General features: G+C 38.7%; 6 protein-coding genes across 9 annotated transcripts in view; 2 read left to right on the top strand and 4 right to left on the bottom strand.

The window, feature by feature from the left end:
* Positions 1–25,625, bottom strand: part of il34 (interleukin 34) — a 26,707-nt gene extending 1,082 nt beyond the window's left edge. Inside the window, exons 1-6 of one of the 4 annotated variants that reach the window (XM_028809251.2) lie at positions 25,252–25,625; positions 4,563–4,634; positions 4,312–4,415; positions 1,736–1,816; positions 1,463–1,633; positions 1–1,377 (exon numbers count right to left, since the gene is read on the bottom strand). The exon at positions 1–1,377 is cut by the window's left edge and continues 1,082 nt beyond it. In XM_028809251.2, coding sequence (XP_028665084.1) covers positions 1,195–1,377; positions 1,463–1,633; positions 1,736–1,816; positions 4,312–4,415; positions 4,563–4,596 — 573 coding nt within the window. In that variant the 5' untranslated portion in view covers positions 4,597–4,634; positions 25,252–25,625 and the 3' untranslated portion in view covers positions 1–1,194. Of the gene's footprint in view, positions 1,378–1,462; positions 1,634–1,735; positions 1,817–4,311; positions 4,416–4,562; positions 4,635–24,574; positions 24,596–24,973; positions 25,116–25,251 lie in introns of those variants that run through there. The other 3 variants (XM_051931498.1, XM_028809250.2, XM_051931497.1) reach the window with 3 other exon arrangements.
* Positions 25,626–40,698: 15,073 nt separating this feature from the next.
* sf3b3 (splicing factor 3b, subunit 3) lies at positions 40,699–69,246 on the bottom strand. Its single transcript, XM_028809249.2, has 27 exons — positions 69,069–69,246; positions 65,929–66,047; positions 65,112–65,267; positions 64,494–64,664; positions 62,012–62,184; positions 61,595–61,736; positions 61,376–61,488; positions 61,001–61,138; positions 59,805–59,908; positions 59,302–59,467; positions 56,390–56,485; positions 54,785–54,857; positions 54,206–54,357; positions 53,814–53,969; positions 53,576–53,731; positions 53,330–53,473; positions 52,310–52,432; positions 52,053–52,207; positions 47,329–47,503; positions 46,996–47,201; positions 46,746–46,902; positions 45,553–45,678; positions 43,140–43,352; positions 42,953–43,051; positions 41,855–41,998; positions 41,671–41,775; positions 40,699–41,205 (listed from the first exon to the last, which is right to left on the bottom strand). Exons 2-27 carry the CDS (start codon positions 65,996–65,998, stop codon positions 41,065–41,067), a joined length of 3,654 nt encoding a protein of 1,217 aa, XP_028665082.1. The 5' UTR covers positions 65,999–66,047; positions 69,069–69,246; the 3' UTR covers positions 40,699–41,064.
* A 5,985-nt stretch (positions 69,247–75,231) lies between these two features.
* On the top strand, positions 75,232–98,779 carry cog4 (component of oligomeric golgi complex 4). The gene is made up of 19 exons (XM_028809248.2): positions 75,232–75,374; positions 76,583–76,665; positions 79,458–79,572; positions 79,697–79,871; positions 80,151–80,344; positions 80,572–80,677; positions 81,053–81,210; positions 81,286–81,341; positions 81,469–81,602; positions 82,739–82,857; positions 82,942–83,108; positions 83,194–83,359; positions 85,457–85,519; positions 85,697–85,816; positions 93,133–93,225; positions 96,191–96,274; positions 97,863–97,964; positions 98,058–98,186; positions 98,424–98,779. The coding sequence occupies exons 1-19, from the start codon at positions 75,279–75,281 to the stop codon at positions 98,556–98,558; spliced, it is 2,295 nt and encodes a 764-aa protein (XP_028665081.2). The 5' UTR covers positions 75,232–75,278; the 3' UTR covers positions 98,559–98,779.
* LOC114657433 (L-fucose kinase) lies at positions 97,401–150,924 on the bottom strand. Its single transcript, XM_028809247.2, is given in 25 exon segments — positions 97,401–98,859; positions 98,969–99,046; positions 99,048–99,193; positions 99,477–99,576; positions 99,647–99,834; positions 100,083–100,202; positions 100,885–101,028; positions 105,395–105,622; positions 105,831–105,997; positions 106,188–106,398; positions 110,107–110,474; positions 113,305–113,378; positions 117,018–117,188; positions 117,263–117,364; positions 117,703–117,830; positions 119,130–119,295; positions 121,101–121,220; positions 125,409–125,489; positions 125,727–125,824; positions 127,002–127,074; positions 127,208–127,345; positions 127,453–127,503; positions 131,474–131,625; positions 136,399–136,508; positions 150,838–150,924. Coding segments are annotated over 24 exon segments (3,282 nt in total). The 5' UTR covers positions 136,493–136,508; positions 150,838–150,924; the 3' UTR covers positions 97,401–98,775.
* Positions 150,925–164,594: 13,670 nt separating this feature from the next.
* On the top strand, positions 164,595–226,845 carry st3gal2 (ST3 beta-galactoside alpha-2,3-sialyltransferase 2). Its single transcript, XM_028809245.2, has 8 exons — positions 164,595–164,971; positions 186,682–186,757; positions 197,566–198,742; positions 213,229–213,422; positions 214,582–214,761; positions 217,118–217,163; positions 218,421–218,540; positions 222,855–226,845. Exons 3-8 carry the CDS (start codon positions 198,404–198,406, stop codon positions 223,026–223,028), a joined length of 1,053 nt encoding a protein of 350 aa, XP_028665078.1. The 5' UTR covers positions 164,595–164,971; positions 186,682–186,757; positions 197,566–198,403; the 3' UTR covers positions 223,029–226,845.
* Positions 226,846–247,707: 20,862 nt separating this feature from the next.
* aars1 (alanyl-tRNA synthetase 1) lies at positions 247,708–287,682 on the bottom strand. The gene is made up of 21 exons (XM_028809244.2): positions 287,534–287,682; positions 283,003–283,147; positions 278,733–278,921; positions 276,014–276,159; positions 275,343–275,534; positions 274,105–274,249; positions 272,186–272,331; positions 271,930–272,038; positions 271,624–271,774; positions 269,126–269,250; positions 268,719–268,863; positions 266,532–266,710; positions 260,848–260,961; positions 259,016–259,222; positions 253,989–254,173; positions 252,291–252,399; positions 251,608–251,721; positions 251,297–251,416; positions 251,128–251,214; positions 249,228–249,341; positions 247,708–248,020 (listed from the first exon to the last, which is right to left on the bottom strand). Exons 2-21 carry the CDS (start codon positions 283,144–283,146, stop codon positions 247,835–247,837), a joined length of 2,907 nt encoding a protein of 968 aa, XP_028665077.1. The 5' UTR covers position 283,147; positions 287,534–287,682; the 3' UTR covers positions 247,708–247,834.
* Between the last annotated feature and the right edge of the window lie 676 nt (positions 287,683–288,358).

The following is a 288,358-nucleotide window of genomic DNA, read 5'->3' as shown; positions in this document are numbered from 1 at the left end:
GGCAACACATAGTGGAGAGAGAGGGTAATGTGGAGCACATTTGGGTGAAGGTCACAGATAAGAGCACAGGTGACATGTAGCACACTAATAGCAGTGCACAGCAGAGTGATGAATGCTGCTTACTAATGGCAGAACAGGAATGGCAGTGCAGAGTGAAGTAAAAACGGCACACAGGAGTGCACAATAGTATGTAGTCAGCATATGATGAGAGGAAAGAGGTGTGCCACACAGAGATGCAGGTGGAGCTACTAAACTGGAGTGTAGGCAACATAGAGAACAGTGAAGTAAGTGCACAGTGTGGTGCAGGCACTGTGCTGTACAGCAATGCCAGACTATAATATGGCCAAAGTGGTGGTGGTGCAATGTGGAGTGAAAACAGAACTGTACAATAGTATGTAGTTAGCATACTGTGAGGCAAAGGTGGTGTGCCACATAGTGATGGCAAGTGGAGGCAGGACACAGTAGAATAAGCAACATGTAACACACAGTGCAGTGAAGGCAGTGACGTACAGCAATGACAGAACAGAATATGGTAGTGGCAGTTGAAAGTAAAAGGTGGACACTGGTGAAGGTGACTTGTAGCACAACAGAAGCCCTACATTGCAGCATGAAGTCAGGAAACTGTGTTGCACAATATTGGCACAGAACAAGCAGGTCTAGCAGAGAGGGTATAGTACAGTAGTGGCAGCTCACAACAACTAAGTGTAGGCAGCACACTGGGTGACACACAGCAGCTACCTTACTAGCACTAAGCAGTTAGTAGTTGCCATGTGCCGTCGATATTAGGTGGTAGTGACACCGAGAAATGGACTAAAACATGGCACACAGAAGACAGGTGTTGGGTGAATAACTGCATTACAGATAAGTAGGTCACGTGCAACATAAAACAAAGGGCAGTTGACATGTAGCACCAAAGAATAGTAAAGATTTGGCAGCATGCAGGAGTGTGGGTGATATGTAGCACGTGATAGGGGCACACAGGAGTGCATGGAGTGTGTAGTACTGTGATGGCAGCATATGTGAGTGCTGGTGATATGTAGCACAGTGATGGTGGCAAATGGAAATGGTGGCACAGTGGCTCTGATTGAAGATAACATGCAATAGATTGGATGAGGCACCCCAAAGTGGGTTACAAGTAATGTTTCCACCAGGTCAGCACTCAACAGGCACCACCACAGAACCTAAGGTACTTTATTAGGCACTTAAGTCTGTGCTTTGCTTTCGTTTTCTCTTTCGGTTGATACATGGGAAGAGCTTCTCCATGACCCTGAGGCAGTTATCCAGGAGTGCTTTAGGTGTCACCTTTTTCCAGGCTGCAGGATATGGGTCCATCACATTTGTATAAATCTGATAAATCTTTTCAGGCCATTCATCTTCCTGGAAGAGAGGAGGGGAATGACGGTGGTCAGCGAGTTCAGTACATGCCCTGCTCTCCACTAGCCAGGAGGCACAGCCGCCTCACCTTGGGCTGAGGGAAGAGCTGCTCAATGAGACCCAGGAGGTGTTCAAGCTGCTGGACGTATGACCGGGATGGATGCTTCTGAGGCAGCACCTGCAGGATCTTCTTGAGGACCTCTTTGTTGATGTAGAGCCAGAGCTCCTGGAGGGAAGCCTCTGTGACACCTTTGTGAATCTGCAGTGAAGAGAGTGAGACTGGCATGAGACGTGGATGGTGCCACATTGATGGAATTGTTAAGACTGCTGGGGAAGTGCAGTCATCTTCAAGAACACTTACCAGCAATCTTGTCACATTGGTCACCCGGAAGACTTCCTCATAATGCACAGGAACCGTGTATGAAATCGGGAAGTTATGCTTCTGTTTTAAGATATAATATACACATGTTATACTCAAAAGACAACTTCCTGGTGAAATGTAACTAGGGTAATCTCTGGGTATATAATGACAGAGACAAACAGAGCAAGAATAATAGAGGGAGAGCCTGCTGTTGAGTAAGAGGTTCCACCATGGATAGTAGCCACAAATTGGGCTGAGAGAGAACTCATTTGTTACAGAAGCACAGAAGTCAAGTCAAGTTGGGGAGCATGCACTGGTACAGTGCGTTGCCGCACCCACTACACGTCGAAACAGCTTGGAATCCCAGTTGGCAACCCCCCAGGCAGACATGCGGTCCAGTCCTACCCTCCGGAAATGACCCTCTATCTGCCACAGCCAGGTGTTACGTGGGCAACCCCTTGGCCTGGTCCAGCCACTTGGGTCCCCAACAATGAGGATCTTATCAGCCGGATCACCCTCGGGGAAACGCGCCACATGGCCGTAGTGCCGTAACTGACGCTCTCTCACAATGTAGGTAATGTGCCTCATTCGGGACTCCATGAGCAACCACTCATTTGACACAAAGTCAAACCAATGGTACCCAAGGATTTTCCAGAGAGACACAGTACCAAAGGAGTCCAGTCTTCATCTCCGGTCACTGGATAGCATCCATGTCTCACAACCATATAGTAAGACAGGAAGCACCAGGACTGTAAAGACTTGGACCTTCGTCCTTTTGCATAGATATCGGGAGCACCACACACCCCTTTCCAGCGACCTCATGACCCCCCCCCATGCTCTCCCAATCCGTCTACTGACTTCACAGGAAGAGTCACCAGAGACGTGAATGTCACTGCCAAGGTAAGTAAACCTCTCAACAAGGTCAACACTCTCTCCGCAAACAGACACACTGCTGATGGCTGTGCCCAAGAGGTCATTAAAGGCCTGGATCTTGGTTTTTATCCAGGACACTCGCAAGACCAGACACTCAGACTCCTCACTCAGTCTCTCGAGCGCCCCGATCAGAACCTCCATTGACTCCGCGAAGATCACAGCATCTTCAGCAAAGTTAAGATCCGTGAATCTTTCTTCACCAACAGATGCTCCACAGCCGCTGGACCCAATGACCCTACCCAACACCCAGTCCATACAAGCATTGAACAGAGTAGGAGCAAGAACACACCCCTGACGAACCCCAGAATCAACTGGGAAAAATGCAGATGTCCTGCCTCCACTCTGCACAGTGGACAGGCCAGCCATGATATCCAGCAACCTCGAGGGGATCCCATGAACACTCAGGATGTCCCACAGGACAGCTCGATCAACTGAGTCAAACACTTTGCGAAAATCGACAAAGGCTGCAAAGAAACTCTGCCGATATTCGCGTTTGTGCTCTATGAGAACCCTCAGTGCCAGGATGCGGTCGATGGTAGACCTCTTAGGCGTAAATCCAGACTGTTCCAGTCGCTGGTAGGTGAGCAAGTGATCACGGATCCTATTGAGAACGACCCTAGCAAGGACCTTACCCGGCACTGAGAGCAGTATTATCCCCCTGTAGTTGCTGCAATCCAGGTGATCCCCCTTCCCTTTTCAGATAGGGACAACAAGTCCCGTTTTCCAGTCAATTGGGATGATGTCTCCCAAATGGAAGCAAAGACTGCTAGCAATGCCTGGAGGACAGCCTTACCACCAGCCTGGAGAAGTTCACCCTGGATACCACAGATCCCTGCAGCCTTTCCCCCCCTCAGCTGGTTCACCACCTGTGCAATCTCAGTGAGATTGGTTGGTTCACAGCTGATTGGAGGATCAGCCTCAAGAACCGTGGACCCAGAGATATCCAACATCCTAGCCGGAGGATCAGCTTTGAACAACTGCTCAAAGTAGCCAGCCCAGGGGGTCACAACTGCAGTGTCATCCGTAAGGACTGTTCCATCAGCTGCCCTGACTGCGACTCTCCAAGCAACAGATTCAGGTGTGCGTAATGCTTCGATTCCTCTGTAAACAGGACGTGGGTCGCTAGACCAGACATGGTGTGTCACTTGCTCACAGATTCCTCTAACAAATGCCTCTTTATCTGCCCTCAGAGCCCTCGCAGCCATCCTTCTCAGTTCCCGGTACAGATCAGAGTTGCCATTGAGCCGTGCGCTGTGACTCCTCTCGATGATATCCAGGCTGCCCTGCGAGATGAAACACCTCCTTCTGGGAACACGGTAACACTGTAATGGTGTTCTGTGTGAAGCACAGAAGGCTATTATTCTATAATCAGAAGGCCTCAATGTATGTGACAATGACATCCCATACAATGTTAATTCAAGATGGTGCCCTCTACAAGATTTGACTGCAGTGACCTCAAGTTGATGTCCAGTGAGTGAATTATATGGTGAACCTTGATGTAGAAATACTGCCCTCCCTAAAACGAGTTCTAGCATGAAGAATCTTGTGCTCACCTGAGACATGGCCCAGCGTGCTGAATGGTTAAGGTGAATCAGGTCCGCCCATGGCCATTCTTGATATCTCAGAAGGTAGTGCACACTTACCAGATATTGCAGTCTGTGTGAGAAGTTCAGGTGTGCTTCCAGTGGATGGAGGGCACTGCAAAACTTGGGAGCAGTGGACAGTCCAAGTGAGATCTGAAGGACAGCTGAGGAGAAACAAGCCAAATGTTCCTGGCTTTCTAACTAGCAAGTAAAATGACATTAGAATTCCTCCCATGTCTCCTCCCCCTGACTTGGGGATGGAGGAATTGTGGCATGATGGCTTTGAAACACAGACATGAAGGGCCACTCACCGGTCACCAGAAGAAGAGACCAGGAGGCATCCATGACAGCAAAGTTGAGACAGAGGAAAGCTTGCTATCCAACTGCAAGAAAGTACAAGAAGCCTTTAGGGCTGACAATCAGTTCAAAGTGAACAATACCTCAAAGCAGATGTCATAAACAGTTTGACACAACCTCGGCTAAGGTCAGGAAGCCAAGTGGTTAAGTGACAGAGGACAGGAATTAATGAAGCACACTCAAGGACACACAGCAGGTTAAAAAATATAGACAAAGCATAACATTCAGGTGAATTAGTACACTTAGCACTTTAATAATTTTTTACTTTTTTAGTTTTGAAATACTTTTGTAACAATGAGTTATATTCAACAATAAGAGAGTAATTACATGTATTAGTATAGTTAAGGTGCAAAATTATGGGGGATCCCAGGAGTGTCTGCATCTTTACAAACAACATCTAACATAAATCTAAATACACAATTTGGTATAAATACCACCAAGAACAGAATGCATTTCAACACACCCTTGATACAATCACAGCGGCAGGCATACACAGAGTTCCCTGCACACACCCATGTACATGTATACCCACAAAAGACCCACTATACAAAACACAATGTTTAATGTGCAAAACTCTGCACCTCTACAAACCGCATTGTAATGAAGCACAGCTGCACACACACACACTGCAAACATACTGTAACTATACTAACACGTAATGTCTGAAAAGTCACAATTGTATGCTAACATATTGCCATACGCACAAGCCTGGGTGTTACTTTATCGGTTTGGGTCCAGTTTCTCATGGAGGGTAAAATAGTGAAACACCATCCGTAACATGGCTTCTGTTTTCCTTAGAATGGACATGAAACTCCCAGAAGATAAGTGATCTTACTTCCGGCGAAAGTGCTGTAAGCCCTGACCCTTCTGGTCTGCCCAAAACTGTACCACTGGAAGTCATCGTTCTTTACTGGAACTGCTTAAGAAGAGAATGGAGCTCTGACTCTAAGACATATTCTACAAACGCTCTATGGAATAAAGACTAATTGTTCATTATTTATCTTTTTTTTTCTCAATCCAGGACATTAAATGGGGTGTCTAGATGTAGTCCAGACTAAAGAAATTAAATATTTCCCAGCCAATCCTAGTTCAGTTTTACAAAACCTTAATTGAAGGTGAAATAAAATAATTGGTTGTGCTCTTCCATCTGTGGCAGACCTGTGTACATCTCGTGTCATTAACCATGTCAAGCGGATCACCACGGACTCATCTCACCCAACTTATTCCAGAAACTCCTCTCTGGTAAACACTTCAGGTCAATTAAAACTAAAACTAACAGACACCTCAGCCATGGCCCTCTCAAACCAGTAACTAAGCCTGTCTTCTCGGCTAGACAAACACAATGCAGAAATGATTACATACACACACATTACATACACTCGCTATACAAATACAGCATCCTTTGATTAATTTTTGTAGTGTTTTTCTAGTTACTCAAAGCTCTTTGCATAGACAGTGCAGAACCACTACAGCCACCACCAATGTGCAGAATCCACCTGGACGACGTGACAGCAGCCATTCTTGCGCCAGTACACTCACCACACATTAGCCATTAGATGGCGAAGGTGTGAGAGATAGTTAGCTCAATTAGAGACAGGGAATGGTTAAGGAGCCAGAATGGAAATTTAATCAGGAGATCAGGAAACATACTACTCTTTTGAAAAGATGCCCAGAGAGAGTCAGGACTTTGATTTTACGCCTAAACTGTAACATGGCGTTAATTTGTACAGCACAATGTCCTACTCACTGCACTTGGGCATTGGGATCCACATTCAGACCACAGGGTAAGCGCCCCCTGCTGGCCTCACCAACACTTCTTCCAGCAGCAACTCAAGTTTTTCTTAGATGGTCTCCCATCCTAGAAGCACATATAAAAAATCAAGCACAAACAAGCAGTGTCCAGTGAAAACACAATGGTATACAAGTACAAACTCCACATCTATTTACTGCATACGGGGCTCTACTGCAGTAAACCCTAACTGCCCAGAAGCCTCACAATACAGAAATAAACAACATGAACCCAGAAGCCACTCACTCAAGGCAACACCAGGATCACTAAGGTGACTAAAAGTCCAGCAACTTAACATACAGTAACTGCCTGACAATTCTAAAACTGATATATTAATACAAATACTTCCCATCTGCTATCACCATTGGATGAGTAGTAACTTTATCAAACTAATAAGGAAAAAACAGAAATCTAAGTGTATTAGAAATAAACTTGAACCCTTAGTATTAAAAGGCTGGGGAGCTGTCAAAAAAGGCCTGTTTAAGCCCATTGAGACATTCCTTGTGTGATTTTGGACTATACCAGAAATATCAATTATTGTTATATTAAAAGTCTGGACTCTGGCCTAAACTTTAAATTTCACAGTAACTAGATTACTAAAACTGCATTTTTTTCACTTAGGGAACATTGTAAATGTCACAGCACTTGTCAGTCAGTCAGTCAGTATCCAACCCGCTATATCCTAACACAGGGTCATGGGGGTCTGCTGGAGCCAATCCCAGCCAACACAGGGTGCAAGGCAGGAAACAAACCCCGTGCAGGGCGCCAGCCCACCACAGGGCACATGCACAGACACACCCCCACACCAAGTGCACACTAGGGACAATTTTGGACCACCAATGCACCTAACCTGCATGTCTTTGGACTGTGGGAGGAAACCGGAATAGCCGGAGGAAACCCACGCAGACACAGGGAGAACATGCAAACCCAACGGAGGGAGGACCCGGGAAGCGACCAATGCGCCACTGTGCCGTCCCAGAGCACTTGTAACATTGCAAAACACTGGGAAATTAATTCACACTTTTGTTTTCAGTCAACTAGATTACTGTAATGCACTCCTAACAGGACTACCTAAGAAAGACATCAATTGGTAGCAGTTAGTGCAGAATGCAGCAGCAAGAATCTTAACTAGGAAAAGAAAATTTGAACAAATCTCTTCAGTTTTAGTACCATTTACTCTAAACACCTGTGTCCCTTAAAAGAGACTTTAAAATACTACTAATGGTGTGTAAAGCTTAAAATAATCTTTGCTCCTTCGTATACTTTGGAGTGCCAGTCCCCCTACACTCCAGGTCCTAACCGTTCGATCTGCTAATAGCAGTCTGCTTATTATTCCAATAGCTAAGCATAAAAGAAATGGTGAGGCGGCCTTTTGCGGTTATGTACCTTAAATCTGGAATACTTTACCAATAGAGATTCACAGGCAAACACTGTGGAAGATTTAAAAAAAAAAAACTCATAAAAACACACTTTTTTAATTTGGATTTGTGTAGGTGCATTTTATCTGTACTCATAAAACACAACACATGCAGAGAATTATCATATTATTCATGGACTTGCAATCATTATATGACTCTCCATTTATCTGCTTTCTTTTCTGTTTTTTATTTTTTTCTGTGGAGTTGTTTTTTTCTGTGCAGTTTTGCCCCCCTACCACCTGATCAAAGCACAGTGCAGCCACCAATGATGCTTCAAATAAAGGTGGGTGCCCCAGCTGTCCATGCGATCTACTGTGTGGGATCCTCTGAGACAAAGCCTGGAAACAATGAGGAATGACTTAAGAACATTTATGTTATAGCAGAATGCCTAGTTGGAGCTGGGTAGTCTTTTGGGCTTGAAACCCCTGCAGATGTCTTGTAAAGCACTGAGCTACAGGTATATCGATGTATGAAAATATGCTATAGAAATAAACTAGGGGGCTCCGCCCCCTGCTCGCTTCGCTCGCCAACCCCTGGCGCTGGGGCATGACAAAGAGTGAGATGTATGAATGAGATATAGAATAGTGTGCAGGTGTGGATGATGCATATAGAAAGCAAACAATAAATTGTTTGGCACAGAGTAATGGTTTATTGGAATATTTCTTTGTACACAACATTAGTAGTAAAGATGGTGTCCTGTCCTTGAATGAGTCTTCCTTGGCATGGAGCATTTATAACTTTAACGTCAGATGAACGTCGAACACGTGAGAAGGCAACATAAAGTTGTCCATGTCTAAAAACGGGTTCAGAGAGGTAGATGCCAACCTTGTTGATGGTTTGTCCTTGTGATTTGTTGATGGTCATGGCAAATGCAGGTTTAATGGGGAACTGTCGGTGTTTCAATGTAAAAGGTAATTCTAGCTCAGAACTCGTAAGGTCAATTCTAGGAATGAGAACAGTATTGTTAGCATGTGATCCTGTAAGAACTGTTGCTTGAATAACATTGTGTGTCATGGTGTTGACGACTAAACGTATGCCATTGCATAAACCCTGTTTAGTGTTAAGGTTTCTTAATAGCATGAGTATTGTTCCGTTTTTAAGGCTAAGATTGTGTTGTGGTAATCCGGCTGGGTTAATAGTGTTCAAATATTCTAAGGGGAAATTCAGATGTTCATTGTCGTCATCAGAGTCAACTTTGTCAGAGCTTAGATCACATTAATATTTTTTGGACATAATATAGTGCGTTGTGTTAAAAGGGGTATGGAAGGTTCATTCGTTGATAGATTGCGTCATGTGGATCTAGGATGTAGATTTGTGCATATTTGTGTTGTTGATTTGTTTCAGGGTGCACTGTTCCAATGCAATGCAATATTTGTCCACATATGCAAAAGCAGTATGGGCCATTGCCTTTTGGTGGCCTGATATTTACTCCGGTAGATGCAAAAGCAAATGAACTATTGTAGGATCTAATGCAGTTCATAAAGTTTTTACTTTCAGGTACATCGTTAGTTAGAAGCTTCTGTAGATATTCAGGATATGAATGTAAAGGAGGCAGTCTAATCTGCCCCTTTTGACAACAACGTGTAAATTCATTACTTGTATTGCCAGTTGCTTCTTCAGGGAAGTTAAGTGAATGACAATGATTGCAGATGACATTCATTAATCCCAATGAATTTTCCTCAATAGTGGACTCATTATTGAAGGCGTTGTCAGCCAAGTGGCGCAAGCGTTTAGCAGGTGTCTGGCGTTGATGTCCGCCACGGGCAGGTTTTGCTTGTGGCGTTTGAGAGGCGCGTTGTTGCATGTCCAGTATTTGGGACGCGCTATTTTGGAGGTGTAATCGATTCGTCTGTGCTGTGCGAAAAGTCCGTTTCAGTCTACGTCGTGCATTGTTTGTATCGAGCCTTGTCCGTTTTTGTATGTCGGTCAGTTGAGCTTTATGTTTTTGGAGCCTTGCTTGCTTGTTTTCCGGCAGTTCACATGCGCGTTGTAGACGTCTGTGTTCATTTATGCTGTCTCTTCGCTCCCGTTTTTGTATGTCTGAGACGCGAGGTCTTTCGGTTTGAACTCGTGCCTGTTTCGATGCAGCACTTTGAGACGCGCGCTGTATGCGTCTACGTTCATTGTGTCTGTCCATTTGGGCACGTCTCTGTAACGGGGTTAGTTGAGCTTTGCGTTTTTGGAGCCGAGACATTTTTTCTCCCGGAGTTTCAGAAGCGCGTTGTATGCGCCGCCGTGTATTTTGTTTTTTCATGTGGGTTCGTGTGTTTGGTCCCGTTATCCGAGCCGTATCGTTTTGTACCCGTGAGCGTGTATTCATGACTTGTTTGTTCTTCAGCGTAAGAAATATGGATAAGTAATAAGGAGGATCGCACTCACTGTTAATATGGAGCCTTTTCTGCAGTTGAACAGTTAATAGTGCTTTATTGTAAGGAGATCCACCTATGCTGCATAGTGTGAAGGTGTTGAGATGACGTATGTTTAATACGGACGGTTCCTTTAGAAATGGGGCTTTGGGTGTCACTTCTTATTGATGTTAGTGTGTTTGTGGGTCTGATTCGTCGTTGTTGTGAACGTTTCGTGTGCCATGTCCGTAGTCTGTTCCGTTTCATCTCTAATGGGCTCGGTGTGGCAGTCACGGCTTCTTTTTTTTGGTGTGGTAGGAGCTTGTTGAATCCTACTCTTTGTGTGCGTCCCGTTTCGTGTGCAATGGGATTCGTGCGGCGCTGTGTGCTTTGCCGGCGTCTGAGGAGGTGGGGGGGGGGATGTTGCTTGGAGGGGGTGGTGGGATTGGTGGGGCGCGAGCGTCTTCTTTCTTTTTGTGTGCCAGGGGCTTGTTGAATCCTCCTCTTTGTGTGTGTCCCGTCCGTTGCTTGTGGGGGGGGGGGGGTTGGGGTGGGGTTGCGGGTTCGTTTTTTTTGTGTGCCAGGGGCTTGTTGAATCGTCCTCTTTGTGTGTGTCCCGTCTTGGAGGTGGGTGTGGGATTTGTGGGGCGCGAGCGGCTTCTTTTTTTTTGTGTGCTAGTTTCGTGTGCAATGGGTTTCGTGCGGCGCTGTGTGCATCGCCTGCGTTTGACTCCTTTTTTCTGTGCTGACTCCTTTTTTCTGTGGTCGCGGCGCCTCATTTCTTTGACTCCTTTTTTCTGTGCTCACTCCTTTTTTCTGTGGTCACGGCCGCCTCTCGCGGCGCCTGCGCAGTACATCTTTTTGCGGCTACGGCCCATGGCCGGATGTCCCTGCGTCCATCCGGTTTACCATTCTCGGTTAGTAATGTGGATAATAATGTGGATGTTGTTGATATTGTTGTTGTTGTTATGACATTATAAACTGAAAAAAAAGACATTCCAAGAAGGTAAAACTACTTACCGTTTTGATGCTTGCACCATAAAGTCCCTAAATGAACTATTTATAGGCTGGGTGCCAACTTCACCCCATCCCAAGGTGTTCACTTTGAGCCATCTGAAAGCTTGCTATGGAATAATCAAGTTCAGTTTGGAAGATATATGGCTCATGTGGTAAACACCGTCTGTCCAATATGATGATGTACTTTCCCTACAATAATGGGGTGTTTTAATGGGATTTGAACAAATTAAAGATGTGATGCTTACTCCAATTACTCCAACAGCACAGACCCCTAGCCTTAAACTTTGGATCAACTGGTTCATAGAAATATGTTGTCAGAAGTTAAGACACTCATCCAGGGAACACACACATCTACGCTTAACTCATACTGAGCCGGCTAAAAGTTACCAAGCAAAATAATAAAAAAGGAAAGTCAATTCAAAATGATCATCAGATAAACCATAGGATTACTCTCCAATACCACTGTGCTCCACCAGAGGGCAATGAATCCCTACATGCTGGCTACTCCTTCCTTAATTACCACAATCTCAAGAAAAAAACCCCAAAGACATGTAAACATGCAGTCATAATAAATAAACAATTGACCTACAAACAGCAGACTCTTTGTCCATCAAATCCACATTTTCCAATTTGTTATTCTTTTCTTTTCTTTGGTCCCTAGCTGGCATTTGGTCTGGACCTGGTCCTAAGCCCGTACACTGCTGTGGGTGCCAATGGTTGTCGGATTTCATTTTGCAGGCGTTTCCATGCAAGGCAATCCATGGCAGCTGTTCTAGCCTCGTCGAGGCTGAGTCGACGGTTTCTGATATCGTCTTCGACCTGCTTGAGCCATGTTTTCTTTGGTGCTGTTCTTTGGATTTTCCACTGGGTGGGTCGATCGCACCAGAGGAGTTTGTGTGGTAACCGGCTGCCTTCCATTCTGCAGACGTGACCAAACCACTGTAGTCGTCGTTGTTGAATTTGCTCCTCGATTGTTGGCTGCTGATCACCCCAGCGACGTATTTCCTCATTTCGTATTCGGTCTCAGAGTGAAATTCGTAGGATTTGTCGCAGGCATCGCATTTGGAAGACCTCGAGTTTGTTGAGGTCTTGCTTGAGCAGTGTCCACGTCTCGGATCCATAGAGAAGAATTGGCAAAATCAGAGTTTTGAAGAGTCGAATTTTGGTCTTGTTGGAGATGTTGGTTTGCTTCCACAGGCACCACTTTAGGGAAGCAAATGCCGTGGTTGCTTGACCAATTCGACTGTGGACCTCTACTGTGGACGCCACTTTCTTCTCCTGGACCAGCGACCCAAGGTATTTGAATTTTTGGACCTGCTCGATCTGCACACCATCGAGTTGCACATTTGTCTGCGATCCGTCTGTTGTCAGCACTTTCGTCTTGTCTATGTTTATTTTCAATCCATATGGCTGGGCGATGTTGGCGATGTTGCAGAGAACGTCCGTGGCCTCCGCGTCGTCGCTGGCCAGGATGCCACTATCGTCTGCGAACATGAGATCAGTCAGGAAGCCATCCTCACCATACTGGAGTCCTTGTCTGCCTTCGAAGACCTTTCTCATGATGGCATCGACTACGACGTTAAAAAGCAGTGGAGAAACAACATCTCCCTGGCGGACTCCAGTTCGGATGGTAAACTCATCGGATAATTCATTACGGATGCGTACTTGGCTGGAGGACCCAGCGTAGCTTTCCTGGAGGAGTTTGATGACTTTCTGAGGCACAAGTTCGGTCTCCAGTGCTTTCCACAGTGCTGGCCAGTGGACGCAGTCAAAGGCAGATCGAAAGTCAATGAAGACAATGACTGCTCTTTTCCCGCATCGGATTCTTTCCTCCATCAGTTGACGGAGGGTGAAGATCTGGTCACTGCAGCCGCGGTTTGGCCTGAATCCGGCTTGCTCCTCCCAACTGGTCTGTTCGCGGTGCTGCTGCAGCCTTAATTGTATGATCTTCATGAAGACATTTCCGACAATGGAGAGCAAGCTGATGCCTCAATAGTTCTTGCAATCTCGATTGTCGCCTTTTTTGTGAATTGGCACGATGGTGGCCTTCTTCCATGATTGTGGTATTAATTCAGTACGCCAGATGGTTCAGATGAGCAGGAGCAATCGGTGGAGTAATGGGTCCCCACCAGCCTTGATCGCTTCGGCCGTGACTTGGTTCTGTCCTGATGCCCTGCCATTTTTCAGTGTTTGAACGGCGGCCCGGACCTCTTCCATAGTTGGCTCAGCATCAGACATTTGGACCTCTGGCGGGTCGATACTTGGTGGTTCCAAAGGTGCGCCTTGTGGTGGGGTGTGATTGTGGAGCTCCTCAAAGAATTGTTTCCATCGTTGAAGGCGCTCTGTTGGTGATCGAACGAAGGTTCCATCGGCATTTTGGATGTTGTCATTTGTTGACTTGGCTTTTCCACTCAGTCGTCGAAGAGTTCGGTAGAGCGTGTGGTACTCGTATTTGGAGGCTGCCTGTTCCAGGTCGGCCGCCACTTGGTTCCAGTAGGCCTCTCGCTCTTTTTTCATCTGGCGACGGATTTCTCTGTTGAGCTGCCGATATCGTTCAAAATTGGACAGTTTGACTAGCTTTCGTTCGTTTACCATATCCAAGCATTCATAAGATATCCATGGCTGTGTTCGATGGCGAGTTTGTGGACACATTTCTTTGGCGCAGTCCATAATGGTGTTCGAAATTTGTCTTTCTTCGACGTTGACATCCTCTGATTGTGCCAATGCTCCAAAGCGATTGAATAACTGGAGTTGGAATTTGGCCTTTCGGACAGGGTCTAGGAGACTTTTCCACTCCAGCTTGATTGGAGGACGTGATTTGCATTTGGCCCGTTGCAGTCGAAGTTTGAGCTTGGCCCGTACAAGGTAATGGTCCAATCCACAGTCTGGACTGCGCATTGCCCAGACGTCCTTGAGCGACGATCGAAAGCGGGAGTTGACCAAAATGTAGTCCAAAACTGCAGAATCCTTGCCAGCTGGGTTTCGCCATGTGAGTTGATGTTTCAGATTTGTTATAATTTGAACAACTTGAAGATATGATGGTTACTCCAATAACACACCCACTTGGCTTTACATTTTTGATCTACAGGTCTGTATAAAGTGCATTTTTGATCTACAGGTCTGTATAAAGTATGTTGCCAGAAAACAAGGTTCCAGTCCAGGGCATATAGGGCATACCTAGGGCATACCTTTGGCCCAGACACCAAAACTGCACGCAGTACTCCAGGGGAAGCCCCACCAGTGCATTACAAGGCTTAAACAAGATCATTTATGTATATTAAAATAGCAGCAGCCCCAGCACTGACCCCTTTAGGACACCATTTTTAACAGCACCTACTTTTGATAGGGTTCTTCACACCATATCCTCTGCTTCCTGTGTTTTATCCAATTTTGTACCCAGCTGCACACAATGCTTGAACTACCACTTCTTTCATTTTGTTGGTGACCTCTTATGTGGGACCTCATCAAAAATCATGATAAATAATATCAAATGCATCACTCTGACCATATCCTCTTATTGCTTCCTCATAGGGGGCATGTAGCAAACTTTCTCGTGTTGCCCCCGTTAATCTGCCCTACCAGACATAGACCAATTGCTACACTACACAGTTCACTGCACTTATCCAGGGGTGGTAAAAGTATAAACCCTCTGCCCCGAAGATGTCCAAATTTATAGTTGTTACCTTCAATGCTGAAGTTATGCTTGCCAACAAAGCACAACTCCTTAAATCACTCAATGCTGACGTTATATGCCTGCAGGAGACCCATAAGACCTCTGCACCTCCCACAATACCAGGAATGGACCTTGTCATCTTTCATCCAAGCTCAGTTCACGGAAGTGCGATATATGTCCAGGTCAAATCCACCATCCTGGCAAGCACAGATTTTACAAATGAAGGGATTGAGAAAATGGCTGTGGAAATGGAACACATGAACATCATCTTGGTGTACAAGCCACCTCCAATCCCATTTAATTGGCCTCAAGCAGTCCAGCTTGAACCAAATGCTCACCTCATAATAGGTGACCTTAATTGTCACAGTACCATCTAGGGATACAGTCAAACCAATAAAAATGGTGAAGCTGTTGAAGAACGGGCAGTAGCTAATAACCTCATAATTCTCTACAACGCTGAAGACAAGCCATCCTTCAAAAGTGCTCACTGGAAACAACGGAAACTGGAAACCACACCTGGTTTTTGCCTCATCAAGACACTACACTAAACTTCAAAAAGTCCACCACAAATGCCATACCTAAATCCCAACACAGGCCCATCCTAATTGACATCAAGCCCATAATAAGATCTAGAGAGACACAATCAAAACCAAGGTTTAACTTTCAGAAAGACAACTGGGAGAAATTTACAGCAGACCTGGAAGCTAACATATTAAATATCAGAAGTGTCCCACAGTGTTATGCAGAGTTCCATCCTAAGGGGCTATAGGAAAGAGTATAGGCCTAGGCCTCAGCGAAGAAAGCAAGGCTCTTTACTGAGATTACATCCAAGCCTATAATGAGGACCCCTTTGCGGAAAATACAATAGAGCTCGGGGAAACCCTAATGACATTGTTAAGTGGGGAAAGGAAAGATCGGTGGAAGGAAGTCATAATGAGTATCGATATGACTAGTAGTAAGTAACAAAAAGGCCTAGGCTACAATTAGCAAACTAAACTCTGATAAGAAACCTCCCAAACATACGGTAGCTGTAACACCTAATGAGGTGGCACACCAGTTGTTACTTAAGTAAGGAAAAAGGTTATCTCAAGAAAATGAAAAGAGACATGGATCGAGTCATGAACACCAGTGACAGCCAATTTGATCCATTTGTCATAGAAGAACTGAATGACGCTTTAAAACAACTGAAGCCAGGTAAAGCTGCTGGATTAGACGAGATTACAACAGAGATCATACAGCACTTTGGTAATAAAACTAAGGAGTGGCTTCTCTTGTTGCTTAACATCTGTGCCGTATCATATCGCATCTCGAAGAGCTGGAGAAGAGCAAAAGTTGTGGCACTACTGAAACCTGAAACAAACCCACAAGACTGAAAAAGTTACTGCCCAATTTCACTATTATGCATCTTATATAAGGTATATGAAAGGATGATACTGGCACGCATATACCCAACCATCGAGGATCAAATGTCACCAGACCAAGCAGGCTATCGCCCTGGTCGATCTTGTTGCGGCTAAGTCTTGAACCTAAGTCAATACATTGAAGATGGGATTGAGCAGAAACTAATTACAGGGGCAGTGATTGTAGACCTCTCTGCTGTCCATGATACAGTGAACCACAGAGGACTTCTTCTGAAATTTGCTAGAACCATACAAAACATTCCATTGGTTCATGTAATCAAGTCACTACTTGTCAACAGAAGGTTCTATGTAGAAATCAATGGTAAAAAGAGTTGTCGGAGGAATCAGAAAAACTGACTTCCTCAAGGTTCAGTGCTGGCTCCCATTCTGCTCAGTATCTACACCAACGACCAGCTGGTTTTCACCAATATTAGAGATGATCTTTGCTTAGCCTCCCAGTCTGTTTCCTTCCAAGATATCCAAAAGAGACTTACCAATGCCCTCAGCATCCTCTCAGAGTATTACATTAAATGGTTCCTTAATGCAACCCAGAGAAGACACAGGTCTGTACCTTCCATATTAACAACAGACAAGCAAACACAACTCTAGAGATCAGATGGAACAACAAAGTATTGAAGAACACCAAACATCCTGTTTACTTGGGCATCACCCTGGACAGGACACTCTCTTTTAAAGAACATATTCTTAAACTCAGAAAGAAGATATCCAGCAGGTATAATCTCCTTAGCAAACTAGCAAACATATCCTGGGGAGCAGACCCTAAGACCCTGCGATCAACGGCCATGGCACTCTGTTATTTAACTGCAGAGTATTTCGCACCAGTGTGGGCTAGGTCAACCCATGCCAACAAGGTTGACCCTGAGCTAAATATACTGCATGTCGAATCATCACCGGCACATTGTGAACAACGTGCCTTACTGCTTTATACAGACTGCCCGGGATCACACTCCCCATATGCGAACAAGAAACCAGTTCAAGAGTACAAAGGTTCAAGCCACTAAGTAAAGTAAATCACTGACTACCTTCTCTTTGGAGCTTCGCCACAGTGGAACCTCTCAATCCAAAGCAGTCCACAACACTTTGGCTCAAGAGGTGGTAAAAGACTGACTATAGCCCTCCCAATGAAGCTCTACTTACACCTCAACAGCATCTACCCAGTGGAACATCCCTCTCCAGGAAAGACTGGGTCGCGCTTAACTGAGCTAGGTCAAAGGTAGGCAAAACATGGGACAACCTATTTAGATGGGGCCTCACAACAAGCGCTGTTGTCCCTGTGGTAAGCCCACACAAACAATGGACCACATTCTCTGTGAATGTTCCTGAGGCCCTACATGATCTGATGAAGATGCTAATGATGCCACTCTTACTTGGATACGGTAGTGGCGTGATAAGATACGATGATGATTGCTTTCTCATAGAAGTCTAGCAAAATGACACCTTTTATTGGCTAACTTAGAAGATTACAATAAGCAAGCTTTGAGGCAACTAAGGACCCTTCTTCAGGCAGTGTGTAATTTGTAATTGTAATTGATTACAAACTGCATGAAGATGGGGGTTGAGCTGCATCGAAAGCTGGCATATTGCAATCTTTTTAGTTGGCCAATAAAAGGTGCCATTTTAGATAGATAGATAGATAGATAAATACTTTATTAATCCCAATGGGAAATTCACATTTTGCTTGACTTCTCATTACATCCATAATGGCTAACACAGTACAACACCCTAGTATCACAGAAGTCTAAAAGTTTTTGTTCTTGTGCTCTGCCATTTGTAAAGTTAACCCAGTAAATGTTTGGGTAATCACTGTGCACTATGCAAGATCAAACCTCTGATGTGATGCCAGTCCTTTACCAGACACACTGGTGTACACGCATTCATGTGCTCACACCAGGCCAATTTTGAGTCACAAATTAACATAAATGAGAAATAAATACATCAGCTAAGGTCTGTTGGACTAACTCTGTACATACTACAGAACTAAATATTGTGAGCATTGGGCTGCACTTTCACGTTTCAGAACTGATCCAATTACAGAAAAAAAACACCTTCAGACAGAGAAATGTTTCACAAATGAGGAGCAGCTGCAGATTGCCACAAGGCTCATATATATATGTATATATATATGTGTGTGTGGGTGAGGATAGGTCTGTGATGGACTGGTTCCCTACCTTGGACCTGGGGCTACAGGGGTAGGCATCTGAACTAGATAAGCTGGTTAGAAAATGGGCAGTGGATAATAAGGTTAAAAAGCAGGGATAAGAGAAGCACACAATGCAGGAGGTGAACACTTGTAGGAGGTCGAAGTATTTCAAGTTCAAGGCTGTGGTTATACAAGAAGATAGGTGGCTGTTCTTCTGTTCATAACCAATGGGGAAATATTGCATCAACATTTAACAAGATTGGTAAAATATTTCTGGAGACTGTATCCTTACCTGATTGGTGGACTTTGAAACAAAATGATTCCTACCCTACCCAAATATTCCATTATAAAATCGGGCAGGTACTATGTAAACCAAAGCTCTCCAAAGGGATGAACAGGCCATTACTACTGGTTGTGCCTGCAAAGCAAGGCTTTCTTCTCAACTTGAGAAAAACAAGAATAAACATGGGAGATCCCACTATGACACTGAGCTGTACAATTCAAAATAAATGAAAATAAACAAATAAAATCCAAATATATAATTTTTCTAATGTTTTACTCTCTTCATTTTGTTTTTTTTTTTTTTCTCCCAAAGGCATTAGGGGTTGGATTTTTCTGCTTGAATAAGGCTGTGATTTTCAAACAACATAATTGACGATTGTGACACACAAGCCTTTTGGTACACATATTCACCAACATCCCTGAGGAAAACAGATTAAGCAAATAAAATCCATCAAAACAATTAGCCTTCAGATTCAGAGCTGCAGGAGTCAGAACTGAGGCATCAAAGAAACAAATGCAAGGTAGTCTGATGCATCTGGATGGAATGCCAGCTCATCACTGCCCCATCACACTTAGAATGAAACACATGCCACGATGTGACTGCAGACATTAGAAAAAAATTCTCAAATCTGCTTGACTTATTCAGGATCGCATACCAGCAGCATGATCTCCAAGGTAGGAACCAACCCTGGACAGGACAGCAGTGCATCACAGACAATTTTGTGCAGACAGCCATGCTTCTACACCCATTTGTCATTTCTTGGGAATTTAGGTGGAAAGTGCCCACAGTAAAGTCCCAGAGACATAATGAGAATGTGCAAACCCCATACATATGGCAACTGGGTAAGTGAGGCAGTAACACAAGCCACTAAAACCCCGAATAGCATGAGAGGATAGAGGTGCAATGAAAAACAGGTAATAATAGTTTAAGTGTATTATGAAAGACTGTAATCTGCAAAAACAAGCTGGACAGGAAAAAGCATGAAAAAAAAAACAAGTGTAATGAGGTGTGAAGTCCAAAATGCAAAGTAATGGTAAAAATGCAAAATGGAGCCAAAAATGTCTGAAAGAGAAGAATAACAAAGTAAAATCAATAACAAAGTAAAATCACCTAAGGGCTGGCAGTCACTTCAGCACCTAAGTACAACAGAATAGCCAAGAACTTTAGTCAGGCCCTCTTAATTATATGCCTTGCCGCTCCCCTCATGTGACTTCACCAGGGAGGGGCTAGGGGTGGGGTCAACAGCCAATCCTGCCAGTCACAATGCACACTTAAATGCAAACATGCATGACTGGTTACCTTGGGTCAGTTTGCAAAGCTCTAATCATCATGGCAGCTTGCTATTAGGTTGTGAGTGAAAGCAAGATAAGATAATTTAAGCTAGTCAAAATATTTACTTTTTAAACCTGATCTGTAAGGAGTCACAGCCTAAACTGAAATACATGTGTAAGGCATGATCCTGTACTGGATGGAATATTAGTTCATCACATAATGTGGTAACATCCATCCATCCATTTTCTGAGATAGACATTATTATTATATACTGTAATATCAGGCCTTCCTGTAAGAAATTCTCACACACACACATACTGAATAACATAAACAAGACCAGTGTAATCTGTACAAGTTTACTTTGAACACTTACTGCTCTTTGATGGGTACTTCACGTCACGATCTGTCTGAAGTTTAGCTAATTGTTAATTTTTTGTACATTTTCAATATAATTAACATTATTTTACCACCCTGGTTTTGTTATGGTTCAAGTGCATAATTATAGTGAAAAGATTGTGAGGCACCCTAAAGGTTCCACAAGCTAGGCCACCCCTTCCCAGCCTGTCTAGAATTGTCAGAAGTAGTCTGATGTACCAACTCTACAAGCAGGCGTTGGCCTAATAAGATCCAAAATGAGGATCTGCCCTTAAAACTTTCAAACAATCTCTTTAAACTGTATAGAATACACATAAACGTCATTTTAGGCAAATGAACCATTAAAATCATTGTCAGGGAAGCTACAAAGTAACTTTTATAAAGACAATTATCCATCCATCCATCCATTTTCCAACCCGCTGAATCCAAACACAGGGTCACGGGGGTCTGCCGGAGCCAATCCCAGCCAACACAGGGCACAAGGCAGGAACCAATCCTGGGCAGGGTGCCAACCCACCGCAGGACACACACAAACACACTCACACACCAAGCACACACTAGGGCCAATTTAGAATCGCCAATCCACCTAAAAAGACAATTATTTATAGAGATAACAAACAAACATAAAAATGGCTAAAAGACCAAAAAGGCAGAGATGAGTCATCTAAAAAGGCAGTCCTGGGTGAGCATGGCCCATTATGCATTGCAAATTAGCAAAATCATCCAAGAACCAGAAAATCCAATATTTACAATTATGCACTCAATAGAACTTCAACGAACTAGTAAAGGATCCGTGCTCAGCTTCAGGAGATTAAGCCTGGGGGTGGTAGCCCCACCTCTTGGGACTCCACAAAGTACAATGAACATAGCTGAACAATTTATTACACATAGTAGTAAATAATACAAAACTTTAAATGAACAAACCCTAGCTGTAATATAACAAGTTGTCATTACATGACTCATATTAACTTTGTGATTTTGATTCAAGTTTTTGTCTCATCCTTTTGATCTGGTTCAAGGCTTCTGTGTCATGTCTCCCTGCTCTATCTGACTGCATCTTTGGGTTTTTGAAGTAACCTCCTGGTTTAATTGCTCTCATAATCATCCTCAGACACCATGAGGTCTGTAACAGTCGCGTTACATGTGATGTCATATTTCCCAATGTATTTAATTGTTTTGTATCTTCCAAATAAAAGAAGGTGACCAGGAGAAGAAATATCCAAAAATGCCAGTTCAATACTGAGAATCAGTCCCATCTTTCAAATATAAACACTAATCTAAGAATCAAAGTGAAAGCTGTAAAAAGGATCTAAAACACTAGATGAGAACACAAAAAGCAACAAACAGATTTTTTTTAAACTATTCACAAACTCGGATGACCATTGCTGTGAAACATCAGCTCCATGCACCTCTAAGAGTTGTTTCATAGCATAACATTTGCTTATTAAAAAAAAAAGATGGCATCTCTAATAAAAAAACTGATGCCAAAATTAGATTCTATGACCACAAAAACCTGTATTTAGGTAAATAATGGCATAAACAGAGCTCCAACGGATAAGTAATACATTTAAAATGAACACAGGAAGGTGGCTCATGTTCCGCGGGTATCTTAACTTTTGAAACAACAAATTACCTTGCGATTCTTTTTCTCGTTAGGAAATTAAAACTTAGAATTTGTGCTTACAAGCTTCTGGCTTTGAAATTTTGAGATTGCTTACATCTTTGGTCACTAGCACTTCTGATTTTTAACCCAGGTCAGTTTATCCGACTCTCCTTTTGGTGTTGCACCAAGGAACCTCTTCTGTCCTTATCCTTAAATATTGTTGACCTATACACATTCCATTTTCTTCATCTGCCACTACACATTGCAGCCATCGGCTGCTGAAAGATCTGTGGTGATCACCTTCCCATGAGAGCCACACAGCTCAGTAATTTCACCGTACTGAGACTGGCTCATCTTCAGAATTCACATTAGAACAGTCTTTATTTGTTAGTGATGTCCAGAACAGGAATATGATTGGTGCCTTTCATGTCAAGAAGCCTGTTTGCCCTCATCAGTACTATCAGCTATGGGTGGTTGGGATTACATTCACAGTCATCAACTAACTCAGAACGCCAATTTTGAGTTACATTCTAAGATACATGACTGTGGTAAATGCTTTTAATTTTTACATGAAACCTAACACAAATGCTAGACATAAAAAAAAATGATGGTGAGGCAGGGAGAACAGCAACAATAGGCAATGAGTTGCAATTTTCTGTAGACGATGAAGAAGAAGAAGCCTTTATTCCATAAATATGAGTAGGTAAGTCAAGTTTTGAATGTGGCCAGACTGAAAGTTCAGCCATCTCAGAAGTGTTGCTGGCCACCACAAGGTCTGGTCATACCCCTTAAAATTTTTAACACATGTGGCAATAGAGAAGGCATCACTTTACAAAGTTACTGTATTTCTCTCCCTCTCTAAGCATCAAAGATCCTTCCCTACATTCATTCCTCCCCAAGTGATCCAGGATGAGCACCAAGGCTTAAGGAGAGAGTCTGCCCTATGTAATATGATGCCCTCTTCACTGCAGTTGCAATCAAGCATCCTGCTTGCTCAGTTGAGCAAGCGCCATTCGATTTATCGCAGGTGGAGAAGTGGCCAATGCTGATTCAGAAGCCTTGGGCTTGTTTCCAGCTCCTCTTGTGAGGATCCAAAACCAGTAGGAATGGAACACTGAGCGATTCATTGCTGATGTTGGTTAACTGTTACTTCCTACAGTCTGGCAGTCTCCCTTCAGAGGACTGGTGGCCATTCTCTAACAACTGGTCATTTTTGAATGAATGAACCCCTTACTAAATGGGGAAAGGCTGCACACCTCACCTTGCATTTACCCCACTTATGATACAATAAGTAGGATGCCCACACACTGTGAATGTCACTGCTTCATGTTGCAGTTGCTAGGCTGTCACTTTAGTGACTGCAATATGACTCACATGCAAAGAGAAGGTAGCCTGAATTATATGATGTTGGAAAGAACTTTTTTGACTATATTTATAAAAACAGAGAGGTCATACATTTACTTGTACTTTTGATAATTAAGTACATGTAATATTAGAAACTTTAAAACTTCTCATCGTGTAGCTTTCTGAAAAGTAGAGATATCTTTCTGTAAAGTGACTCGAGCATAGCCATTGGGTAATTTACACAACACTGGTTAGGACCAATCATCGCAAACTAACTGAGCCTTCAGAGTGTTCTACGTTTGTCATTAAAAATTGAATTTGCAGAGTAGCCCAGGCTTTTAATTTACAAATCGATGAGTTAGGATCTGGGCCAATGATTACAAACTGAACATTTATTCAAGTCTACACAACATCCAGCAAGAATCACCTGTAACCCAAAGACAAGCAAATGGCACCACACAATGCTATGGAAAAAGCAGAAAATATGTTAGTAAACATTACACTTGCTCAAGCCTGTGCAAAAATTAGAAACAAAGAAAAAAAAAAAGGAAGTTATTTAAAGGTTTCCTTTCAGCATCATGCAGGAATGCAGGCTGACCACCTGAAAAACCTGAAGCCACTTGCTTAGCCTTGTCTTGTGATATGATATGTTAAGGATGTTTATTGAAGGTCTGAAAGCTTATGGCACAGCAATGACAAACCAGAAAGGCTGGCGTGCTGAGGATTTATCATAACAATTGAGCAGTTCTGCCATGGGTTATTGCGCATTTGCAAATTGAAATTTCATCATGTTTACACAGGCATTCATAACACTATGCCACTTTTTCGCCTGGAATTTCTGACCAAAGGGCAGCATTTTAGATTAACCAAATATGCTGCCAAATAGCTGACAGCCTATAGTGTGTTAAAACTGCTCATTAGTGCAAAAAAGTAAGGTGCAATACAGGAGTCAACGTTTATGAAAAAATTGTGTATCTTCAGTTATAATTATTGCAATTAACTTGACAGCAAGGGAAACATATGCCTATTAGAATGTGCTACTTTAGTGTTTTTTAATGAATGAATCTTACACGATACAAAGGAATATCCAACTTTTATACGTTTTAATGCTGCAAAAGTACTTGGTGCAGCACAGATCAACTGACATGACTATTAATTTACATAATGGTAATTCGGAACTCATCATTGATGGTATGTCATGCTGTTAACGGGAATCAGCAGTCGGATGGAATAAAAACAAGCCGTTAGCGTGAATGGACAAAAATAATAGGTGATTTCAGACCTACGTATACTCTTGCCATACCGCTTTTTGAACAAAAACAGTAATGATCTGGCATAGACCCTGCAGGGCGGAGGCCCTACTAAATACCAGCAGCCCCACCGAAATTCAGATGTGAACACCCGAGAAGGCCCAGCTGGTCAGATGCGTTTCTACGAGGACTTTGCAGCACACTCACGTGGCTCGCCGCTATGCACTTTACTTGGCTGCGCGATTTTCTTCCACCTGTTTCAAGTTGCCACGCACTTCGGTCACTTTCTCAAAACGCCGATAGCTGAGCGATGCTTTCCCATTCGACCCCACTCCTCCCACAATTTCCGATTAAACAATCTCGAGCATAAACCCGGCAGCTAATTAGAAGCGCACGTCCATCAATTGACAGTACTCGTTTTCTTTTCCCCGACACCCCACTCACCGTGCGGCTACCCGAGCCTCTCGCTTTTTCTCGATCTCTGCTCAGGAGTTTCACTTTCGAGAGACGGCGAGTGCGCACACGAAAGCCTGGCTAGATTTGGGGGAGTAGATAGCTGCGCATAATGCCGAGTCTTAAGGTGCAGCTGCAGCGATCGGGCTAAATGCACAGTAGTCGTCGAGTTTGGTGTCTAGATGTCTTAGTGAACGGTATTCGCTCATATACTACGAACCACCCTGAAATAAAAGTGTGGTAAGCGTCAGTGTACTTACCGTCGGACATGCCGGGACGATGTTTTGCGCTTCTGTCTTGTTATTTAAATTCCATCATAAAAAATCATATTGAAACATGCCCAATCCAAGCAATCTTGACAGTAATCCTACAGGGCGAAAACATCGGGGTGTCGAGTAACAAGTAAGAAAGCCGACATCCCCTTGAGAGTTGTTTCAGCATCGTTACTGTGAATCTTTTAAAAGTTCCAGTCATCATCAATGACTCAGTGTTTCACACAGCCAAGAGTCATTGCTCATCTCTGTCCAAATTGTGGAAATATGAAAAAAATGCAACTGAATTTTCCCATTTACGCAGCTTTTATGAAAATCCTCATAATATTCCAGAGCGACTTCAAATAGGTGTGGCCTGAATGTCCTCCACATGCGGAATGCGTTGCCTTATTGTTTCAGAAACCATAACTTAAATTTCCACTCCAGTCACTGTCAGTGTGATGTTTAAAAGGTTTTCCTGTTCTCCAACATGTTACTGTGACAACCTGGAGCAATGACTTCTTAACAGGACTGAGGTCAACAGCGTATTTAGAAGGCTGCTTCCAGTGGTTGTTTCCAATCAGCTACACTATTGTTTCTGTAATGACACACTTTATTGTGTTGTGTGGATCCTTATAGAACCATTGCTTCAAAAACAACCATTTTTTCTGTAAATAGTTCTATGCATATGAAATCGGTTCTTTGATCTTTGAAAAAAGTTCGTAGTACTTGATTTGGTAAGAAGTTAAGCAAAATTACACTTTTTATTGGCTAACTAGAAAGATTACAATATGCAAGCTTTCGAGGCAATTCAGGCCCCTTCTTCAGGCTCAACTTCTTACCACATCCATAATGGCTAACACAGTACAACACACTAGTACTTAGTACTTGAGGAAAATGGACATCCTAAATGTATAGTAGACAACTGACAGGATATGCAGAAAGAGTTCTTTCAAAATCAAGAACCCAAAGGTATTTCACAAAATTGTTACTATCTATTCATGGTTATTTGTGGAACTTGTTACAGATTTAAACAAATAATGGGTCTTTCTAAAGTCTTCACATTTGGTACTTTAATTTTTTTGGTACAAAAATGGTTCCCTTATGTCATTAGCCTGAAGGACCACTTAGTGACCTTTATTTTCTAGAGTGTACTTATTCACACAACTTGTGCAAACTAGTTACATATTCAATGTTAACAGAAACACAAAATATTCTGCAGTGTATGTATTAAGTTGCATCGTTAAAACTGATCCAGTAGTTGGGAAAAAAAAAATCAATATTCCACATTTTCAATCATCACAGGTACAAGTAAGTTACATTATGTTGAGCCACATTCATCTTCACTGTTTTGTGACATGACAGCAAAGATATTTGTTTGCACTTAGTATGGTGGTATTATCTCACAGGCTTATGATATGGAGCAATATTTCAGACAAAATTAAATAGGCAAGAAAATTAAAGTACAGTGACATGTAACAATGAAAAAATAACATGAAATGTGAGTATAATTACCAGTAAATCTGTCACAAATATTTATTTTTGTTGCTTATTTCTTTATGCATTCATTTATTTCTTCCTTTATGTCAGTGACTCCTTTCAAAGCATGAAATAAGCTGGGAAATGAAAACTATCATTTTCACGTGTCTAAGTTGAAAGGGTGAGCTCTAGAACTTTGCTTGACTTGGGAAACCTGTGCCTCATGCGCATGCTCAAAGTTGTGACTGTATGCATCGGATACAAGTGCAAGAAAAAGCTGCCCAAAATTAGTGAGAAAAACGTCTACTTTAATTCAAGAAACACAAAATTCATCATTAATAGCCTGCATCTGAAATGTCTGCTATAAATGTGGCATTTGATAGCTAAATGTTCATGTCCAATCCAGCAACAATTCATCAATCAAAACACAGTACTTGCTAGAGGCCATCCTCTCAATTTTTTAATTTCAGGGCCGGTTTCAATTTGTGTGCAGTTATCACTTAAATAAATATAATTAAATAAACATTAAAGTAATAAGAAGCAAAAACATTTTCCGACACATTCAGTTATTTATAGTCACATTTCATGTTATTTTTTACTGTCACATTTCACAGTATTTTTATTTGTTTACATATTTACTTATTTAAATTTTTTTCAAAATATCCTTCCATTTCCAAAAGTCCAAAATGACCGACATTCATTTGAGCAGTCTGGAAAAACAATACTGTGCCCTTAGAGCAGCATGTAATGCATTGTTTGACAGAGAAAACAATGGAAGTTCAAGAGTAACAGTACATGCAGATTAATTGTTTTATGCATTTTCAGAGCAGAAGTGATTCTACTCCATTGGGGCCTTGAGCAAGCCCCTTAATCTGCAATTGCTGCATCCTGGGTATGATGTTAATCTGCATCCAGCCCTGTAAGCATGTCCTCCAGCTTACAGGGAAAACTTGGGGGTTGGTGGCAGGATTGGCACCCCAGCCACGGTAAAAATCCTCACACAGTTTCAGTGTGGTGCTGAGGTATCACCCACTGCACTTGGATCCCAATCCAGTTGGTTCGTTGTGTGGTGGGTGTTTCGACGTGCCATCAGTGCATGCTCACTTCCTATACATTCATCACTCACTGTGCATGGGGCCTGTGATTGAAAGACCAATGGGGAGGAGCGGGTCCGTTCAATGGTGTCATTGTGGTTTCATAAATCATCATATTGTCCTCATTGACTGTCACTTGTGATTACATTAAGAAGCAGAAAGATGTCTTTAAGTCAACACCAGTCAAGAGCACAGAAAAGAAAAAAATGAAAGCACAAAGAAGCAGCTTGCACTGTACTTGTAATGTTTTTATATTTACATTTATTTACTTGGCAGATACTTATAACCAAAGCAACTTACAATAGAGGTTAACAATCGAGTAACATTATGACAGGGCCTGGTTGTTCAGCAAGTGTAACAGCACAGGTAACAAATGTTGATTGGCACAAGTGAAAAGATGTAATAACCAATAATTTACAATCATAGGTTATAACTGATAAAGCAATTAAACTTAACTAACAGATTAACCAACAATATAAAAGATCACAGAGCATAGTTTTGTTTTTTTTTTCTTCATTCAATTAGACAGATGGGGTTTCAGTTGTTTCTTGAATACATTAAGGAAGTCATCAGTTCAGATAGAGGTGGGCAGCTTGTTCCACCAACTGGGAAAACACAGGAAAGAAGTCTGGATTGAGGCTTGATACTGCGCAGAGGGAGCATCACCAGACGCTATTCACTGGCAGACATTAGTGGCTGAGAAGGAATATGGCACCTCACCAGTGTCTACATATACACAGGTGCTGATCCACTGACTACTCTGTAGGCAAGTATCAGGGATTTGAACGTAATGCATACTGCTATAGGGAGTAAATGTAGTGACCTGAAGAGAGGAGTGACATGTGCCTATCTGAGCTGGTTAATTACAAGACAGGCCACTACATCGGACCATCTGCAGTGGCTTGAGAGCACATGCAGGAACCCCTGCCATAAGCGCGTTGCAGTAGTCCAGATGCGACAAGACCAGAGCCTGCACCAGAAGTTGTGCTGCATTCTCTGTTAGATAAGGTCTGATCTTGTGGGTGTTGTACAGCGTGAACCTGCATGAATGAAACAGTAGTTTAGATATCTAAATTTGTCAAACTTCCAGTAAACTACCTAATCTTACATCAATTGCTACTACACTAAAGCCACCGGTTTACTGGAGTAACAGTGGAGTAACAGTTGCAATATGTGTGAAAAGTTTTGATATTGCATGTTTAACAGAAATTTATGTGATGTTACAGTAACTAGCTGACACATGGTTGAGGATTATTTATTACTGCAATATAGACCTCAGGACCTACACTGGACCTAATGTTGTTAAAGGCTGATAACATTAATCTACAAATGAAGTGCCCAGAGTGTTGCTGCATTGAAGACAATATTATAAATTTCAGATAAATTTCAATTGTTGGTTAATTTTATTGGTAGCTAACAGATTGAGTCCATGCCTTACTGCCATCTGCTGTCATCGGAAAGACAAAATGAAGTGTGGGCGATATATTCACATATTTATTTTTTAAATACTGTATATAAATTATCAGCTTCATTTTGACAATGTTTTTACTGCATTAAATAATTTTATTAAATATATTCAGTAGTAGTATTGATAGTTATTATTATTAGTACTAGTAGTATTAGTAATAGTTCTTTTTATTGTCATTAGTAGCAGTATTTTTATTATTATTTATACTAGTAGTAGGTATTGGTATTTATTATTAGTAGTAGTAGTAGAGTTTGCGAACAAGTGTGAAGCAGTTGTGATGAGAATGTCCTCTCTGAGTGGGAGGTGAGTTAAAGCCTCAAGTAAAGGAGTTTAAGTACCTTAAGATCTTGTTTGTGAGTGAAGGGAAAAGTTATGATGAGATCAACAAACAGATAGGGGTGGTGAGCACAGTTATGCAGTCGATATACCGATCGGTAGTGGTGAAGAAGGACCCGAGTCAGAAGGAGAAAGTTCTCATTTTAGCAGTCAATATATGTTCCTATCCTCACCTATGGTAATTAGCTTTGGGTAACGACTAAAAGGAGAAGGCTCTACCTTAGAGACAGCCATCTGTGATAGGTGGAGTAGAGCACATCTAGAGGAACCAACTGAGGCGGTTCGACAATCTGATAGGGATGCCTTCTGGATGCCTCTCTGTGGAAGTTTTACTGGCATTACCCAGCCTGAAGAAACAGATAGCCTGGGAATGCTTTGGGATCCCACAGTATGAGTTGACAAGTGTGGCTGGGGAAAGGGATGTATGAAACTAAGACTGTTGCCCCCACGACCTGCTTTTGGATAAATGGTGGAAAATGGATGAGTTAATTAATTATTACTAGTAGTAGTAGTATTTATCATTATTATTATTAGAAGTAGTAGTAATAGTATTTATTATTAGTAATTTTAGTAGCATTTATTAGTAGTAGTAATAGAAGTATTTTTATTAGCAGGTGTAGTAATAGTGGTACAAGAATTAAAATTGTTGTTTTTGTTGTATCATATGTCACAAGGGGGGTATTTTCCGTACGTTGCTTAAATCATCCGAGATCAGATGTCTCATCTTGGATGAGTTAATACCGGTGAAACTCATCCAGATAAGTCGGTTTTTCAAACACAGCCGTGTAGGAGATTAGTCTAGCTGGATCTAATCATCTGAGATGAATGCGCGCGCCCACGCTGATTGAAAAGCCCATATATATATTGAGTCTAGAAAACATGATCAGCAAGTCTTTGATAGGCTGTAACAAAATGATGAAAGAATGGGCGCATTTTTTTTTCTCACGCAAGCGGAGCAAGACCTTTTATTCGAAGGACATGAAGAATTTCAAGATTTAATATGCACAAGGGGTAACACTGCAAAAGCACCCCAAACCAGAAAAGACGGCTGGCAAAAAGTGGCCGACAAATTAAATGCTAAGTAGTGTGCATTGTACTTACTGAAAGCAGCGTTTCATTTCCTATGTGTCAGATTAATTATTATTTAATATGTCATAATTCCAGATCAAACATGAGCACAAGGAGAACATGGGAACAGGTTAAAGTGAAGTACAAGAATATACTTCAAACTGGTAAATATTGGTATATAACTATTTAAAGAATTGTTGACATAAAGAATCATATATAATGTAAAGAACAAAATTTTAAAGCTAATAAGAAGGCAGACAAGCAAAAAACAGGTGGAGGTCCACGTGGTCCAGACCTAACCCCTGCAGAAGAGTTGGCTCTCCAGCAAAATGCCCATCGCCCTGTTTCTGAGAGCATTCCAGGGGGAAGCTCCTCCTCAGAACCAGTGGCAGGATGCAGTGGTCACTTCATTTCAGATAAAGGATGGTCATTGCATATATTTGTCCTCAATGTGTGCCATAGGTAGGTTCGATATAGCCCTCTTTTTTTTGGGTCAGTTGCAGGGAATGTCATATCCCTTGAACCTGTGTCTGACCGACGAGATATTGACAAAGGTCAAATATTTGATGAAGACACTATGTCTGATTATTCATCGGGAGGAGAAGTACATTTTCCAAATAATGTTTGATCAAACTCCACTGTGATCAGTCCCATGTGCTCCAATCACATTTGGAAATCCTGGGTAATGAGAATGTTAGGTTGATAGTGAGATTCTTTATGGAACTGTGGGTGTTTTTACTTGTGTATTCCCTATACCTGCAATGGCATGAAACGCCTCTTTTATTGTCTGCACACACAGGTGTCCAGGAAACACTATGAAAACCCGAAGGAAATATTTCAGAGCCAAACTGCACTTTTAGTTAGATTTTTCGCATCGCCTACAGTATATAAAAAAGTGCCGCTTGTAAAAAACCTCAAAGGAATGCCTACTGTCTGTGTGGTTGTGAGAGCCCGACTTCGCCGAGTTTGACTTCGAATATAAGGTGCTAATAAATCTTTGAGATACCGCTTTAGCCGAGGGGGAATATTGTATCTTTCGAAAAGAATTTCATCCGGCAGCAATAAATGATCTTGCCGAACCCGCAAACCCCGCTCTATATGAAATTCTCTTCGTATAATTTGCGTACCGATATCAATTGGTCGCTCATTGATGAACAGTGAAGCCATGACTGAATTAATTCCATGCACGGACACTGTTTAAGTGTGTGAGCTAATCCTAGTTTACATTGAGAGGATTAGGATGTGTTGCTATGACAACACTTCCAGCAAGAGTTTCGAAAAACCGACATTTCTAAGATCAGGCCAAATCGTCAACAATGACATACATTAACCCTAATCAAAGTGTTTAAGTTTGTGCTGTGTGCTTCTATGATTATTTATTAATATATTCAGTGTTCAAATTAAGGCTGTTATAAGAAACACTAAAGTAGTGGATTCAAGGTAGCTGGGGACCCAAGAAGAAGATTCTGCTTAAGAACCAGTTTAGCCAGGGGCAGCTCTGCACATGTTACCGATTAAAAAAAAAAGAGCTCATTATCTCAGTGAGGGTCGGGTGCGGAATTAACAGGGAAATCATTCTAAGGCTGTAATGGTCTTAGAGACAGATGTGATGTTTTCTTTTTATCCGTTCGAGAAAAATGACAACATTCGGGACTGATTAACTAGCGTTAAATGTAACCGGGATGATTGGCTCTGTTTCTCGCTTTCTGGCACAAGAAGAATCGCTCGCGCAGAGAAGGAGACACGTCGACATTTGATGTTTATTTGATTCTTTTCCCTTTTCAGCTCACGGTGCGTTTGTTTATGTGACCTTTATAACGAGTTTTTGACGAGTGTGTCGCGTTATTAAGGCAGGATGAAGCATTCATCTGTTTTGTCTTTCTTTAAAAAGCCGACCTTCTTAGTTTGCGTGAAGATGACATGCGGTCTCTCAGTGTTGTCGTTTTTCAACAGCCACAGTCTCGTGCACATAACTGATACAAATTAAAAAATTAACTGTAATTACTAAAGTTACAATTGCCACATTTTCACAATTATCAAGTTAAAGGTTATCTTGGACTTACCTCTAGCTCGCTAATGCTAATTACTACACAAAACAAACTTACAATTCCGTTCGTATGCTTCACACACCGAGTGAAGTTTGCTTTTGTTGTATATCCTTTCCTAACTTTTGACCCACACGTTTCAATTATTTTCCCGTTAACTCGTATAATCTGCGAGGGCGGGACTCCAGCACTTTCTTCATTTAAATACAGGCGCGCAAAGCTGTTTGGGCGGGATGGATCTGTTCTCGAATCTTCTTCATTAATAAGGCGGAAGTCGAGGTCAAAGTGAAAGTCACTGCAGTTCAAATCCAGTTGCAGGTTTTTTTTTTAATTTTATTGAGGCGAGTTGAATCCATCGCTGCAAGACAGATGCTTTTGTTAAGTTGCGTTCGCCCTACTCAGTGCAGGTACCAGGGTGAAACTGACTGGCAAAGCTGGCATACTCTGATGTCTAATGAATGCGATTTACTGGGATATTTAATGGGCACTGTTAACCTTTTACAGTGCCCTTTAAAAAACAGTTAATCCCATTCATTAGATATGGAGGTGTGCCGACTTTGCCAGTCAATTTCACCCAGGTACCTGCATTGGGCCTGGCAAAACACAACTGTGATTTTCAAAAAATGCATCTGTATTGTCTCAAAACTCTGAAAATTAGAGTGGTCCAACACCATTTAACTTTTTACAGTACCATTTAAACATCACAGTAAATCCCATTCCATAGATATGATTAGATATGGGAAAGTGGAAAATTTTCTAGTCAATTTAACTCAGGTACTCACATTGGGCTAGGCAAAACTCAACTGCAGTTTAACAAAGGCATTTGTATTTTTTCAAAACTGAAACTTGGGGTGGCCTTTAACCTGTTACAGTGCCCAATATACATCACAGAAAATCACATTCTTTAGACACTGGAATATACAAACTTTGCCTGTCAATTTGACCAAGGTACCCATGTTGCTCTGGGCAATACTCAACTGCATTTTAAAAAAAGTCATGTGTCTTGTCACAAAACTGGGAAATTGATGCCGTTTCAACATGATGTAACTCATGCAGGTTTAAAATGAGGAATATCAGTTTTTTCAATAAATTGATCAATTTTAATGATGCAAATTAATACATACTTTGAAGAATATTTTATCGTTTTGTTAATGTTGAGTATGGTTTCCATGTGGTTGAATAAGTAGCTGACTGGAAGCGAATAAGTACCTAACTTCACCCTCACATGGAATTAGCACTCTGCACAAAGCTGGTGGTCTGCTGGAGTCATCTGCAGCCAGACCTGCTACTTCCTTCATCAGCCTGTCCTGTAAGCCGATCAGGTCTTGTGCGGCTCCGCACGCGTCCAGTGGCTTCACCTCTGTAACCACTCCTACACGATTCCAGGCTAACCTCGCTCCACTCTCCTGTCAAAAGCAACCCTCCTGTCACACTTTACCCCAGCTGTCCACGAGACAACCAAATGTCAGCGTCCAAACTTGAGACTGGTCAGCACCCAGGTTGATGGACTTTAAAAGTGGGTAGTCGTATCTGAAATGCTTCTCTAAATGTTCCACCCGCACTTTCTTTTCCACGCTTTTATGGCCAGCTTCTCCAGGTAGCATTGGCTTTCTGACAATCCTCAGCCATCAGAGGAAGGTGTCCCTCTCAGGTCTGGTCCTAGGGCGCTTTATTATGGTGGTGAGATGCTACAGCATTGTAAGACTTGGCAAAAAGTGGAAAGTTGTCTAAAAACACTTATGCACACACTTAGTTATTAAACAATCTAATATGCAAGGCTTTTGGGTATGAGGAAAAATCTATATAGACACTGAGAAGATGTGGGCACTCTGTCATTAGCAAACCAAGGTGCACTTCTAGTCCACTTGAGAAATATTTCAGACAAAATAATAAATGTATTGGGGAATTATAACAGTAATGAATAACAAAATATGTGAGCATAAGCAATTAAATGTCATTAAATATGTTTTTGTTGGTTATTTCTTTATGCACTTACTGAAATATTTCTTCACTTTTTATTTTGATGACACTGCACATGACATGAAACACAGCTTGAAATGCATAGAGTGAAGGTCTTAGGACTAAATTTGATCCCTTAGGCATTAAAAGTCAAGTTGGAGGTAAAGAATTTAGGTGTAATCATGGACTCTGACATAAACTTAAATCACACAGTAACCAGATTACTAGACATTTTTCCATTTAAGTAACATTGCAACAGTTAAGATTTCTTATAACACAGCCAGATCTGGATAAGTTAATTCCGGCTTTTGTTTTTAGTCAACTGGATTCCAGTAATTCACTCCTAACTGAACTAAGAAAGAAATCAGTCGGTTCCAATTACTCCAGAATGCAGCAGCAAGAATCTTAACTGGAAAAAGAAAATCTGAACACATCTCCCCAGTTTTAGTGTCGTTAAATTGGTTATCCGTGTCATTTTTTAACTGACTTTAAAATACTACTAATAGTATATAAAGCATTAAATAATCTTTGCTCCTTCCTATATTTTGGAGTGCCTGTCCCCCTACATTCCAAGTCGTAACCTTAAATATTCTAATGATAATGATGGTGTGCTTATAATCCCAAGAGCCAAGCTTAAAAGCAGGGGCAGCACGGTGGCGCAGTGGGTAGCGCTGCTGCCTCGCAGTTAGGAGACCTGGGTTCGCTTCCCGGGTCCTCCCTGCGTGGAGTTTGCATGTTCTCCACGTGTCTGCGAGGGTTTCCTCTGGGTTCTCTGGTTTCCTCCCACAGTCCAAAGACATGCAGGTTAGGTGCATTGGCGATTCTAAATTGTCCCTAGTGTGTGCTTGGGGTGTGTGTGTGTGTGTGTGCCCTGCCCGGGTTTTGTTTCCTGCCTTGCGCCCTGTGTTGGCTGGGATTGGCTCCAGCAGATATAGCAGGTTGGACAATGGATGGATGGATTGACGTTTAAAAGACGTAGTGAAGCGGCCTTTTGCAGTTATGCACCAAAAATGTAGAATACTTCACCAATAGTGATACAGCAGGCAAACACCATGGGTCATTAAAAAAAAAAAAACTCCTAAAAATCTGCTTTTTAATTTGTTGTCTCTTTCATAGCTACATTTCAGTTTTACTTCTAATAGACAACACATGGATAGAATTATACTGTATTCTTCATGGATCTGCCGTCTTAATTAATCTCTACTTTTCTCTACTTTCGTTTGCAGGCTTTCTGTGGTGGTGTTTTGCACAAACCCCACCTGCTCAAAGTTCTGTGCTGCCGTCTGTGAGACTCGAAGGAAGGCGGGTGCCTTCTGTCCACACAACAATGGCATTTTAAACCCTGAAAACAGAGACTTTAAAAAAAAAATGCACAATATAATCGCGCTCTGATTGGTTCGTGCTTATTACGTAGCCCTTCCTTGATTGGATCCTGCTCGTTACAATTTCTCATTCCCTGATTGGACACCCTTCACAGAAAGAAACCGTATTCCAACCAGGGCTGTCAGATGTGGTTTTCACTCCAATTTAGGCTATTTCTGATATTGTTGTAAAGGGGGAAAAAATATTGATTTGGAAACGTGCAGGTTTATGAGCTATTTTCAGAGTAAACGTGTGGCTGCCCAAGCTCCCGTAATTAACCACCCCTCTGTTGTCGACAGGGACAGCAAGAAAATTCCAAGAAGGACCCCAAGTTGTCGACAGCATGAAAACACCAAGGGGGTGGGTCACTACGGCTTCCATTTATCATCAGCCTGAAAACTCCAACAGCAATAGCAGGTTGACCCCTGTATTCAAAGGTTTTAAGTGTGCCACTGTTATCTGTGACGTTTATTACAAACACATTATTTTATAAAAGATTATTCCTTTACTGAAACCACACACACACACCAGCTGACAGGGTGAAACTGGCTAGGAAGATGGACAAAAACATGTGGAAGACAATCCAGGCAGACTATTTTAAAATGTTGACGTTTGCTGAGTCAATATACTATATGGCCAGAGCGACCAACAGCTACAGTCTGTAGCAGCCAAAAGAACGGGGGAAGGTGTTATTTGGGCATAGTCCAAATATAACATGGACAGCTGTGTTGGAAGATGCTTATACCTGAGTAAATATGTGCGTGTTTACAATGAAGAGCATCCATCACAAAGTAAGAAGCTGACCAAATGTTGCTCCATGCCCTGCCGGAGGTTGGTGGATAGCGGTCAGTATCCCCACACTGAAGACTGCATGACACCCATACATTCCATTGGCTTCTCTCCAGCCTGGATATGAATGTATAAACAAATTATGTATGGTATACTTTGGAGCAGAAATGACATATTAAAGCAACTTCAATACATATATCTCTTTTTATACTATATTGCTCTCATCTGATTATTTCTGTTATGGTTCCAGTCAGTTCTGCATCAAAAAAGAACATAATTCCAGGGGGCGGATAAAACCTTCAGCATTCAACAATGACTGTGCCAAAAATTCAAGGTGAGTAGGACGTCATTAGACATCAGAAATATTTGCAGAACCTGGCAACCCCGATTCCATCTTACTAGAGACGGACTTGCTTTCTATGGATCTTGTTGTGCAGCTTACATGCATGAGTTTAAATTGCATTTTGTAAAGTTCAAATGCTGCATTCATGAGCAAAGGGAAAATAATTTACTGGTCGCTACAGGTTTGTGATAACTCCCATGGGAGGCGACTTTAAAATCCCTTCAATAATATTTCCGATGATGCGTGCATGCCCAGTGTAGGCGAATGGCTATGTCATTTATGTTTTTGGTCTTTTTAGTGTGGATGGTGACATTTTCGTGAAGGATGTGAAAACACTACTATGGAGAGAGGTCATTTTCATTTAAAAACATTATTTTTTTAAAAATGAAAATGTGGTAGTGTGTATATAGTCCCAGTCTGATGTGTTTTTCCATCTGTAGCAGTGTCTCCAGAACACACAGATCAGATGAGGACACCGGATCTCAGCATCTTCGTATTCTTAAGCACCTTGTAGGCAGTGCACGTCCAGTTCCTCTTTATATTCTACAGCTCTGCCTTTAATCTCCACACGTATCTCTCTCTGGTATCAATCATGCGTTGTGTTACTGACTACTGGATTTTCTTTTTGCCAGGAAGCAAGGGTTAAAGCTTAAGGACACCAGCTCTAAGCCAATCACCAGGTTCAGACTGATTCTCTAGAAAAGGTCATGTTTACTGATGACACCACTCTTGGGGATCTCATTCCAAATTCTTGTGATTTTGCATAGCAGAATAATGGATCCCTAATAATCTGGATCTTAACGCCAAGAAACCCTATAGAATCAGTGGCAGGTTTCAATGTAAATGATCATGCTCACCTTTACACATCAATGACTGGGTAGCAAAAGGAGGTGGATAGTCAAGTTCCTGTGCACCACCATTTCCAGCACTCTTCAAATCAGAAGTTAAAAAACATCCACAATATCAGGGAAACTCGTCAAAGGCTGCTATTTCTCAGGAAGTTAAGTTTGCAATGTTGCAGAAAGAAATGACAGGCTCCTAGAAGTCTGTCATTTAAAGCGTTTTCGCTGCCAAGGTCAGAAGGCAGCTAGTAAGAGTAATGAGAGCAGTGTTCCCCACATCTAAAATCACTGTCATCCCTTCTCCGCGGTGGAATGAAAAGTAAAGCATTATTTTTTTTTTGACCTGTTGTGCCCCACCCACCCTCTGTTCATTCTTCTGTGAGGTAAATGGCTTAAATTAACATGAACACAGAGATGGCCAGATTTCACACTACAGTATTACTTAATCCACAAGCTGTAAGACATCTGAATTCTTAAGGTCAAATACAATACAATAAATTAATGAATTTATCACTGAAAATCAACATTTAATTATATTCAATGACTTCTGTCCTCATTTACTGTTAGTTCTGCCTTTAGAACTCTTCCATGTTTCAATTAAAGCTTTTTGAACTGTGACCCAGTCCCAGCTGCTAACTTAGTTCAAGTATTGGTAACAGAACCAGTGTAATCTACTGTAGCAGAATCCTGACTCCAAGTGTCCTATTTATCAGTAACAAACAAGTAACAACAGTAACAAACAAGGCCATTAGAAATGATAGTAATCAGGTACTTCTATAATTGACAAATATATTTAAGAAGCATAACCAGCATCTACAAGTCAGTCATTGCCTTCCATGTACTGAGTGGCTCCACGTATGTGTCAATACAGGTATTCTACCAATCCTGAACTGGCTTTGTGAATTTGACTTTGGAAATCTGTGTGGGTTTTGATTAGTTGCTTCAGAGCTATTAGGAATGATGATTACTTGGATCATTTTGCAGTATGTTTGTATTGCTGTTTTACATTTATGGGTTATAATAAATTGATAGAATAAGCAGGTTCAGAAAATTAAGGAATTGATGGAAACACCACTATCTCCATGAATATCTTCACCTACTTCTGGAGCACCACCAAAGACAGACCTTAATTTTGGGTTGGCTCCCATTTTAACATTCTTCCACAGAGAAGTTTTGGAGATGTCTGTCCTTGGTTTCTCTGATAAATTAGGACAGTGCCCATAACAAGTACTCGCCACCTTGGATGTTTTCACATTTTATTGCTATACAACATTAAAGTTCTTTGCACCGGGCCCTGGAAGGCTTGAGAGCATAGAGGGGAAAATGAATGTGGCAAAATACTGGGAAATCTTGGAAGAAAAACCTGTTGCTGTCTGCGAAAACACCTGTGCCTTAGGAGATGTTTTCCTGCAAGATGAAAACCCCAAGCAGAAAGCCAGACCTAACACAGGAATGGCTTAAAAAAAGCACAGTTAATGTCCAAGAGTAGCCAAGAAGTCAATCCAACTGAGATGTTGCAGCTGGACTTAATAAAAGGCTGTTCACTCATGATCAGCATGTATTCACGACATGAACTTGACCAATTATGCAAAGAAGAATGGAGAAAAAAGGCAGCATCCAAACATGCAAAGCTGATAGGAGATACTTGTACATACAAACTCAAGGCTGTCATGGCTAACAAAGTTGCAACAATTAAATTCTGTCTTGAAGGGGGCAACTATTTATGCAAACAATTATTTTGTTTTATAGTTTAGTTAATTTACATTAGAGATCTGTTTTCACTTTGGGATTAAAAATTCTGTTGATCAATGTCAAAAGTCAAATCAAATTTACTTTGATTCAATATTGAACATTTAAAGTGAAAGCATCCAAGAGTATGAATGCTTTTAATAGGCACTTGCATAACTGTGTTAAATCATTGCTTGAAGTTCAACAGGTTTAAAAGTTCTTCAAAACTCTCATGCGTTATACATCAAAAAAAAAAAAAAAATCAAAATATTGTCTCCGTTACTCCATAGAATGCAATTCTGCTCTTTTAATCTTGAATAATTTACCAAAATATAGCAGCTCTGAGAAGTATTCTAACACTGTTCTGGTTTTGACTTTAAAGATGACAAGAGCGGTTTGTTAGCAAAGATCTTAAAGTTTTCCCTCATGAGCATTGACTGCAATAAAAATGGAGACTATGAGATCATATGCAACTCTTGTACTTGCACTTGTAAATAAACCTAAGGACGTCAGCACTGTAGTTAAGGCTTACTTTAGTTGCACAAGGACCCAAACAAGGGAAACAAACAAAGGAGCAGTGCTGATCTACACTCACAGCAGCCAACAGCTGCAAACATCCTGACACACCATAACTACATCTCCTTCACTGGCAGCCAAGAAGACATACAACAGTTTGGTTTTATAAAAACATATTTCCCATCTTTTATTTTCACGCATCAAAACATTGGATTATTCTGTTCCTCCATGAAGATAACTTAATGCACTTGAGAAACATGATTTACATCTATGCAAACAAACACTGAAATTTTACAAATAGCATTTTATTGCTCAATTTGAAAATGAAAAAAAAAAAATTTTGTGAAGGGGAAGTGGAATGGGTTTGCTGTAATGTTCATGGGGGAAACCGTACTTAAAAAAAAAAAAAAAAAAAAAAAAAAAACAGGTTTTGCACGATAGTCCATGAAATTCATGGGATGTTGGTCAGTCTTGGGCAGAGGAGACCAGGCTGGCAATGGAATTAACATTTATCTTTGTGTCACACAAAATAGCCCTCTGCAATTCCTGCCTGCCTCCCTCTACAAAAAGTATTTCCAAGATTAACCAATGAACTCTTCATTTGGAAATCGCAATCCTGGGCCGCTCTTGGAGCGTATGCATAACTACTGTCAAATTCAACTACTGCCATTCATTTTCAAATGTCCTGGGAGACGTTTTGAAAAAAAAGTCTAGCCGTAATTGTTAATTTGTACATAAAGAATAAAAAGCTGTGGAAGTCAATTCACATTAACAATCACGCAGGTGGGTGAGTTTAGAAGGCATAGCGCGTTCGAATGTCCTCTAGCTTCTTGGAGACTTCAGGAGGAGTCCGGTCCAGTTCCTCAGACACACTCTTCTGTTTGCTGGGATCCATGGAGTTGAACTGCTCACACAGGTCACCATCAATCACATTCTGCAGAAACCAATGATGAATGTTAGTTAATGAACAAAGTATTTTGAAGGGTAACAAAATTTTAGTGGCCTATGCCATATAGCAGGCCAGACCCTGCTGGACAAACACTAGTTGGGCCACAATCATAAAACTCGAGCTCAGATGTTTAACCCTACTATTTGTACCAACACAGGCATCATGTTCTTACTATATTTATTTCTTATTTATATTTATTTTTTGCTCTACCATGTCAGTTCAATTTTAAAAGGTGTGGAATTTACAACCTATCCCCACTAGTCTATGTGCTGGTTTACTGTGGAGAAGCCTGTTATACAGTATAGTCAATAAAGCAGATTAACTAGGTGCAAAATTAGTAGGGATAGTATAAACACTAATGGTAAACTTTGGTGGATTGAAACCCTTCTATGAATAGCATCAACTGCAGCACTTAACCAGAATCATATCTAAGACAGTAAAGACACCAACCTTCACAGGAAAGTAATATGAGCGGAAACTGAGGTGATCACGTCCACAGAGAGGAGGGAATTCAGACCGCATATGCATCTCCAAATGCTGAAAGAAGTCATGGTCCTACAAGAAACGAGAGGTGTGAAGAGAACAAGATAATAAAGAGACCAAAAATATAATGCAGGTCCCACGTGACTGTTACCTCATGAGAAGTGAAGGGGACAAGGATTCCTATGCCTCCAGAGAGAGTCGTGTAGACTAGAGATTCTGAACCACCTGGAATCAACGTAGTCTTCTGCAGTGACAGATCTGTCTCTCCAATGTGATAATTGACTATGACCTCTGCCTGCAAACATTTTAGTCAACTGTTTATTTTATAAACCTGATTTCTGATATAAAATATACTTTTACAGTAAACAAAGCAGTAATACAGTGCATATAAATAAATATAAAAAAAGATAAAATAGCACTACAAGCACGAAGACTATGAAGTGACATTTTAAGTAAAATCCAGAATGGGAATTTTAATCTTAAAGGTTCTCTTCAGCCCAATATCCAAGTACATAAATCAGAGTATTTAAGAGAATGGGTGTCATGAAGAACAGACGTCAATCAAGAAAGTTCACAAAGGGTTTTTTCTTTTCAGGAACTTGAGTCCTTTATAAAACGTAGTACAATCAAGCAGTTATTGGAAAAATACATTACAAATACTGTGACTCTTGATTACAGCTCTTCTGACCATTTTCCTTGTCAATTTATGGAGTTTCAGTGCTTCTTCTTAAGCTTTACCAACTCTGAAGTAATGTATTATTTTGTGTGTTTTATGAAGTACATGATTCTGTGCAAAAGTAACTAAAAGGTTTGACATTAATGTCAACCGAGAAGCATTGCATTATGGTATAGTTTTCATTTTAAGAACTCTCAAGACTTTCCAAATTTTGTGCACCTTCAAGGTCACTTTTTATTTGTTTACCAGACAAGACTTTTTCCACTTGTACTGAAGGTTAGAACAGATTATCATATATGCAAGTCTTGCCCCTTTCTTTTGCTCCTAATATTTAATACTAAAAACTACTTTCATTAGAATCCTTGTGTTTCCCCACATGCGTTTTGCTTTGCCTGAAAAATGTATAACTGGTATGACCCTCTTCTTCTGTTAATTCCATGACAAATTTAGCAGTAGTTTACTTGACAATAATTGACCTTACAAAAGTTTTTTTTTTTTTTTTTTAACAAACAGGACAGATCTTACCAATGACATCATTAAATGCACTAAAAAACTAAGTATAAGAAGACAAACCTTTTGAGAGGCTCCATTTAACAGACCACGGTCCCAAAGTGCCTTGTTTCCAGTTGGGTCTTCATCAACATCATCATTTGTGTTTGGAGGCAAGCGTACCTATGAAAAGAAGAACACATTCTATAGAAACAAGAACACACGTTCATTTGGTGCCTGGGGCAACAAAGGCTCTTCAAAACAAACTCACAATGCTTATATTTCCAAATTTGTCAGCTGCTGCCATTGTGTCATAATCCAGTAAGCAGGCAGTTGTAACCCATCGCGGGTGTGTGTCATCAGCAAAGATGATCAGCTGATTCTCATTGCGCTTATAACGAACCCAGAACAAGCTTTCCTGTACATCCGATAGGATTACGCGATGCCCAATGGTGTGGATTCCAGTGATGAAATTTGGAATATGCTGAAAAATAAAAGGAGTCAGAAAGATATGGAACTTGCTTAAACTGAAATGGATCAACTGGATACAATGCTAAACCTTACAGTTCAAGGCCACAACAACTGTATCACTGATCCGAAAAAAGGAAGAAAAAAAAAAAAAAAAAGTGTGTTAAGGTTACTCTGCTACTATATAAACAAGTAGTAGTAGTGCTAAGTGTAGAGTGGATTTAAAAATCCTACTTCTTACATATAAAACCTTAAATAGCCAAGGCTCTGCTTACTTATTAGAATGTAAGATTACTTACAAACCAGAGTGGAGTGTTCAAGATTCTGGCCAACTAAAATGATTCCAAGGATTAATAAAATAACATTGGGAGGTCCAGTTTTAGCTACAAAACACCAAAGCTGTGGATTGACATGCTATCTTAAATAAGAGAGTCCCCTTTGGTCTCAGCTTTTGAATCCATAATGAAGACTCACTACAGTGATCCCTCGCTATATCGCGCTTCGCCTTTCGCGGCTTCACTCTATCGTGGATTTTATATGTAAGCATATTTAAATATATATCGCGGATTTTTTTGCTGGTTCGCGGATTTCTGAGGACAATGGGTCTTTTAATTTCTGGTACATGCTTCCTTATTTGGTTTGCCCAGTTGATTTCATACAAGGGACGCTATTGGCAGATGGCTGAGAAGCTACCCAACTTGCTTTTCTCTCTCTCTCTTGCGCTGACTTTCTCTGATCCTGACGTAGGGGGTGTGAGCAGGGGGGGCTGTTCACACACCTAGACGATACGGACGCTCCTCTAAAAATGCTGAAAGATTATCTTCACGTTGCTACCTTCTGTGCAGCTGCTTCGTGAAGCGATATGCTGCACGGTGCTTCGCATATTTAAAAGCTCGAAGGGCACGTATTGATTTTTGACTGTTTGTTTTTCTCTGTCTCTCTCTCTCCCTGCTCCTGATGGAGGGGGTGTGAGCTGCCGCCTTCAACAGCTTTGTACCGGCGGTGCTTCGCATACTTAAAAGCCAAACAGCCCTATTGATTTGTTTCCTTTCCTCTCTTTCTGACAGTCTGTGCTCCTGACGCGCACTCCTATGAAGAGGAAGATATGTTTGCATTCTTTTAATTGTGAGACGGAACTGTCATCTCTGTCTTGTCATGGAGCACAGTTTAAACTTTCGAAAAAGAGACAAATGATTGTTTGCAGTGTTTGAATAACGTTCCTGTCTCTCTACAACCTCCTGTGTTTCTGCGCAAATCTGTGCATGACAATATAAAAATAACCATATAAAAACATATGGTTTCTACTTCGCGGATTTTCTTATTTCGCGGGTGGCTCTGGAACGCAACCCCCGCGATGGAGGAGGGATTACTGTACTTCTATTGAGGGGCATTCTAGACTGAACTGCTGATTAGCTCTGCACTTTTCACCTGTTAGTCACCTGTACAAAAATATAAATAATTTCAACTTGTATTAACCCTCCTTTACTTTATTTCTCTTCTTGGTAAAACGCCGTGCTGCTTTGTGCCAATGCTCTACTTCCAACCAGTTTTTACACTGGCAGAGATTCAATGGATGCAAAGATTCTGTTGTCAGAGAAGACAGCCCAGCTCAGGGGTGTGGCAGTCAGTTAGCCTAAGTCTTCAGGACTGTGACTTTGTTCAACGTTGTCTTTAATAACAGGCTATGGACTAACCAGAGATTTATTTTCTCCAGGGATGCTGTTAATATTGTTTCCTTTCCTCCATTGTCTACTAGTCACAGTTCAATAATTAATGGGCAGATAATTTATGTTAATCAGTTTCAAACTAAATTGCTTTCCTGACTCTACATAAATCTGTACCTTTAATTGTAATCCTTATGTAATTAGTAGCTTGTAAAACGTGTACTTGGATTTTCTTAAAACTTTTTAACAGTGTGCTGAGCCTGCACTTAGTGAAGAGTGCTATGCGAAAATTAACTGAATTAATTACTAAAACTGACCACTGGCTTGACAGAGATTTTCTTTAATTAGTGTTGTTGACACTAATGCTTTACTTTTGGGGCTGAATACTTTGCAACTGTCCAAATATCTGTCACACTTCATTTTGGTTTCATAAAAATGAATTAAAAGCTCTTCAACCTGAATTGGATTAGGCTGCTTTGAAAATTTTAATTCTTTTATAAAACTGTAGAGTTTGACTGGTAACTCTAACCCTGCCCAAATGTTTTTCCCTACCTTGTTTTCACATTTTCGGAGCAGTTTCTTCTTTCCAAGGTCATAGATACGCAGTAGCTTACCAACTCCAACAAGAGCCCTACCCTGGAAAGGAGCAATGGCTGAGGGTACATCTTCGACTGGTGTCTAATGCAGGGGAAAAAAATCTTTGATTACAGAAAACCACTATGAACAAAACAAATAATTATAACATACAAAAGAAGTTAATAGTGCAAGAAAAAAAAAAAAAAAAAATCGTTGATCATATTACCAAAGACAAGCACAAGTAAAATTTTCATTCAGGAAGTCGACTTCATAAATTGTGCCCTTTTTTTTTTTTTTTTTTTTTTTTTAAATTCAGCCTGCAATTCATTTTGAAAATTACCTTTTATTACAAGGTATACAGGAGCATTGCAAACAAAACATTTATTTTTTTGTTGAAACTGAAGACTATTGCAGGCCATCTTATGACTTATAATAAGTCTGCTACATATTGTATGTGACCTGCATGGCTGCAATGAGGTCTATGAATAACCCAGAAACATTTGTTAATAGTAAGTTCAATATGCACAAAATTTTCAGAAAAAGAATTTAATCTTAACAGCATACTTTAATATTTCATAAAGGGAAAAGTGATACACAAATTGTAGCATATAATCTAGCTACAAAAGAAGAAAAAAGACTGGACCTTGGCCCTGTATAACAAAAATGTATGTAGAAGGTGAGCTGTCCAGCTCAGCAACCTACAAATTAGTGAGTTAACAAGTAGCTAGCTGCTAAGAACAAACATATTATTACATCTCTAAGCCAATTACTCAAGGTTCACTGTTCACTTCAGCATATATCTTAGGCAGTCCAAAACTCTGGTCGTCTGTTGCCTCAAAAAAAAGTAACAAGGTTTCAGAAGAATGCAGTTTTCAAAAATATGCATATTTAAACCGTCCAATTTAGTAAATGTAACACACTGGCACTATGAAGAACACTGAAATAAGTGTTGGTGTTTATACATCATGGGTTTGCCTTCACAATCTTTTTGTAATGCAGCTAATTCATTGCTTTCATTTATTGTGCCCTAACTTTAAATATTAGCTTTAATCAAATTGTCTTGTGAATATGAGAAGTGATAACCTTTACATTTCTCTCAGTCAACATACCCAAAATTAAGTTCTTCTTCAGTTTTTATGCCTTTCAGTTCTAAGTTCTGTTTAAATTACCTTGTGCATGAAGTCCAGCTTCTCTCCTCCATTTATCATTTTATACGTATAGATAAAACCTCCACCAACAGAGCGAGGATTTAGAATCAGGTCTCTGGCCACTCCCACAAGCACATACCAATCATCACCACCATTGGTAAACTTGCAAACAGCCACACTGTATAAAACAAATTAGAAAATATATTTTATGTAAAATTCTATAAAATTAAACAAAGCTTCACTCTAATGATCATAATGTAGAGCTTTTCACCTGAAAGCAGCCTCATTTTGCTCCAACTGAACCAGATCTAAAGTAGCACCCTGGATAGGGTTGATTAAGCGAACCAGAGATGCCCATTGTCCACTGCCAGCTTTAGGTGCACCAAATATTGCTTCTGGAAGATTCTCATTAAGGAATGCAGCAGCCATTTCTGCTGCAAGCTCCCTTTCGTCTTCTCCTGCAGCTTCAACCATTTCCTAGAAAAGGAATTTCTGTTCAACAGTGCCACAGCTAACTCCTTCTTGGCATACTGTACATTCAACAATATCAGACAATAAGTGTTTGCCGGTACTCAAGTTTCTCAAACTGAAATTCCCTCCTTACCTCAGCCATTTGCTGCTTCCGTTGTGCCTTTGTTGCCTCTGTATAGGCATTATGGTCAGTTTCAATAAGAATCACGCTGTTGGTCTCAGGATGGATTACAAATTTCCTTGGGGTATACTGCAAAGGAAAAGCAACCTGGTTGAACACAGCTCCCAGCTTCTCCAGTGCCAAAATTCTGAAATAAGAGGAACCAGAATAATATGGTTTGCAATGGGTTAACGGGTGATGATACCTATAGTAACCTAACTTGCATCCCACCAAATAAAAAACACCACCCTTTAACAATAGGGGAATACATGTTGTTATCAAATACAGCAAGTTTTCCTATTAGTGCTACTGTCATGTGTACAGAAAACAGTGAAATTCTTATTGCTATGTACACATACTATGTTACTAAATAAAGTAGGCTTTAAAAAAAGTATGACATTTTAGAACTATTTTTTAAGTGCATGCACAATTACAGTTACGCAGTATTTAACTGCATTATTCCAATTCAAGCAAACTATATAAATCCTGAAAAATAATAACTATACAATGTTTAGTCTGAATGGCAAAGTTGAATTGTTCAAATAATATTTGATTTTGCATAAGAATATTGCGTTAATTGGTTTGGGGCATGGAGAAAGATTAACATTTCAGCTGAAGAGCACAATACACAAATAAATCTGTTCCTTCAAAACTTACTTAAATTTGATGATTGTTTTATTAAATGAAACTGATTTTGAGGCCCTTGATAGTTTGTCCCCCACAAATCCCACTACCAAACCCCTGAGAATTCAAAAGGAGTTTGTGAAACTAGTGCTAGATTCACATGCAATAGAAGATTTCAAAGCTCTGCCTTATAGCATTTCACCTTCTTACTTCAGTGTGTTAACATGAATTTCTAGTCAGACATTTTGAAACACTGGGTCACTGTTGATTTGTCAGTTGGTCTGTTAAAAAAAAGTAATTAAAAGAAACTTTTTTCCACTTTGAATACAAAAACTGTTTCTGCCTGACAAGGTTATATATTTTTATGTATCTGACCAATTTGAAAGGTCACTGTCACATCACAATCTGGAAAATGAGTTTTATTTTCTCTGCATTGTTTAACTTGAATCTCCCAGTTCATAGGGTCTTGAAATATCCAGCACAGAAACTTTTTACTTTCTGTGTGATAGTACATGAATGAAGCAGAACTTCACAATCAGGCCTACCAAATTTATAGAAACCATTACAATTCATTTACAGGTGAAATCTTCTTGACTCCTACTTAACAGTTCTGAATTGTAAAATAATTACTTTAAACTGATACAACAATAAAAACTACTGTTTATCATCTTTGGCAATTTATACATGAGCAGTCACATGTGATGAGAAGCATTAATTAAAGACATCAAAAAAAAGGAAAAAAACACATGGGCTCACAAATAGATTACACAAAGTTTCGATTAAACAACACTCTTGCCAATTACAGTATTTCCTACAAAACCACCATATCATTAAGCAGCATGAAGTTTACTATGATCCCAGCCTGACTCTGTGACTAAAAAAAAATTCAATAACAATTAGGCACAACTTTATTTTTTTCATTTAAGCCAATCAATTCAAATTCTAGGTAAGGCTAATACTCAGTAATTAATAAGTGGAGTTAATTAGAAAGTAGTGGGAGGTGTGTTTTATTAGATCAAAGACCTAAAATGTTTCCCTAAACTGGGAAGAATCCAACTAATATCTGAATATGTAGTCAGTATAAAAGAAAACACACATACAAACTATAGATTAGGAAACTGTTAAATTAAAAAAAAAAATCGTGAAAGTAAACTTTGGCAAATAACAATTCAAGGCAAGTGATAGGACACACTCAGATCTACAGTGCATCTGGAAAGTATTCACAGCGCATCACTTTTTCCACATTTTGTTATGTTACAGCCTTATTCCAAAATGGATTATATTCATTTTTTTCCTCAGAATTCTACACACAACACCCCATAATGACAACGTGAAAAAAGTTTGAGATTTTTGCAAATTTATTAAAAATAAAAAAAACTGAGAAAACACGTGTACATAAGTATTCACGGCCTTTGCCATGAAGCTCAAAATTGAGCTCAGGTGCATCCCGTTTCCCCTGATCATCCTTGAGATGTTTCTGCAGCTTAATTGCAGTCCACCTGTGGTAAATTCAGTTGACTGGACACGATTTGGAAAGGCACACACCTGTCTATATAAGGTCCCACAGTTGACAGTTCATGTCAGAGCACAAACCAAGCATGAAGTCAAAGGAATTGTCTTTAGACCTCCGAAACAGGATTGTCTCGAGGCACAAATCTGGGGAAAGTTACAGAAAAATTTCTGCTGCTTTGAAGGTCCCAATGAGCACAGTGGCCTCCATCATCCGTAAGTGGAAGAAGTTCGAAACCACCAGGACTCTTCCTAGAGCTGGCCGGCCATCTAAACTGAATGATCGAGGGAGAAGGGCCTTAGTCAGGGAGGTGACCAAGAACCCGATGGTCACTCTGTCAGAGCTCCAGAGGTCCTCTGTGGAGAGAGGACAACCTTCCAGAAGGACAACCATCTCTGCAGCAATTCACCAATCAAGCCTGTATGGTAGACTGGCCAGACGGAAGCCACTCCTTAGTAAAAGGCACATGGCAGCCCACCTGGAGTTTGCCAAAAGGCACCTGAAGGTCTCTCAGAACCATGAGAAAGAAAATTCTCTGGTCAGATGAGACAAAGACTGAACTCTTTGGTGTGAATGCCTGGTGTCACGTTTGGAGGAAACCAGGCACCGCTCATCACCAGGCCAATACCATCCCTACAGTGAAGCATGGTGGTGGCAGCATTATGCTGTGGGGATATTTTTCAGCGGCAGGGACTGGGAGACTAGTCAGGATAAAGGGAAAGATGACTGCAGCAATGTACAGAGACATCCTGGATGAAAACCTGCTCCAGAGCGCTCTTGACCTCAGACTGGGGCGACGGTTCATCTTTCAGCAGGACAACGACCCTAAGTACACAACAAGATATCAAAGGAGAAGCTTCAGGACAACTCTGTGAATGTCCTTGAGTGGCCCAGCCAGAGCCCAGACTTGAATCCAATTGAACATCTCTGGAGAGATCTTAAAATGGCTGTACACTGACGCTTCCCATCCAACCCGATGAAGCTTGAGAGGTGCTGCAAAGAGGAATGGGCGAAACTGGCCAAGGATAGGTGTGCCAAGCTTGTGGCATCATATTCAACAAAACTTGAGGCTGTAATTGCTGCCAAAGGTACATCGACAAAGTATTGAGCAAAGGCTGTGAAAAGTTATGTACATGTGATTTCTCAGTTTTTAATAAATTTGCAAAAACCTCAAGGAAACTTTTTTCACGTTGTCATTATGGGGTGTTGTGTGTAGAATTCTGAGGAAAAAAATGAATCTGATCCATTTTGGAAGAAGGCTGTAACATAACAAAATGTGGAAAAAGCTGTGAATACTTTCCGGATGCACTGTACCTTAAATCTAACACTACATACATCAAAGTAAAACAGTTAATTCATTACCTTTTCTCAAGTCACTGTTTTTTTTTTTTTTTTTTTTTTTTTAAAGTATTAAATTTTGAGATCTCAGATACATTTTCACTACAACGGACTGTACAATGGATAGTGTAAAAGATGTGATGACTGGAGTTGGGCAGTGGTGAAGAGTTGATTTATATGTAGGATTATAGGTTTTAAAGAATCTGCCCAATGCATAATAAAGTTCATTCTACATAGAAGCTAGGCTATTCGTGTTTGCTTTAAATCTATGACATGTACCTTTTGCTTTAGTTTATCTATTCATGGAACACTGAACCAAAAAAAAGAAAAATATATATGACTCATTTTTTCCCTAGCCAGTTTCTGTAAGTTTTTAGAAAGTCCATTCCTTTTCTCTTCTACAGTTCAGAAATGTTGCCATATGTTAGGTCTGCAAAAGAAATACCAGCTGCACATGTTATGGAAAAGTAATTAAATTCCTATCACCGGACTGTGGGACAGATGTGTTACATTGTAGTGGTACAATTTGGTCAATTTACTGATGATCTAATAGCCTAAGAATGGATTTCAAATTGTGAAAACATTTTTCACACAAGCCACATTAATAATGGATCACTGCGGTAATGTGTTTGGATGAGCTGGATAGGGATTGTTTGAGGGAAGAGACTCCTTTTCTCATATCCACATGGCTTATGCAACAGTGCCTGCTTCCATATTCTATTTCACACTTCTCCCTATTAAAGAATTAAAATGCATACGCAGTTTGAAGCAGCTGTTAAGATTTTTCTATTAAAAAGATGATGTCTATTCTGGCTCATAAATGCCTCCAATCGGAAAAGCCCAATTCCAGAAAACCACTTTGGATTAAGCAAGCAAGCTTCTGACAGTAAGTGTTTGGAACTATTTAATTAAGCACACTCTCTTCAGAAATGCAAAACTTTTTAAAAAATTTAAGAATATCCTCTGTACCAGCACCGTGCTATGCAAACGGTATTAATTTGAAATTTGGGAGAAACTGTATTTCAAATCATCTATTTACTTGAACTCATATACAAAGATCTCATAGGGACCTTAATGTACACAGTAATATACAGTACAAGCATTTGCAACAGACACTGAAAAGAAAAAAAGCTCTGAAATGTCAACAGTGGTTTATGCTATTAACTTCTAATCGAATCCTACATATATACACACACACACACACCGAAAGACTGCAAGCTGTCACCTTAGGGTATTGGTGGAGATGGCTACAATGCCCTCTGGACACTGTTCTGAAGCAAATCCAGAAGCATATTCAAGAGTCTCATAAGAAAGTGGTGTCAAGTGAAAACGGGATTGGTATGAGTAGCTTAGCCAGGAACGACTGGACATGGCCAGTACCTAAGTAGGGAGGAAAGAAAAAGAAAAAAATTATATTGCATAGCAAAACATAAGGAGTAAACGCAATGTTTTGTCATTCTGAAGTTAAGTAAATTTACTCACAGCTTCCTGCCCCTGCATTCTGACTCTAAAAAGCTTGACTGGCCTTGATCCCAAGTATCTGGTGCGTGTGTCTGATAAATCACCTGTTACAGGGTCAAGCACTGTTCGCAGGAGGACACCATTCTGAGGAGAGAGAGATTTCAGTACTAAAACATCAGAAAAACAAAATCCTAAAGAAAAACTAAGAAAAGGGAATATTCAGTGTAAAATTACATAACAGATGGAGTAAACCGAAGCAAGGTTGAGCAATATGAATAATTAAAAAAAAAAAACTGGGGGGAAATAAAAAGCCTGCATCTCAACAGAACCCAGATCATTAAGCTTCATATAGGCCATTTCTAGTGGGACATCCTTTAGAGTTCCCTAGACTGCACAGCAAAACAAAAGCCAATAAACAGGTAAGCTCAAGGCTGCATTACTTTTCTACCTAGTAACCCCTTAAATTTGGAATAATTGATACAGCACGTACAGTCTAGAGTATGCCACAAGATGTGATGTAATGACTAGAAATAGCAGGTGCACCAAATACAGTATAATTCTAACTCATGAGCCTACAAAATTACATTCGCTGAAACTGCTGTGATACAACAGACTCCAGCTGAAGCCTTTACTACAACCAATCCCTCCACTATTATAAAGTTAAAAATAGGCACATTTTACAGATGTTAACTCCAAATGACCATTTGAAGAGACTTCTATCACCACTCCTGGCCCCAGAAGGCTGAGAAAATACACTTGTACCATTTTTGGACAGAAAAGCATTCAACCTAGAAAATCTGTTTGTTAGCAACTATAGGCAAACAAATATTTTTCGGCTGCTTAGCTTAAACGCCACTGTTATAACAGCTTTGAATTCTGAAACTTGCTAGTAAAGTGGCTACAATCATTTGTCCAGCAACTCCCAGGCTCTCTCCAGAGGTATGCCCAGTATCAACACAAAAACAATGTGGGACTTTGACTGGAAGACCTAATCCTGAAAACATATATACATATGATTCTGCACCACTCTCCATCACATACCTGCAATCCGATGTTGAGGTATAAGAAGCCAATGCTGCCTTTCTCTCCCAGTTCATCCTGCTTCTCTGTGCCACCCATCTCCACAATACACAAAGACTCTGGTTGAGCAGGCAGGGCCTGCATACTGAGAGGTTGTAAGCAGTCCTAGAAAGGAGTAGAGTTTTCTGAAAACTATCCAGACATTTATTAAAGGCACCATTGTTGCCTGTGGACTAATCATAAGACATGACTGGTAACTATACTTACAGAAGGATCCAGAGAGATGATCCTCACTGTATTGTCCACAAGACCCACAGCCAGAAAACGAGAACGCTGCTCTCCAGGAGGCACATTGGCTAGACTCATGCAGACCACATCGGCAGACATTTCCTTTCTCTCAGTATATTCATTCAGCTGACCTGACTACACAGAAAAAGTATCGATTTCATATTGAAAAGAAAAACACATACAGTGGACATAATCACTAAAATGGAGAGAGACTTACTGGATCCATTTCAAAGTAGACTAGCTCGCCACCAGTCAAGGCAATTACCACTTGCCTCTGGTTAACCGCACAGCGCACAATTGCCTTCTTTCCTGGAGTCTTCCACTCATTCACTCGCTTATCAGCTCGGATATGCCTTATTCCATCGGGATAAACCTGAGAATGAGGGAGATGGATGTACAAGTGAACAACTTAAACTAGACCTGTAATTAAGACCATGTTTATATGGACTGGCTCTGTTCAAGTTATTAAAACAGATACATCAGGAACATTTTTAAATAGGATTAATCCCAAGGTGAGGAGAGATACAACAGTACATATATATATAAGAAAAAAAAGAACAGGCCACATTAATTCCAGTTTGTATAGTTGTTGAAACTGATGAAGTATACCTGCACCAGTGCATCATCTCCAAGCAGAGAGCAGGACAGTGTAGGAGTGGTACCCAAAAAGCCAGAATCTGTCACTTCTTCTACAGTCTCTCCAATAGAGAGTACCAATGTGGCATTGACGAATGATACAATAATGTAAGCATCATACTCATCTGGAAAAGCAAAAATTATATATGAATATCAACAAACATTTTAACACCTAAGGTATGAATTAGAGCAAAGACTGGCAGCAGAGCACACACACTTCCTTTTTATGGCATCTTTCTAAAGATAATATCCAATGGTATATTGTATAAGCAGCAAGCGCAACAAGCACAACCTATGGCTATAAAACACAGTAACAGACATACCATGTCATTATACTTGTCTTGATTAGTCATAGCTCCAACAATAAACTTTTCCACTTGACAAGCAACACTCCACAACACAAAGAATACAGTTTTCACAACAAGGCGGGAGTATATTAACTTTAAAAACCAGTCTACTAACGAACAAAAAAAGATTGCCAGTGTCTTAACGTTCTGCAAAATATTTAAAGATGTACCCTTTCTACAAAGCTATTCAAAGTACCGTACATACCCTCAATGTGTCGCCTCACAGTCCAAACAGCATTTGGGTTACCGGGCAATTCTGACACAGCCATCTCGGATACCTTTCATTGGAGAAGAAAGAGATTAAGTTCTATCAGAATGATTTATTTCACTGCTACAATGATCTGACACAGTCAGTATAAAATGAAAGCATCCCATGTCTATGTGAACTGTCCTCTACATAACAGAATTACATATCCTAGACATAAAACAAATTTAAGATTTTTCCAAAACAGATACAGCTGAACCTCCATAAAAAGATGTGGCAGAGGACGCAGTGCCAGTGCTTTGGCTGGCTATGGCATGTATTTTCCTCTCCTATCTATTAACTGCAAAACATTTTTTTCCCTGTAGATGGGGGCAGTGAGCCAGTCAAGACAGTGTAAAAACCAGTGTAACTGCCACTCTCAGGCATAACATTTCCTTGTGCCCATCTTGTCAATTAAGATGTTATTTTATTTGGTGAAAGAATTAACACGGTATTTGGAATGTACATTAAACATGAAGTAATATTCAAGTCCATTTTCTAGTGTGGACTTGTTCTACCCACCTGAAACCCCAACTTTTAGTCTGCCTGCAACAGTCTGTTTCTTGGTCATGTTACAAAAGGAAATGCCAAGACAGTGCTCTTAAAAGATGACCAGTGGCATACTCACATGAAGCCAAGCTCACTTGAAAATTACCAAATTAGATAGATGGTACTTTACTCGTCCCCAAGGGAAAAATGTAGCTTTTTACAAAAGCTGAAGAAATACAACAAAAAGCAACACCCCTCCCCTCAAACACATAAAACCTTTGGCTTGGCTAATGATTGCAGTCACACTGAAGCATCATAAAGGCTCACCACCATTGCTATTAAGTATATTGCTTCTAGACACTCCTGTTGAAAAAAAGTCTTTGGCTGAAAGTGCGTTATAAAAAAAAAAAAAAAAAAAGATGTACAGTATTGCACACAATGGCCATCAGTTTTGTCTTCATTTTCTCCGCTACTAGCTCCAGCGTCCCATAACTGAGCCTGCCTTCTTAATTAGCTTGTTCATTAGCAACAAGCGCGGAGTACAGTACAGTAATACTGTTCTTCCTGTGTCCTTTCTCATTAAACTAGGAAAAAAAGCTTTCCAAAACATTAATCTAAAGACAGACTATACACTTCTTCCTCATTTTACTGAGCTCCTACTGGCAACATTTTTGCAGTCTCCTGCCATAGTGCATCTAGCAATCTCATAGTGCTTGTCAACAGCTGGATTTTCAGATTATTGGCAAAAAGGTGCTTAAATCTGAAACACTCTCTCTCTCTTTAGCAGTATACACATTTTTGCATTTCTTTAGTAATAAGTGATAAAGCAAATACCAGTGATTTCTAGGTAAATCTGTACATTTCTGAAGTGGCCTGTAGCACAGACAATGTGTGTATGCAAGCTCTGAGTAATATTTACAAGCAATAAAAAAAAAATAATTCATGCTTGTACTTTACACTGTGTAATTCCACTCTGCATATCAGCTCAAGGGGTCTATTAATACTTTTTCAACTAGTGCAAAACTCAATTTCAATGCAAGATACAAGTATAAACTGCTTATATATAAAATTATGTACCTCGAGACCATGTCTCAGGACCCGCAGTGTAGACCTAGGACCCCTTCCACAAGCCACATATAGCTGAGGAGTGTCTTCATTTGCCAGGTCAGCGATCTAAAAAGCAGGGGAAAAAAAAAACGGAAGGTTAAAGAACACAGAATGCTACAACCCAACACTGACTCAGTAGAAACAGGACTTTCGACAGAAGTGTACTTATACTGCTAACACTTGAAACAACCTTAACTGCACACAAGTGAGTTCTAAAACCAAAGGGCTGCACCAGTGATGATTTAGATGTATCATAGTAAAGAAGGTGAACATTTAAACACATAATAACTGATTGCCTAAGGATTTCAATACATTTAAATCAATTTGTAGAGATAGTGGATCTAAAAGACTTCAATCACAGTTTTCACTTTGGTAAGGCTGTAAAACAAAAAAAAAAACTTTTAAAATGTCCATCAAAATGGTGAGTACTTTTTATAGGCACTGTTGTAAATTTAAGCGCAATGTTCTGCCTACTTGTATATGAGATATCCTTCAGCCTGACCTTATAAATCCAAGATGAAGATTCTAACCTGATTAGAGCTGCTGATTAGCTATGCATACTGTATCTCTGTTCGTTAATAATTTGTATAAGAGAATTAGTACAGTAATCGCTCGCTATATCGCGCTTTGACTTTCGCGGCTTCACTCTATCACGGATTTTATATGTAAGCATATTTAAATATATATCGCAGATTTTTTGCTGGTTCGCGGATTTCTGCGGACAATGGGTCTTTTAATTTCTGGTACATGTAGTTCCTCAGTTGGTTTGCCCAGTTGATTTCATACAAGGGACGCTATTGGCAGATGGCTGAGAAGCTACCCAACCAGAGCACGTATTACCTATTAAATAAAACTCCTCAAATATATTGTGAGCATGGGGGCTCTTCGCACCCCTAGAGTATACGGCCGCTCCTCAAAAAACGCTGAAAGATTACCTTCACATTACTCTCTTCTTTGTTGGGCTTACATATGGCTGCTTTATCAAGCGATATGCTTCCTGCACGGTGCTTCGCATACTTAAAAGATCAAACAGCACGTATTGAGTTTTACTTTTCTCTCTCTCTTGCTCTGACATTCTCTGCTCCTGACGGAGGGGGTGTGAGCAGGGGGGCTGTTTGCACACCTAGACGATACGGACGCTCGTCTAAAAATGCTGAAAGATTACCTTCACGTTTCTCCCTTCTGTGCAGCTGCTTCATGAAGCGACATGCTGCATGGTGCTTCGCATACTTAAAAGCTCGAAGGGCGCGTACTGATTTTTGATTGTTTGTTTTTATCTGTCTCTCTCTCTCTCTGACATTCTCTGCTCCTGACGGAGGGGGTGTGAGCTGCTGCCTTTCTTGCAACTGCTTTGTGCGGCGGTGCCTTGCATACTTAAAAGCCAAACAGCCCTATTGATTTGTTTGCTTTTCTCTCTCTCTCTCTGACATTCTCTGCTCCTGACGCGCACTCCTTTGAAGAGGAAGATATGTTTGCATTCTTTTAATTGTGAGACGGAACTGTCATCTCTGTCTTGTCATGGAGCACAGTTTAAACTTTTGAAAAAAGAGACAAATATTTGTTTGCAGTGTTTGAATAAAGTTCCTGTCTCTCTACAACCTCCTGTGTTTGTGTGCAAATCTATGACCCAAGCATGACAATATAAAAATAACCATATAAACATATGGTTTCTACTTCGCGGATTTTCACCTTTCGCGGGGGGTTCTGGAACGCAACCCCCACGATCAAGGAGGGATTACTGTACTACAGTAATTACTAACCCTACAGGATTGTTTTTTTTTCTTAGTGACCTGCTGTAGCAATTGATATCACTACTCTACTTTCCTGCAGTTTTTCTGCCCGTGAGAAAGACACTAGAAATACTTAAAAGCATTGGAAGTCTAACAAGGATACAAATTTGGCATCATATTATACTGTCCAGAACAACTGTATATTATATAATGCCCAGCTGGTCTAGGTCTCCAGAGCTACGATTGTTTTCGAAATTGTCTATGACTTAGCAATATTGTGGTTTATTTTCTTCTAACAATGCGACTGACTGGAGTCTGGACTGGAGTTCTTATATTTTCACTCTAATTTTGTTGCACTTTATGCAATCCATGTCAATACTGTCCTTACTCTTTATGTAAATTTATGAGGTGTGGCACTTTATTTATAGGTCATTATAGATTTTCAACTTATGGTATTGCTGTTATATTGCTTTTATTACATTTACAGTTTTTGCTTATTTGATTTTTTCTTATTGCTTGGTACATGTTCACCTGGCAAATAAAATAACTGTTCACTCCACTGTAGTTTATTATTTTTTCTATATACATCTATATAGACAGAAACAGACAATGGTAACATTGAAGCTTCATTTGCTCATCATTTTAAATCGATTACATGCATCTCAAGTTAATTTTGTCAAATTATTTGTTTTGCAAAACTATAATAATGAATTTCAGGATTCCAAGTTACAGTAATTTGTTTTGGAAATAAACCTACATAAGAGTAGATATTCTTCTACAGTTAAACATAAAAGCTATTGAATGTCAAACACAGATTATTATAAACAACAAATTTCTTAATGTATAATAAATTAGACATTAAGCAAACCAACTAGCCAGATAAAAGCTCAACTATCTTCTAACTCTATTAAGAAGTGCTTACTCTTTAGCTATTCAAATGTGCCTAAAGCTCTTGCAACCCTTTTGTTTACGAGTAGATTCTAGAGCTCTATTTTGTGCTTTAGTTATGCTGTCAAACGGTGGGAACTTACCTGAAATACTTAGAAAGTATGAAAACTTGCAAAGAATTTAAACTTTTCATGGCCTTGTAAAAGAACAACAACAATGGGTGTTAAGATTTAAAGATTTTATAATATAACAGATAACACCCACCTGGCAGCACATAATAGGAGACAGGCTCTCTAATTCATCAACCAGTACCAAGTTCTTTAGTAAGCGTGGCTGAAAAAAGAACGTATCTCCCTCCTCCAAAGGCATTGCAGATGAAAACTCGGGCTCCTCATCATCATCACCCAAATGAGCAATCTGGTACAAGTAGCTTTCAAAAGGAAATATTTACAAACATATTTAAAATTTGTTTCTCCCAATATTGAGGGAGTGTTTGAAAAAATAAATGTAAAGCTAATTATTGGCCACCCCTTTCATAGTATTTACCAATCAAGTCCAGCTTTCGTAATCAGCAAATATAGCTGGCATTTCATAATTGGTTTGCAACAAACAATGCCTACATTTCACAACACTTTATACATTATTCCCATTTATTTTAACAACTGCTCTACGTTAAAACACAAAATGCGCAAACTGTCAATCATATCATCTACTGGCATAAAATCTTTTTTCAGAAAAAATGTATATCAAAATTTAAAAGTGCTTACTGATTTCCAAACTCTGATGCCACAAAAAGGAATCCAGTCTTCAGCACACACATTGCTGTCGCCACAGGGATTGTGTCAAAATATTTTAAGCGAATCTCAGTCACCTGCAAGGAAAATGTCAAATAGTAAAAATGAAAACTGCCCGAACCAGCAGAACCCTTTCATAATACAATGTACACTGGCCCCTGAAAAGACCCAGATTTGCCTTTTGTGTGCGAACTAAAACACTACAGCTGCTGATGCAGGTACAAGATGAAACACTATGAGAATGACTCTGTGCAACAGAAGGTCCCTTATGGTTTACTCTAGCACTTTATTATTTACATAACATGGGCCAAACGTTAAGAGATTACCGGTAACTGCACTGGGAGTTTGGCAAGCAGAGTATTTTTGTCCCCAAACTTGCCACTGCTTGCAGATTTGGGCATCCTCTTACTTGTGATCACACCAATATAAAACTTCAGTAAACTAAGCATAAATTGTATTTATTCTGGATTTTGCACAAAAGTAATTTAAAATTTTTTGTCCTCAAAGATCAGTGTGATTTTCAGTCTATAGTTTCATGTTTTGTTCAACCTAGTTTGTATGATTATGTATTTAAATGTATGGTTTAACTGTACTCAGTGAAGAGTGTTATACAAAAATACTGTAATCTGAAAAGAACAACATGTTCTGAATTATATCAATGTAGATATGCCAAGAACACTTGAGTTTTCTTTCATATTGTTTTTCTCCTCCACAAAACATGATAAAGTAGTTTATGTATTTAAAATTAATCAAGCCCAACACAGACGTGGATCTGGGCGATATGGGGGGAAAAAAAAATCTTAGCACAATAAATTTTTTCATATTGGTCGATATTAATATATATCACAATATGAATGAAATCACTATTTCTGTCAAACTAAAATGTTCTCTTTTTACTTCTAAATGAAATGTGAAGATAAAAGGTTATTTTGGTTTAAATATCTATTCTCTGTCAAAAGTTGAACAGGACAAATGTACTGTAGAATATTATACAACTATTTCAAATAAAACAGGTATACATAATAAAGTAAAATTTTACTTCTGACCAGTCAAAAGATTCAAATGTTACAGAAGTACACAACCAAAATATACAACTAAATGCTTTGGGCAAGAAAAAAGTTAAAATGTTATTTTGTAAATAAGGGTTTTCTTTCTTACAAGCTACTTACCATCTCCTCATCGGTCTCCAGAGTAACCTTAAAGATGTCCCCTTGCTCTGTCTGAGCCAGGAAGAAAAACATTGACTTGGTCTTGTGTGTAGCAGAGCAAACAAAAATCATCCCCCGCTCAGGATCATCCAGGTCATTCTGTAAGTTTAGCAAAACATTAGCTGAATGATAACTGTCTTCTCTTGTAGAGGTCACATATTTTGTTAATCTAAATCTAAAGGATACTAGTGTGGTGATCACTCTTTAATACTACATCATTTGATAATCACCACATTTTTTCCTTCCCAACTCTGAAAACTGAAGATGAAACTTTGTCAGTATTAACACATATGGCTTTCCTCGCATTTCATTCTATCATTCAGTCAAGATTCTTACCCTCCGACGGGGAATGGGGCAGCGGATATCTGGTTGGTCTCCAAAGTTCTTGTATGTAATGTAGTTCTCTGAGCAGATCAGAACTCCACTGGGTCCATCTGAACCTCCCGGGACTGGAAACAGAGGGCTGGATGTTAGAGAAACGTTTTTAAATTCCTAGAGTTCTTTCTTGGATGTCGAACACCATTTGCTAACTCAAAATAGCATTAGGCACATTACCTGTAATTAGAAAGTTGCCATGCTCTTCCAGTGCTTCACTATATTTCCGCACCACATGATTCAGGCCAAGATCCAGTTCATAAAAGGTCAGGGTTTGCTGGGTATTTGCAGCAGCTTCCCCTGTTGGATCATTATCGCTTTCCTACAGAAGACCACAGTGCATCAAAAAACAGAGCAGCAACATTATTATTTTGTGTATTAACTATTCTCAAGTTTAATTTTTTCTTATCTAATCTGCTAAAAAGGGCTGGTACTGGAAAAATGTTAATAAAAATTACTATTAAACTTAAAGAGAACAAAAATTAAAACAAAAAGATGGTGAAACAATTGTGGAAGAGATCATAAAGGACAACACAGTCACAATACACCATTTATTTCCTCCATCATTAATACAAAGCAAGTGATGTTATCATTTACCTCATAGTCCATCTCAAGACAAGCAAACATAGGATTTTCAAAGCCAACATCAACTCCTACTACATGGTATACCAATGTATTGGCCTTGTGGGCTTCCAAAGGTGAGGAAATAGTGAGTCGTGCAGCTGCATCTCGGTTTAAAATGTACACCAACTTCTGCTTCTCAATGGCACCTAAAAGGACACAAGTAAAAATAATATACCAAGTATTTCCAATGCAATTCCTAGAGATGTCATTTAAAAGGAAAACACTTGACACATACTCAAAATGTGTGGAATACATATGGTCCTACACTGAAGAGTGACAGAAGTGCAGAAACCCCTAACACAGAACTGGTGATTTAACAAGGAATATAAATTAAACTCATTATTTCAATAATTAATCAGGACTGATGTAATCAGTTATGTCATGATGTCAAAAAATGTGATCTATGTAAGTGCAGGACAACATATTAGAGCAAAAAGCAGCACAATTATTGAGTGCCTCTAAAACAAAGCTTTTAATAAAAGCACCATCAAAAGACAGGTACACTATCAGTAAGAATAGAGGACATAGAATTCAGTCATTTGTAAAAGTTAGTCAAAAATGCTATGGTAATTGAAATAGGTGTTTGATGTTGATCATTTTCAGGACAGGTACAGTAACCCTGCAAATTAATTTTAATACTGCAAGCAAATGCTGTATTTCATTTTGGAACTGAATGAAGAATTTTCAGTGTCACCTTTCCCACATTTTCTGACTCATACTTGCAGCACACATTTTTTCAAGCATTTTGTGCTTTTTCTTTTAAAGTTTTCTGCACTCTTATTCAAAACTTAATTTGTCACAATTCCACAATTTGTATAGAAAGTTTACAAATGACAGTGTTACTTTTTGTATTCTAGCAATAAAAATGCAACCTTCAAAAGTTGTCTTACACAGCAAAGGAAATCATGAGCAATTATGAAAGGCAATAGAAAATAGACATTAGAAAAAAAAAATCAATGTTCTGTCTAAAATTAAGTTAAAGACAGTCTGTTAAATATATAGTGTTTGGGCTATGCTTTAAATATGACACACAATCACAGTATAATGTGTTAGATTATTTCCACCGTTGATGTACTGGCAGATAAGTGCTCAGGACCAAACAGCAAGTTGCACATTAAAGAACAGTCAAGCCATGTCTCTGTAATTCAATCAGCTATGCCACACAACCTACCTATATACTGCAAGGGAACTGGAAGACACACAACCATGAAAACACAAGACAATAAATAGAAATAGAGGCTCTTGTCAGCTGAAGACATCTCTTCATTAAATTTCAGAGAAGAGACATGCAACAATCATCACACAAGACACTCTACACAAGAAAGAACAGGTCAATGTATGACAATTCAGATAAGGTCAAGTGGCTTTGCTCACTTGCAGTTTTCAGAATAAACTCTTGTTCTAGTTAAGATTACTTTCCAAATGTTTTTACATGCTGCATTAATGTTTCTGAACGCATAATTAAGTTAAATAATATGTTTAAGACCATTTTTGTAGTAGGGTCTTGAACAGAACACAGCATTTGGTTTCCTTGAAGACTAAAAATCTAGCTGGGTAAAGGAAAAAAAAAAAAAAAAAACTTATTACAATAATTCAAAGCAGAATATACATCTGACCAATCTACCCAATAGGATTAAACAGACCCAAAAAATAAAAGTGAGTGGTATAACAGGTTGCCCATCAAATACAGACAAAACTGTACAACATATGTTTGATGTAAAATGTTATATTTGAAAGTTTTCTGTTTGGTCTCTTTCATTTCAAATAGGTCAAGCATCACACCTCAGGTTATTTTAACTTTACATTGCAAAACTATTCAAGGCAACTGCACTAGCAAATGTCATGCACGTAACTTACTGCCTTGCTACATGAAAGATTTCTGATATGGCTTGAAAGTCATCTAGTCAGTCTTCATAAAAAAGAATTTTAAAAATACAGACTTCTTGTTTGTCAAAATACATTTCAGACTAAAGTAATTTGTAAATACATATGTACATCATTTTTATTATACTGGGTAAAGGAGTTCACATGTATTTTTTGTCACTGAGAAAGGCACATTTAAACACTTATTCTGGCTTCAAATAATCCAAATATGGTCTTAACCAAATAATGGTTGACAAAAAATTATTACAAGAGTAATTGTTGAATATTTCACAATAAATGCGAAAAAGTGTTTGGATTTTAATAACCAATGTTGTTCAAATCGATAATGTTTACTGCAAGATGAGGGACAACACAAACTGTAGCCTAAGAAGTACTCGCGGCAACCTGAAATATAACCACAAGTCCTTAGAATGTAATAATTTTTCGATCCAACTAAAACAAAGTTAAAATTATCAGTAAACCTCTTAATAATATAGATGAAGTCTTAGAACATTTGACTATCCTCCATACCTTTTCACCAAGTACAAAACAGTGGTTACATGTAAAACAGTGTGTACTGTTTGCTTATTACCTATCATTACAGCCCTTCCCTTGGGGTCAACAGCCAAGAACTGTCCTGGGACAATGCGCCGACAACCACTTTTTCCAAAAGTCTCTTGGTGGACCTTTTCAAACATATTCTTAGATGGGTGATATTCCAAGATAACAATTCTTCCAGAGTCGCTTCCCACCACAATGTAATCTGAGAAGAAGAAGAAAAAAAAAAGTAAACCAGTATGTTCTTTTTTGGATAAAATATACATGATTGATGAAGAAACACTGAACAACTAAAAATTCCTAAATTAGGAAAAGCTTTGCTGTTTTTGTAATCATAGCAAAGAAAAATAAGCAAATTCATTTCTGCAGGTTCTAAGTAAGCACAAAAATAAGGTTCAATACAGAGAAAAAAATTACAGGATAGAATCATTTGTTTCTTAAAAGTACATTAAGAATGCTAGGATTTCAATGTATCTTAAGGATACTGCTGTAATCAGAGCTAAAATCATTCTCCAGTTAAAAGATCAGAGAAGAGACATGAAAACTCATCATTTCAGTAGAGTAGTGTACAAAACACTCTTTAAACCAATTGCTTAAAAAAAAAAAACATATTGTGTATGACTTATTAAAACTGGGAGCACAAAATTAATACCTTTGGTTCCACCAGTCAACCTGAAGGCCATAAGTGACCGGACAATCCCAAAAACCTCCATTGTGAGCAGTGTGTGCACTTTTCCAGTGTTGGCATCTGGACGAAGCAACTCAAGGATCTTCCCTCGAGAAACAACAATCTCTTGCTGTTTGGTTCCTGTAAAAGATATTTAAGAAAGAAAATCAAACTCATTGTAGGTGCCAGACATCTATCATATCCTTCTTTTCTGAACACATTTTTTCCTTTTTGTAGGTTCACAAGGTGTTTCTGTTTAACCTGACAGCACTAGATGTACAGTATGAACCAACTCTAGGAAGGATGTTAGTCAATACACAACGTATAATACCAATCCAATCTTAGATGTCCATTATCAAGCCATTTTTTTTTTTTTTTTTTAATTTGATTTTTGCAACTATAAAGAAACCAAGAGTATATATTCTGAACAAATGTAAACTCTACAGAGAAGCCTATGATTGATTTTTACTTAACAAACCAATACTCTAAACAAAGCCCAGAGCTGCTGTCTTATCCAACATTAAATTTATCGTAGGGCCTCTTGCTTTTGCCAGCAAAGTCCAGTATAGGCACCTTAAGCACTGAGCTGAGAATTTTAAATTGCTATGTTTGTCATGTGCCTTTGTGATTTTGTTTTCCCCAAAATTTGCTGGTCTACAGAAATCATTTAAAATGGAAGATTATACATGACTGCAAACATGTTACACATAAAGTCAAAACACTAGATTACAAAAGACATGTCATATTCACTTTCAGGCAGCTATGCTATCTCCAAAAATAAAACACAGATTAATGAACTTACCTGAGAAGTTGCCATGGATAGCATGAGTAATACCCGTAGCCCTCTGAAGGGTGAGATTGTACAGAAACATGGCTCCAGGAACTCAGCCAAGTGGTATTAATATCCTCTTACCAGTACATCTGTGAAAAAAGTTGAAAGAATAAAAACATATATCAAATATTTTTGTATGCAGCATATCACCTTCAGTTTTTCTATAGTATACTACCTGTCTAAGACAAGTTGAAATCTATGTAATTAATATTGACCTCAGCATTAACGTTTGCAGTGCACCATCTACTGGATTGTATTTTGTAATGCAAGTAGTAATAAAATGCACTACTGCAAATGTTTGTGATTTGCCATCTGTTTGAATGACAAATGCCTGTTATATGTCATTTGGTATGGGATTCATAAAGGCAATGTTAATGTTTATGATGGCCAACCTGTTGGAATGACAGGCATACAGCAACACTAGACAGATACACATACACACTTTTACTAAGGTGGATGTTGACCCCCCCTTTAACGTTTTTCATAATGTAGCACCTCAACTATGGTACCACATGTGCCTTGTACATGGTTGGCATAGTTCACACCTGAGATGTGGGCTTGGCTTCAAACTTGCCAGAGGTGCAAATTAGGACTGCCAGCTGTAGAATACAAGATCAGCATTTACTAATGGGGTGGATGGACAAGTGAAGGGAGGAGGTCTCCTAGCCAGAAGCAGAAAGAGTGTAATGTGGCAGATGAGTCAGCCGATTAGTGGATGGAAAGGATGGAAAATGCAGAAGCGAGACCATATTGAACAACAGCACTATACAGCGTGGATGCCAGGCACAACACCCGATCTTTCACCAGGAGCTGAAATACAAAGAAACTGAGAAGTAAGTGGCATGTCTGAGTCCAAGAAAAGTCCAGGGCGCCAATGTGCTTTGGTGAGCTAAAACATTAGCGCCAATTAGTTAAAATTCCTCCCACAACTAGAACACTGGGTGAAACTGTACACATTTCACGACGTTATTTCTTTAAACCAGTTCTTTTCCTGCACCATTCTTACTTCTCTCCTGTTGTGCGAAATGTTGTCACTGTTGGAAATTCTCCAGTATAACAAAGTATCCTCTGTAATTATGTTATGAAAAGAAAAGTCTGTCATGACTAATTTTGAATTTTAAAAATGTACTTCTCATGTTTTATTTTCAGAATTATGCAATCAAACAATGCTCAACTTAAAAAGTAATGCAGTAACGCATAAAACAGGAGTATTGACCAGTTGTTCTCAGAAATATATGCATTAAAAAATTCCATAAATAGTAATTACAATTACTATTTATCCCACAAAATACCTACCCATTTTATGTTATAATTAAGAAATTCAGGCAACGGTGTAAAAACTTTTTTTTTTTTTTTAAGCAAGATTTTTAATGGCCTATTAATTTCATATTATGCTTAAAAAATAAAGCACTAGCAGCAAATACTTGCTTTTTCAACCTAAATTTTTTAACAAAAGTAACTTTTTCAAGAGGGCAGCAAAATGAAAGATGGTAAATATCACAGCCAATGTAGGGAGCCATCACATATTCTCATGGTATGACAAGGATCTTGGAGTAATAAAGGTTTAGAACCACTGCTGTATACAGCCAACTAAATCAATCTACTACCAGTACAGATGACAAACTGCTACAGTGTTAATTCTGGTTACATGAAGAAACAAAAATTGCTCTTTTCTAAAAATGGATAGCAAGGACTGATATTGGGTTGGTGACTAACCACCAATTCACAGAGATCTTTAGGCTGCCTAACAATACACTTTTTGGAAACTGGATGCCAATGTAGACACAAAAGAAAGTACATATGAAATGTTTATTTATTAATCCACCCATCCAATTTCCAAACAACTATACCCTAAGTAGGGTTGTGGGGAAGCTAGAACCTATAAAAGCAAGCACAGGAGCAAAGCAGGACCAATCCCTGGATAGGGCACCATTCCATCATGGGGTGAACACATAGACACACACTAATAAGTTTAAACTGAAAACGATACAAACAGAAAATTGGCACAATATCAGAGCTTCCAAAACAAAATTCGAATTACTTTTAAATTAATATCACTAGAAGTAACGACTAACAGACAAGAAGCACCAGTGCAAACTGTGTCTTAAACAAGAGTTATTAATTTAAACCTGCATGATAGTGGCTACTTGATTAACAGTGTATGAGTAAAACCGTCAATGCGTTTAGAAAAGAACAAAATAATGCCCATCCTGTACAAGTTATTAAATCTTGTTCAAGGTCGTTTTGGGCACTATCTACACAGGCCACATTTGTACACAAAGCAGGAACGAGTGCATCACAGAACTCGATAAGGCATACACCAACGTTTATTCACGGAATATCGACTTTACAGAAGAAACCACAGCTATATAATAAGAAATGTCCATGAAATGAGAGGGAAAGAAAAAAAATCATGCAAACTTCATATTTGCAGTATTCCGGACTGTATTCAACGTTGGGCAGTACTAACAACCAGTGTGAGAACCGGTTCAATTAAATTTGGCGACACGGACCAACAGAAATGCTCCTCTTTGTGACGGAGTGGTCGGGACGAAATACAAGTTGAATCTTGGACAGAATTATACCGCCACTGCATAAGCGTCCATTCTTTAACATTTAAATAATCGAGATTACTTCTGGATACTTATTCAAATGTTTTTATTTTTAATATTTGTGTTGCAGGTTCCACCATTAGATACATATCAAACATGCAAGAGTCGATTTTTTTTTTTACTTTCCTACCTAAAGGCCAATTTAACCGATGAGACAAAATGATCAGGGTACTTTTATGACTTTGGACATATCTAAATATTCGGTATTGTGTAAAAATGTAATAAATATATGAAAGAAAAGGGCATGTTGATACAAACAGCTCTCATTATTTCCATCAAGTTGAAAACCTGAACCGATCTGAACAACCGAAAACATCACGGGACTCAACTGTTGTGCCGATTATTATCTCTAAAACGAGGGTTGGCCAGCACCAGCACCCGAAAAGCAGAATGGCTCTTGTTATTTTGAGTTCCTAGTAAATAAAACCAGGCCCGAGAAAAACTCATTCATACAGCACAGTAACGCCAAAAGATGTTTAATAAACGTCCGATGCTTACCAATATGGCCCATATGCTGACTGTCGCTTAGGAAAAGTGGGTGCTTTTTTCGCAGCAGCCCTAAACCTTGACTTTCATGAGGATGGAAGAGATATTAAAAAGAATACTATTACACCACTACATGGATAGAAATCAGGTCGCTAGTCATTCGGATGGACATCACTGGGTCCTTCAAGGACCGAAGGGGCTCATTAGCAGAGGTGTCCTACATAGTGCCTTTATGTAAGGTGAAATTAAATGTAAATGAATTTGATAGGATGACTAAAACACAATTCGACACGAAACCAATCTTCGTTATAATTCCTTTAGTTTACAAAATGCCCTCAGATAAAGGAATATCTGTACAGATATGACCACTCAAATAAAAGGCGCAAGTCGGGCAAACCGAAACGATCACAGTGCCGCGGGGCCTTAACTAAGCTCAAAGTGGCGGGCAACCTAACGACGCCTGCGCAGAAAAGAAAAACCCACGGAAAAACGTTAGTTTGGGTACGGCGGACAGAAGCACAGTCCTTTTTGCCTCATAAATGTTTAATAACAGAGAAAGTAAGGGAACATTATTTTAAGATTACGCACGAGATTTACCTTGTAAAGCATTTTTTTTCAGAAATTCAAAAGCGATGTGGATGTTAACTGTGCTTTTTGTAGAATGCAGCCAGAAAGGGTGCACCACCTGACTTGGCACTGTCAGTACAGTACACTAAAAAACTGTGCCAAGATATTACTGATAAATTGTATCGTGACTTTAGTTTGTTTTATGAATATGCCCTTATGGATTTATGAACTGCAACAGAAGTATTGAAGAGCAGGCATATATTGTTAACATAATATTAATATTGACCAATTATGTACATAAGTAAATGTTTCAATAAGAAATCTTGTTACTTTGTTGTTGTTTTGTTTTTTGTTTTGGGAATGTGAAATGTATGTGAAAACTACATTTGCAAACAAAAAAGTGCCACGAAGACTACGTTTGTAGTGAAGTTATGACTTTGGTTATGTTTATAGATATTAACAATTTAAAAAATAAACTAATTTTAAACTTATTATCCCATTGCAATTTGCTCTGTATAGAAGTGCTGTAAAATGTCTTTGCAATTATTTTGTTATTTCTCTCAATACAAAAGCACAGTTATCATTATTTTGTAAGAGGCAATAGAAAAAGTAGAAGAATTGTAAACTAATAAAACTACTAGAGAAGGCAGACTATAATTAGAAAGCCTGTCAATGTTAAAAAAATGTTAATTGTTTGACATATTACAGTAATAAATTAATTCCAAAAGACAAAGAGCTTATTTATATGAAATGCATTAAACCATTATCATAATGTGCTGAAATACTGACCCTGCCTAATCCAGTGGTGTGTTTGCAGAAGCCTGGAGTCTATCCCAGTTGCATTAGTCACAAGGCAGGAACAAGCCTTGGGCAAGGTGCCAGTCTATTATGGAGCAACCACCCACAGAAACATCAGGATAGTTCAGAGGCACTAATTAATCTAACATGCACAGTGTTTTTGTTGTGTGGCAGCACAAACTAATAAGATCTATCTGTATAAAACGTTAAGTGCTGATATCATAAAATGAGGCAATGAACCCTAAGCGCAAAGCATTATGACCCTAAGCGAAAAGCAAAGACAATACTGTAGTGGCTTAGGGGCAACTCTGAGAATGTGAATTAACCCAATTAAAAATCTCTGGAGAAATAGCTTTTCACTGACAGACTTCAAATCCCCAAATCCAGGTGTGTGAAACTTGTCGCATTATATATACTTAAGATGACTCCAGGTTGTAATTGCCGCCACAAGGGGCTTCAACAAAGAACTGAGTAATGTGCCTTAATACTTGCTTCAATGTGATATTTCAGCTTTTTATTTTTAAGAAATTTTCAAAAATTCCTAAAATTGCATTATCTCTTTGTCATTCATGGGTATTGAGTGTTGTTTGATGAGAGAAAATGAATTCAAATGATTTTAGCACAAGGCTCTAACATAACAAAATGTGAAAAAGTTAAGGGGTCTGAATAATTTCTGAAGGCACTGTATACACACAGGCATTATGCTTGGGAAATTTTCTACATTTCCAATAATAGTTGTGCAGATTACGGCAAGAGAAAATTACTAGAAATTAAAGGAATTCTGTTAAATATACAATTTTGGGCAGGATTAATGGTTTATAGAGTCATTATGATCACATGTGCAGAGTACAGTGAAATTCTCACTTGCATTCTAATTTATTGGGACAGCTTAGTTATAAGCTAAACAAACAAGCTTGATGGAGTGAATGGTCTCTTGTTTGTCAAATTTCTTTTGTATGTTCTTATGCGGGCGGCACGGTGGCGCAGTGGGTAGCGCTGCTGCCTCGCAGTTGGGAGACCTGGGGTCCCGGGTTCGCTTCCCGGGTCCTCCCTGCGTGGAGTTTGCATGTTCTCCCCGTGTCTGCGTGGGTTTCCTCCGGGTGCTCCGGTTTCCTCCCACAGTCCAAAGACATGCAGGTTAGGTGGATTGGCGATTCTAAATTGGCCCTAGTGTGTGCTTGGTGTGTTTGTGTGTGTCCTGCGGTGGGTTGGCACCCTGCCCAGGATTGGTTCCCTGCCTTGTGCCTTGTGTTGGCTGGGATTGGCTCCAGCAGACCCCCGTGACCCTGTGTTCGGATTCAGCGGGTTGGAAAATGGATGGATGGATGTTCTTATGCGCTAATCAATGTGCAGCACATCATTATTCTCTGGTATCATGAATAATGAATAGAGTAGCCTTTCCTCAAAACGTCTGTCTTCCTTACCTGAAAAATCTCATAATAACAGTAGAATATCGATTGTCAGCAGAAGGAATGCAAAACCCTGTAATGTTATTTAAGGACTAGCATACTACACTGGGACTTGGTTTTTGAATTTTACCAATACAATTAAGGAACACTGTTTTACATAAGATTCTAAGTTTGGAGATTTCCATTTAATATTATGTTTGTGTAATCCCAGCCAAGAAATTTCTAAAATCACATTATAGTACTCAGGACTGATAGCCAAGAAAGAAATGCTTTCTTGGTTCATTGACACAGTTCTCATTTGCAGTGGTGTTATAAGGTGCAAATGATACCTTGATTTTTTTTTAAATTGATATAACAGAACTACACAATAATCTCAATATGCGGCTTCAATACAAGAGTAAACCTCTTCTACGTGATATGCATTTACTTGTACAAACATTCCAGGTAAAATTGATTCTCACAATTAATCAAATAAAGGAAGGAAACAGATGACAGCTCCCAACTACTCGAAAAGCTATCAACTGAGGAACCACATAGCCGAAGAGTCTGTGGAGGCCCGGAAGATGGTACAAAGTGAGTTTCAAACAACATTTCATGCAAAAGACATCCAACTTTTCAGAACCCTTTTGCAGCTTGCCTTTCATCAACCAAATTTATCAACTTGGAACTGGACAAATTGCAAAATTGTATCATTCCAGTCTGGAATTCTAGTCTAGTCAAGCACTCTGAATGATTTCTTTGCCTCGCTCCTCACTGACACCTTCCCTATCTCTAAAAGCATGCTCTCAAAATCAGAACCATTTTTGGCAGGAAAGCAAAACTGGAATTTCTGAACATCTACATACAGGTAGCACTGACTCTAATTGTAATGCAGTGCTTCCATTTCAAAATTACCAAACCCAATGTGCTCTTGAGACTACTCAAAACATTATACGTTTTTATCCCCTTGCCCTGATCTATGTCTCTCCTCCATTTGATCACAGAGATCTATAGTCAGTTTGGTTTTTTGTCTTGACATATCCTGTGAATTGTGGACCTTCTATACACAGAGGTGTGCCTTTCTAAATCAGTTCATTTTGCCACAGGTGGACTCCAATCAGGTTCTAGACACATCCCAAGGAAAATTAAAGCAAACAGGATACACCTGACCATAATTTGGAGTGCCAAAGCAAAATGTTAAAATGCAATACTTATTTGAATGAGAGATTTCAGTTTTTGATTTTAAATATAATGGCAAACTTTTCTGAAAACATGTTTTCACTTTTGTCATTATGAGTCATTGAGTATAGATTGATAGGCAAAAATCAGAATCAGCAGAAGTCACTTTACTGGCCAGGTACACTAATGTAACTAGGAATTTGTCTTAATAATATTGGTGCAACATACAAGGACAACACAGAATACAAAGATAAATATAAGAAGACAAAATTTAAAATAATAAAATATGATGCAGCATACAAAAGGGATTAAAATGTCCAGCAGTCTAGTGTGCAGGTACAGTATACAGAGATACTGAGTAGAAGCTCAGACCTGATTAGTAAGAATAACTTCACATGGAAAACGTGATGTGTTGTTTTAGCTTCCACTGCACAAAGATGTTTGCCAGAGGGAATTCTTTGGAACGGGTGATTCCCTGGGTAAGTTGGAATCAGCAATGATCTTTGCAGCCCTATTCCTCATATAGGACTTTAGTGTGCGGTAAGTTACAGCCTGTGATCCTTTCACAGACTCTTATGATGCTCTGCAGATTGTCCATAGCCTGAACAGAGGCAGCACCAAAGCTGACGGTTTAAAACAGTATGTGGTCAGAATGGACTCTGATGGCTGTGTAGAATTTGACCAGTATTGTTTGAGGGAGATTACATTTCTTCAGCATATGCAACAAGAACATTCTCTGATGAACTTTCTTAATAATGCACGTAGTGTTATTGTCCCACTTAAGGTTTTGTTACAGCATAGTGCCCAGAAACCTAAATGATTCTGTTATCCCAACTGCTGAGCCATTTATAGCAAGTGATAGGTGAGCAGGTGGCTGTTTCCTGAAATCAATGATCATCTCCTTAGTTTTTTGAATGTTAAGGACCAAATTATTATGACTGAACCACAATGTCAGATTTTCCACCTCTTGTCTGTATATGGACTCACCATTGTTTGAAATGAGGCCTATTAGTGTGATGTCATCTTCAAATTTAAGCTCTAGGATTATTATATTGAAAGAATTAAAGTCCTCAATCTAGATCCTCACATATTCCCCTAGTTTATCAAGGTGTTGGTAAATAGAGCTCAGACTTAAATTCACTGCATCTTCTACAAACCGGTTGGCTTTGTATGCAAACTGAAATGGGTCCAGGGAGTCTTGTAGAATTCCTGAGGTAATTCAGAATAAAGTGTTCAAAGGTCTTCATTAACACAGCGGTTAGAGCTACTTATCTGTAGTCATTCAAGCCTATGACCTTTGATTTATTTGCTACTGAAATGATGGTGGAGGTCTTGAAGCAGGCAGGACCAGTGCACAAATCCAGAAATTGGTCGAAAATGTCTGCAAATACTGCAGGCAACTGGTCTGCACAGTGCCTGAGTGTGGAAGGAGAAATAAGGTCTGGACTTGCAGCTTTTTTAATATTTTGGTTTTTGAATAAGCCGCAGATATCGTTTGCAGTGATGACAGGAGGGGTAAGTTGAGAAGAAGAGAAGTGTTGAACAGTAAAAGTGAGATCATCAAGAAGATGTATGTCCCATTATCTTTCAAATTGCAAATGTAGCCCAAATGTATCCAGTCAGCCAGTCAGTCATTTTCCAACCTGCTATATCTTAACACAGGGTCACGGGGTCTGCTGGAGCCAATCCCAGCCAACACAGGGCGCAAGGCAGGAACAAATCCTGGGCAAGGTGCCAGCCCACCACAGCAAATTTATCCATTTCAAAGTATATCAATAATACAATAAACTGTGCAGAAAGTGAAGGGCTCCGAATTCTTTCTGAATCCACTGCATATACAGTCACATCTGGGAGTCGGACAGTCTATACTCACAAGTAATAAGGATAATCAAAAGTCACAACAAATGGAGGTTTGTTCCTTATATAACACAGCAGCTTTCTATATTTTGTCTCTGTGCTGGTGTATAAGTTCATGCTGATTCTTTTCAGGTAAAGTAGTTATTTAAGGTATGTCAAAAGTTTCAAATTAAGGTAGACGTTAACATTAGCAATGGCGTTGGAGACTAGTTGATTGACACTTCATGTAACTAAGCCACTGTATTTTGTCCATGTGACAATAATGGCCCTATCAAACAACTTGCTTAAGTCCTTTAAGACAACAAAGCTACGGTGGTCGTCTATTTGGCAGGAGTCCGGAATCCTCTCCTATTAGACGCCATATTGCCTGGGTAGAATAACACCACGCACTTCCGGGTGCTCACAGGTTGACGTAGCAATACAAGCAAGCAAGATGGCGGAACGGGCACTGAGGATCCCGGAAAGGATCGAGGAAATCACCGAACCGGAGGAGTTGGAGAGGCTTTACCAGCAGCTTTGCGAAGAGGAGGTACAGGGGCACGCGACGTGCAATTTCTCTGGCATTGACAATCCTGTCAAATGAGTTAAATTTATGATAATTCCCCCTTAGCATTTGTGCAATGTCTGAATCCTTATGTTGACTATATGATTTTGTGTTGCAGATTAACATAGTGAACTTTTTCATTTTGTGTGGCGTATTACAAAATAAGGAAAATTAGGAAAATGCAGATGTAAATGTAGAACTTGCCCTAAAAGTAGTATATAAAAACATCAATACCTAGGGATTTCATGAATTTAAACATTCATTAAGACCAAAGTCTTACCTTGTTTGGACATAATTACAAGTACATGAATTCTAAGTATATGATGGTGCATCCCAAATACCGGCAGCATCAAGCACAAACATAACCCAAGCTGAAAGAAGTCCAAAAAAACAGAATGACAAATTAAATTATGAAGTGTGGGGAAACAAATTTTATAACAGAGAAGCAGACTAGCTTCGTAATATGCCATTTGCTGTAAAGACTTTAAATTTTAAAATGTTTTTATTTTTAGAGTTTTGCAACAGTGTTGACATAGTTTTGAAGCTGACTTTGAAACACTTTATAAGCAAATGAACCATGTTCAGACTTGGTGACTAGATATAGAAATTTTAATTTCATAATTTTGTCAGCCAAACATCACAACTGGTTACACGTACTAACTCGCAATGACGAGTAATAATTTTAATACAGAAATGTGACCAAGTCGGTTCAATAAGCAAAAGAAAACCGTACTGACAGCAGTTATGTGTGTTATCTATCTATCTATCTATCTATCTATCTATCTATCTATCTATCTATCAATCATATAGTGCCTTTCATATCTGTCCATATATCATTATCATAGTGTCTTACATATCTGTCTATATATCATTATCTATCATAGTGTATTTCATATCTATCTATCTGTCTATCTATCTATCTATCTATCTATCTATCTATCTATCTATCTATCATATAGTGCCTTTCATATCTGTCTATATATCATTATCATAGTGTCTTACATATCTGTCTATATATCATTATCTATCATAGATAGATAGATATGAAATACACTATCTATCTATCTATCTATCTATCTATCTATCTATCTATCTATCTATCTATCTATCTATCTATCTATCTATCTAATCATGGTATTGACTTTTTTCTTGGCCACAGATTGTCTGTGCTAACTAAGCCTTTTTATTTTAAGAGGACTGTGGAAGCTGAACTAGAGTCATTTGTCAACCAGAAAGGAAGCATAGCAGCCAAAATGATTGCACTGCAGCGCATGGGGTAAGTAATCTTGTAACTTTGCATCTGTAGCCCCAATGTTAAAAAAGTCTGGTCTTGACATCTGAACAATTTTCATCCTCTTACTTAACTTTTTTTGTCTAAAAATCTTGAGCATGTTGTGCCCTCCCAACTCACTAGTTAATTAATTTGTATTAAGTTGATAGAAACTTTTCAGCCTCATTTCAGAGCACAGCTGTCAAACTACTCTGCTTCCGGTAACTAGGCTGATTTGCCCAGAGTCTGCTGCTATAAGTAAATCATTATCCATTCTGTTAGACACTGTCCAGCACAATATTCTACTGTCCAGAATGGAGAATATTCTGGGTAACTCTGGCACTGCCCTCAGTTGTTTAAGTCATGACTGACTGATGGCCAAGTCTTGGCAACAGCAGGTCCAGATCCATGCCAGTCGCACAAGAAGTTTCTCAAGGCCCTGTCCTCGGCCCTCTGCTGTTTTGAATCTACATGCTTCCTTTTGGCCATATTGTTTTTAGCTTTGGATGGGGTTGTCATTTTTATGAGGATGATACTTGGATCTATTTCAGTGGTAAAAGTGATAGTTTATCAGAGCATTATTGGCTCACAACTGGCCTCTGTGAAATTAAAACCTGTATCGAACATACTGTAATTCTTTAAAGTTTTACTGAAAGAAAACTAAAAGCATGCTAATTGGCACTAAAGCTTAAGAAAGTTACTCTTGGTGAAGACGTCATTAGACCTTCTACAAGGAATGTTGGTGTCATTTTTAATTCCTCTTTTTTATTCTACCTACAATAATCACGTTAAGAAACTTCCTTACCTATACCTCCATACAATATCCTTTGTTTGCTCATTCCTCTCCTTTTCTGATGCTAAGAAACTTGACCATGCCTTTATTACATCCTGTATCAACTATTGTAAGTCCTTACTAGCAGGTGCCCCTAATGATCTGTTATCATATCTTCAAATGGTCCAAAACTCTGCAGCAAGAGCCCTCGCACAGACCCGCATGTGTGACCACACAACACCCATCCTGATCCACCTTCACTGGCTCACTCCTTATTATGTTTTAAAGTTTTAAATGGCTTTGCACTGAAATGTATCAGTGACTTCCTCCATCACCATACTTCTGTCCACAGATTCTGGTAGTCTTGTTGTGCCCCAGACTAACCCGTGTTCTGTGGGTGATGTTGCTCCCAGATTTTGAAACAACCTCCTTAAATTAATAGGATCAACTGACTCAATTCATAATTCAATTAAAAAAAAAAAGAAAAAAAAATCTTAAAAAATATTTATTTAGAAAGGCATTTAACTTAACCTTCTGACCATTCTGTCAGTTTACTCTCCCTGACCAAGTACCAAGATGATTTGTGTTTGTCGTACAAATTACTTTATTTGTTTCTCATAGTATTTTGCTTTTGTTTTTGTATTTTGGTTTCTTTTTGTAATTCAAATCTTTGTGGTTCCTGTATTTATCTTTATTTAGTACCTGTGGTAGTGCTGCTGCTTTGCAGTAAGAAGACTGTGGAAGCTTGTGGGTTCGCTTCCCGGTTCCTCCCTGTGTGGATAGCGCTTTGAGTACTGAGAAAAGCGCTATATAAATGTAATGAATTATTATTATTAGTATTTTATGCAGATACTATTTGTATTCCATGTAGTATATTACCTGTTGTTCCCTTTGAATTTCTGTGAAACACTTTAAAATGGGAAAGACACTATATAAATAAAATGTACAGTAATCCCTCCTCCATCGCGGGGGTTGCGTTCCAGAGCCACCCGCGAAATAGGAAAATCCGCGAAGTAGAAACCATATGTTTATATGGTTATTTTTAGAATGTCATGCTTGGGTCACAGATTTGCGCAGAAACACAGGAGGTTGTAGAGAGACAGGAACGTTATTCAAACACTGCAAACAAACATTTGTCTCTTTTTCAAAAGTTTAAACTGTGCTCCATGACAAGACAGAGATGACAGTTCTGTCTCACAATTAAAAGAATGCAAACATATCTTCCTTTTCAAAGGAGTGCAAAGCAAGCAGTCAAAAAAAAAATCAATAGGGCTTTTTGGCTTTTAAGTATGCGAAGCACCGCCGGTACAAAGCTGTTGAAGGCGGCAGCTCACACCCCCTCTGTCAGGAGCAGGAAGAGAGAGAGAGAGATAGAGAGAGACAGATAAAAAAAATCAATACGTGCCCTTTGAGCTTTTAAGTATGCGAAGCTCTGTGCAGCATGGCCTTCAGGAAGCAGCTGCACACAGCCCCCCTGCTCACACCCCCCCTACGTCAGCGCAAGAGAGAGAGAGAGAGAGAGAGAGAAAGTAAGCTGGATAGCTTCTCAGCCATCTGCCAATAGCGACCTTGTATGAGATCAACTGGGCAAACCAACTGAGGAAGCATGTACCAGAAATTAAAAGACCTATTGTCCGCAGAAACCCGCGAAGCAGCGAAAAATCCGCGATATATATTTAAATATGCTTACATATAAAATCCGCGATGGAGTGAAGCCGCGAAAGGCGAAGCGCGATATAGCGAGGGATCACTGTATTATTACAATTCAAGTAATTCAAAAATAGGTTGATGCATGTAGTAGGAAGCATAGGATTTTACCAGGTCAAAAACTTAGAATGGCACTGTAATTGTGTTTGGTGAAATTTTGCCGACCTGGATTTCTGTTCATACACATGTCTTATTAAGTGTGCATTTTCATCAGCTGGCTAGGTTTGAGATGTGTATTTCTGCTGCATGTTGTAATTTTTTTACAGTCTGGGCAATAGTGTTGTGGAAATTGATTTGTGATTACAACTCTGTTTTATAGGCCCAATCTGCAACTTATTGAGGGGGATGCAAGTCAGCTCTCTGGAATGATCAAATTCACATGTAACCTGGCAGAAAATGTCAGCAGCAAAGTGAGGAAACTGGATCTAGCCAAGGTGCAACAGCAGGAAGTGAACTTTCAGTACACTAGTACCTATGAGCCAAGTTCAAGGCTTTTCTGTCTACTTCTAAGACCTTCCAATATTTTAATTGTCTGTCTTCTTTTTCCTGGCAATGCAGAACCGTATCTATCAAGCTATTCAGCGTGCAGATGATATCCTTGATCTGAAGTTTTGCATGGATGGGGTGCAGACAGCTCTACGCAATGAGGACTATGAACAGGCTGCTGCCCATGTTCACCGTTATCTCTCCTTGGACCAGTCTGTTATTGAGTTGAGCAGGCAAGGTGGAGAAGGTGAGTTGGACTGATATGGAGAGATAACTGAGATATGAAATGCTAGTCTGAGCTACAGAGAAGGATAGAAGATGGCAGGGGATGAAACATTAAGGATGGTTGTTATGTAAGAGAGAATAAACACTTAGAACTAGACAATCTACACCTTCATGGGTGTGTGTGGATCTATGCTGTAAATATTGAGAGTTGTCATTATTGTTTTGTTTCATTCTGGAATATAATGTGAATTGTTGACAATACTATTTTTTTTTCTTTTTTTTTGTTACTGTTCATTCATAGACAGTATGTTGGATACAAACTTATCCCTTCTGCAAGAGGCAGAGCAACACCTGAAAGTCATTGTTGCAGAAAAACTGGACCAGGCTATCAAGGAGGGTGATCTGCCTCAAGTAGAACGCTTCTTCAAGATCTTTCCTTTGTTAGGACTTCATGAAGAGGGTTTGGGACGCTTCTCCCAGTATTTGTGTACTCAGGTGAGCTCACCAAGAAAGCTTGTTCCCAATTGTTTCATCTGCATGATTACACTGTAATATCCTAGCATCTATAGCTGTTTCAAAAATTACATAACATGTAAAAGGTGAACATACTGTTTTAGAAATATCTGAAGCCTTAGTCTCTCTTTTCTGCTTTTAATTGCTGTCATTCTACTCTTGCTTTCGTTCTTCCAAGTTAATCCGTACTTCATTTTTTATCTGTTTAGCTGGCTAGTAAAGCTGCTCAAAATCTACAACTCGCTATGGGAGTGGAGCTGAGTGAAGCCCGTGCAGCTTTGGTGTTTGCAGATACACTGACTCTGCTCTTTGAGGGTGAGAACAGGTTCAGTTTTCAGGGATCATAGTAGTAGGGCTTGGTAATGTCATGTTTCTGTGCTTGAAGATGAAAGTAGACAAAGTATGGGTATAACCAGAAAAAAATGTTACATACACAAAATTATAAGCAGTCATTAGATGGTTTGGATGTACTTTTGTAAGCATATATTGGTGCTACTGCATGAAGCTGGAAGAGCATCGGCAGGGTGGATTGGGGGTGTGATTATGGAGACAGACAGGAAAGACTAACACTTGTACTGGGGAGTGTATAAGTGGGATGGGAACAAAAAAAAGAAAATGAGAAATTATAGACAAGTTTGAATAAGGGTATGAAGATTTTAAAACTTGTCACTTAAACTTGCTTTCTTGCAGGGATTGCACGTGTGGTGGAGACACATCAGCCTATTGTGGAGACTTACTATGGCCCTGGGCGCCTCTACACTCTTATCAAGCATTTACAAGTGGAGTGTGACCGTCAAGCAGAGAAAGTGGTGGATAAATTCATTGAACGAAGAACTTACCATCGAAAGGTAAATAGTTGAGCAAATACTGCCTGGATGAGCATTTGGCTGGCAATATCTGGACTAATTACTCTCCATTTGCAGTTTCAGGTTGTCCAAAACAACATGATGAGGAACTCATCAGAGAGGATAGAGCCAAGGTATTAGTCCAGAATGTTGTCTGCTATTGATATTGTTGTCATTGTAATACTCATTGCATATGTGTAGAAATAAGGAATGTTCCATGGATGACATAAATATAAGACTGTATGTGTCTCTTGACCATAGAGAACTTGACCCAATTCTCACAGAAGTGACCTTGATGAATGCACGTGCTGAACTATACCTCCGATTCCTGCGGCGGCGCATCACCTCGGACTTTGAGGTAGCAGACTCTGCCGCTCCAGAAGGAATTACTCAGGGTAAGATTTTTGGGATATTTTTTTTCTGAAGTGCTTTGTCTGCTCTGTGAAGCATATGTACCACCCTTTATCCATTCAAATTAGACCTGAATGTAATGGTATGAAATAAGTATAAAGTGGCATGAGGTAACATATTTGGAAACCACATTGATGCTAATGGGCATTGGTGTTAGGCCCTGATGAAAGTGCTGACAGGTGTTTGTGTTGTGCTGGGCTTTCACCTTCTTACAATATTTAATCGTGTTCAGTGTTTGTTACTGGGTCATGCTGACTTATAGGATTCTGATAGACTGCCCACCATTTTTCTGTTAGCTTATGCTAAATGTATTGTGAATTCTCAATAAACTCTGCTCTGCTGTCACATATGCAGTTCATTTGTAGTCCTGGCATACAAATCGCCACTACAGCCTGGAACTCCTGTGCCATTTCCAGTACATTTTTTTCTCCAAAGCTATATATTTTCAATTGTTATGTCTTGATTGGGTCTTGCCCACTATCCTGAAACTTTTGTCATCCTTTATAGAAGCTGTAGTATGATTGCAGTACCTGATTAGCTTCAGCCTATTTTGTAATGTGGACAAAAAAACTTTATTTGATACATTTGTTGTTGTGTCTTTTGGTTTTTTATTTTGTTTCTTTTGACGTTTTGTTTTATTTTTTTCAAAAATGATTTACAAATACTCAGCTGAAAAAGTGCAAACATTTGGAAAATTAGATCTGTGGCAATAAAATTTAAAGGTGATTTTATTCAGGTAGTTTGAAGAAATCTGCATTCTGCCTCGTATTAAAATGCTGAAAAGAAATTTAAATACATCATGACTATAAAAAAAAAAAAAAAAGAAAGCAAAAATTATTAGTTTAAAAAAAAAGAAAAAGACATTAGGTTCTACTGTCATCACCTTGACTAAGTGTACTTTGAAGGGATTCTAGGCTACAGTGCATATTTAGTGGGCCGTGGTAAATAAAATATTGTTGGAATATTGGTGAACTGCTAGTAGGCGCAGAAAGGTTTTTTGAATATTTGAACGTATATTAAATTTTGCTCCATTTTTTTTCTTTGCTGGACATTGGCAGTGTCTGATTTAAAGGTTTTCACATTTCAATCACTCTGAATGTCATTTAAATGATACTTGTAGAGCATCAAAAGTCACTGGAGAAGTTACTGAATGATTGTCTACTGAGCCGCAACATGCAAGAGCTAATTGGCTATTATATAACCATGGAGGAGTATTTTATGAAGGAGACAGTGAACAAGGTATGAGATGCTGTCTTATGTCTCTTTACACTAGGAACGTTTTTGACTTTTATGTCAACTAACAATTTGGGCAATTTGTTGCAGGCAGTAGCAATGGACACCTATGAAAAGGGGCAACTGACCTCCAGTATGGTTGATGACTGCTTCTACATTGTGAAAAAATGCATTGGGCGGGCCTTGTCCAGTTCCAGCATTGATTGTTTATGTGCCATGATCAACCATGCAACATCAGTTCTTGAGTCCGACTTCAGGTAGTACGTTAGGTGGAGTTCCATTCTCTCTCTAATTTACTTAGTAGGCTCAACAAATGTTGACACTTTTTTTCTTATGTTACAGAGAAGTCCTGTTTAACAAATTACGTCAGGGTTTTCCAGCTACAACCTTACAGGACATTCAGAGAGGTGTAAGCAGTGCCGTCAGCCTAATGCAGAGTAGCTTGCAGCAGGGCAAGTTTGACACCAAAGGCATTGAGAGCAGTGAAGAGGCAAAGACCTCCTTCCTGGTAAGAGAGACATATTTTTCCATGTGTTGGCTTCTGTACTGTTTTTATACTGTTTCAAGAGAGTACTAACCCCTTTCTTCTTCTGTTGTGCAGAATGGCTTTCTTAGTATAATCTTTTCCAATTTAAAACTCAAACCTGGGACTTAAATAGCAGTTTAAGTCTTAATTGCCAACTAAAATCACCAGAGCCTAAGTTTTTGGAAGAGATGGGCTGTTTTACTTTTGTTTTACCTTTCAGTGACTGCTTCTTGCTCTTCTACTGTTTTTCATTGCTGCTCTTTGCACTGGTCATGTCTTATTGCCACTGTTTGCACTGTGTTTGGAGGCCATGTACATAAAAGCACCAATTCATTTTTTTCTTCATTGTTAATAAATTACAGGGGTATTGAAAAAAGCGGGCAGAAACACAGATACATGACCCACCTGCCTGGTGTAGCACACCCTTAAAATCCAAACGTAGTGAAAGGTCAGGTAGAATTCCCTCCCTGCTTTACTCATTAGAAAAAATATTACATACAGGGAACACACACAAATTCATAAAAGGTGTCCCAGTGCCATTTACATGAAGTGAGCCTAGAGTCTTTTAACAAGTTCATAGTCCAAATATTGATAATTAAGAATTTTAAAGTATTATCAGATAGATTAGTTTCATCTTTAGTAAAACCGTATTGTTAATGAAGTTTAAGTTGTCTGTTATTGAGTCATACTTTAGTTACTTCCAAGATTTTTTTTTTTTCTTTTTCAATTCTGCTTTTATCTTTTTAAGAAGAGCAACTGTGTCCATGATTGTAGTAGTTAGAGTTAATATTATTGTGAGGCCGCTTCTCAAATAAGGATATTTGTATGTTCAGTTGGTTCAACTTCAATCTGAGGCCTTGATTCTGGAATCTTTTTGGAATTAAATTTACTTTGAAATAGTAGTTATTTTCTATTCCTGTCCAAAAGTGCAGAAGTAGTAATTACATTGAATTAAACTGTATTGTTGGTTGGAGTCTTAGATATGATGATAGTAAAATACAATTGACAATACAGTGTACAATATAGTCACAGCATTATACCTATCAGTATGTTAAAACATGTTGAATATCACACAATAAATACATAAAAACAAAATGATAATGTATAGAATTGTGATTCATTTTGAATTGAATCTTTAAAAGTAATCATAGTTTCATTTAGTCGGGGGTCACTAAGGTGAATCAACAATTTTGACTGACCAGAGTGTTTATATCAATTAAAAATGTTATCTATGTCGTTGCATAATTTTATAATTGGCAATAGTCTGATTTTTACTTTTTACATTAACTAGAATGGTGTGGTAGAATTTGGTGTGTCTCTAATCATAGTGGAGATGTGCTTATTGCAAATGCTAAAAAAAAAAAAATTCATATCGGATCAACTTATTACTGAAAGAACCAGAACAGTTTTCATTGATTAAAGGATGAAGAGTTCATTTAGTATCTTGTTGTGTTTATATAAATAATAAAAGTACAAAAACAAAAGACATGTTGAGAGTTGGTTACTGTAACTGATATATTGTGACTACTGTTAATTAATGAGAGGTGGCACAATGGCTGGCAATATTGCTTCACAGTTTTGGCAGAATAGTTGAAATCCCAATCCAGTAACTATCTGTCTTTGTGGATTTGAAATCTTCTCCCCGTGTATTCATACGTGTTTTCTAGGTACCTTGTTTTCTTTTGAAATCCCAAAGGTGTGCATATTAAGTTAACTGGAAACACAGAGAGTTGGTGTACACTATTATGAATTTGGGCTCCTTGCGCATCCAGTGAAGCTAAAATAAACTATTAACGTAGAATTAGAATAAATTGGTTTTCAAAAGTGAATGAGTTGACAGGCTATTATTTATATGTTGGGTATTATGAAACAGACAGACCTATAATTAACTGGAAAGGGTTAGAAAATTGTACAAACAGTGGTGAATAATTGACAGGCTACTTAGGCAGCTGCGGATTATTCTCATGCATTCTTATAATCCTTGTCTGGCATATCAGTTAGGGAATGGCTACATCACCACCCTGAACTAAATGTTAGTCAGAATCATGTTGCTTTATGTTTGTTTCATGTTTTATTCAGGTCACTCTGAACAACGTGGAGGTCTGCAGTGAAAACATTATGACTCTGAAAAGAACCCTAGAGGTTAGTTTTCAATTCACTGCATGTATAGTCTCTACATTTACTATGCATACTTTAGTTAGTGTTAATCATGACTGTATGTCCAAGGTTATAGCTTTTGATTTTTTTTATAAATCAGAAGAAAACTACATTACATCATTTTGTTGAATTTATGGTGTGTGTCTGTCTTTCTCTGTTTAGAATGATTGCGCTAAACTCTTCAGTCAGGGATCTGGCAAAGGAGACCAAGCTCGTGCCAAGATTGATAGCTGCCTTTCAGACCTGGTGGCTGTCTCCAGCAAGTTCAAAGACTTACTGCAGGTAGGTAAACTGAGCAGGAGTAAGTATCCTCTACGAGGACATCTCCAGTATCATGAAGATTTGTTGCCTTTACCTAAGAACATACACTGCCTGGCCAAAAAAAAAGTCGCCACCTGGATTTAACTAAGCAAATAGGTACAAGCCTCCTATTGGATAATTACTGCATGGACGATTATCTTTCAGCTGGCAACAAGTTATTTAACCCCAACTGGTGCAATGAGTTGCTTCTCATTTCTTAAACAACCATGTCAAAAGACACATCTCGTGGTCGTGGAAAAGATGGTAGTCTGTTTGAGAAGGGTCAAATCATTGGCATGCATCAAGCAGAGAAAACATCTAAGGAGATTGCAGAAACTACTAAAATTGGGTTAAGAACTGTCCAACACATTATTAAAAACTGGAAGGATAGTGGGGACCCATCGTCTTCGAGGAAGAAATGTGGCCGGAAAAATCCTGAATGATCGTGATTGGCGATCACTTAAACGTTTGGTGAAATCAAATCGAAGAAAAACAACAGTAGAACTCAGGTCTATGTTTAATAGTGAAAGTAAGAGCATTTCCACACGCACAATGCAAAGGGAACTCAAGGGATTGAGACTGAACAGCTGTGTAGCCGTAAGAAAACCACTAATCAGTGAGGCAAACTGGAAAAAAGGCTTCAGTTTGCTAGGGAGCATAAAGATTGGACTCTGGAGCAATGGAAGAAGGTCATGTGGTCTGATGAGTCCAGATTTACCCTGTTCCAGAGTGATGGGCGCATCAGGGTAAGAAGAGAGGCAGATGAAGTGATGCACCCATCATGCAAGATCTTGGTGAAAAATTAATGCAAGACTGGATGAAACTAAATCTTGTGACATTGCAGAAGCTTATCGAAACAATGCCAGAACGAATGCGTGCCGTAATCAAAGCTAAAGGCGGTCCAACGAAATATTAGTGTGTGACCTTTTTTTTTGGTGGCGACTTTTTTTTGGCCAGGCAGTGTATGAAGGTCCACAAATGAGAGGAGGCCATTTACAGTAGTCTGTCTACAATGTTTAGTTAACTAAAACCTAAACTGTCCCAATATCTCATTTAGATACTTTTTACTTTCTCATATACATAGTATAGAGAAAGTAGAGGAATTGTGAAAATATTCAACCTCGAGATTTCGATGAATCTTGACGTTTTAGACCTTCCTGAGTCCAAAAATACCATTTTTGAAATGTCTGTCTGTGTGTAAACCCAATAATTTGAAAACGCTTTGACCTAGGTCAATGAGATTTTATACATCTGCTTTACATCAAAAATAAGGAATCCTATCAACTTTTGGGCCAACCGGAATACATTCTCAAATTTTCAGGTAAACTATGGTTATAATTGCAGATAGAGCATTCAAATTTTATATAGATATTTACAGTGATAAAAAGCAAACAGATATGAAATTTGAGAAAAATGACTCAACCGGAAGTAGTATTTTATTTAAACAACCATCTGAATTTTTTGTCTAATGGAAATCTAAATGTGTACACGATATTAAAAATTGTATTCAATATAACGCATATTCTTTCAATAACTATTATTAATTTAATGTTAATTTATACATAGTTTTAACAATAACGTGTAAATATTGAACATGCCATGTAAATATAAAGATGTAATGGGAATAATAAGCTGCTACGTCCCCATCGTGTTCCTGGTAATACATTTAATTTTATATTTTTTTATTTCCATCATCATTATCGAAATTAAATGTAGCTAAATGCAGTTTTACCTATAGCAATGTATTGCAACAAATATTCTATAATACTGACATTTTTTATAACTCTTTTTACTTTGCACATAAGCTCAGTATGCATACGTAATCATGAAAAAAAATTCCACCACCGTTTTCTCCCTCCCTAAGTGCAAAAATATCATTTTAATATAAAGTTTGATTATAGAGACAAATGATTGTGTATCGATATTATCAATTAGTTATGATGAGAACTAAAGAGATATGAAATTTGAGAGAGATTGCGTCACTGTTCCTCCATCACAGTGTATGAGAAAGTCGAGGGGAGCACACTCCCGATTTTTATTAGAAATTTAGAAAGTTTTCATTTGTTACATAATTTGGTAATTTTGTTTATGATTACCACAACACAATTTGTGAAGAAAGACATTTCCTGTTAATTTGTAGTGGAGTCTTCAATAATATGTTTCATTATCTAAATAAAACAATTCTGATGGATCAACTTCATCAAATGGAAGGATGTGCTAATTATATCATAATTTATGTCATTATTATAAATTTACAAAGAGTGATAGATAGATACTTTATTAATCCAAGTACAAATCCTTGAGGGACTCCACTGATGACCTCTGTCTACATGGAGCATTTTATTGTTTCTGGCCTATTACTAACTAGTAATTTAGTTTTATATGTTACTTCTGCTGCTAGTGCCTTTAGTTTCAAAAATAATCTTTGTTGCAGTACTGTGGTTATTTTTGGAGATGTATATAAATTGTTTTTCTACTCTATTTGCTTGTTCAAAAAAAAAAGTGTAATAGTTGGCAGGGGAAGAACATCAGTGAATCTTGTGACACAGGCGTGTGTGTGAGAGAAAGAGACAGTGGATTGACTGGTTAACAAATAAACCAGTTATTGAACAAAAGGAGTTGCATTAACCTTGACATGTGGCATCCTGTCATCAGATATCACAGTGCATAATCTAAATTGTGCTGGCTAAAGGTGTTTTAACAATTATTGACTATTCTTTGTGTTTTGGGAATAACTGTAACATTAAGTTGCATTTTAAAACATTCCTTTTCTTTAGATAGTATCACATGTACAGTTGCTCTGTAAACCTGGTTATGCTGTGCTCAGGCAGTGTACGCCTGATGTACCATTCTATGTACTGCGTTTTACCATTGATTTTGAGGTTCATTGAGGTTTTGAGGTTACGTGTCTGCTGACTAGATGCCCCTTGCGGCTCCGCCCATGTAGTAGTGAAAAAGGACAAACTTTAAGAATGAATAAAATGAATAAAAAAAATGAAAAAATTGTAGTTCTGCCCAAGAGGAAGGTAGGTACGCTCCAACATCAAACACTAGATACAATGCCAATCGTGTTACGTTCTGATAGGAGAGTGTCCCCCATGTGGGGAGAAAAGCATGTGGCTGTGATATCTGTGGCAATCGGCAGCTACTCTCTAAAACACAAATAGCTCTGATCTCTCTCTCAAAAAATGTCAAATGTTACTCCTTAACAATCTGTACATGATGATGTCTGCTGAACAAATATCGCTAGCTAAGCGGAGGCGAGGAATGCTGCAACACGTGGCGAGAGGTAGAGCAACTCGAATTAAGGCTGGCACATGAGTGAGGAGGGAACTCGGCTCACAGCCGCTCTCGCGGATTCGCACATTTAAATCGGTAATGCAAGCGAACTATGATACTTAGCATGATGAGAGCAGTCGCAAAATCAACCTGAATGTTCAAGCAAATTATAGAAACAAACCTGATCTAAATCCGTTAACTAGTCCTTTCGTGAAAAGCGGGATATATATAATAGGGATATATACAGTCATATGAAGAAGTTTGGGAGCCCCTCTCAGCCTGCGTAATAATAATTTACTCTCCTTTCAACAAAAAAGATAACAATGGTATGTCTTTCATTTCCTAGGATCATCGGAGTACTTGGGGGTGTTTTCTGATCAATGATTTTTAGTGAAGCAGTATTAAATTAAATCAAATGTAAAAAACTGGCTGTGCAAAAATGTGGGTCCCCTTGTACTTTTGCTGATTTGAACGCATGTAACTGCTCAATACTGATTACTTGCAACACCAAATTGGTCGGATTAGCTCATTACACCTTGTACTTCATAGACAGGTGTGTCCAATCATGAGAAAAGGTATTTAAGGTGGTCAATTGCAAGTTGTGCTTCCCTTTGACTCTCCTCTGAAGAGTGATAGAATGGGAATCCTCAAAGCAACTCTCAAAAGATTTGAAAACAAAGATTGTTCAGTCTCATGGTTTAGGGGAAGGCTATAAAAAGCTATCTCAGAGGTTTCAACTGTAAGGAATGTAATGAGGAAATGGAAGGCCACAGGTACAGTTGCAGTTAAACCAGGTCTGGCAGGCCAATAAAAAATACAGGAACGGCATACATGCAGGATTGTGAGAATGGTTACAGACAACCCACAGATCACCTCCAAAGATCTGCAAGAACATCTTACTGCAGATGGTGTATCTGTACATTGTTCTACAATTCAGCGCAATTTGCACAAAGAACATCTGTATGGCAAGGTGATGAGAAAGAAGCCCTTTCTGTACTCACGCCACAAACAATCGCTTGTTGTATGCAAATGCTCATTTAGACAAGCCAGATTCATTTTGGAACAAAGTGCCTTTGACTGATGAGACACAAATTGAGTTATTTGGTCATAACAAAAAGCGCTTTGCATGGCGGAAGAAGAACACCGCATTCCAAGAAAAACACCTGCTACCTACTGTCAAATTTGGTGGAGGTTCCATCATGCTGTGGGACTGTGTGGCTAGTTCAGGGACTGGGGCCCTTGTTAAAGTCGAGGGTTGGATGAATTCAACCCAATATCAACAAATTCTTCAGGATAATGTTCAAGCATCAGTCACAAAGTTGAAGTTACGTGGGGGTTGGATATTCATACAAGACAATGACCCAAAACACAGTTTGAAATCTACAAAGGCATTCATGCAGAGGGAGAAGTACAATGTGCTGGAATGGCTGTCACAGTCCCCTGACTTGAATATCATCGAAAATCTATGGGATGATTTGAAGCAGGCTGTCCATGCTTGGCAGCCATCAAATTGAACTGAACTGGAGAGATTTTTGTATGGAAGAATGGACAGAAATACCTCCTATAGGTGGTGTCTAGAGGCTGTTATATTTGCAGTAGGAGGCTCAACTAAGTATTGATACAATATCTCTGTTGGGGTGCCCACATTTATGCACCTGTCTAATTTTGTTATGATGCATATTGCATATTTTCTGTTAATCCAATAAACTTAATGTCACTTCTGAAATACTACTGTTTCCATAAGGCATGTCATATATTAAAAGGAAGTTGCTACTTTGAAAGCTCAGCCAATGATCAACAAAAATCCAAAGAATTAAGAGGGGTTCCCAAACTTTTTCATATGACTGTATATACTAGCTGTGTAAACCCGTGCTGTAAAAAGCCTAGGGTCCTAGAAACTATTGAAATCGTCAAAAAAAAAAAATTGAAATGTAGAGATGTCAGGTAATTGAAAGGAACCACTCTGGGCATCTCTCTGTCTCCTTGGAGGATTCGTTTTGCTGATGTGCCCAAAATTGCTTGTGCATTAGCGGCGGTAGGAAAAGTAAAAGGGATACCGTTTTGCTGATGTTAGCGGCTAAGCAACTTTGTCTTTCTTTTGAGGTTATGTTTCTGCTGACGTGCTGGGCCCTCTTGTGTTATTAGCGGCTAAGCGAGTTTTCTGTTTCCTTGGAGGTGGAGCCCTTACCCCGACTCCACCTCTCACTTCCGGGGCAGGCAGACAGACAGACACACACACACACTTCTACGTGTGGACGTTTAATATAATATATATAATATATAGGTGTTTTGTATAAAACAAATCACTTGTTAAAAAATAAATACAATCAATATGAACTTGAACATGTACTGTAGGTTTTACAACCACAGTTTTGAAGCCAAGGTCTTCCCTCTTTTTATCTTAGGTATATGAGCCCACACGGTTCTATTGTAGTACAGCAGAAGTGGTCTGTAGCTACCAAATGAGAATGGACTTCACTTCATGCAGTGTGCCAGACAGCAGCTTTTAAATGAGCTTGTTTAATGGAATGCGTAGTAGCTGAATGAGAGAAGCAGAAAATCATAAAGCATGAAAGCAAAACAATAAATCGGATATCTGTCGGCATTTAAAAAAGCATTTTCCTCCCACGTGTTCCCCCAAACCCCCCCCCCCCCCCCGCCCCCCCCCCCCCCTGTATTTGTGTATAGTTTTCACAGCTAAATTTGTTCTGATTTCCTATTGGTTTGAATAGTATATAGAGGAGCATATTAAAGGAAAAATAAAAACTTGTGTGCTTCTTTGATATGTTTGGTTTGCATGTGTTAATAAATGAAGAAATCCCCATGTGCTCCATCAAATAAAAAACAATAATCTTGGTTTGGTGATTGAATAATTTCACTGACTTGGGTCAGCCAAATCCCATCAAAATTCTCCAAGATGAATACAACATTTAATAAGGTGTCAAAGAACTGTACAGCAACATACAGTATAGAGATCTGGAGGCCTCTAGTGGCTAATCAGTGTTAATGACTTCAACATCAGAAAGAGACTAGGCAATGTATTGGCAGGGTAGCAAGTATATACAAGTACTTGCTGCAAGCATTTTTTTCTCCTTTGCCCCCTAGTGATGGACATGCATGGTGGGTGACGGTGTCATGATCTTGGATGATGGTTGATTTGATTTTTTTTTCTTTTTCTTCTTCAATAATATTGGAGAATATAGCTGAAATTCTGATACCATGCAATTATTTTCCTTGATTCCCACACAGTGCCCACAAACATTACAAACATTTGCCTTATTTAGAGCAAAAACTATTTTTAAGTTTGAACAAAACACATTTTTGACTATTTTAAAAATAGTAAATTAAATGTAATGACAAAACATTTTCTCTTAAACAAATCACATGCTGAGATAAGAGTACAATAGAAAAGTAAAAATTCCCCTATACATAGTACAGTCAACATACAATTAGTTGACTTGTAAAATATTACCATACCTGTGACACAGGGAGAAACGGGAACATCTCTCACCTGGAGCTATGTGTCTGTTGTATGAAGCATTTCCTCTCTCTTTCTCTTTGTTCTTTATGCCCAGTTTTTTTATTTCTACCCACCAGGATTGTGTTTTACAGATGGTAGAGATTAGATATTGGTGACAATCTTGACATCATTGTGAAAATACACAGTAATGTAGAGAATCTCTTATTTCCAAATCTTAAGATAGGCCAAATATTTGCACTGTACTGTTCTTAAATCCCTCTGCTGCCATTTAAAATGAACATATCCATGTGATGAAGTCGCTATAGCTTGTGTTGACATGCTTTTCCTTCAGAATGTAAAAAACGATGAGGACGTTTTTGTTGTGTTACCACACACCCTCCCTTCCAGAAATGTTTTGTCCATATATGTTGAACATTCAGTCAGAAATGCAAAGTTTGAACAGGGACAATTTTTTCTTTCAGCATGTGATGAGATAAAAGAGAACTCGTTTATTTTTAGTCATTTATGTGTTTTTTTTTTTTGTTTTGTTTTTATACAGGAAGGCCTTACAGAGCTGAATACGACTGCCATCAAGCCACAGGTGAAGCCCTGGATCACAAGCCTGCTTTCTATTTCTCACAACATCGAGGAGGTAAGAGAGCTGGTGAAACATAACATTTCTTATAGAAAGATAGTTTTAATAGAAAGTATACTCTGTACAAATTTGGTCTTTGATTACAGTGGGCCATGTAATTTCCCCACATGGTGAGATTTAATAGTTTGCTGTCACACTAATGGTACTGTATACACACGCTGTGTGAATGTTTTTGTGCATGTCTATGTATGTATGTGTATATATACAGTTTATATATTATATAATTATACTCTGTGAGACATTATACAGCAAATTGTAAAAATACATCTTTTCTGTAGCTGTTATATGTCGATGCCCCCATATGATAGGTCTTTAAACAGTCTGCCACCAGCCTTCACTTTTCTAAGCAGCCTGGGTAACCTCGGGTGGACAGCTGTCTAGTCCTGTTTTTCCAATCAGTCTGGGGCAGATAGTTCTGTTGTAATCATCACTAATGTTGATTATTGCATAGCACTCTTACATCAAGATTGTCAGTGAGCAATGAGCCTAAAAACGGACTTTTGTGTTTCATATAGCATTATGTTTTACTCTTGTTTGGACAACTGGTAACAAGTGGAGGTTTTTTGACTTTTGCCAAACTGTCAGTGTGTATTTTTTTTAGAAGTTTCTAAAGAGTGAAAGCTAACAGATGTTGTTCACCTAGACAGAACAGAAAGTTAGCTATCCAGTGAAGATGTTAGCAGACATTTAAAATAAGCTGAAATGGAGGAGCTTTTGTTTCACTATGTTTAGTTTTTATGACAAAGCAAGAGACATGTGCCAATATGCAAACTTTGAACTTCTACTAATAGTTGATTTTTTCCCTCATGTAGTAATTGCTGATTATGGACCTGATATTAATATTTCTTTTTGGTTTTTTTCTGCATTATTTGTTTATATTGTTTATATATTTATTATCGATTATGGCTATATTTTTGTATAAACAGGAAATAGTGAATTTTTTGCATATTTTAACAGAAAAAAATACCCTTTCATAATTGAAATTTGAAAATGTTTTTGAATATTTATGCAAAAAATTTGGTGCATCGTTTTATACCAGGTTTTTGGTATTCCTAATTTGGCCATAGTGTGTATTTGTGTGTGTTTGTTCATCCTGTGATGGACTGGAGCCCTGTCTAGGAGTTGTTCCTGCCCTGTGCCCAATGCTTGTTGGTGTAGGCTCCTGTTTTCCTCTAGCCTTTCTTAAATAATTTAAACTTCTTTTACTTATACATTTTTGATCTGTGACAGTTAGCTTTACGATTAAATTAAGTAAAAATAACATTCACTTCTAACTCTCTTTATGTTACTGTTGGTTGTTTAAAATAGAATCATGGAGTCCTACAGCCGTGAGTGCCAGAATAATTGATTTGATCTAAGGTTGTCTTAAATGAATAATTTAACATTCTCAAAGAGTAGCTTAGTTTCCAAAAAGAACAAGTGGTGCATACTGCCATTTGTTATCACTGGTATTTATGGTAAAAAGTGACCACACAGCTGACATTTTACGCAGCACATTGTCCCATGTTCAGTGAGCAGCCTGGTTTCTGTATCAGGTGCTAAGTATGTCATATATTAGAAAATATCTTAACATCACATTTGATACGGAAATTTTATTTGCTACATTATAGGTAAGTACTGACATGCTGCTTGATTTATTATGCATCCCTTGAAGCAACAAAAACATCTTATTCCAGTGGAGTGTAGAATATTATTTACCCTGATGTTCAAAAAGCTTTTTGATAGGTATCCCACAAGAGGCTGGTCATTAAAGTATAAACAGTAAGGAAAATTCAGGGTGGGATGTGGTGCACGTGATGATGTGGCAAAAGGTGGGTTGCTTCCTGTACATAATTGACATACATAGAGTATGTAACTACCACATTCATTAGATTTGCAGATGGCACTAAACTAGGTTAGTTAGTGTGTCCCTTAATAAAAAATCAATATGTAATAATCACAAGTATATACTGTATGTACAGTATATGTGTCTATATGTATATATAAAAATGTAGTTTGGACAGCTGTAAATCAGGTGGACATTTAATGTAAATAAACGTCTTGCACGTTTTTCTTGTTGTTTCTCCCAAAACCATTTGCCACATTGCATGCTGCTCACATAAATAATAAGACTTGACCTTTTTACTCTGTTTGGCAGTGTAGACATCTCATTCTCCACCACTCATTCCTGGAATACTAGAGGTATTTCTTTTAAAACCTTAAATCAGTGATATATTCAGTTTACCTTTGTGCATCACCATTGCCTTACAACAAAGGTTCTTAAACTATGGGTCACATATTGTCTGAATATGGGTTGTGCAGCCCCCTTTCCATGGGGACCAAAGGATGATTACCAACGGAGATTAGGACGAAGGTCAGCAGCAATTCTGGTTCTTCAAGACACGAAAAAAGGACTAGCCACTGATCATACCAATATCAGTTATTAAAGTGTACCCTGACGTATTTTGGAACTGTCCTCCTAGCTAATCCTAGTACACATTGGTTAAACAAATATAAAAAATGTTACTTTCAAAAAGCCATATGTCCTAATGACCTCCAAGTTATTTTTAAAATTTTTGTAGGATTAGGTTTCAGTTGTTTACAAGTATGCTATTATCATTACTTGTACAAATAATTAACTGGTCTTATAAGTACAGCAAAACTTCAGAGGAAAAACATTTAAGTGTATAGCTGGGTGAAACTGTAAATCCAATATCAGTGTACATTTTGTTAATAGCTAAACTGGGAGCTCTTGTTTATATGCATTGTGATTTAGTAACAAAGTATTAGGTATGGCAAAAATAACATGAAATAGGAGCAATACACTTATAAGTAAGATGCAGAGAGCTGTGTCACTACATATTAAATGTATTTTAAACTTAACATTTGAAGTTCTTTTTGTTAAACACCAGTTTGCATATAGCTGACTGCAGCTTTGCAAGTCCATGTTAGCCTGATTCTCATGGTTAGTTTTGTTTTTTAGGAGGAGTTTAATGAGTATGAGGCCAATGATCCCTGGGTACAGCAGTTCATTGTCAGCTTGGAACAGCTCACAACAGAATTCAAAGTAAGTTGGACTATCGGTCCACATTTAGGCTGTTTATACTTAATGCACAATTTATTAGATTTTTTTTATATCTGACATTTTAAATGATGTGCTCAGTGACCCCTTTGGGCAAGTGTAGCAGCAGTTTTTAATCTGATAATAGATTGGGGCCTTTTATGAGCTCATTGAGTACATACCCATTTAATTGAGTTTAATAGTCCAGTCAGTCATTTTGAAGGAAGTGTTTACATCCTTTTAAACTACTTCCAGTTTTGCCATTGTCACCCTTTTCAGAGAACTTTTTTTTTCCAGTAGTAGAATACAATACAATACAATTTATTTCACACAAGAAGTGACCGCAATGGGCTTTAACAGGCCCTGCCTCTTGATAGCCCCCCAGCCTTGACTCTCTAAGAAGATGAGGAAAAACTCCCAAAAAAACCCTTATAGGGAAAAAATGGAAGAAACCTTGGGAAAGGCAGTTCAAAAAGAGACCCTTTCCAGGTTGGGCGTGCAGTGGGTGTCAAAAAGAACAGAACAAATCCTCAATACAGTATAAAAATAAAAAATTTACAAGTATGGAGCAGAATTTAACAATAGATGATATCATATAATATGATTTGGATTTGTTTAGAGTAGTAGTAGCACATGTTGCTTTAATTCCTTTGTAAACAATTCTGGGCCCTTGTGTCTAAAATACTTCTAGTATAATAAAAAAAAAATATTAGGTGGGTATTTATTTGTGTTAGAGTTCTAAGGTGTGTCAATTATCCCTTTTACACTCTTCACTGTGCAGATCTGAACAAATTGTTCCCAAATTCCCGCTATGCCCTCCTATGTTAGTTACCTTTTATGTCTATGACCTCAACAAGACCAGAACAGGCAGGAGAGAAGAAGTTAAACATTTTTTAATATAGTTAAAATGCCCAAAATAAAAAAAAAAGTTAAATGAGTGTGACCAAAATACCATTATAACCTAATTAGCAGTTCATCTCGCATCAATATGCTTACTACCAGGTGCCTGTGTCTCTGGTCCAGCATGGTCTTTGTTACCACGTGACCTTTGAATGAAGTGAGCAAGGGCTTGTTCCTCAAAGGATGAAAAATGGCAGAGTGTGAGAGAGAAAATTTCTGTGGTATCACTGTCTTTCTTTATGTCCTGAATCAAAAGGATAAGCCGATCCCCAACTTCCAGTGACCAATGGAGTGAGCCGACCCCGTATTTCATACATATTCTTGTTTCAGCATGACTTGGTCCCAGGCTAGCTGATCAGTCAGTTTCTGAGATTTTATTATTACTAGTTGTAACCTGTATTAATTTTTATCAGTATTATTTCACTGTCTTTATGACAGCTGTCAAATTAATTTCTTACATATTTGTATAGTATCCACCCTGCTAGAGTGTTAAGTCATGAATGATTGCCTCAAGTGTGCGTAAGCAAAACTCAAACCCATGCAGAGTGCTTTCACAAGTGTTGCACAAAACTGCATGAAGTATGCAGATGATCTTAAACTATCCTTAAGAGAGTTTAACATGATTTTTAAAATTGTGAAATAGATTCTCTGTGACTATTCACTTTAAATGTGTATTTCCATGGTTTCCCATTAGGCAGGCCTTTCCTCAGTTATCTATGATAATCTGACCAGTCTGATAACTAGCCTTATTGCCACTGAGCTGGAGAAAACAGTCTTCAAATCTATCTTTAGCCGGGTAAGTAAATTAATGAAGAAACAAAAAAATTAATGCTCCAGGAAAACTGGGATTAGCTAACTTGGTGTTCTTGCCTACCGATCTTCTTTATAGCTGGGTGGACTCCAGTTTGACAAGGAGCTCCGGTCCCTAATTGCATACCTGACTACGATCACCACTTGGACCATTCGGGACAAGTTTGCACGGCTTACTCAGATGGCCACCATATTAAACTTAGAAAGGGTGAGTCTGTTTGCATGCATAAAGAATTAAATATTTTACCCTAAGATCAAGTCAGGGCTTTTAGTGTATCCTAGGCTGGGAAAAGATTATTCTTGCCTTCTAAGGTTAGAAAATCCTTAAGATTATTTGTCTGTACATATTTAATGCAAGACTTTTAAAGCACTCTGTGCAGTCACAATAATGAAAAAGCTGTTCTTGGGGGAATATAATGCAAATGTTTAACTATTTCATTTTCAGGTGACAGAAATACTGGACTATTGGGGTCCTAACTCTGGCCCCCTGACATGGAGATTGACTCCAGCGGAGGTCAGACAAGTACTGGCACTCAGAATTGACTTTCGGAGTGAGGACATAAAGAGGCTAAGACTGTAGGTCAAATGCACCAACTCTTCCTTACCATTCTACCTTAACCAATTTGGTATATTGGAATCCTGATTTATTTATTATAGGGAAGAAAACAATGGTTTTACAAAAAATACAAAGGTTACCCTCCTATGGAGTTGGCATTTCAAAAATGTGAAGTTTGCTGCATTAAGCTGTATAGCTGTAGCAGAGAGAAAACTGAAATAAAGAGAGGCTTCTTCTATGGTCAAGGTAAGCAGCCTTCCTTCTTCTGGATCAGTACTCCCTGAAGATCTACTTCAACATGGTGGACACTGAAATCAGCAACACCCTGAAAAATAGCAAGCGGAAACATGGTAGTGCACACAACAAGCCACATACTGTAAGAAGTAAGTCAGTACAGTATAACATTAACTGTACAGGAAGACTAGCTTTCTTACCTCTGTCTTGGAAAGGATGTCTCTCACGTGATCAGCTTGATGTGGTTCTTTTGTTAACAGATAAAGGAAACCACCCCCCTCCTGCACCTGCCAAACTTTGTCCAAGAGCTAGTGGCTTAAGAGCTGCCATCATGGCACTGACAGAAGCGGGCTCGCATCCTTTGGCCATTACTTTCTTTTGTTGCCAGTACTGGTCCAAACTACTGCCAATCTGTGCCAAAGACCCTGTTGAGAAAGTCACTGATTAGTAATCCAAACAATCACAGTGGCGAGTGTTGTGCACTGGAAACATTTATATGAGAGAGAAAAAATGATTTGAAAAAGACATGTTAAACCTGACTTCTGCATTTCAGAATGAAAACATAACTATGTTGGGAAAGTGTAGGATGTCCATGTGTCCTTGCTGTGCTACTGGCATCTCGGAGGTCTTTGGTACATATACAGTAAGTGCACAGTACCTTCCTGATTGCCTTTCCTTCCTTAAAATATATAGAGTTGTACTCCCTACCTTGTCTGAAGGCTTCTGCACATGCTTCAGCTGTATTGACCAGTTGGTCTGTATTCTCCACAATGAAGGGCAGTCTGGCATACCAGCTCCTCACCACATCCTGCACAAGAGACTCGTTTCAGCTCAGCACTTGAGTATAATAGAACGCCCATATTTCACAGCTGACTAACCTGTAGGAGGTTTCGAGCCAGACGTGTCTTTCCTGTGTAGATCAGTAGGAGGTGCTGATTAAATGTTTCAGTGAAGCCAGGAGGCACTAAAATAGGCTCCACCTCAACCCTGAGTGGCAGCTGAGCCTTTGAACGTCCAATTTTAATTCCAGGTAATAAACCACCAACTTGATCTTGCCAGCCACCACCTGCCCCATAGAAAAATTCAGATAAGTGCCTTTTTTTGATTGTTGGATGAACAGTACATTTTTAACTAAAGATGTGTTATTCTTAATTCATAAAGGTTTTGACCCACGCAAACTGCACAATACAGGTGAAATGTCTTAATTCTAGCTGTACTTAAACAAAATTAAATCATAATGCCCATCTTAGGCCAGCAGGAATGGACTTCACAGACCGTTGTGGCAAGTGTCATTTTATGGGGGCCCCGATTTACCTGTGGTAAGAATCTGTTCTAAGTGCAGGATGACATGCAGTAGCGCTTCTGTGCTGTATGAGCGACCTGCACTTTCATAGATGGCTGCCATTATAGCACCCGCCAGGATACTGCTGGTGCCTAAAGAGTAGAAAATTGGGTGATACCCGTAAGACAAGTGTCTGCAACAAAATTTGGCATAGCAAAACTTAGAAGGTTTCTTTTAGAGCAAAAAATATTCAGTCTTTGCAAGATTCCTGCTTCTGCTCTCAACAGCATCTGCAAGACTGGATCATAACTCGTGCGTTTCAATGAGAAACTAAAAACTCTACCTGCTTATGGCACACTGAATATAAAACAAATAACAGTTTTGGGGTCTTCATTTTTCAATATAGAAGATGTTTTTGCTGCTTTCTTTTATAATTTTGTGTTCTGTAGTACTAATCTCTGGTTTGGGTATTTTCCCTGCTTCCTTGCAAAATATTTAGTTTGTAGCAGAACTCAAAACTCCTTGTCAGTTTTTCCTTTCAGCAAATGATAAAGACACTAATAAAATGTTGACCCCATCATTGTGGTTTCATTTTAAGATACATTTCCACTAAACATATTTCTAGTGTAAGACCTGTTGTTAAGGTAATGGTCTAAGCAAATGTTGGCTCATTTTTTTTTGGCAAACTAATAAATACCGTAAACTAAATACTAAAAATATATTATCCTAAAGCTTTTAAATGTAAATGGCAACAAGCAGATTTCTCAAGAGTGCACCTCATGTGCATTTTAAACCATCTGTTTTGCAAACAAGCAGGAGATTAGATTTACATACCAAGGCCTGAACCATGAGGAAGCGTAGACCAACATTGGATTTCAAATCCTCCTCCAAAATTGTTCACAAGCTGTTCCTGCATGGAATGCTTAGAAGAGAACTGAATTAATTCTGCACAGATGCAAGCGGCCTTCAACAAAGCGTCTGTTGAATAATAAACACATATTTGTCACATATCAGTTTGTCTCTCCCATCAGTGTCCTTTGTACTGTGCTTCTGAGGAGTGCATCTTGTTCCTAATTCCAAAAACATGAGATCCTTAACTTTCTACAGCAAGCTGCACATTGAATTAACTATAATATGATGTGTTATTTTTGTTTATAGCCACGCTGTGGGTAACAACTTTTCAGCATCACAAAATTAAGAGAGATGCTGACAGATATGAAGACTTGACTGCTGGGAGAGCCACTTATATATATTACTAGGAGTATATGAAATATGCTCTGTGACTGAACAGTGGTGGTGAAAATACTCACTTGGCAGCTGTCACTAGAGTTAGTGAGGAGATCAAATATAAACACCTGGTATGCTCTGCTGTACTCCAGGGGATAGAGTAGCCATACTGCTTCAAGCCTTAGAGTGAGATGATATCAAAATTTTTACCCATTTTCTTTACAGAAAGAACAAATTATCTGACTTGTAATCGAAACCTCTAATTTGAGGTCAGTGAACAGTGCTTTGCAGCATGCTTAGTGAGGCGTGAAAAAGCCTAATGCTGAAGTATGATCAGTGACAAGAAGTGGAAGGTCGCGTATTGGTTTGATAAAGGCTAAATGTACAGTACCTATTAAAAAAAAAAAAATTCTACCACCCTTGACGTTTTCACATTTTATTGGATTGAATTTTTTTCTTTTTCACATTAAGCAACAGAAAAATATTCTCTAATATGAAAACAGATCTCTGCAAAGTGGTCCAAATTAATTACAAATCTCCAACCATCCATTTTCTTCACCTGCTTATCCAAGGGAGGGTTGTAGGGAAGGTGGAGCCTATGCCATCAATCATAAAGGACAAGGAAGGAACAACACCTGGACAGGATGCCAGTCCATCACAGAGTGAACACACACACAATCCACTTAACCTGCATATCTTCAACCTGTGGGAGTAATCTGGAGCACGCAAAAGAAACACACATAGACATGGGGTGCATATGTAAACTCCAAGCAGGGAGGAATAGCAGAAACACAAACTCTAGTCTCCTTATTGTGAGGCAGCAAATCTATCACTGTGCCACCACGCCACCCCTAACTGCAAATAGAAAACACAGAATACATGATCTCATAAATATTTGTCCCCTTTAATATAACACACCTGGTGCAGCCCATTGGTTTTAGACGTCCCATCATTAGTTCAATAGGATCACATTTTGGTTGAAGTCTAAATGTTCCTCAATACATAAGGGCCAACTTGGGGTGAGTTAGTATGATGACCTAATCTACTCGAAGAAGATGAAAAGAACACTCTGAGCAACTCCATGAAAAAAGCATGGAAAAGCACAAGTCAGATAATGGAAGTGAGAAAATATCTGGTTTGACACAGTTGTAAATCTGCATAGAGCAGGCTCTCCATAAAACAGATGACTAGTGAGAGAAACCACCAATGAGAACTCTGAAGGAATTCCAAGCTGCTGTGGCTTGGACTGGACAGACAACAACCGTTTCCTGGGTGCTTCACTAGTCGCAGCTTTATGGGGGATTGGCAAAGAGAAAAAACATACATGACAGCTATAGTTTGGCACATGGGGGATTCAGCTGGAAGAAGGTTTTATGCTTTGTTGAGCCCGAAATTTGAGATTTCTGGCCATCAGACTAAACTATTAAAAACACACCATCCCTACTATGAAGAATATTTGGTGGCATCCTCAGACTATGGGGTTCCTTTACAGCAGCAGCTTCTGGAAGACTTGTGAGGTAAAATGAATTCAGAAAAATGCTGGGAAATCCTGGTGAAAAACTTGATGCAGTCTGCAAGAAACCTATGCATTGGGAGATGATTTGTTTCCCTGCAAGACAACCTCAAGCATAAAGACAAAGCCACACAGAAATTGCTTAAAAGCAACAATGCTAATGATCCGAAGTGGCCGAATCAGAGTCTGGAGCTCAGTGCAGTGAAGAATCTGGGGGTATTTTTCGTACGTGGATTAGTCGTTTAGCCGGATGTAATTGTTGACGATTTGGCCTGATCCTGGATCTGTCGGTTTTTCGAAACTCTTGCTGGATGTGTTGTCATAGCAACACATCCAAATCCTCAAAGCCTGCTCGGAGCAGGTTTGTTCTACGTAAACAAGGATTAGCTCACACACTTAAACAGTATCTGTGCATGGAATTCATTCAGTCATGGCTTAGCCGTTCATGAATGAGCGACCGATTGATATTGGTGCGCAAATTATAAGATGAGAATTTCATATAGAGAGGGGTTTGCGCGATCGGCAAGATCCTTTATTGCTCCTGGAGGAAATTCATTTCGAAAGATCCCGCTTTAGCCGAGGGGGAATATTGTACCTCAAAGATTTATTAGCACCTTATATCCATCCATCCAGTTTCCAACCTGCTGAATCCGAACACAGGGTCACAGGGGTCTGCTAGAGCCAATCCCAGCCAACACAGGGCACAAAGCAGGAACCAATCCCGGGCAGGGTGCCAACCCACCGCAGTAGCACCTTATATTCGAAGTCAAACTCGGCGAAGTCGGGCTCTCACAACCACACAGACAGTATGCATTGCTTTGAGGTTTTTTACAAGCGGCACTTTTTTATACACTGTAGGCGATGCGGAAAATCTAACTAAAAGTGCAGTTTGCCAGGCAATTCGTAAAGTCTGTTTGGCTATGAAATATTTCCTTCGGGTTTTCATAGTGTTTCCTGGACACCTGCGTGTGCAGACAAGAAAAGAGGCGTTTCATGCCATTGCAGGTAGGTTAATACACAGGCTAAAACATTCACAGTTCCATGAAGAATCTCAATCAGCCTAACATTCTCGTTACCAGGATTTCCAAATGTGATTGGGGCACATGGGACTGATCAGAGTAGAGTTTGATCAAACATTATTTGGAAAATGTACTTCTCCTCCTGATGAATAATCAGACATAGTGTCTTCATCAAATATTTGACCTTCGTCAATATCTCGTTGGTCAGACACAGGTTCAAGGGATATGACATTCCCTGCAATTGACCCAACAAAAAAGAGGGCTATATGGAACATACCTATGGCACACATGGAGGACAAATATATGCAATGACCATCCTTTATCTGAAATGAAGTGACCACTGCATCCTGCCACTGGTTCTGAGGAGGAGCTTCCCCCTGGAATGCCCTCAGAAACAGGGCGATGGGCATTTTGCTGGAGAGCCAACTCTTCTACAGGGGTTAGGTCTGGACCACGTGGACCTCCAGCTGTTTTTTGCTTGTCTGCCTTCTTATTAGTATTAAAATTAATGTTTTTTATATTGTATATGATTATTTATGTCAACAATTCTTTAAATAGTTATATACCAATATTTACCAGTTTGAAGTATATTCTTGTACTTCACTTTAACCTGTTCCCATGTTCTTCTTGTGCTCACGTTTGATCTGGAATTATGACATATTAAATAATAATTAATCTGACACATAGGAAATGAAACGCTGCCTTCAGTAAGTACAATGCACACTACTTAGCGTTTAATTTGTCGGCCACTTTTTGCCAGCCGTCTTTTCTGGTCTGGGCTGCTTTTCCAGTGTTACCCCTTGTGCATATTAAATCTTGAAATTCTTCATGTCCTTCGAATAAAAGGTCTTGCTCCGCAAGTGTGGAAAAAAAAAATGCACCCGTTCTTTCGTCATTTTGTTACAGCCTATCAAAGACTTGCTGATCATGTTTTCTAGACTCAATATATATGGGCTTTTCAATCAGCGCGGGCGCGCACATTCATCTCGGATGATTAGATCCAGCTCGACTAATCTACTACAAGGCTGCGTTTGAAAAACCGACCTATCCCGGATGAGTGTCACGAGCATTAACTTATCCAAGATGAGGCACCTGATCTCGGATGATTTAAGCGATGTACGAAAAATACCCCCTCTGTCTTTTGAAAGAAGCTGTTTACTCACAATCCCCCCTGATACCTGACAGAGCTGGAGCAGTTGGGAAAAAATGGCCATGTCCATATGTGCAAAGCTTAGACTGAGACCTGTGCACACAGTCTAAAGGCTGTCATGGCTGCCAAAGGTGCATCTACTAAATACTGACCTGAAAGATCAATAATGTAATGTTTTTTATTTGCAAGTAATTTAGAGCACTTTGCAGAGATCTGTTTTCTCTTTGACATTAACGTCTTTTTCTGTTGATCAGTGTAAAAAAAAGCAAAACTAAATGCTCTGTAATCCAATGCAGTATAACAATGAAATGTGAAAACTTCAAAGAGGGTGAATACTTTAGGCACTGTACATGTAAGACATGTGCTCACTGGTGGGCATACTGTACTTTGCTTTAAGGTTTGCGGTATTGTGGAAATAAAAAGGAAACCACCTACTAGGTGCATGAGGCTGGCAGTAATCATTTATATCTTTCATTGTCCTGCATATTGTCTCTGTAGTGACCTGATGGCCTTGACTACCACTGTGGCTAATCAGCAGCAGGCAAGGATCACTGACTCGACATGCACGGGCTCCAATTGGCCGACGTCCATCCACTTGCACAGCAATATTGACCACGGCACCTCCATGCTCAAATGTTATTGGTGGGGTGTCACTCCACCCACCTGAACAGAAAAACGGGAAAAAAAATGATTGTGTTTCTTGAAACTAACATTACATGAATGTTAGCAATGTTCTTCAGAGAGCACTGCTAATGTGCTGCACATTTTTACAAACTGGACTTGCACAGGAAAAGGCAGCACTTCAGGGGTTGAGCCTCAAAACTTAACATATCTGACCTGCCATTGTGCATAAAACTTGAAATCTCCATACCAGCAATGTCCAGCCTTGCTGGGCACTCCACCTCCACCCACTGATTGAACGGTGGAGCATCACAATTGCCGATCTTGATGAACTCCCTTGCTGTTGCAACAGCCTGACGGATTAGGATTTGTCCTGCTGCTTCATAGTGACGTGCAGCTCTAACCAAGAGATCGGGCCTGCAGAGAAAAAGTCACTCAATGTTTAAACTCCTGACTATGCTCAGTCTGTCTTTCTCTGTCTCCTTCCTATCACTATACTAAATAAACCACTTTGATCAGACATTTCAATAAACAGAATTTGGACAACAGTCTTCAGTGCAAAGATCTGTGGATAACCACCTCTGCTCATCCTTCATGCCAGTCATACCTGCTAAGCCAGTTTTTTCTTTCAGCAGCCAAGGCCTTCACCCCAGATTGTAATTCTCCAGTCTCTAGAAGCCGAAAAGCAGAATTCCATACAGGGTTTGCCGCAGGGCCACTACGCAAGCCTCCCTTCCTCTCTGCCATGCATCCAAGCACATCAGCAACTGTAGCAAGGGTACGGGCAGCCACCCCAGGATGCGGAGTCTCGGCGGCCACTGCAGAATGGTAGAATTTGCAGTAAATATAATGCAGCACTGGGATAGTTCTGGGCAGTTCTGATGCTAAGTGAGCAACAGCTGTTACAGGCATTCATGATAGTAAATGTTTGTATTGGAAGCAGAGTCCCGGACTTTCATTGAAGTCTTTATCGTCCTGTTTTGGCATTGCTGTATGAATTGAAAACCACCCAGTAGTATTTGATTGGCTTGTACATGTCAATGGGCTGGATAATTCTGGATCACAGGTTTCAAGTAGACCTCCTTGGCCTTCTTGTTGTAAGTTATCTTCTGTTTCAGTTGCTCTAAATGTAGTAAAACTATAATGAGCAGTGTAGTACTAAGCTGGCATTTAAGGTGATCTGACCAGTAAGACCTTTCTTAATGTCACAGACCAGCAAAATACAAAGCAACATCAGACACCATATGCCAACCTCCACAATCAGGCAGAGTTAATTCTTACAAGACGGTCTGTTTTTAAATACCAAGTGACCCACAGCACAAGTCTTCAACATAAACACTTGCCATCAAACACCTGGTGCAAAGCATTTCTCCCCATGTGATATAAGCACTGTTCATGAAAATGAGCGGGCATTTCTATCTGCCCTCATCCATTATGTTCCCAAATTAGTCAGCTGGGAGAACAACCAAATTTAAAGGAATACTTCACTAAAAATCCTATTTTTTTATAAGTTACTTACCCCGTGTACAGGTGGTGGAGAAAACGTTTTAATAATCTCATGTTTTCAAGCCCCTTAATCACAGGCGGTAAGTCAGTCCAAAATATCATTCCTATGATGCTTAAGGTTTCCTGTTTATGATATGCACTGATAATTCCAAAACTAGTTATTTAACAATATTTTAACAAAAAAGCACATTTTGAGCATACAACCAGCATGTGGATTTTGCAATAAGAATGATGTATTTTTTTTTTTGTTTTTGTTTTTTCAATGGGGGTTTTTCACATTATTTGTCATTGGTCACTATTGTCTTCTGTTATGCTATAAACATTTTTCCTTCCATTCTGCATGAAAACACAAGATTAAAAAGTTTTCTCAGCCACCACTACAAACTACTTGGGGTAAGTAACATATAAAAACGTATCATTTTTGGGTGGAGCTTTCCTTTACCCAGTCAAGGCCATGATGGACAATCATTTACATTAATTATCACCAAGAGGTTGGAGTTAGTCATCCTAAAGGATGATAGATTGAGGAGATCATTCCTCCCCCAAACTATGCGACTCTTCAATTCCACCCAGGGGGGTAAACGTTAACATTTAACATTATACAAAGTTATTGTCTGTTTTTCACCTGCATTATTATCAATCTTTAATTTAATATTATTTATTGTATCAGTATGGGGCGGCACGGTGGCGCAGTGGGTAGCGCTGCTGCCTCGCAGTTGGGGGATCTGGGGACCTGGGTTCGATTCCCGGGTCCTCCCTGCGTGGAGTTTGCGTGTTCTCCCCGTGTCTGCGTGGGTTTCCTCCGGGGGCTCCGGTTTCCTCCCACAGTCCAAAGACATGCAGGTTAGGTGGATTGGCGATTCTAAATTGGCCCTAGTGTGTGCTTGGTGTGTGGGTGTGTTTGTGTGTGTCCTGCGGTGGGTTGGCACCCTGCCCAGGATTGTTTCCTGCCTTGTGCCCTGTGTTGGCTGGGATTGGCTCCAGCAGACCCCCCGTGACCCTGTGTTCGGATTCAGCGGGTTGGAAAATGGATGGATGGATGTATCAGTATGCTGCTGCTGGAGAATGTGAATTTCCCATTGGGATTAATAAAGTATCTATCTATCTATCTATCTATCTATCTAAAGATATTGACTGCAGTCCAATGGAAAAATTCCATACCTTCCTTTATAAAACAATAGCAATGATTCATAGTGCCAAAGATACTGCACAACCTTTAACTAAAAGACTGAGTTTCCACTTTACTCTGAAAAAGAATCAAGCTGCATGTACCTGAAATGTCAGGTAGCATGTAACCAAGCCTCAATAGGGTGCTGCAGTTAAGTCTAAATCATTGAAGGAAAATGAGGTGCCAAATTTAGAGAAAGACTGTACTTGATTACAGTTAAAGGAGGGAGTTGGCCTGATTGATGTTCCCCCAACAGACTCCTTAGTTTATGACACCAATATTTACGATGGATAGCATGGTTGCATTGTCGTGGGCACTGATTCATCATGTGTTCAGCATCTTGGCTTTGGTTGTCCATGTATAAATTGTAAATTGTAATGGTGTTGACATGACTTTTCCTTCCATATCCCTAAGACCTTTTTATTATGTTCATTGGTTGCAAAGTGGTACTGCGAGTGTGGATGTGTGTGAAACAGAAAATGTAACGTACTCATGGCCTAAACCCAAATGCTGCTGGAAAAGCATACCAGCATACCTTAAAGAGATTAAGCAGGACTCAGAATGTAATGTTGTGTTAAATCTTTCAGACTTGTAACAATATAATGCTGCGTTCATGTGCTATCGGACAGATGGTAAATCTGAGTTTCTAAGTTGTAAATTCCATGAAAACACCTTGCAAATTCAAAGCCACGAGTCTGAGTATTCAGAGAAAACAAAGCTACACAAATTGTCCAGCTTGTAATGCTGACCTTTCACCTTATTCAGTTGTGAAAAATAAAAAAGATAACCTTGTAACCAAGAAATTAAATTTAAGGGGTTGAATTTTATTTGGAGCAAAGTGGTACACATGCAATCGGTTTGGTGTCCTCCTTTTTTAATAAAAAAAAATACAATTTTTCTTTAATTACTTTTTTGCATACCAAGCAGCAAATCATAAGCTACTTCACAATCCTCTGAAAAGTCTGACAAGAAATTAATATGAATACACTGATGCGGGAAGGTGAGTCTTCACAAGTTGGAGCTCTCAGAACTCCAATAGCATGTGAATGCGGTATAAGTTGCAACAAGGAATGTTGTGAAAACTGGACAACATAGAACACCAAGTGCTTTCTGTATAGTTGCACCTGTAAAATCTACATGTAGGATGTGAAAAACATCAAGACCACCAACGAGAGGGACATTGTTCATAATAAGATGAGTTATACATACTGATTTGTACCTAAGGCAGGCCAATACATTCATCCATTACCAAACCAGCTTAATCAAATTAACTGATGGCAGAACCTATTCATGTAGCACCAGTAAGCAGGAACCAAACCTAGACAAGGCCCCTGCCTACACGATACACATGCATGAATGCACTAACTCCTACTCAAATACCAGGCCAATTTACGGCCACAAATTAACTTAAAATGCATATCTTTCAGATGTGGGAGCAGCTCATGAAAACTAGACATTTAACTGACTGTTGAACGGGGCTGTGATTAAAACCTGTAGCATCTGTGTAGGTGGCACTACAAGATCAAGACTGCAGTGCCCACAAACACCAAGCTAAGCATTAAACAGCCTTATCTTGAACTCAATGCTGCTCATTAGCCACATGTTACACATGTGTTCCTTTTTGTACAATATCTAAATGCTGCCACATTACTGATGCCATATTGTACTTCTGTACCTAGATGGTAATTATATTGTCCTTTGCTTTTGTGTTGCATCAAAATTCCGGGAAAAGTGATTCTATAATTTTCAGTATAGCATCTCATACTGTATATATCATATATATTGTACTTTACATATGAAGTACATGCTATAGAATGTTTTGAACCTTGTTGGTCAGTTTCTCAGAACATACCTGTATCCAGTGCTGCTAAAAGATCATTCTGCTGGTTCTCTTGCACAGCTGCCCGGATGAGTGGCCAAAGGCTGCAATTCATCCTATTTCTCAGAGTGTCCTGCGCCTGCAGCCGCGCTGTCTGAAAGAAAAGCTCCTTCCTCCAGTTAAGCTCTGCCTCCTGGTCCAGACAGTTGAGGATTTCACGCATTGACATTCGCCATGCAGCCCTCCATAGTGAGAGTCTGTCATCTTTGTTCAACCCAGAGAGCCATAACACACCTTCCACACCCACTGGTCCGTGCATGTGGAGCACTGGAAACAGATGAGTATCATATAGAGATAAAGATTTTCCGTCTTCTTCAGCGGGCTGCCACAACTCACCAATCCTACAGACAGAATTAGCAACATGTCAGCATTCAAACATTTAAGTTCAAAATGTATTTGCTATACAAGAATATAACACATTTCACACACAGGTGAATATCATTCAGATAATCTGCCTCATTTGTTAGCTTTATTCCCAATAGTTCCCAGTAGTTCATTCACATACAAACTAAAAGTTGCTAATTTGTTCACTTCCGTTAGAAGGTTTAGTATTTTTTTTCCCACTGACTCCTACAATGTTTTATGTAAACAAATGTTTCTTGGCTTCAATGTTAAATACACTTTTCCCATCCGTCTTACATTCTCTTCCCCTACACACACACATACATACACATATAGATTATATATATATATATATATATATATATATATATAGTAGGTGCCATATAGGAAGGACAGGCATTCTGGTCAGGATAAAGCATGAATTCTTGCCCAAACAGGAGACCACAATGGATTGACTGGCTGAACGGGCATACAGGGTGCAGTTCATTGCCTCACACAACAGGTAGCAGTGTTCCTCAGGGCTGAATACGATTAGGACACCCGCAGGAGTGGACTGCCCTGGTTTGCAAACAACCCAGAAGTGCTCTGGATGACCTGGGCATGACACTGGAAACAGTCCCTGGGTTGGATTTAAAAAACATCCCACAGCCTCACTTAATTAGGTCAGAGTCAGGAGGCAGCAAACAACACTCTATGGGAGGTGGAGGGAGAGAATTTCTGTTTGTGTATTGCAGCTGGTGTTTCTGTAAAAAAGGTGTTGGATGTGAATAAATATTTTTTATTTGAACCCAAAATTGTGCTTGGGCATTATTGTGTCTACGGTTTTGGGTTCAGTGGCGCCCCTTGCGGTTTATATGTATATTAGTGTTTAGACATTATACTAAAACTAGCCATGTGCGCCCAACTACGTTGCGCATGTTAAAGTTGTCTGTGAAGGGCTCCCTGTTTAAACGCAGCTGCCAGTCGTGAACTGGGCCCTTCGTTGCACAGCATTATGATATTTTATAAGGGAAACAAAATTACAAAACAAAACCCTTGGACATTGATTCGATAGGAACGGCCTACTCGGAATCACTGTCCGAATAGTAATTATGTGGTGGTGTAGGAGCATTTCTGCTTCTCTTCGTTCACAGTCCGTCTCGTTTTCCACGACGCTGTCGTTTCCTCTCACGATCTCTTCTCAACCTTTCTCCAATCTCGCAGGTTGCTTTGTGGCAATCCAAAGAGTAAGGCAATATACACGGAGCAATGGTTATAAAAGGGGGACACACAGATATCCAGGCTCTTTAAAGCATAAATAGGGATCACTTCACTGACATGTGAGCAAGCCAGGGTACAACTGTGAGACGCGCAGCACTCGCCGGCTACAACGTAACAATAATAATTTTCGGAACGTGCTGTTACGTTGTCATTCATTTTACCCACTGTCTTTCTTTCATTCATATGTTACGTAGGCACGTACCTTTTATCTTTGGCAATCTCATTCTCTAACCAGGCCTCAGGAGCTAACCAGCGTAACACTGTCCACCACCCCTTTCGTTATTCCGGCACATTGTTGACATCCGTGAGTAACAACAATGTACTAAACTGGAAGGTGGTCTACGCATGTGTGGAATTTGCGGACAAACAAAGATCAAGATCCAAATGAAGATTATATATAAAGATACTATTAGGACTGTAGGACAATAACCCCTTGAGCTGGTTGAAATACAATAGAATAACAGAGGCAGGTAGATTGCAATGGTGGTGTAAGGCACTAAGTGACTTCCAGGTGGTTGAACTGATTTTAATTCATGGCCACTATTCTTAACTTTTTCTTTACCCACAGATGCTTTATAGCCTGTACTCTAAATTTTCATGAAAAAAATATGCAGGCCAGTTTTGCATGATGGTGTAGTGGTTAAGGCTTTGTACTTTAGAAGTTGTGGGCTCAAATCCCACTATTACTGACAATGTGTGAACCATGAGCAAGTCACTTCCTCTACATGTGCTCCAATTAGAAAAACAAAATAAATGTAACCAATTTGTATCTCAAATGATGTAAATTGGCTTGGATAATGTCAACCGCCAAATAAGCAAATACTATGCAAAGAGACTTGGCTTTATTTATATTGATATATTTTTAGATTCTGAACCTTCTTAGGCCATTATGGTGTCATGGGGACTTGGAGTCAATACTGATTGCATCCCGCACAAAGTAGGACCCATCCCCAAATGTGAAGTCAGCCCTCAGTGGGCACATTTACTCAATTACTCACTCTCACACAGCAGGCCAAAATTAGAATTAACATTTACCTTTAACTGCATGTCTTAAAAATGTGGGAGGAAGTCCTTATAAACACGGAGAGGACATACAGACTCCACACAGACATGCTGGTTAACCACTGCTCTACTGTGAGACTCTGTATATAACCATTACATAACAAGTGGTTTGTAATTCCTACTGGTGCTTTTTCTTTCAGTAAAAAAATTGCAATTACACAATCAACCAAACAGAGTTTATAGAATCAATACAACAGCTTATAACTGTGTGCAGTATGCATTCCTTAAGTCTGATATTTAAATAAGTTTCAGTAGTCAGTCAACTGGGGTGCTTTTAGCTATTCAAAATAAATATCACTTAAACGAAACATATTTTTGAATGTCCTGTTTTAAACTTTAAAGTCATGTGTGTATTAGTGTATGACGACATACAAGTTTAGTTCTTCAAAGATGTTCTACTGGTTTGCTGATAAGTTTTGAATGTACAGCTGCTCCTGAATTTATCACTCAAGAAGTTTACATTTTTGTGTACAGTATTTGCTTATAGCTATACACAGTATTACATACCGAATTCCTGTCCTCTTAAATAATTCTGTCCAGCTATTGTTCAGAAAACTTGACATGCTGTCAGCTAAAGACACCTGCATATACAGTAAATAAAAACAAAAAAGCATAAGCAACATTTTAATTTAGGTATTCATTATGAGCATATTGTAACTGCCCTATGTTGCCCTATTCTATAGACTCCAGCACCTACTGCGACCCTAGTCTAGATTAAGTGGGTTAGAAAAATCAAATATAAAATACAATAGCCTACATACTTTGTAAATAATTTTAAAAGCGTGGTCAATCAACCTACTGTGAGTTATAAAGAACAATAACTTAAAAAGAACAACAGTTTTTAATACAGCCAAAGTAAAGGCTGTAAAAAGTAAAGTGGACCGGCGAGCGGAAGCACAGAGCAGCGGCGTCTCCCACAGGCAGGAAGCCCTTTGCAAACAACCGAGCAAGTTTAACTGAAGTAAAGCCGGCAGCTGACCAAGAGAAATAACTGGCAGTGTGAAATTAAAGTCGATCGCTCAGTGGGTGGTGGAAACTTAAAGCCGACGGTCTCTTAGTGATTCAGCTGAATGCGGAAAGCGCTGAAGCACCGAAGTTACTACAAAAAAAAAACGGAGACGATGACATCAACACTTAATGTAAGTTCTATCTACTCTCACGTTTATATGTTGTGCGTCCTGCAGTATGTACAGTTCAGGTTTTCCGGCCGACAGTGTAGACAGCTTCACATGCCAAAAGTGTTTAGTTAAATTAGAGTTGGTCGGGAAAATACGCGAATTGGAGGACCGCGTTAGGAATCTGATAGCAATTAGGCAAACCGAAAATTGGATCGAATTGGTTTGTTTAGACAATTAGGCTACTTCTGATTCGGCTTCAGTCTCTCCAGGTCCCACTGTAGTCAGCGGCTTAAGTCAGCAGCACCAATTCAGCCACAGGGCGAGTGGGTAACAGTAAGACGGGGGTCTAAGAAGCCAAAATTTAGTCCCCCAGCACCCAGGTCACCAATTCGGACCCAGAACAGTGCGCCTGTGGAAACTGAGAATAAGAAAGTGCTCATAATTGGCGATTCCATAGTGCGGAATGTTAGAATTCCAAACTATGTTAAACCAGCAGTTAATGTTAAGATTTCTGGCATAGAGGCCGCTTTGGACCGTGTCGCCAACGATGAAGTATCTACCTTATTGCTGCATGTCGGCACAAATGATATTTATTCACAGCAATCTGAGGTATTAAAGAGGAAATTCATCTCTTTATGCACGAAAGCTAAAAGAAAATGTCAGAATTTAGTTGTATCTGGCCCTTTACCAAGATTATATAGAGTTGATGTGATTTATAGAAGATTGCATTCCCTTCACTGCTGACTAGAAACTTGGTGTACAAATAAAAGCATAGCGTTTGTGAACAATTGGGATGATTTTTGGGAAAGGCCTGTATTTTTCAAAAGAGATGGTCTTCATCCTAACTGGAGGGGATCTTATGTATTGTCCCAAAATATGGCAGCAAAACTGCCTGGTTGACTGATTAGAACACCATCCAGGCCGCAGTCATGTGATCTTAAATCACAGGCTGTTGTTTATCCCACCTGTTACTATCCTAAAGCTGTTACCCATAATCCCTGTTGTGGGGCATCCAGTAAATTTACAAACCTTAAATTAATTGATAACCAAAAAATACGGTTTATAATTAGACAATGGGATAAAACCAGTTAATCCAAAATGCGGCTGCAAGAATTATTACAAGAACAAGAAAATACGAACACGTAACTCCAGTTCTTAAATCCTTACACTGGCTCCCGGTTAAGTTGAGGGCAGATTTCAAAATCCTCCTTTTAACATATAAAGCATTAAATGGCCAAGGAACTTATCATGACTTACAAACCTGAGCGCACATTAAGATCTCAAGATGCCGGTCTGCTTATGATTCCAAGAATTAATAAAATAACAATGGGAGGTTGAGCTTTTAGTTACAGGGCCCCTAAACTGTGGAGTGGTCTGCCTGCTACTATAAGAGAAAGTTCATTGTTTGAATTCGCATTTGGAATTTTTCAGTGACAATCATACAGCATTGAGTAAATGGCAAGGTGAAAAATTACATCAAGATATCAAGGACATAAAAAGAAGGTACATTGCACATTGGGTTGTCAGTATGATGGCGGAGTTATGTTAAAAATTAGGTTAAACAAATATTTTCAAGTTAAACTGATTTAGAACAATATTTTATAGATTAATAAATTGTGTAATTTGTTACATTTTAATCACATTTCAATTTTGTACTTAAATGTGATGTGATGGAAACATCTATATATATAATTCACTAAGCCGCCAGCGAGCAAGACACCCATGGAGCACGCAGGATGGAGCCACGCCCACCAACTCTAAGACCACTGGATACGACGACAACTCGCAGAGCCACGCCCACCAACTCGGACGTAGCAACTCACAAAACAGGGCGTCATTCGCGTTCGTCTCTGCTATGCTCCACATGCACCTCTGAGCCATGTTGACTTTTCATTATTCTTTTCGGTTACGACGAACGACCGCGTCCACCATCGCAAACTGTTTTACACGCCATGGTCTTAGAGTTGGTGGGCGGGTCTCCGTGAGTTGCTCTTGCAAGCGGGCACATGACCAGGCGGTGTGTATGCTTCAAGAACGAGGGTGGACGTGGCAGGACCATCTAAGAAAAAGCATGTTTGTCGGAGATGTGAATCGCTGTATGCGGCGTGTAAAACAGTTTGTCGCGGATGTGAATCGCTGTATGCAGCGTGTAAAACAGTTTGCGAGAGGTATCCCATGGTCTTAGAGTTGGTGGGCGGGTCTCCGTGAGTTGCTCTTGCGACCGGGCACATGACCAGGCAGTGTGTATGCATCGATGTGAATCACTGTATGCGGCGTGTAAAACAGTTTGCGAGGGGTATCCCATGGTCTTACAGTTGGTGGGCGGGTCTCTATGAGGTGCTCTTGCGAGCGGGCACATGACCAGGCAGTGTGTATGCTTCGAGTGCGAGGGTGGACGCGACAGGACCATCTAAGAAAAATCATGTTTGTCGCGGATGTGAATCGCTGTATGCAGCATGTAAAACAGTTTGTCGCAGATGTAAATCGCTGAATGAGCGAGCGATGGCGGTCCTCCAATTCTCAGTCACTGACAATTGTATGTTGCCCTCTCCAGAGTTCCATCTTTTCATTCACCTACAGTCGTATCCTCAAACTCACCCCATTTGGACAACTGTGTCTTTCAGTAAGTGTTCACCCATCAATACATAACTATGCAGCGTATGCTACGCCGCAGGTTGGCTAATTCTAATTATTATTTTACTGTGTTCATGTTCATGAATGCAAGTATTCACAATTTTAATGAGCTTCAGTTTGTAAACCCACGAATATATTAGTATGTTGTTGTTTTAACTGGATATAAAAACAATGCAAAATGACATGTTTCAAGACTTGCTATTTTTAATAATTTATTATTTTTAATAGCCTTATTAATAAAATAATTTTAGAGTGTTAATAACTCTATACAACAGATACCTAAACTAAAGTGCTATAAGATTTGAAGTAAAAGCCACAATGGTAACTTGACTTGACAAATGAAAAATCAGCAGATATTCACAGGTCTGCTGTGCAGGGCAGTGAAGCTTGGGTATACTAGAAACATGACTCTCAAGGGTCAGTCTTCTATACCACAAAAAATAAATCACCTTCTTTCTTATTACGCACCTCCAAGTTATCCTGGCGTCCAAGGACTGTGAACACTCTGCGCCGTTCATCTCCAAGCTTCACATAGTGCCCTTGTATAATAATATCTGAGAGAGTGCAATCCTGGAGGCTAATGGATGATTGAAGGTCGATCCCAGACAGGATGCAGCCAGACTTTACAGTCAGTGGGCCCTGTATAACAAAAGAGTAGTAACATCTGCAATGACCTGGCAGGGTGCCCCTCTATCATCTGTTTAATTACCTACCCGCAGATGGCAGTGCTGAATTACAGAGCCTGCAGCCACAATAACATCTCCTTCTAGAATGCTGTTAATCACAATGCAATCTCTCTGTAACAACTGAGGATTCTTCATAAAAAAAGAGAGAACAAACAGTGAAGTCCTTCCCTAAGAGAGGTATTCCTATTTCTCAATATTGTACCCCTTTCAATGATCCTTTTTTTACAACCCATTTACACATACATTACTATCAGACTCATTTTATCTCAACTCTGTTGTGCCTAAAAAGATTATCTTCTGTCTCCTCCCTCCCACTGAAAAACCTTTTCAAACGATATCACATGACACCTGTGTGTTTCACCAAAATAAGCCCCACCTCCGCAGAGCACTTTGTTAAATGCCCAAATTAAGAGTCTCCCTCCACCCATATCATGGTGTTCTTTCAAGTTAATGTGATTTCCCCTCACCTCTACATATACCCACGTCATATTTGTTGTGTTCCTTCCCAAGGTATCTCTCAATCTTTGCGTCATGTTCCTAATGTGCTGGTCCCCAGACAAACTCATGTAGTTGTAGGTCCCATTTGGAATGTATTCTGACCAAAAGGATAGTTATAATATTAGAAAAAATGTTGACCATTGCTGTTGAAATGCCAAACACCAGGCCTAAACAAAGTAAGTGTTTACCTTTAACCAATAATTCAAATCTCATTTTGTTTTAGATACAGGTTACTCTGGCTTAGAAAACCCGTCACGGAGAAAATACAACTATGATGATTCCCAGTAGTTTTCTGCTGTGAACAAATGGTGTATAATGAAATGTGGTCTGCATGGGGGTGCTTTGGATCTTGGACCTTAATACATGTGTTATAATATTTACCAAGCTTTCAATGGCACTTACATAAAACATTTTGTCTTGTGTGTGCAACCACTGATCTGTAGCTTACTTCTTTTAGGTATGAGTGGGGACACTGTCACGAAGGATGTAGTGCTGCTTCTCCCTGACTAACTAACACAAACAATAAATGAGTATAATATTCACTGGTTTTGTGGTCTTCTTTAGGTGTGTAATCAATACTGATTACACCCTCAACATCACAGAAGATTGCTCATTTAATCTTGCCAGCACTGGGTTGGGCATTGAATTTATTAAGTGTTGAAGAATCATCATGCTACCATTGTTTTCAGTGTTGTTTGGACTCTGGATCATGGTGATGTATCAATGTTGCATTCCCAGTTATTAAAGTCGGCTTAAATTCCTCCCACTACACATTCATTAACCAAGGTTCTTCTGGAAACATTGAATGCAGCGATGCTTTATTTCAGGAGTCAGCATTCTTGGAACCCAAACTGCATAGACCAGGCTCATGTTTATTTTCATGAAGAATGAATTCAACTAACCCTTAATTATCCCTATAGTGCATACTGTTTCACACACTGCCACTCTTCAATTGTCTAATCCAAATTCACATTACATTGGCAACATTTTTTTTCATTTTTTTTGTCATCAATGTAAAAGACCAGTCAGACCTCAGGTCAAATTCCTGTTACATTATGCTATGTTTTGCCATGGCTGAATTCTGCAGGCCATCCTTTGACTATGGCTAATGAAGAGGACTAGTTCTGATAGATGCTGTCTAACATAAAATTAATCTCTGACATCGTATTACTCTATAGCATTAGAAATTCAATGACAGCACAATACCTAATTTTGTAGTGTTCAGCATTCATGTTGGTTTGGTTCTTAAACAAGAAACACAATGTGCACCATAAACCATAAATAACATAATTTAGTACACAGAAGCTACCATTCATAGAATACCTCTTTCTGGTTCAGACTCATATTTTTTTTGATCATGCCTCATAGTCATGAAGTAACATACAGACTGCCTTACCCAAAGTGAGTGGGATTCCTCGTAATTCCTTCCACAACACGGTGCGGGCATTCCTTAAGGTGCCATCCACTTGTTCTTTTGAGTTACCATGCCTTTGTCCATTCAAATACTCTTCTTGTGTAACATTACAGGCAAGACACAGTAGGATATCAAAGAATAGAGATAACTAGGGAGCCAAAAATCACAGCTGATTACAAAAAGGATACTCTCATTGATTTTTAAAACTTCAAGATTAACTTATGTTTGTTATATTTCAATACATCAGTAATTAATCTATATAGATTATAAACATTATTTAATGTCAATTTGCGAAGAACTCGATTGAAAAAATAATGTCCATGTAAACCCCTTAACCGAGTTACTTTTGAGGATTTTGTAGTCTGTGCATGTCTGCTGCACTTGTGTTTGTCTGCTTAGCTTCGTACACACTTTTAGCAGCCACAGATAAATGTATCCACAAACATCAGTTTCCTGAGGCAAATACTTAGGGGATTGCATTGTTCCTTCTCCTGGCAGAAATAATCTGTCTCAATATTTCAGAAATTGCTAAATTTCTGTTGATGAACTGAATGTACCATGCTAAGTTCATCAGCATAATGACAGGACCAGTAACATGTTAAAAGCAATGTGCGTTATGTAGTTCAATTAAATTTTTAAACATTGACTAATTTAATGCAATACTTATTTTATTGAAGTAAAAATACCTGCATTATTATTTTCTCAGCAGCACTGGATATAAGGTGAGAAGCACACGTGTGCTCCAGTAATAGGAAAATATTAATTAAGTGTTGTTTAGTTTTCATCTAGTTATTTGCTGTAGATATGTTGAAACAGTGCAATCATGTTACACAGCGGCAAGTATCCATACCGTAGATCACCAGGTGTTGAGGTCAGACATGTGAAGAGGGGATGCATGTTATTTACTTCACAGCACATGAATGATTAAATTTTATTGTTTTATAAATAAATTATCACAGGCTTTTCAGATTCACTCTGGCTGATGATTACGTTTAACTCAGTTTAATGACATTGCAGCATTTTGACAAAGGGGAACAACAGATTACATGTGCATGCAAACATGGATTTTTAAGAAATCAGGTTTCTGACTTAACCTGGTTACTCACTTTACCCTGGTTATGTGTGTGCACTGGCAGGCAGTTTATTAACTACTGTACCTGCACATCCTGCACATATAAGGGGATAACACCATTTTATACATTCTCACATACCTTCTCACATGCTTTTGGATGTCTACTAGCAGAAAGAATGCATTTTGGCCTCCAATCAGACCACCACTGAAACTTTCTGTCTTTTTAGGAGACAGCTTTATCTCATCATTTATAAAGAGTAACTCTTGCTACTACCAGTGTCTAAGAGGCTTTACAACTTCTTGTCATTCCTCCCTGGTCTCACTTGCTCTAGGAACAGTTGGATTGCCTGCTAACAGGAGAAACATTAAAATGTTTTCTTTCAGGTTGAAACTCTATCCTGTTATGGAGACTCTGCCTGTTGCTAACTTTATGTAAGGAACCCACACAGTCAATACTAAGTTATGTTGTCTTTGCCAGTATGAGTCTGTATGTCCACTGGATGTCTTTCCTGTTCTATGCCATTCTGATGGTGACTTTACCTGTGGCATCTTCTTATCTGCTGAATGTTCCTCTATCATGTGCAAATTCAACTATAAATATACAAGGCTCTTCTATTTGACCTGTGTTACTAGTAGAAGCAGTGTCCTGAATTTTGAGATTTGACAGGCATTAGCCGTCCATATCAGAATTCTAATTACATAACAGGCATTAGCTTTACAGGGAGAGTAGTGGGTCCAGCCAGTTAAAAGGTATTGCCTGTTAGAACTCACAGCCACCAATCTTACACGTATTATTATTATTACATGCTGAAATTTCAATGCACTTATTTGATAGGCAGCTAATACTAAGTTAGCAGGTTACCTTTAATGACAAGTGTTACCTGTAGAGGTGGTGCTCCAGAATCCAGCCCTAAGTAAGTGCATGCATCAAGAGGGTGTGTGACATGGGTCTGAAGTAATAACTCTGCCACATCCTTGGAGAAGAACACAATTCCAGAGACCTGAAAAAACAGTTGTCAGCAGTAATTCACTAGACTATTAGGCACTGTTCCACCAACTAAGAACACTGACTTTAATCAAAAACAGAGCTACATCTCAGTTTGAAAAACCTATTTGAGGCACACAAGCAGGGACAGTGAAGCACTTATACAAGACAAGCAAAATATGTAAGAATACATGAATATGGTGTCCCAGATGGATGGGGACCTTCTGGGGGCTCTCTTGACACTTCCGCCACACCAGGAAGTGTCGTCAGGGGGAGCACCTGGAGCTCATCCGGGTCAGTATATAAGGGACCGCCTCCCTCCAGAAGAGGAGTCAGAGTTGGGAGGAAGGAGACGAAGCTTGTGAGGAGGGGAGTGGAGGTAAAAGGAAAAAAGAAAGAGAAAGAAGAAAGAGTTGGTGGAGGAAGGCATTGTGGTGCTGTAAAGAAAATAAAAAGTGTTTTGGACATTCTGGTGTCGGTCTGTCTGTGTCCGGGGGTATGCTTTCCACAATGGAAATGTTAATTTACTTAAAAACTGCTAACACAATATATACAGTATGCAAATAATCTGCTGTCCAAAAAATTGTACAAATGTGTACAATATATTATAAAGCAGTGTTTCTCAACCTTTCTGGTGGTGCAACCCACTTTTTTCCACGGTAGCTTCTTTGCGACCCACCAATGGTAGGGAGGATCCTCCTTGGTGGATCCAGCAAGATCATTAAAGCTATTCCCCCGTGATGAATCAAGCATGATCATCAGTATTTGGGGGGACGGCTTGTCCCCCTGGTGAATTGAGCACAGACATCAGAGCAAAGAGGGGTCGAGCATGATCGTTGGGCGACCCAGTTTGCAACCCTCTACGCAACCCACTAACACTGCCAACAATATCGACTCATGACCTGAACCACTGGTTGAGAAAAACATATTATACATTATTGTAAATGTGAACTGGTTTGAGATGATATTCAAAATTGAAAGAACTACCCATCAAGCCATCCATTTTCTAATGCACCTTCATTTCCATCGCAGAGTACCAGGGAGCTGAGACATATCCCAGGCAATATTGGGCACATGATATCAGTAACCACTGCAGGGGATATGTTCATTTTAATTCAGACTCCTAAAATGCATCTGTTTGAGATGTATGTGATAACCGTACTACCTGGAAAAACTTCTTGTGGATGCAGAGGAAACATGCAAACTTGACATGATCAGTGACTGGTCCATGAATAGAACTCATATCCCTTGGGTCTTCTAATAGGGGTCTGCTTGTTATTCCAAGAGCTGAGTATAAAAGAAGTTGCGAGACGGCCTTTTGCTGTTATGCACCAAACATCTGGAATATATTACCAATAGACATACACTTGGCTAATACTGTGGAACATTTTAAAAAACTCCAGTAAATTGACTTTTAATTTGCCCTTTTCAAAGCTGCATTTTAGTTATACACCTAATAGACTATACATGTATAGAAATATCATATTCTTAATGGATTTTCAGTTGTTATTAATCTTCCCTTTTCTTTGCTTTCTTTTCAATTTTTTTGAAATACCGCCACCACCACCACCTGATCAAAACATTGTTAAGCTGCCTGTGACACTTGAACAAAAGAGGATACCCCAATTATCCACAAGACTCACTGAATCAAATCCTCCTAGGACAAAGCCTAAAAAGCAGTAAAGAACCACTTCAGTACATTTATGTTAGGTAGAATGCTCAAAGGATGGGTGGCCTGTTGGCCTTGAAACCCCTACAGATTTTGTTTTTACCCCTGCATCTCATTGATTGTTTTTTTTTTTCTGTCCTCCCCGACCAACTGACCTTATCGTCATACTCATCATTGAAGACTTTAAAAAATGAATTTACATATAAGGACTACTTTTCTGTTACTTAAATATCTATTTTACGTAAGTGCATGCTGATTTATTTCTGTATGTTACTAATTCATCCATCCATCCATTTCCCAACCCGCTGAATCCGAACACAGGGTCACGGGGGTCCGCTGGAGCCAATCCCAGCCAACACAGGGCATAAGGCAGGAAACAATCCTGGGCAGGGTGCCAACCCACCGCAGGTTACTAATTCAGTATTATTCATATCTAATTTTAAATTGTTTTTCTTCTCTACAGCTATTTCTTTACATCTTATAAAGCACTTTGAACCACCTACTTTGTATAAAAAGGTGCTATAGAAATAAATGTTGCTCTTGTTAAACCAAAAAAGATTATGATTATGTAAGACAACACTAATCACTGCGCCTTTCCACCTCCCCATAGACTTAATATAATTTTTCCCATTTTATAATTGTGTAGCAGACATTGGTGACATTTTAGACTATATGCTTCTTATTTCTGAAAGATGCAATAAATTCTGTTTAGTAAACATTCTGGATAACATTCAACAGTCACTGATATTGTAACAGTTGCTGCCTATATGTAGAACTCAAAGTTTGGTTTATTTTTAACTATACTCTATTAAAGTTATACAAATGAACAATTATGACATATATATTTTGGAGAAAACAGGCTGTTTAGCCAAGCAAATATACCTATTTACCTAACATTACCAAAAAAAAATATCTGAAATGTGAAGGTCCTGCTTTCAACTACCCTCAGTTGTAACATGTTCCATTTATTCAATTACTATAATTTTTGCCCAGTCCTTGTCATCTGTTGCATGGCTGCACACAGGTCCCAATCTGGGTGGTTCGTCGTGTAGTGGGTACAGCAATGCACTGTAATTAGTGCATGTTCCCAGCCTCCTCCTTGATTTGAATTTTTTTACTTACCTATTAATACCTTGTTTCCAAATGCCTTACCATACTAATAAACTTAATTTTTATCACATTTCTATACTCAGTGACTTTCCATTTCACTATACAAGTACAGAACAGTACAACTGTTTAGACACTGAATATAAATTATCTAACTTTTTCATAATTAGATTGCAGATAGGTCATGTGTTCCTCTAAGGTTCATGAAAGAGGAAATACTGAACCAGCAACCTGAAGTACTAGGCCACACTGTCCATCTAGTTGTAAAATGTACTAATTAATAAAAAGATGGAAGCCCATAGTTTCCTATTGTCTTTCTTTGTCTTCTCCATTATGTATTTTTTATGTCAGTATACAGTAGTTAGACACTATTCTGTGTTTAAAATTAAGTTGGTTAATTTGTTTTTAAAAGCTTGTACAAACCTATACCAGTAAGCCAGTCCATTACTTACACCCATCACTCACCCTGGCCCATTGTAGGTACCGATCTATGCTGCACATTTGAACTTTTGAGGCATGCTATGTCCACAAAGAATATATTTAATATTATTTTATAAAGGAAATGTAAAAGATGAGCAGCTGACACCAAATTCCTGCAAGTGCACAAGTGCAATTATAAGTTTATATTATACTAGCCACAGTTCCTGTCAAAACTATTTGATATTTTTTGCCTTACATGCACCTTTTTTCTTTATCCCTGTGTGCCTGAACTCCTCTTACAGGTGCTCCCTCTGCTACCATAAAGCCTGCTTCTCAGACTGTCTTTTCGTGGTGTCTTGCTCACCTCCTGTCCACTTTAATACTTCCCATTTTTGAAGGCAACTCTCAAAGAGCTTCTTATGCCTTTACTTCTCCTCGTGTGGATCACACTTGCAATTCCTATTTTGATTGTGTCATCAAAGCCAAAATGACCAATCAGGGGACCAGAAACACACAGACCTTAACATTTCATTATATAGTAGATTAGGCTTGCCTTAATGGAGACATAACACCCTAACACTCTTTACTGAAAAGCAGCATTTAAAAGAGTATGGTATCCAAAGACTAAAATGGCAACTTTAATTCGCTAGGGCTAAAAAACTGCTTTGCCACCCAAATTGCTTTGCATTAAAGTATTAACTTTAAGGCCTTATCTGAAAATGGTGAATGTGGCTTCAGAAATGTGAAATAAGGAAACAATGAAACAGCACTATATAGTACTATACTAAAAGGATGACATGTATTACACTGAATCAGGACATCACAATAGGAGGTCAAACAGATAAATGTATGTTACATGACATACTTCAGTTAATATTATGTAGCATAAAACATAGAACTGGGCTGGGGACTATTGTCAAAACATTAGTAATCACCTTCTAACAAAGAATAGCTTACAGATGAAGAAAAAAATGTCAAAAAACAGTAAGAGTATGTCATTTCACACACCAAAGGGACCTTTCCATCTTGCAATGCACAGGCCTGAATCTGGCATGAAGAACCACGATAGATGATGTCACACACACGACCCTGTGAACAGAAAACAAAATAACCAAACTTTCATCTCAGACCCATGCTCTTATACCATATATGTGTGGTTGTTCATTTTAACGTTGAAATTTGGCAGTGGCACTATTGCTAAGTACGCTAAATAAAAAAACAAAGTTTAATAAACGATCTTAAATAAACTGTTGTTTTAGAATGCAAAATTCAAATGCCACCATAAAGCTTTTCTTTAAAACTATTTAGGAAGAAACTGACATGTACCTGATGGTCTGTAAGGTATACTCCATGATTCTTTGCATATTCCACATCACCTGGAAGAGAAAACACTTTGACCCCAGTGAAGCCAGTCCATGAAATGTCTGAAAAACAGAGAAAACAAGTGTTGTGAATAGATATAACAGAAGTTACAATTAACAGTATCACTTTATAAATATATTCAAACAGCTGAAATACTGAAATAGGAACACTTTTCTTCTAGTAAGAAAATATTGAGACTATTGAAGACACAATATTTGGAAGAAAAAAAAAAAACAATAATTCTGCACCTTTTCAGAATAGACACTGTTCATGGAGCAGCATAACTGAATCCAAATTGAGACAAGTTGCCTGAAGGCACACTGTTGTTTGTACACAGATGCATCCTTTGGCACTACTCATCTTTCACATCCTTTTTGAAAGTATAATGTAAGTTTATAAGGAATTTATATCCAGATTCATTTATATTTACTGCTATTACTCTATTTTAAGCAATACTGCTTTGCATTTAATCTCTATACTTTACTTACCATTTTGGGCGATAGAGGTAATTAAGTAATATAAGACACCTATAGTGTAGGTTGAATTGTGATTTCTCTCGCACAGGCTTAGCGGCTGGGGAGAGAATATCTCAACAAGTAAGCAGCATTTGAAAGAGTAACCTGCCATTGATATGTGCAAATTAAGGGGAAGTATGTTTAGGACTGAATCTAGGGAGTGCTTCTTTACTCAAAGAGTAGTGGGAATCTGGAACAAACCACTGAGTCATGCAGTTGAAGCAGAAACCTTGACAACTTTTAAGAAGTATCTGGATGAGATATTGGGGCAGTTTAGCTCTTAGCTAAACAAAGAAGCCTGATGGACTGAATTGTCTGCTTTTGTTTGACAAATTGCTAATGCTCTTAAGTGGTAATAAATAAGGCAAGCTAATGAGTCCATGTCTGGAGTACTGAGGAGTGATAGACTGTGCAGGCTTAAGTGCTTAAATATATGTATATGTGTGTTAAACTAACAGTGCACAATAGTAGTCCAAGCCATAACAAATCTAGTGAGCCTCACTCACACCACGATAATACAGGACCCTAGGGTACAAACTGACACAAACACTACAGATGTCATTAATGCGTGATATCTGTATTATGGAAGTTAAATAAACAGTGAATGTTGGTTGTGTTCCTCTTTTTTTGTCCTATATTACTCAATGAGATTTATTTTTTAACTATACCTTACTCTGAATTTAATTTTAACTTATGACAAAATTCACAGAGGATCACTGCTTACCGAGAGCTGTAGGAATCTGAATAAGCATATCACTACTGCTAACCCAAACACCTGGAGGAGATCCTGGGGCAACCTGATTAAAGAAGAACAATAATCTATAACTCATCTTCTTGTTACAGTATCTACACAAACACAATATCATAATTAAAAAGTTAGGAGAAAAGGCAGAATGATGAAGAGAAACACATTCTGGTATGATGTCAGACCTTGTGCGTAAAACAGTTGAGCAGCAGATCAATGTTACAGACTGGACCCTCTGCAGGTTCGTCTACAAATTCAGGTGGACTTTCAGTAGGCAACCAAGAAAAAGCTCTGCCACAGTTGTCGAATGGGAAATCTCGACCCTAAGTAAGAATACAGATATGCATTTTCTAATAAAGACACATTAAGTAAATTAACCAAAAAATAAAGCTAAATGTCATTTAGTCACAGAATTTGATAATGACCTTACCATGTGCAGAATGAGGATCCTAGCACCTTTTAAAGCGTCAGAACTTATTACCTGCAACACAGCAAACAAACAAGTTAAAAAAACCACATACTAACTTTTGTTTCTGCCATACATATCATGCAATTTTTGGACTAGGCTGGTGCATATAACATGACAATATTGATTGCATCTGTAACTCTATAAAGCTTTTTCTTAATATTTCCTCCTAAACTGTGGTTTAAGTTGCAGATAAAGAGTAATGCAAAGATGTCTACAGTTTTACTTGCCCTGGATTTTTTTTTTTTTGCAGTTCCTTCACCTGAACAGAAGAAAAGTTGTTGTGTGACTAGATTTTGGGTTTTTGGAGCAGTGTACAGTTAGTGAAAATCAGGCTTTGTGCAAGTTTAATTTACTGCAGAAAGTGACATTCTACTGACAAGGTCTAAATGACATCAAATCAAATATTAAAAGAGAAATGACATCTAAAAATGTCTCAATGCAACCTTTTCTTTTCCATCTGCCCATTTTCTGAACCAAGTTACTCCAAAACACAGTTACTGGAGTCAGAGTACATCTTGCAAGTGCAACACCAGAAACCTTTCCTGAGAAGCGTGACAATTCATCACAGGGTGCAACCACATATTACACTCTCACTCACTCAAAAATGGCATATGAACTTAACATGCACATTTTTTATATTGTGGGGAAAAACCAAAGTACCCAGACAAAACTGTGTGCAGGGCTGGAATGTAAACCGAGGACTCTGTAATCATGGGGTGGCAGTGATGACCACTGAACTACATCACGGATCAAGAATAATTTATTTGTGTTAGAAAGAGGTCCTTATAGAAATCAGACAAAATGAAACTTAGGTCTAGTGACTTTTAAAAATTCAATTCATGATGAACAGAAGCCACAGTGATCCACAATCAGAGAAAGCCTTGACTAACAGCTTGTAAATATGTAAACCACTATAGACTGAAATGTCAAAAGACATAGGAAAGTTTAATGCTAAACAGACACAATTTGAAGAGAATAACCATATTCACGTGCTTCAGATATTTTAACAACATAAAACATAAGACTCACCCTCCCATCTTCAGATATTTTCATAGTGAGACTACTATAATATCACAGTGTTTGGATTGTTGGAGGTAACTTACCAGGTCAGTATATCTTCAAAGATTGCCAGTTCCCCCAGCACCTCAAGATCACATGAACTAATCTGAATTAGTGTCAGCTGGTCTGAACAGAGAATTAGAGGAAATATATCTACATACGATGTGGGGGAAAAGTGTCACAGAAGCAGATTCAAGTACAGAGAAATAGAGGCAGATTGGCCCCTGCCAGGTGTATGAACTGTCTGGGGCTATCAATTCATAACACATAGATGCTCAATTCATAACTGCTCCTTGCAGACATGATATCAGTCCAATAAATCTGGAGAATATATTGTTATAGTGTATTGCTTCATATGCCTACTTTTCCTTTAATTATTATAATTGTTTGTTATTTTTTACATAACTTGTACCGTGTTTTGATTTGAATTACAAAAGTTAATAAATACAGAATTAGCCTCTTTTTACTATTCTGTATTATATGGCATTTCCATTGGCACATTGTCCTTAAGATTGTGTTGGTTCATGAGATTTCTGCTGTACACATACAGCATATTCATTTCCCAAACACACACTGTGTCATATGATTTAGAGATAAGGCAGGGGCTGAAATTCTTACATATTTTGTGGCAAAAATAATTAAAATCAGCCAGTTGGCAGGAGAAAGCTAAAGCAGTCACATGGTCTCTTTGTTTCTCAGATCAACATTTGGTACACAAAGCAGTACAAAGGATTATTTATTATGCCTAAATACATGTGATTACATAGATACTATACATATGACATACCTTCAAGCATTTATGTATATGGGGAAATATATTTATCTCTGGCTGAAAGCACTGGTTTGTCTATCTGATGTTACTTTGTTCTAATTCACAGATATTTTACAGATTCTTTATGCTATTTCTTAACATTGCATTTCTAGTTCTCTGTGCAGAATTACCACTAACAAAAGAAACTGTTCTGACACAGAAAAAGTGGGCCCTAAGGTCTTGTTCCAAATTCCTTTGCCTGATTCAGGCAGATAATCCAAAACAACGTCACCAATAAAAGACTATAACATCTAAGGTCCCCTCACACAAAGCATAAAAATGAAAACATTTTTAAACCTTCAATCTCTCATTCATTCATCATTTATATTTTGAAAGATCTATGTAAAAATGAAAGGCTGATGCATATTAAACTTAATAAAACTCATATGAGGATATTAATAGACATTCAGTCAAGAAAATACATACAGAATCACCCACTCTCTGTAAATAAGAACAAATAATAGAAAAATAGGTTATTTATTGTGTAAATATAATGCCTGAATGGTTAGAGTTTTGAAATAAACAGTGGAACATTATTTGCTTAATTTTTACACTAATTTTACAATTAAGGATTAGGCTGTGCCTCATCAAACTGATATTACACATTCACACATTGCAGCACAAGGAAGACAAAAAGCCCTGACTAGAGTCCTAGCATGCAGATGACAGTGTTCCAAAAAGAAAAAAAAATACATGGTGCCTTGAAACATTATTTTTCTATAAGATTGTCTCATGTATCATATTTTGCATTTTCAATTTGAAATATATTTAATAGATTTAAAGGATTTTTTCACCACTATTCTACAAATTGATTTGATCAAATCAGATGGAAAATTCCAGAAACGTAATTTTAATGAATATATATCAATTATTATTATTAGTTATAAAACTTTGCACAAAATAAAAATGAAAATCACTAGATTAAATGTTTTAAGTTCTTTTTAAGGACAAATAAAGTATCTATCTATCTAAAAAACATTAATACAGAGCGTAAGGTCCCACAGCATGGTAAGCACTTTCAAAACAAAGCTTCAAGAAGATCACAATAGAGAATTCTAGGAAAATCAGGGATCTGATTATAGTGATTATCAGCAAGCACACAGTTGGGAGGAATACAAAACATTTCAAAGCACTGACCATTTTTCAATAATTAGTGCTGTTTACTGTTGTGGAAACATAAGAAACCAATGCCACAAATAAGGTCCCTTCTTGCAAAGGTTGGATACTTTTAGGACATTGGCAAAGACAAAAGCCCTCAAAAGTGCTGTATTTGGAAGACATCACCTACACAATACTAAAAACATTTGTAGAAAGTCTAGTAGTCTTATGAAACAAAACTGCTATGTTTTGGACAGAGTACTAAGTAACATGTATGGCGCAAAGCAAGCACTTCACATTCAACAGGTCACATAATTCCCACCATCAAATATGGTTGTGGTGGCATCATGTTATGAGGATGTTTCTCAGAAGTAGAGGCATTAGACAGAGAACTACTAAATAACATCTTGTGATCCTTTAGCCACAAAAACATACACTTAGAAAGAAGACTGTGTTTTAGATAATGATCCATAAATGACTGGTAGGTCACACAGCACTGACATTAATTGAAGAAAATAAGTTGTACTGAGGTGACCTTATTTCCATTAAACTTCTGGGCAAGATCTCAAGACACATCTAGAGCTATTATGAAGAGCAATGCCAATAGAGACTTATTCAGAAATATTTCTGACTATTAATGCTTTCATAGGTGCATCAAAAAGTACAGACCCAAGGAGGTAATGCTTAAACTGATTACATTTGAGTTTTTACATGTTTATTACTTTATTGTTTACTATTTTTTTCTTTTTAAGAGAGACTCTGTGAAGAAACATGTGTGACACACATAAAACTATAATACATCAAATTCCAAAGCTGTGAGACTCTTAAAAGGCCTGTTTAAGGAAATACAGCACTGACTGTCACAAAACTACCTAAAAGTATGCTTAAACTACACTGGACAGAATGGGAATATGAGACTAACTCTGATGTGTTTTCTACTCAAGTCAAAAGAGAGTACTGAAGCCAATAAAACCAAAGCATTTTACATTTTATCATTTTCCTGTTCAAGCTTACAGTATATCCATGTCTGGCACTGAGGTGCTCTGCTGCAACCAAAAGAGCATTCAGTGTGGCTCCCCCACTTCCCAAAGCTGCCTGTGGGTCTGCTACAGTAAGCAGAAGGGTCTCTGAAGAGATCCATCCTCGTTTCTGCCGGAAAACAAGCTCTACAAAAAAAAAGTTTAAAAAGGCGTAAGACTCAGATTTTGTGTGTCTCAAGTCTCATTACTGCTCCTCTACTAAATTCATCTGACAAAGGAGCTTTATGTAAAATTACTACAGTAAATTAAAAAAAAAACAGTTTAAATTACATTTTTGTTAAGATAAATTTCACAAGGATCAAAACCCTCATATGATAACATATACGAATCCAGTACACAGGGTTGTCGGCACAAATATAAAGGATCTTAATTATTTTACAATTTTCAAGGTTTTAAAAGTGTTGCACATTTGCCACAGGATTTTCATATTACTTTGGAATAATATAATCCAATGCAGAGCTAAAAGGGATCAGCAGAAATAGTACAACACATTCTAAGACCATGTCATAATTTTAGACACTGAATAAAATCCTTAGATTAAAACAGTATCTTAAACTAGAGCTAGCATAGGTTTAGAATGAAAGAAATTGGATCAGAAGACAAAACATAAACCATAAAAGGTTTTTCATTTGAAAATTTGGTCTTCAGTAAACCAGGAATTCAGTAAACAAATTGCAAACTAGCTAATAAAAAGGAAGTAAAGAGATAAAAAGCAGATAAAAGGAGAATGCTCTACACAGGGTGAAATCATTAGCAGAAATGGTCAGGAATTTGTGCAAGGACAGAAAGCAGACAACAAACACAATACAGAAAGAACAGTCCTCAAAACTCAGCAATCCCTTGATAAATTGAGCTCATTGTATTCAAGTACCACATACAGGTAAAAATCATTATTTATAAATGCAGGGCATAAGACACCAATTTACAAAAAGCAAACTTTGAAAAGGATTTTAAATTATATGTAGCTGTAACATTCACAAACAAGGCAAGGTACAGAAGCAATTAAAAACTCTCCCAAAATGATAGGCTGTAAAGTAGAATATGAATCAAGAGGAATTATTCTACACTAATTGAAGCACTAGTAAGACATCATTTGGAGTACTAATGTGCAATTCTGATCACTAATTGACAAAGCAAGACATAGCATTACTAGAAGCTGTGGCGAGAAACAACCACCAAGTGTATCCTTGTATTAAAGGACATACTCTATTCAAACAGGTTCATGAAAATTAACTTCTTTAGTCTCCATCAGTTTTGAAATCTAATTACAATTCAAATTCAGGTAAAATTTATTGTTATGTGAATAAAATACACTGAAATTCATACTTGCATATATGAACATGCAATACATTATCGTTCTTCTGCACCATAATCAGCAAGTATTATTAGACAACTATGAATAATTACTTTTGGAGATATATTTAGGTTTCAAAGTTGAAAAATGAAAGCAATAGTATGAACAAGGTTCGATGATTGGATTTCTGGTCATGAAAAAAAAAAGGCATCGGTTTTTATTTTTCAATTTTCAAGACTGATCTAATGAACAATGCTCCTGTTCCAAGAATTATACATCAATCACATACTCTACTTAAAGAAAGATAATAATCTGTGGTTAAGAACAGCCACTACATAAGTAGAGTAATGCTTCGGACAATCTATGAATTATACTTAATTCATTATATTTTTATCACTTATTCCACAATCATGATTTTAATTAACATAAAGAACTTCATTTTTAGTATTTTTAATAGAGTACATTAAGCTTTCAGTCTCAAGATGAATTTTACTAAGGTAAACTAACTGTCCTACAGACACTACTTCACGTGCACAGGGATATCATTAGAACACGATCATACAACATATGGTCCTACTAGCTCCAGACGCTATGCTGAGTTAAGAAAACCTCTTAAAATTACTGAAATGCAAGTGTGTAAATACAGGCAAACTGAGGAAATAAGGAAGGAAATAAGTAGGCACTTTTGTTCACAAATAGTTTTGAAAAAATTTTAAGAAAACTAATATATCCTGTAACAGAAGCAAATACCTGAATGACTTTTAGGAATGAGTTGGATGAAATACTGTGACAACTGAAATAACAAAACAAATTTTATGGTCTGAATGATTACCTAATTGATGTTAAATATTTTATGCTCATTTGTCATATAGTCAGCCTCATGATCTTGGCCACACCTTCAACTTAACTTAATGGAATGGCAAGTGTAGTCATTTTGACAGAACCTGAGGTTGTTCAAGTTTATTTCCTAGCGTATTTAAATAAGAATTTTTTTTCACATTCAATGATCAATCACTAAATCAGTCAATTCCACAGTTCAAATTTCCTTCAGTTATTTGTTATTTCTTCCACATGTCTAATATTCATGTAAATATTTACTTTTGTGTTTGCTTTTTGCAGGTATTGACTTTTGCTATTTTATGCTATGGTTTCCTCCATTTAACTTTCTCCCAGTTTGGCATACCTTCTTTATCATCTGGATCTTTGGGTCCTACACGGCTCATTTCACTCCCATGACTTCAAACATAAAGAATAGTATTGATGATTTTAGCCCTGTCATTAGTTTTGCATGTACACTTAAACATGGACATCCATATAAAAGGAAAAGGTGGATGCATTCAAAGAACTGAAGACACACAGTCGACTACGGTCATTGATTTATGACAACCAAACCAGTCTAGATTAAAACATTTCTGAAAGTCATAAGTAGCAGCAAATAAAGTGCAATGTTAAAACATTAAAATCAAAAGTTGAAACTAAAGGAATTAATAATTTGTTGGTTACAAACTTTCTTGCTAGGGTTTATTAATTGAGATTATATCACATTTCAAGTATGGTTTTTCACTATTGATTCTATTCATTTTCAAAAAAATGTGTGCATCACCATTTTTGATGAAAACTTGGCACCTACCTTTAAGAGCTCAGAAATACTTTTTGTTTATTTAAAATAAATTCCCTTGAGATCTAGGCAGTTTTCTTCACAGTGGATAGTGAAAAACTAATAATTTAGAGTGTTCTCTAATGAGATGTCGCTTTGGTAGCAATAAAATGATAACTATAGCTCATTGGGAAGGTATTTTCTAACTTTCACATAATCACATGCTTCTCTTTTCTCCAAGGTTGAATTTCATCTATCCAACTACATTTCCTTGTTCACTGCTTTTTGGTTATTAAAAAAACTATAAATTTCTTGGAGCAGCGATTCAATTTTTTTATTCAGATATACATACTGTATGTTGTCACACACGTGCACATGGGAGGCAGCTAAAGGGCTTAAGTAAGGGCAATTCCGAATCAGATCGGGATGTGGCAGAGTGCACTGACTCTTTTTCTCCCTTTCCTACAGACCATTCATGGGAGATTCCACCTGGCCCTCTTGACATCACTTCCGGGTCCAAGCCCCTGTGATGTCACGTCCGGGCTCGAGCCTATGGCTGAAGACTCTTATGAGCTCGACCCCTTTGACCTCACTTCCTGTCTTCCCCTTTAAAAGCTTCCACCTTTTCCCTATTCCCTCAGTTCTGTTTTGGATTTGGTTTTGTGCACATCAGTGCTGTATCATTTATTTGCAATTTGCAGCCAGGAAACCAAATATATGGGTGGCTGCCCCAGACCTTGCTATGGCTCTTTGTGGAGTTTGTGACAATGTATAAGTACTAGTTAACAAAATATATATAAAAATTACCTCTTACTTGGTCCGTTTCATGAGATAGTCACCCCAAAAGTGGTCACGTTTAAAAAAAAATGTTTTTAAGCCTCAATAAAGGTATGTGAAGGAGAAAGGTACATTTTTCTCACTTATTAGGGAAGAACATACATTGTACCTGCTTTACAAACAAAGGTTACTTACAGGGGTTTAGGAGACAAAGCTTTAAACTTAATATAAAATTCACTGAAATGACACACTAATCTTAGTATCGTAGAATCCTCTTTTAAATTTGACCAAACCTTTAAAATTACCCTTTTTGATGTTTCCAATGAGGTACAGCTGATCGGTAGAGTTTTTCTAGGAAAAAACATACAGCTCATAAATTGACAAATTATTTTGCTGCCCGTGGTGAATAAAATGTCTATATCTTAAGTGGAAAAAAAAAAAAAAAATAATATATATATATATATATATATATATATATATATATATATATATATATATATATATATATATATATATATATATATACTTGAGCTCTGGAAGGTAGGTATAATTCACATACTATGTTTCACCAAAATCAAAGGCCACAAAGGCCATTGTTGAATTAAAATGGAATGACCCCTATTTCATGTTAACAACAGCTAGTCACCAAGAGAGTAATATCACTTTCTACACATGTGTCTCATAAAAGAACAAGCAATACATATTTAAATGACTTGGTGTTATTATATTTAATTGTAAGTAAGATGCTTTAGACTGTTGCAGTAAAGCATTTCTGGTTGCATGCCTTAATCTAATAGATTTTTATATGCTCAACAGTTTATTTTTCATTAAAAGGTCATAATCTAAAGTGTTAAAATATATGAAACATGATAATATAGGTCATTTGTACTGAATATATGTGCATATCACAATTAAAAACAACGATGCTGAAAAGCCAACTAATACATTCATTTTTTTTAATATGCTTCGAAGTGATTTTTGTTTCTTTTCAATATGGCTATGGCCTGGCAAACAAGCTCATCTTTAAATACAGAAAGTGAATATTGAAAATATTTTAAAATGCAATCACATAATTCAGAATCTGTAGCTTTATTTTGTTAAATGTTATTGCTCAACAGGAAGAAGCAAAACAACCGCATAACAACAACAGCATTTATTTATATAGCACATTTTCATAAAAAAAAGTAGCTCAAAGTGCACAAAAAAGTAGCTCAAAGTGCAAAATACTTACCCTGCTGAAATACATGCACACTGTCCTTGTACTGGCAGGTCAGAACAATCACAGTCCATCTTACTGGTGGGGTAGCCCTCATCCTCCTTTCCATTGCCTTGCAGTCATCTCTAAAACAAACCAGACATATCAATTTGAATTTAACAGTGGTGGTTACATCCACTAGTACTGAGAATTAGAATGCAAAACAAAAGGTGGTGAAAGACAAGAAAACTTTGAAAAGAATTCAAACCTATTATACAGCTAATTAAGAAGCTTAAGTGAATCTTGGTCATTGAAAATCTGAATGTAAATGTAATCTAAAATGTTTATAGATTTAATGAAGTATTTTACAAATACATTGCACTAAAATATGTTGCTTTAATGGCTTTTATTCTCTTATATTAGCACAAATAATCTCCAAGTGGACAGTATCCAGAAAACTGATATGTTCAAGCAGTACAGAGGTTGGGGCTGCTGCTATAAGTGTCTAAAATACTTTTTGCTTTCTAAATTTTTAATGTTTTAATCAATGCTATAGAGTATGTCCATGCTTTATATTCTGTAACTCAAAATCTCATCACTCTTAATAGTTTCACAAATAATGAACAATATATTCATAAAAACAGCACTCAGTGGTATACACTGCTGCCTCACTGCTTTGGTGCCCTGGGTTCAAATCTAAATCAGAGGAAAGTTGGTTCCTGCCATAAACCTGATGCTGCCAGGAATGATGCAACCTTAAACTGGACAAGTGTATTTGTGAATGTTATATTATTATGTCTTTCCTGGTGAAAGCTGTGGTGACACCACACTAACATGGTCAGCCCAGGCCACCCTACCCCTACTATGTTATGTTGCAAGGGTGTTAAATTTACAAAGAGTTAAACACAAGGTGTTTTTATCCCTGCCAGTTGAACCTTTCCCCATCAAACTCCATCAAACATCCCCTACAAACTCTAAATCCAAAGTGACTCACAGGGTGATTCACAGGGTGAAGTATTTTAAAACACCATCATGCATTGACTCCCAGGGCCAGGAATAGCCACACAAATGCCAATAACAACCAATGCATCCTTGAGACTAGCATTCATTTAAAGGATCATATACCTAGCTGTGCCCAAAGTCCAGCAGAGCAAGACTCCCAAATTTCAGATGTAGCTGCTTAACTGTAGTACACATTATGGTGAAACTGGGTGCAGCCCACAAAATACACAATAAAGCTTGAACAAGACTTGACCAGTCTTACCCCAAACTAAAAACTGTAAGCTTCAAGGCCTGTACAAGCCAAACATGGAGCACAGTCTTTAAAATTTCAGAAATACTTTTAAATGTCCCAAATACACAAAAATGTCATTCAAAGGAGATGATAACCATAAACATCTGGATTCAAAAAGGCAAATGTAACCAAAGTATCATTATGAAGAATTTAGTTATATAAACAAATAGAAGCAGAAAATAGCAGATAGGAAAATGAACAAAAATAAGGCAAAATTGGTTTGCCAAAAATGCAACACAAGGTAAAAAAGTCCACTTTGAAATCCAGTAATCACAAACCTACATCTAAACACAATAAACCAGAAAACCAACACAGTACTCAGAACGATAATCTACTCTCCATAATTCTCAATGATGCTCTGCCTGAGCCATCTACTCAAACTCAGTATAAATGCTGAGGGTTTTCCCACCGAGTGACACCATGAAAAAGACACCTCTTAGGGTTCCATCCCCAAAATTCAAGGAATACAGTCAACACCTTCCATCCATCTATTTCCTTAACCCACTTATGCAGGGCAATGGTGTGGAGAACCTTGAGCCTCTCCTAGCAGGTTTTGAACATAAGGCAGGAATAATCTCTGGACAGAGCATCAGTCCATTGCAGAGTAAACACACAGACACACACACACACACACAATGGTCAATGTAACAAAGCCAACAGACCTAACCTGCAGATAATATATAAAAGCTAAATATTAAACACTAGTCATAAACATTAGTAGGAACAGTCTATATTAAATGGCAAGGAACTTTGACCTCATTCTTTTTGTTGGTTGTATTTTTCTTTCTTTCAGCCTTTTTTTTGTTGATGTTTACTTGCTGAGCTGACCGTTCTTCGTGGGCTGCCGCCGTGTATTGTGTGTCTTTAGTTTTCTGTGACAGTACTACTGTCTTGTACGGCTCTATTCAATAAGGGTGCGCACAAAAAGGCGAGCTTCAAAAGGGCGACCTCAATTGAGCGCGGCGAATAATGGCGTACGTAGATAATTTAGTTCAAATGGCTCTGGAATATGTGAAGAGCAACAAAGGTGCAGATCTTTATTTACGCGCGCCTTTATTCGCTGCGCCCAATTGAGGTCGCCCTTTTGAGGCTCGCCTTTTTGTGCGCACCCTTATTGAAGGATGCCTGTGCGCGCCCTTATTGAAGGATACCGTCTTGTACATCTGCTGGCCTGTACGTTCGTAATATACCTTTAATTTACTCTGGCGGTAATACAGGCGTGCGCGTCGGTAATATGCCTTTAATCTCCTCTGACAGTAATACTGGCTTGTATGTGGCTGTAATATGCGTCACTGTATTGTGTACCTTTAATTTCCTCTCGCAGTAATACAGGTTTGTATTTCCGTAAAACGTCTCTAACTTTCTCTGACAGTAGTATCGCGCATCGCACCGTGCCCTGCGCATGCACACTTCACCAGAAGACACCCACACACAGACACCTGGATGCACACAGGGATTTTATATATATAGATTACTATAAAAATTACATAAAAACAAAAAAACACAAGAAAAATAATTATTCAAAAACAAACTAAAAGGAAGGTATACATAAGACTGGGAATACATTCTAAATGAAACATGACAACAACCTATCTGCGATCTGTAACAGAAATTAACTTTATACAGTATATTACCAAATCTATTTAAAGCCCATTTTTCGTATATTCTCAATGGAATAGGCATAATTTTACTGTTATTGGGAGGTCAGAAGGAGTAAGAAATTCAATTTTTTTTCTGTATTGAAAGAGTATCAAAATATGGTATTTCCACTGCACAGGAAAACTGCCCATCTGGTAACATTGGAATATGGTCCCACCTGCCCCCTTGAGGCCTTTACGTTGACATCTGGACGATCCTAGTTGGCTCCCTTCCTATACTTCAAAGCCTCTTACTCATTCTGATGTTCTCAAACTTTAAAATCAGTATGTCAAAAGAAAATCTGTGCAGCAAGATGCCTTACCATGCCCCAGTTTACTTGCACTGTCATTCAGAACACTTGAAGTATAGGGTCCATACATTGTTATATACAGTATATGAATGGTACTTCTAACCTGGCAACCCTATGCCAGGCAGTCCCATTATTAGAGAAAGAAAAACACTACACAAATATAACATAATGATTTGTGCTATTGTCTCACGGACCGAAAATCTCAGGGTTACATTTTATGCATGGTCACTGTCTGTGTGGAGTTTAGACTCCCTATATTAATGGGTTCTCTAGTTTTCATACCAAAGACATGTGTTAGGCATCTTGAATGTGGGTTTGTGTGTATGACAGGTGGACCTTAAACTGACTGGCTTGATGGTTGCACAGAGTGCAATGTGAATGGTTTAAACAAAGAAACAGCAGTCATTCTGTAACTAAAGTAAAAAGACTACAAAATGTGCGCATCAGAATAATGTAAAGGGGTGCAGAAAAGTGCCAACATTTCAAGTTCAATCTCAGTTTATCTGATCAACATGCAACACATCACAACATGAACACTAGTCAAGAGTTTTTAACAATAGCTAATTTTGTCTTTTTCCTCCTTCCATTGTGGAAAGTACAGTGGAATCACTATGCTAGAATTCCGAACAGTGTTAAAACAAACCGATTAATACCATCTAATGAACTAATAAAATACTGGTGAGTAAAAAAACAAGCTGACAGACAGAGAGCACCCGTAATTTGGGTAGCATTTTATTTTTTAACAGAAATTAAAGTAGAAAACAACATAATGACCAATTGCAAAATTAATAACATCACAAAATAAGTTAATTTGGAAACAGAGCTCAGGATAGAGCACTTCATCTACCAGAAAACAGAAATCACCAGGAAGAGGATTGATGCTCAATAACCAGTCCAGCCTAGAATTCATAACACCTCATATTTTGGCTAAGTATGTGGAACGATATTAGTTCTTTTGACCAATCCCATTTTTTTTGGTATATCCAAATTAATGGGACATATTCTGAAATATGCAGATGATATAAAACATATGCATTCAAATGTTAATTTAATTTCTCAAGCAAGTTCAATTCTTAGGACATTACACTCATATTGTATTTTTGAAACAAAACTATTTTCTGTGCTTCATTAATTCTGTGACCTTGAGTGTTGATAACATTGATTGATAACAAAAAATGTGGCATTTTTAATTCTGCTCTACAGAAGGCCTCAGTGCAAGCAAAGCAAATTAGCCATTATACAAACAATGCTGGTATAGAAAAAAAAGTATGTAGAGACACTGTGGAGCCAGAAAAATTAAAAATACACAGTAATATCAAGGATTTGTTCTACTTGATCACCTTGGTTATACTGTGCTATTTATGTAAGAATAATTCAAGGATGAGTTAGGGATTGGATGCACGTCCCATGAAATTATAAGTATAAACAGTCAAACAGACTGGATCTAAAAAAAATCTAAATTTTACTTTCTGTCCCAAGGAATAGGGCTGGCATTTAAGTCTAAAGTGCTAAATCACTATGTGACCCTGAACATGTCTGTTAACCCATATACTACAAAAAAATGCAAATAATCTACTGTTCAACACATCTAAAGTGCTTCGGGAATTATATAACTGAAAGGTGACCCATAAAATAAAGCTAATTTAATAATGTAATTATGCTAAGCAGTATGATTAAGAGGATATACTGAAAGCACAAAAGTACTGATTCAGTTCCCAGCACTGACTTTGTAAGGTACTTAACCTGCCCGTGCTCCAGTTGCAGGGATGTGCTGACAACGATGCCATACCATTCTAGGCTCCCTCACTACGAAAATAAAGAAGCATTTATTAAATATGATTTCTTTCCTTCAGCATATAATTTACTGGGTGCTTCATTCTCCTTGGAAATTGTAGGACAAATGATAATAATTCAGAGTATGTTCAAAATATCTTTCTAGACAACCACTTCCAACCAAAAAATGTGTGGAAGTTCCAATGAACTTGAACCATAACTTCCATTATCTTTTGGGAATTACATTGTTTATTATTAAAGTACCTAATGATTTCATTAGCAGGGTCTCTTCACAATCAGTTGAGAACTCCATACCAAGTAAATTAATTCTGTAAGAACACTAAGTAAATTATAAAATGTGGATTTTTCCTGGTGAAATTTTCATACCAACTTCTTTATACCTCTGGTGATATACTCGGTAAACTAATGTTAGCAACACAGCACAGTAACCTAATCTGGCTCATTTACATTACCAGTCATCTTGCAAAATTGTGAGGACTTGTGCCACATTGAGTAGTTTGAGTGGTAAATGCAGGACTGTGGGGTCCAAGTCAGAGTCAGAAGCAATTATTGGGTTACTGGCGTCAGAGCTTGTTAAAATGTACCGACTCCAACTAAACTTAAATTTTAAAATAATGTGTTAAAAATTCCAATTTCACTTATACTAATTCAATTAAACTATTTTTTCTTCTAGACTTTAAGGGAAACAAAAATTGGACGTGAGTGTCAGTAGACTTTGCACCCTAAGAGCCAAGTTACCCAAACTATTCTCTAACATTTCAGTAATTATTTACTGCTCTGATGCTGATCTTTCTGATCATAAAATAGGTCACTAGGGTAGCAATTGAAGAAGAAGAAGAAGAATTCATGATTAATTGCAGAATTACAGTATTTGAGGGTTCCTCTAGAATGCTTCTTTCTCTTGCACGATTTGGCTCAAAAACTAATCAGCACATCGTCATCTCATAACAGGCTTAAGTTGAGTTTGGTATTTTTTTGTCCAGCCATTTTGGCTGTAGATCGTCCTCAAGAAACTGTGATACACACACAGAGACAGACACACACCCATCGAGGTACTGATTTTTTTCGGCATCGCAAGACCCTTAAACTTTGAGATCCGTCGAAAACCGGAGATCAAAATTTTTGACAAATCTAAAGCTTTCATTCCTCCCACACAGATGATAGGTTATGATGGGAGGCCGCAAAGAAAATATTGTCTTTTTAAAACATTGTAAGTATTATTTAATAAATAATACACAAAAGCCACTGCAGCATCACTACAGACTTTAAACCCAAATGTTAACAGATTAAGGTTCTAAAAAGTAGCCTAATGATTCACGATGGCAGTGATGAAATGCCTTGTATCTTGCATGTTGTGTGATTTCAATCAACATATTAAATATATTAGTCTAATTACAAAGAGAGGAGCACATCCATTCAAGTCACTAGGAGCACATCCATTCAATTTTTAATTCATTTTTTTAAAGGATAAGTTTGGTATTTTTTTATGTCAAAAGTTATTTCTTCACAATAATTGTATATTTTAATTTGTTACATGAAATCACGTGCTACAATGAAACTTAGCAAATTTTATATTTTTTAAGAAATAACTAGCCAGCTCTTGCATTTTATAATGGACCTTATGGGTCCCACGTCCCATTGTAATAAAAGGCTTAAAACTTACCAAAAATCTTATTGAGTATAGATCCATGACTTCAGAATAGACACAAATTGTAAAATTTCATATCCATATTGTTTTAAAAGGAAAAATTCAAAAAGCGTAACATAGTTGTGAGATTCAACCATTTTAAAAGAAGGCAACTGTGCGCTTCACTTTGCCATTCACCTTCCCATGCAGCACTGTTCAGGGCCGGGGGCATGGATTCACCTCACAAAAGTCATTGCCAAGCATTGTTATTGACATTATTTAATGTTGATGTCCAGTTGTGAATTGCTGTCTCTCTTCTATAGACAATTAGACAATAAAAAAAAGAAAAATCACATTTACGATTGCTTATATGCATTCTTTACCTACCACTGGACTGAAAATGCATGTGTGTGCTTCAGTGAGAGAGAATATTAAGCATGCATGCAATATGCAGTCAAGTGACAAGAAATGAACAGACTTTAAAGGCATCCATACATCTGTCCATTCATCCATTAATCCTTCTTTGTTTCCTTCTTCCTAACCCACTCATCCAAAGCAGAGTTGCAGGACAGCTGGTCCCTGTTCCAGTAAGCATCAAGCACAAAGCAGGAACATTCCCTGGAAACTGTGCCAGTTCTTGTAGTGCAAACACACATATATATGCCATGCACACACATTAGTGCCAATATACTAATGCCACTTCACCTATGTCTAGTCAGGTTAAATTTTAGTAAGTTTAGTATCGATATTTTAGCATAAGCAATGTGGTGGGACAGAGCTGTCATTCCTGTCTCACAGTGCCAGGTTCTGCATGGAGTGTGCATGTTCTCCCCATGTATTATGGACTGATGGATGTCAGTGAGTGTCAGTGAGTTTACTCATTCAAAAACGTTGTCCTAAGTTCTTTTATTATCATTTTCTGCAAGAGCACTCATCATGAGTTTAAAATTTTGATAACTGGATTTTGCCACTTATGGGCCTATTGCACACTCTGCCTTTTTCATTTTCGGAGTATTTTTGTATGTGCATGCATACAGCTTGCCACTGAAAGCCCCAAGTGCAGGTGGCTTGGTTCCTTTAAAAATCTCTTTTATTGAAAATACTAGGGGGCTTTGCCTCATGCTCGCTTTGTTTGCCCACCCCCCGGGTTTGTTTAAACCGTATATACAATTTCAAGAGATTGTTATTTTCATGGGAATTGTTACATGTTTCACTTTTACTTTAAAACTTTAGTAAAAACAATATTTGGAATTAACTTTTCTTCAAGAACGCATTGAATTTTGATTCTGTGTTTGGACTTATATTGTGACAATGCAACGTATAATTGCCTGTGAGTGAATATCGTTCCTTTCTCTCTAATAAATAAAAGATTTTTTCAAATATCCCTCCATGCTCTTTCTTCTTCGCTTAGTCTTTGACATGTCATCTAGAACATATAAAAATTATTGTCCTGATAAACTGCGGTGGGTTGGCACCCTGCCCAGGGTTGGTTCCTGCCTTGTGCCCTGCGTTGGCTGGGATTGGCTCCAGCAGACCCCCGTGACCCTGTGTTCGGATTCAGTGGGTTGGAAACTGGATGGATGGATGTCCTGATAAAATGTATAAGAGCTGAGAGCGCCGGAAGTGTGTCTGCCAAAAGCATTCACACGACTAACAGCTGAGAGCACAGGAAGTGTATCTGACAAAAGCATTCACACGACTGAGGTTAGATGACCGTGGTCTTGCATCCATTCTCATTGTGAACACTCATAAAATTATAATGGATAATTGTGTTTTAAATCCAGACCTAGCTAGGTTTCCTGCCACAGGGGCAATGACATCTAACAGTGCAAAAAACAATTACACAGTTGTAACTGATCACAACTTATCAGACCCCTGGAGATTTCTAAACCCAAACTCAAGAGCATATTCCTTCTACTCACCAGTGCTTCACTATTACTCAAGAATTGATTATTTCTTTATAGATAACAATTTCTTGCCTATGACTAAATCTTGTAAGTACGACACTATTGTTATCTCCGACCATGCCCCTTTGATGATGGAGCTTAAATCACTATGCCCCACATGCTCATCTCGCAGCTGGCGTCTTAACCCACTTTTAATAGCAGACAAGAACTGTACAGAATTTATATTCAAGCAAATTCATTTTTTTAGAGACAAACTTATCCTCAGAGGTCTCTGCAGGAATACTCTGGGAAGCTTTGAAGGCTTTCTTAAGAGGACAGATAATTTCATATCTTTCCCACAAAAATAAATCAGAAACCAAGAAGGTATCAGAGCTAATCAGTGAAATTACCAGAACAGATCAAGAACATGCCAGGTGTCCAAAGGATGCACTTTATAGGAAAAGACGAGCTCTGCATACAGAGCTCAACCTTTTGACAACCAATGAAATAGAACAACTCATTTTTAAATCAAGACATCAGTAATATGAGCACAGAGAGCAGGCTAATAAGATGTTAGCTCAACAAATCCACAAGCAGGAAGTTCGCAATGCAATTCCAGCAATCACCAACACAAACGGAGACAAAATCATTTACCATAAAAATATAATGCACATAGTTAGAGACTACTATAAGACCTTATCTTCTACTCAGTTTAAAGAAGACAAGACACAGCCTAATGCGTTTCTGGATGTATTACAGATACCACAACTAGATACCCTCAGTGCAGAGGAACTGGATAAACCTCTGGCACTTTCAGAATTACTAGATGCTATAAATTCACTTCAGAGTGGGAAAGCAGCAGGCCCTGCTGAATTTTACAAAAAATTCTCAATTAAGTTAGCTCCCCTTTTATTAACCACATTTACAGAAGCTAGAGACAATAAAATTCTACGTCAAACATTTCGCCAAGCATTAATTACCATCTTCCATCCATCCATTTTCCAAGCCCGCTGAATCCGAACACAGGGTCACGGGGGTCTGCTGGAGCCAATCCCAGCCAACACAGGGCACAAGGCAGGAACCAATCCTGGGCAGGGTGCCAACCCACCGCAGGACACACACAACAACACCCACACACCAAGCACACACTAGGGCCAATTTAGCATCACCAATCCACCTAACCTGCATGTCTTTGGACTGTGGGAGGAAACTGGAGTGCCCGGAGGAAACCCACGCAGACACGGGAGAACATGCAAACTCCACGCAGGGAGGACCCAGGAAGCGAACCCAGGTCCCCAGGTCTCTGAACTGCGAGGCAGCAGCGCTACCCACTGCGCCACCGTGCCGCCCTTAATTACCATCTTTCCTAAGCAAAATAAGGACTTATTACAATGTGCAACATACAGCTCAATCTCACTTCTAAATAATGATGTTAAGATATGTTTATTTGTTTGTTTAATGCAATATGTTCACTCACAAAGTCTAATACCCTGGAGATGATATTATCGTTGGATGCAGAAAAAGCATTTGATATGGTTGAATGGAACTACCTCTTTACTACATTGGAGAAATTTGGGTGTGACCCGAACACATGTACATGGACCAAACTACTGTATACCAGTCCAGAAGCTTTAGTTTGTATTAACAACATTAATTCAGACTGCTTCAAACTAGAACATGGTACTAGACAAGGATGGCCCCTTGTCACCACTGTTTTTTGCAATGCCCATTGCGCCACTGGTAGTTCACTTTCGAAATGCTTATGAAATAAAGGGGATAATCAGAGAAAGACCTGAACAGAAAATTTCACTATATGCAGATGATATGGTTATATATGTATCAGATCCAAAAAATACTGTGTCTGTAGTCCTAACAGCACTAAAAGCATTTCAAAAAATGTCTGGTCTCAGAATTAATTTGAATACAAGTGTGCTCTTTCCTGTGAAATCTCAAGCACACAATATTAGATTGGACACCTTCCCTTTTATCGCAGATTACTTTAAATACCTAGGGGTAAACATGACAGTAAACATAAATCTCTTTATCAACAAAATATTGCTGTCTGCATGGAAAAAACTTAAGCAAGACTTGCATAGATAGCTGGAAGAATTAACACTCTCAATATACATCAATAAATCATTTCTAAGAACTTAGATTCAATCATAACCTCATTTATTTGGAATTCAAAACATCCACGTATCCAAAAGGCGACCCTACGAAGACCTAAGACAGAAGGTGACATGGCTCTACCTAACTTTCACTTTATTACTCAGCGTCAAATATACAAGCTATAAAAACCTGGACATTGACAGAAATACATGAACATACCCAGGCTTGGTCTACAATAGAAATAAAATCCTGCAGCACTTCTTTATATTCCTTTCTTTGTACCACAGTAAATACAAGTTATCGCCAATATAGTAACAACCCAATTGTTCTTCATTCACTCAGAATATGGAACCAATGTAGAAAGTACTTCAATATAGAGAAGCTTTTTTCTGTGGCACCTCTCCACGATACCCACCTTTTTCCACCATCTCAAACATATGCAGTTTTTAATGCTTGGAAAACATTCTGGATTAAATCAGTTAGGGATTTCTACATAGACCATCTTTGCATCCTACGAAAAATGACACTTCAAATTTAACTTTCCAGCAACACATTTCTTTCACTACCTCCAATTTAGAAACTTTGCTAAACAAAACCTTTGTTTTTCCTCACTGCCCATCTATTTATATTCCGGAAAAAATATTGATCAGTCTTGAGGACTCAGACAGCATTTCTACAATATACAAAAACATCTTAAAGTCCCTTCCTTTCAAAGATCCCAGAATACAATGGGAAAACGATCTCTCACCCAACATTTCAGAAAAAGAGTGGAAGGCAGCAATGCACAAAATTCACTCTAGCTCCATATGCACAAAGCATACAATTATTCCAACTTAAAATCATCTATCGAGCACATCTGTCTCGTTTAAAATTGTCCAAAATGTTTCCAGGGCAAAATAAAACCAGTGAACGTTACAATCAAGTTCCAGCCACATTGGGCCATATGTTTTGGGCATGCAGCAAAACAACATCATTTTTGACCCAAATCTTTAAATGCCTTTCAGACAGCCTTGGTGCCACAATCTCTCCTATCCACTAATAGCTGTGTTTGGTGAACTTCCAGACGAGCTTAAGGTGGAGAAGGCCAAACAAACTGTAATTGCCTTTACTTCACAATTGGCATGTAGACTTATCTTGCTCAACTGGAAGAATCCTAACCCATCTCTTTTAAGTCAGTGGGTAACCGATGTTATATATTGTTTGAAATAGGAAAAATTAAATTCTCACTTAGAGGATACAGTATGTGCAAAACTTTTTTAAAACTTGGCAGGATCTAATCAGTAACATCTTGTATATAAACATCTACGCGTGGAAGTGTGTGTGTCTGTCTGGCCCAGAAGTGAGCGTGGAGTCAAGGGTAAGGGCTCCACCTCCGAGGATACGCAAGCGAGGCCAGCATGTCAGCAAAACGAAACCTCCAAAGAAAGTCACTCGCTTAAACGCTAATACAGAAGCGAGGCAAGTATATTGGCAAAATGGTATCCCTTTCATTTTTCCTTCCGCCGCTAATACAGAGGAGAGGTGAGCACACAGGCAAAATGAAACCTCCGAAGAAAGACACAGTCGCTTAGCCGTTAATGCACAAGCGATGCGAACACATTGGCAAAACTAAACCTCCCAGGAGAGACATGCCCAGAGTAGTTCCTTTTAACTACCTGACATCTTTGCATTTCATTTTTTTCTAACGATTTCAATAGTTTCATAGGACCCCTGGCTTTTTACAGCACAGGCTTATACAGCTAGTTTTAGAATAAGCATTTAAATTAAGGAAATTGATTTTCATCCCTCATTTATTTGAATTATTTTTATTTATTTACTTATTTTTCCTACTATTAAAGTTTTACTCTGTTGGCCTAACTCTCTTTCTCATGGGTGGGGGTAGATTTGATGTGAAATTAGTTTTGTAAAATTTGACTTGTTTGAATGGAATGAGCTGGAGGTAGCAGAGTTAAAGATGCTAAGATTTGCACTGGGTGTGATGAGGATGGATAAGATTAGAAATGAGTACATTAGAGGGTCAGCTCAAGTTGGACAGTTGGGAGACAAAGTCAGAGAGGTGAGATTGAGGTGATGTGCAGAGGAGAGATGCTGGGGTATATTGGGAGAAGGATGCTAAGGATAGAGCTGCCAGGGAAGAGGAAAAGAGGAAAGGGCCTAAGTTAGAGCGGTTTAAGTGGATGGTGTGGAGAGAGGGACATGCAGGTTAATGGGGTGGTACAGGAACAAGATGCAGAAGACATAGAAAGATATGTGAAGCAGATGATCGCTGTGGCTACACCCCTAATGGGAGCAGGCGTAAAGAAGAAGTTATTTGCTTTTAAAATAAATTGCAATAAAAATTGCTTTACAAAAAAATGAAGAAAAAAAAACTTTGCTCTGCAATACTTTACATTCTTGGTTATGTACTGTAAGTGTAATTGCTTTTTTGATTGTAAATGTATACCTTATGGCATCTTTTTACTTGTGGCAATCAACTTTTGAAACATGTCCTATTATACTTGCTGAACAAACAGACCTTAGCCCAGTGTTACAGTACTTGATTGTTTACCTCTTTTGTAAGTCACTTTGGATTAAAGCAACTGCTTAGCAAATAAATTTAAATTAACCAATGAAGAAACAGAATCAGCGAAGCAAAATTTGGCTATTAAGAAGAATACAGCTTGGCGAAGGGGGAATTGTCATAACTCCACAATACCCGCTACGAGCGGAGAAATGAGAAAGAAAAATATCCATACCTTGAGAAAATAGTATCAAGAACGTGTAGTAAAATGCATTTTTTCCAGTTCACTTTTGTTGTCACAAACATGCATCACAAATAAACGTTTTCCTGAATTGAAACCTTTACTACTTCAAAGCGGACACATTCATTACGTTTTAAGGCATTTTTCCACAATGGGCCACCGGTAACACATAATCTTCATTGTAAAAGAAAGGAGGTGTGTTACTGTAAAAATGTATAAAATGCTTCACTTCAGAATGCTATTTCAAGGGGCAAATTAATATATGCCATGACTGTGAATAAATGACTTGAAGAATGACCAACATTTAAGATTTGCATTGAGTGGGAGCACATAAGCCATTGGCAAGAGCTGACATTAAGAAAGACTAAAATGTCCTACACTCGTTTGCGTGGAATCTCTTCATATACTTTGTTTCCTCCTGTTTATGGAAATGAAAGCAAGTTAACTGGCCATTTTACTTTGGGTACGTATGAGCATGGGTTTGCATGTGTTCCTTTTTCTCTTTCGTGGGAAGTGCTTCCAGCAAACGTTCCAGCTCCCATATATACAAATAAGTTTGAACTAAGAAATTATTTAATTTTTATATCTTTTCATAATGTTTTCCATTTTCTCAACATTTGTATTATCCTCGTCTCACAGGACTTCAATAGGAGTCACGTAAAGGACAAGTGGTTCACCTGCACTTGCGCCTCCGTGTGCTTAATGCAAAACCCTCTGCCACGCTCACTGCACATGCAGGGGTTTGGGATGTATTAGGATAACAATATGGCTATAAGCACGTGATTTGATGAACCCTGTCCTTATGAAACGCGATGGCGTGACGACCCGTTAACTCTTGGCTCAAGCTCTTCTTCGCTAAGCGTCAATAGGGTACGCTCCTGCCCCACGCAGTCTAAAATTTGTGGTGTTCACAACATAAAGCATGCATTGCTTGAAACACCGCCCTTTGTAATTGAATGATAGTTATGGTGAAACGTTACATTTAATTCAAAGCTCCTGAGTGGAGTTTTCAGCACCTGTCACGGCAAGCACTGGTTCGTTTGAATACAAGTGAAGTCTCGCAATCGCTCACTTACAGCCAAACACGAGCCAAAACACCGCAACATTCGACGCAGACAGTAGGCCGCCGAGGTCTAGCGGTCGTCCTTTGATTGATACGCGATAAACACGCCCTTTATACGTCGTGTCACTCTTGTGCGCGTTTGGATTGCGTCATTTCAAAGGGCCATTACGCCGCTGATTTCGAGTGCTGCTTGGTGTACTGCTTTGGAGCTTTTTCAAAGATACATCGCTTACTTTTATAATAAACGTGCGGCATTCTCTGTATTGATCATTCTTAGAAATATGTCTTGGCGAGCTTTAGTACTTCTAGTACTGGCCAGGACGCTTAGCGGATGTTGAAATAATCATATTTAAAACATCTAATGGTTCAAAATGCCTTTTTAATTTCTCGTGCGAAGCATGCAATGCCACACTTCTCTAGGTAATTAATGTACTTGGTTCCCCATTTGTGATGCTCGTAATATGAGTGCGGTGTAGACACTAGCGATATATTATAACTAATATTTATAAATAGATATCTTTATTTTGTTCCTTTAGGGTATTTGGCATTATATAGAAGCTCTTTCAATAGATAAATAAATAAGATAAATAAATATAACAAGTTAGTTTTAGTGTGTCAGTTTTTAATCATCTCCTTTGCTACAATTTGGGTCCAGAGTGCGTCCCATAAGTGAGCCAACCCTTTTAATTAGTTTGTTTATTTGGTGGGCCTCTCTTGAAGTGATGTTACCAGCCCAGCACACCACAGTGTAGAAAATCACACAGGCCATCACAGAGTTATAGAAGATGTGAAGGATGTCAGTACACACATTAAAGGAGCATAGTCTCTTAAGACAAAAAGTTTTCTCTGTGTTTTGAGACCAGTCCAACCTGTCACTGATGTGAACACCCAAACACTCGTAGGAGTGGGCCACCTCTACAGCCACTCCCAATATAGCAACCGGGCATAGAAACTCTTTGGTGCGGTGAAAGTCAGTAACTAGTTCCATGGTTTTTCCGATGTTAAGTTGCAGACAATTATTTCTGCACCAAGAAACAAAGTTATCCTTCCGATTCCTATCCTGTCTCATCGTCCTTATCAATACATCCAATAAGTGTCTTCTGAGAAGTCCAAAAGTTGCAGACCTCCCCCATCTTCATGAATAGAACTGAGTACTGCGGTAGAGCATGTTCCCTTACTACTCTCTAAATTTGTATTTATCTGTTGACTTTCATTTAACTACTATTTGCACTTCTAGTTAGATGCTAAACTGCATTTCATTGTCATAGTACTTGTTCAATGTGTTCAACTTATTCACTGTCTTCAATGACAATAGAATTGAATCCATTTACAGTCAGGTCCACAAGTATTTGGACAGTGACACAGTTTTCATAATTTTGGCTCTGTATGCCACCACAGTGGATCTGAAATAAAGCAATCATATGATTGAAGTGTAGATTTTCAGCTTTTATTTAAGAGGTTTACCAAAAATGATCTCCTATCTGTAGATTCAGAAAGTATCCAGACCCCTTCACTTTCTGCACACTTTATTGTGTTGTAGATTTTATTTTAAATGGGTACATCTGCATTTTTTGCTAATCAATCTACTTCAAACACCCATAATGACAAAGTGAAAACATTTTCAGAAAGGCATTTAAATTTATTCAAAAGCCAGGTCAGTCAGTCATCTTCCCACCCGTTATTAAAAAGCAAAAACTGAAATATCTTCTTCAACTATTCAGACTCTTAATTTAGTACTTTGTTGGAGCCCCTTTGGCAGGCAATTACAGCTTTGAGCCTTTTTGGGTAAGTCTCTAAAAGCTTTTTGCACACCTGGATTTGAGCGATTTATCTCATTCTTCCTTGCAGAGCCTGTCAAGGTCCGATTAGATTGGTTGGGAATCATTGGTAAACTACTATCCCTAGGTCTCTCCACAGAATGTTTATATCTTGGGGCTTTGGCTAGGCCACTCAAGGACAGGTAAGAGATTTTTCCAAAGCCACTCCAACATTACCTGTATACTTCAGGTCATTGTTGTGCTGAAAGGTGAACCATCACCCCAGTCGGAGGTCACATGCACCCTGGAACACATCTTTTTCAAGGATCTCTCTGTATTTGGCTGCATTCATCCTTCTGTTGATTCTATCCAGTCTCCCTTTCTCTGCAACTGAAAAGCACCACCATAGCATGATGCTACCACCACAGTAAGGATGACAATAAGCAGGTAATGAGCAGTGTCTGGTCTTCACCTGACACAGTGCTTGGAATTCTACCCAAAGAGCTCACTTTTTGTCTCATAAGACCAGAGAATTTTTCTCCTCATGTTCTCAGTGATCTTTAAATGCCATTTTGAAAAAACTCCAAGTGGTCTTTCATATGAATGTGATTGATGTACTGCTGCTGAGATGGTTGTCCTTCCAAAAGGTTCTCTCATTTCAGCGGAGGATTTCTGAAGCTCTGTTAGATTGATACCTGGGTCCTTGGTCACCTCCCTGATGAAGGCCCATCTTGTCTGGTTACTCAGTTTGACCAAACGACCAACTCTAAGAAGTCCCAGTGGTTCCAAACTATCGTTTCACTGTGCTCCTGGGATCACCCATGTTCTGATCAATGCCTCACCACTATTTGATCAGAGAGCACTGTGGATTTCATGGCTTGCTTTTTGTTCTGATGTGCAGTGTAAATTATGGGATCTTATAAACACAGGTGTGTAACTTTCTAAACAATGTCCAGTCAATTCAGTTTCTCAGGTGGATTCCAATCAACACATCTAAATGATGATTAAAGAAAGTAGGATGCTTGCCTAGCCGTAATTGGGAGAGCCACAGCAAAGGGTTTGAATACTTATATACTGTAAATGTAAGATTTCAGTTTTTGATACATTTTTTTTTAATGAATTTGCAAACCTTTCTGAAAAAAATATCTTGTTATTTTGGGTCATTGCATGTAGAGAAGTGGCAAATTAATCAAGTTATAATTAAATCGTAACACAATAAATTGTGCAGAGAGTGAAGGGGTCTGAATAATTTTTTAATTTACTTAAGAAAGAGATAAATGCAAAAGGTGTGGCATTTACATGGATAGATAGATAGATTTTTCAGACCCCTTCACTTTCTGCACGTTATTGTGTTTAGTTTTCATTTTAAATGAATAAATTTGCCATTTGTGCCCATCAGCAGGCTTAGGAACAGCTTCTACCTTGTAGCTGCCACCCTTGCTGTCAACTCTGTTGTCATTAGAGACAGAAGAAGTGCTATAACAGTGAAATGCAGTTTTGCTTCTAAACAGAAGTGCAAAAAAGTAGTTCATTGCAAGTACTGTAATCAGATAAATATAGATATATGGAGCAGTGAGGGATTTGTGCAGACAAGAGTTAAGTCAAGAGTATATACAGAATGATTAGTGAGAAAATACAGAGTCCTGGGCTGTACATGTATGGTTTAAGGTGAGGTGAGAAGGGTGGAGGTGGCCTAGTTCTCGGATTTTGAGTTTAGCAGGGTGACAACTACAGAGCAGCAACTGTTGGTGCTGACATGCAGGCTCCTGTACCACTTCCCAGAAGGTAAAAGGGTAAACAGCCCTTGGCTGGGGTGAAAAGGACCCCCCAGTGATACTACAAGCCTTCTGTATGCAATGTTTGCATTGGAGGTCTTCAGTGGCAGTTAATGTAGTACTAGTGATGTGCTGGCCAGTTTTTACCGGCCACTGCAGAGACTTACGGACTTAGAACTTGCAGTTACCATAACATGCTGTGATAGATTTAGTCAGAATGCTCTTGGTGGTTCAGTGGTAGAAGTTCATTAGAATTTGACAAGACAGTTGGACTTTCCTCAGCCTCCTCAGAAAATAAAGACGTTTCTATACCTTCCTGAGTAGGCTTGAGGTATTTGGGGTCCTTGAAAGATCCTCTGAAATGTGAACGTTTAGAAAATTAAAGGTGGAGACATGCTCTATCACATTACTCAGTACTATTGATGAAGATGGAGGAGGCCCGCAACTTTTGATCTTCTCAGGACACTTATGGGGTGTGTTAATAAGGAGAATGGGACTAAGGATAAGAATCAGTTGGAGAACTTTGTTTCTTGGTGCAGGAAGAATTGTTTGCAACTTAACATGAGCAAAACTGGAACTGGTTATTGATTTTCGCTGCACCAAAGAGTCTCTATGTCTGGTCGCTATCTAGGGAGTGGATATAGAGGTAAATATAAATATATACAGCAGTAGTGACATGCACAGATCTTTTGGTGGGGAGCGTCTCACAAGGAAAGATGGGGCACTTTACAGAACAGGGTTTACTACATTTTAATCTTGGACACAAATTAGTTCACACTTGTATTTCTATGTTTTTAATTTTATTGGAAATTTGAGTGTAACTTTAGGACTACTATAATATTCCCAAACTTGGCAAAAATGTACTGTATGTCCATGATTGCTGATTATATGAGATTATCAAAAATGACACATTTTAACAAGAAAATAGGGCAAATAAAAGAATTTCCATCTAGTTACATAGACCTTAACAGCAAGAGTGCACATCAAAGCACATCAAATGAAAAGATTTTTGTTTTCCAAAAAAAATGACTATTTTGAGTCAGACATTGAAGAAGCCACCAGAACTCATCACCTGGTACCATTATTTTTTGTAAATTAGACTTTCAGCAGGAAATTATTAGAGAATGATCAAGCAACCTGAAATAAAATGTAAACTTATTTTATATATGCTCTATGTATTATTGTCTTTCTTGGTGCTGTCAGTTTTTGGGTTTTACAGTACAAACTATTTATTTACATTCTGGCTCCTACCTCCTGCATACTTGTACTGGAAGAAATGGGTTAATATAAAGAAATTAAACTAAACAAATAATGACATCTTAAGTCATTTAAACAGAACCCTTAATATACAGAGCAAATAAAACTGTCCAGAAATTAATTCCTCAAAAATCACCCCATCTTTTATTCATTGTGTAAGTGTGCTTGTAGCTTCATTTGTCCCAAATTACCAAAGTACTGCAGCTTTTTGTTTGCTTCACAGAATGATTCAGGCAATAGTGTGACAACAGTGTGACGCGTGTTCCAAATATTCACACAAAAAATAGAGAAAAATTGATATTAAAGAAAGGAAAAGTTCTTGTTTAAGAAACTTTCTGTTTAAGGTTTATTTCTCGTTTCATTTCTCTAAGTTTGGTCATAAAGTCATACTTTAGGCCCATTAAGCTTGGTCAAAAAACTGTATGCCATCTCCTTTTGTAAACCTGTCTAACAGCCCATGCTAGCAATAAGACTTTTTCCAAATTGACTTAACACTCAGTTTTTACAGATAAAGCATATTAACTTACAGGGAGTATAAGACTATACCATAATCTAAATAGCTATGAGAAAATGATATTCTATTACTGAAATTACATTTCCCACCCCTAATTTGTTATGCAAGAGCAGAGACAATTACTATATTTCAGTTCAAAAAGAGCCACAAACTATTCTTTTACTCTAAATACTGTTTTCAAACAACCATTACTGCAAACAAACATTTAAGAATTTCTTATTTAAATTATTAGCAATTTCTTGTGGCAGGCACACTTTATTCATGGGTCTGTCCAGTGAATAAACTGTTCACTGTTCACACAAACTCTTCTGACTGCACGTTTAACATCTGGCATTGTCTTGATGACTCGAATCATTACCCACGAGTTGCAGCATCGTCTACTTTTAAAACAATATTTCCTGGTTCAAAATTTCTTCTTGATGTAAGCCATTTTTGACGTTCTTGAAGTACTGGCAAATACTCTTTAGACCACTCAGAGCTTAAAATGGATTCTCACCATCCGTGTCAGCACGGCGGCCGCACAGTTCAGTTAACTTCTAACCGCTGCGGTAGAAGTTCATTTTCATGGCGCAAGTGTGATATCTGCCACTGTAGTTTTACAGATGAGCGCACTATCAGCGTTTGTGTGAAATCTGCTTTTACGGCCGTTGCTCGTGTGAAGTGCATTGCTTTATTTTGTGCCAGGAGCCAATTCAACAGAACAGAAGCTCAGAACCGCACAATGAAAAATAAATTATGGAATAACCCTTACCTCGTACGTATCCAGTACGTACTACGTTCGTGACATTTTCACGTACATACTGGATACGTACGAGATGAGGGTTATACCATTTTTTTTTCATTTTGCGGTTCAGAGCTTAGTTAAACAACGCTGCTACAGAGGTAAGGAAGTTATTAACCTCAAAGACTATTTCGGTATACTGTCATAGAGTCAACAAAGGGCAGTGCTGACAATGCTTTCCCTCTGCGGTTACACTAATGCAAAGGACAAGTAGTCTGCATTTCTAAGCGTCTGCTGTTTTACATTTCTCTCAACTGTCTTTCTTAATCTCTCCTAAAACTGGCTTATTTATTTATACTTTTGCAAAACGTTATTCTCGGCGTTAAACTACATCAAAACGGACAAAAGAAACCGACTGACAGATGAAGCTACTGCTGCTTGTTTGGACACAAATAGCCTACTTTCAGTTTCAGACTTATCTATTAAAACTCAGCAACAACAAAAAAAAACATTAATTGATGTCAAATCAAATGCTATGTGTGTCATATGTTTTCAGTTCAATTCAAAATTACAATTAAAATTAGAGTAATTGTTTAGTGCACAATTTTTAAGCACGATTATCAGTGCATCTTCTCTCTCTCTCTCTCTATATATATATAAATATTCTCCCCGTGTCTGCGTGGGTTTCCTCCCACAATCCAAAGACATGCAGGTTAGGCGGAATGGTGATTCTAAATTGGCCCAAGTTGGTTCCTGCCATGTGCCCTGTGTGGGCTGGGATTGGCTCCAGCAGACCCTCGTGACCCTGTGTTCGAATTCAGCGGGTTGGAAAATGGATGGATATATACTGTATAATCCAACGTCTGTCTGTCTGTCAGCTTTTCACAAGAGAACTACTTAACGGATTTAGATCGTTTTTTTTTTCTATAATTTGCTTGAACATTTTGGTTGATTTTGCAAGTCTCTCATCGCGTTAAGTATCATAGTCGGGTTGCGGCACCAATTTATTGGCGCGATTCCGAGGGACTGGCTGTGGGACAGGGAAGGGGGAGGTGGACCTCAGGAGTAGGGAGCCGGGCGGCGCCATCCTAACTCACACGTCAGTCACAGCCTCCGCTTAACAGCAGACATTATCATTTAGAGATTGTTAAACAGTAACGTTTGAGGTTTTTGAGAGAGAGGACAGGGCTACGTGTGTTTTAGAGAGTACCTGCTCATTAGCAGAGATATCACAGCCACTTGCTTTTCTCCCCACACGGGGACGCTATCCCATCAGAGCTGAACAAGATCAGGTACAGTGGCAACGTTTGGTGTTGGAGCGTACCTACCTTTCGCTTGCCCAGAGGTACCTTGCCAACTTTTTACATTTATTGCAAAGAGTTCACAGCTACATTCTCGCCCTTGATAGAAAAAACAAAAATATTGTATATCAAGAGGCCCTCAAATACGAAAGCTATCAATATAAATTCTGATCAATACAAATTACTACATTTTTAAAATTTTTTATTGATTTTTAAAGTTTGTCCAGTTTCACTAGTACGTGGGCGGAGCCATGGGGACAGCTAGTATATAATATCCTCTACTGTAATAGGACCACACATGATTGGGCTGTATTTTTTTTAAATAAATAAAGAATTGATTCTCTTTTGTTTAGCTGGGGTGACACGCCAGCAGAAGCAAGTTGGGCATTTTCAGAATTTTTGACAAAGCAACCAGCACTAACTCGGTTCCATTTACACTTGGGCATGTTACTCATGAAATACTGCATCTATTTTAATAAAATGTTTGGAAAGAAATGAAACAGAAAAAAGTGAAGGACTAAGAATTATTAGACTGCTACTATCCACAAAACATTTGTATAATATATTCTCAAAAATAAAACTCTACAATTTAACAATGGCCTGGTATGGAAGAATGAAAGCCATATAATTAAATAACATTTTCTGTTATAATCAAAAATGAGCTTTTAATTAAAAAAAAAATGTTTTGGAGCGAAAACTACAGCCCTCTAGAACCAAACCTGAAGGGACCCTGGTGTATACAGTTCAATCATTTTGTAATATTAAAACTAGTGTATAAGCATAGAGTCAACAATATGGCAAAGTCATTAACGTTTCTTTCTTACCATTCCAAAGGCTGGGAGTTCTCATTCAAGAGCTTAAATTGAAAATGTTCAAGTGCTTCAGTCTTTCCTTATAATTCAAACCCTGTAATCCTAGAATTAGTCAACTAGCTTTCATGTGGACTTTCTCTAGCTCTGTTTTTTTCCTTTTAGTAATGCAGAGAGCAAAACTGCATACAGATGTGGTCTCATCATTTGAAAATCCTATTTAAATGGAATCAAAAAAGGTATTTTGTGCTGAATTGCATGTTTTCATCTAACTTATTTTTATGTTCTTTATTAATGAAATATAGATATTTTAATAAATGTTGGGAAGGCACAGCAGCCTTGCGATGGTGAAACCAGTATAAAATAGAACAGAATCTTTACAACTTACTAATTATTGTTTAGACTGTGTATATTCACAACTGCAACAACAACATTTATTTCTATAGCATATTTTTATACAAAGAATGTAGCTCAAAGTGCTTTACAAAATGTCAAAGAGCTATTTACAAGAATAATAATGAATACATAACAAAATAAATAAATAAATCCATGTGAGCTTACATAATACAGATATATAATTAATAGGAAAATATCATCCTTGTATACAATATCATACTGTAAGTCTCTGCAAATGAGTCCAATGATAAGGTCAGATGTCCGAGACAACACATAAACAAACAAAAACAAATTCCAGTTAATATGGAGAAAAATAAACAAAATCTGCAGGGGTCCAAGGCCTAAAGACCACCCAGCCCCTACTGAGAATTCTACCTAACATAAATGAACTAAAATCATTCTTTATTACTCACTAGTAGGTAAGTAATCTGGACAGCACAGTGGAGCAGTATTTCAAGTTGCTACCTTACACTTCTGCATTCAAATCGTGGCCCAGGTAATGTCTATGTGGACTTTCTGTATTCCCCCAGTATCTGCATCATGGCCCAAGCATGTTAGGTTAATCAATAGCTTTAAATCTACCCAGTGTGAATGAGCCCTGTGATGGACTGGCACCCTGTTCAAAGCTGGTTTCTACCTTGCACCCGGTGACACTGACTTATTTTATAGTTTCATGACAAAATTAACATTACTACTATTTTTATGTACCTGTACAGGTAATATATGAAAAATAGTGGGAACCTATTTTACATGTTATATGAACATAATTTTAAATAGTATATAAAAAGCTCAGAGACATCTTGATATTTTAAAATTTTTTGATGGTCAAAAAAATTACAAGGTGCCCAGGTGTATGCAATACAATATAGCAGTAATGGGCTTGAGGGAAGGGTGCAGTTAAAAGGTATATGGCTTTTTGGAATTTTGGAGCGTCCTGGTGTTACTTAAAGAGACTTACTGGGCATACAATTAGTACATAAATGCTAGGCTTGGAGGAATCCCATCTTTTAACCATTCACTATTTATAGTTTTATGTGTCTGATGATGTATGTCTGTGGCAAATAAACAAGTTTAATCTAACTTAAATGCAAAAGAAAATCAACAATCAACAGCCTACTCCTACGCAAGTGCACTTTTTTGTTATCATTTAATGTTACCATTAAGGTATAGTCAATCACTCCTTAAGCAGTTTCTAAGGTCATGAAGCTTTTTCTTTATTAATGATTGTGGAGTGGCTTACAACCATTGATGCAACCATTAATACAAAGTGAGGATAGATCCATGCTTTCATGTTGTTAATGCCAAATATTGACCTATCCGAATGTCACAGCAGAAACGGAAACTCATCAGATCAGGCAACGTTTTTCCAATCTTAAATTGTCCAGTTTTGGTGAGCTTCAGTTGCCTGATCTTAGCTGACAGGAGTGTCACCCGGTGTGGTCTCCTGCTGCTGTAGCCCACCTTCTTCAAAGTTTTACATGTTGTGCATTCAGAGATGCTCTTCTGCATACTTTGTTTGTAACGAGTGGTTATTTGAGTTATTGTTGCCTTTGTATCAGCTTGAATCAGTCTGGCCATTCTCCTCTTACCTCTGGGATCAACATGGCACCTTTGTCCGGAGAACTGCCGTTCACTGGATATTTTCCCTTTTTTTGGACCATTCTCTGTAAACCCCATAGATGGTTGTGCTTGAAAATCCCAGTAGATCAGCAGTTTCTGAAATACTTATATCAGCCCATCTGCCCCCAACAACCATGCCACATTCAGTCACTTAAATCACCTTTCTTGCCCATTCTGAGTTGCATTGAGTTGCTGCCATGTGATTGGCTGAGTAGATAGTTGATTTAAGAAGCAGTTGAATATGTGTACCTAATAAAGTGTCCAGTGAGTGTATGCATATCTATCTATCTATCTATCTATCTATCTATCTATCTATCTATCTATCTATCTATCTATCTATCTATCTATCTATCTATCTATCTATCTATCTATCTATCTATCTATCTCTATCTATCTATCTGTACAGTATATATAGTGCTATCCATTGTCATGGTGTGGGGTCCACAAAATAAGTATACTCTACAGTGTCTTAAGAAGACAAAGAAATGCCTCTGTTCTGCAGAGTCATTAGCTAAATATTCTTCTAAGCACCAAATAAATTTTCTCCAAAAAAGCTGAATTTTCTGAATAGATAGAAGGTTCATACAAAGGGGGCAAAGTTAATGGGAAGTTTCAAATGAGAAATTATTTTCCACGGTCTACTGCCAAGTTGTTCTCCTTCTCATTAAAAAATCATCTGACATACTGGGAGCCTTTGGATCATCAGAAGGAAAGATTCATGTGATTGGACAGCCCAACCCAGACTTTACTGTAAAATAACAAGGATGGGTTGGGGGACTAGTGAACTGTGAAGGTGTCTGACTTTGTCTTTGACTTTCTCAATTTAGCATCGATCCCTCTCCATACATTTTTATTCTCCATGGCTGCTGCTGACTGGTGTTTTTAGTTTTCCTCTCCTCCACTGTCAACTGACCATAGCTCAACAATTATTTAATGGACAGATGTTGTTGGTTTCCATTGAATCAGTTTCAAACTACTTTGTTTTCTGGCATGATTAAACAAATCTGTGTCTTTATATGGACTAATTCTGTATAGCAATTTGTAAAATTTATACTTGCATTTTACTTGAGAACTTGTCACAGTACTCTGTGTCTGCACTCAATGAAGAGTGTGCTATACAAAATCAACTGAATTGAATCAAATAAACTCCTGACTTTTCTTCTCAGTCTTGCATGTCATGAGCCCATGTTGTGTTTCCATAATTTCCCTTTATTCGAGCCCTTCATTACCAGATGTTTGCCAGAGAACACCACTCACAGATCCAGCTACAGAAGTGGGTGCTGGGATCCCTTTTTCAGGAAAGCGACAGATTATTCGTAATTAACATAATTTTTGTCCAAAAGTGGCTCAGAAAGGTGAACTGATTGGTGGTTGATGAGGTGAGGTGACAAGAGGAGGCAGCAAGGGCTACAACAGCCATTAACATAAGCCCAGGAAGCCCAATAAACAAGGCAGGAAGGGGTTAAGAAAAGAACACTGACATGGAAAGATATGTGGAACTTAGAGTCCAGCAGGACTAGTTTTATCATCAGAGCCACCTATGATTTTCTGCCCTCTCCCATGAACATACATTAGTGGTTGGGGGAGGATCCAGCCTATCCCTTGGTGCATGTCCTACAAACCTCAATATATCTTGGTTGGGTGTATGAGCATCCGAACACAAGAGAGATACACCTGGTGTCACAACCAAGTATTGAGGATAATGGCAGCTGAAACTGAAGTCAAAAGAACAACAATGAATGCCAAGCCAATCGATGTCCAGACAACCTTTACACATATGACGACATCATTCAGAAAGGAATAAGAGAAACACAGTGCAAAACTCTGTCACCAAGAACCATGTCCACTAAACAATGCCAGGGTCTTAGAAATGCATGTGGATTTAGGTCAGAGACTCACCTTCCCAGCAGAAATTGCTAAAACCAACTTGAGACCAGACATAATCCTCTGATTTAACGTAGGTCCTGTAGAGGAGCCTATGAGCAGAAAAAGCTGCTTTATTCAAACTTCACGGCGGAAGCAGAAGATCATGGCTGGAATACAATCATTTGCCCCATGGAGGTGGGATGCAAAAGGCTTTGTATCCACTTTCACTGTAAGGCATTTTAAGGAGCTTGGGATCAGAGGGCAGATCCAAAGCTGAGAAGTGCAGCAATTGGTTGTGGTTAAAGAGAGGAGACACAATCTGAGATGCTGGAAAAATCGGGTGACCTTAGACTCAAACCCAGGTCCATCTACCCTGCAGTGAGGCCTGCCACAGCTGAGGATGTCTTGTGATTAAAAGGCTGAAACACCTGGCTGAGGGATGCCAAGGATCACAACCAATAGAATCCCACTCAACTCAACTTCAGTGCAAAGTGTCAGGGATTATAAAATCCAGTCCTAAAAATAAATTACCTAATGCAACTATTGTAAGAATTTTTCAAAATAATAAAGATCAAAATTGTAGTTCACACTCTAAATATTGAACACTACATTATTTTAGTAACCATAATTGACTTGTTAGAAACAGCTCAAGGGACAATAAGATTCTTTAGTAAATGACGACGATTCTGAAGGGGTAGGGAGATACATAGGATTGAATTCCAGATTTGAACCACGAGAAAAAATATATTTCAGTTTCAACTGTTTGATCATAGATAGAATTATGATTCATTTTCTTTTTCATTCCCTCTGAAGTTAATTTCTAGCTATTCCAGCCTAGGTGACATCCTTGCTGATGTCCTTGCATCCTTGCTATGGCTATCCATGGCAATGGTAATGAAACGCAGACCTCATTTGTAAAATATAGTTGGAAGAGCAACAAGCAGTTTAATGATTTCCTTAACCCTGAGGCTGTTTCTCTCAGGAAAATACCTTTATGGAGCTTACTATCATGGTAAGATTGCAGCGGTAGATGAGATAACTTATTGTGTGGATGGCTTGGTTAACAGTTCTCTTTAATACTGTAAGGAAAACGGGTACAGTACCTCCAGACTATTCGTTTTTAAAAACAAGACAAGAAGATTTGTTACATTTATGGAGGGACCATATACATCAGGCTTCATCGGAAAGCAGGGATTGTTGTCGATAGCTTAGACCTCTGATCCAGGCTGAAAAACATCCTTGACATGGAAGACCAGACCAAAGCTCTGCCCTAGCACAAATATTTGAGAGTGTTAACATTTTCAAGTTGAATCTATATATACAGTATTTTCTAGATTTCGGGACCGGTTATGCGCCGGTTAAAGCTTGGCATGTTCTGTAAGGTGCTACAATACTGAATGCGCTGTCCGCTGCTTCTTGCCCCTCGATACTACTGTAGTATTTGCTGACCGTCTAGCTGCGCTTACATACTACTGGAGAATCCTATAACACGATCGCCACAGAGCATCCAAGCTTTAAAAATAACCATATCTCTCAAGCAAATTTAAAAGCAAAAAATAACCATGAATCTCCTTTCGTACATCTGATTAAAAGATTAACTGGGGAATTATTTGTTTTTGGTAAAAACAGCATTCCTCTGTTCCAGAATAGGATGCAAAGACAGATCGATGGTCTTGGCTCGACCCAGTTTACACGCAGGCGGCCTGGGAGCCAAGTTTCTATTTCGCATGCGCAAAGTAGAAGCTGGCGGTAAGTGTAGTTTGGGGAGCCACAGCTGCTCTAAGCAACCTATTCTTGTCGAGGATGCGCTGGACTACACGTTCCTGAAAGCTCCTCGCAGAGCTGAGGTTCAGCGTCTAGGGGCTGCAGCCTCCCATATAAACAGTGGGCTGGGCAGTGGGACAGCAGACACTAGGAGACGCCGGAGTTTCGGCGTGTAAGTACGTGACAAAGGATCTCTTGGCGCCCGAAGAGAGAAGAATGCGGTACTCTGATTGAATGAAGTACTGGACGCCCACATCCCCAGTGAAGAGAGAGGTTCAACCCCCCGCCACGCATGTGTGACACTCCGTCTGGATGGGCAGCTATAACGGCACGGTCGTGACTGAGGAGCGGCGGCCTGCAGCGCCAGGTGGGGAATCCAAGTTGACTTGGGTCTGGATTGTAACTGGAGGGGAGGAAGAAGGGCAAGATCCGAGTCCTAGTACGGTTTTGCCGCGGAAGGGAGGTGGGGGAGAAGGAGGCTGTTGCAGCTGCGATTTAGCCGGGGATCGATAGCACTAGTACTTGTAACTGTTGCAGTGCATGGGTTTTGTTACATATAGCCTGGTGTTAAATCAAAAACGTTTCTTTGAGCTGCTATACGTTATTCAAGTTTTTGCCGTTGCCAACACCTATACACTAACCTCTACACACCCTCGATTTAGGGGTGATCTGACACAACAACAAGAGTCCCATTAAAGGGTCTTTTCTGACGCGTGCCTAGTGTTTCTCATTTGTTACAGCAGGAATATATTTCCTGATCTCCGCACGAAGGAATCTAGTTGAAGCGGAAAGACCAACAACGCGTGATTCATTTTAACGTGTGACTAGTATCGGTATATGTTGCGATTAACATTTGGAGTTATTCCCAACAGTTTTGCAGGACTAGCAGCAATAGCAAGATGGGTAATAGCGTTTAGATAGGAAAATCAGTCGTTAGGACATACCTGGTAAACTTGAGAAACCACTACCAGTATTTAAAATACTGCTGCAAATATTACGTTTTGGCTTCAACAAGTAGTTACTTTCAGGAGCCACATTTCCTGTTCAACACATCACCTGACTCCTAAACTTCTGATATTAAATAATGTGACAAAGCATAAAAAGCAGCAGTTCTATGTATAGATTGTGGTGATCTGTTGAAAACAGGATGTAGTTGAAAGTTTTTGTAAGATAAGAAAAATGGCATACTCAGCAAACTTTAACCTTATCTTTTAGGTAATTGTAGTCTTTTATAAGGTAACACAGTTTGCTGGAAATAATAATTATTTAAATAAGATTGATCTTTTGAGGTTTTTAAAAAATAATTATTTGATCTGTTTGCAAACCATGCCATACTTCTTCATAAGCATTTAGTTATTTGGCTGATGTCTTTTTCATGGTCAACTTGCAACATCTGAGATACAACTGGTTACTTTTCTTTTTTGTTTCCAATTGGAGCACACACAGGTGAGGTGACTTGTTCATTCCGTGTCAGTAGTGGGGTCTGTAGTCCAAAGCCTTAATCATTACACCACACTGCCTGTCTGGATAGTTATATGCACTTTTTCCACACATATGCTGACATTTAGTAGTTAGTAGGAGTGTGTCAATGAAGATTTTTAAAAGCAAATTCTGGTTTTCAATTTACAAATGTAAAACTTTTTTTACAGGTCAAGTACTCATATTTTTTTGTACATTTCAGGTAGTAACATATCAAAAATTTGTCAGTTTGACAGAGTATATTGAACATCTTCAGAATTCTTAGTTTTTGGCATCCAATATAAAGTTGATAGTTTAACACAGTGAATTCCATTTTAGTTGTAATATTGTTTGCTGCTTATTGTGGTGATGCATAATTTTCAAACATTGATTTTGCTGAGAGCTAAGATGTGGTTTTGACGTGTTCAATTTTTTTTTTACATAAGAGTCATAGGTTAGATAAAAGAAGAACAAGGGAGTCCTTTGCATATAGCTGGTATGCTTTTCGATTGTGAAAGGATCCCAATATATATCTCTCGATTATCTGCGAGTTTGGGACATTTTTTAATATGTTGACATCGTGTCTAATTATCCAGCAGAATGTTCTTAGGTGATTAATTTCCTCATAAATCTTCGAGGAAAACACCCAGATGTAACACTTAATCTATGATGAATTGTTCTATTGTGAAGATGTCAAAGAAAGGCACTAATCTAAACTCTTAGGTTATTTTTTTACTCCGTGAACAAGAAGAAATGCCATTAGCATATTAACCTTGTCTTACATATACAATCCACAGTAATTGCCCCTGGATACCTTGGTAATGGCAGGCTGCACACAGCTAGAACCACAGCTCACAGTCTGCTCTCAGTTTTTCACAACTGAAAGAACTGAACAAGGATGTGTCCCCATTATCCCCGCATAACCTGGGTTAGACAGGAACAACCTCTAACCCCTCTCTCTCAGTAAAGTCAAATTAGTTTCAGTGAGACGACAAAATGTATTTAATCTAAACCTATGTTTATTTGCTGAGAAACCAGGCATATTAAATACTAGGAGTTAAAATGGATGAAAACGTATAACCTGAATGATTTAAATCAAAGTCCATAGAGCAAACTTAGCATCTGATGGTGTGCCTTGGACAGTTGCAGAGTTCACTGTACATTCTTAAACTAATGAAGATGTCCATGTACATTAAGAATCTTTTCCATTTCATCTGTTCTTTTAATGTGCAAGCCATTGCACAGTCTTTTTCCTCTTAACAGTTGCATCTCTTGGGGCGCATTTTCATTTTGAAGGTGTCTATCATTTACTGTTACTTTGGTCTCCTGACAGCCTGATGTTTCCTTGCATTCAAAACCTTGTCTATGCCACATATCTCTTACCCTCTCCCTCTGTCTCTCGTATCAAACACTGTGTCACTGTCTGCTGTCAGAACTTTTCTTTTTTTATACGGAGCTTGGGGATCTCATTTGTAAAACTTTGCATGAAATTGAGCATGGGAATATGCAAATGGTAAAACAAGAAGAAAATCAAAGTTATAAAATATGGCGTGCACACATTTCTATGCAGTTTGCCCTTATAAATCACAATCATCTTGTAAATGTGCCTACATGAATGTGCCTTGAAGTCCACCTGGTTGCTGACCTGTAAGGACTGTAGATGGATTTTTCTAATCAACCATGTGCACAAGTGATCTTGATGGTGCAGAACTTATTGGCTGATAGAGCAGCCTCCCTCCTGATGCATCAAGACCCCACTACTTGCATTCAAGAGTATCTGTCTGTGCAAGATTAGGCGTGGCATTATACTGCCTCATCTCTGTGTTCTGGTAGTCAGAGAGCCAGAGTCTGAGCAAGAAGCGACTATCACCTGGCATGTGTAATGACATGATTGCTGTTACAATGAATAGTACAGGCCATATGAAAACCTGAGGGTTCAGCCAGTTACCTCACCAACAAGCCAGCCACCATGTACAGTACCATCCCTCTGCCAAAGCTACTTTGACGCAATCTGGCATGACAGAATGTGCCTTAATATGTATTAATGGAATGTAATTGCTTACAGTTAACAAAAGCAGCTTCATACTCACTAGATGCTCTAATTGCAATATGAGTGCAATAAAGTGTTCTGAGTATGTTAGGAGAACCAAACACTTCTGCAAATTGCCTTTATATGTTGGTAAAACATGTTATGGTTTATGTACTGTATGTACTCCCACTCCATATGAAAACTGGATGTGGTGCCTCACTGGTTAGTTAAGGGCTTTCAGTAGAATGGGCACGATGGAGTGAAGTTTAGCTGAAATACGCCTGACCTGTTGGCCAGTTCCCTGAGAAGTGGCAACAGGTAACCGATATTAACTGATAAAAATCCAAAAAAATTTCAGTGCAAAAATGTAGCATTGGCTCCATTAAAAGGGAACTAAAATAAAGTCTCTTCATCATAATTATCACTTTTCAGGTGTAAAATGTTTGTCTTGTCAATGCACATTGCAATAATGGATTGTGATACAGTATCAATTATATGGAAGAGTCATCACTTAGCTGGTTTGGCTGCATTCCCTTACTTCATTAAGGGTGTCATCATTTTCCAGTTCCTCCAAAATGTTGCATACGCATAGGTCAGAGTTGCCATAAATATATATATATATATATATATGCAAGTTCTTCCATCAAGATTTCTTTTATAAATCCCAATATTTGCACCTAATTTGCATATGCAGCTTTCAAAGCTGTCACGCATGCACGTTGGAGGACCTCCTCGCAGACTCGGTTGAGGTGTGTAATAACCTGCTGAGACAAGAGGGGGTACTGCTGCTAATGCTGTCATCTCCAGCCCAGCTGCCATAATACCCTGGGTGTCCCGGAAGGTGGTGTTATTACTGGCCAGAGCAACTTGCCAAATGGAGCTCCACAAGAGTGACTACTTTACAGCATTGCTCTGAATTCCCTGTTCAAGGGAGCGTTATTTGTGTTCAATTTTTGTTTGCTTTTCCGTCTCTGGACAATAAAAGGTATGACCTGGTTGGTGCCCAGAATTACTTGCCGCAATCCTGAGCTGTCATTCCCATACCCGGCCACAAAACCTCCTTAGTGTGTATGCAGGTTTCATAAATCGGACCTCTGGTGTGGTAATCCTTTGGGAAAAGTACTACTAGACAGCCTAAAAATTGAGACCACTTTCATCATTACCACGTAGTTTAATACAATCCTATGTTAACTGAAAAGGTCTCAAGCACTTTTCATTTCATGTCATCTTACAACCACACATATACACACCACACAGGTTATTTTAACTGAGTGTAAGACTAGTACAATCTAATAGTCTTGACATTTTATTAGTATTTGCTTTTATATTTGCATATATTCCATAAATCTTTTCATCAGTTTATTTCATACCTCTCATTAGTCCTTAGAGTGCATTGCCCTTGAAAAAATCAATTGATGCTAGCTGCTAACCTCCAGAGATCCGCTCTGTTGAGGAGGTTGTAAATTTACATTATATGTCAGTGATGTTTCATGATATGCCCAGTTACACTATCGTTAAGATTAGGGTTTTGGGAGGTTATCTGACTTAGACAGTGACATCTTTTGAGCAAACTAAGTGACATAAATGTACACTCCAATTGGCTTTTTACCTGAGCTCTGGAATCGCGGAACTGCAGAGGACTACAGCTAGACCCTTCTCTGAAATATACCTACTCTTTCCGGTCATATTAAGGTGTTTAGCACTTTTTCTATGAAATCTACATTTGTATTCTGTTCTATCCTATATTCGCATAACACAAAATAAATGTTACAGTCTTATTTAACAAACTGTAAAAAACACTTCTCCACCATTATAAAGATGCAAAGGACATGTGTGGCAGTGGTGTTACCATCTGCAAGAGTGGAGGAGCCACATTCAACTCTGAAGCACACAGCTGTTATTTTTTTGTAATTTAGGACTGAAATGACGCTTATTCACGGTATCCATTCAACTTTTATGTGCCTACCAGGAATTATATTACTTGTAAATCTTGTTATACAAGTGACAATCTGACGAGATTTGGGATAGCAGAATGCTGTATGTATTTATTTATTTATTTATTTATTCTTTTTTGAGTGAGAGTAAAAATAACCAGGATACTACATAAAACAACAGGCATAATAAAAAAGTAGGGTATGAAACAGTAAATTCTTCAAAATCAAAGTACTGTAATTTATTAGAGAAGGATCTAAAAACTTTCATCAGGGACAGGTCAAATTCAGATGAAAATAATCCGTTGTTAATAATTTGTCTCTGTAAAGGGAGTCCATGCCTTTCTTAGGAAAAGACAGGGTAGGAATAAAGCAAAATAGACAATATTGAAGTTATATTTAGGAAGGTTCATTTGACAAAACACTGAAAGTTCCTTTCTTTCATTCCACAAACCATGTAATTAATGTACCTGTCATATTAAGTTAGGGTGGAGTATTCTTTTAAGCACCAATCTATATATCTATATATAATTATAATAAATGTTCTCAGTTTCTTACCCTGTGTTGTTTGCAGTGAATGCTGTACGTTTTTAATCTGATGTTTTCTTGAAGAATAGTGATAATACAGTTAATGATATAATTTGTTCAGTGGGACCAGCGGAGACAAACATTGAACAACTGCAAGCAATATTAAAACGTCTATGAATTTTTTTTTTTTTTGCTAAATTAGTATTAAATAAATAATTCTGGAAGATGATCAAACAAACATCAGTCTTTGATCAAGGGTACTATCTTCAATTCAAAAGCTCAGACTCACTTGTACTTCACTTTTGTGCACTTCTCTAATTTTTGGAATCATTTATTTAACAATATATTAGAAAAAATACATGCATTTTGCACTTAGTGAGTGTAGGATTGCATAAATGACATATTTGTTATGTGGCATGAGTAGCATAAGATTTTTACATGAGCATTTTAATGTTTTTTGCTGTTGCTCAAAGTTTGCTCCTGTTTGTCCCAAGTGAAGCCTGTTACATGAGAAACTTTATCTCCTTTCTATAGTTAAAAAAATGTAATTAAAGACTTTTTTTCAGGCATTACCACAAATAAAATGGGAAAAGTAACAGAAAAAGAGATCATTTTGGGATGAAGTGTTCCTTTAACTCACCCATTATTCACTTTGCTTTATCTTTATCAAGCATTTATTTGCTATACATAATCATGTCTGTTAAGTGCTAGTATGCACTTTTGTTGTTCCTTTTACTCAAATATTACCGTTTTCCTTTGTTTTCTTTTTAAAAACACTAACGTTATACTTTGTTCTTTACCGCTCTACACCCAAAAGTCTCTTTTTTATCCCAAGTACAGAGGTTTCCTTTATATTTAAGTCCTGTCATATGCAATAGCTTACGGAATGTGATGTTATGTTTGTAATGATTGTGTTGTGCAGAAAATATTTTACTTTGGGAAATGGAAAAAGACTGTGTCACTTCAATAAATGAAATCCAAAAAACAAGAGGAACAGTTTTCTGTAGAATAATGAAAGCCACTCTGAGGAAAATGGGCTCATCAGCCATAGCTCAAAAAACATGATTTTAAATAACCAGCTTTTTTAAAACTATAAAATTCAGTGTTTACATCACCCGTTAGAGGGAAAAAAAACAAAAACCTAAAGCTATGTGAGGGAAGTTTTCCTCTTAAACCTTACCATGGGCACTGTGTTTGCTGAATTTCTTTACAGCTGTATGCTTGTTTGTGGTTTTATTCTTTAGGTCAGTCTTAATTTTCTAAATGCAGAACACTTGAATTTGCTTTATGATTCAGTGCCTGGTTATTTTTGCAATTCTGTAGACAGCAGCAGTTAGCTGTTTTATCATCAATGGCTCCTATTGTCCAAAGTAACAATTACCATTAACTTACTGTTGTTTATTGCCCCAGTACAAACATTTGAAGAAGGTTCCTAATTAATAAAAATGAAAATTATGTCTGCACTATTCCCTGAAGTATGTGTCAAATCATAAAGTGGAATGTTGATTAGTACAGTAGACCACATTCCTACCAAGTGTCCTAGGGGAGCCACCTTATCTGCCTAAACAATATCTAGAGAATGACAAGAGCATTAGGAACCACAAAAAGTATTACACTTTTGTTCTTCTAGATTTTTAGTAATTGAATAAACCACATCCCCAGTCAACCCCACTGCCCAACTGGAAAGTTTGGCAGATCCTTCAGAGACTGAAAAGGATCTGCTTATGAGTTCAACAGTCCTTGATGATGGTAATGCAAATAAATGTCAGTTTTTTGTTATCAACCTCAGCAAAGGAAACCTGTGGAAATTTGCCTTCATAATTGAGAATGAGAATATCTGGTATACTTGGTCACATTTCCATAGTGGTGCAGTGTGTGAGGAGGATGCCTCTGGCATGTTTTCGTACCTGGAATAATACTAATAAAACCAAGAATTGCAGTAAAGAAGCATGTGTTTTTCATAAACGTACAACAGAGGAATGATAGAAGAGTGAGTAAAAGGTAATGAAAGGGAAATTGTCAAGAAAATCTTTTACCCCACTACACCATTCTGAGCAGGATGACTTTCCTTCTGTTATGGGAGATGAACTGTGTACAGCAGGGAACACATCCTTATGTCTTGTCTTGCCTTCATTTTTCAAATGAGCCTTTGCCCCGTCGCGCCTCTCGGTTTCAGTTGGGAATTGCTCATTGATATTGGCTGGGTTTTAAACCTCAATTTTTAGCAGTTACCACATCCTAACAGTTACAGATTACAGACATTGCCATGTAGAGATTTACTCTGGCACACAGTGTGGCTCAGACACTTTCTTTATATACATTTACAGTATGTACATAGTCTGAGATTGACATTGGGAGGGCATTGTCTGACAGGAAGTGACTGCAGCTCCACTGTAACATTTCCTTTAGCTTTCTCTTTACCCTAGCTCTACTTACCAGGGTCAGTTGGTAGCCTGACTCTAGTTATGTAGTAGTCATATAATAGGAAGCTTTTTACTCTACCTTTGTGTTTCTCCTTGATCCTTTAGTGTTTTCCTGTGGGTTTCAATTTGTTTTTGGCTTTTCTGCAATTTCTGTGTTGTTTTTTTTTGTGTGTGTCTAGCAATTTAGATACTTTTACAAGAGGTTACCTGACCTACTATCTTTTAGAGTTACATTTATGGTTTATAAATGTCAGATAAAGATTGTAATGGGGTGTTATAAGCATACTTTATAATTCTGAATCCAAATATGAAGCTAGACATTATCTATCAGGTTTATTTTCTTATGACAGGACATTTTTCATCGTTTTTAAGTTATGAAGTAAAAAATATTAAAAAATAAATAAATATATATATTTTAAATATAGCTATTACATTACAAAAAAATAAGTTATGAAGAAATGTGGATGAGGGACACTTATTCTTAGACACTTCAAAAGTCCCCTTGAAAGCTGTCCTTCTCTATAATGGAAATTAATTCCCTTCTACACCTATAGGACATGCTACTATCATTAAAGAGTCATAAGAACATAATTTTACTTTAGAAAACATGCTGTATCAGAAATATAAGTATAATTTATGTATAGCTCTAAATGTGATTGCACATTTTCTTGTTTGTACCAAATACTGGTTTGTTGTGTTTTGTGTGAGTGGGCCAGTACGGAGAAGAAGAATCACTATGTTTAGAAAGAGTGGCCTAAATGTGCTTCTCTTCTTCCAGGAAAGAAAAATGTATAAACAGTCCACTTGCTAACATTGAGAAAGTTTACCTTCCTTCTCCGTATATCAAACATGAACTTATTAAAAACTTTGTTAAACCAATGGGCATAGCACAAATTAAATTTATGTACTTGAAAAATTTTCCCCAGATCATTTGATGCAGAGATTAAGACATTTTTGTAGGTCCTTAGATCAGAATTGTTAAATGACAATAAATTTGAAGAAGATCTGAATTAAGTTGAAAATGCTGCTTGCCAGACCTTCAAAGACTCTGCTTTGTAAGACAATATAACATTCTTCTTGATGACTAGGTCAAAGTATCTCCAAAATGGCAGATTTTGTAGCTTTTTCCCGGTATGCAGTGTTTAGTACCTTTTAACAGTGGCCCAAGGAAGCACAACTGGAGAAACAGCAACAGGGTCATGGGTGCTCAAGGCAAACCATGGCACATCTGGTCTGATCCAACAGAAGAGCTATTGTAGTAAAAATTGCTGAATAACTTAATGTTGGATATAATGTTTAGGTGTCAGAGTACATAGTATATTGCAGCTTGCTTTGCATGGGGCTGTGTATCCCAGACCAGACACGGTGCCCATGGTGACCCCTGTGAACATCAGAACTGGACCATGGAGTATTGAAAGAAGGTGGCCGGGTCAGATAAATCACGTTTTCTTTTACATCCATGTCTCACTGATGAGCTCTTTCTCTTTTTTAATTTTTACTGCACAGATGTTTCCTTTGGTTCTGTTCTTCAGCTTGTATATCCAGATGGAATATATTGCTTATGTTTTTTGAGTTTGAAACATGGTTGTATTTAGGACTTTACACTGCACTACACTGTAACCCAAACACCCATCGGCTATCTTAATTACTTCTGTACACTGTGTGGATTTGACCAATGATTATTCACTCTATCACATGGTTAGTTTAAACCCCCCCCCCCCCCCATTGTGTATTCAGATCTAACAATTTATCTCCTATGTGTAAAACCTTACATTAATTTTAATTTAAGCTTCACCTTCCATGTATATCACAAAGTTTGAAATCTGTCTAGGTCCATCTAGAATTAATTTGTGAAAGTCAAATACTCACTGTAGGATGTTTATTGACCATTCCCACCAGATTACAGTCCTCTGCACACTTTTCTAGCTTGTTCGCTACATTCTTAACAAGATCATTTATATAAAGTAAAAAAACCTCAATGGCCCTAGCACGGAAGTCTAAAAAAACACCACTATTGCCATAAGCTAATTCAGAAAATATTACTTGCACCATGATAGTGTACTTGAATTATTTTTTTTTTCATCCACTATCACTTCAACATATGTTTTAGATTAAGTGTAGATTTAGAGCCAATGATGAGCACCTCAGTTTTATTGCTGTTTAGTTGGAGAACATTGTGAGTCATCCATGTCTTTATGTCTTGGAGACATGCCATAAGAATAAATGGAGGGAAAACAGAAGTGGATTTAGTGGATAGATATAGCTGTGTGTCTTCAGTGTAACAATGAAATTTAATACCATGGTGCCGGAAGATATTACCTATTGGGAAGATTTAAATGAGAAAAAGAAGCGGCCCCAAAACAGAACCCTGCGTAACTTCCTGAGTAACGACAAATTTAAAGCCATTTATTTGAACAAATTGCTTCCTATCAGTGAGGTAGGAAGAAAACCACGGGAGGACAAGGCCACAGACTCCAAAAACTAGCTAGTCATTTCAAGGTATCTGATGGCATATGGTGTCAAATGCGGAGCTGAGGTCAAGAAGCACAAGAATTGATAAAAGTCCCATGTCAGCTGCCCGGAGAAGATCATTTGTGATTTTGACCAGGGCAGTTTCTGTGCTGTGTTTAGGACGAAACCCAGATTGAAACTGTTCAAAAAGGTTATTTTTTGAAAGATGGGACTAGAGTTGGGAGGCAAGTATCTTTTCGAGAACATTAGATATAAATGGAACCTTTGAAATGGGCCGATAATTGTTAAGGATATTTGGGTCTAAACCAGTTTTTTTCAGAATTGGAATAATTGAGGCTGTTGTTAGTGAGAGGGGGACCGTGCCTGTAGTAAGGAAAGAGTTAACTATAGCAGTTATGGGGGAAATATGTGACAGACAGGACTTAACAAAGCTTGTAGGTATTGGATCTAATTGGCATGTGGAAGACTTAGATTTTGTTATAAGCTCCGAGACATTATTTTCAGCTGGTAAACTGAAATGTGAGAATAGGGTAGTTGGTAAGGGGATATGGGTGATAGTGGAGTGTACTGTCGTTTTCTGCATAAATAGAGGAAGCAAGTTGCTGGTGGATTTTTTTTCAATTTTTGAATTGAAGAAATCCAAAAAAGTGCAGCAGTATTTAACAGAGAGGTTATGGTAAGCGACATTTTCTGGTGGTGTAATTAGCCTTTTCATTGTAGAAAAAAGAGCTCTAGCATTTTTCCCTCCTGTATTGATAATGTTAGAATAGTATACCGTTTTGGCAGCAGGGAGAGCATTTTTGTATTTTAATGTATGATTTGAGTACATTTCCTTGTGTACAACAAGACCTGTCTTTTTAAATGGGTATAAATATATAATGAATAATAATAATTTTATTTGTATAGCACTAGATCAACTAAAACTGCAAATATACATAAATTAACTATATAAAGAACTTGCATAAAACTTAAAAAGCAATATGGACTTGCCTAAAGTCAGAAATGTAGATCACTTTTCTAAAAGAGTATGTGTATGAAACTTTGAAATAACAAAGTATATTAAATAAAACTACAAATATGCTGATCTTTTGAGAAATGCATAATATATTGTAGTTGCAAAAACCTAAAAAGGTCAAAAATGTAATTTTAAACCATTTGAAACACCTTCATAAAAGGACCGATATACAGTACATGAAGGACATTAATATGTAGTACAAGTGAAATGTACAACCCGTAAATGAAAATTACTGATATGCAGTATAAGCCTAAGTAATAATGGCTATACATGGAAAGGAGCAAAAAGTGAAAGAGAGTCAGCAGAAAGGTTTTGGCTGTAGATACATTTAGTTGTATTTTGATATTCAGCAAAATACTGTCTGCTGTGTGGCTCATTGCACTCTTTTACTCTAACTCTTTCAGAAATGCCTCGATGAACATTAGTCTTGTGTTGACCTCAGCAGTGCTACGTTTTTACATAGTGATTAACTACTGAGTCAATTTCAATAATATGCCTGTCAAAGTACAGTTGTTCAGTGGTTGAAAGGTTGTGGAAAAATACTCTTGATTGAAGCCCTAACCATAGGCTGATGCTTTGTGACTACAGGACTTGGTTTAGTCTTGAAATGGTTATCCAATTATCCACCTATCCATCCATCAGTCTTGAATCTGCTTAATCCTGTGCATACAAGTAACTTTGAAACAGGTACTATAAAAAGGATTCTGTTAATCAGATAAAGGACTTGAGTCAACACACTCACTGAGGCAGTCCTGTCTTCCAAGTCATGCTTTTAAATATAACAGTGACTTTGCAAAGTGCCTTTTGGTTTTTGTTTGAAAATCCTTTATGTGAACTTCTTATGTATACACACAAATAAACAAACATGCAAGTGTCATCCAAGTGCACCAGAAGGGTAAGTAGTCTGTTTCTTCACCTTTTGAGGATACCTATAGCATTAGGCGCATTGTGCTAGATGTTGAGAAGTAAATGATGTTTGCTGTTCTTTTGTTGAATCAGTGTTCTCTAACATGAAGCGTTTTCAATATTTTGTTTTCATTTATGCACAGATTGATATATTTTGTGAGTTGAACTGGTGTTTATCAAGAATCACCATTGCATGACGATACTAACAGCAAAATATATGTTTAATCATAACTTTTGGAAAATCAGTTTTGTTATATAGTGGCTTCATGCAAAATATTCCGAGTTACTAGACCAAAGTTAAGCTTAATCTGTATAGCACCTTAACACTTATTCTTTTTGTTTTTGCGGCATGGTGCATCAGGTTAGGTGCAGCTTTTGTTTATAAATAATGCTCCTCAGATTCCATGAGTGTGGGTGTGTGCAGGAGAGACTGGTGGCAGCACAGCACTCAATGGGAGAATGAGCTGATTAATCATTCAAGTACGTGAAAGCGATCAGTGCAGTCACAGCCTCATTATTACTTCATGGATCATTAAGGAAGTACCTACATTCACGAGGATTTAAAAGGTTTGAGTAGAGAAGTGAAGGGAGAGAATAAAGAAAAGATGGGAGAAATGAGGAAGGAAAATAAGAGAGAGGACAGAGAGCAGAACTGGGAGAATCCATTGTGAGAGAAAACTGAGAAACCGGTCAGAGATGACCCATGGTGGAGTAAAGAGAATGGCATTCCAGGGGTGGATTGAACCTGCTGAGTGTTTTGGAGCAGGATGATTGTTGGGTACTAGGGTTCTGGAGGTGGCAGGAAAAGGAAGCGGGGATCATTATGTCAGATTGGACACCGATGGAGGTATCTGGGACGATCACTGGAATGAGGACTGGGTTCAACTCTGTATTAGTCCTGAATGGTGAGTGGAGGGGACAGAGAGAGAGAGAAGCACTAGGCCCGAGTGGGGGAGAAAGTTGATTTATATTCTCACTTTTATTCTTGGTTTTAACTATATATAGAATATATTTATTGGTTTTAATCCATCCCTGCAGAGTTTTTACGGATAATTATTTATTGCAGAATTTCTTCTACTGTGCATTTTTTGCCACTGGTTGTTTTTTTCATAAATATGGACTTTTTGACTTGGCACCATATATTCATATATTTGTTGCTATGTCCACACTTGCCCTAGTCCATCCTTGATTAGGAACTACCAATGCTTCTGAAAAATGAGTGATGCCCATAGTTGCGGGTACTGGAACATCATAGTTTTTCAGAAGAATTTTGTGACCAGTAATGTTTGTTTTCTTATGTTTTTTAAATATATTGTTTTTAGTTGGCAATATATTTGAGTAAAAAGCTTTATGGATTCTTAAGAATGCATTAATTTGACCTAAATTTTAACCTAATTTGACTTAAATGTTTACCTGATTTTGATCTAAAATGTGTTCTGGTCTTCATTTTAGTCTTAATAATAAATGAAGAGAAACTAATTAAAAAACACAGCAAAACTTTATTTTTTTCAGCAAGAATTTCTTGTAGTTCCAGTTACATACAGCATAAATTGTATACCAGTATTAAATGAACACTCAATGATGACCACCTCTCCATCCCGAACATGAATATAAATTAATAAGAAAACATTATAGAGTAGCAGCTCACCTATAGTGAAACATATAGATGAACTGTAACAAAGAAAAATATCAGCATATAAAGAGCAATCCAATGTCACTTTATCTGTAAAAATCTTTTTTTGTCTTTTTTTTTTTTTTTTTTTTTAAACAAATTTGTCCATCATTCACTATCCTCTTTTGACTAGTGTCTTGTGTTTCCAGGACTACATATTGGCTTGGAAAAATATTGTCAACTCAACAGTACTTTGGGTCATCATGAAGCCAGAGCCCATTTTGGCAGCACAAGGCATGAACCATCCATCCATCCATTTTTCCAACCCGCTGAATCCGAACACAGGGTCACGGGGGTCTGCTGGAGCCAATCCCAGCCAACACAGGGCACAAGGCAGGAACCAATCCCGGGCAGGGTGCCAATTCACCGCAGGACACACACAAACACACCCACACACCAAGCACACACTAGGGCCAATTCAGAATCGCCAATCCACCTAACCTGCATGTCTTTGGACTGTGGGAGGAAACCGGAGCACCCGGAGGAAACCCACACAGACACGGGGAGAACATGCAAACTCCACGCAGGGAGGACCTGGGAAGCGAACCCAGGTCCCCAGGTCTCCCAATTGCGAGGCGAACCAGCTATTGTGATTTTAGTCCATCGTTCACACCAGCACTGCATCATGACCATTTATGAGTTAACAGTTAACTTAACATGCACAGTTTTGTGATATGTGAAGAAACTCTGAAGAAAAACCCACACAGACACAGGGAAAACATGTAAGTGTCACATAAGAAGCGACTGGGCCAGGATATTAAAGGAACAGTTCACACAGTAATGATACATTTTTTTTATCCATTAATGACCCTGTGTTGTTTGTATTGATGACCAAAAAAAAAAAATTTTTAATAGAGAACAAAGTTTATTACACAAAGGGCCTCAACGAGGCTGGCGTGGGCAAATACTGAACAACAAACAAACAATATAAACATGTCCATGAAATAAATAACTAATGTTGCCTAATCCACATGTGAGTTATTCACTTGTATGCTCACAACATCCAAAACACACTCATTTTTTTTTTGAATAAATAGTTCCAGAAAATCTGAGTACTGTATTCACATTGGGATCAAGCTTTTGAATTGAAGACAGGATTCTTGACCAGTGAATGAGGAGGATAGGCAGATCTTCAACTCAAAAGCTCAATCCACTTTGAATGTGTTTCCTATTCATGCACTGCTCTGATTTTTCCAGAAGTATTTCTGTCCGTGTTTTCTATAGAAGACATTGAGTGGAAATAACCATTTTCGTTGTAATTTCAATCTGGCTTGTAAGACCATAGTTAGTCATCATGGAACCTGTTGACCAATAAAGCCAACTGCTGCTCATCATACCAGTCTCGCATTGCTTTTGGGTTTGGAGGGTGATGTTGCCGCGAAGGCAATTTCCTAAAGCTAAATAACATTTAGCCGTGGTGATCTATGCTAATTTCATGCTAGTTCTATGATATATCTCTAGGATGGTCCTTGAAGGCCCACTGCATTTGGTAATTTTCAATGAAAACATGTTCAAAACTGCTTGATTTAATATGCTAAATTAAAACCAGCACAGATCTATGAGGTAGTGTGTAAGTGATTCTACCCTTGAAGGAAATGGCACTCCATCCAGGCTTGTCTTTCAGCTAATGTCACTGTAGTTCTAGTTTTCCTTGCTGTTTGACTGTGAATTGATTGATTAGTTACTTAGTTACACGTTGAGTGCCGGGCCATTCCAACAAAGGGCAGCAACATCCATATATATGCTGACAACATGGTGTATCTTGTGAACATAATATGATTTATTCCTAGGGGTACTGAAATAATTGGGGGGAAAAAAAACCAATGTGATTTATTTTTTGGGGGGTAGAGGAATAATAGAAAAAAAGAACTTGTATGGGGTGTATATTTTATTAAAATCACTTTAGATATCAAAATGTTAACTTGAGAAGAAAACAAAACAATTATTACAGCTGTTTTTTTTTCTTTTCTTTTTCCCCCCAATGATTGTTACAATGTATTGTTAAATATACCACTTTCCACCTTGTATACTTTCTAATGGTCATACATTTCCACATCACCTACTGTATTACTTGCACCTAACCATCTGTAATGCTGCAGTCTAAAGCCGGCAGGGTCATCATATACTCTGGTGCGGTGCTGGAGAGCCATAGTGCCCACAGGTGTTCACTTCAACTGTTTTCTAGGAGAAGTCAAATCTTCCAGTTCCTGTTTCTTGTCTACAATGTTTGAAATTAGAAATCCTTTTAATAAGACACAAGTGTTTTATTTATTTTTACTTACTTGCTTGTTAAGAGTCTGAGTGCATAATTACTTTTCTTTCCTTAACTGCCAGGCTCAACAGCTGTCTGACATTGTTTTGCCTTGTTAGGCTTACCTTTTCTTTTGTTTTCCTTCCATCACTTGGGTAATTAGCTCTTGCAGCCATTCCTCAGCTGCATGATCGCAGCTGGTGGTCGTTTTCTCTGCCCCTGGTGCTATGCATGCCATTGTGAGCTTCTCATGATGCATACGTGTCTGCATGTCTAGTGACAGGTGGCACTTATGTAAACACAAAACAAGCTGTCAAGACTTCTGAATTTGTAAGAAAGACCTCTTTGCAGCTGACAGTGTTTTACCAGTGTATTCTGATCAACTGTGTTATTGTGGAGCTTAAGCTTTTGCTTGTACAGTGTGTTCTTGTGTCTAGTTCTGTGGCGTTGATGCCATTATTTATTGAATTTTTCCTTGCAAAAGACATTTTTTTCAGGTAGGTGCTTGAATCTACCTGTTATAGGACTGCTTAAGTAACAGGTTGCAGTTTTTAGGTTAGAAGTCAATAGGAACTTGCGGGTAGTACATGAATCGGTGGTTCCTCTTGCTTCTTTCCAAATGATCCAATAATGTCTTTACAGCATATACAAAGGGGTCAAAAAGTGACATTACAACAACAACAAAGATATTTATTTATACTAGTTGACCCGCAGCGTAGTATATGCCGCGTAATTATTTATTGATGGGTGAACACTTCCTGAAAGACACAGTTGTCCAAATGGGGTGGGTTTGAGGATACGACTGTGAGTGTATGAAAAGATGGAAATCTGGAGAGAGCAACATACAATTGTCCGTGACTGAAAACTGGTTTTGGCAGATACAGGTATATCTTTTTGAAAGTTTGGCCCTGTGCCTTATTAATTGTCATTGCAAAGGCTAATCTAACAGGAAATTGTCTGCATGTAAAAGTAAAAGGCAAATTTGAATCTCATGGGGTGAGGGAAATCCAGGGAATAAGGACAGTTTGTGAGGTAGCAGCTGCGATAGTTTTATACTCCAGTACATTACGGTGAATGCTGGTAACAGTCAGTCTAGTGCCATTACAGAGACTTCTTGCTGGCATGAGGTTTCTGAAAAGCATGACGACTGAACCAAATTTAAGTGGGAGTAAGACTGCTAAGAAATTCTTCAGGGAATGAAGGACGTTCCTGGAAGTGAATGGTGATAGTAGCTGGAAATATTTGGGACATAGCCACAATTTCTGCCTCGCCACCATAAACTCTGGAAGTATTCATGTAGTCAGCGTATTGTTGAGCAGACTGTATGACTATGCTTCCGTGACTAAAAACAACGGACAGCACGTCGCCGAAGTTATCCCAATGTTGGCAAACAAAGGTTACAGCCATGTTGCAAAGTACGAGAGCAACAGTTTTGTTGATGACATTTTTCCAGAAATATCCGACTGATAGAAAGAAACAGTTACCTGATGCAGGAATTTGTATAACCTTGAAAGAAGAGTTGTTTCCATGAAATACATGTGAAATGGTGGCCATGTTAGGAAAATGAACAGTCAACGTGGCTCAGAGGTGCATGTGGCCTGTAGCACAGACCAAAGCGATTCAGGATGTGTTTGGTGAAGAGTTCGGGGCAGGCAATGTGCATGCCTCGAGAGCGACGGTAGACGCGGGAGGAGGGTTACAATTGGTGGGCGGGGCTCTGTTGTGTGTATCCCATGACGCGGGAGGAGGGTTAGAGTCGGCAGGTGGGCCTCTGTCGTGGGTACCCCATGCGCACTGCCTGCACATGCCTCGAGAGCGAGGGTGGACGCAGGAGGAGGGTTAGAGTTGGCAGGCGGGGCTCTGTCGTACGTATCCCATGACACGGGAGCAGGGTTAGAATTGGTGGGCGGGGCTCTGTCGTGCGTACCCCATGGTCGGGCGACTTGGTCGATAGCACATTTTCATACAAATGATGTAGCACAAAGTGCTTTACAGGATGAAGAAAGAGAAAAAGAACACTATATAAAAAAATTAGGCAATACCAATTAACAAAGAATAAAAGTAAGGTCCAATGGCCAGGGAGGACAGAAAAAAACAAAAACAAACTCCAGACGGCTGGAGAAAAAAAATAAAATCTGCACAGTTTCCGAGGCCATGAGACCACCCAGCCCCCTCTAGGCATTCTACCTAACATACTGTAAATTTACCTCAATCAGTCCTCATGGTTTTCAGGCTTCACATGGAAGAACTTGATGATGATGGTCATGTGATCTTCTGGCCTTTAATCCATCCATGTAGGGACATCACAGTGCTTTGATCGGGTGGCGGTGGCACAGATTGCCACCACAGAAAACCAGAAAAATAAAAGCAGAGAAAGTAGGGGTGAGTGTGGATTTCGTAGACACTATGAATGATAATGATAATTAAATGCATATACAGAATATCAGGATTAAACTAAAATGAAGCTATGAGAAAGCCATGTTAAAGTAATGTGTTTTCAGCAGTTTTTTTAAAGTGCTGCTATTGGTAAGCTATTCTAAATTTTTAGGTGCATATCAGCAGAAGGCCGCCTCACCACTTTCTTTTAAGTTTAGCTCTTGGAATAATAAGCAGGCACTCATTTGAAAATATAAGGTTACGATTTGGAGTGTAAGGTGAAAGGCATTCCGAGATATAGGATGGAGCGAGATTATTTAAGACTTTGTAAACCATAAACAGTATTTGGATGGGATTTGTGCTTGGATTTTCTTTTCCTAGTTAAGATTCTAGCAGCTACATTCTGCACTCGTTGCAATCGATTGATGTCTTTTTGGTGGTCCTGAGAGGAGTCCTTGCAGTAATCTAGCCAACTAAAAACAAAAGTGTGAACTAATTTCTCAGCATCTTGCAATGTTATAAGAGGTCTAACTTTTGCTATATTTCTTAAGTGAAAAAACGCTGTCCTAGTAATCGGATTAATATGTGATTTAAAATTCAGGTCAGAGTCAATAATTACCCCCAAATTCTTTACCTCAGTTTTGACTTTTAATCTTAATGGATATAATAAAGGTATTAGAAATAAACTTGATCCATTTTTGCCAATCACTAAAATTTCTGTTTTCTCCTTATTTAGTTTGAGAAATTAAGCAGCTAGTCACCAAAATAGAATGTATAACAAGACAGTCTGCAGTGGAGCAACTTTCTGTATCTTTTACTTGCTATGTTTGTTTGTCATTAAGTAGTATTGTTGTTTAAGTAAAGCTGTCTGTTCATTTTCCAAACCATCATAGGCTTGCTTGGAACCAGAACCTATTACTATAGCCACAGATGCAACAACATTTATTTATATAGCGCATTTTCATATAACAATGTAGCAGAAAGTGCGTTACAAAAATCACAAAAAGAAAGTTACAAGAAGAGAAAACAATTAAGATTAAGCAATAATATTAAAAAAAATAAATAACCAAACAAGGTAAGGTAAGTTTTTTTTCAAAATGTTCCACGGTATTAGTCTGGTGAATTTCTGTAGGTAAAGTATTCCAGATTTTAGGTGCATAACAGCAAAAAAAACGTCTCGCCACTTCTTTTAAGTTGGCTTTTGGAATTATAAGCAGACTTGGAGTGTATTGGGACAGGCATTCCAAAATGCAGAATGGAGCAAGATTATGTAAGGCTTTATAAACTATTAGTAGTTTTTTAAAAGTAATTTCTGAACGTCCCCGATAACCAATGTAACAACTCTAAAACTGAAGAGATGTGCTCAGATTTTATTTTGGTAGTTAAAGTTGCAGTCGCTGCATTCTGGAATTCTGGTATGGCTTGCCATTTTATCACAGGGCACTTAATTGGACTGATCTGTAAAGGTGCAGCCAAAGTGTTTAGTGGACATTCAGGTAAATACAGAGTTAAAATATGCAAACCTTACAGAGAAGATGCATTAGCTACAAATCAGGCTTTTGTCTAAGTGCTCTGGGACCGAACACAGGATTGAAATAAATAAGAGAAAAAAAAATTGAGGATTGGGAGATGTTAATGAGCTCTGATTGACAAACCATTAATTTAACTTTTCTCAGACAAGTAAATCACATAATGGTAGGTGTTCCCGACACGCACAATGAAAGAAGCCTCCTAATTACATGATTTTTTTAAAAGCAAGAAAACTTGCAGGAACTGACTCTCACAGGACTGAGTTTGAGATTTCTCAGACTCTTCTAAAACAGAAAACACACCTTCTAGAAAATGAGCTGGAAATCTGATTGCTTTGGTCAATAACATTTATTTGTGGCATGGTGTGGACTGGCTGTTTTAGAAACGTAAGCCAGGTAAGTATGTGGTATAGAAGTTGTTGTTTAAAATGATGTACAGGGTCATGTTGGATTTTGTAAAAAAGGCTTCAGTGATTCTTCCTGGCTGCTAGCTGCCTGACTCAGGTGAGAAATGTCTGGAGTCTAGCTCTCCACTGCTGCTCACTGATGGCTGCTTTGTCAAAGCCTGTCAGGTCTAAGCAGGATTATTGGCGTGCGTCATTTAATGGGTAGCTGCTCTCGTCTCTTTCTTTGTCACCTGATTCAGAATGGCATCCGCCGTGCGCTTGGCTTGTGTTTTCTGAATACTTCATACAGTATGTACTGTAGATTGGGGAATGCAGTTAATTTTAAGCATGGTTAACTCATTCTGTTGATTTCAGAAGATTAATAACAAAGGTTGGTGTGATTGTTTCAAATAGGAGGATTGCAAGTCTTTTGCTTTGCTGTTCACTCGCCATCTGTGAGTATGTCCCTTTCCAGATTCTAGAAGCAGATTGGTACATCTCCCTGACACTGTTGGGCATCAGCCCGTGGGTGTTTTAGCGTGGGCCTGGGTTGCACAAAGCTGTGCTTCTCAAAGCATCAGCGGATTTGTGTGCACACGCTTTGGAGATTTTACTGGCGTACCCTTTCATTTTTTTCCCTTTTGTCAGCTGCATCCTTCGGTTTCTCTTTCATGTGATGAACCAGCCTGCAGGAAGTGGCTAGTACACATTATGCCCGATTTCATCATAGTAGGAAACTACTTGAAGGTTATGATGAGAGTGTGAGTGAGTGAGCAATATTGTGTGTTTAGTTACAGGACCTGGCAGAATGCCTTAGCAAATAGGAGTATGTGCTTGTTGAGGAAATGTGTGTGTGATGAGATGAAGCTCTGGTTGTAACAACTAAAGGGATGTAGTCTACTCAGGGGGGGATCTCTGGCAAGAAGCCACCACTAAAGGTTTATGTTCAGATGAGCACAGTACTATTTATACATTGATGCTTTTTTCATCTGTATGAAGACAGGCAATGATTGGGCTGATTTAAACTGAAAAGGGAACTCTGAAGTGGGATGGAGGCTTGTGGAAGTGAGGCAAATCACACCTCTCTCTTCTTTTTGTCAGAAATGCTGAGTCTGTGGAGAGGAGGAGCGAGAAGATACTTGGAGAAGAGAGCTTTGGCTGTTAGCTCTACATTCAGGTAACTACACCTGCATTCCAACAGCATCTGTAATGTTTGGGAGGGGACATTTCCAAGAACTAGGGTTTGATTATTGAGAGGCACTTTATTCATCCCAGGTGTAAGACGGTGAAAACCTGCACCTTTTGAAATGCAGAGACTTGTAGCACCTTCTTTTTAAATGTTTAGGATGGATTACATAAAATCTAGCAGCCATAGCATGTATGTGTGTGACATGTCTGCCTATGAGCTTCAAACTCTATGCTTTTAGTCTTTTGACACCTTAGATTGTGTCAAGTATTTTGTGGGTCAGTGCACTACCCCACGCTCATAGTTCCAGCAGGGGCTTATTTGCCTCAATGATCCTTAAAACTATGCTGTCAGGAGCTGTTTGTCACTCAAGTGGGAAAAAAAAGTCCAATAACTGCTGGTAAGAAATGTCATAGTACCTATCACAAAACAGAGATGCAGTGAACCAGTCCTGAAACCAGGCCTGTGAGATATGTTTGCTGCCTATCACCTGGAGACTGGTTGACCCACATAATCCAAACAGACATAACTGGAAGAAGCAGTATAGAACTGCTAAGTGGGCTTTATACATATATAAATAAGGGTGGAGATCAGGTGTATGGGTTGTAGAGATCCAGATACTTGCAGTACCTTGATCATTGAAGCTGACTTTTGCAATATGGAGCATACTTTTTTTTTTTCAATGGGGATAGTGCAAGAGCTTGTGTGGGAGGCTAAAAAGATCTGAAAGATGTAGTAGTACAGAGTACGGCAAAATCCTTATTGTCACTCTCCAGCACTATATGACGATTTTTTGTGGCTGAGGATTTATACTCTAATTTACAATTCTATGAATCAATAATTACCAACCTATCATTACAGAATAGTAATGTCTCCTTCAAAAGCTTCAGTCAGAAAGCATTATATCGGGGGAACCTTGTCAGCAAGGACAGGTTTTGATTCTAGACGATGTTTTATCATTGAGCATATACTCCCCAAAAGTGACACCTAATCCTGATTTGTTTCTTTTCCTGTGTGTTGTTTCAATATAGCATCCAACTTAGTTGTTCATACTTCTATCACAATCATTTTACCTGTAACATTTGTCACATGCATTGCTCTCAGCCTATCATACATGCCACTTGTACTGTACTGATAGCACGGCATAATAAATATGATGTATCTTTAAGAAATCTGCAGCTGAATCCACATATTTACATACATTACCATGGTTTTCTGGAATGTCATCATTAACATTCTTTGTTTTTTCATCCTTATCCAGTTTCTCATTGATACTCCTCATGTTGGTTGCATTATTTCTCTTCTTCACAAACATCAAAATCTTCTCATATGTTTCACAAGCTTTTGCAGATTTTCACTTGTATATTTAGCTTCAGTTTCTCTTACTGCTGTTCTGGGCTTAACAAATTGTTTATTATCTACAAATTAAAGTTCTTTTGCAAAATAATTAACTCTGACATAGATAGATAGATAGATAGATAGATACTTTATTAATCCCAAGGGGAAATTCACATACTCCAGCAGCACCTTACTGATACAAAAACAATATTAAATTAAAGATTGATAATAATGCAGGTAAAAACAGACAATAACTTTATATAATGTTAATGTTTACCCCCCCCCCCCCCGGGTGGAATTGAAGAGTCGCATAGTTTGGGGGAGGAACGATCTCCTCAGTCTGTCAGTGGAGCAGGACAGTGACAGCAGTCTGTCGCTGAAGCTGCTCTTCTGTCTGGAGATGACACTGTTTAGTGGATGCAGTGGATTCTCCATAATTGATAGGAGCCTGCTGAGCGCTTGTCGCTCTGCCACAGATGTCAAACTGTCCAGCTCCATGCCAACAATTGAGCCTGCCTTCCTCACCAGTTTGTCCAGGCGTGAGGCGTCTTTCTTCTTAATGCTGCCTCCCCAGCACAACACCGCGTAGAAGAGGGCGCTCGCCACAACTGTCTGATAGAACATCTGCAGCATCTTATTGCAGATGTTGAAGGACGCCAGCCTTCTAAGGAAGTATAACCGGCTTTGTCCTTTCTTACACAGAGCATCAGTATTGGCAGTCCAGTCTAATTTATCATCCAGCTGCACTCCCAGGTATTTATAGGTCTGCAGCATCTGCACACAGTCACCTCTAATGATCACGGGGTCCATCAGGGGTCTGGGCCTCCTAAAATCCACCACCAGCCTCTTGGTTTTGCTGGTGTTCAGGTGTAGGTGGTTTGAGTCGCACCATTTAACAAACTCATTGATTAGGTCCCTATACTCCTCCTCCTGCCCACTCCTGATGCAGCCCACGATAGCAGTGTCATCAGCGAACGTTTGCACGTGGCAGGACTCCGAGTTGTATTGGAAGTCTGATGTATATAGGCTGAACAGGACTGGAGAAAGTACAGGCCCTTGTGGCGCTCCTGTGTTGCTGACCACAATGTCAGACGTGAAGTTCCCAAGACGCACATACTGAGGTCTGTCTTTAAGATAGTCCACAATCCATGCCACTAGGTATGAATCTACTCTCATCTCTGTCAGCTTGTCCCTAAGGAGCAGAGGTTGGATTGTGTTGAAGGCGCTAGAGAAGTCTAGAAACATAATTCTTACAGCACCGCTGCCTCTGTCCAAGTGGGAGAGGGATCGATGTAGCATATAGATGATGGCATCCTCTGCTCCCACCTTCTCCTGATATGCAAACTGCATAGGGTCGAGGCGTGTTGAACCTGTGGTTTCAGGTGGTGAACCAACAGTCTCTCCATGGTCTTCATCACATGTGATGTCAGAGCAACAGGCCGAAAGTCATTCAGCTCACTAGGACGTGATACTTTTGGGACTGGGGTGATGCAAGATGTTTTCCAAAGCTTCGGGACTCTCCCCTGTTCCAGGCTCAGGTTGAAGATGTGCTGTAGAGGACCCCCCATCTCCGATACACAGACCTTCAGCAGTCGTGGCGATACTCCATCTGGACCTGCTGCTTTGCTGGCACGAAGACTCCTCAGCTCTCTGCTCACTTGCGCTGTTGTAATTATGGGTGGAGATGTCTCTCCTATGCTGGTATCAGCAGAAGGATTTGTGGAGGGTGCAGTACTCTGAGGTGAGAGTGAGAGTGGGTTAGGGTGATCAAACCTGTTAAAGAAGTTGTTCATTTGGTTTGCTCTCTTCACATCTCTCTCGATGGTGGTACCCTGCTTCGAGCTGCAGCCAGTGATGATCTTCATCCCATCCCACACTTCCTTCATGCTGTTATTCTGCAACTTCTGCTCCAGCTTTCTCCTGTACTGCTCCTTTGCCGCCCTGAGCTGGACTCGGAGTTCCTTCTGCACGCACTTGAGCTCATGCTGATCACCACCTTTGAAAGCCCTTTTCTTCTGGTTCAAAAGGCCCTTGATGTCACTTGTAATCCATGGCTTGTTGTTAGCATAGCAGCGTACAGTTCTTACTGGAACTACAATGTCCATACAAAAGTTGATGTAGTCAGTAGTGCAGTCAACAACTTCCTCAATGTTCTCACTATGTGATCCCTGCAGAATATCCCAGTCTGTACTTCTAAAACATTCTCTCAGAACCTTCTCTGCCTCTGGGGACCACTTACTGAATGAGCGTGTGGCTGTAGGTAGGACCCTCACTCTTGGTTTGTAGTGAGGCTGAAGCAGAACCAGGTTATGATCTGTTTTCCCAAGCGCAGGCAGCGGGGTGGCACCGTATACGTCTTTAACGTTTGCATACAGTAAATCAATAGTCTTATCTAATCATCCAGTCTCAGTAGAAGAAATCATATATGAAGAAGTTCCTTGAGATGCATTCTTTTTCTTTTTGTCTCATCTAGTACCAGAGTTCTAATACTATTCTTTTTATATTAAAAAAAAAAAAAAAAAAAAAAAGTTGTTTTTTTTTTTTTTTTAGCCATTTCCTCATTCAAATCAAGAAATGCTGAGGCAGAGGACTTCAAGCAACTGCATTCTTAACCATCATTTTAATAATGCACCCTTTAATATTGTCAGTCATAAAATACAGTATTTCAGAAACAGGGATAGACTGATGACTTGAAGAACTTGGGTAATAAATATCACTTTGCTTCTTACATTCTGCAGCCTATGCAATAATAATATTCAGCACACTGCGATGATGTAGTTTCATTTGACACTTAAAATTTGATGCTCTTCTTAGGGCACCTTTTCCATTGCTGGAGTAAGCACAAATTTTGGCCTTGTAGTGCATTCCTTCATTATCTTTTGGAATTTGGCTCATGCTATATACAATTTCTCTTTGTCAGTGAGTGAGAAATGTTCCTGCACTGCAGATTTCATCTACATTTTCTTTGCCATAAGAATGATGATTCAGTTCAGTACTTGCTAGTTAACGGATGTAAAAGTGTTCTATACTTTAACGCATACATGCTGAGGCACAGGAACGTTGTGCTATGGTTGTACAGGAAATGCCACTGTCTCCCTGATTTGAGATATGCAGTACAAACAAGAAATACAAATAAAGTTATATAATAACAATGAGTGCCAGTGCAGTTGCGTGGTGGGTGTATAGTATATACGCATCTTCATTTTCCATATTCTATGTTGGATGAGGATTGGTGCTGTTTCTTTCAAAAGTTGCAGTTAGTAACTTAGTGGATGCTAAAGTTGAATTTAGTGTCTGGGCACTAGTTGCAATCTGACATGCAACATTTCTGGAATCGGAAGCTTTTTTTTGCTCACTGCACAACCCTGGTTTGTCAAGCATTTTGCAGTAAATACTTTTTACTGAAAAGTAGTCAATGCAGGAAGCTGTGTTACCAAGCCAAATACCAAGATAATAGTCTTAATTGTTTCCTTTGTTTTTTTTTTTTTGTTTTTTTTTTGATATGGTTGACATGTTGTTAGCATTGTGGATACTAAATTTGAGCAATTAATTCCTTAATTTAATGCTGGCCCGAAACAATGTCTTACTGGAGTTTTGTTACCTGACTGGGATTAGAACTGTCATATCTGCCTAAAAATACTCATTTATTTTTTTGGGCTAGGACCATGCACCAGTAGGTGCACTTACTGGATCACTCAATTCTCCAGGGGCCAGCACTGTAAATAGAGTTTGAGGCTTTGCTTTATTCTTTGCCAGAATTTATTATTACATATTACAACTGAAAATCAGATGCTTTCCTTCATTCACTTGAGCCAGCACTGCAATTGCATACTTTAGTTTTTTAATTTATTTGCCAGAACCAAAGCTGCAGTGGCCACCTTGGAACTTTTTTTTTTTTTCTTTACTGTTTCTAGCATTATGATGTTGGTCTGGAGCTCTTTGTTCCTTCAGTGAGATCAGCACTGTAAAGCTGTAAAACTGTAAACTTCTCCGTTGATTCTCCAGCAATATGTTGTCATACTGGAGCTTTATATTTCTTCACTGGAACAAGACTTTCAATAACTTGGAGCTCTCTAATTTTTCACTAGAGAAATCAGTTACTGATCCAACACCTGTTTTGCAGTCCACAACTTCTGATTCTGAATTTCTGTTTTTGGTGTTGCATGAGCTTTTCTGTTTCCATGAAAGCAGAATGAATGCTTAATGCCACTAGACATAATTTTAATGAGGTTTCATTAGGCTGTCTATTTTTTGTGATCAACTTTTTATGAAATAAAGACAAAATTACAGGATATAAACAATAAATGGACATAACATACAAAGGAACCCAAATCACACACTCCTACCCAGGCTGAGCCATCGGGTGGAAAAAAAAAAAAGGTCAAGGAGTCAAAAGCCAAGATTTACACAACTGACCAACAGCAGACCAGGTTCCAGTTACATTACTGGAACGCCATTAATCCAGGGCTGCAGACAACTCCAAATGTATTGTTATAGAAGAAGGCCTGCCAGTTTTCAACAGTAATGCGTTCAGGTGCCTTCCATTCGGAGGCAATAATTAATGTGGCTGCCATTGTACTCAGACAAAATAACTTGCATTCAGGGGGTTTAAGTGGAAGCATAGAAAGGTCTCAAAGAAGAAAGATTTGAGGCAACAGGGGAATACTGCAAGAAAACTTGGACAGAAGGTGATAAACGTGTGTCCAAAAGGAAAAGATAGGAAGACAGTGTCAGAACTTTTAGAGAAAAGTGCCAGATAGTCCAAGGGAACGTAATTGACAGAGAGGATCAGTAGTGAGGCCCATCAGATGTCTGGGAATAGGATAAAGTCTGTGAAGAATTCTGAACTGGGCGTGTTGATAATTTTGATTTCTAGAACAAAACCTTACATTGGAGAAAATGATGTCCCATGAGAGAAGTGAGGAGAGAGAAGAAAGGTCTCTGGACCAAAGAAAAAACAAGGGCAGAGGTTTGTAAGAGAAGAGGCAGTTTTTTTTCTTGGGAGAAAAAGAACAAAACCGAAAGTACGATGAATGATTTGGTAGGGAGGCAGTCAGGGGAACACCACATGTTCTGAGCACAGATTGGAGGTAGAACAAGAAACTAGAACAAAGGAAATTTAAGATGTGCTTGTAAAGACTGGAACGTCAAAAATCCTGAACTATTGAACAGATCCCCCTGCATACTGTTTTCCATACACTGCCAGGAAGGAAATACACAGGGCTGGCCACCTATTGAGAGAGCAGGGTTATGAAATATAGGAATGAGGGAGTCCCATTTTCCAAAGGGTGCAAGTAATTTTTCCACACAGTGTCAGATGCTGATGGCATATGACAAGATAGGTCCTAAGGAAAGTTTGGTGCCTTTAGACTCTAAGGAGGTAAACGGAAGATCCTGAAGAGAAAGTGGGGAAGCAAGGGAGGGCTTTGAAAGACCTGAACAGCTCTAGCACACAAGAGATATCAGTCAGGGTATTACCAAGGTAGACAAGGATGTCATCAGCATATAAAGATATTATGTGACCGGAATTTGAAACTAATGGGAGTTAGAAGCTGGAAATTACAGATGGCAATTGCGAGTGGTTTGAGAGATAAGTTGAAGAGTAAAGGATAGCCATACCTAGCTCCCCTACTAATGGAGAAGGGGCATGATATATTTGAATTAGACCAGAGAACTTTAGAGGGAGAGGAGTAAAGAGTTTTCACCAGATTTACAAAACCAAAGCCCATTCTGTCCATGACTTTCCATAAGAAATGCCAGTTTATGCAGTCAAAAGCCTTTTTGGTATCCAGGGAAAGGAGTGCAACAGGGCTAGAGAGGGAGGGAGCTGAATTAATGACATGTAGAAGTCTTCTCATTCTATCAGAGGCTAACTGTGACTGTATGAAATCAGATTGATTGGGATGAATTAATTTGCTAATGACTTTCTGTAAGCAACGGGCCAGAACCTTAGCTAGCAGTTTTGTATCTGTGTTAATGAGAGAGAGAGAGGTCTGCAACCCTGACACAGAGTTGGATGTTCACCTTGAAATTACATGAAATATGTACGATGAGGCGTGTGCTTACCAACAGGTGGAGATCTGTCTAGCAATGGATTTAGTGCTGCGTTCGCGTCAATGCCGGTCAGAAGTTCACAGTCGGAGAATTTAAGAACATGGTCAGTGAGGCTGGGGGGAAAAAGAGTGGTGATGCAGGGTACAGCCATAGGCAGAAACTTAAGAATGATTTACAACCTCCAAGCTCAGCATTCAGGTAATAAAATCGACCCACGTTGTCATCACCCGATGCCAAATCCTTAATTTGTAAGCTACAGTGCAAAATCTTTTAGAACATTAAGTTATGTTAAGTTTTGCCATAATTAGACTATGAAAAGAGACTAGCAGGAGATAGAGCAAAATGACAGGAAAAGGAAGCATTAGTATGCTGTTGTGCAGCGACTGATACTGTCACAGATATAAAAACCAAAAAACCCTTCTGCTCAGGCTTCCTCCCAAGACCACCTAGACTGACCAACGAACTACCTCCAACTGCAGGAACCCCACAATAGCTAACCACATAAAAACTAGAACAAGCAGTGAGGACTCAAACCACACCAAGAGCAAGAAGAGAGCATACCACCCCCATTTTAAATAGCATGTGCGATGCAGAGAACAAAATGAACAAATGAAACAAGATGCTGAAGGGAGAGGATTAACTGCAGCACCTACAATGATGCTGAAGACACCATCAGGCCCACCAACCCTGAACCCATGTAACAGATAACCTATGCGGAAAGTCCCTAATTCCACATCCGTATATGTCAACATAGCATAACATTGAACATCTCTTCTTTGAGGAGATTTCTCACCAACACCTGGTAGGTGTCTGTATTGTCACTGGATTCCAATGGAGGATGTTGTGGCTTCTTTGGCAAGTTACAAGCTGAGGAATGGAGTCTAATAGTTTTCGAATTAAAATTTGGCAAACTCCACATTGGTATCAGCATTTCAACCATATACCTAGACATCTTTCCAGTGGCTATTTACATAATCAAGAGCAAACCTAGAATTTCATCACTTATTCACACGGTCAAAAAACATTGAGGCCAGCACATATGGCAAATACAAGCCCAAAGGATTTGCATCTGAATTATACATACTGATGGTTAAATTGTCATATATTTGCATGCACTGATCACTTATTCAGTGCAAAATGGTTACAGGCCCATATTAAACTGCATTACATAGTTCAGGGACATCTTGCAACATACAAACATGCTTCCTTCTGACTTGGCTAAATAATCCCACACCTATTACTGTCATTTCACCGGAAAACAAAAGCAGGTGTTGCAAATCATAAATTGGAGGAAAATAAAATGTAAGGGTACAATGGCATCTACTAATCCATGTTGGAATTTAAGCATACCAATAGTGAAAATACAGGAGACCACCAAATAAAAAAATTACAGGGAAATCCTTGAAGATGTAGAAGGAATTTTGGAACAATAGACTGAATAACAAACATATGTCTGTTAAAACAGTGTCAGACTGTTGTTCCATTTTGGAAGGAATTAAACATAAAAAAATTAATTAAAAAACACAGAAAATGAGACAACCGTATAGAAGCAAAAAGCAAATGGCATGATGCATCCCCAGGCTATAGCTATCTAGAAGAAAATCATTTTAATAAGCACACACATTTTCATTTGAAAAAAGATGGTTTTAAAAATTTGACCAGATAACATCTGATATTCAGTGGAGAACAGTATCAGATAATGTAACGGGAAGGCAAAGCTAAAAATGTAAAGATTAGAGCAAGGAGGAGACTTTTAATGTTGATTTAACTTCTTGAAAACAAACCGCTATTAAGCTTTTTAAGCTGTTAAGTCACCATATCAGCATCATCAACCTAGAGTTTTTGGTACAACAGAAAATAGTATTAGTTCCTGTCTGAGGCTCAGGTTTCATCTTTCATCTGTGTGCAGGTTTAGAGAAATGTTCCAAAGGCTGGATGGTTTGACTTTCGATGTAGTAATGGTCAGGCGTTAAACCATTGTGACAAACTGCAGCAGTGAGATGTAATAGCTGCTTTCTTTTTAAATTGTTTTCAGATATTACTTACAATGTAAATACGTTAAGCAAAGGCAACAGCATATTATGTGACTTCTAGTTAAACTTAACAGCTGCAGTTGCTGGATTTTTTTTCCCTTGAGGATGTCAGAGACTACGAGTCGCAGGGTATGACAAATTACACAACTCTTTACAGGCTTTTCATCACGGTTTCATATCTATCAAATATAGTGAGCTTGCTGCATTCTCCTAGCCAATAACATGCTGCCTGACTGCACCAGTGCCTCTACAAAGCCTTTACAAGGTATGGTTAGCTGCAATCCCAGCCCTCTTATTTTCCTTTTACAATTCTGTTTTGGTCGCGATAGTGTGCAGTGACTTCTCTAAGATAGCGTAAAGTGTACAAAGGAAAATCACTGGGGAACATTGTGTGATTTGATGAAGACCCTTTACACTAGCCTGCAACCTTAAAAATTTCACAATAGCTTGACTCTTTTTGTTAACAGAAATGGCTGCTCTCTTCTGTAATTTGCAGGGCACATGCTCATTGAAAAATAGTTTTTTTCTTTTCTTTTTCCCCCCCCCCCAATCTGGCCTTGGCTGGTTGCCTAATCTTCCCACACACATCACTCAGAATAGGTTAGATGTCAGAAGGACTAAAATAGAGAAAAATACCATGCTGGTTTAAATTCCTGAAACAAATCAACAAGGGCCATCAATAAGTGAAGGCAGGATCATGAGCTAGATTTTTGGCTATTGTTAAGTTCTCCGCCGTTCAGACTGTCACGGACTAATGGTTGGTCATCTTAATGAATTCCAATAGAACAGCACTTGGATGTTTTACCAAAGTGATAGACAGACAACCCAGTGGCAGAATGTGTGAGCAGTTCTCTTTTATTATCTTATTTAAATGTTAAAATAACAATACTATAATTAAACAACAATGTTTGCTCTAAATTTGGATTCTTGTGCCTGATTCCGTCTGTAACTAATACATGCAATCAATTTAATAATAATTCTTTACATTTATATAACGCTTTTCTCACAACTTTCTTGGTTATAAAAAAAAATCTTATGTCATATTTGCTGATTGACATTTGAAAAAGGACTTCAGTTCAGATATTATTTAGGATGACTGTAACAAATGTTTATATGTGTGTATAAATTCAAGCCAAATCTCTGTTTAAATATAGCAAAAAATGGGGCACAAATGTCTAAAACAATTTAAAGTAGTAACTGCAGTGACATTTTAATTAGTGATTTTATGTACTCTTCAATTTGTTGTTTTAATGTTTACTATCACTCCAAATCAGCCTTGTGCAGGAAACTAGAACAGCCTAATAATGTTTAATATGTATTGGCTAAAGTAATAGCTTATAAAATATTAATAGTTTTTTTTTCTTCTTTCTACAGTGCTATATTCATTGTTGAGACCAGGAACTCAAACATAAGGAAAGCCAGCAGACCTGTCCCCCACAAACTGCCCACTACAACTGCATGTGTACCTTGTTGTGTTAGACTTTCCTTTGTTAAATACCTCATGTGATTGTGCCAAGAGATCAGGGGTTTTGCCCACTCTGCTTCCTGAAAACGAACGTGACTATAAAAGCAGCCCATTTGGTAAATTCCAATGGGTCTGGTTTTAGGAATAGCCTCACTACAGCTTGTCAACGACTTAATTTGTCAAATCAACTTCAGTATTACTTTACAAGTCACCTTCTGAGAAGGAAAAGGGCTGCCTTTTATTTACAGAGTTTCCAGTGGACCTGGGTGGTGGCTTTTGTGCAAATGGTTGCTTCTTTTGGATGGGAGCCTTGATTTGTGGAATCACTCAGACTAGGACATTCAGCTCTGAAACTACCGAGTATGTCCAGTGCTGGAGGCGAACAGTTGCATGAAAACTAAATGCTAGTGCTTGTCTGAACCTTCTAGAAGGGTATGCTGGCACACTGAAGACATGTTACAAGGGACATCTATGGGCTTCAGAGGCAAACAAAAGAGCTGGAGTGCACACTTGTAACTCCCTCACCAATGAATCCGATTCCTCTTCCAAAGACAAGACGACCTACACTTTAGAAATTGTGACAAAGGATGTGGTTAGGGCTATAGGAGATAAGTGCCATCACAGGAAAGGGAGCAGAGCTGGCTGATTTGGCTCTATGCGGATAGCTCGGTGATTTAGAGTGTGAGAGAGCCTGGACAGAAGCAGTGAGCCACTTAAGCAATGTGGAGCTCACTTGCTCACTGAACCATGCGCTGCTCTCTTCGGTTTTGGGTCCTCCTGGGGTCACTGGCCCTGCTGTTTGTCACCTCGCTTCTCTTCTCCCTCTCACTGCGTGGAGCAGCTCTTCCCTACTTGGAAACTCCTGACTGGGAATTGTCTCACAAGGTGAAGCTAGTGCCTGGATATGCTAGCAATCGAAGGCAAGGCTCGCCATTGCTGGCACAGCAGCGTACTTGTTCATGCCAGACATGTGTTGGAGACCCTGGAGTGTCGGATTGGTTTGATGAAAACTTTGAATTGGATATCTCCCCAGTATGGACACGAGAGAACATGCAGCTGCCTCCAGATGTCTACTACTGGTGGGTGGTAAGTGTCCTGTACTTTTACTATTTCCTGCAATATAAAGGTGAATTAGAGAGAATATCAGTGATGGCCTCCTTTATGAAAGCAGAACCTTGGACATCTTGGAAAAGTCTATATAGTTGTGTAGTTAAGGGACTGGTAACCCAGTTTCTAGAGAAATGGAATACCTGTACGTTTTTACACCAGACAGCTTCTTTAAGGTCAGTTCTAGCTGGTAATTTAGCTAATTGGATGAATTTTTATATCTCTATGTCCTCCAACTTTGAGAAATCTGGCTTTTTTACTTTCTCGTATACTAAGTATAGGGAAAGTATTGGAATCCTCCAAAAAATCCATTTTGAGATTTTGATGAATCTCAACGTTTTAGATCTCCCCGAGTCCGAAAATAACATTTTTGGAATTATGTGTGCGTGTGTGTGTGTCTGTATGTAAACATGATAACTTGAGTACGCTTTCACTTACGTCAACCAAATTTTGCATACAAGTATTAGGTACAAAATGTAGATTTCTATCAACCTTTGGGCTATTTCCATTAACCAGAAGTGGAACTTTACCTTTTATTCATGTAACTGCTGAGTCAGATTTATTCAACTTTACTTTTATAATAATTGTTCAATGTATTATTAATTTGATTTTATTTGTTGTTGATAATTGTTTAATATACATAATATAAAAATATAATCATTGTCTTGCAGTTTACTCCCCATATCTGAGGATATGAGAAAGTCGAGGGGAGACCACTCCCGATTTTTTTCTGTATGAATTTCAGGAAGATTCTTGTTGCACTTATTGCCTTTAAAGTCCATCCATCCATCCATTATCCAACCCATTATATCCTAACTACAGGGTCACGGGGGGTCTGCTGGGCGCACACACATACGCACACACCCACACACCAAGCACACACTAGGGACAATTTAGAATCGCCAATGTACCTAACCGGCATGTCTTTGGACTGTGGGAGGAAACCGGAGTACCTGGAGGAAACCCACACAGACACGGGGAGAACATGCAAACTCCACGCATGGAGGACCTGGGAAGTGAACCCGGGTCTCCTAACTGCGAGGCAGCAGCGCTACCCACTGCGCCACCGTGCCGCCCGCCTTTAAAGTCGTAGGAAAGAAATCAATCTCTTAATTTTATCTCACTAGCTACTTTAAAAATCTATGTTATTAATTCTTTCCTTTTTTTATTACAAGCAGTAAAATTAACAGTGATGTGTAATACACAAGGAAGCTATAAGTGGAACTGTGTTTGCATCTGTTTGTTTATCATTATGCAGTTGGTTGACTAAAATATTTAGAAAGTAAGGAGCAAAAAAAGTTGTGAGGTTGGCTTTGGTCTGAAAATGTTCTGAATGCCTTTAAAAGAAAAAAACACTGTAATTATTTGTGTTTCTGTATTAATTCAATGAATCTGTGATGGCAAAATGTTTTGCATATGCAGCAGCAATTTAAATTCTAGCCTGTTTTGTCTTCTGTGTTTAGCTTTTATTGTTCTCCTCTTTCTCCGCTTGTGTCTATGTGAGTTTTCCCCAAGTGAATGTTTTCTGTTCACATCCTAAAAGTATGCAGGTTTGGGACGTTGGTGACTCTAAATTGGCACAGTGTGGCTGCGAATGGGGGAGTGTGCTTGTCTAAATATGCACCAGGATGGACTGGCATCCAAGTCTCATTTCTATTTTATTATAAATGCTGCCAGAAATCTCACTCCTCTGTCATAGACTGACGGGCTTCATAAATTAGGTGGGTGTATGGATGATGTATATCCTTATAATTAAAAACAAACAGACAAAAAAAAAAAAGAATCTGTTTAAAGAAATAGCAGCAAAAATTGAAAATGTTCATGACTTTATTGAACCCTTTGCTCTGTAAGCACTGTATTTGGTGTACAGACCTGGCCCATTACTATCCTTTTTCCAATGTCTGTACTCACTTTTGATGAACTTTTAGTTTCATACTACAGGTTGACATTCAAAAATCCGGCCATCGATAATCCGGTTCCTTCAGATTTCTGGCATAGATTTTGGAGCGCATTTTCAAATTTACCGCATTGGCACACCACTGTTTTCTGGAGGTGCAGTTTGTTTTGATGGCTCTGTAGTTGATAATCAGTTGTTGGGTTTTTCTTGCACCTGCTAACAGGCATTCCTGCTCATTCCTTCTCATTTTATCATTTATTTGCTGCTGTATAGCCCCATTATGGATTCAGCAAAGAAAAGAGGTGGCGTAAAACGTAAACATCATGCATTGTCGATCGCAGAGAAAGTGGAAGTGCTAAAAAAAACTTGATAGCAGCATGTCTGTTTGAACCATTTGCTTTTCATTTAGTGTTTAATTTTCTTTCTTTAAAGGACTGTACAGGTAGTCATTTTCTGTTAGTTATACAACATACAGTATATAACCATCCAAAATCCGGCATTTTCGAAAATCCAGCATTCCTCAGGTCCGTATGTTGCCAGATTTTTGAATGTCAACCGGTATATTTTTATAGAAATTGGTTTCCTCTATTGTCTCTCTGATAACAAAATGTGTAACCTCCAAAAGCAGTGTAAACAGCAGAATGTAGTCATGGGGGGGAAAAAATCCACAAAATCTGAAGAAAACCCATGGAAATGTGGAGTGAACATGAAAACTCCACTTGTACAGTGAGGGGTTAAAGGGTTTGATCTCATGATTCCGATTCTGTGAGGCAGCACTGGTCCTGAATTAGATTATGCAGGTTTGCGAAGGTTATGTTATGCAGTATTACTTGTGACCAAGTTTCCTAGATTTTTTTCATGGCACTTATAGTAATGGAAATTTGAATAATTTGACATCCCAGCACAGACTCTGCTATAGAATGCCCAGGAGAGGGGGTAGGCGACTAGCTGGCTGAGGTCTCCAGGACGGTCACTGTGTCTGACTTTGCTTTTGACTTTACTGTTTCACAGTTTTAATCTCCACTGTTGTCAACTGGCCTTAGTTCACAATTAAGTAATACACCAATATTATACATAAATGGAAACCAATCAGTTTCTACCTTTATTTGCTGTCAGTTTTAACAAATCTTTATTTTTATGTATATTAGTTCTGCATTTAATAATTAGTATAATTTAAGTTTGTATTCTAACTGGGAATTGTTCACAGCAGTTTGTGCCTGCACTCAGTGAAGAGTGCTATGCAAAAACAATAATATAATGTTATAATTAGAGTAATAACCTCAGTATACACATTTTAAACATTTTCTCTGTTTAGCTTTGTGTGCCTCATAACCCCTTTTACACTTCTTTGTATATTGGTAGGCACTTTCATAATCCGCAGAGTTACAACCCAGTAAGAAAACCCATTAGGACAGTCAGCCCTATTAAAGAGGCCATTCATGAGAAATACCCCCAAAAAAGATGACAGTTGGGACAGAGTTTAAGATACACATTTGAATTGTAACTTTCAATTGGTGAAACAATTTACAACAAAGTTTGTGGAAGTGATACATGATGTCATGACATTGAAAACACATTTCTGAGGACTCCAGAACAAAATTGTTTCTGCACAATAGGTTGGAAAGGGCTATAGAATCATTAAAGTGTTTTGCACTTATTCAGTACAAAAGCAGATGGATATTGTAGAAATATTGGAAATTCAGTTCCATTGCTAGTCTTCCTAAATTTGGCTGTTAAAATGCAAGGTGAACTGTACTCTAGGAGATCACAAAGTGTCTAGATCCAGGCCAGAGACCAGAAAAGGGTAAGAATCTAGACCTAGATACTGTATACTAATTAAAAAAAAAAATGGTACCCAAAAGTTCTTTGAGGAATAAGGAACCTTGGGGCTTTGGACCTCACAATCTGATGAGAGGATTGTCTATTCATGACAAATTGGGGGAAAAAAAGAGCCAAGATTGCTGCTGACCTCACCACAGCTATTAAACATTTAGTACAGTGTCAGGTTTGTCAGGCAGCATGATACTGGCTCTCCGAAAAGGAGCGAGCATGACTGTGCTAGAAGGTTGGTACTCGCTTGGTAAATGTGACATGGGCAGTGATTTTGAGTCACTGAAATTGACATTGTCCAATGGCGAGATCAGTGACTGCAGTCAGCAAATCTGACATACCAAACAACTAGAAGTCATGTGCGTGACATCGGCTTTAGCGTTCCCAGTAATGTACTGATGTCACATCCATGGTTCTTTCCTGTTCCCTTTAAAATCCTCTGGATAAATGTGTCTAAATGCTTTTTTCACGTTATTTTTTCCTCTGGAACATGTCTCACTATTAATATGCCACGCCGCTTCTGTGATTTCTGAGACAAGCAAAATTGGGCAATAAAACAGTTTTCTGAACACATCATTTTTTTTATTTTATTTTTTTTTTTTATCATAGTTCTTCAATATTGATGTGGCCTTTTAAAAAAGACATTGAACTTTAAGGCAGAAGGTCCATAGTTCAGTTCACTTTTTTGGCACAGAGTGTTCATATTGTAAAAAATGTATATAAATGAGGAAGGCAGAGATATGCAAATTATGGGCCAATACTTATAACTCCTCTTTTCTTGTCTGCCCATTCTAATATCAATATTTATTTCCATTTTTTTCTGAATTACAGTCATATGAAAAGGTTTGGGAGCCCCTCTTAATTCTTTGGATTTTTGTTTATCATTGGCTGAGCTTTCAAAGTAGCAACTTCCTTTTAATATCTGACATGCCTTATGGAAACAGTAGTATTTCAGCAGTGACATTAAGTTTATTGGATTAACAGAAAATATGCAATATGCATCATAACAAAATTAGACAGGTGCATAGATTTGGGCACTCCAACAGAGATATGACATCAATACTTAGTTCAGCCTCCTTTTGCAAATATAACAGCCTCTAGACGCCTCCTATAGCCTTTGATGAGTGTCTGGATTCTGGATGGAGGTATTTCTGACCATTCTTCCATACAAAATCTCTCCAGTTCAGTTCAATTTGATGGCTGCCGAGCATGGACAGCCTGCTTCAAATCATCCCATAGATTTTCGATGATATTCAAGTCCGGGGACTGTGACGGCCATTCCAGAACATTGTACTTCTCCCTCTGCATGAATGCCTTTGTAGATTTCGAACTGTGTTTTGGGGTCATTGTCTTGTTGGAATATCCAACCCCTGCGTAACTTTTAGCGAACATTATCCTCAAGAATTTGTTGATATTGGGTTGAATTCATCCCACCCTCGGCTTTTACAAGGGCCCCAGTCCCTGAACTAGCCATACAACCCCACAGCATGATGGAACCTCCACCAAATTTTAACAGTAGGTAGCAGGTGTTTTTCCTTGAATGTGGTGTTCCTCTTCCGCCATGCAAAGCACTTTTTGTTACGACCAAATAACTCAATCTGTATCTCATCAGTCCAAAGCACTTTGTTCCAAAATGAATCTGGCTTGTCTAAATGAGCACACCAAGTGACTTTCTTTGTGGTGTGAGTACAGAAAGGGCTTCTTCCTCATCACCCTGTCATACAGATGTTCTTTGTGCAAATTGAGCTGAATTGTACAATGATGTACAGATAAACCATCTGCAGCAAGATGTTCTTGCAGGTCTTTGGAGGTGATCTGTGGGTTGTCTGTAACCATTCTCACAATCCTGCGCATATGCCGCTCCTGTATTTTTCTTGGCCTGCCAGACCTGCTGGGTTTAACAGCAACTGTGCTTGTGGCCTTCCATTTCCTGATTACATTCCTTACAGTTGAAACTGACCATTTAAACCTCTGAGACAGCTTTTTATAGCCTTCCCCTACACAATGAGACTGAACAATCTTTGTTTTCAGATCTTTTGAGAGTTGCTTTGAGGATCCCATGCTGTCACTCTTCAGAGGAGAGTCAAAGGGAAGCACAACTTCCAGTTGACCACCTTAAATACCTTTATCTCATGATTGGACACACCTGTCTATGAAGTTCAAGGCTTAATGAGCTAATCCAACCAATTTGCTGTTGCAAGTAATCAGCATTGAGCAGTGACAGGCATTCAAATCGGCAAAATTACAAGGGGACCCACATTTTTGCAAAGCCAGTTTTTCACATTTGATTTAATTTCATACAACTAAACAAACTTTTTCATATGACTGTATATACGAACTGTGTCATCTTATCAGTCTAGGAGATGTGAAAGAATCTTGACATTCTATCCAAAACCAATGCAATTTTAAGTCTATTTTCAGGTCCTGCCAATGAGATTCCCAATTAATTGTACATCCATAAAGAAATCAAATGTACTCAAGTTTTGTACTTCTAGAGCACCTTGGGATTGTTTTCATAATAGAAAGGTTCTGTATAGAATGGCTATTAGTGTAACATACCTTAATAAGTGGTGTTATTAGAATGTACAGGAACATTTTCAGCGACAATATGTGTACACCTAAACAGGTTAGGTATAAAATACCAAAAGAGAAAGAAGATGAATGGTTGCACATCTTTTCTCTGATTTAAGAGCATCATATAGTAATATTTTAAGTGCAACAGATATCTAGACCGAAACAAACCTAACAACCATCATTACTTGTATTCATTCAAATAAAATAACCATAACATAAACAAAAAAGTAATACTTGTGCATAGCCTATATAACAGACAAGGCAAGGAAGGGTGGCTAAAGCAGCTATACACCAATACAATTCAGGAAGCATTGCTATAGTTGAATCACTCAATTAGTACAGTTAATTAAAATAAAAACACACTACTACTTGTTAGTTTGAGTTGGTTCTTAGTAAGTTGTTTTATGCACAGTTTTAATGCCACAACATCCATCCAGTATCCAACCCGCTATATCCTAACTACAGGGTCATGGGGGTCTGCTGGAGCCAATCCCAGCCAACACAGGGCGCAAAGCAGGAAACAAACCCTGGGCAGGGCGCCAGCCCACCGCAGGGCGCACACACACACACACCAAGCACACACTAGGGACAATTTAGAAGCACCAATGATGAGGACTGTGGGAGGAATTCGGAGCACCCCACACAGACACGGGGTGAACATGCAAACTCTATGCAAGGAGGACCTGGGAAGCGAACCCGGGTCTCCTAACTGCGAGGCATCAGCACTACCCATGACGCCCCCATACCGCCCATGCCACAACATGGATAATGAAAACTGTGATTGGTTTAGTAGTAATTTTTTGAATGACAGTAAGGGCAGTGAAGCGTGTCCTGTCAATGAACTTGTTAGTCAAATATATAAAGTGGAAGCTGATTTGAAACAAAGACATTATAACAGAAAGCACCAGACTCTAGGTCAGGAAAACATGGAAACTAACATTAAAAGAAATGTAAGTACTAAACTGAAACCCAAACTCCTGTTTCTTTGTAGCAATGTCAGCCTCAGTCCATTCCCTCATAGTGAATGAATGCATATGTAACCTTATTAGCTTTTCTTAAATAGGAGGAAGAAATTAAAAAAGCCTCATTTTTTTTTGCCTTTCCCTGTTCACTCCTCACTGTTGAATCTGCTTGATCAAGCTTACAGCCACATGGGTCAGCAATACACAAGGCAGTAAACGATACTGGAAGAGGTGCCAGACCATCAAACCCCACTCATTCACACCTTTTCAACACTGTTTCTTTGTTGTGTTTTTTTTTTTTTACTAACAATAGCTAACTTTTTGTTTTTTCTTTTCTACGTTACCTTAAATTGGGAGTCTCACCTTACAGCAAACAAAATATCTCGGCATGCTGTACCATCCAGCTACTTAAAAACGAAATATCACCCCAGATGGCAATGTCATAACAACGTATGACCTGTGACGTGCCACAAGTACAGAAACCAAACAAAACAAGAGAAATCTGCCAAAAAACAATGAAGTTAAAGTAGGAAAAAAGATAAGACACTCTCAGATCTGTCTTACTGTTTTTTCAAAAATAATGGTAGAGATAAGAATTGCCACAATAAGATTTTCTTGGATGACAATATGATAATATGGAAGGTTTTTTTAATAGTTTGCAATAAGTTACTTATCTCCAATTTCACTTCAGTTAAATTATTAAATTGTAATTATATCCCTATAAACAAAATATACAATTTGTTACATCTACACAACATCAGATGTTTATGGAGAAATGTGTTTTTCTTTCAGCAGTCTCCACAATAACATTTAAGAGTGATTTTTTAGTGTATGTATCGCTTACTTTGGTAGCTGTGTCTCAGTCCTTGTGAGATAAGCACTTATATTTACAGTTAGTCAGTTAACCAATCACTGCACAGCAATTTGTTTTGAAAAGTCTTGCTTCCTGAAAAGTTTTTGCTGATTGTGACAGGTACCCACTGGTTATGCACAAATATAGTTTTGGTTTTACTGCATCATGTAGGAACTCTGAGAAATAGACATTTATATGTTTAGTGACAATAACATATTTAGCCACGTTTATGTTTCGCATATTCTATTAAATTCAACAGAATTAAAAGTGTTTTGCTCCTGATTTTCTTTTATATTCAATGTTTGGTACATCACATTGCAGTGTCCAACAGTAGTCAGCAAGCATTGACGGAATCCAGTTGCCCTGGTATCGTTTCTCCATCGTAGCAATGTCCTGCTGAAACCTTTCACCGTGTTCGTCACTGACAGCACCGAGATTTGCGGGGAAGAAGTCCAAGTGTGATTGGAGGAAATGAATCTTGAGTGACATGTTGCACTTCATTGTCTTGCATGTTTGAGAAGTTTGTCTACCAGCTGAATGTAGTTTGGGGCTCTGTAATTGACCAGAAAATTGTCAACAATGTCTTTGAAGACCTTTGAAGATCTTCAAACCGCTTGTCACTCATAACATGTCTGATCTGGGGGCCAACAAAAACACCCTCTTTGATCTTGGCGTCAGTTATTCTTGGGAACATCTGTCTTAAATAACGAAAACCTTTGCCTTCCTTGTTCAGTGCTTTCACGAAATTCTTCATGAGTCCCAGTTTTATGTGAAGAGGAGGCAAAAATATCTTTGCTGTGTCAACAAGCGATTCATGTGCCACACTTTTCTGTCCTGGAAATAACTTTTTACAGAGTGGCCAGTTCTGTCTAGAATAGTGCGACCCTTTGGCACGGCTGTCCCATTCACAGATGAAACAACAGTACTTTGTATAGCCGAGCTGAAGTCCTAGTAACAGAGCAACGACTTTAAGATCTCCACAGATATTCCAGTTGTACCTGCTATACTGGACGTGCTCCAGCAACAGTTCCATATTCTCATACGTTTCTTTCATGTGTGCTGCATAGCCAACAGCTACTGAAGGATAAATGTTGCCATTGTGTAGCAGAACAGCTTTCAGGATTAACATTGACGAATCAATGAAGAGACGCTACTCTTCCGGGTTGTGATCACAACCCAAGGCCGAGAACAATCCTCAGTGTTACAACAGAAACAGGGTCTGTTGACTTGTGCAAAAAATTTGGTTATATCATTGATGTCAGCCTCAAAACACAGAAATCTTCATACCTGGTGACCACAAACACCATTCCTGCAGTCTCAAACCCAGCAGCTCAGCTTTTGCTTTTGACAGACGCAAATCTCTGACCAAATCGTTCAATTCGAACTGTGTTATCAGATGTGGATCGCTTGATGAGTATGGTTCCAAATTCCGGGTCAATGTCACTGTCAGTACCCTGCATTGAAGTTTCTTCATCTGGTTCATCTAAGGTCCAATCCTCTTGTGGTTTTGGAAATGGAAGACTGTCGTCATGTGCCACGGGTCTCAATGCTGAAGGCAGATTAGGATATTCAATTAACTTCTTGTTTTTGGCAGAGAAACCATACACATTAGTCAAACAGAAGTAACAGTCCGTCACATGGTCTTTCTGTTCTCGCCATATCATTGGAACAGCAAATGGCATCGTCTTTCGAGTGCCTCTGAGCCAGGCTCTCAGACTGACAGCACATGTCGCACAGCAAAAGTGAGGCGCCCATTCCTTGTCTTGATTACCAATTTTGCAGCCAAAATACAGATGATAAGCTTTCTTCACAAGAGCAGTCATCCGACATCTCTGAGACGCAAGTGTACATTCGCCACAGATATAGCAGAATGTATCGCGGCTGTTATGACATTGATGAGACATATCGCCCTACACCAAAATGTCTATAGCATCAAGCTTACTTACTGTTATATTGCTACAGATACTATACTTTACTATAATGATACTATATATACACACTGACTATCTATATTAACCAAATGAGCAGGATTGGTGTATGCAAGCCACCTTTATAGCATGCTGAGACAGCGTCAAGCTCGTTTAGTCCTGCCCAGGATGTCAACTTCCACAGAACAGCTTCCAACCTGGCCTGATTCCATGACTTGGACATGCCCAGGCTGCACAAACCTTTGTTTATAAGTCACTTACGGGAACGAAAATGTCTGGATACAAATATCGAGGCAACTCAGGCCCCTTCTTCAGGCAGTGTGTAATCAGTCAGATTATATCTTGCCTGAAAAAGGGGCCTGAGTTGCCTTGAAAGCTTGCATATTGTAATCTTCTTAGTTAGTCAATAAATGGTGTCATTTTGCTTGACTTCTCACTACATTCATAATGGCTAACACAGTACAACACCCTAGTACTAAGTAAACCTGAAATTTCAAGGTGACACTAAAAATGCAGGGATATTGAAAAAGACTTAGCCAGTCTTTAGTTCTTGGCATCCATTGGAAAACAAGATTACATTAAAAGTAAAAGTGCTATACACAGACAAAAGGAACTTTGGTTATAGATACATGATAGGTCACCTTGTCCTACAGGAAATGACCTCTGCTAAGGATTTACTGGTTTATGTTGACACAATGTTCTCATTAGATAGGCAGTGTCCAAAAAAGAAGCAATTGAAAGGCAAATTAAAATGTAACTTTTGAAAATAAAGCAAGGGATGTTCTGCATAATATACTAATGAGATTACAGCTGGAATATTGTGTGTAGTCCTTGTCATTGACCTACAAAAAAAGACAAAAACGCTCAGCTCTAGAAGATGTGCAGAAAAGAGTAGCCAAGTGTAACTCAGGACTACTGTGAATGGCAAAGTAAATAAGTCTCTTAAATTTGGATCAGAGGGAGGCGTGTGGGGCTTAATTCAAGTTTTTAGAATTCTTCAAGCATTGATAACATCGACCCAGCAGATTTCTTTTGATTAAATAGAAAATCAAATTCTCAACCGCACCGATGGAAGTTAAAAGTTAGTACATTTAAGACAGAAACCCGGAAGCTCTTTGAATAAAAGATTTTGGGGCAGGTTTTATATTAGGTACCCCAGAGGAGCTTTGTGGACTAAATAGCCTTCTCTCATTTCAGAAATATCTGGTGTCCTTATGTACAGTATATTCTAGAATGTTTTATAAAATATAAAGAGTATAATTTTAATATATAATAAAGTGATTTTAAAATTTGGTGGCTTGCATACATGTGTAGATTCTTTTGTTGTACATCTCATTAGACCAATAACATGGTGATTTCAAATAAATGACTTGTTAAACATTCATACATATGCGATAGATACTGAAAAGTTTTTGCTTGTCAAACACTAATACAATTGGTAGGCTTTATGGTAATTGGCCATGAAAGATATCTGATGATGGTCTATCCTCTTCCTTTTTCTTTATACTTATTGCGGTTCAAGACCGATTTACACTTCACACACAAGTGAATTTTGGCTGCAGTATTTGGATTGGCCAAACATGAAGAATGAGATTTCAGCTGGAAAGATAAGAAAGCACTTGTTTGTACTTTGCAAGATAATTTAAGCTTTAATAAGATGTTCCTTAATAAACTTTCTTAACTGTAGCATTGTGCAAGACAGAATGAACTAGAACACTCCACTTAAATGTAGACAGAATATCTGGGACAGGAATTTCTGCAGCAGTGTTATTGTAGGCAGCTCGCCATCAGTTATGTAGAAGCAATGCATTCTGTTATGCAACTATGAAGAAACTCTGATACTTCAGTGTATTGTATGGAAGCTTATTCCTGACACTCTCTCTCTCTCTCTCTCTCTCTCTCTCTCTCTCTCTCTCTCTCTCTCTATATATATATATATATATATATATATATATATATATATATATATATATATATATATATATATATATATATACAGTATATATAATAAAAATATGGCTTATATGTCCCTCGGGCCACGAGGGAGCAACCGCCCTGGATGTTGAGGGGACCACGGAAAAGGAGCAAGGATGCTCAAGCCCATTGTCGTGGAGCCCGGGAAACATGCGCTTCCGGGTGCAAGGGCAGCACTTCCACCACACCAGGAAGTGCTGCCGGAAGGACGTCATCAGGCACCTGGAGCACATCCGGGTGGAAATAAAAGGGGCTGCCTCACTCCAATCAGAAAGTTAGAGTCTGGAGCGGGAGCAGGACGAAGCTCCTGTGAGGAGATGAAAGGCGGCCCACGGACATTTAGAAGAGAGACCCGTGGAGAGGGTGATTGGTGCTGGGGGCACTGTGTGCTGTGTAGGACTTTTGTATTTAATAAACGTGTGTTTTGTGGAAAGTGCTGGTGTTAGCCTGATGGTGTTCGGACCCAAGCTCACAATATATATACACAGTATATACTGTATATGTTGTGTTATTGCTCAAAAAATATTGCCTGGTGTGGTTGGTATTATTGTGCACACATATGCTCTGGATGGTTAGTGGGGGTAGATTTAGGATGGGCATAGAACTGAACAGATGTTGGGCGGTAGAGTGGTAGCGTTGCTGCCTGGCAGTAAGGAGACGAGGGCTTGCATTCCAGGTCCTCTCTGCATAGAGTTTGCTTGATCTCTCCGTGACTGTGTCGGTTTCTTCCCACAGTCCAAAGACATGTTTGCTGGATTGGTAATGCTGAGTTGGCCCTAGTGTGTTGTTGGGGTATGTGTTTGTGTGTGTTTGCGTTCGTTCTTTTTCCCTGAGATGGACTGGCACCCTGTCCAGGGTTTGTTCCTCCCTTGCGCCCTGAGGTAGCTGAGATAGGCTCTAGCATCCCCCAAGACCCTGCTCAGGACAAGTGGTTTAGAAAACGACTGGTTACGGTTATGGTTATACATTTAATCCTGCATGTGCTGAAGTGTAAATTCAATCTGCCCAATTTAGTGTCACAGGGAGCCATTGATCATCACAGCAGCACTGAGTGTAATGCAAGAAACAAGAGTGATGGACGATACGCCTTTCCTCTGCAGGGCAAAATTGCACAGCCAAGCAGAAAAGAGTGTGTGTAGTGCAGTTCACTACAGAAATATATAAATAAAGTATCTGTTTATTTTTTATATAGTTATTTATTTACATATATTTTGAAACAGTCTGATCTAGTAATGCAGCAGCTAGTGTTCATCACTTGAATGTTCAGGGGCTGATGTTGGAGATGAATAAAGGGGATAGATGTCATTTACTTCACAGCACATGAAGGACTAAACATTTTTTTGTTAATTAAGGAGTATTCCTGACAGATTTCCAGTATTCAAAGACCATAGCTGCTGCTGCTGGAACCACTGGGCCAGGGCAGGGAGAGTTTAAGCATGCACAGAGAGAATTATGTGCAAACCCCTAGCAGGCGTTGCTGCTGTAATCTGGAATGCTAGCTTTGTGCTACCAATCTGCCTATGTTAAAACATCTGTACTAAACTTATTCAACTCCAACCAAATTAAATTTAAATGTATGCCTGTAACTTTTGTTCAGTTATTGTTACTTGATTGCAAGCTATGTGCTTTCTTAATCTGTCTCTCAACAAGCATGTCCTACAGCAGCAGGTTGCTTCTTACAATACATCAACTGGGTGCCTGAGATCCTAAACTGGGTGGATTAAATTTTCCCTCTGCACAAGCAGGATTAAATGAATATCTAGGACATTTGTTCATTTTTTGTCACTTGATTGCATGCTATGCACACCATTAATCTATCCCTCAATAGCTGTCACAAAACATCTAGTGCACAATGCGGCTGACCATACTAGACAATATCTCTTGTGAAATAATGCAGTACTTCTGCAAAATAACACAATAGTTTCCTGAAATAACAATACCATTATTTTGAGTGGTGGAATTTAAGCTTCCAGAGTACAAAATGAAAAATATAGCAAAAGCATCTGTTTTTTAATGTAAATCTACCTAATGCTAGCTAATAGTATAAACTAATTCTGTACAAAATTGAAGTGCAATTGCAACATCCTCATTATTGCTGCTGCTGCTTTTGGATTTTCAGAATACCATTAAATATCACATCAGGCTTAGTGTTTTAAGAAAATGAAAACTGAAATTTTCAGACTATAGTAGTGCATCAGACTTGAATATAAGGTTGATGGCAGTAGTTTTCTTTATTTCTGTAACTGAAGCACAGGCTTGCACAGTGCTTCACGCTTGGTGATTTACTCTGTCTTTTAGCCTTGTGGTTTACAGTGCATTGGGTCGCAGTTTCATACCCTTTCACATACATGTGGCATGTGCCTAAGAGCATCTTTTTTTTTTTTTTCTTCAACATACTTCTTGATAGCAATTCTTTTAAAGCTACATCATTTTTATTATTTTCACAGATGCTGCAACCTCAGTTCAAACCACACAGTATTCAGCAAGTCCTTTTGAAACTCTTTGAAGTAATTCCTGGACAGAATCCTTATGGGGCCTGGGATCCAGCTCGTTGTCAGCGTTGTGCTGTGGTTGGGAATTCCGGCAACTTGCGAGGATCAGCATATGGCAAACTCATTGACAGCCACCATTTCATCATGAGGTAAGGCAAACGGGTATAGGGCTCCTTGGGGCTTCTGGCTAGGTCTTGTTTTTCATTTCTAAATTTACTTAATGTAGATGTAAACTACTACTGCAAGTTATAAGTAGAAGTAATTATTTAAGGTGTTTTCCCTGTGACAAAGACAAATAGCCATTCATAAATCATTTCGGAAGAAAAGAAATTATTGAGTGAAAAGACTTCTAAAGGGAGTAGTATACATCTTCAATAAGAAAGATGTGTCACCTTTCTTAAATATAATCTCCAGTGAAACAGCAAAATTAGTTCTTGACTGTTGGTCACGTTGTTATGCAGACATTGGGTAGTTGCACCACAGAAGCCCTGTTTCACATGCATGACTATGGCATTATTTTCATAAGAGGAACCTTGGCAGACCAAACTCATAGTAATTTCTTTCAAGTGTGGAACTCAAACTGTGAACAGGAATTAAAATCTTGTTTAATCAGATAAGCATATCCCCAAGTTAAACAAACTTTGATGATTAAGAGTGAAGGGAATGGGGGCTTAGTGTTTCTCCCAAAGAATAGCAAATCAGTTATAAGTAGTTAACCTCTAGGGTGTGCATTTCCAGTTTTAAAGCCAAGAAGAAAAGAAAATCATAACCTACTTCAAGGCAAGTGGAATGCAAGTTTCAATTTACATCATCCCATAGATCACTTTGGAAATTGTATAGTGATTGTAAGGCGAAACATTTTAGCCTTTTTAATTACTGAAAATTAAATGGAAGAATTCTTAGAGTCTGCCAAAAGATCAGAGACTTGAGAAGCCTTGCCAAACATTGACATTTCCATTCTTTCTAGCATAATTGGCAACAGTGTTAACATCTGCCAGAGTCACTTAAATTTTTGCTCATTGGGAACCTGCTTGAATTTATTTTACAGGGGATAGAAGAAGAAAACACAGTAAAGGGAGGTAGACAACCACTTATTAAGCTGAATAGCATCTGCAGATAATTGTAGGGATCTGTGAAAACTGGCCATTGCTATTGTGGAAATAACCTGATGCTACATGACAGAATGATTAAGATTTGAGTGTCACTAGAAGGCAAAATGAGACTGAATCTTTTAGTAAGGAGATGATGCCTGTGAAATGCAAATCCTAGTTACAGTACTGACTTTCAGTGATTCTAATGACCCAACAGAATGAATTTGGCGCCCACAGTGGGCTATGAGGAGGATGCAGGGAGCCATACAACTCATCACTTCATGTACCCCGAAAGTGCCAAGAATCTGCCTGCCAACGTCAGTTTTGTCCTGGTACCATTCAAGACTCTGGACCTGCTGTGGATAACTAGTGCACTCTCCACTGGACAGATCCGCTTGTGAGTAAGAACTCCTTGACTTCACTTCAGTTGCTTGCACTGCTTATAAAGTGCCAGGGTATTTGTACAGTATTTGAATAAGGTACAGTAGGAAAGGCAGAATTTCTGGATAGTCTATCCAAAGTAAAGAATTCACTTTTATGAAACAATGATGTCTGGTGAACTCTGGCTAGCTAGCTTCCCTAAAATGCGAGAAAGCTCAGTTAAAAGCTGTTCAGACAAATCTCCAAAGCTCTGGTTGCATTGTGTTTAATGTTTTGCCTTTTTACTCATCCATTCTGTGGTCCTGTCCTAATGCAAGGAGGAATTACAGTTAAAATTCCATTATAGCGAATATCATTACAACGAAGTATTTTTATGGTCCCGACAGCTTCCCCATATGACACAAGTGTATAGAAATCTTGTTACTACAAAGTACATTCAGCAGATACTTTCATTCCAACGAAGTGCACAAAAGACCTTGAAATGCCTGAATGAATCATCCACAGAGCTGTTAATTCTGTGGTCGCAGCTCAGTTGTGCACAATGATCCCCAAATAGAAACACTGAAATTTTCTTTCTTTCTTCGAACTTTCCTCGTACTGTTTTTTTGCCTTTATTGTTTCCTGCGGTTTTCAGTGATATCTTTTACTTATTGCTCGTCAACATTTGGAAAAACATCCATTGGAATTTAACTCATTGTCACCCTCCTATAGAAACGGCAGACACGGAAAAAACGATAACAGTTCATATTAGGGAAAAAAAACTTTAATTTTTTGCAGCTCTCAATTGCTGCAAAAAGAAAAAAGACGTTGCCAGTGAATTCGGAATTTCGCCATCGACACTGTCAACTTTCTTGAAAGACACAGCAAAAAAAGTAGAAAAATCTTGGGTTGCAAACGTATGTGAACTGCCGCAATTGAAGATGTCGAAAAAGCCGTTTTTATGTGGTTCAGTGATGCTCGTTCAAGAAACATTCCTATTAATGTGGAAAATGTGAGGTTTATAAACTCTCTTGGGACCTCCCCCAACTAGAGAGCAAGCCGAAGAGCAATCTCCGCGTCTGTACGGGGCAATAGCAGGCTCAAAGATATGCTGCGTCTCTCCGCCAAAGTAAACAGAAAAGATCTCGATGGGTGATGCAAGGTTAGGAGCATGTAAATTGTAAATGCAGATACTGTAACAGGATTACTTGATCACTGACCTGGCCACGATGCTGCCTGACTGCTATGTCTGTGTATAGCAGAGTGGCAGATCCCGCTACAATAAATAACTGTGCCGTTCCTGTTTCAAGCTGAATAAAGCTGGTTTAGCTAAAGTACTCAGACTAAGCCTCGTGTTTTGGAGTGCACGACAGGGACTTATAGCGTGACCCCGATCTTTTATGATTTGCTTCTGTGGCGCTTCACTGAAGCAATGTGAGCCTCCTATTGCCCTGCCCCAGCAACAGACAAACAATCTTCCACAGACGCTGCAATCGCGCATCACGATGCACTCCAGCTTGTCATTTTTCACTGGGTGGGGAGTGGGGGGTCTCAAAAGAGTTCAGAAACCTCACAATATGAAGAAGAAATAATGATTTGGCTCCTGACTAATTTCCACCTTCAGATAATGTTCGCTTTGAATACCTCCCACCCAATTGCACAGCAGTGCTTCAGTCATTGGATTTGGGCATCATTCGCATCCTGAAAGTGTATTATCGCAAGGAAATGCTGAGAAACAGTCTCGTCAGCATCACTTGTAGACAGGAGGAGATTAAAAGTAACGCGAAAGAAGCTATTGAAATGATTGCAAACGTCTGGATACAAGTTAAAAAAGCACTATAGTAACAAAAACAGAATCTCATTACAACGAAATATTCGTTAGGTCCCTGGGAGTTCGTTATAACGGAATTTCACCTGTATTTGGTTGAAGCAGCAGAGAGGCTTATGTACCATGATGGGAAACAGGAAAGAATTAGAACATAGAAACTAGGTAATAACAGTTATTGTGATAGCTTGATAAACAGCATGTATAACAATACTGCAGAATTTTGTCCACTGCATATTTCTATTTTCTACTTCATGTTAAATTTGTGCAATCTATGTAACTGACCGACTGAATGACTTAGCTTCTTGCAGCTAAAATTAAACAAAATGACATCGCTTACAATAGGCATTTGGGAAAATATTAGTTTTACTCACTTGTGGTTTATTATGTTACATGTATACACACATTTTGTTTTATCTTTATTTCAATTACGTCATGAACATCATTTTCTGGGGTTTATAAATTCCGAATTGAAGTTCTGTTTACAGTATGTTTTTTTTTTTTTAAATAATAAAAAGGAACCTTTGCACAGCTAACTCTCTCATGGCTGCCTTCTCTTTGCTAACAGCACCTATGCACCAGTGAAGCAGTTCCTACGTGTGGACAAAGACAAGGTAACTGACTTCCTTATTTTTTATTTTTTTTTGGTTGTGTGTGGAAGTACTCCAAACCCACAAAATTGTCTTCTTAATTAGTCAAGAGTTGGGCTTTTCATGTTTGTTTCTGGAAATTTCCAACAATTGGCAGTTTTTAATGTATTCAGTTTCAGGATGTATATCAAATTTGTATCTCTTAACTGAACTCTGTTTTTTTTTTTTTAAGGTGTTTGCCATTTCTAAGGGTTCCAAGTGCTAAGAACTTTTCATAAATAGATTTTATATAGCTTCTTTCACTATTACAAAACTTTCTAGTTATTACTCAATGACAAGATTTGTGACAACATATAGCAAGTTCAGGACTCTAAAAACAGCCAGGACAATCCTAAAGAGAATGCCAGCTCCTTTACCATTAGATCATTACATTAAGTCAGCCCAATATGTGTTCAATTTCATATGCTTATTAAATGTTCTTTTAAAAGGAAGTGTAACTTTGCTAGACATAGACGTAGTTACTCTGTTGTTAAATTACTGTTCAATACAAAATCTTGCTTTCTGAAATAATTTGCATGCAACAGATAATAGGAAAATCTTAACCTATAAGATAAAAACCGAGCATTTACCAGAATGTTATTAAACCATAATCTATGAACATTTGGAGAAATTTTAAAGCGATTTCTAAGGTTGAGTTACATAACGCATAGAAGAACATGGATAACATCACAATACATTTGACCTTTATTCTTCACTTTCAAATCATTATAGATTAAATGCAGGAAAGGTTTATTAATGCAAGAGAGTGAAGGTGAGCCTAGGTCAGAATGTTAGAATTAAAAGATTTCATAGATACACAAGTGTATGAGACATAAGACTGTGAGAAGACTTACATGAAAAAGTTTTAAATTGCAACAGGATGTGTTTTTTTTTTTTTTTTTTTACATGGGGTAAGGGATGTAGTGGAGTGGTCTGAATATTATTTACGTGCAGCACTTTGCAGATGAAAAATCTATTAATAAGCTGAGAGAAGGGCGGTGGGGTGTTTGATCCAGAAATCTTGACATGCCTCACATGTTATTCTCAATTTTTGGATTCAAACACCAACAGATCAGATGATGAAAGCACATCAGTTCTAACAAGGATATGTCACAGATTTCCTGCAGCAGTAGGTTTCTGAGCCCTCGTATACTAAATCCACTAGATATGGTTAAATTGTTGCACTGGCAAGTAACATGTGGATCTGTGCTGATTATTTATTTATTTATTTGTTGAATTTAGGTGCAGATCTACAACCCTGCCTTCTTCAAGTATATCCATGACCGATGGACAAGGCACCATGGCCGTTACCCCTCGACAGGCATGCTCGTTTTGTTTTTTGCGCTACATGTTTGTGATGAGGTGAGAGTTTTTCTGTTTCACACTTTGCAGCATCACCATGCACATTTGTGGATAATAGGGTAATCCCACCTTGGCTGGTTGAACACCAGACGTGCCACAGGATTTTGAATTATCTACAGTGGCTTGGTGACACATGCTTGTAGTCCTGCAGGCAGAGAGTTGCAGTAGTCCAGCAGTGACAAGACCAGAGCCTGGACTAGGAATTGTGCTGCATTTTCTGTCAGATACAGTCTGATCTTACAGATGCAGTATTGTACAGTGAATCTGCCAGACCAAGAGACCATAGCAACATGGTCCTTGAAGGATAGCTGGTCATCAATCACCACCCCAACTCTGCATACCGAGTGCAGTGCCATCAGTATTTAAGAGTGTGCACTAGCAGTACTCTTTGCTTAGCCTTTAGATTGGTTTTGTCATGTAAATCTTGGTTTATAGTGTTGTTATTATTATTATGTGTAAAGAGTAAGTAAAGTTCTTATATGTATGTGTTAAGCAACATGCCGCATGTTGCCACTTTCTGGCTCTATAATTAGTGAGTAGAACTACCTTACCTTGAAATTAATGTCTTCCTTACGTAACACAGCTCAGATCACGGCTTCTTGTGCATGATGTTTATCTTTAATCTACCAGACTTGCCAATGGCAGAATGTCCAAGAATATGGTCATTGTCTTTTCCCTAAGTAAGCCTATGTAACCTTAATAAACAAAGGTGTCACGGTGGACAGAATGCCATCTAGATTTCTTCAAACCATTAGATGGTAGTTAAGAATCTTTGTGAGGAAAAATGTTTCACTCTGTGTTTATCACAGGAACAAGTAAGATGAGAATTTAGACACAAAAATGTGGACCAGAGTTCAGGGGTGAAGATCATTCTCCAAATCTAATTCAAGTATACATATTTCTTCTTTGCACACTGTTGTAAAGTAAGCATGGAATGCTCAACTAGAAGTATCGTTTGATTGTAACACCAGCAGATCACTGGTAATGGGGTGACAGATGAGTTGTTTTTCCAGAACAGTTCTAGAATACAACTTCAACAAAGCAGCAAATGTCCAATTTAAAACCGACAGAGCCTCTTAACTGTATAGATCAGGGGTAGGCAGTGTCGGTCCTGGTGAGCCGCAATGGCTACAGGTTTTCATTCCAACCCAATTGCTTAATTAGAAACCAATCGTTGCCAATCTCAGACCTTATTTAATTTTATGGCTTGTTAGTCTGTGCAATTTAAGGCTTTTATATCGTAGATTTTTTTCCTTTCCAAGGATATCATCCAAATGATTTGAAGCCTAAAACAGATCATTTTCAGTCTGTCACATTTTTCTATTAAGTGTTTTATTAAATCAAACAGTGCATGATGAACACACACAGATGTAATTGGAAAAAAGCTAGCTGGAGAACTGCTGGCTGCTTTGTCTTTTACATCTTATTGCTAATAAGGAGCAATTAAAACACTGAATGCAGCAGTTTAAGACTGAAATAAGCAATTAAGGTTGGACAACCTTAACAAGCGAGACCACTAAAATGAAGCATCAAAATGTCACTTAAGCAATATGTGCTTCATCAGCAATAATTGAGTTCTCGTTAAGGAACTGGGTTGGAACAAAAACCTGCACATACTGTGGCACTCCAGGACCGACATTGCCCACCCCTGCTCTAAGACAAATTATAGTCATGTGTCAACTGATCTCTACCATGCTCCAGAATTAAGTGTTTTGGGTCTTGGTGTCTGTTTGGGCTCTAACCTGCAATTGTATTGGAAAGGGTAGGAACAAGTCAAAAGACTAGAGCAGGGGTGGGCAATGTTCCTTAACGAGAACTCAATTATTGCTGATGATATTGCACATATTGCTTATGTGACATTTTGATGCTTCATTTTAGTGGTCTCGCTTGTTAAGGTTCTCCAACCTTAATTGCTTATTTCAATCTTAAACTGCTGCATTCAGTGTTTTAATTGCTCCTTATTAGCAATAAGATGTAAAAGACAAAGCAGCCAGCAGTTCTCCAGCTAGCTTTTTTCCAGTTACATCTGTGTGTGTTCATCATGCACTGTTTGATTTAATAAAACACTTAATAGAAAAATGTGACAGACTGAAAATGATCTGTTTTAGGCTTCAAATCATTTGGATGATATCCTTGGAAAGGAAAGAAATCTATGATATGAGAGCCTTACATTGCACAGACTAACAAGCCATAAAATTAAATAAGGTCTGAGACTGGCAATGATTGGTTTCTAATTAAGCAATTGGGTTGGAATGAAAACCTGTAGCCACTGCGGCTCACCAGGACCGACATTGCCTACCCCTGGTATAGATGTTACCTGTTAATATGATAAGCTGACCTACATTTCTGCATAAAGCTTAGCATTAACATTAGAGTGATGTGGCAAAAAATGATGAACTTCTATTAACTTGTTTTTACCACAGAAAAAAACAGTTGGCTTCAAACGTGTGGTCCTAACCTCACTGCATCACTGTATTTCTTAGATACATTTTTAACTTACACTTCCAAAGTACAAAAGCGAGAGTCTGTAAAAAAAAAAAAAAAATCGGTCCTAAAAAAGCATTATGTTGTGATTTATTTCTTGTTACAAAATATTTAAATATTTGCTATAGTAAATTACTGCTGCTGATAAATTGTATTTTTGACAAGAAATCACACACAGTGGCATATGGTAATTTGTAACCTAACAGACACTTTATATATTAATGTGATATGTCCGAGTCTTTGAAAAGGTGGTGCAATGTTACTGGACAGCTTGTGATGTGAGGGTTAGATTGTAATCTCTCTCTCCATCTCTGTCCGTTTAGACATCCCTTTTGGATTGGGTTTAGGATGAGATGGTGTAGGTGCTGTTGAGACATACAGTAATTTTTACAGAATCACAAAACAATACATTGATCGATTTAGAATGATTGTTGGTAAGAATGTAAAAAGTGTATTACAGCAGGTAACATGGCAACTGGCTATTAGGGTGGTAGCTTGTAAACTAGAACACATTAACTGAAGTCTGGTAATGTTAGACTAATCCATCTGAAATCCAAAGAAGTTGCAAGTTTATGCAGTCCTTGCATGTTAAGTGTGGGATTGACTTTCTTGAATAGTACAGTGGTTTCTTCTGTTTAAATTAACATTTTATAAAATATTCTCAAACCTGCTCAATCCAATTTCAAGCACTGGGAATATGTCATAGTACAACATTTCAGCATTAACGTTTAAAATCAAGTTATATTATGCAATATTCAACATTCAACACTCATTTCAAGGCAATGTAAAGATGGGGCCTGTTATGAGAAAGTTCCTTATGCATTTTGAAGCATCAAGAGAAAAATAAAAAGGTTAAGATGGCTGTTTCAGAACAGAAAAACACAATTCTTGACCAGTTCAGAAGAAGATTTACACCATTAATAATAATAATAATTCTTTGGATTTATATAGCGCTTTTCTCACTACTCCAAGCACTCAGCAATTGCAGGTCAAGGGCCTTGCTCATGGGCCCAACAGAGCAGAGTCCCTATTGGCATTTACGGGATTCGAACCAGCAACCTTCCAATTGCCAGTGCAGATCCCTAACCTCAGGGCCACCACTCTGCCTGATGATTTAGAATGATTTTATTATAGTTTTAGATAATATAAAACATCACTTTTCCATTGAGCTGTGAAAGGTAAGGAGTCTTCCGGTTGATATGACAGTAACTTTTTGTTGCATAATCCAAATCTATCTGGTGTTACTACAAATAATGATATTAAAGGATGAGAATAATTGTAAATCCAACACCATCTGAAAGAACTGAGTGAATATATGCTCATAATAAGAATAGTGTGATTTTTTTTATTTATTTTTTTATTTTTTTAAAGAAAAAAGTGATCTGTTTGTAAAGTATTGTAATTATACTTGTGTCTTGATTTCCATCATCATTTTATCACCATTTTGGCTATTACATTCCTATTCCTATTTTCCTACAGCTATTGCCTTTTTCTTTCCTTCTTTCTTTCTTCCTCCCTTCCTTCCATGGTCTAAACCAGTGTTTCTCAACCAGTAGGTTGCAGGCTACCACTGTTGGGTGGCAAGTTGCTATTGTTTATGGTGGGTTGCCAGTGAGTTGTGGCGAGTTGCTTTTCTGATGATCACTCTCAATCCCCAGACCCCCTTCTCTAACAATCGTGCTTGATTCACCACACCCTTTTAGTGGATCACAAAGGCACTTACATTGAAAAAAACGACACCCAAAAGGTTAAATAACACTAGTCTAAACCTATGTTTTTGCACACTTTATATTGCTGTCAAGTGACAATTTTCTTTTGAATATTTTGCAGGTGAATGTTTTTGGATTTGGTGCAGACAGTCGAGGAAATTGGCATCATTACTGGGAGCAGAATCGTTATGCAGGCGAGTTCCGAAAGACAGGGGTCCATGATGCAGATTATGAAGCTCAGATAATCAACTCTCTTGTCAAGGCTGGCAAAATCCGTGTTTTTAGAGGGAAGTGAGCTTCAGAGTGATGCTTTGCTTGCAAAGCGCCACATTTGAAGGAGTTAAGCAGATGGCCCAAGGACTGAGCCAAATTGAGCAATGAGCATACGGGGGGTGGCACTGCTGCTGCCTTTTGTTGTCCCACTTTGGTGCCTCCCCCACAGCCTTTATGTTCTCTAATTTGGCCAAACTGTGAAGCATGGCATAAGGCAAAAGGATCCCTACTTCATTGCAAGTGATATAATGCTTCTGAGATGAACATTTTTCTTTTTTTTTCCTAAATATAATACTGTGTTTTCAGTCGACATTTCCTGATGCCAAAGGAGAGGCCCATAGCCGTGTGCACCTTTATTAGACTCGTGTGGAGTCCTAACAATGACTGCTTCCATTACAATCACCATTGGTTCAGTTCATAAGTTCTCATGTGTCTCACAGGAGACCCATTTCAGTATTAATTTTCTAATGAGATGCACTGCTTGTACCTGCTCCTCTTTGGATGCAGGGTTTTCTGTTTGGTTTTCCATCATCACCACTATTCTAATACTGATATACCCGAGGCAGGTAAAGGGTACCGAAGATAAAACCTTTTTTTTTTTTTTTTTAAAAAAAAGTATTTGTAAGTCTTAAATATTTTATATTATAAGTCTTAAGTATTGTATTTTATCAGCACTCTATTTATAATTACAAGTGTGACAATTGGTCTGTCCATTATAAAAACTGGACATTCCAAATCAAGTCTTAAGCAAAAATGTTCAGAGAATATCTGCAGTCTTTATCATATTATGCTTGTGATTTCATTTACTTTTTATTGTTTTTTTATTATTTAATATCTTATGCACTAATTATTTGTCAGTATCTGTAAGCAGTATTTTAAGAAGAGAAGTCATATTGAAGTTAGTCTGAGGAGTGCCTGTTGTGCATATCACTCAACGGTCTTTGTAGGTACAACATCACACTGATATCAAGCCTCATGTGATGTGAAGTATTTGCGGCCAGTATCAGCCATCAGTATTAGGTGTAAGATCACACTGATATCAGTCTGAGTGAGTGAAAAGATGTGGAGGATCTTTGGCCAGTACTGGTCAGGAATGTTAGCTGAGATTACACTGATATCAGTCTGATGGAGTGCTAGAAGATGGAACATCTTGGGCCATTATCGGTCAGAGCTATTAGCTGGCATGAAATCACACTGATATCGCTGTAACGGGGGGATTGTGAAGTGTAGTGGAACCAATAAACAGTGTTTTAAGGATCAAGCAAACAAAGTGGAACATCTCAGGCCAGAACTGGTCTGGTGTGTTAGCAGACATGAGATCATAATAATATCAGTCTGATGGGATAGTGTGAAAGTGGAATGTTACCGGTCAATACCGGTCAGGTGTCTTAAGTGGACATGAGCTCAGACTGATATATTGTCCAGTATTAGACATTAATCTTAGCTGGCATGAGATCTAGACATCACTGTGATGGGCTGGATGTAAAGCAGAGCATCTCTAGCCAGTATCAGCCACTAATGTTAGTTATGAAATGAAAAAACAATAACTAATATTGCTGATCGATGTCTGCTAGTATATGATCACTCCAATATCAGTCTTGATGTCGTGAGAGAGTGAAGCTGAATGTCTGTAACTAGTTTGGGACATCAGTGTTAACAGCTCACACTTAAATTCATCTGATGGACTGGATGGTCCTTTTACAAGTATCATTTATTAGTGTTGATGGGCATGAGATTACCCTGATATCAGTCTGATGTTGCAGATGAAGAGTGAAGCTTTTCTGGCCAGGACCTGTCATCAGTGTTAACAAACATGTGGTCACACTGATAACAGTGTGGTTGGTGGGGTGGGGGGATTTTATGAAACAAGCAGTATTGATCACAGTGTTAATAGACGTTCTATAGACAATCTGGCCAGTATTGGTTAGGTCTGTTATTTATGAGAAGTCAAGCATACTGTCAGTCTTATGGGATGTGAAGTCAATTTGCAGGGTTAGCAGGTTTGAGATTGCACAGATGATTATGGAGCAATCAGAAGCATCTGTGGTCACCATAGATCAGCATGTTAGCAGACTTCATATTCCACATGTATCAGACTGACCAGGATATGATGTGATACAAAGATTAAAAGTCAGTGTTTGCAGAGGTTAGGAATGTCTGTAACAAATAGACAGTCATGCATATGTGGGATCTGTCCTATCACTGACACTTACTTATTTGGCTGATGCCTTTATCCAAGGTGACTTACAACATTTATCAGAAAATATGCAGCTTTGAAGTCAGTGGTCAGTCTTATTGGAGACAGGGTTAGATTAGAGACTATGACCAATATCACACGGCAGAGATTGCTGGTATAATCGGAGTAATATTAGCCTGAGATGAGCCAGGCCATGCTGACATCATTCTGATGGTAGCCAAGCATCAGTGATTGGTATCATTGTGCAGTGTTTGCAGGTGTCCTAGCACATATGTGGAATGCACAAGGCTAATGTTGTGCAACCATACTAATATCAAAAAGAGCAGTGTCTGGTGAATATTAGTCAGCATGAGGTATCCGCATGATTGAGCAAATGAAATATTGGCAGGTGTGAGATCAAGGTCTGTCTATTTAATAACGAGACTGTTTCAGTGAGAATTAAACCAGCACGACAAACGACAACACTCTGTACCGTTTAGTGGATTGTCAGTCACCGTTTAATACAGTTGCGTTTCCCCTTGCGTGCCGGAATCCTGCTAAGTTTAAAAGTTGAGAAACGTGTCAATTTGAAATTCTTAGTAAAACTGAACAAAACACTAACGGAATCTTTTCAAATGCTTACTGAGGCTTACGAGGAAGACTGCATGTCTTGTACGCGCATGTTTTCCCTAAATTGAAATCGGTGCTTAAAGGAACACATTTTGAGTCAATGGATGCAGTAAAGAAGAAATAGCCAACAAACTGATCTGCTCCACATCTTCGACCGGTGGTAACCAAAACTGCATCTTTATGGCAATCTTTGCGTAACTGCGAGTTATGTTGAAGGGGACAAACACTAGAATTGTTATATAAATAAAAGCAAATTATGGTGTCAGTTTCGTTATTTAATAGACAGACCTTCAGTCTAGTGAACATCTGATGAGTGGTTATCCTTCAGCAGCACTTGTGATCACACCGATACTAGACTTCCTAAAGAAAGGGATAGATAGATAGATAGATAGATAGATAGATAGATAGATAGATACTTTATTAATCCCAAATTGGGATAGACCACTGATTAGTTTGTTGGCCCACCACTGCATTTTGCTTCGACTCTAATCCTCTATTGTTCATTGATTAATTCTGCATTTGCACTTGGTCCTCAAGTTTGGAATCTGTGATGCTTATATCTGCCTTGGATCACATCCACTTATTATTCATTATGTTATGTAGACGCGGCAGCTTTTTATAATTTGTATGTTTTCCATTTTTTTTGATACTTTGGGGATTATGTTTAGGATTTTCTTGTGGATGATAACATTTGGTTGAGCCAATGCTGATGACTGCAGCAAGTGTTTTAAGATTTAGTTTTACCCAGTCAAGACTGACCTGGCCTATGTGTGGTCAGGGGATCTTTTTCAGTGAAGACACCCAAATATTCCAAGTATTAAATACTTCTGAAATATTGTATTCCTAATATGAAGACTTGTTACAGTTATCTAGATGAAGACGTTGTACAGTAATATAACAAAATTGTTAACCTGTGAAGAAAAGACTTGTTCCTGATATATCAGAAGGTTCATTTAAATGTGTATTGTGTTTGCTGCTTCCATATCAGGAAACAATTTCAATTTAAAATGCACAAGAGGCTTTGAAAACTTTGTTTTTCTATTGTGGTTTCTGTTATTCTATCATCTGCATTAGCAGTCATCTACATCTACACAAGAGCTGCTTACTGTTGCATTTCTTACACTTTTTGGCACCTTGATGGAGATATTTTATGCCCTTCTGGCAGTGAATGAAAGTATCACTACTGTGAAAGGCAAAACTCAACATTTGTACAACAAAGAGTGGATACAGCAATAAAAAACTGACACATTTGAGAAACATGGAAATGATAAATGCAAAAGAACAATCAGTTGAGGCCCATTGTGTCCAGCAGGGAGCATTAGCTCTATGTAAGGACTAGGTTCAATGCTGGGAAATGACATGTGGAAAGTTAGTTCCACTTAGAGTACCACCTTAAACCCACAATGCAGCAGAATTTAAAGGTCCACAACCAGAACCAATCACGACACATATAATCCGTTTATACTTAGCTTGTATTAAATAACCATTCTGTGTACAATTCATGTCAAGCTCTGCGGGGAAAACTATTAGAAATTCAGCAGAATAAAATGCATGTGCTTTTTGAACAGTGGCTCAAGTATTCCGTTTTCTCGGTGTGCCAGCCATTATCTTCTCCATGAGCTTTGAGAGCATTCAGATGTTGGGTGGTTAGAAGGTTACAGAGTGCTGCATTTCAAAAGTCACATTGTTAAGTAGTTCAACAGATGTGGTGCTTCAGAATGTCTGAGGTCCAGCACTTGAGGGGTTCTAAATACCAGGCTGTGGTAATGCATGTTATAACATTTAGATAATATTGATTTGGTACAATAAAGCAGTCAGTGTTTAACTTGGTACTTTGACTCTCAGTTTTGCTAGAAATCTCCAGAAACAACAAGGTTATTGTATGTATGTGAGTGCAAAGCTTATTAAGGCACAAAATCCAGTGACGTCTTGAATATTGGTTGAACTTTGTTGCTGCTCACACCTACCCATAGAAGTGCTGATTGGAAACAATTGCCCAGTTGGTTGTTTCATCCGGTACTTTGTTATATATGCCCAGCTTGTTTTACACAAGTGTTGTAGAGGTGGGCGGCACTGATGTAAAACCATCTATCAGAAAATGTGTTTGTTGGAGCTTCCAAAGCAGAAGGATTGTCATTGTGAATGAGATGTCCCATCTCTAGAGCAGCAATTCAAAGGCTAAATACTGTATATGACAACATATCTTGGGAAAGTAGTGGGCCCCTTTGCTTGCCCATTTGGATGCCCTTGGAGAGTTCAGTTAACCATGATTCTTGGCTGCCCCTCCACACTAAAGCCCATAGGAAAGAATATATTGGCCTTGTTGTAGGAAACTTTAAAGAGATGTGTGGTCAGATTTCACATTTGAGAGGAAGGCTTCGGTGGTTTCACACCCATAAGTGGTAGGAAGCCAAGAGAAAAGGTTTTGTCATTGATTTCAGAACCTTTGCTGTGGTGGGGCACACATATTTAAGCTCCTATGTAATGGTTGACTGTTCACTTGTATTTACTCTTAATTCTTCATTGCTCTTTATTTAATTCTGCATATGCACTCAATCAGGGGGCCAGTGGGAAAAACACAGGATGCTGGTTTCGTGGGCATCAGTGGTTAAACCACAGAAACCTTGTTTCATTTCTATAACATATCATTCCATAGAGAAACAAAGAATGATATCAAAACCTTCTTGGTATCGTGAACCATGCCCATTATGGCACCCGGAGTGTTGCTGGCTAAGCTGCAACCCCTTTGTTTTCACAATTATTACCCATCTTGCCACCCACATGGCAATGGCTGAGTTGTAACTTGTTTGGCTTTGAGCCCTTTATCCTAGCATACTACTCAAAGCCTATTGTTTTCATTGTCTTTACTCACTATGGGATCCAGAGCAACACAATGAAATTCCTTTTTGTGACAGCCCCAAGGTGCATTTAAAGACAAGTCCAATAATTCCAAATATGTTGTATATAGTGTTAAGTGATCAAGTAACCAGAGCAAATTATTATTGCTCAAAGTATAGCAGCATAAATTGTTATTGCACCTGTTAATGAATAGTACATTACATATTCTATATTGTATTACATTAGTATATTACACATTACCAATATAGTTTATTGCACATGTTCAATTAAAATGATCTCAGACTGAGGAGATTCAGAGTTCAGAAAGTTTAGGGCAGATGGGGAAAAAGCTCTTTTTTAGTCTGTTTGTGTGTACACGGATTGACCTAAAGCGTCTTCCTGACGGGAAGCCTGCTTATTTAATATTGTGTAACTCTCATGCCCCTTAGGTTAAAGGTGCCTAAGCTGCAGGCATCCTGGCTTCATTCCCCTTGCCACGTATGCCACCCTTTGTATGAAAAGGCTGGCCTGCGTCTTTTGTACACCTTACTCAGCATGCCTGTTAGAATGCTAATCTCCAGAGCGGCTGGTTTTGCTCTTTTAACCCAGTATGCCACTTAGGATGTTCACACGTGAGCTTCAAGCCTGACACGCCCTGTTTCTCTTGTCCATATTGAGCATGCGACCCACCATGCCAATGGTGGATCTAGAAAGTCAAGTCAATTTTACATTTTTTTTTTCTCTCAAGGGGCACACATCCTCCTCTGAAGGACACAGAGAAATGATTCATATGCTTAGCACATGTCCATTTTCCTTGCTTTACTCTCCTCATGGCAGCTGGTTGTGGCTCTTAAGGCTTAGGAAGCCAGTATCAGCCAAGTGGGTGTTTAGTGATTTAAAAACAGGCAATCAGTGTTTGGAAAATGTGCTTGTGTTTCAGTGATCAGCTCTTGTACCTTTCCTTTCCCTAATAGCCCCTGATCTTTAATGCCAAGCCACTGTTACAACATTTCCATTCAAAGCCTCTTGGGAATGTTTCTGCACAGGAAGGGACAACCTACAACATGAGGTCCATGTGCAAGAGCCTTCTAGACTTGGAGCGTCTGATTATGGAAAGACCTACAGACTGCTAGGTACTTTGCTGTGGCCCTGCTATGTAGTCTGGGCACATTGTAACAATAGACTTGTGGTGTTGTCTTTCCTTGAATGATGACTTTTTACTTTGTCCTCTCCTTTTCTCTCTCTGTATTGTCCCTCTCTGTACTAAGGTCACTTGGTTTATTCTCTGCCTGCCGTACTGTAAATAAGACTCTCTTACAATCGTGAGTGCCTTGTTGAATCTTGGTGGGGGCATTCTGTATCCAGGACAGATGGGAGATGCTGCCAGCTAGCCAGTCAGCTTAGATGAAGCAGTAAGGATTTGACCTTCAGCAATGCTAGACTATTTTCAATGAACCCTCCATTTTACAAGTGATCAGCAACTTGTGGGCTTCGCTCCCCCTGTTTATCAAGCCATTCTACAAAAGCATATTATTGCTTCTGAAAGCTGGCTGGCTAGTTGGTGGATGTGCTCAAGGTGAGGTGCTGAGGCAGCAAGGGTTAATGGTGCCAGTAACAAGGCGTCTGCATTGATCCTGCCGCCTCCTCTGCCACCCACACCCACCAGAGGTCCTGGCCTACAACAATAGGCTTCAGCACTCACCCTGACATTTGGAAGTGTCAACCTGGCCACAGCCTGAATGTAGCAGAGGCCGCATTCAAGATGTCATCAATGTAAATTAGACTATGTTTACAGAATCATGACCTTGCCCGTCCTGTCGCTCATCTGGTGTTACAACATTGCCGTAATTTGTCATTCTGAGCCGCAGAAGGCATTGGCTGCCATGCGCAGGGGCTTGCATTTCAAGGAGAGTTTGGATGGGTTGGTGTTCAGCATCTTAAAGGCAAGGGTTCCCAAACTTTATAAGGTTTCCTTTTTGGCACTCAAATTTTAAGACTTGAAAGGAACTGTCCCCTTTCGAAATGAACATTTTGAAGTTGCAAACATATCTTTCGTGTCTGTACAACTTATTTTTTATTACCAATTTTGTAGTGTTTTTGGATTGAGTCCCATTAATTCTGTTCTGACACTCTGGCTCATATCCTCACTCAAGATCTAAGTTCATCTGTCCTCATATTTCGTACTTCAAGCAAGTAATGAAGGCTTCATGGGACAAGCTGTAATCAACAAACTGATAAACAATTCATAAGAGTACAATAGTCAGTGTAGTTTAAGCTGATAGCGGAAGAAACAACTGTGATGGACTGAATGGTCTCCTCTTATTTGTCAAGTGTCTTATGCTCTAGTTGTTATTTAAGCGGAAGAAGACGAAGCTTGTCATAAATAAGCTAAAAATAGGAAACACAAATAGCTGATAATAAGTGCACCTTTACAAAAGGTAGTCATTCAGTTACGTGGGGCTTTTGGCGTCATACTAGGTGTGGAATATTTTTATGAAGCCTAAAATGGGATAGGAATTAATAAGTTCATGTTTAACAGAGCAGAGTGACAACATACTCCATGTGTAGTTATTAATGTCACGAGTGCAGTGAAATTCTTGACATTAAGAATTTCTACAACTTGAACAGCAAATAAAATAAGAACAAAATAAATTATCTGTTTTTGGAAGTTCACTCTTCAGCTTCCTATTTTTGGTTTTCACACATCTACCTAATGTCCCAGTTTGCCAATGTGGGATTATCTTTTGGTGAATCAGTGTGCCTCATCCAAGGCTGTTGTGCGAATTGTTGCCAGGATGGGTGTCTAGAAAATGGAAGGGTGGATAACACACAATAATTAATTGCGGTTCCCTTTGGAACTTATAAAAAAAAAAAATAAGAGGGATTGTTTAGAGTTTTTACCTTCTTTTTTGTTTGTGAGGTGTCTCAGCTCAGGAAGAAGATGAAGAGTGGGGTGCCATTTGTTGTGCTATCCCACATTGACTTTCACCTGTCTTGGGCTGAAATGAGCACTTTGCAGGAAAGTAAAGAATACAGGGCTATTCAAAATGAATGAGCTGATTTCGAAAATTTCAAATAAACGGTACAAGGCAGAAACACATTCCACACATCATTGGACAGAGGAAAGTTCAAAGTTTGGTCCTGTGGTCCTTCAGGTTGCATGCACTCAACATGAGCACCATATGTAGTGTGACAGACATCAAAATGGTAGACCATTTCTTGCCACACACGAGTCGACTGGTCCCTAGTTACAGAATTCACAGCTTCCTCAATGCGATGTGGCAAATCTTGAAGATTAGCGGGCATAGGTGGAAAAAACACTCTTTCTTTAATGAACCCCCACAGATAAAAATCACAGGGGGTAAGGTCTGGAGACCTGGGAGGCCGTAGATGATGAGCAACATCTTGTTGTCCACCTCTTCCAATCCACCATCCTGGAATGGTGTTGTTCAGATAATGCCGGACCTCCAAGTGGAAATGAAGCGGGGCACCATCTTGCATGAAGGTCTGGTGTTACCTGAACGACACCATTCCGGAATGATGGATTTGAAGGTTCCACCTATGCCTGCCAATCTTCAAGATTTGCGACATCGAATTGAGGAAGCTGTGGATTCAGTAACGAGGGACCAGTTGAGTCATCTGTGGCAAGAAATGGTCTACCGTTTTGATGTTTGTCACACTACACATGGTGCTTATGTTGAGTACTTGCAACCTCAAGGACCATAGGACCAAACTTTGAACTTTCCTTTATCTAGTTATGTGCGGAATGTGTTTCCGCCTTATACAGTTTGTTTGAAATACATTTATGAAATCTGCTTTTTCATTTTGAATAGCCCTGTACAATAAAAAGATTGGTTTGATGATATGGACATTCAAATATTCTATTGAACAGCCCTGCCATGGGCTAGATTCTGATGTTACAAGGATTTTGTCTGAAAATGTCAACAGACATGGCCACAAATATTGGTAGCCTTACATTTAATTAAGTAATGCACCATTCTTTCTGAAAAGTATGGAAATTAAAAGATCTTTTTTTTCAGTCATTTTTGTGTGTTGCACTGGAACAAAGCAAATTGTCCAAAGCCGTTCTAAAATGTCCATCAATTCATCCATTTCCAAACCAGCTTTAATCAGAGAGGGGTCTTGGGGAAACTGGGGCCTATCCCAAGATGTTTATCGTGTATGGCAAGGACAATCGCTGTTACAGGGTCAACACACACATACACACACAAACAGGCTAGGGCCAATTTAGCAACACCAGTCCAACATTCCAAAATGTCATGTGATTTTCTAACCCACCTAATCCAGACCAGGGTCATGGGAGGGAAGGAGGGTGTTTTTTGGAGCCTGTCCCAGCTGGCAAAGGCTGCTAGCAGGAATGAACCCTGGACAAGGGTGCTAGTCTATCAGAGTTCGAACTCACACACACACCAGACACACATTAGGGCCAGTTTAGCATCGCTAATTTACCTAGGCTGCATATGTTTGGACAGTGGGAGGAAACTGGAGTGTCTTGAGGAAACCCACTCGGACAAGGGCAGAACATGCAAAGTCCATGCAGGAAAGACCCAGTGTGCAAACCTTGGTTTCCTTACAGCGAGGCAGCTGTGCTACCACTGCACCACCATGCTGCCCACATTCCAAGATATCCAAAACAAAATTATTGTGCCTCTTTAGAAATAAGAAATAATTGTCTAGTAGTGACTCTTAAAACAGACTTGTGACTTTTAATGATTATTACAGATGTCTTCAATCCTGTAGTCGCTCATTCAGACAGTTTCAATGGAGAAAAGATCTCACTCAACTGTTTTGTGTGACACTAAACATGGGAAAGAGAAGGAAAACTAGAGAGTTGTTTGAGGAGGCAAGACAGATGGTGACCACCAACCGTGGTCAATGTAAAGGTGACATGACCAACTCCAAAGAGCTTGACATTCCTGTGACCACTGTTGCCAAGTTTAAGGCCAATGTGACTTCAGCTAACATCCCTGGATTGCTGCACTAGGAAAAGTGACCCAAGATTGAAAAGAATGACTTTTTAAATGGTGGTGAAAGAACCAAGGAAAACTTCAAAAAAGGTCCTAACTGTCCTTCAAAGTCCTGGGGCCGAAGTTTCAAGTCGCACCATCTGTCGCTGTTAGGATGAAAGCGAGGTCCATGATAAAAGGCCTAGAAAGACCCATCTTCTAAGAGAGAAACACAAACGAGCATATTTGACAAGCCAGTCCTTCTGAGAGAATGTCATTTGCACAAATGAAACAAAAAGAGAGCTTTTTGGTCAATCATACCAACTCGCTAACACACTAGTGTGGCCTCACCTGAAATACTGTGTACAGTTTTGGCCGCCATATTACAGAAAAGGCATGGCAGACACTAGAGAAAGTCCAGAAGAGAGTGATTAGGCTGATTCCTGGACTGAGGACTATGAAGAGAGATGGACAGAGTTGATCATTTTCAGTTTAATAAAACAAGATTGACAGAAGACATGATGCCTGTGTTTAAAATCATGAAGGGAATTAGCACAGTGGAACCCTGGACGTAATTGGAAAGTTGTTAAAGGAAAATTTTGTACAAATGTTAGAAAGTTTTTCTTCACACAAAGAACCAAAGACACATGGAATAAATTACCAAGTAGTGTGTTAAAAAGTATTATTTTAGGGACCTTCATATTTCAGCTTAATGGTTAATTTGGACAATCCAAACAAATAACATCGTTAGGCCGAGTGGCCTGTTCTTGTCAAGATTTTTATAATGTTCTAAATTCCGTGTTCACAGCAGAAAAAAGGAAGCCATCAAAGAAAATATAACCATCTCTACTGTGAAACATGGTGTAGGCCAAGAAATGTTTTGAAGCTGCTTTGCTGCCTCCTTTAACTTGTGAGGGATACAATAAGATCAGACTATCCAGGCCTGTTGGGGTGAAATGTACAGCCCAGTGTCAGAAAGCTGTGTCTCAGTCACAGGTCATGGGCCCAACAGATGTACATGACATCAAAAAATTACCTTGAAAAGCACCCAAGGATGGAGAAGATGAATACTTTGGACCGTTGTGAAGTGGCCTGATCTGAACATCTGTGGAAAGAACTGAAAGTTGCATCAAATTTGAGAGAACCAAGGAAAAGCAGGCCAAACGAGCATTCGAGAAGTGCAGAAATTTCACATGGAGTTACAGAAAGCACTTGATGGCAGGTATTGTCTCCAAAGGCAGCGCTACAGGATATTAGATTAAGGATATCAATATTTTTGCCCATGTCATTTTCATTTGTTTAATTATTTAAAACAATCTGTTTAGTTATAAATCAAAAGTATAGTTATGTTGTATTAAATGTTATGCACTGTAAAGAACTGTGTATACCAAATATTTCAGTCAGTTTTAACTTAATTCAGAGGAACATCTTTAGTTTTTTAAGCTAAAGGGTACCAATATTTTTAGCTACCTCTGTATTCATGTATACATTCTACCAAAGGCCCTGCAGTGGCCTTGAACCCATTACTATTGGGAAAGACTCCAGGCCCTTGCCTCCTTTAACTGGATTCAGGGGGTATGAAAACGGATGTATGCATGTATTCTACTAAAAGTCCTGCAATGGACTGGCACTCAGTTCCTTCTTTAGACCTGATGTTTCTGGGTCTGCCTTCTGTGACCCTCAATCTAATTTAACATATTTAATAACATTATAAAGTAAAGAGAAGAAATTTGCCAACAAAAGGATTTTTTTTTTTTTACAGGTATCAGCCGCGTAGGACTCAATGTAGAGTTTTTTTTTGGTGCTTCCAGTTTTAAGCTTATTTATATAGTAGTTGTGTTACCAGTTGAAGACAGGTAATAGAATACATTTAAAATGATTAGATATCTCTTGCCTTACATGTAACCCTCAGTGTTCCCCCCCACCACACACCTTTCTTTGGTATCCTCGTGTGTCTCAGTCTCTCTTGCCCAGCGATTCCTTTCTCGATCGTGTTTCCGTAAAGCCTGTTTCTTAGACTCTCATTACGAGGTGCGTTGCTCACCTCCTGTCCACTTCTGGACTTCCGCAATTCGTGGAATTGGCCCCCCCTTATCCGCTGTGAAAATATTTGTATTCTTACAAACACTTCTCATCTTTGAAGTCGAATTTCTGGATTCATCCTATGGTTTTCTTCTGTATTCTTGTGTCTCAACTTCTTCTTCCTAGAACTTACTCTCTCGATTGTATTTCCATAATGTCAGACTGTCATTTTGAGGTCATTGCTTGCCTCCTGTCTACTTTTTGACTACCACCAATGGAAAGTTGGGTCCTCCATACCTACTGTGAAAACACCATTTGTATTCTTGTGAACACTTCCGTTCTTTGCAGTTGAATCTCTGTGTGGCTCCTATGGCTTTCTTTGGTATCCTTGTCTGTTACAACCTCTCTTGCCCAGTGTTTCCTCTCTTGATTGCACTCCCATAAAACCTGCTTCTCAGACTCACATTTTGAGCTGCGTTGCTTGCCTTCTGTCCGCTTTTTGACTACCACCATTGGTAGATGGGTCATTCTTACCCACTGTGAAAACATCATTCGTATTCTTGTGAATATGTCCCATTTTTAAGGCAACTTTCAACATTCTTCCTAAGGTGTTTCTGCTGTCTCAACTTATCTCGCACTTCCTCTCTTGATCGTGTTTAACTAAGCAACCAAAGTGAAACTAACCAAGCAGACCAAAGACACACTGACCAATCAGACACACACACACCCAACCACGACTACTAGCGTTTGATTATCTTGTAGGTACTTGCTTTTGAGCAACTCTTGTACGCATCAGGCTCTTGTTTGATGGGGGACTTAGTGGAAATGGTAACCAGGAGTCAGTGTTAGATGTCAGGGCTGGAATGGACTTTCTCTGCTCCTGAATCTTTGTGAATTATATCCCTTTCACCACTGTGTATTTAGAAAATTAATAGCAATCTTTTCCAAAGGAGTGCATCCTTACTGTAGTTTGGGAACCCCTGCCTCAAAGCAGCACCTAACAGGGGATCAAATAACAACGGTCTGTCCAAGCAGAGCAAAACAGATGTTTTGCCTTTGGGTCCCTCAATACTTCCAAGGGGTTGTGTGGGTCACAGTCTACTGCTTTTTATTCTATATGAACTTTGAACTGCTCCTGATATTTCACACAACAAATACGATTGTGACACATCCAACTAGAAAGTCAGGTGTTTTGAGTCATGAATAGGAATCCAGTATTTGTGATGCCTACAATAACTGGTTTGGGACCTTGAGGCAGAATGAGTGAGGCACTTGGCCTGTACCGGCTGGGTGACTTGAACAGTCTGAAATGCCGCTAAGCTCTGTGTTACCTGACTCGGTGGATTACGGGTTTCTCCCTCCTGCTTTGTGGTGCTCTCTCTGGCCTTTGGTTTTCATTCCCCTGCTCCAAAGTTCTAGTCGGATGTTAAGTTATACTTTGGCGGTATCACTGCATGAGGTAGAGGATTTGATGTAAACATTTAGAAAGACATTCAAGTTGACAAACCTGAATTGTGTAAAATGGGCAGGCACACAAAATGGTCAGTTATGAAAAATGAGTTCTTGCATGCAGTGGAAGGCGGTTGGAAATCATCTCCCATCACATTCAAAATGCTTCACTTTTTTAACTGAAGTGATCCAGTATATCTGGTTCTGAAATTGGGAAAAAGCAGAAAGTCAGTTTTTGAAATGTTTAGTAGTACACAACAGGCTGAAACAAGCCTGGTGAACCTGGGAGTTCCATCCTAGTAACACAAACCGCTGGATAAAAGCCAGCGGTTACAAAAGATCCCCGAAGCAGGAGTGGAAACCCAATCCTTCATGGGGGGGTAAAAAAAGGCAACTTATCTGCTAGGGCAGCAATGCCACTTCCACGTGTGAAAACAAAGCATGATGTGGCTCGAGTGCCCCTTCCACGTTATAAAATGCATGAAAAGAAAAACAAAACCACTATTTCTACACACGTATGGAGTCGTGTCTGACGCTGTCATGTTTCCACAAACTGTATAAGATGGAATATCTCCTTTTATAATTAAAAGATTGTATGTGCTGTAAGGACAGTTTTTATGCTATTGTAAAAAAAAATAAAAAATATGAAGAAATGACTTCCCTCCCCCCTGCCCCTTCTGAGTCGATTTTTTTTTTTTGTAGTTCTTAACTTCTGATTTTTATTTAAAGCTGAAAAATCTTCGCTAATTTGGGACTAACCTCGATGTCCGAAAAACCTGCTCTGCTGGTTTCAGTATTGAATTTCCGGTTTTTCAATGTTGGCGAGTCAGTCATATTCTTTAACGTATCTCACAGATTTGTATGCACGTGCACACCTCAGTGTTTCCAGTTTTTCTTCAAATTTAATCAGTTGAAATGGAATGAATGACCTAGTGAAAAGGTAAGCAGTAAACTGCCAGAGGTTTAAAGTTAAAGTTAGCAAAAACTGAGAAAAAGGAAGTATCTGAATATTACAAATGAGCCTTCACATTTTATTCTTGTACAACATTGAATCCCAGCAGATTTAATTTGGATTTTTTTGGCACTGATCAACAGAAAAAGAGACTTTTAATGTCAAAATGACAACCGATCTCTGCAAAGTCGTTTAAATTAATTACAAATACAAATCACAAAATAATGTACCGCTTAAGCATTCACTGAGTTCAAGTCAGTGTTTAGTAGATGGCAGCCATGACCGCCGTGAGTCTGTGTGTTCAGGTCTCGCTCAGTAAGCTTTGCACATCTTCACTGTCCTGTTTTGCTTCTTTCTTCTTTGCAAAATGGCTCAAGTTCTGTCAGGTGTCATCGGGGTCACAAGAGGACAACCATTGTGAAGTTCAGCCACAAATTCTCAATTAGACTGAGACCTGTGTCTGTATTTATCAAGTATCTCTGAAACTCTCAGAGTGATGCAAATTTGGTCCTACTGTTAGGAGTAGATAAACACATTTTATCAGTCTTCCAAATTTAGGAAACGACTCCTAACTTCACCAGGATTTAGGAGAGCTTACTCGTGAGGAGCTACCAGAAGATTACGCCAAGGTAGAAATTGATGCGAAGATTCCAGAAACAGTGGAATGTTTTGGAAACATTGGACAACAATGAACTCATAAAAAGATAAATCCATCTCTGTTAATTCTTTCAGGGTGGATATCGACTGTTGTCAACAAGAGGGATTGAGGGTGGCAATCAACTGTAAATGATGACAAAGCCTGCCATTATGTTTTAGTTTGACTCCCTTTGCTAGAAGGAAAGTTAGCTTCATTGGTTTGACTGAGATTCCCTGCACTCGCGTGAGTAAAGAGGAGCAAATGACAGCAAAAATGGCATTGCCATCTGGTGAGATATCGAAGCGGATGCATAAAGCAAAATACTCTGTGGACAATATGTTGCATATTATCACTGAATTGGACTCCGACTTGTCGTATTCTGATTTTGATACAAGTGATTGTAAACGAATGTGAGGTACCAGCATCATCTGATCAGTCCCCAGCTGATTGTGGTGCTGAACAGGTTTGTGCAGCTGATGTGCCTACGGCAAAGTTCACCTTGGAGGACCACCACTTACAATGACAAGAGCTACAAATCAGACCGCGTCGCACTGCGACCACATCTGCTGCTGCCACGTAAAGACATCCTGGTAGCCAGCCTGCCATGCGTTCCTGCCCAACTAGCGGAAATCCCACACAGCAACAGACCTCTTACAGTGCATCCAGAAAGTATTCACAGCGCATCACTATTTCCACATTTTGTTATGTTACAGCCTTATTCCAAAATGGATTAAATTCACTATTTTCCTCAGAATTCTACACACAACACCCCATAATGACAACGTGAAAAAAGTTTGAGGTTTTTGCAAATTTATTAAAAATAAAAAAACTGAGAAATCCCATGTACATAAGTATTCACAGCCTTTGCTCAATACTTTGTCGATGCACCTTTGGCAGCAATTACAGCCTCAAGTCTTTTTGAATATGATGCCACAAGCTTGGCACACCTATCCTTGGCCAGTTTCGCACATTCCTCTTTGCAGCACCTCTCAAGCTCCATCAGGTTGGATGGGAAGCGTCGGTGCACAGCCATTTTAAGATCTCTCCAGAGATGTTCAGATTCAAGTCTGGGCTCTGGCTGGGCCACTCAAGGACATTCACAGAGTTGTCCTGAAGCCACTCCTTTGATATCTTGGCTGTGTGCTTAGGGTCGTTGTCCTGCTGAAAGATGAACCGTCGCCCCAGTCTGAGGTCAAGAGCGCTCTGGAGTTGGTTTTCATCCAGGATGCCTTTGTACATTGCTGCAGTCATCTTTCCCTTTATCCTGACTAGTCTCCCAGTCCCTGCCGCTGAAAAAACATCCCACAGCATGATGCTGCCACCACCATGCTTCACTGTAGGGATGGTATTGGCCTGGTGATGAGCGGTGCCTGGTTTCCTCCAAACGTGACGCCTGGCATTCACACCAAAGAGTTCAATCTTTGTCTCATCAGACCAGAGAATTTTCTTTCTCATGGTCTGAGAGTCCTTCAGGTGCCTTTTGACAAACTCCAGGCGGGCTGTCATGTGCCTTTTACTAAGGAGTGGCTTCCGTCTGGCCACTCTACCATACAGGCCTGATTGGTGGATTGCTGCAGAGATGGTTGTCCTTCTGGAAGGTTCTCCTCTCTCCACAGAGGACCTCTGGAGCTCTGACAGAATGACCATCGGGTTCTTGGTCACCTCCCTGACTAAGGCCCTTCTCCCCCGATCGCTCAGTTTAGATGGCCGGCCAGCTCTAGGAAGAGTCCTGGTGGTTTCGAACTTCTTCCACTTACGGATGATGGAGGCCACTGTGCTCATTGGGACCTTCAAAGCAGCAGAAATTTTTCTGTAACCTTCCCCAGATTTGTGCCTCGAGACAATCCTGTCTTGGAGGTCTACAGACAATTCCTTTGACTTCATGCTTGGTTTGTGCTCTGACATGAACTGTCAACTGTTGGACATTATATAGACAGGTGTGTGCCTTTCCAAATCATGTCCAGTCAACTGAAGTTACCACAGGTGGACTCCAATTAAGCTGCAGAAACATCTCAAGGATGATCAGGAGAAACAGGATGCACCTGAGCTCAATTTTGAGCGTCATGGCAAAGGCTGTGAATACTTATGTACATGTGCTTTCTCAATTTTTTTATTTTTAATAAATTTGCAAAAACCTCAAGTAAACTTTTTTCACGTTGTCATTATGGGATGTTGTGTGTAGAATTATGAGAAAAAAAATGAATTTAATCCATTTTGGAATAAGGCTGTAACATAACAAAATGTGGAAAAAGTGATGCACTGTGAATACTTTCCGGATGCACTGTATGTTGATTTCTGTATGAAAGTGTCACTTTGTGTACTTTTCTGAAAATTGGATTTTTTTTGAAAAAATATTTAGCCCTCAAAGAATTAAATCAATAATATTTGTAACCTTGAATGTCACATAATCAGTCCATCTACATAAAATGAAAGTGTTAGTAACATTATCTTTATTGTCCACAATATCTTGCAATGGCGATGATTTGGTATGTCACACACAACTACTTCACGAGTTTTGCACCAAACTTTGAACACGCACAGAAAGATCATCGGCCCAAGTGTTAACGGACATGCATATGTGAATAGCAAGCAGTATCACCATATCAATACACAGGCAGTCATGGATGTGTAGCAGTAGCCAGGATATTACCCTGAGGTTGGGCGGGGCTGGATGAGTGATTGACAGCTGTCACACAAGTAGGCGGAGCTCTGCATTCCAAGAACCAAACGAATAGTCGTGATAGATTTTACAAGCCTGGGAAAGTTCAAGAAGGCAGGCAGAGACTTGCAGAAGAGAAGGAGGGGATCACAGAGAGGCGCAAGAAAACAAACTGAAGTAGTGACCGCAACTTCAGAAACACCGTGGCTTGTTTCAGTAACTGCTAATTTACAAGATGTCTCCCGTGGCCTAAACAGTGGGAAGGTCTTAAAGTACAGCTGTAGATTATTCAAAATGTTAAATAAACACACCCGTTATTGGGCTCTGTTCTTATTCGGTGCAAGTGTCTCAGACTTCCATCTTGGTGATCGTTACAGCATTATTCTTGACTGGTTGTGTAACCGCTTTGTGACTCCTCCTCATACGTATTCTAGTCAGACGTTTAGTCCAAAACCTAGGAGTAATTCTGAGAAGCTTGCTAAATGTGGGCACTGGACTGTGGCTCGGCCCCTCCAGGACATTAACGCTGTTGTTTTTAAGCCTTTATAGTATGCTTGTGGGTCCTTGACTTACTGGGGAACAAATCCTCTCCTGAGGGCGCAGGTTTCTTGCACTCCCAACAGTTTTTTCCTCCAGGATTTCTTCGTATTTTGCTGCATTCATTTTACCCTCACAAGCCTTCCAGGTCAGAGCCTGCTGCAGATAAGCATCCCCACCAACCTGCTTCATAGTGGTGATGGTGTGTTTTTGATAATGTGCAGTGTTCAAACATGAGGCTCGGTATGATGGCCTGAAACAGGGGTCTCCAACTCCGGTCCTGGAGGGCTGCAGGTTTTCATTCTAACCCTTTTCTTAATTAGTGACCTGTTTTTGCTGCCAATTACCTTCTTTTGAATTCATTTTAATTGACTTGCTCTTGAAGACTCGGACTCGTTTCTTTTTTCTTAATTAGCAGCCAAACAATAATGAGATACAAAATGAGCCAAAACAGGACCAGCAAACTTGTGTCCATCATACAATATCTGAACATAAAGAAAGATGGAGGTCTCAGGAATGTTGGTCTGCTCAGGTCCACAAAACATTTTAATGGAGCTCTTAGAAAAGAGAAAATCAACAAATTAGGAAATGTCTGCTATTGCACAATGAGAGCAGCAACAAGCCAAGGAATTAAAGAACGGATTTAATTAACAACAAGACTTGGCGCCTACTTAAGCAACTGGTTGGAGTTTGAGGAACTGACTTAGTTGTCACTTCATGTTTCATTTCTGTTTGGGTATATTTAAGGAAAGAAATGAAGCAATTCAGGGGAACAAATCTTAAAAAACAAGTCAATTAAAATGAATTCCAAAAGAAATTAATTAGCAGCAAAAAAGGTCACTGATTAAGAAAAGGGTTAGAATGCAAACCTGCAGCCACTGCGGCCCTCCAGGACTGGAGTTGGGGACCCCTGCACTACACCTTGCAGCTCCATCACAGGTCTCTTGGTGGCCTCCTTCATTTGTCGTCTTCTTGCACAGTCCCTCAGTTTTTGTGGATGGCCTGCTCTCAGCAGATTTACAGCCATGCCATACTCTTTCCATTTCTTAATGACTGGTTTAACTCAGGGTCATCTTACCAGCATCATAGGCCCCCGGGCAAAGTAGTGCACTGGAGCTCCTGTTTTCATAGCAAAACTGAAACATGCATAGGCATCAGAAACATTTTGCTGTTAACTTCTTTTGAATTACAATTGACTTGTTTTTTAAGATTTGCTCCCCTGAATTGCTTAATTTCCTTTCTTAAATGGCACCCAAACAGAACTGAAATGTGAAGTGAGGGAGCCAACAGAAGACCAACTAAGTCAGGGCCTCAAACTCCAACCAATTTCATTCCAACCAGTTGCTTAATGAGGTGCCAATTCTTGTTGTTAATTAAACCCGATCTTTAATTCCAGCTTGTTGCTGCTCTCACTGTGCAATAGTTGATTGTTCATTTTCGATTTTCTAAGAGCTCTATTAAAATTTTTTTTGTGACCTGAGCAGATCAACATTCCCAAGACCTTCATCTTTCTTTACATTCAGATATTGTGTGATGGACACAGTTTGCTGGTACTATTTGGGCTTATTTTGTATCTCATTATTGTTTGGCTGCTAATTAAGGAAAAAGAAAAAAATAAGGGGTCCGAGTCTTCAAGAGAAGGTCAATTAAAATGAATTCAAAAGAAGTTAATTAGCAAAAACAGGCCACTCATTAAGAAAAGGGTTAGAATGAAAACCTGCAGCCACTGCGGCCCTCCAGGACCAGAGTTGTATCCTGTATCTCATGGTATACCTGTAGGTGTAGGTGCGTCTTCTCCCCTTCCCTGTAGGCGAGATTAGTAATAATGGTGTCTCGTAAAAAAACGTTCCTCAGCAGCCCAAGTGTTAGACGCTCCTGCCAGTGATGTTGAGGGGTCTCTCATCAGCAGTGATGACGAAGTGAATCTGTCTTCAGGTAGTGAAACCAAAAGTGATTCTGATGAATCTGAAAGTGACACTCGCTCAGTATATGCATCATATTTTTTACACTTCTGCTTACTTTTTCGTGTTTTGCACGTTCTACAGTAAAAAATAAAAATGTCATTTTTTGAGCTAAAAAAATGCAATACAGTGATCCCTCGCTATATCGCGCTTTGCCTTTCGCGGCTTCACTCTATCGTGGATTTTATATGTAAGCATATTTAAATATATATCATGGATTTTTTGCTGGTTCGCAGATTTCTGCGGACAATGGGTCTTTTAATTTCTGGTACATGCTTCCTCAGTTGGTTTGCCCAGTTGATTTCATACAAGGGACGCTATTGGCAGATGGCTGAGAAGCTACTCAACTTACTTTTCTTTCTCTCTCTCTTGCGCTGACTATCTGTGATCCTGATGTAGGGGGTGTGAGCAGGGGGGCTGTTCGCACACCTAGACGATACGGACGCTCGTCTAAAAATGCTGAAAGATTATCTTCACGTTGCTATCTTTTGTGCAGCTGCTTCCTGAAACGACATGCTGCACGATGCTTCGCATACTTAAAAGCTCGAAGGGCACGTATTGATTTTTGCTTGTTTGTTTTTCTCTGTCTCTCTATCTCTCTCTCTCTCTCCCTGCTCCTGACAGAGGGGGTGTGAGCTGCCGCCTTCAACAGCTTTGTACCGGCGGTGCTTCACATACTTAAAAGCCAAACAGCCCTATTGATTTGTTTGCTTTCCTCTCTGTTTCCTTTGAAGAGGAAGATATGTTTGCATTCTTTTAATTGTGAGACAGAACTGTCATCTCTGTCTTGTCATGGAGCACAGTTTAAACTTTTGAAAAAGAGACAAATGTTTGTTTGCAGTGTTTGAATAACGTTCCTGTCTCTCTACAACCTCCTGTGTTTCTGCGCAAATCTGTGACCCAAGCATGACAATATAAAAATAACCATATAAACATATGGTTTCTACTTCGCGGATTTTCTTATTTCGCGGATGGCTCTGGAACGCAACCCCCGCGATGGAGTAGGGATTACTGTACTTATGTTATTTTGAGAGAAAAAAAAGTTAATATTAACACCAATGCTTGTTGTTGTTCTACAGCTCGTTTGCAAGACCTGAACATGTTTAATAATTTCTGTTAATAAACTAGCAAAGAAGTCTGATCTTTGGCACTAAATGTAATTGTCTACTAATGTCAATCCTTTAAAACGTGACTTTTTGATTTCCACACATACGGTAAGTTTTTTCAGAAGATTAATCATTCTTGCAAGATGACACTTTGGCTGAATCAGTATTGATAATCGACAATGCTGACATCCGTATCTTTTGATATCGAATTGACAAGAAAATCAGCAGTAGCGCCCATCACTACTTTCCACCAGGCCTGTTGTTTGGTGTTGATGCCAAATTGTTTGAATTTGGTCTCATCTGACCATAACCCCTTTTTCCCATTTGGCCTCAGAATCTCAATCGAGACTTAATGTGGCCTTTCTTGAGTGGCTGTTTTATTTCTTGCAACCCTCCCATAAAAGCCCCTTTTGTGAAGTGCCTGTGATATTGTTGTACTGTGCACACAATGACCACTCTTTGCCATAAAGTCCTGTAACTCCTTCAAAGTTGCCATAGGCCTTTCTGACCAGTTTCCTCCTTGCTCTCCCATTCAGTTTTTGAGGGGAGGGGGGACGGCCTGATACAGGAAGGGTCCTAGTAGTACCTAGTTATGGCCTCTATTGTGCACCTAAGAGAGTGATAAAGCTTTGGAAAGTTTTTCGTATCCATTTCACAGTTGAGCCTGTCCACAAATTTACCCCTGAGATCTTTTGGCAGGGCCTTGCCACCCGGAGTTCATCGTTTGCTTTCAGTTGGCACTTCCAAGCACTGGAATGCTCCAGGGATGGCTGAACAAACCAGAATGATTACAACTGATCACAGATGGCAGCCAAATAGCTTGGTGTGCAATGGAGAAGGTGAGGAGTTACACCTGATTGAGTTTAGAAGTACAGTGGAACCTCGGTTTGCGTGCATAATTCGTTCCGCAAACGTGCTCGCAGTCCAAAACACACGTATATCAAAGTGAATTTCCCCATAAGAAATAATGGAAACTCAGGATTTGTTCCACAACCCAAAACTATTCATATAAAAATGATTAATACAAAATATAAAGTAAAAATACATAAAACAAATTAATCTGCGCTTTACCTGTGAAACGAATCATGGCTGGTGTGAGTGAGTTTCTAAACTCTTATGGGATTCCACCCAACAGGACGACATGTGGAACAGCGTCCCAAAACAATCGCAGTCTCCTAGCGCTGTAGCAGTTCGCCGTAAAAGCGAATCCGAAAAGATCGCGGACATGCTATAAGTGCCTGCTGTCAATGGGTGATACAAAGAACAAGGAACATTATAAATGCGCAGGCACAGTACTACTTGGCCACGGCCCTGCCCGACTGCTGTGTCTGTGTATAGGAGACGGGCAGATCCCGCTACAATAAATAACAGCACTGTTGCTGTTTCAAGCTGAATAAAGCTGGTGTTGCTAAAGTACTGAGACTCAACTTTGTGTTTTGGGGTGCAAGATGGGGACTTGCAAGTCACAGCACACACACACAGAGTCACAATGCTGTAGTAAACAGTATACACTCGTACAGATGTTGACTATATGAGTGAAGCACGCCGACTCAGACAGAGAATAGGAGACGATTGCCCACAATCCCACAGCGAGAGAGAACCATCAGCTCAGTTCTGATCACATGACGCTCAGCAGACAAAGCGTATACATACTACTTGTACTGCAAGACCTCGCTCGTTTATCAAGTCAAAATTTATTAAAAATTTTAGCTCGTCTTGCAAAACACTCGTAAACCGAGGTTCCACTGTACAGTTGATCCCTTATCAGTCTCAGTAATTCTGTTTATTTATTATCATTTTTCTGAACTGTTGCTGTTATATCTTTGACTTGGATGTTATAGGTGACAACAAGTAAATAAATAAATGAAAAGATATTTTGGTATGTGGTTTGTGGCAGACAGCTGGAGGATGGAAAGACCGGGAGAGGAGCAGTACCTCCCCAGGAACACACTGGTGGATGTCGGGGCCACGGGAACAGAGCTTGGAAGATCAACCTTGTGGGGACCCGTGGCCACCATCAGGGAGTGCCTGGATGGTTCAGAAGCCATGGTATTCTGTTGTGGCAGAAGTGCTGCAGGAAGGTCATCAGGGAGCACCTGGAGAACATCCGGGTGCAGTATAAGAGGGGCCAGGAGCTGGAGTCGGGTGGAGGCGGCAGAAGACTTGAGAGAAAGAGAAGTAAAATGGACTGAGCATTGTGGGTAATTTGTGCACTGTGTGCTGTGCACAAGAGAATTGATAATCGTGTGTGTTTGGACATCGTGTGTCTCAGAGTCTGTCTGTAGCCGGGCTGGTCTTCTACAGTTTTAATTTTAGGCTGTAAAGTAAAAAAAATTAAAACTTTAAAAGGGGGTGATTCTTTTATATATGTAAAAATAACAAGGCTACACAGAATAGAAATATGGATACAGAACAATTATATTAGAACAAAATTATTCTGCATTTTCCAGTTTATTCAGTAAGCCATGAAAAGTACATCACAACCGGGCACCATGCGCTCTGCCAACTGTTAACGCAAAGAGATAACTGACACAAAACAAGCAGCAAGATGTGCTTGTTGCTTGCACCAGCATCTTTGCTCATATTTCATTTACATTTTCTGGTAATGATATTACAAATATGATGCAACTGTATTAGACACTAGCAGCCCAGAAACATCAGTCACTGAAACCATTAAGATGAAATGAAGCTACACCTGACAGTTAGAAAAACACCACAATTCAGGTGTCCCATCTGTAACATGACAATGGCTTTAAAGGGCAGCCGCTTTTTTTTTTTTATTATTATTTTTTACTCTTCTGCATCTCCAGGAATGTCTTTTTTTTTTTTTTTTTTTCTTCAAACAGCACTGATCAGTGGTAACTTCAGGACGGATGTGCAGCTTGAATTTCTTTTTAATTTTTCAGATCTCCCAGTTTCAGGTGTGCAAAGTCTTTAGCCATCTGCAAGACTTCCTGGAGGCATCCTGTATTCCTGCCGGTGGCCTGGGCTGAAGTATCCTTTCCACCACCTTTGCCATCCATTAGTGTGCATACCTGGTGTACCCATTCATTTGCTTTCAGACCACGGTCTGCGGTGTCCTATAATCAGGTGACGCAAACAAATGTATCATGAAAATGTTAGGCATAAAAACCACACACACCACTTACTTCAACATGGCAGTTGGGACAGGAGCATCAATCATCCTTCACATTCAAGAACAGGTCACCACGGGCGGTGCACTCTCAAGACATTTTTTAAGTGTATGTCTCACCAAGCCAGATGGCAGTTTACTGTACATCTTCCTCAGTGGAGGAGCTGTACTTTTTCCTTTGCCCATTGTGCTGTTAAAATGTGACCTTGTGCCACCATTACGCTATGGCAGGTTGTGTGGAGTAGTGGTTAAGGCATGGCCTACAGCAGGGGTCCTCAGTCACGGTCCTGGAGGGCTGCAGGTGTTTGTTCTCACCTGGTTGCTTAATTAGAAAGCAATTCTTGCCAATAATTTAATTTCATGGCTTGTTAGTGTTTTAACTCTACTATGTCAGGTCATTCTTATATCCTAGATTTTCTTCCCCTTTCTAAGGATATCATCAAAAAGATTTGAAGGCTAAAATGGAGGAGTAATTCTCAGTCTTTCACTTTTTTCTCTTCACTTTCCTTCCAAGTATTTAATTAAACCCAATAGTGCATGATAAATAAACACAGGTGTAAATGGTAACACGCTAAATGGAGAAATGCTGGTCTCTTTTGTCATTTGCATGTTATTGCTAATTAGGAGCAATTAAAAACCAAGAATACAGCTGTTTAAGACTAAAATAAGCAATAAGGGTTCAAAATCTTAACGAGCGAGACAACTAAAAGTGAAGCACCTCTTATTAAGCAACTGGGTTGGAGCAAAAACCTGCAGCCACTGCGGCCCTCCAGGACCGTGATTGAGGACCCCTGGCCTACAGGGTTGTGGGTTCAAAACCCACTACTGACGCTGTGTGACCATGAGCAAGTCACTTCACCTGCCTGAGATCTAATTGGAAAAACACAAAGAGATGAAATGTAACCAACTGTTTCTCAGATGTTGCAAGTCACCTCGGATAAAGTTGTGAGCCAAATAATATGCAGTAATATTAATAATAATAATGTTTCTCTGATTGATTGTGGCTTAACTGCTTAAACGTCATCCACTCAAAAGATGGAAGAATAGTTTACCTACTTCACCAAGCGTGTGCGTTTTTAACAGCCATTACAGAAATCCTTTAACAAATGAATCCCCGCTAATGAAAATGGCTCTGGGAGCTTGGTGGCACGTACCTGTGGCACCTGACATAAACATGTGATTTTCTCCGCTTCTGAATCAACAGCAAACAGCATGGCTGCAGTCTGGGGGGAGTTTGCTTTAAACAGCTTTAGAGACTCGTTGAGGGCCTGCAAACACAAGAAGTCAAAATCCATTCAAACATGTTAAAACCAATTTGAACACATGCTTGCCAGATATCAGTAGGCTGCTACACTTGAAAGTACTCCGGCACTAGATGTTCATACTGTGAGCAGATTTTTAAAGGTGACTCGTGCCAAGTGTGTAATGATAAATCATTTTTATTGTTGTTGAATGCATAATAATGGTGGGAAATGTGCACAAAGACCTGCACATCATCATGTGTGGCTCAGCTCCAGTCTTACTGAAGGAGTGGTTGAATTCTTTGGCTGATGACAACAGCTCAGTCAGATATTCACGATGATTTTTTGTATTAGTATATAATGTATATGGAGAAAAAGACACTGAAATCCTTGATATTCAGTTTGACTAACTACCTCATGTCAAGGAGCAGAAAACAACCACCACCCCATGCACTCTTTTTTGGTATATACATTTGGGTGAACAGTTTGAACCAGGCAAACAGAACAGAAACCACAGAGTGCACTAAATCAAAAGAAAACCACATTCGATTTGCCACTGCTTGACTTTGTTTTGTTCCAAACAGAATACATAAAAAAAAAAAAATAACTGAAGGAGACATTGGGACATCTTGGCTGTTAGCCAACCAAAGAATCTTGATGGACTGAATGGTCTCTTTTTGTTTGTCAAATTTCTTATGATCTTATAACAGTTATCAAACCTGCTTAACCCAATTCAGGCTCACTGGAAGCCAGAGTTTACACGGGCAGCAGTGGTCTTAAGTCTTGGGAGGGGTATCAGTTCATCACCAGTGGCCCACTCTCACATTAGGCCAAATTTAGAATTACTCAACATGTATTTCTAAGGGATGTGGAAAGAAAAAACTGAAGTACCCAAAGCAAAATCTTCCATCGCGTTTTAATTATTGTAAGTAAGAGATGGTTAATTCTTGTGCTGTGTGTGCCAAAAATGTTTGCTTTTTCCTTTTTAACAGTCATACGTTTGTACTATACATCATGTAATTCACACTCTTATTAGTGTTACATATAATATCCTCTATATTAACAAATGATCTTAACAGAGTAGCACAAGGGCACTTAGGTGGTGCATTCGCATCTCAGGCCTCAGACAGTCTGCACTGACTTTGCTCATTCTTCTCTAGGGGCTCCAAGTGGTTTTCTTTAAGTAATCCGACTTCATCCCACATCCCAAAGGACAATCTTGTTAGCTTAACTGGTAACCTCTATTGCCTCTGTGTAGGGGTGTAAGTGAATCTGCTCAATGACTGACTGGCACCCATACTGGGCTGGCTGATGCCCCATCTCCAGCGCTGCTGGAATGGGTTTCTTCTGTGAGTGAAGCTATATTGGAATAAGCATGTTGACAAATTGAAATAATAATAAAAACAGGCATATTAAGCCTTCTGCGGTGGGCTGGCGCCCTGCCTGAGGTTTGTTTCCTGCCTTGCGCCCTGTGTTGGCTGGGATTGGCTCCAGCAGACCCCCGTGACCCTGTGTTTGAATTCAGCGGGTTAGAAAATGGATGGATGGATGGATATTAAGCCTTACAAAACAGTTAAAGTGAAGGCTGCAGCCAAACAGGATCCCCAATACTATCACTGAAACTGACCTATGACATCGAATGTAAACCTGACCATATGACAGACTCTGAAAGCAATCCAGCTTGAGCTATAACTGAAATAACCCATGATGCATATCTGGCTTCAAGCATATGACTTAAGATACCTTCTTTACAGTTTGCCCTTTCATCTTAAAATGCACCAAATGAGAAATCTCTGTTGGACATTGAGGTTACCTTTGCAGAAGCTCCATTTTCCATTTCCATTACTATTAGTGGTTGATTGGGATTGCTATCAATTAATTGCTTTGTTTTTTCCAGGACCTGTGATGGGAGAACAGATTAATTAGTCTCATTTTTTTTTCTTTCTGTACCATTAATTAAACCTCAGGGATGTCATACTTACTCTTTTCTGCACATCTGCTTTGCTGCTCCTGTCAAGGTCATCCATGGTCTTCTTCAGCCCCTTCAGAGTCTCCCTCAGCGTATCCTTCTGCCACTGTGCAATCACTGCTGAACCAAGCGTCTACAGCAAAACAAAACCCCTTTACTTGCAGTACATGCACAGCTGGTTGACATGCTTTTTATAGTGACTATAAGTCACTAGGGAGTTTCAGGATTTGCAGACAAACTCATGAACACTGAAGATCATGGGAAGTTAGTCAATTCTGCAGTGGACTACTGTTCAGCTGGTGTTAGAAATGTGTCTAATCTCACCTCGGTCATATCAGCAATTTCCTTTTGTAGATCCTTGTTGGGAGCAGTTTGAACATGGACCTTCTTTTCAAGTTCAGAGAGAGACTGCTTCAATGAATCAGCCTTCCTTATGGCCTAAGGAAAGAAAAAGTTGCAGCGAAAGAACAAAAAGACTTCAGCAAACTCGAGTCCTGTAGAAAGTGCACACCAAGGGAGTCAATTTTCTGACTTTGTAACAACAATAGAATGCCAATGGATATCCCACTGCACCATCATCTTTAACCAGAAGCTCAGTCCTTTCTGGGACTTGCATTTAGGCAACGACCTGCACTTTTTAGTTTTCTGCACAATGTTTTATATTCTGTGCTGCTGTTAGACAGAACAAGCGAGTCTCCCTTTGGGATTAAGTAAAGTATTCTCTTTCATTGCAGTGGGACAGAATGGAATGCACCACTGGAACTTCATCAGCTGATTTGCAACAGTATACCCATAATGCACTTTTCCATCATTACACTTAGTCCACAGACAAAAAAAATTTAGACTGTTTTGAAGACAAATGGTGAACTTGTTTCCAATTAGGTGGACCAATCTAATATAGAGCTTTGTGTATATATATTTCACATATATTTTGTATTAACTATGGGTTCAAATTCTACCGTCTTATTTTTCTTTGTCCAATAGTACTACTATCACAGATTACTGACCTTCTGGGCTTCAGGACCTGTCACAGCTACAATGCGGCGTATGCCCTTAGCAATGGCCTCTTCAGAAACAATGACAAAGGGTTCAGCGTGAATAGTGTTGAGCAAATGCCTGCAGATATATGAAGAACGTATGTATGCCATTAATTGTATAGTTACACATCATTATATTTTTATCAGATGTAAAAAGCCATAAACATTAAAAAAAAATAAAAATAAAATAAATAAAACCACTGATGCATGCCAATACTGAAAATTGCTCTTAGGTGAATCTAAAGGACTCCCTACTAGGAATTATACATTTCACTAATGGATACAGGTAGCTGAATATGTTATTATTTCTTTTTTCAAAGACTGTCCTTTACTTTTAGGTAAAGTTTCTAGAAGATATTCTAATCTCTTGCTCTTCAATAACTTGGCATCAGATAGCACAGTCAATTTTATACACAGTGGCATTTCTGGAAAATGTCTGTAGAGACGCAGTACAATACACCACATTGATGTCATCAACACAGTGATACTAAAGAACAGCAAACAATTAAAAAAATACTCCAAAATAGTCCAGACAGACTAGAAATCACAAGCTTGACTTGCTAGCTTTCCTACCTCCTAATTAGGATAGTCAGACTGACTTGCTTAGCTTCTTTTCTCCCACAAGTTAGCCTTCCTCAACTTGCCTTCAAAATCTACATTCACCCCACAGGCCATTCATGCCATTTTCCCCCACAATGGCCTATAATAGTTCTCCCCAACTGCCAGTGTGGAATTCCTCTTCTCTGTCTGTCCCTTTCCAAGCACTTCTTTCCTGGGCCACCCTGATGCTTCTTACAACACTAACAATGTGAATGGAGTAAAGTAGAGAAGTGACAATTCTTTCACACACCCTCAGACTTCATCTTTCATAGCTGAACATTCACTGGGTTTTTTAGGCCGAGGTGGTGTCCACTTTAAGTTTTTACAAAATAGTATTATCTGAACACAAATGGGGTGGCACGGTGGCGCAGTGGGTAGCGCTGCTGCCTCGCAGTTGGGAGATCTGGGGACCTGGGTTCGCTTCCCGGGTCCTCCCTGCGTGGAGTTTGCATGTTCTCCCCGTGTCTGCGTGGGTTTCCTCCGGGCGCTCCGGTTTCCTCCCACAGTCCAAAGACATGCAGGTTAGGTGGATTGGTGATTCTAAATTGGCCCTAGTGTGTGCTTGGTGTGTGGGTGTGTTTGTGTGTGTCCTGCAGTGGGTTGGCACCCTGCCCGGGATTGGTTCCCTGCCTTGTGCCCTGTGTTGGCTGGGATTGGCTCCGGCAGACCCCCGTGACCCTGTGTTCGGATTCAGCGGGTTGGAAAATGGATGGATGGATGGATGAACACAAATGTAATAAACAGTAAAAATGCAGCATTGTAACAATATTAGTTTTATACTTTATGACATCAACTGATAAGTAACTAATTCTGCCTTAAATATTTCCTCTTGATCATGTAAACATCTAATAAAAAGATATGACATGAAAGTATCCTTTGAAAACATGCAGCATTACTTTTAAGGGTCTAGATATTTTGTATGACACAGGTTTTTTTTTTTTTTTTTTTTAACATGTAAACCTCACACTATGAATATTAAATCAAGACAAATTCTGAGCAACAGTTTAACTTAATATACAGTGTATGATAAATTTAGCATGCTTTAACAAAAATAACACTGAAACGTACGTTCCTCCACAGAACTCGATCGAGGTTAAGGACCCAGCTGGCCCACTGGGGTCCTGCAGCAGATCTTGGACAGAAATGCCAATGGAGACCACACGCACTGGGTCAGGGTAGGTCTCATCAAAAACGGCTCTTAAACCTTGAATGGCCTTGGCTGAGGCTAAAGCAGCATCCAACGCATAGACAGGCTAAGAAAAGAAAAAACACAAAAACACACACACACATAAACAAAGCAAAACTCAGTTGTTATCAGTTAACAATCAAGACAAGAATATACTGTGAATCACTGTTAACTTACTGGATAGAAAATATACACCAGACAAAAGTCACTAAAATTTGGATAGATTTTTGGTCAGAAATACTAGAATTAACATTTTAAAGGAATCTGTTTATTTCTGTTTTAACTGTTAACCATTTAAACCTGACTAGTGTAGCACCCTTCAAATCAAATCTTTGAGGGTTGCTAAACAGTTTGGACTGAAACTGCTAAGATTGCTTGTAAATGTGAACCACTGGTTTGCTAAATAAACAATACAGTACAGTCACATATAAAAATAATGCACAACAAATATATAAGATGTTACGTATGCCCATCTCACAACAGGGTTTTGGTTCCATTCTCTGCTGGCAACCTGTTTCACAATAAGATCTGTCTGATAAAGCTTTGGAAGCATTAATTATCCTAAAGAATAGTTCTGCTAAATGTTAAGTGTGGCGTGGTTTCTACAATTTGAACACAAAACATCAGTACAGTGCATCTGTTATTGTAATATTGACAACAATATTGTGCATTTGTACACTGGGGCCTTTCCATAACATGTATGTTCTAAAGTAAACTAGGGGGCTCCGCCCCCTGCTCGCTTCGTTCGCCAACCCCTGGTGTTGGGAATGACAAAGAGCGTGATGTATGAATGAGATATAGAATAGTGTGACGGTGTAGATGATGCAAATAGAAAGCAAACAATAAAGTGTGTGGCACAGTGTAAAGGTTTATTGGAAAATTTCTTTGTACACGCCGTTTAAGTGTAAAAGGTAATTCTAGGTCAGAACTTGAAAGGTCAATGAAGATGGTCATTATCGTGATCAGAGTCAACTTTGTCAGAGCTTAGAAACAGTTGTGTCTCTCCAGGAAGTAATGGAATGACTTGGGTATTTATGTTTTCCACATTAATATTTTTTGGACATAATATAGTGCGTTGTGTTAAATGGGGCATTTGGTCTAATGAGATTGCTGTTCCAAATCTCTCTGTAACTAAGTCGTCGCAGATAAAGGCTTGAGGAATTGTAATAATATGTGGCTGAAGTCCATCTGTATTGGTGAGTGTACCATCTCTCAGTTGTAATAAGCAATTGTTATGATCTGGTTCTGGACATCGTATCTTTTTTACTAACTGTATCTTTTGAAAGCAATGCCAATTGTCTGCGTATTTTAAGGTGCACTGAACAATAGCTGAGTGCATGGCATCTGGAAGAATAGCTAATCACTGTTTAAAATCTCCTCCTAATAAAAGTACCTTTCCTCCAAATCGAATATTATTATTCATAAACGTTTGTAGAAGTTTATGAATGGTGTTGAGTAAGTGACTTCATGCCATTGTACATTCATCAATAAACAACATTTTTTGAAGACGGATGTCACGTGCAGTGCCACCGTTAATGTTCATAGTGGATACCGATTTGTAGGATTTAATGCAGTTGATAAAGATTTCACTTTCAGGTACATCGTCAGTTAGAATCTTCTGTAGATATTCAGTATATGAATGTAAAGAAGGCAGTCTAATTTGACCCTTTTGACAACAACGTCTAAATGTATTACTTGTATTGCCAGTTGTTTCTTCAGGGAAGTGAACTGAATGACAATGATTGCAAATGACATTCATTAATCCGAATGAATTTTCCCGGTGTGTGTTTTGCTTGTGCCGTTTGAGAGGCGCGTTGTTGCATGTGTAGTATTTGGGACGTGTTGTTTTGGAGCTGTAATCGATTTGCCTGTGCTGTGTGAGACGCCCGTTGTAGCCTTCCTTGCCGTTAACGTATGTCTGAGACGGGAGATGTTTTGTTTTGAATCCGTGCCTGTTGCGATGCAGCACTTTGATTGATAGTTTGCGTCATGTGGATCCAGGATGTAGATTTGTGCATATTTGCGTTGTTGATTTGTTTCAGGGTGCACTGTTCCAATGCGATGCAGTATTTGTGCACATATGGGAAAGCAGTATGGGCCATTGCCTTTTGGTGGCCTGATATTTACTAAAAGCAAATGAACTATTGTAGGATCTAACGCAGTTCATAAAGTTTTTACTTTTAGGTACATCGTTAGTTAGAAGCTTTAGTTGAGCTTTGCGTTTTTGGAGTCGAGACATTTTTTCTTTTAGAAATATGGATAAGTAATAAGGAGTATTGCACTCACTGTTAATATGGAGACTTTTCTGCGGTTGAACGGTTAATAGTGCCTTATTGTAATGAGATCCACCTATGCTGCATAGCCGTCTATTTTGTTGTTTCTTTCGTGTTCGTGTGTTTGTTCCTGTTATCCTTTCCTTTTCGTTTTGTACCCGTGACCGTGTATTCATGACTTGTTTCTTTCTCAGCATCCGAAATATGGATAAGTAATAAGGAGGGTCGCAGTCACTGTTAATATGTTTCCTTTTCTGCAGTTGAACGGTTAATAGTGCTTTATTGTAAGGAGATCCACCAATGCTGACACCTATGCTGTCTAGTGTGAAGGTGCTGACGTTCACTTTAGAATATGTGGCTTTGGGTGTGACTTCTTATGGATGTGGGTGGGGGGGGGGGGGGGGGGATTGTTGAGGATTGTTGTTGCGCGAGCGTCTTCTTTCTTTTTGTGTTCTTGTGTCTTGTTGAATCCCCCTCTTTGTGTGTGTCCCGTCCCTCGCTTGTAGGGTCTGTAGGGTGGGTTTGTGTTTTTTTTTTTGTGTTCCATGGGCTTGTTGAATCCCCCTCTTGGTGTGTGTCCCGTCCGGTGCCTGTGGGGGGGGGGGGGCCTTGCTGTTGTGTTTTTTTTTTTTTTTTTTTTTTTTTCCGGGTCTAGTTTCGTGTGCAATGTGTTTCGTGCTTTTCCTGCGTTTGACTTTGCGCCTCATTTCTCCTTTTTGTATGTGCTCACTCCTTTTTTCTGTGGTCTTGTCCGCCACTCGCGGCCCCTCATCCGCCTTTGTCGCCCTCTTTTCTCCGCCTTTCTCCGACTCTCGCGGACTCTTTTTGCGCCTGCGCCTCTCGCGGCCCCTCATCCGCCTCTCTCGCCCTCTTTTGTCCGCCTTTCTCGACTCCTCAGCCGACTCTCGCGGACTCTTTTTGCGCCTGCGCAGTACGTCTTTTTGCAGCTACGGCCCATGGCCGGATGTGCCTGCGTCCATCATCCGGTTTAGCATTCTCGGTTAGTAATATGGATGTTCTGTTTAGAGTTAAAATTAAATTAAAATCAAATAAAATTTTATTTGTCACATACAATTATACACACAATATGTTGTGAAATGATTAGTTGCTAAACTCGAAGTCTTGTATTAGAAGAATATAAAACAGAATAAACAAAAAAATTGTACAATGACAGCTTAAATAATAAATAACTTGTTATGAGAATTAGCTCTAAGGGGTTCATGTAGCCCTGAACACTGTCCTTGCTTCTTTCCACTGTCTGTCCACATCCTAAACTTCTCCTCCATCTCTCTTAAGTGATCTTCAGGCAGCGATCGTATTTCCCAGACCACAGCACAGAGAAGAGGCCATTGTCAGGGTGGCTGGTATCTCTGCTAACTTTCTGTGCCCTGCTCCAATACTGATTGGTGTTCATGTCCTGGAAGTTGAAGACATTGCTGGGTGTACACTTTCTAGCTGACCGCACCTCTCTCTGCGCAGCCTTGCCGTACCACTGTGTAATTTTTCTAACCAGGCTGTAGTTCTTTCTGTCAGAATACCATTGATTGTGGGTATATAGAAATTCTTTTGTATCTAGGAGGACAGGCAAAAATCCCTTGTAATGACGTTTTCATACTTTCTTCTCCAAGGTGTCAATATGCTTAGATTATTACTGGTAACCATAATTCAACTGAACAGCTCAGATTCTGACAAAACTAAAAACAGAATCTTCTCAGATATTGGTTTGTTTTTAACAGTTGCATACTAAATATGTGGCATAAAACCTCATCATTCAAAAGTATCTAATAATTACAATTTAACTATAATTTGAAATGCAAAGTAGTGCCAAAGGCTACTTCACATCACCATGCTGAACAGACTCAAATCTGATTTTTTTTCCCTTAATGTGACACAAATCTGATGTTTTCAGGGAGGGCTGTGTGGACACAGAAATCCACCATTTAAAATCAGATACGAGTCACTTATGTGATCCAAGATCAGATATGTATCTGATTCGTGGCCATGCAACATGAACGAGAATGTTCAAAATCAAATTCATGTGATTTTTTTGCCTATACACATGGGCTGACTGCTGCTGTCATAAGCCAGTCATGGTTCCTCCATTGCTGGCTCCTTTCTTGTACCCACAAATCTCTTGGTGCAGCTGTGCCAGCAATAGCTGCAAAAACAGCAATAGTTAGCCACCTGGCTTTTGTTTTGCCTTCTCGGCGTAATTGCATACAGCTGATGAACTGTCTGCCCTCCTCTGGAGCAAAATGTGACGCATACACTAGCTACTAGTGCGTCCATTTTGTCGGTTTTAATACAATTAGTCGGCTCTCAAATATGATGTTTTTTGTTGCTGGTGACACAGATGACTTGTAATAATAATAATTCTTTGCATTTATATTGTGCTTTTCTCACTACTCAAAGCGCTCAGCAATTGCAGGTTAAGGGCCTTGCTCAAGGGCCCAACAGAGCAGAGTCCCTATTGGCATTTACGGCACAAATGTATCAGATGTGTTCACATTACAGTTAGATACAGGCCATTTGTACTTATGCATGTGTACATGAAGATAAGCAAATCTAATCTGAGCAAAATATCGGAATGGAGCAATGAGGCTTATAATGTGAATGTAGCCAAAGAGGGATCTTACCTTTGCACTCTGAATCATAGAGCATACAATCTTCTCTGTCTTGTGAATTTCTTCTGTTGACATGGCTCCCTTTGCAGTAAAGTCGAAACGAAGCCTATCTGGCGCCACAAGAGAACCTCTCTGATCAGCCTCCCCAAGAACAGAGCGCAGGCCAAAATTCAAGATGTGTGTGGCTGTGTGATTACTCATGACTAATCGTCGCCGGGCCTAAAACAAATTCAAGTATGGTCAGTCAGTATTCATAAAGATTAATATGACAAATAATCATGTTAAGAACGACAAAACCAAAGATCAAACTGTTGGGCAAAAAACAAAAAAATATATAAATAAATAAAGACTAGCAATTGCAGAGATTGCTATTAATAAGTTTAATTGACCTTTCATTAGTTTGATGGTTTTACAGTGTTATGTTTAAGAAATGCTAGACATTTAATGCTAAATGCATATTTACAGCAACATTACACTAACACAAGCTTTGTGAAAGTACAGCCAAGTGAAGAAGCCAAGGTTGTGGCAAAACTGAAATTATTAATCCAGAAGTATACATTAAACTGAGTTTGGTGATAGATGGCCTTTTTTAATGAGATTTGAATTTACTGCCTTTTCTGGCACTGGGAGGTGTTAGTGGAGTGTGCAGCAGCCATTTATTTAAAATATGCTCTTATTCAATCTGAAATACTTTGAAGCATCCTTATCCAAAACCAATATTCACACATGCATAGGTTATACAGAAATGTTTGCATCACAAATTTATATTACTAGTCATTTATTAAAGCATTTTTCAAGTTCACACTCAAATTTATTGCCACAAATAGAGCACAATTAAATTCTTGCTTGTCTGTTCGACCAACATGCAACACTGAACAAATTCATAGGATAAATGGATACATTTGCTACACTCATTTTTCTGCCAGATCTCCATTAACATCAACTACTTAGAAATAACGAGAAACAAGTGCATGTCACCCCATGGACTCCTGCACTCCAACCATACCTTCAATAACCTTGTCATCACTCCAGAAACTTTCCCTTAGATGGCATTTTGAAGGCTCAAAAGAACTGGAAGTTCTAGGCCGCACAGTGGATGGGAAAGAACAGTCCACCCAAGTTAAACGATTGCTTACAGTGTTTAAAACGCTTGTCATCTCAGAATGCTATTCTGACGGCCAACTGTGCATATATGCTAGGACATGGACTGTTCTGCAGGGCTGCGAAACTAAGTGGGACATTACAAATGAACCACAGCAAAAGTTATAGCCATTTTCTTTTAATTCTGACTGATGTACAGAGCGTTTTGCAAAATCCTTTGTGCAACTGTGATTGTTTACATGCAGTTAAAAGGTGTTTAACTAAAAGGATTTTTGTTTAATTGATAAAGTTCCCCATTGATTATGATTTAACAAAAACAAATAACTTGGCTTGATGCTTTTTATTAAAAATGAAAACACTGCGATGTTCTAAAGATTAAAACAAAGAATAAAACAAAAGCAAGGAATCAGCAGAACTGAGATTTAGCCCACATAACTCTGAATAAAGGTTGCTTTTAACTACTACATCTGTTGTGGAGATGTATGAAATCATCTTGAACAAAATGAGCTACAGAAAGGATACTTGGCTGGCTCTTCTGAAAGCTTACCGTGACGGTGCTGTTAATTTCCTTTAAGATTAAATTACGGTGAGAAGCACTGGCAGGCAGTTTAGCCTGATGGATGAGATGTCTGACTGCATTAAGTAAGTGCTCAACAGACCTACATGTGACCCTTCTTCAGATTTAACTTTGTTTTTCTAGACTGCTACAACTGCAGGAGAAGATTATGTAAAACAAACGTTACCTCATCAATGTGTAGCTGTACTTTGTCACCAACTTTCAGTGTCCCATATACAGTGCCAATGTGCAGAACAAAGCCACCTCTGACTTGCGTATTCTTTACAGTGAACTCCATTTTCTGAAAAGAGCAAGAAATAGACATTTAGAAACAACCAAATCCTTTCAAAATATTAAAACAATATGCTTATATACTCTTCAGAGTGCAGCAATATGCACGTCATAATAAAAAAAAAAAATGTATAAAAGGTATACTGTGTGCCACATCTCCGATTGTATGGGACTACCTAAGCAAACTAGCTGAATTATCTTTTTCATATTAATAAATTAGTTAAGTCAAATGTCATCTATTATTTTCCAATCTTCTTATCCAGTTTGTGGTCACAGGAATGCTTTTTTAGTGGTGTTTGAAGCAAGGTATGAACAAACTGTGGATAGGGCACCACAGGGCACACTCACACACACTGCCACCGTCATATGATACCTGATTTATACATGTAAATGGACATTTTATTATTCTGAACCATGTAGAATGTAACCATCTTTTAAACCCACTTTATCCAAACTTACAGTTGCAGAGTGGAATCTGTCTTAGGAGGACTAAGTTTGAAGCAGGAGCCACTTCCGCATGAGGTGTCATTTATAACGAAAACTAATTGGACATTTTCATATATAGCCTGAAGATGGAATGGTGCCCTGTCCAGGGGTTGTTCCTGCCTTCCGCCTGGCTGCTAGCTGGTGTAGACCACATATACCCCACAACCCTCCCCTGGAAAAATAGGTTGAGGAGATGGATGGATGGATTTTCACATACAGATGAACATTTTGGAGGAAGTGTATATAGTACAACTAAAAATACCCAAGTTCTAATGTGCTAAATATTTTGTATACTCTTCTTAACTTACAGCATGTCTACTGTCAGTCTTTAAAAACTTTATTAAATAGAATATTTTATTGAATTTATGGAATTTGTTATGGGCAACCAGGTTTTTCCCTGCTTTGTTATGGGGTACCAGATTTAGCACCTACAAGCTTGTTTTTTTCCCCCCATTTGTGTCCCATGAATAATATTTCGTCTAGAACCTTATCTGACACTTCAGAGACAAAATGTGGCCCAAAAACAAGCAGACAGGTAGAATTACAAACCAGTCAAAAGTTTTAGAACACCTCAGTTTTTATGGTTATGCACACAGTTTGTCTTAATTTTTCATGAAACAAAGCATAGAACAAATAAACAATGGCAAATAAAAAAATAAGTCAAAGAATCATCAAGTGTACAAACTTTTACTCAAAATTTTGATCCACCAAAGTAGTGCCCTTTTGTTGCTATAAGAGCCAAGCTAGTCACTTTGTGCAAGTCACCAACTCTGCCTCCAGCAAGACATATCCAGACCACCGCACTTCGTCCTTCATGTTTGACAATTGGTGTCACACACTGAGGAACCATCCTGTCACCAACTCAATGGCATACAAACACCCTGTGTGATGAACCGAAGATTTCAACTTTTGATTTGAAGGTACATAAGACTTTCTTCCAGTCTGCAGGAGTCCGCAGCTGGTATTTCAAGGCATTTAGTGAATGGCTTTCTTACTGCCACTCACCCTGTTAAAGCTGGAGCACAAAGTCTCCACTTCTTCACAGTACAAACTGACACTTGCTTTATTCGACCTGCACTGTTAAGCTGTGAGGCGACTGTCACACAAGCTGGTGACCCTCAGAAACACGTCTTCTGACTGGATTGTGACTTTGGATCTGCCAGATCTCTTCCTATCAGAGTTTGTTCCAGTTTCCAATCGGATTGTGTAGGACACCACTGTACTCACTGATACTTTGATTTTCTTTTGTAATTTCTCTAAATGCAAGGCTTACACTTCTAAGTGTAATAATGCTCTGTTCAATTTAATTTGTTAACTGTTGTTTTCTTTCCATTATCACTGGAATATTGTCCACGTAGTACTTCAGAGTGTGTAGTTACACAGTCTGTTCAAACTCTACTTTCACATAGACAGAGGGTTTTAACATTAGAATTACCAAAGCCTACAAAAAACCTCGTAAATCCGGCCCACCTTAAATCCCTTCGCACCTCTCCGTCAGTGTCTTTTGTCCTGTAAATGTGCCGATAAAGACAAGCAGCAAGCAGCCTGCTATTCCTTCCCCCCACCGCCGCAAAACGTGCACAAAGTTCTCCCAGCTCATGCCTTGATTGATTATCTGGGAGTGAAGTGCTGGAGTTTTAAAATGGAAATACTATATCGTTATTTGGAACACATGCATTTCATGTGTGTTCCGTTTCTACAATAATCTGTGTAAACACATCTAAAAAAACAGAAACGTTTTTCATATTTTAGTAATAAATGACAAAATGTAGACATAAACTATATAATGTGTAAAACCTGAAGTCCAAAGATCAAAGAAACACTTTCACAAAAGGTTCAAGGATGATGCAATCCGTGACGTAGTGGCAAGAACTACTGACTTGTAATCAAGAGTCCCTGGTTCGATCCTGACTGTCTCATATATTTACTGTTTTGAGTAGTGATCTGCTCTTATTGCTAATATTATACAATAAAAACATACATTTGATTTGTGTTTGTAACAGCCAGTGTAAATTAGTTTTTTTCACTTTTATTCTCTCAGTCATGATTATGATACATACTACGCCATCCTCTCCCCCATTCCCTCAGGGTTCTAACACTGTTAGTTTTTACTTGAAACTGGGAATAACTGCAGGTGTGAGTGGTGTTTTGAGACAATGGAACTGGAAATTCTCTAATCTGGAGGGATAAAAGCTGGCACAACAACGCTGGTGAATCTGCCTTTTCATATCTCATTGTCACTTGATTTTTTTTTTTTTTTTGTATTCAGTTTTATTGAGTGTTCCTGCTTACGCCGAATTAGTATACACCTTATGGTCCACGATGTCAAAGCCACACTGACAAAAAAACAGAGAAATAGGTATATATGATATTCGGAATTACTCATTTTATGGCCTGTATAATACATTTCGGAAAACATGCCACTGATGTAACATTATTCATATTCATTCGCATTCCTTCTGTGGTTGTAATCAGTGACCGCGTGTTTTTTTTCCCCCCGATCTTTCCCAGTCTAAACATTTTGGTGCATGGTGGTGTTTCTTTTGAGATTTGTTATCAGCCTTCACACATTATACAGTTCATATCTACATTTTGTCATTTATTACTAAAACATGAAAAACATTTCTGTTTTAACAATGTGTTTACATAGATTACTGTTGTAGACACAAAACACACATCAAATTATTTCCCCTTACAATTCTGGGTAGATCACTCCCAGATAATCAATCAAGGCAGGAACTGGGAGAACTTCTTGCCCATTCTGATGTGGTCATGGGATGGTATAGCAGGCTACTTGCTGCTTGGGCTTATCGACACATTTACAAGACAAAAGAGGCTGACAGAGAGGTGCGAAGGGATTGAAGGTGGGCTGGATTTATGAGTTTTTTCGTAGGCTCTGGCAATTCTAGTGTTAAGTAATCAACAGAAGTTGGGACACCTGTGCAAACTGCTTCAACTTGCAACTTCATTTACTTTAATTGCTGCAGAACATCTGTAGGTTGTAACTTATTACTTGTTCCCTGAAGAAGGCCCATTTATAATATTCTGAAATTTCCTTTTTTTCAGCTTTTGCAAACCTAAACTTTAAATTTAAATGTCTAGAAGTTTACTGCTTACCTTTTCATTATTTTATGTCATTCATTGAATTTCAACTGATTAAATTTGAAGAAAAACTGGAAAAACAGGTATTCTAAAACTTTTGACTGGTAGTGTGTATTTTTGTTATAGTAAGTATTTAGTCACTGGTAATTTTTTTTTTCCCCCAGAAGACCTGACATACAGTATATGAATTATTAGCTATTTACACTACAATATACACATTCTGGAAAATATGAAGTATACAAAATTAGCAAGAGAACTGATGCACTTCTATGGTAAACAACAAATTGTAAAAGGTACAAATGGTGTTACATTCAGGTGTGTTCAGGGAACTTTTGAATGTTATGGAAAATGATCTTTATTCCTGTTCTCGAAATTATTTATTTTTAGAGTAATGTAAATACTGTATACATGTTTATTTGCTCTATGTATAAAGGCTTGAGGGGCCATGCTTTGGGAGCGTCTTATTCTAAGTATTTTTTCCCCCGTTGTTTGCATTCTTTCACCTTTACATTCATAACAATCATTTAACCGAGTGGTGATGATGAGCAACAGGAGACAGTCAAACAACCTGCCAATTTAACATCAAGTTTCTCCACATGTGAGACTCTACTGGCATTTCAATACTTTGTGTCAGGGATCTGTTTTGTCATGAGGAGTTGCTATTAGGTGTGTAAAAGAGAAAAATATAAAAGTTAAAAATAATCTCCCTCTCATGGTAGATTTAAAACAGTAAATGAATCAGTAACTGAGGTTGTACAGAATGGTGCAGACAAAAAAATCATTTTACGCAAACAAACCAAGAAAAGAGAAATCACTGCTCTGCAAGCTTTACTGCCCTCTACTGGCCTTTTTGAGAGATGATTTTAAAAAATTGCCAATGCTTTTTAAATGATGATGACAAAAGGTACTTTGTGTTATATAAAAACGCAGACTCCACTGTTCCCCAGTCCAGTGCTCTACGGCTACTTTACTTGCCGTTTTAATGCTTGTTAAATGGGAGTTGTAAAATTTTCAAATTTTTACAGCATTCTCATCTGAATGAAAACTGAACTTTCCTTTACAAACGTCTTTGAAGAACAAGTCTACCAGACTTTAAAGAAATCAATCCATTGGGTGCAGAGTTGTTTTACATGGACAGACAGATGGACATCTTCACATTTTAAGCAAATGTACCTAAAAATACTGTATGCATACACAATATATACAAACATTAGAGTGCTTTACACTGAACGCACAACATTTGGTATGCCCCATCTCAAATTAAGCACAATGCCAAAGATTTAGGGCTCTGAAAAAAGCAAACACACATTTTAAATTGATCAAAATGTAGATTAATGTGTATTTCAAGATATTTAATTTATTTCCCTTTGTGCATAGATTGAAGTATTACACTGGACCCTTACCATTTTTTACTGAAAAAATGCAGATCTTTTAATAGTTGCTAACAGCAAACATGTCAGATTTCCTGCACAAAGTAAATAACAAAGAACATTCGGCATTTATGAATTTATTATTATTATTACTTTAACAGTTGGTGCAACGCGGTCATGATAAAAATGCTATATATAAAAGAAATTGGTATTATTTTTGGAAGAGAGGTTTATTGAATGTAAACAAATTTTGTTTCCAGCACCTTATTTTTTAAGGACACATAACTAAAGAATTTCTATTTGAAAATAATAAAACATTCACAAAACTGCTAAATCCAATTCTGGGTTAAGAGCCTAACCTAGTAGCACAGGATGCTAGACATGATGAAACCCTTGACGGCACACCAGTCTGTCATAGGGGCCACCCACACACCCAACCACACTCACACCTGGCCAATTTATAAGCACCATTTAACCTTACCTGCTGATTTTCTGGGATGTGGAAGGAAAACAAAATAAAAAAAAAAGTTGCTTTTTGATAACAGTGACATTTAAAATTTCAGTATACTGTTATATCCTTGGCTCCCAACTTTTTACCCCAGACAATAAAAGAGTCTCTTACATCATCAGAGCTGTCATCCTCACGGACCATGTAGCCTTCATCAAATATCTGCCCTCCTTGCTCAGCATAGAAGCTGGTGCTGTCCAGCAACACTCCACACTCCTGGCCAGTGGTCACCTCGTCTACAAACATCTTCTCCCGCCGCAAAGCCAAGACAGTCCCCACAGCCACGTCAAACACTGAATGAAGGAGGAACTACAGTTAACCAGGTCACTCGAAAAAATACATGAACAGCAAAATCATGGAAGCATAATTAATGAATATATAATGAAAATATGATACATTTTAAAATTTCTTTAAATGGTTTCTCCTTCCTGTATCAGATCATTGCCTTTTCCCAGGCTGCTGCACCTCTAAGTCTAAATTCTAGAGTTTCTGTTACAGGGATGACCGAAAGTTGATTTAGTAGCAGTGATAAAACTTACACATTTGGAAGGGGTTTCTTTGGCAAAAGAAATGCACAAAAAATTTTAAGTCTTGGTTTTAGCTGAAAATAATGTAAATATTAAAATCCATCCATTCATTTTCTATCTCATTAAACTTAATCTAGGCTTGTGGTGGTGGGTGGCAGGTTGGAGAGCCTGAGTACATAGGTGCAAGGCAGAAATCAAACAATGTTCAATAATATATACGGTACTACAACAGCGGGATGGATTTACTCATCTGTCACTTGCTGCATCTCTCTCTCTCTCTCGAAAACACAAACACATCACTGTCTGTTCACTAAGAATACAAGTAGACACAAAACATATTCAAACATAGTTTTATAGGATTTTAAATTAAGAAGAAATTATACTATATGGGGAAACCAATTTGCTGACAATGTAAATACTTTCTTATCTTTCATTGATCAAAAAGGCAATTTGTTATTTATACGTGACAAATTATTTAGTATACAAATTTAAAAATCAAATTGTGCTTATGTTGAAGAGTGCTTCCCGGGTCTATAAACCCTTTACTATGCCTTCAGATAGTGTTATTAATTAGTTACTAATTAAATTATTGTCCTAATATACCTTTTTCCTGCAGTGGATTTAATCCATTTTCCCTTTCAGTGTGACTGTGTAAAGATCAAGCCAAAGCTTTTGCTATTAATAACCTTTTAAAAGAATTTAAAAACCACACGTGTCTGGTTTTTAATAATTTGTTTGTGACAAACAAAAAATGACACAAAGTGATTTAATCTTTTAAATAAACAACTTCGGACACAGTAAGCATTATAATCCTGGTCAGGGTCAAATGGAGTGCTGTAGGCAAAGAAAAGCAGAAAGATCACTTTTAAAAATATATATATATTTTACTTGTATTTTCAATGTGTGCCAAGATAAATAAGTGATCTAGTTTTTGTCAGTAAAAATTTAATCTGTTATTCATACATGCTTACATTGTAAACTGAAAAAATGCAAGTCTGCTACAATGTTTTCTGTACTTTTCTAACATTAACTAGGATCCTATTTGAATTTAAACATATACTTTTAATTATTTTGTACCATATTAGTGCTCATTGGTAAATAAGCATTTTACATTGTCTGAACAAGATAACAGACTCCTCAAATAAAACATGATTTATATGGAACTCATTTTTAAATATTTTTGTGATCATGTTTTATTACTTTAAATTCATCTCAAGTAATAATAATTTTAAAAAATCATTCTGTGCATTGATAGAGTATGCCCTTAAATTCAGTGAGCAAAAACTGGATACTTGGACTTGAAAACACACAAGTTTCAAGTGTAAACTAGAAAGAACTATTTTATACTTTAACATTGTAAGGTGAACCTACAAGCTAGTAAGCTCTTTTTCTTGGACTTTCAAAAAATATGGCTTTTACTTCTTCTTAAACTTGAAATTAAGAACCAAATTTTATAACTTCAGTAACACCAAGATCTATAGTTATGCTTTCAGCTTGAAAGATCTGAGTATGAAGAAATATTTTTTTTGGTACTTGTTTTATAAAAAAAATAAATTTCCTAGCAGAAGCTATAACTACACTGTCAATGAAAAGAATGCATGCAACTATCTTCCAAGACAATATTTAAGTAATGCTGCCTTCAAAAGAGACTCAAAGTCTACATACATAGTAACAAATTACAGGAGGGAAGCCTACAAAAGCACATAGTATGGTGGACATATTAGGTACATCATGTGGCATTCCTGACAGTGCTAAATACTTAAAAGTTGATTACCATAGTTTCCAGAACCATCAACTCTATAACTATATTTGGGAGAATCATCAGTGGGCTGAAAGCCTTTGCACCGCAGTTCTTCAATAGCATAGATATCAAGCATGATGTGATCGTCATCTCCTGTACCTTTTCCTTGAGACTTGAGCTAAAATTCAAAAAAAGAGTAATTGTAAAGCATGCAGTATAGTTTTCACTTTGAAAATTTGGAAGTTCGAAATGTGTAAGAGGAACACAAATTAAAAGGTGCATTAACAAGTTCACAGGACAACTTTACAACTTTTTTTTTTTTTTTTTTTAAATTATAGATACATGCCAAAAAAACTAAAACTACTGGGAAATCAAAACTCCATCAAGCATGTGCTGTTAGGGGCAAAGATTTCATCATTTGTCACTTTCTCATCGTTCACCTGTGCAGTTTTTTTCTCCTCCTCAAAACCGTCAAGATCAATCTTCATGCCTCTCTCCTCGGCAATGAGAGAAGTAAGATCCAGTGGGAAGCCATAGGTGTCATAGAGTAGCCAGGCAGTGTCACCTATAAATGTTTAAAAAAAAATAAGCAATGTAGAGCCATTAACTGCATTCATTATGTAAAAATACATCATTTTTTCTTTATGATTAATTTTCTTAAACAAATGTTCAGAGTTCTTAAGGAGTCTCACTGGTGCACAGAAATTGTTTGAGAAGGTGCATCATTATATGGCTATGATGTAATCAGAGCTTAATCTGACAAAGAGGTTGTTTGTGTAAAAACTGGAAGAGATGAGGCGAAGAGGTAGGTAAAAAAATGTGTGATTAAAAGCTCTGATGAATGGCATGAGAGGAACAAATCTCACAGCTAGGTATACAAAGACTAGGTAAAGCTGAACGAGGGAGTTTGGGTTAACAGTTTAACTTGGATAAATCATGAGAATACGTTAATCTAGTTGTTGTCTACATTTTGAAACAGCACATCAAATTGTCTCTAGTTACATTTAAAAGAAACACTACCAACAAAAAAATAAATTCACTCAAATAATTATCTGCTGTAAATAATCATGATTGATAGAATCCTTAAAATTTGCTCAAATGAAGTCTCAATTAAAAGGATTGTATTTAAAAAATATATATATTTTTAAACATAAATACTACAAACTAATGTAATTTAACAAATTGTAGCAGATGCCATATGTAAAGATCTATAAACTAGAATTGTCCAGGATACCAAAATCAGTTACTTAAGACTTGCAAGCAAGTGCAGGTTTATGTTCCAGTCAAAGTCATTGGTTAGAAGGTAATTAGTGCTGTTAAAACGAACATGGTAGAATTGTTGATGGCAGCTGTGGTGGTTCCAGCATTTTTTAAACAGCTGCACTCCTGGAATTCTTATGGCAGGAGAATGAGGCGATACACAGAAATATCCAGTTAGCACTAGTTCTGTGAGTGAAAACAATTTATTAATGAGAAAGGTCAGAGAAGAATGGTCAGACTTGTTTAAACTGACAGAAAGCCTTCAAATACTAAAAAAATACAAAAGAAACTAATAAAAACTCTTTGCAACAGTGGTAATCAAAAGGATATCTCTACCGTATATACTTGCAGATAAGTTCTCCCGCGGATAAGTCTGGAATTGATTTTACTGTATAATTTCTGGTATTTTATAATGTCGGTTGTATAAGTTGAATGCAGAAAACTTGTGCTATTGGTCCAAGAGCTTATGATATGCTAACGCCCACCTGAGAGTGTAACCACGGAGCACACTGCCTTTGTTTTCTATGTGGATGCGGCAATACGCTGTATCAGCGTGTGCTCCTAACATCTCTCTCTCTCTCTCTATTGTGCCTACGTGATCACTGCCACAAAATTTGATGCGTCTGAGAAACTGGTGTGAGATTGGAGGAGGCAAAAAGATGTATAAAAAAAATAGAAAAAATTAAGTGTCGCATTTTTGAACAGGCGTATAAGTCAGGTCTGATTATATGATTGATTTTTCCGGTTTCAAGACCTGACTTATATGTGAGTATATACGGTGAATGCATAATGTACTGAATCTGGAAGAGCATGGGCTGCAGCAGCAGAAAACCACAAGTAATCATGACAACTGGATAATTAAAGACGGGGAAAACGTCATCTGGTCTAACAAATCCCAATTACTGTTGTGACATGCAGATGGCAGGGCCAAATTTTGGGGTAAACTACACATTCATCCTTTTTTATGTCAATAGTATAGGCTGGTTGTGGTAGAGTAATGGCATGCATGAAGAATCTTATCAGCCAAGCACCATTTTACCTGTCCCAGCTGCCAGAACATTTAGATTCTCTCAGTATTCCTTCGTCTTTCTCAAATACCAAGCATATTCTTATTTTGGCTAACACTGTCTTTTGCAACCAATCAACAAATGACATACCTGTAGACAACTACTGTTACACTTGATGTTACACTAGACGTGATGTTATTTTGGAAGAATTAAGCAGACAGCACTGGTGAGCTTTGTTGAGCAGAATGACCTGTTCCTGTCTAGAATGTTCTAATGTTCAGTAATGTGCCCAGTAAATGCCCATATTATTATAAACCAGGAGTTTAACAGTGAACAGTAACAGCAAAATTGCCTTTTGGGGCTAAGCTCTTGCAGTCAAAATGATTAATTTTGCAGTAACATTGTAATGCGGTAGTAGGCTTCATGGGTTTACATTTTACAAAATTCAGCTGATGAGGAATACTGACAGCATTTTAGTGTTTTTAATTCAGCAAGCAGTTATTCAGATCCTTAGAACTGCAAATTATTTTAATACATGGCATACCAAACGGTCAGTTCTTGAAACTCAATAAGGTTATCAAATGCCAAAGACAATGCTTCAAAATTATCAGAAATAGGAGCCTTCAGTTTTAGAATTTTATCAAGACCAAGATACACTTTCAGAACCTCACCTGGGATGACTTGGCTATCTCCCATACTTTGAATCTTTCGATCAAGAATTCTCCGCCCTCTACTAAGAGTCTTAAGAAACTGTGTCTCTTCCTCATTAATAATATCTTTCACCATGTCTGGATCTTTGTTTAGTTCAGGGAATGCTCCTCCCTGAAAATAAGCACAAGTATTACTGGAACCTCAAATCAGAACAAAAAACAAAAAGAGGAAAACAAGATTTATACAATATAACTGAGGAGCAACACTAAGAATATGTGTCCTCTACAGAATTATAGAAAGTGAGATGGAGTAACTGAGACACTTACCAGTGAGTTCACAACCACATCAACAAGTGAGGCAAAGAAACCCTTTTGGGCATTTAGTTTCTCATGAGAGTATCTGACTGCACGACGCAGGATCCTCCGCAGAACATACCTGTGAAAAAAAAGTGGATATAACACCTCGGCATGGAAACAACAGACATCAAGGCTTTGGTGAAATGTTTTCTTTATAACATATTGCTAATTGTAGTAATTCATATTAGCTTTAAACATCCAAAAACTTTGTGGTATAAATACTTACCCACGCCCCGTGTTATCTGGACGTCCTCCATCTGCCAGTGCAATAGTGATGGTTCGGGCATGATCGGCCAGAACACGGTATGCCATATCAATTCCATCTGAATCCTCGGCACCAACCTTTCCAGTATAAGGCCGTGCCCCAGTACCCTGAGTAACAAGAGCAGCTCAAATGAACAACACAACATAGATTTACACTTAATTTTAAAAAAATGACAGTTCGTTAATAAAATACAATGAAAACTGCTAAAGACTACTGTATGTAGAAATTCAAAAAAGAACATATTAAAATGGAAACTTAGCAACAAAATGTGACAACATTCTTTGAAAACTCTCTTTAACATCCTTGGTTTTAATCCTAAGTGTGACTCGGGCTCAGAATTCGGGGTGATGTTTAAGGATCTGCTTTACAGGGTAAAGCCTGAATAACTCTTGGGACAGTATTCTGCTGCCACCTAGTGGATGAGATAATATTATGCTCCAAAAACCATAAATGTGTTTTACCACTCTAACCACACTCATCAACATTTGGAGTAGAGTGGAGCCTTCAACCAAAACATAATGGTGTGTAAACAAGAAGCTATGAAGCCGGATTAGAACAAACTGAAACTAAACCTAAACCATTTGTCAAATCAAGAGATCGTTATGACAATGTAAATCGCCATCAGTCATTGCCATGAATAGTGAAACTGATGCATATGGCATGATGAATTTGGTCCTATGAAGCTTCACCGTGTGTGGCAAAAAAAGGCAGAAACATTGGGATCAAGTCAAAGGACAAGAAAGATGTTCGCTCACTAAGCACTGTTCACAATGCAGCAATTGTCAATACTCATCTCAGGGGAAATATGAAAGTAACTAAGCCTTGCCTTCTCATACACAAGCAACAGAAAAAATATTTTAAAAATGTGCAAAGAAACAGACTTCTACTGTCTGATCTTAACATTGAGCTTTGTGTTGGCTACTACTTCAAAACATGTAACATGAAGGATGTATACTAAATTTGCATTAGTACAGCAGTGGATACTTCACATACATTTCCTACTGTATTTATGTTGACATTTTAGTATTAACATGTTTAAAAAAAAAAAGCAGTAAGATTTTTCTTGTTGGGGGGGGGGAATCAAATTTTTTGGCTCATTATTCTGGGGGAAAATGTAGTGCTAAGGAGGCATACACAGGTATCAATTCTTATTTGATAAATATGAACATTGATAAAAGTTACTTTAGGCCAGCATCATACTCTTCGGTTGATTGTCAGTCATAGCCTTAATTTAGAAAAGTTCTTAGCAAGTTGTTGATAGTTATACTGTGAGTTTGTGGCTTCCAAACACGTAGTGCGACATTCCTAATGACTCAGTCTTACTGCTCTGTGATTTGGCACAACAAAAATCATACAAACAATGTATATTAAGCCATATTGGCGCAATCCTGTGTGAGTGACAGCTGATCACCAAAGAGCATTCAGTGAGAAGTACAATGCGGAGGCAAAAAAAGAATTAAAGCGGGAGTTTTGGATTTCATAAACAGCAGAGAAGCTTGTTTATCTGATGGTTTGCGTTTCTCTATTTACAACAGAATGAAAAAAAAAGGCTAAGAACACAGCTGAACTGCCAAAATGGAAAAATCTGCAGCGATGTCAGGCAGCATTAATTGGCTGTAAAAAAATGTGGCGAGATCACAATAATTTGAAATTTTTAACTATGCAGAAGAAGCATGAAAGTGTCATGTAATCTCTTATCACCTTGAGGATGCCAGATTATAAGACAAGGAATAGCAGGTGACGAGATTCAGCAACTGCACTTGTTAAATGTGACAAGATCTCCGATTTGAAATCAAGGGAACCGATACTGGCTTATCAGTATTTGTGGCTCTGAGATAGAATTCCCATCTTTGAAAGTACTTTGCCAAATCCAAACTCACCTTTTGAATGGCATCAAAGTAAGGCAAAAACAGATCTGTGTCGTAATTGGACATCTTATTCTGCAGCACAGATACCAGCCTCTCCAAACCCATTCCAGTGTCAATGCTCTTTTTAGGTAGCTGTTTCAAGGAACCATCAGGCTCCCTGTAAAAACAGTAAACAGCAAGACCTGTCTGTAATTCTTGAAGACATAAAGGAAAAACAAAATACTGGAAGAAAAATGTTTGTCTGCCCTTGGACTGTGGACAAAAATCTGATGGGCTGTGAACTATAATTAACTCATTTCTTTAGTATGCTACATGTAAAAGGCACAAAATTAAACCAAGTTAATGATCAGTATATTTAAGCATTCAGTAGGTAGTTCCAAACAATAATAAAAATAAAATAAATGTAAATATCAGAAGAATCAAAAACCTTAACCATGACTAACAATAACATTAAAAGTAAAGAATACTACATTATTTATTTACTTATATAGTAAGAGCTTGGACAGTTCTCTTAAAGTTGATCTTTCTCTGTTTTGCTGCCCGTTGATTGTTAATTTCAATCTCTTGTATTGTAACATTAACCAAATGTTCACAATCTCGTAGACCCCCAAAAGAGGACATTTCAGAGGAATCTCAGCATATGGTCCATTCCCAAGATGCAGAACTTAAAAACAAAAGCTTCTTACACAGTACAGTCCCTTCACCCCACAAGAATAGCAAGCCAATATCAAAACAGATATTATGGTACTTTCAAAATTTAACTATCATTAATGCATCTTTTTGATGTGCTAGATAAATATATCACATTCTCTCCAATATTTTTAACACAACAGCTGAATGTTAATGACAGATGTATAATTATGATCATATTGATTTTTCACTTAAATAGTCACATATGGTCTCCTCATTTGTTACTTTCCTCTCTTCCCATTACTACTAGTTACACAGCATTACTTCTTGTTTTTACCATAAATACTGTATATCCAATTAATTAGATTCACAATGAACTCCCAAATCATTGAAAAATCTGTGCTAGAAAGGTAAATGTAGTGGAATTAGCAGAGACTGGCGGGAATACTTTGTTTTCACATGCAAAAGTTAACAATCTCTATATAAAACAAGTGAAACTATGGGTGTGTACGTAGGGATCATCTCATTTTCATATGCGTTTCTTTTAATAAAAACAAAATTAGGATTTAGAACCAAAACCACAGTGTATTGTATATAGATTGTGTGCTTCAGTAAAGTACCTGTTGAATTGGATAAAGACAAGATTCCAGATCTCCAATACATTGGGATCATCCTGATTAACAAGATGAGCTGCATCACGACCTCCAATACGATCAAAATGGATTTCACTACATGGGCCACAAGGTCCAGTGTCTCCCATTTCCCAAAAGTTATCCTTCATGCTTCCAGGTAATATGCGGCTTTCCTCCATCCTAGAATTTGAAACAAGGGAGAAAAAAATTAAGAAAAAAGTATGTACAAAAATAAAGCCTAACTATAATTTAAAATGCACTTCTTCAATTTGCATTGCAATAACCTAGTGTATATTTTTAGTATTTATTTAAGTGATAACAAATCGTACCCTGTGATTGTGCATAATCAAATCTTTAGATAAAATATAACTATTTGAAGATTCACATTAAAAGTGTAGCCTGGATAAAAATATGAGCAGACACACTCCATTGAATGCTATTCTCCAGTAAAATGCTCTTAATACAACATGTTTGATTTCTGTAAGATTTTTGGTAGCATTATACGTCATAAAACATTAAAATTAAAAACGACTGAAATCTCAAATAATATGCATTTATAACAAAGTTTTTGGTGCATTATCTTAAATCAGCCAGAATGAACACAACAACAAAAAAAAATGAAAAAGAAACATATGATTTGTAAAGGTAAGCACCCTCACCCCAAGTCCAGCCAGATCTGCTTGCACTCCAAGTCAGGCTCCAGCCCAGCTTCTTCGTTTCCTCCAAAGTAAGTTACATACAACCTCTCGATTAAAATGCCAAACTCCTTAGTCAGCAGGTCCAGTGCTAACTGACAAGCTAGACGCTGTGTCAAAGAGGAGTAAACCTCAGTACCAAAAATTACGGGTTGAACACTTAAAGCATTAAGCATTGCATAGCTTACTCTACTTTAAAGAGAAAGACATTTTATATTATACATTACATTTTACATTATATGTTAATACTAAATAACACAAGTTTGTGACATACTGTATTGTAAATCCTAGCCAAATAAAACAAAAAGACAAAACATCTTACATGTCTGAGAATATAGTATGTCCTTGTGAATCAACCTTACTAAGAGATTACCTACTTCCAGTCATGTCTAAAGTATACCGAGTCTCACCTAGAAACAACTTTTACAATGATCTTGCTTAAGAAGAGTTTCTGTATTTTCAGACATGATTCTCCATGCCACTTTCTTACAAGCCTATATGATGTTCTATGACTGTCCGAGCACAACAGTGAATGTAAAAAAAAAAAAAAAAAAAAACACAAGCGATGACACTAAAAGTGTGCAATACTAGAAAAGCCATAACTTTTCACATAAATTACTTCAGCTCTTAAGTTATTTATTTTTAAAAAAACATACCATTCTCAAGTTTACTTAATAAAGGTCACTAAGGGCTGCAGCCTGTCCTGGTAGCTTTGGGTACAATACAGGAACCAACACTGGACAAGTAACTTGCCCATAACGTATCCCACTCAAAGATGGGCCATTTTATAGTTGCCGGTTTACCTAGTCTGCATACCTTTGAAAATGTGGGAGGAATACCAGCGTAAATGAAGAAAAATACGCATAGACAGGGAGAACATGCACACTTCACAAGGGCAGTGACTGTGTGTAGGTTTCAAATTCCACAGGCTGGAGCAGTGAGACTAAACTACTACACCACTGTGTCATGCCTGGTCAGATTTGTAAGTTGGTAAAATCTTTATTGGCTTATGGGTTTATTGAGTGACTATTGTTACGTGTATAGAGTATAGTATAGATCCATAATAAAGACAATCAGCAAAAAAACATTCATGTGGTAAGGCAATAAAACCACTTCTCATTTAAGAATAACAATGTCAGCAGTTGCCGCACAATTGTGAAAAACTGCTTCTACATAAAGACAAGTATAACATAATTTAATGTTGGGAGAAAATTTCACTTTAAATCACTGGAGGAGCTCTAAACTGTTCATGAGGACTCAAGGCTTTTAGGCTTGAAATTCAAATTATTTTTAAATAAACAAACATAGTTGTTTATAAAAAGGAAACCATAACAAGTCTAGCTGGGTCAGTTGATAAAAAAAAAATAGAAATTCAATATTTGATTATAACTAGACTCAAAAGCAAAAGAAATCAGACAATTCAGGGTCCGTTTTAGGGTTACAGAGGCTTTAGAAAAGGAGAAAGTGACCCTCGATTAGTTGCCAATTCATCATTGAACACTTTCATGAAAACTCCTCACACTCTGCCAAATTAGAATAAATGGAAAAATCCCAAGAGTACACTTTAACAATGACTGTTGATATCTTTTTTTTTTTTTTTTGTGGCTAACATATAATATTTCAAACACCTTACTGTCAGTATACTACCATTTCCTTACTAAGCTTAATTTTCAGCTTTGTATGAAAGAGGAACTGTATGTTGTGCAGTGAAAACTAAGAGGATTTAGTTTCTAACTATACCACTTAACAAGGAAAAGCTGTAAAATCTAGAAATTATTATCTGTACTGGTCCACTGCCAATTTTTGTTGCGCAGGAACTTTCTCATCAGAGCCTGCAATACACAGCATTGCTCTGGCTGGTTAGCTATCAACTACCAAGTGTTCTAAGCAAACGTGTTACCCTACATTTAAACCTTGAAATCCACATTATCCCTTTGGATTAATTAGCGATCAAGGCAACATAGTGGCACAGTGGCTAGTCCAGTCCACTCACAAACCCAGCATTCTGGATTCAAACCCTATCATATATGGTTCCTGTTATGTGTGAAGTTTGCATGGTCTGCCTTTGTCTATTCCTCTGTGTTCTTAAGTTTGACCCAGTAGGGGTGTGTGTTTAAGTGGGCTCTTCCATAGGGTTAGTTTCTGTCCTGAACCAGAAGCTACCATGTGGGCCATAGCACCCTGTTACTCTGAACTGGATTAAGTAAGTATAGGAATGTTACGCTGTTTATTTTATAGATGACTTTTGTTAGATACCATACAAATATGCTGTTTTTCAATGTTCACTATCAGTGTGGGGCAATATTTTTTTTAAACTTCCATGTTTTTTCCAACAGTATTTATTTTATATTATCTAATGTCCCACATTATACAGGAGAAGTTCTAGTCTGCTTTGTAAAATGTCCTTCTATAGTGTGATCAGTAGAAGTCATGATACAAAAGAAGGACTGAATGAAGACCATGACAATTGCACAAATCCTCTTCACCTCACAGGTTGATAAATGACTCACTACATTTTCTAAGTTAGGGAATCAAATAAAATTTAAAATATACTTCAGTTTCAGTTTTTCATTAAATTTATGTTACTAATTTGATGCTCCACATTTTAAAGAAATCACAGTGATGTAACAGAATTTTGCACAAAATCTTATGTAACTGACAATCTACTAAAAAGTGAACTTACCTTGAAATAGTCACCAAATGACCATGAGCCCAACATTTCAAAAAATGTGTGATGATATACATCTTTGCCAACGTCATCCAAGTCATTATGCTTCCCTCCAGCACGAATGCATTTCTGAGTGTTAGCAGCTCGTCGCAATTTTGCCATAGGATGTGTAGGATCAATGGTATTTAAAAAAATTGGTTTGAACTGCAGACAAAATATGTTAAAATGAATTAGAAAAGACTAAGGGAATACATACTCGGTTCAACATAATACGTCAAAAAAAAAAAAAAAAGTATACCTAGTGGCTCACTGAATATGCTGCATAAACAAAATGTTTGTCAAAATACAATCACTGTAGTTAAACTGCCATTTATACTGAAAACAATACATTACCTTAAGGCCATATTATATTATACTAGTCATTTAGCCCGTTACAATAACGGGCGCTAGAACAGTAGTGCATAAACATTAGTAGGAACAGTCTATATTAAATGGCAAGGGACTTTGACCTCATTCTTTTTGTTGGTCGTATTTTTCTTTGTTTTTCAGCCTTTCTTTTGTTGATATTTACTTGCTGAGCTGACCGTTCTTCGTGGGCTGCCGCCGTGTATTATGTGTCTTTAATTTTCTGTGACAGTAATACTGTCTTGTACGTCCGCTGGCTTGTACGTCCGTAATATACCTTTAATTTTCTCTGGCGGTAATACAGGCGTGTGCGTCAGTAATATGCCTTTAATTTTCTCTGACAGTAATACTGGCTTGTATGTGGCTGTAATATGCGTCACTGTATTGTGTACCTTTAATTTCCTCTCGCAGTAATACTGGTTTGTATTTCCGTAAAACACCTATAAATTTTCTCTGACAGTAATATCGCGCATTGCACCGTGCCCCGCACATGCGCACTTCATCAGAAGACACACACACACGGACACCTGGACGCACACAGGGATTTTATTAAAAAGGATTATGTGACTTTCAAACTTTTTTTTAATCGTAGCCTTCATTTACATAACCTTAGCAAGTTGGTGGCATTCGGCAGCGAGTTCCCATGAATCTAGTCCATGACAGGTTTGATTTTGTCTTTAGTCAGAGGTGCAGCCAGTGGCTATTCCTAATGTGGGGTGTAAGGGCGCTGGTGTGGTCCCCCCCCAACCCAAATATTTTAAAAACTCTACTTAGATTAATTAGATAATATGAAATAATCATGAAATAAATGTGCTTATTTGCACAATGTGCTTGGTGTCAGTGCATGTCAACATCCATTAAAAATTGCTTCCTACTTGTATTTGTTTAATTTCTGTGCGAGTGAAAAGAAGAAAAAAAAAAAATAAAAAAAAATTTATATATATATATATATATATATATATATATATATATATATATATATATATATATATATATATATATATATATATATATATATTTCACGGCATTCGAAGTCTGTGTCACAATCTGATTGTATGGGTGGTTACCTACCAGGTAACGCTTGTGGTTGGCCAGCAATCTGCTAACATCCGCCACGGTGCCCTCAGTTTGTGAAGAGCAGATCATAGAATGGTTGAAATAGTTTACTGTCAAACAAATGGAAAGAGTACACGACACGTGTTTCGCCCTCATTCTGGGCTCATCAGGTGTACACACTCCACTGCACTCCCTCTCGGGAATCGAACCTTGCGCCACGGCGTGCGGTTCGTTTATTTGACAGCATGTAGATCGGGGTAATTACATTCACGGCATTCGAAGTCTGTGTCACAATCTGATTGTATGGGTGGTTACCTACCAGGTAACGCTTGTGGTTGGCCAGCAATCTGCTATATATATATATATATATATATATATATATATATAGTTCTGGAGTAAAGGACGCTGTCCAAATGAGAGTCTATGTGAGTCATTGATCTTTTGGCAAGCAGGTGACCCGAGGCTGCCCTTTAACTGGTTGCTTTCAGATTTTTCTGGGGACAACCGCCTTTAACGTTATGTAACTACAGATGAGCAAGTGCAACTTTAGAGATGGCAATTTAAAGTAACTTCAGAAATAAAAAAATCAGGTTATTTCTTTAATGAAACACCCCATCTTAAATCATACACTTGAAGAGAAAAAAAAAAAAAAAGAAGATAATGGAGTTTGGACCAGACTGACCTGACAGAAAAGTGAATGAAAACAAGATTACACACAAACTTCTTTCAGCTCTTGTTATGACAAATGGAGTTGGCTAACTGGGTGTGGTGTAATATCATTTTTTTTTTTGCTTTCTCTGCTTGTAGTTTCAAATTGTTGGTATCGAACCATTGTGGACAACAGGGGTACGAGACCTAAAACATCTTTCTGAAAAATGTAAGTGGCATTAAAATAGCTGCAGTCATCTAGACAATAGCATGAGGCTACATTTTTTTGGCAGGCTTAGTACTGCTGAACAGCTAGATGACGGCTACAGGATTGGCTTTGGAAGGCACAACAAAGAGTTGACCAAAAATTGATACATCCTGTCCAGAATAATAGACTGAAATTTTGTGGAGCATTTAAATTGGCCATAATAAGTCTGAAGTAGGGCAGCACGGTGGCACAGTGGGTAGCGCTGCTGCCTCGCAGTTAGGAGACCCGGGTTCACTTCCCGGGTCCTCCCTGCATGGAGTTTGCATGTTCTCCCCATGTCTGCGTGGGTTTCCTCCGGGTACTCCGGGTTTCCTCCGGGTACTCCGTTTTCCTCCCATAGTCCAAAGACATGCAGGTTAGGTGCATTGGCGATTATAAATTGTCCCTAGTGTGTGCTTGGTGTGTGGGTGTGTGCGCCCTGCGGTGGGCTGGCACCCTGCCCGGGGTTTGTTTCCTGCCTTGTGCCCTGTATTGGCTAGGATTGGCTCCAGCAGACCCCCGTGACCCTGTAGTTAGGATATAGTGGGTTGGATGATGGATGGAAGTCTGAAGTAACCCCTTCCTCAAACCATGCATTAAAAAGGTTGAGAATACTGTGGTGCCTAAACCTGTTATGTAACAACAATTGCTTTCTTTAACTATGAATTCTACAGCTCCTACAACTATAAGTATTCAAAATACAGCATTCATTTGACAGTGCTGTTTGTCTGTAGTTTGGGTGTTATCATGCCAGTTAAGTGTTTTTTTTTTTTTGTTTTTTGCATTATCGTAAGGTCATTCTTTTATAGTTTTCTTATTATGTTATAATAGCCAAGATGGATAGATTTTTATTTTTAACAGTGGAGTGAATTTGTGTGCATTGCTGGGTAGGGTTTATTAGAAGATTCCCCTTGCTCGGCTGCGGACGTTAAAGTTCTATAAATCGCCTTATCTGGCTGAGACTTGACTCTGCAAGTTAAGGGTCTTGCTCAAGGGCCTAACGGAGCAATTGCTTCATCCTGTGTATGATGTTAGTCTGCACCCTGCCCTACAAGCAGGTCCTCCAAATTACAGGGAAAACATGGGGGTTGTTGGCAGGATTGGCACTCCAGCCACCATAAAAAAAACCTCACACTATTTTCAGTGTGGTGCAGAGGTGTCACCCACTGCACTTGGGTCCCAATCCAGGTGGTTCGTCATGTGGTGGGTGCGGCAACGTGCTATCAGCGCGCTGTGTGTAGGCAACATTACAGCTTAAAGTATGTGTTTTTTCTTTTCTTTTCTCCTGAGCTATGAAGTGCCGCTTCAGCTTGTCCCCAAAAAAGTGCACCCTTGTCCAAATTTCTTTCACCAGCCGCCACTGGGGACAGCTCTGTGCGCATTAGGGCTAACAACCAATGAATGCCCACCTGAAAGTACAATACATATAATGCAGCAATAAGGAATTGGGAAAACAGGTGCTTTGGATCACACAAACAGAAGAGAAGATCGTTTATCTGATGTCTTGTGTTTTACACACCAAAACAGAACATAAAGAATAAATTAAAAAGGGATGAGACTGCAGCTGAACTTGCCATAACTGTTAACCCTTTGTACAGCACGGACTCTGTCAGGATGTCACAAAAAGAGGCAAGCACAACTATCCTGGATGGTGGCCACTCAGTGACTAAGTACGACATGCCCAGCAATTTTTAATTTTCTTTTGTGAGCTGACACAGTCTGGCAGCAACATCAGCAACTGCAGTCAGCAAGTCTGGCATATCAAATGATTAGAAGGCACATAATGCAACATCAGCTTTAGGTAGACTAATTAGCAGTGCAAGAAGAAACAAAAAACGTTGACTACTAGAATTCATGAAAAGGTAAGACAACATCAGTGTTGATTAACTGGAAACTATCGATCAATATTTTTTATTTGTAAGAAATTACCTGATTCATGCCTGCATTCGCAAACAGCAGTGTGGGATCATCCAATGGCACAGTAGCAGAAGAGTGCACATACTCATGATCATGCCTCTTAAAGAAGTCAATGAATTTCTGTCGAATCTGAGAAGCTGTAAGTGTTGAGTCCATTCTATAAATTGAGAAGAAAAAGCAGAAAAATTAGAATAATAAATCATTAAACAATGCCAGCATGATATTCTTCATCTATTCCAACTAAATGTGAATGTCCCCTTGGGGATTAATAAAGTATCTATCTATCTAAACTCATGATAATGACCTTACAGATGTTCACTCTCTCAAATCACTGCAAAATGTGTAAAATCCTTCAAATCTATGTTCATTAGTGACAAAGTACCAACAAGGACTTAACCATTTTACTTAAAAATTGAAAGAGCAGTTCTGTATTTTTTTTCTAAATGATGTAATTTAAAATAATTCAAACCTTTGGTCACTATACCTCACAATACAATAGTAAATATATGTTACTGGCCCAGCAATAATAAATTATATCATAAAATATGCTACAATTATTCAACATGCAATAGTGGAAATTATAAATAAGACTGATAAAAAAAAAAGGTTAAAATAAGACTTTTTTTTGCCCTGCTGGATAATGAAACCCCATAGCCGAGATATCCAGTGGGAGTCTTTGAGTCGGTAGTTGCTTTCTGGTTCTTCTTCTAGTTAATCTTTATCATTTATCTCTCTATTTTCAGGACCTACTTTTTGCCATTAGTGGATCGAACGAAATCTGCATCTGTTTTAGCAGTCCTGGGAAAAAGAAAGGACTTGAATCTAGACAAAACACTAGTTCTTCACAGGGCACAATCAGGCATACCCCACACTTAGTTATATTGAGCTAATTCAGAACAGCCTTTCAAGCTTGCACAAATTGGGAATATGCGAATTTCAAACAAGAGAAACCAAATAAGACTAAGCGCTTGGAAAACGTGAAAGCTCCACTGGACTTTGAAGGAGCTGATAATCAAATAGTAACAGGGACATCACCAAAAACCGTAACAACCTTCTAAAAATCTTTTCATTCATTTTTTCTGAACCGCCTTACTTCGATACAGGGTCACTGAGGGCTGAAGCATTCTTTAACAGCATCCAATGCAAATCGGGATTCAATTCTAGATGGGGCAATAGTCCACCACTCATACTGAGTCAATATAAGGTCTCAATTAATGAATGCTAACTTTATCTAACACTTAACTATGGTAGACCAAAACGTAAGGAAATCCAACATATAAAATATATTGAAACAATATATATGCATGTTATGCATATAATTTTGAATTATTTTTGTGTCATAAATCAAAAGTGAGCAGTTAAAATGATTAATTGATTTTCAATATGGCAAGTGGGGCTCATGGAAATCCATCCTGTGCTCATGGTATTTAATTAAATTAAATCAAATGACCAATGAGCTTCAAGAGGTAGGGCAAGGACTGTCAACATTAGGGGTCACAACTGTATTTTCCCAATCAGCATCACAATCTAATTATTAAATATTACTAAGAGTACTGAGGCAGAAGAGTTAGAGAAACAACATACACATCACACACAGTCCAAGTCCTTGGACATATTTACCATTTTATTTCAAATAAGCAAACTCTCTCCTTTCTCTCAGGAGATCTCCAGTCACACAGGCTCTCCTCTCTATATGCTGCCAGTGGACACAGCGGTCTGCCTGGTACCTGTAATGCTGCCGTTTAAATCACCTGTGCCACAGAGTGCCCAGTCCCTTGACACTGGTATCTATAAAGATGTGGAACATCATGGACACTTCTAGAGATTTCTCTTTCAATCAGATAACTGGTTCCACTCAATCAAGAAGTGCTCTGTCAGGTGACCACTACACTGTTATATCTTACTCGTACTATATTTTTTTGCAAAAAACCAAGCCGTTTATAAAGTGGCACCGTGAACTAGTACATGGAGCAATGGTGAAGCTACTTCATTTGCTGCTGGAGTGTTTTTATTAGCTTGGCTAATTATGTCAATGATCTCTTTTGTAGTTTTATTCTTTCAGCATCAACATCTGGTAAAGTGCCAATGAAGATGAAAAAAGACATGTTAATATTATATCTGGCTAGGACAAAGGGCAAGAAAAAAATATGAAGAATTAATGCTTGTTAATCACATTAACGCTGACAAATGTTTGTCTATATTTGGTATTAGGATAGTTAAAGCAGAGAACTATCCACACCTCAAAAATATAACCGCACTGATAATCAGCATCAAACAACATTAGATTACTTATACTAAGATTAAACTTTTTTTAGACCATAATTGTATTTCTCACCATTTCATTAAGTCAAGTCTTCTCCTGAAGTATGTTTGTAGCAGCAATGTACCAGAATATTGCTGCAATGCCTCCTTGCCCCCCACTGCTTGATGCTGATTTGTCATTTGATTTCATTTAGTATTATCATGAGTAATGTGTGATAATGAAGAAAAAAAATGTACAAAGTGAAATGTAATGAGTTTGCTTTACTTTCATTATTCAGAAATAAAAATTCACATTCACCAATCCCTTGTATTGCAAATAGCATGAATATTGTGTGATAAGTTAAAAAGGAATAAATCATTCGATTTTTTTTTTTTAAAACAGTGACACAAAACATATTGCTCAAAATCTTTGTATTTTAAATGCAGGATTACAATTAATTTTCACAGGAAGCACCATCACTAAATTCTTTACATGTGCAAAAGATTACACTTCAGGGTCAAAGTGAAATTTGTGACATGAATAAAATTAAAATGGTAGAATGAGTGAAAAAATAAGTTAATGGCAGGCATACGAAGTAGCTCAGGAAACAGCTAGCATCAAAAATTTCTAGCTTGCAGTACAAATGTAGATTTGACACAAGAGATGTATCACTAATAATTCAAAAACATCTGTAAACTTTACAGGGCCTGAACACTTTTGCAAGACACTGTGTCTGTATAAGTATTTTATTGTATCTTATTTGTTTGAAATGCTTGTAAAAGCAACCTCACTAAAAAATTCAGTTACTGTACCAGCTTAAACAAATTCAGGGCTACGAGTCTACTATTTAATAAAAATGAAGTTAAATTAAATTTTTCTTTTCGACTTAATCTCAGTGGTTTGGTGTTTCTCTTTCAATTATATATATATATATATATATATATATATACACACACATACATATACACACACACACACACACTTCCCTGTGCTGAATATCTCAAATGTATTTACATTTTCATTGAATTACTTAGCATGCATTTTTATCCAAGGGAACTTACAAAGCAGATCTAGTCCAATTATTCAATTCTGGGCCCAGAGTGCCAGTGCCTGTTATTGCATCATTCAGGGTTTGTTACTGCCCTAAACAAAATATGCCACTGGCGATAAATTGTATGGCATTTGTACTTTCTTTGCACAATGGAACTATTTGTATACATGCTATATAACTAAACCCCAACAGTGGCAAACCTGACAACGTCACTTAGTCTGGCATATGACGTTTAAAACAAGATTGATTAATGTGCTATGACTCAAAGTGTAAACAACAGCTACAGCTCATCTCGTCTGCATAAGCGGTTAGTCGGAAACGTTCCTGGACGGGGCACCCTTTATTTTTCCTCGGGCACAAAAACCATCTACTTTCTCAATTTACAATCGACAATTAACCTAAAGCTCAGGTAGTTGAGATGAGGTTAAAAAACATTCAGACACGCGGAGACGGACAGAGATCGGGCTCGCGTTTCGAACTGGGACCATGAAGCAACAGCGCAAGCCACTGTGCCACTTCCCTTGCTACATTTATTTTACATAAATTTATTCAAAATTACAACAAACTATACTTTATAATCTAAATAACAGAAAATAGTATTTCGAAAGTCTGAAAAATTGTTAGTACAGTTTGAAAAAAAAAAAAAAAAACAAAAAAAAAAAACTTCAGGGAGCATTAACAGGTTTGACTAGCTGCACTTGTCTGGAAGCAGGAACTACGAGGACTTCCCAATATCTTTTAAGTAGACCAAGCACATTTAGGAGGATCTAAACAGCCCGATTTTGCCAAGATGGCAAATTTCCGTAAAAGACAGCTTTACACGACCCTTCTGTCCTATGCATAAAGTAATCGGCCGGTCAGTTTAAAATACAGGGGCAGTACAGTGACAGTGCGAAATAATAACAGAATTGGATTAGGATGATGTGGCGCGGTCAATTCGGTCGTGGCGTAACATAATAAACGTGGTACATAATGAGATCGTTAAAGCGCATCAAACAGCTCAGAGTCGTTTAACATATATCTGCGTGCAAGTCATTTTTTTACCACTTTTCCTGTATTGCCGGGGCATCATTAAAAATGAAAACAATGTAAAATAATACATGCATCGACACGACATGCAATTAAATGAAATAAAATATATACTGACCACCCCACCGTCAATTAATTTAAAAACACGAATTAAGTAGACTAAATACTATCCAACTATTTCGTGTTTTAAAATAAATAAAATGGTTTATAGTTATTTTTACCTGAAAGTGCCTCTTAAATTCACCAACTAATGCACTTACACACCACCGGCGCAGTGAAACCACACTTTGCGATGGGCCGCCCCTGAAAAACACAATTTGCTATATCTGGAAAGTCTTTAAAAAATGCGAAAGTCTATTGGGTAGAATTGGAGTCAATCAGAGATTAGGGTTCACCGCCCTCCGTAAGAAATAGGTTGTAGGCTGCGCATGTGGCTGATGCAACTTAGACTTTCCCGGTGACACATGACACGTGACTGCGGTCTTAAGCTGCTGTCCTGCGCATCATAAGCATCAAGGTTTGATCGTCTATTAAAGACAAACATGGACATTGGGCACGTTTGTGCATATATATTTTATATATATATATATATATATATATACACACAGTACTGTGCAAAAGTTTTAGGCAGGTGTGAAAAAATGCTGTAAACAAAGAATGCTTTCAAAAATGGAAGTGTTAATCATTTATTTTCATCAATCAACAAAATGCAGTGAATGAACAAAAGAGAAATCTAAATCAAATCAAATATTTGGTGTGACCACCCTTAGCCTTCAAAACAGCATCAATTCTTCAAGGTATACTTGCAAACAGTTTTTGAAGGAACTCGGCTGGTAGGTTGTTCCAAACATCTTGGAGAACTAACCACAGATCTGCTCCACTGACAGACTGAGAAGATCGTTCCTCCCCCAAACTATGCGACTCTTCAATTCCACCCGGGGGGGCAAACGTTAACATTTAACATTATACAAAGTTATTGTCTGTTTTTCACCTGCATTATTATCTTTCTTTAATTTAATATTATTTATTGTATCAGTATACTGCTG

The sequence above is a fragment of the Erpetoichthys calabaricus genome, chromosome 9, assembly GCF_900747795.2.
Source record: "Erpetoichthys calabaricus chromosome 9, fErpCal1.3, whole genome shotgun sequence".
Taxonomy (NCBI): Eukaryota; Metazoa; Chordata; class Cladistia; order Polypteriformes; family Polypteridae; genus Erpetoichthys; species Erpetoichthys calabaricus.
The sequence above is the reverse complement of the archived record's forward strand: the minus strand, read 5'-3'. Positions and strand labels throughout refer to the sequence as shown.

What these genes read in the sequence shown, in the direction of transcription:
- st3gal2 (XM_028809245.2), top strand. Translation starts at nt 198,404, where the DNA reads ATGCGCTGCTCTCTTCGGTTTTGGGTCCTCCTGGGGTCACTGGCCCTG. An exon ending in AGCCACCATTTCATCATGAG is followed by an intron (nt 213,423 to 214,581) that starts GTAAGGCAAACG and finishes ATGACCCAACAG; the next exon opens with AATGAATTTGGCGCCCACAG. An exon ending in CGCTACATGTTTGTGATGAG is followed by an intron (nt 218,541 to 222,854) that starts GTGAGAGTTTTT and finishes AATATTTTGCAG; the next exon opens with GTGAATGTTTTTGGATTTGG.
- aars1 (XM_028809244.2), bottom strand. Translation starts at nt 283,146, where the DNA reads ATGGACTCAACACTTACAGCTTCTCAGATTCGACAGAAATTCATTGAC. An exon ending in CGAATGCAGGCATGAATCAG is followed by an intron (nt 278,922 to 283,002) that starts GTAATTTCTTAC and finishes TTTTGTCTGCAG; the next exon opens with TTCAAACCAATTTTTTTAAA. An exon ending in GTCTTTATCCAATTCAACAG is followed by an intron (nt 274,250 to 275,342) that starts GTACTTTACTGA and finishes CTGTTTTTACAG; the next exon opens with GGAGCCTGATGGTTCCTTGA.
- sf3b3 (XM_028809249.2), bottom strand. Translation starts at nt 65,998, where the DNA reads ATGTTTCTGTACAATCTCACCCTTCAGAGGGCTACGGGTATTACTCAT. An exon ending in GTTGACTGGTGGAACCAAAG is followed by an intron (nt 64,665 to 65,111) that starts GTATTAATTTTG and finishes TCTTCTTCTCAG; the next exon opens with ATTACATTGTGGTGGGAAGC. An exon ending in TCATCTCTCTGGATCCTTCT is followed by an intron (nt 53,474 to 53,575) that starts GTAAGTATAGTT and finishes ACTCCTTTCTAG; the next exon opens with GACTGCTTACAACCTCTCAG.
- cog4 (XM_028809248.2), top strand. Translation starts at nt 75,279, where the DNA reads ATGGCGGAACGGGCACTGAGGATCCCGGAAAGGATCGAGGAAATCACC. An exon ending in TCAGAGAGGATAGAGCCAAG is followed by an intron (nt 81,342 to 81,468) that starts GTATTAGTCCAG and finishes TCTTGACCATAG; the next exon opens with AGAACTTGACCCAATTCTCA. An exon ending in TGAAGGAGACAGTGAACAAG is followed by an intron (nt 82,858 to 82,941) that starts GTATGAGATGCT and finishes AATTTGTTGCAG; the next exon opens with GCAGTAGCAATGGACACCTA.